At 31.4% G+C, this 288,358-nt stretch overlaps 3 protein-coding genes across 14 annotated transcripts; 2 read left to right on the forward strand and 1 right to left on the reverse strand.

Moving 5' to 3' along the window:
• Positions 1-17,890: 17,890 nt before the first annotated feature.
• LOC129962987 (uncharacterized) lies at positions 17,891-20,796 on the forward strand. Its single transcript, XM_056076989.1, has 5 exons — positions 17,891-18,014; positions 18,065-18,262; positions 18,397-19,030; positions 19,503-19,974; positions 20,578-20,796. The coding sequence occupies exons 1-5, from the start codon at positions 17,891-17,893 to the stop codon at positions 20,794-20,796; spliced, it is 1,647 nt and encodes a 548-aa protein (XP_055932964.1).
• Positions 20,797-75,905: 55,109 nt separating this feature from the next.
• LOC129962624 (LIM and calponin homology domains-containing protein 1-like) lies at positions 75,906-231,976 on the reverse strand. Of its 12 annotated transcripts, XM_056076465.1 has the most exons (24): positions 231,824-231,953; positions 184,041-184,311; positions 180,891-180,980; positions 114,861-115,245; positions 111,177-111,254; positions 108,337-108,485; positions 103,918-104,068; positions 102,790-103,113; positions 100,146-100,209; positions 98,400-98,644; positions 96,012-96,875; positions 95,164-95,460; positions 94,175-94,294; positions 93,992-94,097; positions 93,684-93,887; positions 92,182-92,339; positions 90,926-91,165; positions 89,634-89,763; positions 84,538-84,708; positions 82,317-82,399; positions 78,398-78,821; positions 77,841-78,005; positions 76,841-76,860; positions 75,906-76,172 (listed from the first exon to the last, which is right to left on the reverse strand). In XM_056076465.1, the coding sequence occupies exons 4-24, from the start codon at positions 115,173-115,175 to the stop codon at positions 76,098-76,100; spliced, it is 4,383 nt and encodes a 1,460-aa protein (XP_055932440.1). In that variant the 5' UTR covers positions 115,176-115,245; positions 180,891-180,980; positions 184,041-184,311; positions 231,824-231,953; the 3' UTR covers positions 75,906-76,097. The 12 variants fall into 12 exon arrangements, with proteins under 12 accessions (XP_055932440.1, XP_055932446.1, XP_055932438.1 ...); XM_056076471.1 differs by lacking the exon at positions 184,041-184,311 and having other exon boundaries at positions 78,398-78,599; positions 231,824-231,976; XM_056076463.1 differs by lacking the exon at positions 184,041-184,311 and having other exon boundaries at positions 231,824-231,976.
• Positions 231,977-268,422: 36,446 nt separating this feature from the next.
• On the forward strand, positions 268,423-273,490 carry LOC129962988 (uncharacterized). Its single transcript, XM_056076990.1, has 4 exons — positions 268,423-268,688; positions 269,715-270,012; positions 270,145-271,299; positions 271,679-273,490. The coding sequence occupies exons 1-4, from the start codon at positions 268,423-268,425 to the stop codon at positions 273,488-273,490; spliced, it is 3,531 nt and encodes a 1,176-aa protein (XP_055932965.1).
• The last annotated feature ends 14,868 nt before the right edge of the window (positions 273,491-288,358 follow it).

The raw sequence follows: 288,358 nt of genomic DNA on the forward strand, positions 1-288,358 counted from the left end.
AGAAAGCTCATTAGCCTCACAGGACCTTTTGGCCTCATTGGTCAAAGGCCAAAGCTAATTCACAGTCTTTTAGCCATTTATAAGAATCTTGGCCATTTGTTCTAGAAAAAATAGGGGAATTTCTGAGAATCTAGAAGTAAATATGTGTATCTTTGTCAGCTGATCGATCGTTTATTAAACATTCAGGTAATAAGTATAATTAACAGAATTAATGTCTTTGGCTCGAACTTTGATATCAATCAGTCAATAATGTCAGTAATCTCTACTCTATTATATACGTCACCTGTACTAATTTTTTCATATAAATATTAAAGAAATAAGAAATAGCCCATAAATAGTTTTTATTTTAGTAAAATCAGATAACTACTAAACACAAACACAAATGCTAGAGAAACCCTTAAAAATAATGGTAAATAAACAAATTAAAAACAGTAAGGAATTTTGGGATGACAGACGGCCTACCTGATTTCCAATCAGTTTCTTTCTTTTAAAATGAAATCGACTATTTGCATGCTTGCTTCACGCTCGTGACAACAATGTGCTATAATTGCACGCGTAAATAATAGATTTCTTCAAAGAAGAATTCTGTTTTTTTTCCTGTTTATTTTTACTGCCAAACATTCGAGTATAAGGTAGTTGAATGTATTTTGAAAATTTGAAAAAGAAATAAAAATTATTTAAGGCGAAGAATTCTGGTATTCTTAAATCTTTTTTTTATATATATTTTTTATTTAAATTTTCTCCGGCCATTTTCTTTTTCTATGCACCTCAGCTATCTATAAGCAAGGTGTCTTGAAAGGTCATTTGCAGATTTCAAGACACTGTCAGACATAGAGAAATACATATATTTGCAGCTCAGCACAAAAGACTGCCACAACAAGTTCATTGTTTGTGTGTTAAGTAAGGGAAAAGTATAAGATGCGATTCAAATTTGAAACAAATCCGCTGGGTACACGAATCATGTACCCAGCGGTAACAAAGCTTTAGAGCCCTTTAAGAATATGGGAGAAATGGGACATTTGGGGGAATTAGTGGGAGAAATGGGAGAATATTACACAGTTGAAGAAGAGACGGTTCATTTCCGTTTGGCAATAACTTTGATCAGGAAGTTTTGGTACTTCAAAATCAAACCAAGGCTATTACTAAAGAAGAATATAATTACATGCAGGGTTTCCATTTTGGTAGAATTTATTACTGGACCCAATTTGCTGATGCAACATTGCAAAAGATTTGCGATTAAGTCCGAGCCTTCTTAGACAGTCAAAAAAGATTCTGTTGATTTAGTTACATTAACGTCCTATTTTAAAGAAACACTAGGGCTGTTTTGGGGCTGCCCCTTGTGATTCGGACTGTGATCAAACGACGAGGATGACACCCGAGCTGGTATCTCCCTCCAGAAACTTCCACACCGTGCCAACAGAAGGACGTTCGGCCCCAACGGATTTAGAGTGCACCAGACCCGCTTATACTGCGGTTCCTCGGTGGATTCGGGTTCCGAACCAAAAACTCTCCGGTTCCGAAGACGAGGCCTTACCACCAGGCCAATGCGGCCCTCAAAAGGGTTCAGAAAAAATCTAAGCGGATTGGATAAACATTTGATACAATGGTGGGAAAAGAGATTTCCCTAATGGATATACAAATATTCTATGTCATAGTGCATTCATATTACTAACAACTATAGCTTTATGCTTATTTCTAATCGTAAAAATGAAACTGTTGTTTTTATTTTGGTTTCAATTCTCTGTTTAAATTTTAAAAGAAATCGGAAGCCTCAAATACTTAATACTGAACTAGTGCCACTCATTGTGACAATTTAATCCATGCTCTACCAGAAGACCTACAAATCTACAAATAGGATGAAAATCACTTCAGCCATATGAAAGATTAGTCATGAAGTATAAGCAAAACAGTAAATGTGTATGTGACGGACTTCGTTTAGTTGATTATTAATGAACAAAGAAAAAGTCTGCTATTAACAGCAGTTTCATCAAAAGAGGAAGTACAGTGGAAAAAACCGTTTCTAATTCTCGTATGAAAAGCAAATTTCAAAAATTTAATATATATATATATATATATTTTTGTTTGAATAATCAGTTATTAAAAGGAAACTGAGTCCAGTTTTTTAACTAAGATTCAAGAAAATTGTTTGAAAAATAAAAAAAAAATTAATTGAAAAGTAGCAATTTCGTTCCATTATTTTTGCATTTTTAGTGTTCATTTTGTCCTCAAGAATAATTTATAAGTAAACAATAAATATTCATTTGAAACCAACAGGTGATTGTAACTTGTCGAAATGAGTGTTAAAGAAATAATAAACTTTTAAATTGGTACAGCTTTCAGAAAACTGAAATTTATGACTCGATTTCTGCGTTTTCATAAAATTCTTTAACTTTTAACTTGTGTATGAATATTTAATTAAAAAAGTTGCCATCTTCTGCTTGGATGTGTATTTCATGATACCGTCGTTTGCGTTAAATGTGTTCATTTTTCCATCATCGCTTAGCTTGTGACAAGGTGGTCACGAGCACATCCACATCATAATTTGGAATAGCAAATTATAATTGGTAAGTTTAGGGAAGGATTAAAATGAATTCAAACTAGTTTAGACGAGCGCATCGTTTCATTTAGTATAGTTATTAAATTAACTGTTATGATATAATTTTTAATAGAAAAATAATATTTCGATTATTCATGGGGAACAGAGAACTGTAATGGAATGACGTTGCATGTGCCTTTTACTATGAGGACGGATTTGATTAACTATTTTGACTAGTTATTTTTGAAAAAAATCCAGAAAATTTCACGCGTGTAGCTCATCGTAGTTATCAAGGGCCGAAACAGAAATAATTTTGAAAAACTTCTATCCACCAGATTGGCAATGGAGTTAGAAAATTCTCTGTCTTTTTACGGTCGAAAAATGAACTAAAATATTGTCGATTGCAGCTCTGGGTCTTCTCCTAGAGCTGGACATGCTGGCAGTTAAAGTGATTCGTTGCGACTCTGGGGTAATTTTTCGAGGAACTTAATTGGTGTCATGAAGAAACTGATGCCACGCACAATTATGCAAGCCACCTAGCGAGAGAAGAGAAGTTACCGGATAAGCGCATACTTCCTAATTTTCTGAAACGTATACTATCAGTGGTATAATGAGGTTGGTCCCTTTATCAAATGAGGGTCATTCTGTAACTAATTCCAGTACTTATGTTACTATCGAGAAGACCAGCCATTCAGATACTTCGGAAGACTTTGTTAGAATTTGCATTTGGCTAGTTTGTCACTTCGTAAAACGAATCTAATAATTGATTGCACTGAAATAAATTGAAGTATTTAATTCAAGAAAACTTTCCATTTTCTACCAATAAGTTTTACATTATTCTACGGTTAATATATCTTTTAGAGAACAAACAGAACCTGACAAATGTCTACTTTCATTTCTATTGGTTCCTATTAAATGTCGAACTACTGAACTTCTGCACTGCAGAATGTGTACAACGTAATTGCTTCGATATGGAAAGAAGAAGGAACTAAGTCTTCTGAAAGAAGTTTTGATAACACCTCGAAGAGACAATGTTTTTTTTTTTTGTTTTTTTTATTGTCGACGGAATTCTGGATTTATAAAATTGTGCATATGTCTAGAACCGCATGAAGAATGTTGATGTCTTTGTCGTGGGAACTATGGCGCATTTATTCCTATCAAATAAAAATGATAGTATAGGGATGATAGTATTGGATGGATAGATAACGGATCAAAATTTTCACAATATCTGAAGAATTCTCTCTTTGTTAACTCTACTCTCCATTGACTCTTAATATGCAAGTTTTAGGATATGATCTATGACTTTTAACAAGTTCAAAGACACCATCTGTAATAAAATGTCTCGCTGATGATACTGAACTTTCATTGGTTAAAAATGAAATATACAAATACAATTATTCGTAAAACTTCACCCTCCCTATTAAAAAAAAATTGAGTTAAACCTAAATTAACCTTAATAATTTAAAATGCCGAAAAACCAGAAGGGTAACGGAAGTGAAAAGTTAACTAGCAAAATGTCAATATCAATTGAAATGAAGTAGTGAAACATTAAGTAAAATATATGAATTTTTGGATAAAAAAGCAAGTTTTTTTAAAAAAATTTTTTACCAAAGATTTGTTTTAAATGTATTTGCTTCCATACAAGTATGCGTACCTTCATGATTATTCTTGAAGTATCTCAAATCACTCCAAATTTTAGTTTTTAGCTCCTTGCCCCCAATCTTAAATGACTATTTTCGGCGCTGAAATCGGAAAATGACTAGAATTTTTTGAGTGATGGATAAAAGTTTTGAAATTATTTGTGAACAAAGTGAGACAGCGTGGAAAAAAGATTCCAACAGCCGTTTCCCACACAAATAAAAAAAATATTTAAAAAATCTTTCTTATAAAAATAAAACTTGTAATCCTTAGAGGCATTTTTTTTGTTTGTTTGTTTGTTTATTCATTATGTGTGGAAGACGGTGAATAATTAAAGATCATTCTTTTTGGTTTATCAAAGGGAAAAAATCACTTTAATAATCAAAAAGACTCGCTACAATAATCACATCTCAAGTTTTGCTGAAATGTTGGCGTTTTTGTTTCGAAGGATTTTCAATACTGTCTTCGTCTTATTGGTCTTCAATATGTTGAAGATGCAGTAAAAATGAAAAATAAAAACTTCACACCTGAATTTCGCCTTTTAAGCATTATATTTCGATATCAATTTGTTCTTGCAGATTTTTTTATAAACTTAACGAAACAATGAAAAAAATACAGTTATTTAAAGAAATGTTTGTAGCAGACGAAATTGAATATCATTTCATCATTGTTCATAGAATGATCCGCTATTTAAAATTTTTTTTAAAGAACTGTAGTTAATTTTAATTATTTTTGCGTTTCATTTATTCATCATCTTGCCTTTCCAATCGTATCCTGCTTTTACAAGTTTTATGCATAAAACTCATGATGCATTCTGACACTGTATTTAAGTAGCACTTCCATGTAAATCTATTGACAGTGGGGCAGCGGTGGCCTGGTCCTAAATCTCGGCTTCGGGACCCATTTATATCGAAGAACCGTCATGTAAGTGGGTCTGGTGCACGTTATATCCGTCGGGGCCAAACGTTCTCCTACTGGCGTGGCGTGGAAGCTTGGAGAGGGAGTACCAGTTCAGGTGTCACCCTCGTCATCTGACTGCGGTTCAACACTATGAGATCCGTCCCAAAATAGTCCTAGTGTTGCTTTAAAACGGGATGTTAATATAATAAACTATTGACAGTGAGGTTACGGGAAGTCTTCAGTCCCAATTCGTCCACAAATTTGGATAATGTAATGTTACGGAATATCAGCTTCTGGAGGACCAGCATTACCTTGTTCAGACTTTGGGCACCTTGACCTTTGTCCACCGTCTGGAGCTGATGCTCAGAAATTTTTACAGTTGTTCATAATTAGGAACACTAAATATTACAAAAAATAGTTTGAACAGCTGTTTAAATTCTGGAAAAAAAAAATTTGTTGGCCCCTTTTAAAATAATTTGCAGAAAAGAATTCTTTCCGAATGATAATTCAGAATTTAACAAATTTCAAATTTTGCATTTAAAATATTTCCATTTAAAATATTTTTTATTTAAGATCGTTCTTACAGGAAATTTCATGGAAATGTGAATATTATGAATTACAAATATTGATTCTTTTGTGAAAATTCCGTCACAGATTGATAGAAAATGTTATTAAATATATGAAATTATATGCTCAAAGTTTTTAATGAATGTTTATCAGGGTAGACTGAACATTTTCAAGATAAAAGGAGTATTTATTTATTAGAATTTCAGTTTATAACTCTTAATTTTATTTTAGAATCGAAAGCTATTATTCCATTGTTTTAAATATCAAGTAGAACAATTATTTTAAAACGATTCGATCCTAAAATTTTCTTAATTATGTTCTCAAAACACATCTCACTCTTAGGATATTCGATACGTCTCAACTTCCTTAAAGAGCACACGTTTTTTGCAAAGATTTTTTTTTGTTGTTGTTGTTAATAATAAAATAATTGACCTCATCGTCCTAGAATACTGATTCGACATTCGAAGAAAAGGACGACCAGAGGATATTCCATATTTTCCGCCTTCCGACAGATCTTTCTAGAGGAGAACATTCTCCCAGGAAGTTTTTCTCATGTTGAATAACTTTTTTATGAATCAGAGGTCCGGAACTTCCCGCCCATTGAACCTTTCATTGAGCAATTTGTCAAAATCTTTTCGGCTCTTCACGTCCTTCAGCGAAATAAATCACTTTTAGTCAATTTTAGAAAAGTTGCGATTTTCGTAATATTTAGTAAGCCATGACTACATGTTTTGCGGAAGGAGATAACGGATGTTAAATAATATGTAACTGAGGAAATACGTTATTTGCATTTGGTACTTGATCAATTTTGCTCTAACACATAGCGTACGGGTCACGAGATTTCTCGGTTTTAACAGGTCGAACGTTGTGGCCGGGCCAGGAGAAAATCTCGTTTTCATGATTTTTTCAGCTAAATCGATGCATTCCAACCATAAGCAAACATTTAACACATGAAGGACCGCAAAGAAATCTGTAAGACACACGCCTGGGGCAACACGTTTCTGGGCAAAATTGTACGTTCTAAAACCATCATAACTTTGTTATTCATGAAGCAAACAGACGGGACACACAACACGAGAAAACTCGGGAACGGACCGTAACAAACGGGAAGTGAAGCACGAGAAAACTCTTGAGCGGTTCTTTATGTCTTAAAACAAGATAGTGCTGCAAATCGTGCCGAACACCATTGCCTAAGGGAATATGCTTTACCCAATATCGCACTCTAAAGCATTATTCAAGTCTTTAAAATAAATAGTTAAAATGTAAAAAAATCTTATATGATAAATACATGTATAAAATATAAAGTAATATTTAAGAATACTTTATGCAAATATAATACCAAATGCAAATTAAAAATGTGCTTATATGCATCCTATTGCTTGCCAAGCATGCTTCTAGAACGTTCAAAAATGTGCGGGAAAACGTTGAGTTCGCAGAGCGTCGTACGCAATATGTTAGTATTTTTCAAACATTAAAATGATTAGTAGACTTTCTGTTAATTGGTGATGCAACTTGCAGGATGAAAAAAAAATCGTGCTAAATGCTTCGCAAGTGGACCTTTATACTTCTATATGATATATATTATTTTTTGGACAATACCTAATCATCAAAAAAGGAGTTCTTCGACATTTTAATTGCATTCTTGATTGCAAATGAATCAACATTGTAACATTTTTATTTCTCAATACTTTTGGAGTATATTATCTATTTAAAAATATTTCAGCATCATTTCGAAATTTTAAAAATTAATTTCCCAATAATATAAAAAATTTTTCTCTCATTTTAGTAAGTTTTTTCAAAATTCTTTTAAGTATATTTTGCAAAAGCACTTTTCATTATTTGAATTTCTGAATTTATATTAAGAATATTAACTACATTTTTATTTTGTACATCTTAACATTTTTATACCATCAATGAAAGAATAATTAATAGTTACTCAAAATAGTTTTGGACGGAAATCGCAATCGATGACTATGTTTTATTTACTTTGTTAAGTTACCTATAATTTGAAAACACATGTTCTCAACACCAAACAAAAATTGTAATTGTCTTTTAAGTGGTTCTTCGTTCAATCAAGCAAGAAATTCAAATTGCATTTTTAATTATAGTTTCATAACTGTTTCAGTTATGAAACTGCAAGAACATACTGTTCAGTAAAATTTTAAATCCTGTTTCTTTGCATTTTTAAAAATTTGAATTCATTTTTGTCTAAACTGTTGAAACAATTTTAATTTTGTTTTAAATGACTTAATAACTTGCAATTTTCATAAGTCAGCTTTTATTATTATGATATTGTGTATGCATATGTAATACATTACACTGAGCTTCGACGAGAAATTTTAATGCTGAGTCAATTTTTCATTATCTTAACTTTTGCGTTGCAATATTCAAGACACCGTTAGATCTAGGGCAACCAAATTTTGCTCAAATATGCTTAGGAAAGTAGTAATGTGTACCTCAAAGCGATTTTTTTTCAGAAAATTTAATTAATGAAAAAATTGAACCATGGTTAGGTGTTTTCCGTGATAACTCCCGGAAGTATTACAGCACAAAAATTATTTTTGTCCCTCCTTAAAGCACAAAAAAATTTTCGTTTTAATGAAATCGATACAAATGTCTTGCAGGTTTTTATTGAAATTTAGCAGTTTATTAAAAAATGGGATTTTTTGCTTAATTTTCAAAAATAGATTCCATTGCTGCATTTAAATTTATACCGTTTTCATTACTTCATCCAACATTGAATCGCTTTTCTTCCATTGTTGCTAAGGAACAGCGATTCTGTTTAATATCTATGTAAATTATGTGACGAAAAGTGTGACATTATGACAAAACACGTGACATTAAATTATGTGACAAAGTGAAGTTACAGTTCCTCGAATGGATGAACCAGTCAATTACATTTTTAAAGGCTATGATGTCATGAAATTTTATTCAATTCGGATGGTTCATATACACGATGACTGGAACATGTGTAAGGTTTTCAAAATAACACGGCTTTCAATTTTGTTATAATTTCATGTTCAAAAATATTTCCGAGAACGAATCATGAATGTTAAGTTGTGCATAAAGGGTTTATTTGAAAGTGAAGATAACAAGCATTCCTGGCAAACCACGGGCGGCAAGGTCTCGGCTTCGGAACTGAAAGATTTCAGGTTCGAGACCCGATTCCACCGAAGAACTGTCGTGTAAGCGGGTCTGGTGTACTTTATATCCGAAGGGGCTAAACGTCCTGCTGCTGGTGTGGTATGAAAGTTTATAGAGGAGGTGCCAGCTCAGATGTTATCCTCGTCATCTGATCGTGGTTCAAAATTACGAGTTCCGTTCTCAAATTACCCTAGTGTGGATATAACGAAACTGGGCATAAAACCAAACTAAACTGGTAAATTACTGGTAGCGAAAGGCAACTAGTGTAAAATAAAGCGTTACAAAATACTGCAATAAAAGCTTTAACGGCCAAAAAATATTATATAAGTTAATATTTTTAATTTCTCTTTCCATCCATCCATGCCTTCCAGAAGTAGCATATCCACATCTTTCTACTTAATTCAATTTTATACAAAAAGGGAAGGGGATATTAAGTGCAAAATAAAAAAGCACAAAGAAGGAACCGATGAATAAAAACAAAAACAATTTATTCATTAACACGCGAATATTCTCCGCCTGAAACGTGAGATCATTTTTAAAAACTTTTAAAACAGAGAGGAAACTCCACCATATGACAGGAACCTTCTGATTGGAACATCCTTGAAGACCAGACTGCTTAACACGTACTTTAGCAGTCATAATGACCGATATTTCGGTCAGAGGGTTGACACCCTCCGCAACAATTACGCCTAAATAAAAAGACGAATATTTTCGTAACTTTCCCCACAAATCTTTTGCCTGTCAAAAGAACACAACACACATTTCACTAAAAATGAAAAATTAATCTAAACCAAAACATTTACTGTGAATTCAAATTTCTCTATTGTTCTTGGGTCATGATCTCGTTTTGAAATAGCATGATGGCTATTTAAGGATTTACCTTGCCATTTTGAATCGTAATCAGATGATGAGGACGACGATTGATTGCGTAACGGTAACGCCATTTCTGTTCGCAATTATGACAAGTAACCTATTTTTAGTTCTTTGATTCTATTGAATAAATTGTTATAGATTATTGATTTTCAAAATTTGGTTTGTACCTGAAGGCTATGTATTTCGAATTCGACTCTGCAACCGCTGAAAAACTTTATTAGATATTACCACAAACGAAAGATATCAAACCCGAGAACGGATGGATCCAATAAAAAAATATTTTGATAGCAAAACCAATGATTATTTCACAGAATCATATTACATAAAATAAATTTTCCTGCTATACAATTCATATACCGAATAGCCGCTGATTATTTACATTTCAAGATGGGTGTGCTGTCTGCCTTCACATTTGTTGTCGTTAGTTGTAACTTTAACACACAAGTGCTCTGATTTTTTTTCCTTTGTTCATTCAAGAATAATACCTTATCCCATTTGAATTCTATATAAAAATGTTTTAAAACATCCAAACTGCTAAAACCTAATTTTAGGTAGAAAAACATAAAAAAATTTTATTGATGAAAAAAGAACTTCAACCCTGGTGCACTTCTTTTCGTGTAACTAATCTATAAAATTTTGTTCCTCTTACCGTAAAAAAAGTAAGTTATCATGAAGAGAATAACTTAAGTTGTTGAATCAAGCTGAAAACGTGGAGCTCTTATAAAATTGTATGAAAGAAGTTATCCATTATAGTTCACACACACAAAAAAATGTCCAATAAATGATATTTTAAATATGGAAGCGTATGTAAACATACAGTCTTAAAAAAACCCTCTAAAAAGGAGAAAAAAGAATCAAAAACACATAAAAAATTAAAGCATATTTTTTTAATAATTAGCTCAAATTTAACCGGTGTTGTCATTTCACTTTTGTCCATTGGAGCAGACAGTTAAAAGGTCAATGTTTCTACACGGCCTCGTCAGAATTAACTAGGTTAGTATCCATTTTTGGACCCTGTAATCGTCACAGTGGCAGTTGAGATGCGTATTTACCACATTCTTTCGTCTGGTTTCTCTCTGGGTCAGTTTGAGTTAACCTTGTAGTCATTATATCAGCATGATTTTATTTAAAGCTGTTGGAAGAACTCTGTTAGCTCAATAAAATACGTTAAATGATATAGAGTAACAAGTGCATAGCAAAACAATCAGTACCCATTTGAAAAATCATATGAAATTAATCAGTCGAGCGAAATTTCATTTCTTAATTGCAGTTCATTGTGTCTAAAGATTTTAAAACAAGTATGAAATAATTTAGACCCTGGAAGTGAAACGGTTGATTTTGCTTTCACAACAGCAAGTAAAGAGTTTAGTTCTTTTAACATCCCGTTTTAAAGCAATACTAGGTCTTTTTGGGACGGACCTCATAATTTTGAACCACGGTCAGATGATGAGGACGACACCTGAGCTGGCATCTTCATGCCAAAACTTCCACACCACACCACCGTAAGGGCGTTTGCTCGCGACGAATTTAACGTGTTTCAGACCCACTTACACGTCGGTTCTTCAGTGGAATCGGGCCTGAAACCCTCCTGTTTCGAAGTCGAGATCTCACCACCAAGCTACCGCGGCCCAAAGAGAGAGTGAGAAGAAAAAAGAGTGGCCCTGTCTGGCATTATCATTTTTCTCCTGTTTTGTTTTCGGTTGTAATATGAGAAAATTGAGCAAAATTTATGCTGTGAATGTGAGGCATCGCTCACTTCTTCTGGTCAGGCAATCCATGTGCTGATGAACCGTCAAGCAGAGAGAGAGAGAGAAAGAGCACAGGCTCGAGATGATAAAACAAGCATTTAACAGAAATATCATGTCAGAGAATATACTATACCGTAACCTCATTTCGCATGTGCGCTCGCAAGCTTTGCGTAGTTACATATGTGTGTGGTTAAGTAAGTGACATAATAAAGGACTTTAAAACGTTACGCAGAAAGATAGTTTTTTCAAATCACTTAGGGTTCCATTGCTATTTTTTTTCTTCAAGTGGCTATTTTTTTCTTCACGCGTTTATTTGAAGAAAATAATTCTAAATTATGATAGCGTTTGGGGGGATATGCGTACCATTCAGGAGCTGATCAGTTAGAAATCTTTTTACAGCCGATTGTGTGATTGATAAGAATCAATCACACCTGAAGGGCATTTTAACCACACCTGAAAGACATTTTAAATATTGTCTACCATGATGTGATTTTACGAGCATTATACAAAATGTGGATAATTTCCCGATTCTTTTTTAAGGGAAATAAAGAGTTTTTAAATTAGATAAAACTGTATGAAGAAAATGAAACTGAGATTACATTTCATATACGTAGTTATAAACCTACCGACATCGAAATAATAATTAAAGAAAAATCTGTATTTTGAATAATCAAATTCATTACTTTATTGAAATTCAATGACATTCATTAATCGAAATATACTGGATCGTGTCAGTTTTTACTGTATTTTCTCGAAAAAAAAGTTGCCCCTTGAGATAGAAGTTTAATTATATTAATGTCCCGTTTTAAAGCAACACTAGGGTTATTTGAGTATGGACTTTGTAGTTCTGAGCTGCGATGCAATGACACGGATCTGTAACATACTTAAGCGACAAATATTGTCCGTACCTTAAAAGAATTACAGTTAAAGATATTATCACATATTACTATAAAATCTCGCTTCAAAACATGTACTAAATTTACCAAATATGAATCACTGTGAAATTACAGTTGACATTCTTTCCATTTTACCCTTTACGTTGTAGATTAAGCTGAAAAAGAGGACATCATATTAACAAATGTAATTCCTGAATGGTTATTACACCGGCCCTACTGAATTAATTCGGATTAGAGGACAACTTTTATTGACACTCCTGCAACTTAAAAAAGAACATTGACCAGATTCTCTTTGAAACGTTTGAAATGTAGAGCAAATCTACAGAAAAATCACAAATTAATACCGTCTGTCAAAATTTTTCTCTAAAACAGTTGTTAATACACGCCATCTGTAAATTCTTCTTCGAACACTGTAGATTTTTGATGTACTATATTAATGTTAATTTTTTGGCATTAGACGACATGGTTTTTTGTTGTTAAAGAGCCCAATCAGTAATTTTTTTTTAAAAAAAAAGCTCTTTTTTTTGTTTTGATAAAGAATCCGATCAATAATTTAAAAAAAAACAACATAGCTACAAAAAAAAACATGTTTCTAATAAACAAACTACATTTTTAAAAATAAACATGCATAACTACAAAAATAATAATAATTGCAATATACAAACAATAATAATATCCTTCGTTGTTCCATAAATATGTTTCGTTCAGCAAGCATGTCTCAAGTCTTAGTAAAGGCGATCACCCCAAAATGTTTTGGCGGTCGATCGCCATCGACTTAATATCCATCCCTGATATAAATGTTCCCCAAATTGAAGATGTAATCTCATCAGATAGTAAACTACACTGCTAGTAAAACTTTCCATGGTTATTTCTGATCTCTTTATACTATTTATTAGGCGCTTGCATGTATTTTAATCCGCGACAAATTATTGGCAGACATTTCGAAGTGTCTATAAAAACGACAATGTTTTTGGGTTTTACCAATTTACTATTACTTTATTGTTATCACTTTTTTTTTGTTTAATTTGAAGAAATCTACTGCCGGAGCCCATCAGACGCTTTTAGAAACTTGTGGTGATGCTGCTCCGTCATATTCCAATTGTCGGTTTTGGTTTCAACGATTTAAGAGTGGTGATTTCTATGGCAATGACAAAGAATCGTTTGGAGGACCAAAAAAAATTCGATGACAATCATTTGCAAGACTTAATGGACGAAAATTGGAAAAAGTAGTAGAAAATGAGGGAAAACATTTTGATTGATATGTTTTGCATCAATTTTTCTCAATAAATACCTTTTTAAAATGAAAAAAATGATCAAAATACTTGCAAGCTCCTAATAGAAAACAAAGCTTCACCTCGTGATTGGAAGCTTTCATGCGTCCAAAATCTTTTCTTTTCATTTAATTGATTGTCATTAAAACAGAATCACTACTTCCTTGTGCAAAACATACATTTTAGAAATCTCCCGCAACATTGTTGTTAGTGAAATGGAAAGCCAAATCATTATCGATTCGCTAAACGCTCCAAGGGAATTCGGGCAATTCATGTCCGGTTGTTAGTCGACTCGACGAAAATTGCCTCGTGTGCCCTATTTGAGCTTTATTTTGCATAAATAATTCGCTGTTAAGTTCCTTGATTAAGTTGTTTGCTCTCTTGAAACCTGTGTTTACTTTTTGCCTTTTTAATGCGTTTAATCTGGTGTTTTAATTCTTCTGAATTTTTGGTTTAGTCAAGTGTGCTTTTATATACTTATTTTTTAATTTTTAGCACATAAGCACTGAAAAAAAACTTTTTAAACATTTGCATTAACTACTATAGTTATATCCATCTGGAAGATACAGTTTCTGGAGAAAAATAGTCTGTTTATGCGTTTATAATATTTACTATAACTTAAAGGAATACCACTACATAATAGACTCTCGGTGGTTGTTTATTATGCAGAATAGTAAAGAAGATACTAAAATGAATCTGGATTATTTTAACAAATTCTATGTCCCGCCTTTGATCGCTATAAAATAGTTAAGCTAAATGGCAGGTACATTGTTCCTAATATTTAATGAACTTATTTTCAAATATTCTATTTATTTTTGTTGGGAATTGCCCTCTGCATGAAATGAAAATATTACATATTTTTAGAAACTGATTCACTATGATTAAAAGTATTTGTTTCTTCTTAAATTTTGGAAATCAGCAAGGCAAAATATGGCACTCACATCGAAGGCAGCGAGGAAACTTACATTTAGTCCTGAGACGGCATGAAAGTGTTTATTATTCACAAAATCCTTCGAATTTATTGTCAGAAAAACCGAATTGCTGTAAAACCTAGGAGGAACGAATCTTTTTGGATTGATGGGAATCAGCAGCATTTAGCTGCAGCAGTATAAAAGAAAAAAATTTTTTTTTTACTAAAATGGTTTTTAGTATATATAGAGAGAGAATTTTATTTTATTTCAAACTTACAAAAGCATGAAAATTTGTTTTTATTGTTATTAAAGAGAGAATGTAAAAAGCGAAATGGCGATAACCAGATGCTTAGAACCAAAATAATAATATAGATCGCAAGTTACGATGTGCAAGTTAAATTATGAGAACGTTTTGTTCATTTTTAAAAGGAATGCTTTCTGAGTAATTTAATTACATTTCAAAACATACTAGAAGTTAAGACATAAAAGTATGCACAGAGAAAATTACATTCGTCAAAAAATTCACAATTGCTGCCAGAAAGTGAGTTTTCGAAACTGATCTTTAACACGAACGAAATGAAATTTGGTTTGCGATCATTACGTTGCAGACATACATGAAAATCTTCAACGGAAAGTTTGTTTATTTGACAGTATGTAATCATGTTAACACCAAAGTAAAAGGAGGATGAAATTTAATTGGATCTGTCAATCCATGTGTATGCAATTATTCAAAAATGTAACAATTAAAGAAATTAAATTGGGTATGTAATCCGGACGTTTAAATTGTAGATTTGTATAAAATGCTTCGTCTAATCGGTCCTATACGGAGGTGTAACAACCTAAAATGAGACTGTGTGCAAATATCAAAACAATGCCCCTCCACTATTGCAATCGTTCTATTTCTTACTCCCCGAAACTTTATGCATAGGAAGAAAATAGAAATGAGTCCTATCAGAATAATTAAACTGAGTAATTGCAATAGTGGATTGTAAAGGCAGTTAGAATTGATAAAAATATAGTTAAAATATTAGAATTTGAAATTATACTTTAAAACCCTGTAGTGAGTGACAAGTCGAAATATATATTATACAGTGCACTCCCGAGTAGGGACTATCCGGCTTAGTTTTCTTTTATTATAATTAAATGAGGAAGACAAGGCGTTGCATTGACAACATTGTCGAGGCATTGAAAACGGACATCTGCTGGGATCCTCTTATGTATCTTGTGCAAAATGCAAGTTATGATAGGAAAAGAGCAGCACTCTGCTCGTTATTCATTGTTTCGTCAGTCTGTAACGGACTTCAATTGATGCTGCTGTCGTTGATTATAACAGTACAGGTACGCACAGTATTCGTAAATTGTTCTTGGTGCATGCTTAATGCTTTTTAAATGTTGTTGTTGTTACTTGTGGCACTTTACAAGACCACTGACGAACTATCAGCGATTTAAGTCGAGTGTGCAGTAACTTCTGAGGCCATTTTCCCCTGAACACCAAAGGGCAGAAGTTTGACTTCTAGTTCATATGAAGATGACTCACGCATTCGCTTGCACAACCCCTTTTTACAGGGGGACTCTTTCACACACCTGACAGATACAACACAGGGTAGAGAAAGACCATGCCCGAACCAGGAGTCGAACCCGGGACATCCAGGGACATCCGGAACACGGAGAAGACGCACTATCTCTAGGTGTTGGATGTATTTGTAATTTTAATTATAATTGTCTTTATTTTATTAGTTCTGTTCTCGTGGTTTTTTTTGTTTTGTTCTCTGTATTGTCTCTGTATTTTTTTAATTATCATTTAAATGTATGACATTGTATATGGCAACCAATTTAATGTTCAATTTGTATTATGCTCTTGGCAACGGCTTTTATGTTGTTGTTGTTGTTTTGGCTTGATCCTTTGCTGCAGGACTTCTGTAAAATTTTTATTCTAAATGAAAATTAAACGTACTTGTACCTTTCAAAGCTTTTAATTTGATCTGCAACGATCATTTGGTTCCCCAGGTCCCATCAGTCAACAGCAGCAATAAAGGTCCTATTCTCCATAAAGGGAAAGACACAAAAATCACTGGGTTTTTCAAGCCCCACCAGTAATATATCAACAGATCAAAGGGAGGAGAGGCAGGATCCTCTTCGAGTGGGAAAACCACAGGGTTGAGCACTTTAGTAGTGTGAGGAGATGCTCAAAATGCCAGGCATTTGACCACACGGCTTCCAAATGCGACGCCAAATACTTGTACTGCGCCTTCTGTGCAGGTCCCCATCTAATGCACAATTGCACTAGTAGGCTGCCCAAGTGCATCAACTGTATGGACTCCAACCACAGATTGAATTGGAGAGCACCGGTAAACCATCCATCATACCATCAAGATTGCCCGATTCTAAGCTCAAAACTCGACGCAGCCAAAAGAAACACCATCTATTAGTGCAAGTAAGGATGCAGGATCAGCAGACCAACCATGGCCACAATTTTATCTCATCAAAAGGTCTCAAGATCATACAAATAAACCTAGGCAGGGCAAAAGCGGCAACAGATAACCTCCACCCAATGGCAGCAAAACTCCAACCAGACATAATAGCTATTCAAAAGCCATATCAAAACAATGACCGAATAAAAGGAATACCAAGCTCCTGATCATTGTTTTGTTCAACATCAAGAAAAGCAGCAATAGTCATTCTAAAACCCACCATCAAAATAGCAATAATTGCAATCAAGATAAACGCAATAGCAATTAAAATTCAAACAACCCCACAACCGACAACAATAATCTCAGCCTACTCATGTCCAGCCTCCAACATTCAAGAAACGCTCCAAGAATTACAAGAGATAATTAACACCTTGCCAAGGGAACAAATCATTATCACAGCTGACCTAAACGAGCATAACAACCTCTGGGGTTATGAACACAATGACCTCAGAGGAAACCAAATACTAGACTTCTCCCTCGGATGCAGTCTGTATATCATCAACAAACAAGATGCTCCTCCAACCGTTTCCCACTGCGGAAAAAGAGGATGGCCGGACCTCACCCTCTGCAGCCAAAAGCTGATAGACACCATTTCTAAATGGGAAGTACTAGAAGAGCCGTCCCTCAGTGACCATAAATTCATAGAAACAACAATAGCTATCAACCAGCAAAACTCCATAACAACAAGATTTAGAACAAAACACGGAAACCATAGAAAAATGCTAAATCACCTCACACGTAATCAAAATTCAACAAGCAATTAACAAAATCAACACTCCACAGCAATTAAACGAAACAACTATCATCTTGCAAGACAAAATCACAACAGCTTGCAAGAATAGTTACAAAATCAAAAAACAGCCACAAATACTCCAACCCAACTGGTACACCAGCGAATTGGAAATACAAAAAAATAGACTAAAAGCACTGAGGAGATGAGCTCAAAGATCAGGAGAAAACCGACCAGCCCAGTTCCTGCTCCTCAAAAGGGAGACAGCCATCTACATGAAGAACGTCAGGCAAGCAAGGAACTTGGGATGGAAAGGATTCTGCTCCCAGGCAAAAAAACCCTTATGGCAAGCACTATAAAGCTGCATTCCGAAACTCAGTTACCTCAGCTCAACTAATACTACTGAAAGAAAAGGAAGCGACAGGAGGCCAACTCCAAATAGTAGCAGGAATCCTCGAAGAAATTTTCCCATACCCTGACTCAATCCTGAACCAGGCAACAAGTGTAAATTCTTCACCAAATGACTGCCCTTTCTCTCCACAGGAGGTAGCTAGAACGATTAACAGTCTCCCAAAAGGTAAAGCCCCAGGGTTGGATGGCATTGATTAAACATAGTCATCCAGCAAATCAACCAAAAATTTCCACAGCTCTTCACGGATTTCTTCAATAAATGCCTAACATTAAAGAAATTCTCCGATTCACTAAAAATAGGAAACATCATCTTATTCCGTAAACCAGAAAAACCTATTAATGAAGCAACCTCTTACCGTCCAATATCACTCCTCCCAACAATAGGCAAAGTCTTGGAGAAGCTCCTAACCCAAAGGCTCACCTACCACCTGGAAAAGAACAACCATATATGCAATAGACAATATGGATTCCATGAAGGGAAATCAATGGACCTGGCCATTGACAACTTAATGAGGGAAATCAAACTGGCAAAACAAAACAAGAACCACGTCCTCCTGCTCTTAATTGATATCAAGGGTGCGTTCGACAACATTCAACATGCTGCAATCGTAGATTACCTGAATAATAGCAATAGCCCTGCCAACTTGATAGAAATTTTCAAAGACATACTTAAAAATAGAAAAGTCGTCCTCAACACAGCAGAAGGACCAGCAGAAAGAGAACAGAAACAAGGCTGCCCACAGGGATCCTGCAGTGGCCCTGCTCTCTGGAACCTGGTAGCAAATGAAATCCTTCAGCAGGATTGGCCACGCAACACCACCATCCAGGCTTTTGCGGACGACTTTGCTATAACTCATGCTCCAACCAGGAAAGAAATTGAGAACCAAATACACGCAGCAATAGAAAAATTCTCCAAATGGGCAAATAAAAACAAGTTGGAAATAGCCATTAATAAAACCAATTATATCTTCCTCAGTAAAAGAGTAAGAGGCCCATCAATAAAATGGAACGGCACAGCGATCAAAAGAAAAAAATCAATAAAATACTTAGGAATTCAAATAGACGACGAACTCAATTGGAACGCACACCTTCGATATCAAGCAACAAGAGCAGCTATCCTCCACCAAAATCTCCTAAAAATAGCAGGAAAATCCTGGGGAATTAAGCAGGCACAAAGAAAAACTCTCTACTCAACTGTAATAGAAAGAGTACTTGCACATGACGCAACCATCTAGTGCCAAGATCCCACCGAGAGGATGAAAAGGAAACTTGCAGCCATCCAACAACCGTTTCTACTAGCCATATCGGGAGCCTATAGAACTACCTCAACAGCAGCCCTACAAATAATCTTGGGAATCCCCCCACCTCAGACTACAAAGAGAGGCAAAGGGCATCTCGTTATATAGGCTCAAAAACACGACCAACAACTGCGACCTTCAAATTAGCCAACTAGAAATAGACTATAAGATTTCAGGTTGGACTTCTCATCCCTCGGTACACCTAGAAGATCACCAGATTTCACTTGACGATGGAGGCTTGAGATCGGACCCGAATGGAATTTACACAGATGGATCGAAGACGGACAAGGGAGTAGAAGCAGCGTACTGTGTCTTTAACAATGGAGTAACTACAACAACTTGGGCAACAAAACTGGCCCACCACAACACAGTATTTCAAGCTGAGATCCTGGCCCTATACAAGGCCGCAGAATTCCTGAAGTCCACATCAGCAACATCTGCCATCTACGTCGGCAATAGGTCCAGCATCTTAGCAACAAAAAATCCAAAAACCAATAACAAATGTGCCAGGAGAATCTTTGCAATACTCTCTAAACACGCAAACATAAAGATTTCCTGGATTAAAGCCCTGGATATGCAGGTAATGAGAGGGCGGATAGAGTTGCCAAACAAGCTGCTGATTCAGACAGCCCTATCCAGCCCGAACCATACCCAATTTCATTCATAAAGTCCAGTCTAAGGCGAACCGTGTTGGAGAAGTGGCAAACGGAATGGGACAATGGAAACCGGAAGACTCATCTACCAGCTTCTTCCAAAATCCACTCAACAACTTACGCCATGGAGAAGGGAAGAAATTCTCTTCTTCACAGGCCATGGCCCATTTCCCAACTACTTAAAAACGTTCAATTTAGCAGACGAACTTTACTGCACCTGCGGCGAAGTAGGGTCACCACTCCACTAAGCAACAGAATGCATTTTAACTGCATCTTATCACCTAACGAAACCATAAGCTAACCTCCAACAGGCCTGGTTCTCCAGTGTAGCAGATAACTCTCTCAGCAGGGCCAAGATCAGAAAAATGATTCAATTCCTGCATGAAGAGTCACAGTTGTTCAGATACTGACCCCCACTCCTATAACATCGGAAAACCCATCTCACCACCTGCACGACTAGACTTCCACCCAGGCGCGGAAACTTCAACCACCAACACAGCGCATCCTCAAGCTCAGACAACTCCATTCAGTCCTGCATAGCCCATGACATCCCTGCTCCAACCCAACCTAAAACCAACCATTCCTTTTCTAACCCAGCCAAGCCAGCTCCTCACCAGTCTAATCGAATTCAGCTCGCCTACTCCAATGCAACCCACTGCAGCCTAAAAATCTTCAACCCAGACAACTACAACTCAGCCAATATCAGCTCCACATCATCAGCCCAGTCACCATTACCTCCACATCATTAGCTTAGCCATCTGCAATCATTCCAGCCTCAAGCTTCAATCTAGTCGTTCCCACCTCAGCCTGCTAATTCAGCCCAGTCCCTCAGCATAGCATTCTCCATTTCTCTAGCCATCATGAGATCAACCAACAACAGTCCCACTAGTCAAGCCAGCTTCTTTCCAGACAGACTCACTCCAAATTGCCGACTCCAGATTCACCACTATCAGCTCTGCAACACCGGTCCTACTAACCATGTCAGATGCTATCAGGCCCGGCGCTTTCCAGCCTGCCTCCCACAGCCAACCCATCCAAAACCAACTCAATACCTACCTAGTCAACCGCAACCAAACCATTATCAGCCCAGGCCTCCCCAAAGCAACTCAGTCCTCTCAAAGCCAGAAGCCATTCATCGACCTCTGCACTGCGCCATTTCAAAAGACCTCCTACACAGCGCTCTAAACTACAAGGCCAAATCTAACTACACAAGAAGCAGCTCTCTACTTGATACACTGCAAAACTACCATAAGACCGCACCAAATAAAGTCGGTACCGGTCCAGGACCTACGAATGGGACCGCATCTGTAAATCATTTGTAAATATTTTTATTCTTCCTCTCAATTGTCATACCTGAATATGTAATTCACAACTCTAACCAAAAGTGTTTATACACCAGAACGGTCCCCACATTTGTAGAGGGGACCGCAACTGTAACCAGCAATGTAACCTATCTGTATATCAAAAGGAACATTTTCTGTACATATTGTAAATACTTTTGTTCTTCTGTAACCAAGTATTTGATTTAAATAAAGTGGCACGGGGGTCTGGATCTACTCTCACTCTCCATGTCCACCCAACTGTTTAAATAATCGTAAAGATTATAGTCGCAGGGCCTTGGAGAGTTGTTAAGGTTAAGGTTCCCCAGGTGAGGCCAGTTTAGTGAAAACTGCTTTTAACTGTCATGTTGCGAGTATGGATGCTGTTCTTACAGATAAGTAAAAACTTCTCATATTTCAAGCTGTTATGAAATTTATGTAGTGAAAAATTGCTGATATTGGTAAAAGTGAATTTTAGTGTGCCCTTTGCTTCGCCAACGATGCCAAGTCGCCAATAAAGATGGCGGACAAAATAAACTAATACTTCCGCGGAACAGTTACGGTTACCATTTCCCGTCATATAATTAGGACTTTTTACTGATAAGTATTGTTTTTTTTTTCAGACTGCCCAGTGCCTTCGGCATCTGTAAAAGGAACCGGGCAGAATTTTTTAACTTAAAAAATCTTCCTATGGCTTCGCTAGCAGCGTGAGCGGGAACCTAGTACACATTGCACCTTCGCTAGCACATTGGACATAAGAACTGTGTGGATAACAGGAACAGTGCATAATCAATTGAAAAGAAAGAATGAAGGACGTTATTGGAACGGATATCAGAGGGAATTTTGAAGAATTAATGTACTTACTTGATTTATTTAATCAGTTTTCTCGGCAGGGTACGATCGGGATATTTCTCGGAAGAATCGGCTTACTTTTTCAGTTATCACGACATTGTTCTGTCTACGCCATATGTACTCTGCCATGTAGCCGTCGAATTCTCCGGCTGCATGATTTGTCTCCTCAAAAGATCTTTTGATGGCGCTCAAGGATCCCTCGATAGAATTTGTGTGAGTTCCTGTTTCCGGGTGTTTAAATGTCAGACTGTGGTTCACTGTCAAATGCTGATAACTTTCATTTTCTAGACAATTATACGATGCTCAACAGCCTAAAATGATGGTATTACACGGAAGAATACGTCTTTTCCAGTAAAACATCTGCAGTTCTTTCAGGCACTACTTCAAAAAAAAAAAAAAACACTCATTCGTATATCTAACTATTCCACTCGCTTTCCTCTATTGTACTTTCTCTTTCCAAATTTACTTTCATCAATTTCCACAATCTTTCGAATCCCACCAATTTTCCCGTCAAAAGCCAAACAAGCATCCTCACATACTCCTCTACAAAAATTCATCCAATCAGTCACCGTTCTTGCTGAAACATTCAAATCATTCACATTGTTTTCACGCCTCATTCGGTTTAACCACATATACGTCAAGCACAAAATTTTTCCTAAATCCAAATGACTTTTATCGAACCAAGAACCCTTTCGTACAGACCTTTTAATGTGGTGCGGATTCAATCCTTTCTTTCTACAACACCAGATCTTTCCATCGATTCTGTCTTCAATAAATTTCATAGTTTCACTAATAAAGAACAAAATTAAAATCTTGAATCGATTTTTTTTAATATTTTTAATTTAGCATTTTTCATAATATAGTTATAGTTCATGTACAACTCAACCATTGCAAAAAGTAGTAAACAAAACAAGCATTTGGGTTGCTAGAAGAGAGTTCCGATGGGTTGCCGTATTGGCGACAAACTCAAGGCACACTATTCTTCACTTAAACCCTGATATTTAGTTTTTTTATAACTCAGTTTCGTAATGAGTGTATTGAGCGAAGCAGATATTAAAAAGTTCGGAGGGCGAGCTAAAGCAGGTCTAACCCGTTTACACAATGGCTTTTATGGTCAATTAAGCCTTACTGAATTAAAGGCGCGTTTGGAGAAAGTTGAGCAAACACATAAAGAATTTGATGAATACGATGCAGTTTTACATGAACAAGATTCGGTAATTGCCCAATTCGAAACAAAATATTTCGAAACGAAAGTAATATATCAATCTGCCATTAAGGCATTAAACGGAGTTAATCCCACGTCAGTTGGAACGAACTTTGAGTAGCCACGTTTAAATATTCCTAGTTTCAACGGTAAATATACAGATTGGTTGAATTTTAAAGATTTGTATCTTGCGACGGTTCATAATAATCCATCGTTGGCCAATATTCAGAAATTTCAATATTTGATAGGACTTTTAAATGACGCGCCAGCTTCATTAAGCATATTCCGATTTCAGAAACAACATATGATGAGGCGTGGGGTAAATTATTGTCCCGGTACGATTGCAAAAATCAAATAGTTACATCACTTGTGAGAACATTCCTAGAACAACCCTGTAACACCGATTCTGTTAATTTAAGAAAACTAGCTGATACTTCTGATGAAGTTATTCGCGGATTAAAATCGCTTGGCGAAAAAGTGGCACCTAAAAATGCTTGATTAATTCATTTATTATTAGAAAAAGGTAGATTCTGAACCGCGCCATTTATGATCACAAAAGATGGACGAAGAGGAATTCCTACTTTTGAATCTTTTTTGGAGTTCTTAAATTCAAGATGCGTGTCCCTCGAAATGCATAATGATCATAATTTAGAAAAGTGAGTAGTTCACAAAAATCATTGTGCTGTTAAACATTCAATTCTTAAATGTCATTACTGCAATGGTTCTCATTCTTTGTCAAAGTGTTATAAATTTAAAGGTGCCGGCATTTCAACTAGAAAAAATGTCGTCCGTAAGAATTCCTTGTGTTTCAACCGTATAGCGTTTCATCAGGTAAAATTCTGCCCATCACAATCTTTGTGTCATATTTGTAAAGGAAAACATCATACTTCACTGCAAGGGGAAATCGGAAATAATAATATAATAGTTTCGAGTATAATTCCGTCGGATGAACAAATTCATAACGCTGATGAAGCAGTAAATATTTCCAGCTTAAGTGCAAGGTCAGAGTATTTCATTATTATCAACTGCTGCAGTGAAGGTGTATGATTCATCCGGTCAAGGCCACGAGTGCTGCTTTCTTTTTGACAGCGGAAGCGAAGCTTCTTTTATAAGTGAATCAATTGTTCGTCAATTAAATATCCCTAGAAAAAAATGCTCGCATTTGCGTAAAGGGACTTGGTGATTCAAAAGCAGCTACCACTCGCGGTTTTGTAAATATTAAATTATTTTCTGATTCTGAGTGGGGAAAAAAAATTGCGTTTTAATACAAGCTTATATTCTTGATAAATGAACTTCGCCTTTGCCTTCGGAAAAGATTGACAGTGAAGACTTGGATTATTTGAAATCAATTATTCTTGCTGACCCCAATTTTAGTTCATCTAAAAAAAAAAAAAAAAAAAAAAAAAAAAAAAAAAACACGAGAACAGAACAAATAAAATAAATTAAGACAATAACAGACAATTATAATTAAAATTAAAAATACATCCAACACTAGGCCTGGTCGCCAGTTTTTATTTAGTGTACCGCAAGTGAAGATTTTCATATGGGTGATAAACGAAAAAAAGTTGTAGTGACTATGGGGAAGAAATGATGCTTTTTATAGCAACTAGATCCGGTGTAAGAGAAAAATGAATAAATAATAATAATAACTTGGGAGTTGGGAAACGTACAGTGGGTAAAAAATCGGGCAAAAATTGAAAAGTCGCGTGTTGCACAAGCTAGTGGAATAAAACCATTCCGATTCTGTGTGGATTGAGATCAACGGAGGACTTGGGATCCAATAAGAAGTGAGAAATGACGTATTATAACAGCGTGTTCTATTATCTTGGACCTCCAACACGCATTTTCCTCTTTCTCTTCTTAGAATGCATGTTTGTTTTTTTTGTTGTTGTTGTTTTTACATTTGTCTAATATATCAGAATTTTCACACAAATGATCGTTCGAATTGCTATATTTAGCCCTTTTAAAGTCCTTAAAATATTAATGTATTAAAACATCCCCGAGGAAGTGTCGCAAAATTTTTTTAAACACTTTCAAAAAGATTTAAAAAATATATTGCTTGCATTTATATGATACCTTTCAGAGGGGAAAAAAGCCCTTTGTATTTGTATAAGCGCATAGTTCAATCCTCTCTAATATTATTCAAGGCGAAAAGGGTTCACCTATCCGTTTGCAGAAAAATACTTTGAAAGGTGAATCTAGGGGCAATTTTTTAGAAATTTCAGTTAGTTTTAATGAATCAAAAATGAAACGAAATTTTCATAGTTGTAGTAATAACTTTTAAATGTCATCGAGCAATGATATTTTAAAATTCAAAAACTCACTTTTTCAATGATATTTTCAATTCCGAATTTAACAAATTTTTTTAAAAAAAATTAATGATTTACAAAAGTACTTTTTTTTTTTAAATTTTAGTCAAGACTATTTTATAGTTCCCTCAAGTTTCTAAATTTTTCTTCTTTAAAAAAGATAATTATACTACAAATAACTTTTTAATCCATTTTTTTTAATATTTAAACTATAAAAAGATAGCAATTGATTTTGTTAATATTTTTTTCTTTCTATATGATCTTAAGCACAAGCTATTTTCATTTCAGTATTAAATTTGTATTGTACTACTATTTAATAACTCATGCTTATATACATGGATTATAAAGAAATTTCCATGACTTCTAGGGCTATAATAGCCTTACATAAAGTGTTATTTTACGCGCTAAAGACTATTCATTTATGCAAAATAATTAAATGCGTAATTTTAAACATTTAATAAAATTAGTTGAATAACTATTAAAACCGTATATCACTTCCATGAATAAAAGAAATCCCTCAATATGTCAGATTTATTTATTTTATGACAAATTTAACATTTCTAAATATTAATTTCAACAGGTTTTTTTTTTTCTTATACTAGTTTTTAAGGCATTTTATATTTCAGGATTATATCTGATATGCAATGTATTTTCTAAGTAGAATGATTTAGATGATTATGATGGCTGCTTATTTTTTAAATTCTAGATTATTTAATGATTCATTTCACAAGGGGGGGGGGGTATTTTCCTCCTAGTTCAGAGTAAAAACACCCTTAAAAATTAATTTAATCCTCAATTTTTTAATTATAGTTAACTGAAAATGTATTGCTAATTTCACATTATTTAATTATCTTATTCTTTCATATAAGCGACGTTCAATTTTAAAATTATTTTTTACATTAGTTTTTCCACCTTTGTAATATTAGGCTTTTATGTCGACACAATTTTACAACTTAGTCTAGTGCTTTATTGTCAGCATAATGGCACTTGCGCAAAAAAATCCTTTAATTAACTATTTAATAATTAATTTACAATTCGTGAAATTCAGTTCAATTTATGTTCATTCAAAAAGATGAAAAAGCTTAAAGAGATTTCAGATTTTTAATGAATCATTCTATCTAGCGTAGTTTACTTTAGTTACATTAATGTCCCCTTTTAAAGAAACATTAGGGCTATTTTGGGATGGACCGCTTGATTTTGAATCTGGTCAGATAATGAAGATGACACTTGACCTGGCACCCTGCCTCCACACCACGCCATTGGAAGGACGTTGGGCCCCTACAGATCTATCTAGCTTAGTTAGTGCCCTAATAGCCACTTGTTTCATTATTCATCAATCATTTTGTTTATACTTCAAAATTTAATTCCAACAATAACATTCAATTTCCCTGCATTTTTTTTGAAGGAGTTGTAGCAATGACGGCTCTTAGCATAGCAAAAACGGATTTATTTTAATAACTGAATTGATATTGATTGGTATTGTAATGTCAAAATAATTAAGACTATTGGTTAAACCAGATTTAGTATAAATCTTTATAAATATTTACTCAAGTGCATTTTGTGTTCCTCAGTATTTACATAAGTGCTACAAATTATGCATGTTGGATAACAATATATCAACAGTTTATTTCAACTATCATGGAAACATGATTTTGATGTTTCATTTTCTAATCTGCTCGAATTCTTTATTTTTTATGACGAATGTTAAAGACTTGAAAAGATAAAAAATAAACAATGCTTCGCATATGATTTATAAGTAAAAACTCAGCTCCTCCCCTCCAACAAAAAAAAAAGAAATATTATAACACATGTTTTAAGGAATATTTCAAATGGAAAAGTATGAATATAAAACCTGAAGCTGAAATTTAAATGAAGAGATGTTAGTCATTAACCAGAATTTGGAAAAGAAAATTTAAAGCACAAAAGAAGAGTCTTAAAATTAACAGTTAAATGACAAATCTTTGATTTTAATTTTTGAAATGAAAAAAAATTAATTCAAGAAAGTAGAGAGCATTTTCTTAAAAATAATTAATAATTTTTATCTGTGGTTTATAACATAAAAATTTAAATTGATTGTTAAATTTCAAATTCTTTTTATTTTAATATTGGATTGAAGATTCATCTCTGATAAGCTTTACAGGAAGTTATGTGATGTGTTGTTATAAAGGAAATATTCTTAAAAAAAATTCGGACCTTTCATTCATTGAATTAAATCTATGAATACAATTCAGCAATCAATGTCGCAAACATTAAAAATTAGCTTAGAATATTGATTCAATCCGCTGTTCTTTTTGCTGAATAATAATGAAATTTACTGAAATTAATTTTTTAATAATTCAAAAAATAGCCATTGCAAATGAAAATAACGAAATTAGAATATTGTAATTTTTTAAAAATAAAAATAAGATTTGAGTATTCAGCTTCAGCACAGAAAAATATGCCAGATTTTTATAAAATTTATATTTTTATTTCTACTTGCTTATGCAGCTGTAGAAAAGCTGCTCAATTAAATAGTCATCATCAAATATTGAGAAGTAATGAAACAATATACTAAATAAGTTATATCACTTTGGCTATAAAAGAAACTCTCAAAGCGAGCCATTTTTAAATCCTGGTGAGAAAAAAAAAAAAAAACTGAAATCAGTGCAGCTGTCATGTTTTCTGTAAAAGAAGATCAAATAACTAACTGTCGTAACTTATTGTTTCTTTAATCTGTGATTCGAACTTATATCTTATCGTTATTATATCTCCATAATCTTTATCGTGGTGCGGATCGCGGTGGCCTGGTGGTGAGGTCTCGTCTTTATGTTCAAGGCTCGATTCCACAGAAGAACCGTTGTGTAAGCGGGTATGGTGCACATTAAATCCGTCGGGGCCAATTCTACTCCTCTTTAGTTTGGTATGGGATTTTGGAGAAGGAGGTGCCGGCTCAGGTGTCGCCCCTCTCATCTGGCCACTGTACGAAATGACGAGGTCCGTCCCAAGATAGCCATAGTGCTTTAAAAGGGGACTTTAATATAATTAAACTTCGTCACGGCAAAGTTGATTGTTTCTAACTTCAGTGGTTCGCACTTTTTATCGGAATATATTCGCAGCTCATTCAATTTAGTTTATACAAATTCTAAGCGTTCTGTTAACTTTTTCAAAATACTAATCGCTTTTTTTTATCTGTCTAATGGGAAGATTTGACGCAGAAAAATATGCCCTAATGCCCTTATAAATTAAATATGCTCTTATTTATGGTTCCTAAGCACGCTTCTTATGTATTACACGAAAGCATCTGTCCTTGCTTATTAATCAAAAATATCTTCAATAGCTCATCACGTGATTAAACGAAGTTTGTGCTGAATCGCTATTTGAATTTTGGATATTTCGAAATTAATTGAGTGTATATAATTGTTAAAATGAGAGGGAAAGAATCATTTTAATTTTTAAAAATCTGGTTTATGAAAGTTTCTTCTTCTTTTCTTTGAAGCTAATTTATTCCTCAGTTTTGGGCTCTTTGGCAATGGCAGCCGGAGCTCTTGCCCTTCCTGCCCCTCCATCGCTCTTCGTATGAAACTAAATTAAAAGCATGCCTCATTGTAGAAATACGTGGGAAACTCGAGGCGAACGCTCCCACTTCGTCTAGAATAAAACGTTTTAACAACTCTTCAAGTCTATGCCAAAATGTTTCATTCAAAGAAAATTACTTTTGACGAAGTTATTTTTGAACCGTTAGCGCTATCAAATATGTAAATGGAAACACGTTTAAAATGCTCCTTCATACAAACTTTATTTAAATGCAACAAATCCGGACTTAAATAGCTTCGAGGAGTTTTTAGACTTAAAGTAGTAGACAGAGAAAGGATGTCGAATTACAAAAAAAAAAAAAAAAAAAAAAAAAAAAAAAAAAGAAGAAGAAAGAAGAAAAAGAAAAAAAAAAGGGAATACGCATAATTCGCTTTAAGTAAATTGAATGACAGTTTAATTCCTTCCTAAACAGGAATCATATAAAGACTCGTTTATCACTCTCTTCCCCTTCCCTGAAGTTCAAAGTTCATTAAAATATTCTTCAGAATTTGATTTCTGCCTCGCCATGTTTTCCTTCAGGTGCGATTGCTGAAATGAGCCAAACTGCAAATATTCGAATGTCGGCATCAAAGATCGAATAATTTTTCTTGACTGTCTCGTTTGATGGATTGCCGACTTTGTTCTGAATGATACAAAATAGCAGTTCTGCCAGTTAAATCAACAAGTCATTCACCCTGGTTCAGAAATAGAATAAAAATCATCTTTCCTTTGAACAAATCAAGGCTAGTATCAGTAAAAAAAGAAATCATTTGCTCATCTTAAGTTCTTTTTCATCTCAAAACTTGTAGCTCAGTATAAGTAGACTAAGTCTCTCCACTTGTGAGATGTCAGTTCTCTGTAATATGCTACTAAAATGCAAAGAAAACTGGAATTAAAAGGCAAATATTAATTTCAACAAGAAAAAAAAGCTGCTAAGAAGATTCTTAACAGGATACATTTTGCGGTGAAAGTTCACCGGCAGATAAATGGCATGCATCTTGACAGTGACAGTGTCTTTAAATACACTTTCATGAAGATTCACTTACGGCCTTTTAATAAATATTCCTCGAATTACTGTTACTTGCATCGATACCGCTCTCGAAAAAAGCTGATATTTACATTTCAAGGTGCACACTAAATGTCATTACCATCGGGAATCGAAATGTCACATCAAATCAATTATAAATTAAATCTTTTTCTTTCTAAAATGTCCATTTGGCAGGTGCTCCAATATTGCAAACCGTCATTTATTTGCTAACGTTACAGATGCACACAAAGTAAAAAATGTCAGAAAGGGAAAATATGAAGCTTGCTTATAATATTTCGTTTATGCTATTGTCCCTCCCACCAGGAGGGGAGGCACCTCGTCATTGGCGATGAGAAACTTCTGGTGGATGGTTCTCGCCACCCTGGTGGATATAGAAAAAGGTGGGGGTCTGCTCCTCTCATCGACGACGGGACATACTTCCCAAGGGAAGGGTTGTGTAGTGGTCGGTGATAGCCTTTAGGACTCAAAGGACCCACGGTTCCCGCCAGTGTTGCTTTTGCGGCGATCCAGCCATTCAGATCTTTCCCTGTGAATCAGGATGTGTCCGAGTAACCATTTTAAGGTTATGCTATTGCCAATGATAATTAAATAATGTGGTTAAGTATTTAATTTGTCATTAATATAACTATTCAATCACCATATTTATCAAAAACAATAGAAGTAATACTGATTATTAACTGATTGAAATATCTTCCTTTAACTATCGAACTGAAAGAATAGGGAACTGCGCTTATTATTTAAAAGCTTATAAGGAAAGGAAAGATTTCTTTTGCAGTGCGAAATGAAAATAAATCATTGCGAATAACTCAACGGAAGTTTGCGCAATTGATTCCAGAAAACTGAGCAACAACATTAACAATAAAAAAAATGAAAACTTTGGTAAACAAAGTGCATTTTCTTCTACCCACATTCGAATTGAAATGGACTCGATTAACTAAGCTAAGTAAATATACCGAAAAATCCTAATTTGAATAATGACATAATTCCCATGAGGAAACTCATTAAATGCTTATGAAAAAGGAATTATATAATTGCTGCTTCATCAAAAAAGGGTGTCAAAAATGACAAAAAATGGTAAGAGGACGTGGCTAGCTATAAATCAGCTTTTTTTTCCGAAGATTTAGTTTCAGATGTACATGGTTGAGCTGCAAGATGATCTGTGTTAAAATGGATTTGATTCATTCATATTAGGAAACTTCTTAAAAATCCATTTGTACCTTTTTTATCCAGCATAAATATTTTTTTATTACCTTCAATTATAAATTTACTTGAAATTTTTTGTCAACTTTTCTTCTCTTTTTTTGTATTAAAGAAGTAAATATAACGATAATCAAATTAAAATCGTTCTATGATTTCATGCTGTTGTTCTTGAATTATTAAAGATGACACTCCATTGGTATAAAGGCTAAGAGATGTCCAAGGAGTGATTAAAACCTTAATCATTGTTATTATTTGGAGGAAGTGGCATTTCAGTCCATCTACTCGTTAAGTATGGAAATAGCCTTAATAATCAAAACCATGGAGGAGATAAAAGCATTCACTGTAAACTCAAGAAGAGGCAAAAATGCGTCTCGAAATTGGATCGGCAGTTTCATTTTCACAAAGTTTTGTTGGAGACGAAAGTGCTTATCAAATATTTTTATGCGCTAGTTTTGTAAAAAAAAAAAAAAAAAAAAAAAAAGTTGATAAATAGATTACATATTTAAATATATAATTTTTTTCATGGGGAAAATTTTTGTGTGCTGAAGTGTTCCTTATGGCTTCCATTACAAAATTGCTGAATATTCTCTTAATATTATTTAAAGTCAAAATACAATTTCTTTTCCAACTCTTTTGACCGAATAACCTATAACAGGAGAAGTAAGTAATTTTGCAATAATTATTCATTGCCACCACACATTTTCATCTGACGCTAGTCTCACCTGTATTTGGCTTCTGCTTCAACTGGAAGGTCATTGAATGCAAGTAGCTGCATATAAATCAACCCACGAAGGAGCACCTCGTTATTGAGGATAAGAAGCTTCCGGCATAGTGCTTGGTTCTCGTCACCCTTGCGCGTACTCAAAAAAGGTAGGGGTCTGGCTCCTCACATCCATGACATGACGTATTTCCTTAGGAGAGGGTTGTACCGTGGCCGGTGATGGCCCTTAGGACTCAACCACAGTTCCCGCCAGTGTTGCTGTTGTGGCGGTCCTGTCATTCAAGTTTTTCCGTGTACCTTCCGGTGGGTCGGGATAAACGGTTTGTGGCATAAACAACTAGAAGAATAATTCTTTTTTCGTTTCTGCACAAATTTTTGTTTTCACCAGAGATATTCATTTTTGTTTAACAGGTTGATTATAGCAAATAAAGATTCTGATATCGAAGAATCTTTTAAAACATTTATTTCCTTTGCATCTCCTCTTGGATCCCCCCGAAAATTGTCTTTTCTTGAATAATCTGCCATCTTGGAAGGATTAGCCGATTGAGACGGAAAAAAAAAATTGTCTCTGAGTAAAGGAACCGCTTAGAAGTCGCTTACGGGGGAAGTCAGGCTTTTATGCCGGTCCCTTGCCTTCAGTGTTGCCCTCTTTCACATTCAACAGCCCGTTCCGCTGATCTGTGGCCTTGCAGATTTGGTCATAAATCTGCCAACTGACCCATTGTTGGACGTCAATGGGGAGCTTCCCGCAAATTGATGGTAAAATGAACATACGTCAAAGAACCCCAGAAAACCACAAGAGATGGGAAAGAGGGCAAAATGTACTAGACTCAAGGCTGGCACAGATTGTTGGAACAGGGTTTAACAGAGGCAGGGACTCCTATTTTCCTGTCTCGCTCTCTTGGAACTGCCTACAGACAGTAAAACCGCAAAGAATAAAAGAAAGAAAAAATGCTTGCTGCCCGAAAAGGAGCAATGCCAGTTGCCAGAAGAGAGTGTTCTCCCACGAAAAGGCGCCTTTGACCCTCAGTGAAGAGAATCGAGAGTGGCTTTCCTCTCCCATTGACTGAATATAAGATTCGACATACGGCTACAATTCTTCTTTATCTAATTCGTTGAGTCACAGTGTTAGCATTCGCACGGCTATCCAAGACGTTATGCATTGTAAAACTCAACATCAGACAATGAAACAAATTTCCATACCGTCCACCATTTAGGCATTTGTTTCAAATACACATTTTCCAAACATCTTACCTAAAACCTAGGATCCACAAGTGGCCACATCACTTGAATTGTTCAATTCTTCATTTCAAAAAACAAGAGAACAAAAGTATTATGTTTGTGATGGATATACATGCTTCGATATTCCCCCCTTGTTGGAAACCATGCCACTTTTATCAGCTGCATCAATAATCGCTTTAAATACATGGCATTGCTTTGTAACGTTCAGTACGATTCCAAACTTTGTCAAATCGCCATCCATCTTTCAGTGATTCGAAGAGCTCTCAGGAATGTAACTTCAGTCCTCGAATCTGACTCATAGTTTGATGTAAAGCTACAATTCTTGTAATAAAAACCATGCATCCATAAATTTCATCTTTATAGTTTGCGTGTTCATGTTATTGGGTTTATTTGCTCCCAGAAAGTCAACCGTACAATCCATCTGATAATTCGTCCAAATTTATCTTATTAAAACATCTACAAAGCTGGTTTAAAGACCGTATTCCAAATTCCATTTTTCTAGCTCGAGTCGCTTTTGAATGATCATGTTTATAGGCAGAGAGGTCGATATTGTTTCAAAAACGATCAAATGAACCAAATTTCGGATCATGGCAATATCTCCTTTTTGGGTACATAATTCATTCATTTAATTACTTTCTCTTACATAGTTATCAGAAGTTTCAACGGTTTTAAATGCCAGAGGAGATAAGAATGCGAGTATTTCTATGAACTTTAGCGCAGAGTAAATGTAATATGAAAAAAAAAAAAAAAGAATGAGCAATCCTTCATTGATAATGCAGTTGCTTCGTGTTGGCAAGAAAATGCAATCTGTCAATCTAGCCTCATCATGCTGTCGCCTTATTTAATTGCATTAGTGATTTGAAACAATTCATGCAATTTCTTAGCAGATAACACATTTTTTTTTGTTAATTTTACAGTAGATTGTTCCTATAAATTCGCCATTCAATAAATAAAACATTTGAATTGCAATTAATAGAAATAAAAGAGGCGAGTTGTGAAAAAGAAATCTGATTCGAACAATTGAATGAAAATGGCAGCATTGATCATTGTTCTAAATATTTAATCAAAGCTTGCTCCATTTATAAAGAAAGCTTCCTCTTACAGATTAAAATAAAAAAAAATATATTAGTTTACGGGTTTAACCCTTGACAAAAACGTCGTAAAAAAAATTTCATTCAAAGATGTGTATCAAAAATTATGAACCCATTTGAAAACATGCCATCAGGAAATGGAACGAAGAAACGTTGCAAATTCCCTTCACGCCAAGTGATTCATTACAATCAAATTTAGGAATTACATTCTAAAAAAGTTTTATGAGTAAGAAATCTATAAATTTCTTGTATTGCCATCCGAAACTTTTTCTACGAAAATGATGCATCACTCTAAAACTTAGAGAGAAAACTGCAAAATTTTAAAGGGATCTTGTAGTGTTTTTTCAGCGTTAGATAGCAATAGATAAGTTAGAGCCTGATAATAATAGAAAGCAATATTTTACCATCGTATGACGTTGTGCAAGAGAAGTAATTAAGAAGAACTTGAATCTTCATATCGGTTTTTATAGACTTTTCGCTGACGATAACAATTTATTTTTTGTTAAAAGGGAAAGTTTGATCCTGTAAATAAGCCAAGATAATCCTTTCCAACCGGAATAGCGAAATGGCTGAGTCATAAGTTCCCGCTGTCAGAAGTTTGATCTTTTTATTCATTACTTCGTCGTCCTTTAAAGAAGTAATTAAAAATTGTCTCTATTGATATAAAATATTATGCATTCCTTTATGATGCCAATTTTAAAATTACTTTATCACATCTACATAGGTTATAAATTGGGTTGAAATGCTATAATACTGTAAAGTGAAGCATGTTTGTCCCATTTATCGTTTCCTTCGACCGCATTGTAAATTACCAATATATATATATATATATATATAAAGGTTCATAAACCATTAATCTTGATTTGTGGATTTACATTCTTTGGAAATGGGACAACTCAAGTGAAAAATTTTTACTTTAAAAATATTTTTTTTAAGCGATGGCAAAGTTATCCCAGATGAGGGGCAACTTTGCTCATTGCGTTGAAATCCCATAAAAGTGTAAGAAAAAAAATGTAACAATGAAGACGTTTGATACATTAGTATTAAATTTTTATTTTAGAGAAAGACATACAAAAATATCAAAAACATAAAAATTGCTAGGTTAAAATTCACAAACCTCAAAGTCTTCTTTTTGTTTTGTTTTCAGTTTCGTTAGAAAAGTGACGTTTTTCATGGTTTTCATTATAAGGAGGGTCCGTTAGGTACATTATTCTATACTTTAAGGCGTTTCTTCAGTCATTCATTCGAAGATATGACACATTGAGTGCCCTTTCACCATTCAGTGAGTTCATCAATAAAATGCTGACACTCTTTTGCACCCTAAAACAGCGAATGTTCGAAGCTTTAGTTTTGATGAACCGTATTGGGTCACGTTGACATTCAACACTTTATCGATGTGCCTTGCAGAGAATCAGATTCATTTCTTTCAATAGGGTCATTCCTCAGAATATTTTTCCAACTGCGATTTATTGTAAAACTGCTGAGGAAGAAGCCGATTTTCTTCTCCCATCAACTGTAAAAATTGTGGATTCTGCCTCTTCATAATGAGCTGCAAGTCAAGAGACATTTCCTGCTTCTGTTCATTGTTCGGGGCTACCACCGCTGCTCAAACCAAAATTTGGTATATTGGTTTCTTCGAATGGAGAATCTTCACATTCATTTTTAATAATTCTTCTAGAAATATAATAGTGAAACCTTTTTCCATTGGTCATGTCCTTATTAACAGCAAAAAATACAGCAAATAGCAATGCAGTATCATCATACATTTGAAACCTGCGGCTTCCCAACTTCTTCTTAATGAGTCCTGGCATTTAAAATATAGAAAGATATGGCAAACACACAATTTGCAAAAGTATAAAAGAATTTGACGAAAAAAAAATTCTAAATTGGCAAAGTTGTCTCATTATTACACCTCTGCCAAGCTATATTACTAAACCTTATGTAACATACAGTTTTGATCTAAAATTATATTAAAATTGAATTATATGCTGGTTTAAGCAAAACGAATGTTTATTTAAGTTTAAATGAATGAACTATTCGAATAATTTAAGTTGACTCCCAAAATACTTTCATGCTGGTGTGGTGTGGAAGTTTGGAGAGTGGGTTCCAGGTTCAGGAGTTGTCTTCGTCATCTGACCGTGGTTCAAAATTACGATGTCCTGAGAGGTGTGTCCGTTATATTCTAAAATTGATTAAAATAAAACATTAAACTAAACTAGTCTATTATTTGAAAAGACATTCTCAAGCTGTTTAAGTTGTCTGTCCAAACATAATCTTAGAGTCATTTCAGAAATTGTTAAAAAATTATTACAGAACATAGCTTGTTACGGTTCTTACAAAATCGAATTCAAACTTTAGATATTCCATTATATTTAAAAAATTATATTAATAAATTAAATTTCATCCCAATTTTTAGATTGAATCCAATTTCAAAAAGCTATTAAATGAAACGGAATGCACTCCATCCGTTTTATCTCAAGGGGCTCTACCTCTTACGTAAATGCGTTTTTCCGCTGCCATGTTGTAATTCAAAAGCGGCGTTTCTTACTCTTCCTATTTCAATTCGGTGAAATTGATAACGCAAAGCCTCGGCCCGAGGGCACCAGAGCGGAGATGCATATTAATAAACGAGGAAATTCCCGATTGTATAATTAATAGAACGCCACTTTTCATCTGATTTTTTTTTTTTTTTTTTGTATTATTAAGAAGATATAAATTTCTTCTATAATGTACCGAATTTCATTTTTTAAAATCACTTAGCATTTAGGTGAGGATTTTTAAACTCTTTCTATCTGGCGTCCTGGCATAGGGGTAGCGCCTCTTCCGCTTTATCTGGGCGTCCCGGGTTCGAGTCCCAGTTCGGGAATGGTTCCTCCTCCTATGTGCTCCATCTGTGAGGTGTGTGAAAGTGCCCTCCTGTGAAAAAAGGTTATACAAGCGAATGTGACGCATGAAGTAGCTAAGTTGTTCTCTTTGCCCTAGTTGGCGCTGCTGAAAAAACAAGAGACGCTTACTCGGGTTAACTGTCAGAGGGCTTGTAAACGTATCATGTCACAACAACAAATGTTTTTTGACCCAAACTACTTATTTGCTCTTTTTTTTTTTTTTTTTTTTTTTAGAATTACATAATTTTGATTTCTGAATACGCTTAAAATTTCCCAAATATATTATAACCAAAGAAAATGAGGGGGAAATTAAAAACACAGAGCATTTAAGTAAATAGCCGTTATCTGAGAAATTAAAGCATTTCTTAATAATCATTCCTAGGGAATTATTTTAAAAATGGGATGGATTTCAGAATTTAATTACACATTCAACATCGCAATAAACCTTATTGCTCCTTAGACATAGAGAGCGTTTTGTATAAACTTATAAAGATAAAAAAAAAATAGTATATTAAAATGGAACGACTTTTAGAATAAGTTAGTAATATCTTGCATAATTATTTAATTATAAAACTAAGAAAGTGTTGTGGACATAGTACACATAAAAGAAGTTTTTGTAGAATTCTTTAAAATAGTAGTTTAAGTCGTTTCCTTATTTATATTAACTTGATTTGTTTTATCAATAATCGAATATAAATTTAGTCGTTTAGTAATTCTTTCCAAATAAAAAGCAAATAAAAGTGATAAATAAAACGCTTCTGATCTTGAATTAAAGTTGACAGCTTTCACCAGTTGTTATTACCACCTATAAATCGCGTAGATTGTTCATTTCCTCCTCTTTTGGAAAACAGTATATAGTAAAAACGAAATACCGAGTCTTGCGTTTTTGAATAAAGTTACCAACTCCTAAGCTGGGTTTCACTATTTCAGATTTTTTTAAAGATATACATAGGGGAAACTGATTTACCTTCGGCATTCTTAGCAAAAACTCCTTTTTGTTGTACAGGCCCGATTTTAAAACAAAACATTCTAATAAGTTATAATACTTGGCCATAAACCCTGATTATTTTCTGATTCGATCATATTTGTATAAATCTATGGTTCGTCAACGGATTTCGCAGTTTATACATTTTCACTGCAAAATTGTGTAGTTTGTGCGGAGCTGTCTTCTCCGGTTGAATCTCAAATTGTAACTTCTGAAGTCGAAGCAGTTTCATGGCCAGAATTACTTCGTAGCCAAGAAAACAGATCTACTCATTACTTTTTGAAATTTAGCTTAAGTTCTTTTTTTCCCTGCTAATTTTCTTTTTTAACACCCAGAGGGATATTCCTTTGGCATGGACATGATTAGATCTAACAATATAAAACATTTTATAGTATGAATTTTCAAAATACTACATGCAATCTAACCTAGTAGGTGAAGTAAAAGACCGTAAATCTACTTACCTTAAGTTTATACTATATGGCACACTTGCACTAAACTATCTATAAATTTCATATATTTCCAAACCAGTCGATTTTTCCAGCTAAATTTCTTCTTCCCTTCTTTCTATCCCGCTGTTATTGATCAGAACATTATTTTAATTCTTGATCATGTTGGGACCCGGTGCCTAGCAATCACAGGGCCTAGAGCCTAGCATCCCCCGCAAACCACAGATTTCCGGTTCTGAGTGCAACAATACTTCGGCATTAATCTTTTGTCTAATATTGAGGTCTATTGTTTGCTGTACTCAGTGTCAGTACAGTATACAGTGCCCTTCAGTGACCAGAATGGATACGGATACGGGTGTATGAGACAGTGTGTCATTAGTGCTCACTGGAAAAACCTAAATGATGTTCTTGGAGGAGGCCTTTTCAGAACTATTTCCTGACAAATTCCCACCCGGTCCCGCAATTTTTCGCAACCTCAGAAGCGATCATACATGCACTTGCGACATTATGCTAAGACTGCTTGGTTCCATATTTTTTTGACTAATTTAAATTAATTTAATTTGATTGATAATATTTCGAATTAATATAAAAATACTATTTAGCAATAGCTGTACGGAATCGTTGAGTATATAATTTTCTTTGAGCACTCGACTCTTCTAGAAGTCTGCCGTTGTAAAGCCCCCTGTGTAAATTTTTTTTAAAAAAAATGTGCTCTTTTAAAAGTGCTGTTTCATTTTGAAGGACAGTTCCTGAAAAATCGAATTGCTCATAATTTACTCGGAAATATATATTTTGATTTGTTCTGACACTTGTTTGCCTTACAAAAAATGTTGCACTCTGGTCCAAAATAGCTGTTACACAACCTATGATTGCCTTGTTTGTTACGTTCGACCGCAAACAACGTCATAAAATCTATTTGAGGAAACACTTTTTGATTTTCAGTATTAATCACAACGGTATTGATTTCCTTGAAGGTTCCGTGATAGAAATGGAAAGTCCTCATCTGTATGCTGCCGGAGAAAACTGTTTACCGCACACCGAAATAGTTCACCGCTTGATTTTTATCATTTCAATCAAAACTGGATCACATTTTCAGCTCTCACTTTCTTCGCGCTTTTCGGTATATGACGACGAAGTAATAAAAATGATTCTTTTCCTAGGAATGTATGTAAATGTTACAACATTCATCTGCAAATTGATGACAAGCCAATTTTCCGCAGCGATGTAGAAAATGACTCATTAGCAAACCATTACCTAGTTGACAGCTGCAAGCCAGCATTCACCGAGCCCTTATCAAAGCGTAACATTTCCTGTGTTTTTTCTCTAGCATTTTAGTACACAGGACATTTCAAAATTATACACTTATACACTTAAAAAAAAAAACTCTTTTTTTTTTTTTCTAAAAAAAAAGTGGAAGTGAATTTACGAAAGAATATTACAATACGTTAAAAGTGTTTGATAATTCTTTCGAGGCAAATAGACTACATGGATGAATAATATATATATATATATATATATATATATATATATATATATATATATATATATATATATATATATATATATATATATATATATATATATATATATATATATATATATATATATATATATATATATATATATATATATATATATATATATATATATATATATATATATATATATATATATATATATATATATATATATCATTCATACACATTTATAGAATGTGTTAAGAATCATCGAAACAAAATATGTTCCTGAATATAATAGCATTTTCAGTTATTCTGACAATATTTAAGTTTATAGTAAAAATTGAATTATGAAATTGGAAACTAATATATTAAAAAGCGTTATAAAAACCTAAAGAATAAATGCATATAAATTATTCAATGCGCTGTAAAAAAAATCACAAATACAAATAATAATAAAGAAATTATATGCGTCATTTTTTTTTATTCATAGCAACATTAAATATTGAAAGCTTATGATATCCTTTCCCAAGCAAGCGTGCCTTTCTTTGAACACTTTATTCCTCATTATTTGTCAAGAATTCAATGAGGAGATGATAACCACTTAAGCTTGAGGTAGGAACTGTAAGACGGAGTGAATCGATCTTCCCTCTCATAAAGACTTCCGAGAATGGTCAAATACATATTCTTCATCCCTTCCCTTTCTCCCACAAACGCACACTGAGACACAAAACTTTGAAAGAACCCCAACGAGCTGTTTCTTTCGAAATCTGGACTTCCTATCATCGAGTTTCTGTAACATAAAATTATTTGTTGTTTTGTTTTGAAAAACTTATTGGGTTATTTTATTTATCTGTTATTTTTGAACCTATTAAACCATTCGCTTCAACAGGTTCCCAGATTGTAAAAAGGACTGCATCCGACCTGTTTTCTCGCACTCAGGCGGAGCATTTTAATTTTTAAAAGTGACGAATAAGAATTTTAAAAAGCTGTTCTTCACTTTAAATATAGCTGATTCTTCAATGTTGTGGTATCCGTTAATGGTGTCCAGGACTCCACCTTTGTTCTGACACTTTCTTGATCTGTTAAAAAGCAAATGTTTTCCTTTATTGCGTCTGTAATTGTCTTTCAACCATAAAGGAAATAAAATACGCAAAACTGGACCATTCTGCCCCGAACAAAACGGTCTACTAACAGGTAGTCAAACGAGAAGAAAGATACTCCTGGATAACATTTCAAAAGGCAGCATCCACTTCTAAAAGTGGCCCTCAAACACAATGCCTTTCGCTCCTCATTTCATTTTTTATTTTGGATCGAGCTGCGAATGATGATTGAATGAAACAATAAACATCGCACAGAGGAAGCTTCCTGCAGCATTAGTTTATTTTTTGATAAATCTAACAGGTGGCTTTACAAATCCTGGAGCTGAAAATCTGAATGTTCTGCAATTTCCTTTTTTACTTTCTTCGTTTATTGATGTCAGTCTTTTCCATTTTGGCAACTTTGAAAAAAAATCCGTTTCGAACACAAGGGATGAGGGTTAACGTATTTGGTAATTAAAGTTTCGTGCGAGGAGGAGTGTGACAGTGGGAGTAAGTAAGGGCATCCAACGAAGAAAGGAAGGGCTCTCTCTACTCGTGAGCAATACGAAATGATTTCAATAATCATATATTCTGATATTCATACTACTGTTATTGTTAAACGCAAGAATTTAAATAAATCGCTAAGGTATTTATAAACTCACGCTCAACTGTTGTTAGCCAGTTAGCTGATTCGAAATGTGTTTCTAAATTGTGGCGCATGCTCGTCAAACACAGAGGTTGTGTAGTATGAAATGACTTTTGTTATTTTTTATTTCAATAATCACATTTATTTATTTACTTAAACTTACATGCATTTTTTGCATATGAAAGGAAAGAAATAAAAAATTAATTCATTATTTTAATTTGCTTTTAGAGAATGGTATTGTGCAAAGTATGGTAAAACGCATGATAATCTTTTATTTGTTCCTTTGATTTGATTTGATTTGCTCCTTGACGTCAAAATATTTTAAACATCTTGTAATTTATGAATATGTTTGAGTTTTTCTTTAGATTGTAATTCAAACTGCAAATTGTCATTACTTACTATTCGTCATACCACAAAATGCTATACTTTTTCCATGGTGAGTATTACACGTCAGAAACAGTTAACTGATTAAAATTTTCACTTTCTCATCGTTCTTTAGACGGAACTATCTATATGTTTCTGTTCATTTTGTAAAATTATTGAGAAGTGTTTGTGTCCCCTTGATTCTTTTCAAAGACTCATAATTAACAATATCATTTAAATTTAAATTTCCTTTAAATTCCCTTAATGCCTCTTAAATTCTTTTCAATAATAGACCGTTTCGCTTATGAGGTATATTTTTCATTCGTGCAGTCCAGCCATGATTACACTTTTGCATTTCCCGAAACGTTTTAATTTTGGATTAAAACTCTGTACACTTCATAACACAATTTTCTATCTATATCTATCTAGTGTGTGTACATAATTTTCGTAATACAACTAAGAAAATCAATCCTCAATATATAGCTTTAAATCTTATATCAAGCAAAAGAAACAAAACTTTCAGAACAATTGAAGCAGTTTTATGATTCAAGACTTTGCCAATTCATTCGAAATCAAAATTAATGGAAATAATCGTTGTCCATCAGGACTGTAAAGCTGTAACATCTTCTGAAATAATTTCTAAACCTTAAACTGGCTACTCCGACCCCCTTGTGGCACATGGAAAAATCTGAATGATCCGACCATCACAACAGCACCACCGGTGGAAACTTAATAGTTGAGTCCTAAGGACCATCACCGGTCACGGTACAACCCTCTCCATGGGAAGTACTTCCCGTCATCGATGGAAGGAGCCAGACCACCAACCGTTTTCTGTACCCACCAAGGTGGCGAGAACCAACCATCATTCTGGAAGCTTCTCATCCTCGATTATGAGGTACCTCTCGGTGGGATGAAATAATTTCTAAAAGTTACAGTTTCGATGCTTATCTAATTTGTTTACTTTTCCCTTCTGAGAGTTCGATAATCAGCGAAAATGATAAAAAAGAAAGAAAGAAAAAAAGAGCAGCAACAATATAAAGAAAATAGAAGACTGAAAAAGTATCAACAAGCAAGAGAAGAGCTAATCGCCGAATATCGCATGAAAGCTTTCACGGTAGATTGATTGAAGGCAAAAGCAACCTTCATATATGAACTTGGAAGTGCTTTCTTTTTTCACTCCCTTGCGAAGTTCGTCTTCGTTACTTTTTTTTTTTTTTTCGCTGGCTCTTTTATTGAATGCTATTGAGTTTTGATTTTTGCTACTTCGATGAAGTACATCTAGCTTATTGAATATTAATTTCCTTCGGTTGGAGGTCTATCTTCGAAAAAACGTACGCGGATAATTTTTTTAAATGTTTCTCAAAGAAAATTTATTTTCAGAAGTTTAGTTTTGTTCAAGTCCTTTTAAAGCAACACTAAACTATTTTGGGGCGGACCTAGCGTAATTTTGAGCCGCAATCAGATGATGAGGATGACGCTTGAGGTAGCATTCCCACTCCTACCTTCCACATCATACCACACCAACAGGAGAGCGTTTGGTCCCGATGGATTTAGCGTACACCAGATCCGCTTACACGATCAGGTTCTTCGATGAAGTAAGGTTTCGAATCTGAAACCCTGCGCTTCCAAAGCAGAGACCATACCTTCAGGCAACTTCTGCCCTTTTACTTTAAGAAGGAATCTATTGTTATTGATAATGTGCGTGTCTGAAGGGAGCTCCAATATTTTTATTTGTTGAATGATCAATTCTACATTCACACAATTCTCTATTGTTAAAGCTGTAAGCAATTTATATCATATGCTGGTTATTAATGTGCAAATTCATTCTAGCTTCGAAATTTAAAAAAAAACAACAATTGAAGTAACTTACGAATTAAGTAGCTTTTGGTAAAGAACGGCAATCTCTCGATAAGTATTTTTTTTCGGCATTGCTAATTCCTGAGATGATGGAAGCAATCCAATATTTATATATAAATATACTATGCCTATGTTATTCTGATAACGCAATTAAAGTAATATGGATGGGATTTAACTAAGGGCATATTTTGTGGAAAAGATGGAAAAATCTGTCGACTTCATAGATGAACCATTTAATTAAAAAAACGATAGAAGATGAAAATTTCACTCGCATGCCATTGAAGTTCCTTCATTTGAAGAAAAAAATATAATTCAAAATAGTAGGATTGTGATCTCGCCATTATCTACAATATTGTTCAAATTTTGCCCTTTTTTAAAATTGATTCCTAGTCTCATTAAACTATCTTATCTTTCGGCGATACATTGTATAGGTTTTTTTAATACCTAAATATTCTGCTTTTAAATTTTCCCCTTCAGAATAATAGCAATATATTTACATGTGAAAGCCGATCTTGTAATCCTTCCTGTCCCACCCTCCCTTTATCTGGAACGACATTCGGCAGAATATACAGTTGCCTGTTTTGGATGGCCAACTCTACAACCTAAATCAATAAAATTGCTGTTACTTATTTTCGAGTTGCGTGAAATATTTGTTACTATCATTTCACGCTGCATGAAACATGAGGTCATATCATTGTGAAAATAATGTATTTTAATATCATATTATAAATACGTTATTTCCACAAATTCTGTTTTTATTGAAAATATTGAATATTTTATTGTTCTTCGTATTGCTTATTTCACATCTACCTATTGGATTTCCAGACTTGCATTACCTCCACTTTCCAAACGAATTCGGAAAATTCTGTCATTTTTTGTTCATTTAAATCCATTATTTAAATTCGTTATTGTTTTTCTGTCATTCCCAACCTTACTTTCGTGTGCCGTTAGGTTTATGCGCATCACAGCTTCTGAATCTCTGCGCTACAGCAGTTTATAAATGATAGCAAACGAGGATTAACATTGATATTTCCATGAAAGTAGTAGCATTCTGAAGATTTTTGATTAGAATGCTGTAAGAATAGAAGCTTTTTCATTTCTGTCTCAAGAAATATAAGTTACACCGTTGAAATTTTAATTATATCTCCACTAAATCTAATTTCTATTGCGACTTAACGCTCTTTTTAAAATAAGCAATAATCAACTAGAATGTATTGCATCTAAATCCTGTCATGTCTTCTTTTTGAAAAGCCCTGGATAAACAAATGGAATCGTCGTTTTTGTCCCGTAAAAGCGGCGCATTCTTTTGAAAAAGTTCTTTTTTTTTTTTTTTTTTTTTTTACAGCATTTCCTTGATCTTCTTTTTACTCATCATCCCCTGAAAAGGCCTTCCAAACGTTTTAGAAAAGATCTGTTTTTAAAATGTAACCAATCCTTTGTATATCGCATTGGTGGGGAGAAAAGGAAGAAAAGAAAGGGAAATAAAAAATGCGACCTGTTTCCAAAAACGATTTTAAGGTTATCGCAATGTGAAGTATGAAGGAAAATTCTTCAGGTCAAAATGTCAAATTGAAACCGAATATTTGTGCGATAGAAATCGCCGATCAACACACAATATTACCCGCTGGGGTTCGATTACTATTTGAAACTCCTGGGCAAAAAATGGCAAAATATTTCCGCCGATCTTATATAAGAAACAGACTTGAATTGTTTGCAAATTTTTCGAAATCATTTCTTCCGTTTAGGAAACGACAACTACTTCGCTTCTGCATCTGCAAATTCATATTTAATAATGATTCACTTCAGTTTCATTTCGTTTACATTCTTATGGATCCCAAATGATTTTTTTTCTTTAAATCGTTGGTTTCAAATGATCTAAAATTCCATCTTTTCCTCTCACTTTTCTACCCAAATCTTTTTAGCCCTTTGACTGCAGACTGCTCTAAGCTGAAGACGCCGGCAGTAGCCATAACTGGAGACTTTTCTCGCAGTACGGATCATATCGGCAGTGTATTTACACATTATAATACAGAAGGCAATTCATTTATTATTACCTTGACTTCTCCAAAATGAATCCTTTTTTTTTTTTTTTTTTAATCATGTGAGAGCATGATGTTGTTTTTGGCTTGAGGTTTTTGAAGCGATTTGAAGGCAACAAATTTTTGAAGCCTCAAAATGTGTAGGCAACAAATTGGGGATTTATCACATTTTTTTATTTTGGAATCGGCTTTCATAGTTATCTTTTGAAATATCTATCGTCTTCTAATGTAGTATTATTTTGGAGTCGGCTTTCACAGTGTAGTTTTTCCATTATCTATCGTCTGCTAATGTAGTTTTATTTTGGAGTCGGCTTTCACTGTATAGCTTTTGAATTATCTTTCGTCTGCTGTTGTAGTTTTTCCCTTGGAAATCACAGTATTATTGCCTAACTCGCACACCGTTTTTTTAAAATATACCAAACAAGTTAAAATATTTTTTGTTTAATCGATAAAGATTGTTAGTTCAGGGATCATTTCAACTAATTAAAATAAGGTTATTAGAAAATAAGGCAGAAGGTTGTCACATTTGGCGATTTATCGCCAACTAAAGTTACAACTTGATTTCCAAATTATACATTCTCTGAATTCTTACGAATTGTCTTAATTAATTTAAGTCATTTACCAGTTTAAACCCGTTTGGAACAATCTCGAGACTATCAGATTACGCATGCGCCGATATTTAGAAAAACGATGGGGGTTTTTTTTCATCTCAAAATCGGTCGAGCTCCAAAACTTTTTTTTTTTGCCAGCTAGAAAAATTGAAAATGAAAGTTTTAAAAAATTAGTATTATGTTAGTGTGTGTATATATATAGAGAGGGGGGGGGGTAGACCGATAGAGAAGTCTCGTGATTGTTTCAAACCGGTTTAAACTGGTTAATGACTTGAATTAATTAAGACAAATAATAGCTTAAAAAATACTAATGTTCTCGCATGATAACTTGAAATTTGAGTTAGTAATTTCATTTTTTTTTTTTTTTTACATAATTTGTGAATAATTTTTTTTTATTTTTTTATTTTCAATATATATTATTTATTCCAGAGTGGAAAAGTTTTAAAACGCCATAATTTAACAATGCATAATTTAAGCTAATTGTAATATTGTAATAACATAATTTAAAATGTATGCATTTGTATATTGAAAATTGAACAAATTACAAGTAAATAACATAAATGCTCTATACATAAACAAAAATTTTCTTTTAAGAAAGAAAAAAGTCAATAGTTCAATTGCATATGGACAATTCGAAACCAGTCTCTCTGTGGACCCTTCAAAACAAGTCTTCAACTCGTAATTCGACGTCGTATTTTGTATATTGATATGGAGCATCCCACTTCCTTTCATGTTTCCAGCAGACAACACATTTTCCTCTCAAGATGCCTGTTGCATTTAAAATTTTGGAATATCTATCCATCAAACGAAATGGTAGATGGGACCAAACACAAATAGTCAACCAAATGAATGGCATTTCATTTTTTTTTTTCCCCTCGCTGCTTAGCTATGAGATTTGAGATTTCTATGAATGTCGGACACTCATAGAATAATTTCCGAACATACATATAAGAAAGCCGTAAACAGCCAAAGTTTTGCCAGGCGTACATATGCTCCCATAGACCACACCGAAGGTTTCTGCTGGATGTACGTATATGTACGTCCATAGAAATCAAAAGATTAAGTAAAATTTTAAATACCAATAGAATGAAATATCATTGGAATATATCATTCCCGCGCTAAAATGTTGACATGAATATGACTGAAAAGTATCAGGTTCTTTCCTCCGGAAAAAATCTTTTTAAAATTTTAATAATTTTAGAGGTTTAATCCTCGCTTTGAATTTTAATCTTAAAAAGTGTGTAATTAGATAATTTTTTATAGAGAAATGAAATATCGTTTTACTGCCCTGCACATATAACTGCACACTTTGAAGAGTGATTATCTAATGACAGGGTTGTCTGGTGGTAAGGTCTCTGCTTTGGAACCGGAGGGTTCCAGGTTCGTGGCTCGATTCCACCGAAGAACCGTCGTGTAAGCGGGTCTGGTGCACGCCATATCCATCGGTGTCAAACACTGGTGTGATACGGAATGTTGGGGAGGAGGTAGCAGCTCAAAATAACGAAGTCCCACCCAAAATAGCCCCAGCGTTTTCCTTAAACGGGTCGTTCATATAATTTAACTTAACTACCTTATGATAAAAAATATACAAATAAAAGCCTCGTTTGCTACATTCCAGACAATTTTATCAGCTACGAAGCACTGTAAGAGGAACGCTGGGTTAGACAGGGACGTGGAGAAACGGTCACTTCCGAGAAATATATTACGCATGCTCGGACTCTTAAAAAGGTTGGCATAGTGAGCACTGGAAGCGAAGGTCTGCATAAGATTTGTAAAACTGCCTTTCACCTTTTTTTTTTGTAAGAATTACTGAGGAAAGACAAAAAGCGCAACCAATTACGCACATGGAATCTCATTTAGATTTTAGTTCAAATTAGGAAAACTTTGTTAAGATTTCGTATGAAGTTAATCTTTGTAAAGTTTGCCTATTCGTCTACATAAATATGTTAACTCAAATAATTAGATAGAGAAAAAAAAAAAAAAAATTGAGCGAACAGGTTCATCACTAAAAAGTAGGTTCGCACCGGACTTTGGCCTGTCATCGTACGGAATGACGGTCTATCAGTTTGTGAATGTGATAGCACAGCGGCAAATGAAATGTGGCATTTGATCTTGTTAAATTTTGGGCCCTGTCGGAGAGCAGGATGGTCTGTACTTATCTTTCTTCTGTGAAGTGCGCCATACTGTTTCAGTGCACGTTTAGTTTTAGTTATATTCCGTTTTTTTAAGGCAACACTAAGGCTATTTTGGGACGAACCTCATAATTTTTGAGCCGCGGTCAGATGACGAAGACTGCGCCTGAGCTTGCACTGTTATATTTTTGGCTCTTTGCAAATAGTTAACAGATGAAATTCAAGAGAATATTTATAAATACATTAATGCCTAGTTTTTTTTCGTGAAACGAAGAAATTTGAATTAAATATATCTTGGGCAAACTTGTGACAACAAAAAAATATTTCAAGGAGCCGAAGAACTTAATTTGACTTCATATTTTACAATATCAATTCTTAGTTTTTTAATATTTTAATTTGACAAAATTTTCTTAGGAAATATTTTTTCAATTTCTTTAATACAAAATTCAAATTTTATTACCTTTTAACAATAAGGAACTGTGAAATTCTTCACCTTAACTTAAATGATAAGTTCAACAATGTTTGAATACCATATCGTCAGAAAAATTTTATACTGCATTCATGCTGCTTCTCTGAAGAAATAAACGAAATACGAAATGAAATTAACTACATTTTATTATTAAGATCAATTTATAAAGTTATTGATGAAAATATACTAATGAAAACGATGGTTTGAAATGTAGAACATTTTATATTCCATTTTAAGCTTAGGGAATTTCGTTTTAATCCTTTTACTTCACAAATCAAACAAAAACTAATAAAAAAATCCGATCACCATTTTTTTCATTGAACCTTTAGTAAAGCAACCCTATCAGTTATGTTGCTTGTTATTCTGAGAATCGATAATATCTATGTTAATCCTGATTATCTATCTACAAGATAAAGATTTCATTTCTTCAGAGCTAAGTGCCACTTAGAAATCTTTTCTCAAAATATATTCTTTAATTGTTTGAAAAGATTGTTGTTAACGTTCGAAATCTTTTCACAACATTTTGATCGCAAATAATTTCCATTCTTTTTACAAAGCAGATCAGCCCATGCTTTTTTCTATTTGGATTTGAGATGTTCTGAAAGAGTTGACCGATTGTTCTGAACAAATTCGCCCTTCCGTCTTTCGCGTTAAACAAGAAGGCAACTTCGTTTAGAAACTGACACCTGTGCATCGAACAATGGAGCATTATTGAGTGATTGCGAACAGCTTGTTGAAATCGCTCATCTAATAATTGCTATCTGTGTTTAGAGTACGTTACACTCATCATCTTCCTTCACTTTTATTAGCTGCAAAAAACAAAACGCTGAAAGGAAAGTAATTACTAACTCTTATATTCGCATCTATTTTAATAAACAATTATAAATTTACAAACAACCTTAGTTCTGTTTATAGTGCATGCAATAGGCGTACAATAGTGGAATTTGTTATAAAGTGTGAATTTTTAAGAAAGGTTTTTAAAATGAATTTTTTTTAAATGAGACTACACCGTATCGTCAAGGAAATTTTCTGACTGCTGTTTGCACCATGGTTTAGAATAGAAGGAAAAAAAGAAAATTCCAACGATTTATCATGATGCAACAAGTGGTAAAACCAATTTAAGTCAAATGAGCGAAGTTAATGTATGCATGGCTCATGAAAATAGAATTCGTATTTTTTTAATTGATTATTTTAAATAGGAGTTATATGCCCGAACATTTAAATATCGAGAAATGGAAGCGAAGAAGAAACAATACAATAACTGTCATGAAGCCAGAATTTGTGCAAATAACATGCTTCTATTAAAACCAAATATTACAGTAAGCTTGATACATCTCAAGACATGAAATTACATCAGTATTCCAGAGCCCTACCTAAATAAAATGGTGCCGACAACACAACTCTCATCCCTCTTTTTTCATTTAGCCGGTTTTTTAACCGCCGAGGAATGAAAAAGAAATGATACCTAAATAATTATGTACAAAATATTTTTGAACTAGTTCTAAACGCCAATCAATGCATCTGAATTACTATATCAGATTAATTAAATTAAATACAAAAATAAGCCATAAATTATAAAGGAAATTAGTAAAATTTTTCACATTTTAGCGTTTAAAATTACATTTTAAAGCATAGTGACTGGCAAGTCGAAATGTACGTTATCAAAGAGCACCCCCTTCCCGAAGATACAGATTCTTGCCCGGATGAGACCATTGGAATTTTAATTCTTATATCTTTCTATTGCATAAGATTTCACAAACATCTGCTCAGATTTATTGTTTAAGCCCTTTTTGAATTGATTAAAGTATATTAATGTATCAAAAGCTTCCATCGCAAGTTTGCTAAACGTCTTTAAAAACTTTCGAAAATATTGTATAAAAAATTTTTGATACATCCTCGTGAAACCTTTAGACGAAAAAGCGGGTTATGTTTAATATCTTCTAATATTCGAGACGAGAATGCATGTCCTAACGCATTGCTATTTGATTTAATGCTACTAAGCTTGGTACAAGAGTAATTTGAAAATGTGAACCATTTATTCGAAACATTGAATAGAAATTTAATAAATTAAAAAAGAAACGAAGCTAAATTTCGGTAGCAGTAGTAATAATTTCTGAAAATAACATTGCACGAAAAGAATTTTTATGCCATTTTAAAATCAAAAAGTCTCATCTTTACATTTTATTGAAATGATGCGCAGTCCCCCAACCAATTGATAAATTCTTTAAAATATTTCTAAAATTTTTTCCAACATAGTTTTCACTATTCAAATTTTAATCAAATATGTTCCATTGTTTATCAAGTCCCTAAATCGTTTTTATTTATTGAAAATGAAGGCTCCATCTCGGATATCATTTTATAATCATGAATTTTTATTACTTGTCAATAGTTCCAGCATTTAAGATTTTACATCTGGAAAATATCAGATTTTAAACATTAGATTTTATTGAGGATTTAGAATTGCCATGTGTTATTTATTACGAATACATTTAAGAGATTTTATTACTTCTAAAGATATGAATATTTGTAATCCATAGCTCATATTTCATAAGACAATGATAATTTTCTTTATTTTACGAGGAATAAATTTTTGCACATTTATATTTTACTTTTATCTTGACAAAATATTGCAATTTATTGTCTACAGACAAGATAATAACTCTTGCGTAAAAAAAAAGTTATAATTGTTGGAATCTAAATTGAATTAGTGCTTGATAACCTTAACCTTAGGTTAAATAATCTTAATTAAATCTCATATTTTTAAAAAATCGTTCTGCAAAGTACCTTTTCATCAGTTATGTATAAGAGCCTAAACCATTCGCTGCAAAACATTCAGTACTTTATCATTTTTTCAGCATCAAAATTAGTTCAAACAGTACTACATTAAAATGTATTACTGTTTTTTACTTTTGTATGTGCATAGTATAGAGAAAGTATAATAATCTTCAAAAAATTTGAACTTGTGATTTTGACGAATCTCCACGTTTTAGATCTTCGAAAAATACATTTTTTTTTTTTTTTTTTTTTGGAAAATGTATGTCCGTCTTACTGTTTTTCCATGACAAACAATGCAACTCAGAAGCACTTTGATCTAGACAATTGAAATTTGGTATACGGTCTTTATAAAAAATTTGCAGATTTCTATCAAATTTTGTGTAAAATCTAATCAGGGGAAGTCCGTCTGCCCGGTTGTTCGAATATAAGTTAACAGGATAACTACAAAACGAAGAGAGCTTCATAGTTAAATTCGGGGCACAGATTTAACATCTATACTGTAGACACCTGTCAAATTTTGAGCCAAATCTAACTAAGGGTTGAATGTCTGTCAGTCTGCATTTTCAGGAAACATGTAAACACGATAATTCAAAAATGCAGTATGGGATTTTTGTTTCAAATGGTTATGAAAAGCATATCTAAAACGCAAATTTGATTTTTGTATAATATTAACGATTGCATGGATTAATGGCCAATAACTCGCTAAGGATGACACGATGGATTCAGTAAAAACGCTAAATTCAGATGTTAATATTTCATAATTATTGGAAGCCAATGCCATGCAAGGTATTACCTAATATAAGTTCATTAGAGAGTCTGCGAGAAAGTTTTGGGAGACTACTCCCGCTAGTTTTTATTTGTTTCCTTATTTCCCAGTTTGTTTCTATCTCAATTACGACTTCCTGAAAGCAAAAATTAAATAATTTCAACAATCAAATTGAAGTTGGTTGACCTTATGAAATGAATCAATTAATTTATTATGTGAACCATTTGTAAGTTTAACTCAGCACATATTAGCTAACAATATCAACGTTTTATTTCATTTATAATAAAAACTCATATTTATAATATTTTGTTTTGTAATTTGCCTGGATTTGGTTTTACTCGTTAATGACAAATAAGAAATACCAGAAAATATAATTGCTGAGCATGTATGCTTCATGAGTAAGAGGCCCTTCTGTATATATAGGTGGTTACTAAACACTGTTACATGTAGTATGTTATTTTACTAATATAGAATAAAAATTCATGAATGCATCATAAATAAATAAAATAATATTTTTGAGTCATCATTATCTAAGATTTTTCCACTAGGCAATTATTTGCTTCAAAATAAGGATTTAACGATGCTAAAAGCAGGCACCAATTAATCGTTCAACGGTGGGAAGAAAAGTAGAGCTCTTGCGGACATACGAGGGCTGCATTCAACAATGGTATTGACTTCAGGCTACCAGAAATGAACATCCGTTTTGCTTCTTATCTTTGGAGAAAATAATTTCATCAATCCCGAAACAATTTACATTTTTATAAAATTTAAAAAATATATATGTTTTTCCAACGATACCAATTTCATTTTCCAAAATTTTTTCTTTCATTTATTATTGATTCTTTAGGAAATTCAAAGCAGATGATTTTGAAGTAAGGAAATTTAGAAACACTACTCTGCTGGACAACGTTAAGATTGTAAACTACTCTACCATTGTTCTTTTTAAATCTCTTTTGTTTTAAAGCAATTGTCAAGAAAAAAGTCTTACATATTATAAAATTTTTCACAAGGATAGTTTTTATATTAAAAAGGATTTTAATCCGGACAAACGCCAGGAATAATTTAGTTATGATAATCATTTTAGTTTATGATAATCCACAAAGTTCAGATTCTCTTTACGGTAGCCATTTTATTTACGAAATGTAATAAATTTCCTCGCTCTTAAGGAATATACGGAATGTAATAACTTTTTACTCTTTAAAAGGATATGAAAATGATTTATATCAAATAAATATTTCTAAAGCAAAAAATGGTTTGTAACGTTTTTAACTATAATAATTCACCTAATTTTGAAAGCTGAAATTAGCACAGTTGACCTAGAAATACAATTCAAAATGCTATGTGCAAATTTCAGGTCATTATTGCTGACCGTTTCGGGGAGTTCCAATGACACACACACATGCATTTATGCTTTATATTATTAACATATTCGTTATTTTTACAAAACTACCATGACATATTTCAAGTTTTTTTTTTTTTTTTTTTTTTTTTTTTTTGGAATTTTTATGAAAAGTATTTCTACAAGCGAAAAAAAAAAGTTTTTGAATTGGCAATACTTGAAGAATGATCGTTTAGCATACATATTGAAGACTTCTTTTTGTTGTAGTAATTCTTGGATTTTGTTATAAATATATTTAGAATAGTTGCTTTTGTTTTAAAACTGGCCAGTTCAACTTTATTATGCTTAACTTACTATTGAAATGGAAGCGATTACAAAACAGATTAGAAATCTGATTGATTACGACTATTTTAAAAAGTGAGAAAATGTTAATGACAAACTTGATGAATGACTTAATGACTTATGAGTAACTTGTGAATGACTTAATGAGAAACTTAAATGATTTAAAAATAAGAAACTGTCAAAAGAAATCTGAGAGAGCCTCAAAAAAGTCGAGATGTATATGTGTTAGTTAACAATCGAAGTCTTTGAAAAAATATTAAATATTAGAATATTAGAAACAAAACTGAGTTATTTAATATTTGTTACATGTTTGTGAGTAGATCTATTAAAAAGAAAAAGCAAAACGCTCGTCTTTCTGTTGGGTATGCTAAACCAAGATTAGTATTTACATTTATGGATTCGGATTGCTCCCAATGGAAGTAAGAAAGCTGGCGGATCAGAGTGCTGTAAGTATTGGCATTTAAGCAATGTTCACACGAGGCCAACTATTGTGAGCAACGGGAAGTCACGCCTACCTCAGGAACATCGCATGACCCCAATGGGACGATAGCAAATAGCTGTCTCGTCGGAATAACTATTTGCCATTGTCCCATTGCCATCACGTGATCTTTCTGAAGTATCTGAAGTATTTTTCTTTCTGATCTTTCTGAATTTCTTTCGATTGCCCAAAATGGGTGGCCTCGTGTGAACGCTGCTTAAGATTATGCTTCTTTCCTGGCATGAAAATAAAATGGCTCATCCACTCTCATGACGCAGAATGGGCACAGTACTTAATTTTCAAACCTGTGAGAGGTAAAGATCTGTCATTTGTTTGCTTCAGTCACAGTTCTGTTAAAAATTGACTTTTATGATTATTGTTTAAATAATTTTATCATATTTTTTTGCTATTAACAGCTTGATATCATTCTTTGTCAGAATAATAATTAGCCGCTGTGCCAAATAATAATAACAGTTAGCAGATGACTTTTTTTTTATTTCAATTAATAAATGAATGTTAACGAAAAAAACTTTCTAAATAATGTTGTTTATATTGTAACAACTTTCTCCAGGAGCAAGTTTTGTAACTACCGATTCATTTTGGCAAAAATATGTGTATATATGTATGTATATATATGTATGTATATATATATGTGTGTATATATATGTATGTATATATATGTACATATGTATGTATGCATACACAGGGTGTCTCAAAAACCTTGACCGCAGCTTTTATTCTTTAAATATTGATTATTGGCATACACTGTAAATTACAAACGACTTTTAGGGGGTGAAAATCGCAAAAATATAGGGAGTCGGAAAACTGTTGGAAACTATAAAAAATTTATAAAAAAATAACAAATGGTGTTTCAAATATGAATTTTTTTTAAGTGAAAGCACATTCTTAAAGGCTGTTTTCCATGTAAGTAACATGCTGATTTGATGATCCACGGGGTCGTAAATTATTGAAAATGAAAAAGCAGTTTAGAACCTTTATTTTCAAAAATATTTAAACTTAAAAAAATAAAAGCTTGAAAGTATGAAGAATTTTATACTCTTTAATTTGATATAAATCTGTAGTGTGAAAACTGAAGATGTTTTACGATATTCAAGAAAAACTAAAATAATTGCCGGGAAACATCGCTGCAACATCAGCACCGATCTTTACAGAGAGTGTTGCGAAATTCGAAAGGTAAATTTAAAGAAGTGATAGTAGGCATTAAGAAGATAAAAAATTATCATAAAACCTAGGGCCGCAAGAGACTTTTATTCTGTGAAACTCACAAAAACAAACATAGAAGAGACAATTAGCCTAAAGAAGAGAATGGCCCTATGAATGCGAGGATTTGGAATAAGGTAGTCGGGAAGAAGATTTCTCGTATGTAAATTTTTCATGCGTTTGAGGAATATAAAAACAGCGAGCATGGCAGAATTGATGGTTCGATGAGTATAAAAGCAGCTTGTATTCATTAAACAGCAGAGCAGAGCAGAGCAGTGCAGAATTGATATTCGATAAGTTTCATTCATAAACAACATGTCAGATTTCACGAATGACGAATATGCGGATATGCATTTAATTTACGACCGAGCGGATGGTAATGGACGCCTAGCACAAAGAACATACCAAGAGCAATATCCAAGTAGGCGTTGTCCACACCACAACACCTTTGCAAATATTGATCGACGGTTGCTGGAGACAGGATCCTTCAGAATAAGGAGGCCAAATGCAGGGTAAGACGTCCTTTCAACGTAGGTGTCGGTTGTGTAATGACCTTCGCAACCGAAACATTGAGTAATTTTAATAATAGTTTCCCATCGTCTCCTTTCTTATATTAAAATGTCTGTGCTGTAAATCTATGCTGTATCTGTATTCCACCAAATAAATTTTCACCATCGTTTGCGATTTTATATTTTTTTTTTTTTTTTTGGAAATTCTTATCGCCTTTTTGCCTACTATCACTCCTCAGAATTTTTCAGTAGAATTTTGCAATACTTTCTGTAAACATCAGTGCCGATGTTGCAGTGATGTTTACCGGCAAAAAATTTAGTTTTTCTTATATATTTTAAAATTTTCTCAGTTTTCACATTACAGACTTATATCAAATTAAAGAGTATAAAACTCTTCATACTTTCAATCTTTTATTTTTTTTAAAGTTTAAATATTTTTGAAGATAAAAGTTCTAAACTACTTTTTCGTTTCCAATAATTTACGACCCCTTCGTTCATCAAATCGGCATGTTACTTACATGAAAAGCAGCCTTTAAGAATGTGCTTTCACTTTTAAAAAAATCATATTTGAAACACCATTTGTTATTTTTTTATAAATTTTTTACAGTATCCAACAGTTCTCCGACTTCCTATATTTTTGCGATTTTCTCCCTCTAAACGTCGTTAGAGACCCCATGTTTTAAGGTGATTCTTTATCCTCTTGATGCCTACTATCACCCCTCTGAATTTGTCGATCGAATTCGGCAACACCCTGTATATGTATGTAATGTATGTATTGTGCAATCATTAAAATTGCCGAATGTTTCTTTTTTGCATACGATGAATGATTAGTTGTGCTATAAAAATAAGCAATTATAAGTGCGAAAAAAATCTTTATTATTTTCAAAAATCGAAACATTTTTCCAAATATTGCAACAACTAGATTCCAGCTCTCTTATACTCAATGCTTAGAACAATCAATTGCAAGTACTTAATGCATTTTAGATAGTAATCTATTTTCATTTTCATAGGAAAGTTTTTTTTTTGGGGGGGGGAGCATCTTAATCATCCGTTTTAGAATTTTATCGAAATATTTTATATATATATATATATATATATATATATAATTTCCTTCATTGTTACATTAACACTTTTCTATCTTGTGAAGTGATCATATCTTACGGAAGTAAAAATAAAAAAAAAAAAAGCAAACTGAGATAGCTGCCTAATCTATTGCTGTATTTTCGAATAATCGGATTAAAATAACTACCTTCGCTTCAAAAATTCGCGTCACGTTTTATTCGTAGCAGCTTCTAAAACAGATTAAAAAAATAAAACTCTCCTATAAATAACGTTTGATGATGAATGGTGTATAAAGGCAGGAAGATATCGGATATCTAGCAACAAAGTATAGGAGGAAACAATGTTTCAGACAGACAACGGAACACACCCAACTTGGCACTTTTTTTTTTTTTTTTTTTTTTGCAAGGAACTGACTCGATATAAGCCGAGATTAAATTTTTCTTCCATTGAACTTATATTTTAACTAATAAACAACTTGTATTCCGAGTTGTAAGATAATTTGGAAAGGTAAACAAACTGCAATGTTTTCTATTTCTACGAAGGGTGCATTTAGTATGGAATAAGTTTAACAAAAATAATTGGGATATAACAGCCTCCGAAATTAATAAAACCCCCACACATGACTGTGAAATTCATTTAATTCAAGCTGCCACTAAATACATCATTTTTCCTACAAACTTCATACTACAGATTTGAAACAAACGCCAATATTCTCCTCCCAACTTTCCTGTGCCTTCACGCAATAGAGCGCGTTTTCTGTGTCGTAATACACTGACGAATTAACTGAGTGTATGAATTTGGGGCGTCTTCTTTTTCGTGTTGGCGGGAAGAATACGAACCGAATTTCATATTCGCTTGCGATTTGGAATGATCAAAATCGCTTCATTCAGAAACGCAGTTGCAGTTAGAGTGATTTCAAAACCGGATCCAATGATATCGCTCATTAAGTTCGTTCTATTGTGTTCGTATGAACGGAGAAACATTCCATCGACATATTTCATTTAACCACTTAACTGTTTAATTTTCTTTACTATCTAATAAGATGACACCTATTTTGGGAACATTTTCTTATTTTGATTCAAATGGAAATCTATTGAATACTTGACTTATCTATATATTCGAAGTAATTTTAATACTCATTAGAATCGTTATGAATGGTTTATTTTTTGCTTACAACTATCAAAATTCGATAAATAGATTCACGTATGGCATACGGGCAAAACAGTTAAGCGGTTAATATTTGAATGGGATATTTAACATTTAATATTTAGCGTAAAAACTGCATACATGTCTATAATTCGTTGTTTTTTGAGTTATTCGATTTACAAGCCTTCTAAATCTGCCGAGAAAATACTTTTTAAAGACCTTTCGGTGTTAATATGTTTGCTTGTTATTTTTAAAATGCCCGAATCATCTGAACTTCAGCCTGTTATTAGAAGTAACAAACGCAAATGCTTCACCCTTCTTCGCAGACAGCAGAGGCAACAAAGGACTGTTTTCATAAGTTCCGGCTTCTTTCAACTGCAATAAAAGCCAAAATATTTACTCCAACTCGAAATTGATTGAAGTGATTATCTATATATATAAAACACGAACGTACGTGGCACTGAAATCGAGCTTATTACTAATTATCGAATTGCAGCAGTTAAATATAAACAAAATACCACACGAATTTCAGACTGCTTTATTCATTGAATATTTTTACAATGTACTGAATCAAACGCTTCGCTCAGCTAATTAATGGAACTGCAAAATATTATTAGAAGTGTTCTGAAGATAGTTCGCCATGCAACCAAAGAGGACATTCAGTCAGAGGAAAGAAATTAAGAAATAGGCTTCAAATAAAACGTTGCCCGTTAGGTATTAGTGATAAGACTTGAGATTAATGTACGATTTTTCGCCAAGCTCATCAAAACAGTATCAATCGTCCAAAAACTCTATAAAAAGTCCGCAATCTTGGGTGTATACCAGAAATGTTAACAAACAGCTTTTAAAGTTGCAATCAAAAATTGTCACGATTATATTAGTAAGAAATAGCTCAAATTTTTTTTCAATTTTGAATTTTTATAATAATCTTAAGTCTAGCCGTAATCTCTGTGACTTGCTTTCGGAAATCGATACTCATATCTTTCAAAGCAATTATCTTATAAAAAGTGCTTTTTGTTTTATCTTAAGATTTAAAAAAATTACTTTTTTAATGATATAAATTTCATTTTCGTACAATTTTTCATTTAACTTTAATAATATTTTAATTCAATTTTGTACACTATCGGAAGCAATGTTTTTACGGGATTCAAACTCTTCATCAAAACATAAAAACACGTGTTTTTACCAATCATTCAATCAGTAGCAGGATTTCCACTTTTATTTCGTAATGTATACATTTTGTAAATTCAGTAAACAGTTTTAATTGATATTCATGTGTTTTAATCGTATTAAATAACTAAGTAAAATGTTTTTAAAGAAATAATCCCATATTGATAATTTAACAAACTAATAAGTTAATAATATGGACGAAAATCTGGTCTTCAAAAGCGGCTAGTATCTCTCTCTTTGTATGTATGCATGTACGTATGTGTGTATCAACAATACACATGTCTCAAATTTTCACAAAAATACATCAATTATATGTTCTAGAATGTTCAATTCTCTCTCTTTTTCCCAATTCCCTTTATTTCTGTTTAGAGTGTAATAATACCAAAGTCAACGCATATTTTCCAATTTTAAGTGTTTGAATCTATACTAAATGCTCGTAGTCGTTGTTTTAAAGATTTATCGAGGCTATGTAAAAGCTATATATAAAAAATAAATGTTAAATTATGAAAAGAAAGGTTTATTTTAGTATAATTTGAATGTCTGGAACAATTTACTCAACAATAGAAAATACCATCCAGAAACAAATATTTCTGTAACTAAATTCCAATTCGCTAAAAAGGAGAACAATTTTTCCACGCTTTGTGCAGGGAATTCTCCTTCTCTAAGGTGCCTTTAGCTAAACGGTTGCTGTAACCTTGAACTTCTTACTCGCCAGATAACGCACGCATTTTAAGCGTTTTCATCCGGTGAAGAACACAAACAAAGAACGCATTTCACATAAAATGCTAATTTCCACTGCGAGTCGCCAGGCATAAATAATGTTGACAAATATAAAGAATGATCAATATTGGAGCCATTCCAGTTATGAGAGGGAAGGGGATAAAACTTATTATTTTCGAGCTTCGGCCGCACCGTCCGGTCTGTCTCAAAATGGGTCATCAGATAAATGAATCCTTTGTCAGGAACAATGGAGGAGGCGCGTGCAGAAACCGTTTTCCGCGATGGAACACGAATCTAATTCGGGAAGAATCAGATTTGGGGGATCATTTAATTGTAGCGGCTGAAGGAAAAGCGAAGAGAATCTTCTGCTTTCATCTGACCTTTAACAGCTTCTCGAGCCTTTTGGTTTTGACCTAGAAAGAAATGAGTTTCGTGCTAACAGGTGGCCGGCTGTCCCTTCCCGCTGCACGGGTTGCCATAGAGAGGATTGTCATTCTTTCAGAACCGCAGTTGTTAAGAGATAACCGTTAAAGATTGCTCATTGTATCAGGTACTCTGGTTAGCCCAGAATATCTGATATTATTAATAGTCATGTGAGGACAGTGGTCGGGAGAGGGAAAAGATGGATTGTACGAGTCATATTGACCTAGAGATATGAACAGTTTCACATTGTCTTGACATTAAAACAAGATTTTTTTTTCAATTATTTATTGAAAGATTCTTGAAATTATTCTGACAGCGCAATATAGTTGATAATTAAATGTTTTTTTTTTTACAAAAATCAAGTTTGCCAGCATGATATATCTTACTTAATATCTACGATTTAAATAATCGCGTGCCATTTTTTTTTATCGAAATGTGAAATCCATTCCACAATTTCTTTTCATTCCACGAAGCGGAAGTGTCTTAAAGACTTTATTAAAAACAATGCATTCGTCCTTATCTCTATGAAACTAATATCAATCAATGGTTTTCGTGTTAATGCAGTCAGTTTAAAAACGTAAGAACAATTTTTCAGGTGAGGTTATGAAAGTTTTTTCGCTTGATCCACTAAGATTAAAAAAAAAAAAAAAAAAAAAAAAAAAAACTTCTGCTCTCTTATTCTGCAAAAGTAATTTTACAGTATGAAACTTAAAAATGTATTATAGGAAATAAAGAATTAAGTAAAATTAAGAATGTTTACTTTAACGTTAACGGGCAATTTTGTAAACGAAAAGAGCGATCAGACTATTATCAAAGAAAGACTGGATCATATATACCGATTTACAAAGTTCAATCGAAGCAATTTTGAACTCATCCAGACAAAGCCAACCTTTGGTGCTCAGTACAGTAAAATTATATTTTTAACTGCTAGATTGTAATTTGAACATTCTGTTTTGTTGGATCTCTGGACATGTTGGTATCCCTAGGAATGATCAAGTTGATGTTGCCACAAAAATAGCTAGCCCAAATGAAGAAATGTTTGTTCCGCTTCAATACTTGGATCAAGCTTTAAAGCAATATTCGCTCCGTATAAGGCAGCATACCTGGGACTTGTAACTTGCTAGTAAATTGCATATCATCCAGCCATCTATTTCTGGTTTTAAAGCTGACTCTCTCAGCCGCAGATCGAGTGTCATGTTAACAAGACTTCGCATAGGTCATACATATTTTGCTCACAGGCATTTGCTTCATTCGGATGCAGCTCCAATTTGTGCAAGATGTAGTACCATCATTTCTGTTCGGCATATCATATGTGAATGCCCAAAGTACCGCTTTCTAAGGATAAAATATTTCGGAAGAGATTTTACTTGACACCAATTTCATGCGTAATATTTGATTCTATTTTTACTTTACATCTCCTTACCGTTTTTAATGAGTAATTTTTTTGTATTTTAAGTTAACACGAGTTTGGCACAGCTATCAATCAGTAAACAAAAAGAATATTCAATGATCAGTTTTGAATTCTCACCTAGCATTCGCAACGTGAAACATATCTGAAATCGCTCTCAATTCTCATAAAACAAAAATGAGAAGATTTTTAACTTGTCTGGAAAAACTTTGATACGAAGTCCCAAGATATAAATTTAATTAATTATTAAGGAACTGCATAAATGGAAAGCAGATTTTGTGTTTATTTAAGAGAGCTGTTTACTTATAATGAAGATAAATGAATGTGCGTGTGAGTTGGCGCCCTTTAGGTAGGTCATTTGACATGGAGCTATTAAATTTGGAACATATATATTCTGGAGGGTTGAAATTTGCTTTTCGAAGATTTTTCTAAATTCTATTTGGACTTATTATTAATAAAAGTTATGCGAAATTTAGGCATTTTCCAATGATAACATCCAAAAATATTATAATATCTTAAAATTAAAAAAAAAAATTCTTTTCAATAATATTTTTCCAATGACACCAATTTTTTAACATATAAATTACGTTTCTAATAGTTTTTTAAGTTTTCTAAGCTAAACTGAACTCTTGAATTGTAAAATGAGTTGAACAAAACCTTCGGAGCATGAAATGGAGGTCAAAACTGGCATCTCACCATATGGATACCAGGCAACATTAGCAGAGAATAATATAGACAATGAAACGGAACTGAGTTATCCGATTAGATAGAAAAAAGTTTAATTTAGTCAGACCAAATGCCTGAAAGTACTTTTGGTACGATACCAGACTGGAAAAACGAAAAATAATCAGTCGAAACTGTGTGGGAAGTCCGTGACTGCAGCAGTTCTGATCTTTTTAATGGAAGAAAGATTACCAATTAAAACTGTATCTTGTGCTTTGATTATTCAAGTCAAGCGCCATATATGTAAAAACTGTGGTTTTCAAATTATTCATTTTTGTGCTTTTTAAAATTTTTATTTTGTATCTAATTAAATTAAATGAAAATTCTTGAATGCATAATTCTGTCTATTTGTCACTTGTAAAGGTCGGTTTCTGTCAAAGCAATAAATGGGAAGAAAAGTAGTTAAGATGAGTTGAAGCAGCTGAAATCCTGTTTGGAAAGAAAAAGGTTTGGTTCTCCATTTCTGAATTCCTTGCTTTTATTTTAAAGCATTTGAAATTATTTTGATAATGCAGCAGTCCATTTGAGAAGTTCTTTATCGATAAGATATCCTTATACCATGAATTTGTTTTACGGATTTTAACTGAATATGAAAGCATAGTTAAATTCGGATTTAATGTCACAAATATATGTTTCTAATGAGAGTTTTACAAATTCTAGAAATGAAGATGTTGTTCTGGAAAACAAAATGGAAAGATGGCAATGACAGAAATAAGTAGTTTTCTACATTGGCTTAAAAAACTGTATATTAAAATAGTTTACTGCCTAAAATGGAATCAAAATGACATCGGTCACATTCCAAGAAAACATTTTCAAGTTTCCGCTTAGATATAAGCTTACATCATGCGTTCATTCTGTTTTTTTAGATCTAACACTTTTTTCCAACATATTGGAATTTCATAACTTACTTACAAAAGTAAAATAAATAATCTACAAAATTTATTGATACAAAATGAATATATCTACGAGCGTGGGTAGAAAAGTTTCCTGCCTAACAAGGAAAATGAAAAAAATATGTTTAATGGTTGCTTTATTTTTCAATGTAATGATATGTTTGACGGAGCGCCTAGCTCCTAGGGTTGGGACTTAATCTCCGGTAGATGGAAAACTTTTATGAGACTTGGCTTTCAGTATTTAACGTGATCATCTTCGCAAAAAAGTCCGATGAACTGGGTTACAGGAACAGACAGGAGATGAGGAGTGAGGTGCATGACGAAGCAAAGGTAACAAATGTCTGACAGGATGTGATAAGAAGTGCAACATGGATTGGGTAAACGCTGCCGAGCAATTTATTAAGTTTATGAAAAATAAAGTTATGTAAAATTAAGAAGTAATTAAAATGGAAAAAACAAAAGATTAAGTTCCCTTTCAAAGATATATACTTGCTCCAGCGGTGCGGTAATGTTTGGAACCCATTTCTATAAGAGCTTTCTTTTAAGGCCTCAAAGTAGGCATTTGTCGCTGAGATGACATTGGTATCAGAGCAGAATGTCCTTCCAGGCAGAAATTTTTTCACGTTGGAGAAGAGGCTGTAGTCCGGGGAAACCATATATGGAGAATAGGGTGCACGAGAAAGAATTACAAACTTCAGTTCATGGAGCTTTGCCATCACAATGACAGCCATGTGAACGGGAGCATTGTCCTGGTGAAACAGGACATTCTTCTTATCTATACCTGGACTTTTTTCTTTGATTTTGGATTGCAATTTATTCAAAAGATTAGCATAATATTCAGCATTGGTGGTCCTGCCTTTTTCTAGATAATTTAATTATAAAATTCCCTTAGCGCCCTAAAAAACTGATGCCATAAACTTTCCAGCAGATGGCGCACTTTTTGCTTTTTTTTTTTTTGGTGTTGATTCATCCTTCGCTGTCCATTGTTTTGATTGCTGTTTGGTCTCTGTATAGTGATGGATCCATGCCTCATCCACAGTGACAAGACGTCTCAAGAAATCAGTTTTGGATTTGAAAGGTACAGCCCCGATATCGTCATGCGCTGCAGTTTTTGATTCAAGGTCAACAAACGCGGCACCCATCTTACTAATAACTTTCTCATACCCAAAATATCTATTAAAATATTATGTGCTCGTTCTTCGGATATACCAACAGACTCTGCAACCTCTGTCAATATCAATCGGTGATCATTTCTAACATTTTTGTGAACTTTTCTAACGATTTCATCTGTAGTGGCTGATTTTAGTTTTCCAGATCGCTTCGCATCCAGAGTTCTTGTCGATTACGTTTAAAGTCTGGAACCCATGTTTAAACAGATGTAAATGAAGGAGTAGATTTCCCCAGTATAGTATCTAGCCCAGTTTTAATATCCGTTGGAGATAATTCTTTTATAAAAAAATATTTTATTATAGCTTGCACTTCAGTTTTTCTCCATGCTCGTCTAAAAACTAAAGAACAACATTTTAAAACAGCACAGTATAAAAACAACCAAACACAAATCTTTGAAAATACGCAAGAAATATTAAACAAAGATGGCGCTTTGAAGTGCTTTAGTCAAAGTAATTCCGGGAGCGCCACTTCTAGGTCAGGCCGGAAACCTTTCATCCCACCCTGATATTTTAAGTTAATGCACTCATAATTTAATTTAGATTTGCTCATTTTCGTCAAAATGATTAAAATACCTCAAATGTAAATAAATAATGATAATTCATATTACAAATTTTAAGAAAGAATAAATTTTAAAAAAATGTAAAAATTTTAAAAGCAAGATTTAGAATCAAAGCATGCGTAGGCTGATCACATAATTTTTGAACGATTTGAGTATTACATAAGTCGATCTTTTACATAGAATTTACTACTCTTCTAAATATTTATTTGTTTGTTTTTGTTAATTACATCCCGTATCTGAATTTTCACAATAATAACGATGTTTGCAAGATTAATAGACTCTTTACTCTCCTCCGACATAAGTACTCTATTCTTAAACCTCTGGATTTTCTCACATTCTTCATTTTATAAAGCCCTCCAGTATTTTCAAACTGAAGATTCGATGTATGGATCACTTTTGATCTAATTGATTAAAGAGAGTACACAAAATAATTACGGATTTACAGATATGAAATGTAGAACACAGAAAACCGTCTTTTTGTCATCCACGGAATATAAAGGTAACAGTTGTCCGCATGTGTAATGACATTTATAAATTAATAGCACATCTGAGAGGATTGCAGCTCAGATGTGCTATTGTGAAAAACCGGAATTTGTTTTAAAACATCTAGTATTATACAGAACTGATGATTCAACGTTCCTCTGCGAATGCCACCTAAATTTGTCGATATATCATTTCTTTTAGTTCTAAAAGAAAGAGACTGTAAGTTATTCACTTAATTTTTACCTTTTAAAGCAAAAACACCTAATGTATTTCCGTGACTCTCATAACAGTGTGAGCTCACATTTTATGAAATTAAACGTTACTACTAAATTTGAAAACACGGGCGATGCCGATCGTACCACGTATCGAAATAGAGCACTTCATAAATTTAACCTCGTAATTAGAACGCTTTCGGACGTGAACGACCTGCCGCTTGACACGGGTAACTTTCGGTTTCTATCCAGATAACGGACGTTCAGCAGAAGAGGGGGGGGGGGCAGTCAGCCGAATATCTCAGATCCTTTTCTTCGAAACCGTCGTTTTTGCCAGAGCAGTATATTAGACCCGTTCGATGACCCCTGCCGCAACACTTTTCCTCCTTCCTGAAAAGCCGCAAGATGCTCTCCGGCGAATGTCAGGGGTCAGTAGGCCCGGGGTTTATTGGGCAACACGATCAGCTTGATTGGCAGGTCGGATGGTATTCTACTTTTGTTTCGTCATGTCTGAAGTTAGGCAGATGTTTTTTTTTTTTTTTCGAAGATCACAGCCGGAAGCCTTCTGGCTGCCTCTCCTCTTTGCTCGGGTCCTTGCAACGGAAGTTCTTTTGCATCCCTGCAGGTGGTGTCTAACTGAAGGAAAAGCCTTTCATCAGGAAGGCATCATTTTCCATGTCTTTCCTCCCCTATGTTCATCAGCAATTTTTTCAAACACAAATTCTCTTAGCTTTCTCTATAGTGATGGAAATATCAAGATGATTAATTTAATATTTCGCAATACTTGTGATGAATGTCGAGCTGAACGGGAAAAGGGTCTTTTGAGTGCAACAAAATGCGAAATCTCAAAGCCCGTTCGGACAGCCCGTGTGCATCTTCAGAAGGCACATTTTGCCTTCTTTTCCTTCTCTTGTGGTTTGATGTCTGTTCATTTTACCGACAATTCGCGGGAAGCTCCCTTCCGATATCCACAGGCTGGGGTGGTCTTAAGTTCCGTGCCAACGACCTATGACCGTTACTGATAGGGTTGTAAATCTTCCAACTAACCCAATGTTGGACCAACTCCGCCTATGGATGCGATCCGGAACTTCCCGCAAATTGTCAATATAATGGAAAGAAATCAAAAAACTCCGGAAAACCACTAGAGAGGGGAAAGTGTGCCATGTCTGCAGATGCACAGGTCGCCGGAACAGGGCTTTACATTGAGTCAGTTGGCAGACTTACGACCATATCCGTAAAAGCAACAGGTCGTTGGAACGAGCTTCAGTCGGATGTTATGGCTTTGTAGAGGTGAGCAAGAGCTCCCTACGTCGGTGACTGCTTATGTACCACTCTCGGCATTGACGGGAAAGCAAAAGTTTCATCGCCAAAAGTCTTATCGGAAAGTTAGAGTAGAGAACATGATATCAAAGAATTTGATCATTAAAATCCCACTTTAAGTTATTATATAGTAAAATGTTCAAATAAACGAATTTTGTCCGAAAACTCTGTTAAATCGGCAAAATGTCGGATATCCGATTCTTATTTTCTTATTCTTATTTTCAGTAACCTACTTAGCAACAAGTGAATCAGATGTTCATTTTTATGCAGTAATATTTTCAGAAATTGTCTGGAAAAAATGCTAAAATTAAATTACATTTTTAATTGCTTAGAATTTTAAAAATGTCATATTTTTACTCTTCAAGATATATATGTGCCAAATGTGATATCTGTAAGTCAGCATATGCGCGCGTGCAAATACACATTCAATTATGTTTTTTAGCTGAGATAGAGATGAAGAATAGATTAGGATTATATTGCTGACGCATTGAAATTGTTTCCCCCAATACAATCTTGAATGAATTCATCAGGAAAGAAGCAACATTTTATTTATTCAATCGTTTCCATTTGCAGTAATAATTTTGATATTACATATTATTATATATGATAATTACTAAATAAAATATTATTACTAATAAAATATTATTGGTTGCAGTTTGGAAGCGAAAAATAAGTAGGTTAATATCCTTAATTAAAAACTTTTTTCCCCCCAAAACCCACTGAATTCGTTGAATGAATTCATACCTAAATTACTCAAGTTCAATATCATAAATATAAAATTGGAGTAGAAAATTATTTTTTCTTTTTCCAATTACTTCACGGCAAAAGCTATATAATTCGTAATGCCCTTTTAGTAGTTCATAGATTAAGATGCCTTGATAAAATAGGGTTAATAAAAAAAAAAAAATCGTTTAGACAATATTTACATTTTCTGCAAAAAAAGATACCGGGGAAAAAAATACTGATTTTTGGGTACAATCAAACATTCATTTGCTCCAAGAATTAAAGTCCTCAAAAATTAATCAAGGTATGAAAAAAATGAAGGCAAGTGAGTTCGAATTCAAGTGAAGGCAAGTGATTTTTCCTTTTCCCATTTTAATCATTTTTAAGTCTAAATATATTCAAAAGTACATGGAAATCCTAACTTTTAAGTAATTCTTTTTTGACATGTGTATTTCTATATCATAGTATATCAGTGTCTCAAGTGATACATTTTCCAATCAAAATTTTTTATTAAAATTTTCTTTCAACCAACTTTATAGAGCCAAGTCAATATCAAGGCATACCAAGTCAAAAATCAAAGAATAAAAATCCAATTATAAGAAATACATTGCGATTTTTTTTATTTTTTTTTTTGGATTTGAAAAGTTTCATCGAAGATCTGTTTATAAAATGATTAGTGTATCAAATAGAGAAGAAGTTAATGATTTCCATTGATGTTTAGAGAGTTTTAATTTTCTGAATCTAGGGTGGAGAAAATGATTAAAAAAATAGCATTTTGTTGAGCTTAAAGCAGGCTTGGTACAACTTAGTCACACACAGATATCTCCTCCTCATCTAAGTACCACTTGCCACTGTTTTGTTGGCCTGGACATAACAGTGTGGGTATACGTGTACGCCATTTGAAGGCGAATTGCAAATGACATTATTCAATACTTTTCTTGTTTCTCTGCTTATAATTGTCAAGGTAAAGGAGTTAAATGGCGATACATCCTTACAGGCGTCATCCTCTCCATATCTTACATAATAAAAATAACTCTAGAGGATATTTTTTTTTCTGTTTAAGGAAAAGAAGAATTGTAAGTTATGAGTAAAGATGAACGTAATTCCCCATGCAATCTGACATTTCAACATTCGTATGGCTAGAATACGTTTTCAAAAGAAAAAATAGAAAAGTGTTTCCATTTTTCTTCTTACAGCCTTTCGTTTTTGTTTTTAAAAAACGCGGAGACTTTTTTTCGTCATTTCTCTGATTTTGTAGCTCCGTGGTGGCCTGGTGCTAAAGCATCGGCTTCAGAACCAATTCCGCCAAAGAACCGTCGTGGAAGCGGGTCTGGTGCTCGTTAAATCCATCGGGTCCAAACGTCCTTCCACTGGTGTGGTGTGGAAGTTTGAAGAGGGGGTGGCAGCTCAGGTGTTGTCCTCATCATCTGACCGTGGTTCAAGATCACGAGGTCCGTCCCAAAATAGTCCTAGTGTTGCTTTAAAAAGTGGACGTTACTGTAACTAACCTAACCTCTGATTGTGTATTTGATAATCATGATGCCCCCTGTGGAAAATTCCAGGGCATTTATCGCTTTTCTCAATCCACGGCGAATACGTGAACATTCAGACTGTTGTCAAAGTACATCATAGCCACAATTCCGATGCCGGAGAGAAGCCGCTAATGAGTTGTCCGGTCAAAATCTTATGTTTTGCTAGGTGTTCATCCTAAACATTTTTGAATAGTAAATGTCTCTTACATTACATCTGCCACTCTAAATGTAATTAATAAGAGTTTTTGAGATGAAAGAGTGTGTAAAATACGAGACGCAACCCAAGAAGTCTTCTCAGAAGATTATCTGCATTTGAAAAGTTCTTTTCTATTCGGAGTGTTAGTCTTGAAGGGAAATAAAACATTAAGATTTTCAGATAACAAAGTCCCCCTCTTAATCTGCATGTTTAAGCAGATCAGCTGAATAGAAGTTATCCCACTCAAAAATATCTCAGCAGAAACTATCGTGAGGCATTTCACTGAAATTTATTTTCAAGTTTTGTAGTTCCACGTTGACTCATCACAGACCTAAGACATTCTACCTACCGGCTCCAGGCGGTAAGCAAGTATGAAGCCGAATTCAGAAGGAAAGAGAATTTCCCATTTCTAAAAAGGCACCCAAATACTTCCAACAGCTCCACCATTTTTCAATACTTTTTAGGAAAAACGAAAAGTAAAGAAAATGTAAGGCCGACTAAGTGGTCTATTCACTTTCCGGAAATGAGACAACCAGAACACCCAACGGCAAATTTTCGGTTGCCGATGCAGATGGTGCGTCTTCATTTCCCAGATGTCCTTGCCCGTGGGCTGCTCCTGGAATATGACACATCTTTTTATGCAGTTATTAAATAAAAGAATTCATTAATAGTAGATTTATTCCTTATAAAAATTTAGAAAATTTGTGCTATACAATTTTTAGAACGTTATAATGGATTTGGTGAGGGAAATAAGCAACTTATTTACATTTTAATTATTCGTTTATATACTTAAGCATCAGATCAGACTATTTGAGAGCCGTAAATTTTATTTTTAAAATATCACCCTTAATATTTATAATTTGCAATTCATCAAAAAATAGTTTTTATTATTTTGTTTTATTTATCAATGTTGTGAATACAATTTCTTTATATTTTCATTTAAAATGGTTTAAGAAAATTATTCGGTTATGTCAATAGAAAAATGAATAACGAATTAAGAATATACAAAATGCAAAGTAGAATTACAAATAAAGGTGAAAATTGAAAATACATATATACTACGAAATGAAAATCCTATTTCAGAATTAATGTCCAAAGAAAGCAATTTTTTCGTATTATTTATAATTCAGCTATTTTTCAAAAATGCTACACATGCAATAATTAATTGAAATTCTCAGCATTAACAATATGGTGAAAAACGCTACTATTTATTTACATTAAAAAAAATTTCGAAGTACGTTAAATAAAAAATATATATATAATCAATTTTGTATATTTAAACATTCAATATGCTTTTTATATGTAGAATAGAATGAGTAGTATAATCTATATACTACAAAAGGAAAGAATATTTTGAAATAGAAAATGAAGCAACAGGAATCTTAAAGTGTTATAAAATATGCTGTCATTTAATGTGGGTACAATCTCTACCTAGTTTATTTAAAAATGATTTCCTAGAAATATAAAAGTAAAATGAATTTCATATTGCAATGCCCAAGCTTTAAAAGAGCCAAATTCATAGTTTTACCAATAATTCAGAAATTTATTAAATTTTAATTAATTTTCACATTCCAAAATAATCGCAGAGCACGTTTTTATTTATATTTTATTTGTGTTATGTTTTTATTTGTATAAATACTTATGAAATTGATGAATTTTTGTTAAATATACCATATATACAAGAAAAAAAAATCATATTATTTATTCAATATCATAATATTTAATTTAATAGTCTCCTACAAGATCAGTAAATTACCATTTTAAGGGGAAAAGTGAAATGAAATAGTGGCATATAGCCTTTTTCTAGAGTTCAGATAAGAGAAAAACCACAAAAGAACTACCTGCTTACAACAGACTATAGAGATAACCCATTAAAACAACGGGTGGTGGAAATCGAAGGGATCATTTTCAACAAAAGCGGTTAAAATCAGAGGAAAGCATTTTCGAAAATTTCTCATTTAGGGCCAGCATTTATAGAAATGTTTCGGAGCTTGGTTTCCAAAATTTAAAGGTTAAAAAAACAATTTTATAAATTTTTAAACGGCGTAAAATTTATTTTTATGCAATAATATTTTTGCAAATAGTTACTAGAAACCGCCAACATTCGGTTTCATTTCTAATGAATTAGAATTCTAAATAAAATTTCATCAATAACAACAAAAATCCCTTTGAGATCCTTTCCAGTCCCACCTGTTAAGGTACATTTGCGCCAGATTTGATAGATACAGGTTAAACACCGGCGTCCTGACATAGGGGTAGCGTGTCTTCCCCGTGATCCCGGTTTGGGCATGATTGTTCTTCCGTTGTTCTATCTGTGAATGTGCCCTCCTGTAAAAAGGGGTTGTGCAAGCGAATAAGTGATGCGTGAGTAGCAAAGTCGTACTCTTGGTCCTAGTTGGCGCTACTATAAAAACAAGAGATGCTCCCCCTCCGGCTTAAATCGCTGTCTTCGTAACAGCGGCCTTGTCCGTGGCAAGCGCCATAAGAAACAACAACAGGTTAAACGATATGGCTTGTAAAGCCCCAACACACACATTCACCGTTATTATTAGTAGAGATATTACGTTTTTGTACTGAAAAGCCTTGTATAAAATTGCAGTCGTGGAAAAAAAAAAAAGGGACAGAATTCCGTTAATTGTTAATTCAAGTGATTACAGAGGAAACTTAAATACGGTTGTCGATATTATTGTCAGCGAATTCGAGCCATTGACATTAGTGAGAAATGCAGCGAACTAAGAATACGAGCGAAAAAGTAAGTTCCTGTTAACAGCTCAGAAAGATGAATTCCTGATTTAGGGAGTGACACTGGATAGAAACTATAGGATGGCAGCAGTTTAAGACGGCAAAAATTAATATTATTACATATCAAGAACAAGTGGAAAACCATTGCAACTCAATTTTTTTTTTTTTTTTTTTTTTTTTTTTTTTTTTTTAAAGTTTGAATTTAACTGGGCATGAAATTATTTCACGAATGTCTTTAGAATGGAATTATCACATTTTTAGTCACTTCAAGCAACCAGATGTTTCGCCAAGAATATTGATTATATTTGTTTTCAGATAAATCGTTTAGATATGACTTCATGTCTACTATTACGTCAAACTGTTTAACATTAAAGTCGTGCTATTTTCAATTGCCTTGCTTAAGATCTGCTTATTGTGTGCCGGTACTTTTCTAAAGGAGACAATCCCATAATATCATAGCGCTGTTAGAAACATAAATATTCGGTTTATCTACCTTCTAAATTTTGAGGTATTGTAACCACTTTTTCATGTTTTGTAAACTAAACGTTATTAAACCGAATCCTTCTTTCTTAGCTTTTAACAATGGAGAAGGAAAAAATGAAAACGGTTTGAATTTCAAAGCAACAACATAATCTATTGTTAAAAATTAGGAGAAAATATAACTTTAAAAAAATTGCCAAATTTCACCAAAAATTTGCACGACTATTAAACTAGTACAATCTAAAACACAAATTTCTTATATTTCATAACGGTGAATATTTATTTTTGTGCAGTGATATTTTTAGAAGTTATCGAGGAAAAACAGCAACATTTTAAATTAAAAAAATAATTAAACAAATAATTTTAAAAAATTGCTCCGAGACGCACATTTCTACTCTGCAAAGTGTATGTACATGTCAAATTTGGAGCTACAGGTTAAACGATCTGGCTTGTGGAGAGCCAACACACACAAACACATCTTTGTTATAAGTAGAGGGAGAGTGTCAATTGTTATGCTGGTTTAATAACTAATTTCTAAACCTTCAGAGATAAGCACATAGTTCCAGCTAGGAAAACGCTTTAAATGACGTATATTTTATGCTGTTTCAGTCAAATGCATTTCTGAAAAAGTCAAGAACTCAATTTTTATACAGCCTGCAGGAATCAGTCATAAAATATTGTCGATACGCTAAAAACGTAGGATAAAAAAATTGACCCAGTTATAGCAGTTTATCCTAAATAGGATCGTGTACAAATTTATGCTGAGAAATAATTTGAAAAAGGAACACAGCGGTGCTACAATTTAAATTTGCAAACAATCTCATAAGAGCTCTTGCAAAACAACCGATTTATCTGCTTCACAACTATAAGTTTTAGTCACAGAAGAATATATATATAAATATATTTTGTTAAAAGTGTTACAATGCCAGGAACATTTTACTAAATGCGATTGATAGGGCCGGGATACTATATAAAAAGTCAGCTTTAATAAATTTCTGAGAAATATATTTAACTTGACATAAAATATTATTCTTAACGTCACTTAAATTATTTATCCACCTGAAATTATATGTTTATCTCAAATGGTTTAGAATCCAGCTATTGAGTCATGACAAGAGGGAACACTTCACATATGTACATACAAAATGATATAAAATAACAAATTTAAAACAGACAGGTGCCGGAACACAGAAAAAGTGCTCAAAACATTCGAAAATGGGAGGGAGGAAAAACAGAAAAATTGCGAAATGGCGATTCTCACGAATAAATGTCAAAATCTCATTACTTCATACAGCGGAGCGTTCGCCTGCATGGGAAAAAATTGTATGCAAAATTCGTAATGTAATGGTAGAATAGACAAGTTTAGCATGTAATTTGCATTGCTCGTTTCTCCTTTATGATACAGTTTTCTTCCTTTTTTTAAATTTCCATTATGTTTCATTTTTAATTTGCCTCCATTTATTATGCACTTTTCTTTTAAATTGCATCTCACCATTGCACTGCTTTTACATTTCTGCACATTGATCTACTGTATTATTTGAAGTTCAGAAAGTATATTGATGTTGTTTGCAGAAAATGCCATAATTCTTTTTATCGTCCACATTAACCTCATCCTCTGATGAGCGACCCATTTCACCCTTTGCTTTATATTTTATTTTCATTTTTATTACTGACCTATGATTAGGAGGAAATATTAAATACCTTTAAAACTTAAATGTGCCAATCAACATAGAGAAAATTAAGATATTTTCTGGTTTTCTTTTCATCTTTTTCAAATTATTTAGATAAGTATTGTAATCTTCTATTTAGTGTTGGCAACATTGGTCTACAGGAGCTCATTTATATAAAATTATGGAAGATATTAACCTTGATTTATATTCCACTAGCAAAAGCCGAAAATGTGAACCAAATATGTATTAGTTTCAGTACAGATAATTTTCATAAATAAAATACACATTTTTCAGCTAAAATCCTTTATTTACAAATTATCTCATGCAGGAAGATTAACAATATTACATAAAGAATATAAAATATATTTTTCAGATTATTTATGCAATACACAATGATTAAGTATGTCTATTTTGATGAACAGGAACTTTAAATCACAGACATTTGGATAACTTTGAGAAAGCACTGAGAGTGTGGATTTCAAACTATATTCAGGAAATCAGATAACTGAACTGTGTAGTCAACTGTTCCATTGGATAAGAAACAATTATCCAGCTTTAGAAAGAAAAAAATTCTTCATTGAATACTTACACTATGATTATTTTCAAGGCTATACACATTCAAAATCGAAACTGAGACTTTACAATACTTTTATTAAATACATATTTACAAATCTACAAAATGCTCTGCTTTTCAATTATGTCAAAAAGTTAATACCAGAAAATACTATTAATTATTGTTTCGTACATATCGCTTACAGAATATATCACAGTCCCTGTTGTATATTTATAGTTTTGGCTTCATTACTAACAACAAGAAAATATTACAAGTTAATACCCTACTGATCTGCAATATTACACAAAAAGGAAGACTTCTTGTTTTAACTCTTGAAGAAATAACAAAAACGTTATGAATGATAATAACAGTAACAGATAGAATAACAACAAACATTTTCCGTATTTTTAAAGTAATTAACATCACTAGGACTTAAAAATATCCTTAGCCTAATTGAATTTCAAATAATTCTTGTACAATACAATACTTTATGAACTTTGGATGAATAAGAAAAATAAGAGTATTGTGAGCAGAATTAATAAAGTTGTTTAATAAATACATCATTTGTAAAATAATTCTGAACAAATATACAAGCCTGAGAAGCAAGTTTCTTTTGTAATAATATAACAATTTTCATGCTAATTACTGTATATATGCTGTCTTCATACCTGGCTGAATTTCAAACCGGCTAAAAAAGAAAGAGTAAATTTTAAAACAGTAATTTTTGGAATTGACAAAAGCTTTCAAATATGGTAAATTTGCAACTTCATATACAGTATTTTATTCTGACAGATTTAAGACTAAAAATAACTTATCTATAAGATGTCAAAGTTTCAAACTTCTTTTTCCTTTATAGTTTCTCCCATCATTTCAGTATTCAAACTCGCAAGAAAAATTTAAATAATTAATTTATAAATTTAAAAAAATTAAATTTATATAATTATATTTATAAATTCATATAATTTTTTTTAATTAATTGTCATTAAAACATTTGAAATATATTAAACATAAAACTGACAAGAGTCAAATTGCTCATAAAAGGTACAAGACTTCTAATCATTGGCCTATGACATCTCTAATAATTTGAACAAAACTTTAAATGCTCTAAGGAAATATTGGCATTCATCTATGCATTATTAAAATTAAGAAAAATATAAGTTAATTTAAATATTAAAAAAAAATCTATAATTTAATTTATAAAATCTAATTTTTTCCACTCAATAATATTTTTTAAAAGTTATTTTATTTAAAAAAAAAACTTTTTCCATATCTTCATTCTATGATAAATTTTTATGTGATTATAAAATATTTCATGGGCTTGTTTTTACAATGTTTGTTCACTATTAATTACAAGCTATATTGATATTTGATACACATTTCACAGAGATAGCACTGTCAATTTGTTAACATCTGTTACTTTATGAATTTTTCAAATGATAAAAATAATTTGCAACAACAAACAATGTAACTTGAAATAAACTTAATACAAACAAGAGAAATTATAAAATAAAATTTCATCCTAGTTTATTTCACCTCTGCTTTTGAATTTCAATACAACAATCTTTTGATACTTTAAATGAGATGATTACTATAATCTTATTTAAAGAGATTAACTATTCTATAATCTCATTAATATTTCTGAGCATTATCTTTCAGAAAAAGTCATACCTTCATCATTACTGTAACAGTTGTGGCAGTGAAGCTTATTATTCCTTACTCGAACATCTGTTCCACAGGATCCATTGCCTAACTGAGCTTGACAAACACAGCACTGGAAGCAATGAATATGATAATACAACTGTAGTGATTCAATAATCATAGCAGCTCCACGACCTAAAAGAAATATCATTATCATTTGGTATGACAAACATTACATTGAAAAATACTCCAACAAAAACTCAAAATTAGTTCTGGTATCTACTTTTGCTATAATGTCTCAAATTCTAAAACTTGGTTATATCTGTTCATCTCATAATTTCAAAATAAAGAATTGAATAGAACATATTCCTATAAAAGAAACATATTAATGTATTTCAGCATCTAAATACTTATAATTTAAGTTAATTCATCACTAATTCAATGAAGAGTTTTGCAATTACATTGCATTACAAATATTTCTAAAGATATTTCGGCATTTCAAATCAATTTTAGAAATGCCAGTATCTTTCCTGGTATTCAAGATAAAACAAGCACAATCTGAAATTTAATCAAATCTAAGTACTTACCTAATTCCTCACTGCAATGTGAACACCTTTTGCGTCCACTGACAGACAGCATATGTTCTGGTCTTTCCATTGGCACAACTCTAGATGGTTTAGCAGGAGGCTGTGGTGGCATAGGATATTGTCCAACAGGCTTCTCAGCATTTACAGGAGGCGTATATTTTTTCACTGGCCTATTTGAATGTCCATAGCTCCACATTCTTTCCTGCAAGGGAGGATTCATCAGTATTGCTGGAGGTGCTCTAGGTAATGTACTGCAAACATCATCTTCTGCAAGATGTGTTTGAGGGATAGGGTGTAGCACAGAAAGTTGTCGCTCCTTCAGTTCAGCTATCCTTCGCATCTCAGCTTCCTGAATGAGCCAGTGATTCTGATTGTATTTGCTTTCAGGTGACGATTCAAGGGATTGCTTTTTGATGGGAGACACCTGCTCATATAAGAAAGAATCATAAATATCTTTTTGGTCAATGCAGCAATCTATTAATCAACTCAAAACATTGCTTCCCATTCAATATTTGCTAGATTGATGAAACTGCCAGAAATATTCAGCTGAAAGTCCACCATGTTTTAGAATAATTAAGTAATTAAAATGAATTTAAATAATTATTAAGTAGGATTGCCATTCAAATAGAATTGCAGCAGCAGCAACAATAAAAAATGCATATAAACTTTAAAAGAATTTTTTTTTAAATAAATTTTACGAGAAATTCCACATTTCAGAAATAACTCATCAAAATACTTTCTGAAAAGATATGCAAAATTGAAAAATAATGGACGAACTTTAAAATAATCTGACATATTACAAAAAAGTTAGTGAAGTCTAAAAGAGACAACAAAGAAAAGGCAGAATTATTTTACTTTCTACTCACACTGGAATTTCTTAAACTCATTAGGAAAGCAAAAATAAGGAAAAGTCTTTTTCAATTATTCTTTTTATTAAAGTTATAATTTCCATTCCAATTAATAATATATAAATTTTTATACAAATAAATCAGCACACTCATTAACTTTTTAAATCTCATATCAAGCAATCAGAGAGAGGAAAATCATAAAAATTTGTTTCAAATATTAAAATAATTCATGAAATATGCCCAAATCAATAAATCTTTAATATATCTCCACACACACACAGTGTTCCAAAAAAAGTAGTACAAGCATTAAATTCTCCTTAGACAGATAATTACAGTTGCAAAGTTTTATCAAATAAGATAGACAATTGTATGAAAATAGTACATTTAACTTCTGTAAAAACTGATAATAAAAAATTACATAAATTTAAATTTTATCAGGCTCTTCAATGAAAAATATCAGTACATAAAATGTTTCTCTTGCATTCACTACACATGGAAAGTTTCATACTTTTGTCCATAAAATTTGCAAATATATTGGAAAACAAATTTATTGATTTAGGCCACTTTCTCTTATCTCAGTCTGCTATTTGAATGAGCATTTCATTGCACTTTTTAGGTATAATATACTATCATGATAGGTAATTGGAAAAAAAAAGAATCAGAAAATGATAGTATACACACATGGAATTCTGAAAATGGCATTTGCATTGCACTCACAAAGTATAACATCCCTGATACTTTTGATAAAACTTTTGAAATTTTGTTGTACTGATTGATAATTAGAGCTCAATTTTTTTTAAAAAAGCAACAGACCATTTGACCTAGAATTATAAAATTTAGCTCATATATACTTTCGAGGGTGGAAATGTACATCTTAAAGAGATTTTCTTTTAAATTTTAATTAGGATTTAAATTATTTAAAAACCAAGCAAAATTTTAATATTTGCTTATTATAACTTATGAAAATACTATAGCAGAAAAAAGATTTTATTATAATCATAAGAAAAAATTATCTTTTTAATGATGATAAATTGATAAACATGCAAATTTTTCCTGAATTTTAGAAACGTTTTGCTTGATTTTCAACAAATGATTTCATTGTTGCTCTGAATAATTCAAATCATTCATCGTTTCATCAAATATGGAATTGCGCAATTTTCTTCCATTGTTGAAAGCTAAAGAAGAAGGATTCTATTAACTATCTATACAGTTTATAACACAAATAAAAAAGTGAAGTTACAATCTCATGAAAATTAGAAGACAGTTGAACTGGAAATTTACAGTTATAGAAGAGCTATGATGTCATAGGAATAGGTTTCTTTAGAAAGATTTAAATACTCAATAAAAAGAGCATATGCAGGGCAATTAAAATAAGACGGCTTTAACGTCTGGCAATTTGGCAGAATTATAGACATGAAGATATATCTAAATGATTTTGTTGGAATTAAATAAACCTAATACCTTTGGCAAGTCACATGGTTGCCAAACGCGACTAGTAAATAATAACAATTCTGGTAAATGAGAAGAATCTCGTTAAATAATAATTTTATTCTTCTTCATAACAAAGCAATTCATTTTCAAGCAGTTTTTATATCTTTTTGTGTAAGTCATGTCTAGAAGCTTGAGTAACATGCTCAGCAAAGCAAGACAAAAGTGAGAAAAAATAGGATATGTGACAGACAGTATTCAGATCTTGCATACGTACAAAAGATACATTTACTAAAATCCAGCTGAGCTTGTATTTATTTGAGGAACAAAATTTTCTTGCTATATTACAGCTCAGTATCTTATTGTTGAAATTAGATTTTGAGAAAAGTGCAAAACTGAGTATATAAGAAGTTAAAGCGAATTTTGAATTCATAATTAAACAATAATTTGAGAAAAACAGATAAACTACTTTGATAATATCTATTATATATGTTCTTAATTCAAAAATGACAAATAATATAATTTCTTTTTTAGTTTAAAAATCAATACACTTATTACAAGGAAAAATATTCAACATAAGCATACAGACATTATCTTGATGATAAAAGCACCATTTGGCTATTTAATTTTAAGATTTTTTTTTTTTGCATAAATTGTCAAATTCAGAATTCTTTCTGCAAGTCATCTCTTCCCCTTCCTTTCATTGAATCAATCGTTTTATATTTCAGCTTATGAAACCTAATATTACTTTGCAAGATTTATCAATATTTTAAAAGAATCATTAAAATTCATCTGATTTGAAGGCTATGAATTTGATTTAAATTGCTAGAGATATACTGACATAATGTTCTGTGATGAAATTGCTCCTTAATTTCTAATCAAAAATTTTGATTTAGGTGAGCACTACAATTTGAAAAGTACCTTACTTACGACCAGCAATTTTCACAATTTACCAAAGGTCAAAAGAAACTAATTTCAATCTGCTTATAACTTTATCAAAAAGTTGAATCAACTGTTGTTGAAATCTAACAAGACAGAGAAATAATTAACTACCCTGTACTACTTTAACACCATGTCTCAGTGTTAAAGTAGTAGTTTTTTGTCCTGAACTATGTATATAGCAAGTTTTTTTTTTTTTTTTTTCATTTTACTTTCCAGTTCTAGACAATATATATTATCAATTTGAGAATTTGAAGTTAGATAATCTTCTGAAAAATTCTACATTTGCAAAATTTAATGTTTCATTTCATTTGATTCTTTTTTTCCAAACTCATTTTACTATCTGAAAAATTTTAAATATCTGAACATCATTGAACCCATACTAACTAGTGTTTTAAATACAGAACATTTCAACCTGATAGAATATAAATATCTAAAAGTAATACTATTCTAATTTTAAAGATTGTCATCCACTTTAATTATGTTTAGATCATGCAATTTTTAAGGTAATTTTTTAAAAATTTTATGTAAATATGAATACTTAATACATATTGCTAAGATCGTAAAATTTAATATCTATAGAATTACAACTATTTCTGAGTGGCAAAATTCATGATACATATATCTTTGTAAAAATCATTTGACTGACTGATATAACATGAACCCTAGAAAGCAAAAAGAACAAACTGTAGCATAATACTTGCCTTCTGTTGAGCCCATGCATCATTTTGTACAGCTTTTTTATGAGAAGAGATTGGCTTGCTTTGTTTATTCAAAACAGGTTCAACTAAAACATATAAATAGCATATTTTTTAGTTCCAGAATAAAGATACAATAGGTAAGATGCAGCCATACTTAAATAATTTAAAATATAATTCAATTTAATTTTAACAATGTATTATGAAATCCAAGGCAAATCTGAATGTAAATATTTCCTCTTGATATGGGGGAGACTAGAAAATGTAGAGAAAACAATTTCATTCTTGTTATTCATTATCTAATTGATTTCACTTCTCAGAACTATTTTTAACACTATGTATGCATTTGTGTTTCAATTGAAAGAAATTTCAGCTAATTCATCTGCACACAGCTTATGATATAGCAGAATCTAGACATGTTTAACATTAGAAATAATATTTTATAGTTTTATCAAATATATGTTGTAAACAAACTAGTGATTTTTCCTGAAATATTCTACATGAACCAGAAAAAGGTAATAATCCCCCTTCCCAACCAAGAAAAGTGAGCTACTAAATTTTACAATTGATTGTTCTTCATCCTAATCAATATAATTCACTTAGCTCAAGTATCTAATATTAGCAGTTTCAGTTCTTTTATTCCATATCATATGACACTCTTACTCCTTCAAATATTTAGAAGCACTAAAATGGAAAACTAGACAACTGTTGCTAATATTTTATATAAAGATTTTCTTGGCAAATTTCTTTTTCTAATAGTTTCTTTAATACTCAAACTTTTCAGATAATTATGCTACACTTTTCATGCTATAACCCTACAATTTTAACAGTAATAATATAAATCATGTAAATGAATGCAAAGAAAGCTGAAAATAGTATCTTAGATGATCTTGAATTGAAAGTTTCCCATAAAAGAAGATTAGTGATTGTAGAATTAAAATTTATTTAAAAAAATCTTTCTAATTAAAGTTAAAAAAATATCACTTTAGAAATATACATTAATTCAGGAAAAAGCAAAGATATATATTAATATCTGGTGAGATCCTTTTAATAATCAAAAGAAGACCCAGCTAGTTTTAAAACAACTTGACTTAAATGCAGAATTTATCCAAAGTTCAATGATTAAAGGTCAATCATTTAAAAAACATAAAATAAATTCAGGCGATGTCATGCTTTTGGCCCTAATTATTATTCAGTAAATAAAGTTTATTTAATATTATTATTAGTATTATTCAATATTCAAAGTTTACAATCTATACAAATTAAAAGAATGAGCTCAGATGGTCAAAATAAAGAGGAGGAATAAGAAGTGGATCTGTATCATAATACTGAGAGACACTATGAGAAAAAGATTAATTACATACAGACAACAAAAGCTAAGTTCAAAACAACTGGAAGAAACAAATATCTTCTAAGAACTGAATATTGACAATTAGTGGCTACTGACCAAACAATCATGTGTAGGGCAATCGGAGTGGACTTAAAGACTAAACAATCCAATTATTATTTGCAGAATGAGACTTAATAAATAAAATCTTACTAACAAATGATTAATCATAATATTTTAACTCTAATAAAGCCAATCTTTTCATATTAGACAACTATAATATTCAAGGTTAAGATAGTATCTTTTCACCTGCTTACAGAAAATTTGATTCCTTCTGAAACCCACATAGATTTCATCACCTGATGAGCAATTAATGCATCACTCTTCTTGTTTCACATTTTATTCCCACTTTCACTATTTATAATTATATATTATATATGATACAAAAATGATTTACTCTCCCAGTTTCTGTATGAGCCATAGAAGTAAATAGCTGTCATTGCTAATAGCATAATTAAGAGTAGCTTGCATACTCTATAGCATTTCTTTTTTTCTACTTGTAGTCAATGTACAAGCATACAAACATTTTGTTTTCATGGTTCTTAATTAAAACTGTTTCCCTATGCCATTGGTCTTGGATAATAAAATATTCAAGATTATATTTTATTCAGAATGAATAAAAATTCATTCTAATATTCAAAACATAAAAACATTACAGGATAACATTAGCATACATACAATTTTTAAATTTTTTTTTTGAAATTTTTTAGTGAGAAATTGAATCATCAAATCCCCCCCCCCAATTCTATTCCATGAAATAATCATAACACACAATAATCTAATTAGAATATGCACACACAATATATTTATTAAATATATTAAGAAAAAAAAATTACTTACCACAACCACTGTTTCCAGAAATGCCATTTTGAGCACTTGGATAATTCTGACTAGTATAGACGACATTTTCTCTGGTACTAGGTTGGGGACCAATACGATTGGTTAGTTGGGGGTTGTAAGAAGGTTTAAGAGGGGGAATGGGACCTAACCTGGTTGCAGGTGCATTTGGAGCTGTAAAGGAGGGGAAAGATTCAATACACTCTATATTATTTTAAGACACACATTCAGTACAAGCTACTAAATTATCTCTAGGAAAGCACTATTACTAAAACACTTCAAAAACCTTTGCTTGTTGTATACAATTACAGTTAAAATCCTATTTCATATTTTTGTAATTTATAAATATTCTTACAATTTTTATTTCAAAATAAAAAAATATTTTGATATTGTTGTCAATTTGCTATAGTTCAAATTGGATGCATTTAATGTTATGACAGTGTGCATTCTAACACTTGCAAATTCTTGATTTTTTGCCATTCTTCTGTATATTTATGCGGTTAATTGATTATTTTAACTAAATGGAATAGTTACATTTTACTCTTGGCTCATTTAATTTCAAACTAGGAAAATCCAAGTTTTGAATCTTATACACTAATTCCACTTTTTTTGGAATATACTGGAATATAATTATTTGGAATTTGGGGTTATAATTACTGCAATATATTATTGCCAAAATAGGTTAGAAAAGGTTTTTGACATTATTTCCTGTAAAATTACATGGAATCTATAAATAAATAAAAAAAAAATATGATATAGAAAAAGTCTGGAACAAAAAAAAAAAAAAAAAAAAAAAAAAAAAGAAACATATAACAGCTACCCTAGGTTTTAAATTTAAAATTTTTTCATACTGTAGCAGTTTCCTCTCTCTCTTTCTCATTGTACTTTGTCTAAGACAATTATTGAAGCATGATAACACAAATATCTTGAAAAAAAAAACCATGAAAAGGAAAGGGGGGAAAAAAATTAATTTTTAAGGTTTAAAAATTAGAAAATTCTTCTATCCTTTGTATTTTTTAATCAAAAGTTTTATGATATTAAACATATAGATTAAAAAGTCTTTATCTTAAAAAAATCACAGAAAAAATTTATTAAGATTAATTTTATTAATACTAAATAATAATATATAAATATAGATAAACATTTTCTTTCTTCTGTCAGTACTTTAATCTACTAGAGAATATGAAATAAGATTTTAACTGTAACCATTCATTTTCTTTATTATATTAATATAACTTTAAAATTCAATGATTCAATGAATAATGATAAGATTTTCTATATCAAGACACACAAAACCACACTAAAAACTCAATAATGAATCACTATTATGAGGCACAGAGCATTTCTTCTCGGCTCCTTTCTTCCTTATTTCTAATGAGGCATACTTAAATTTTAAATCAATTAACAGATATAAATAACATAGCTTAAAAATGTAATGTTGAAGAAATTATAAATATTTTTATAATAGTTTTTTATTATCACCTTCTTTGTGAAAAAGGCTACATTAAGAAGAGAACATTTTATTTCAAAATTCAAGAGTCATTGCCATTCAACTTATTATTTTAAGATATTCAAAATCTTTTATATGCATCCAAAAGATGTAAATACATTATAATCACTTAATTTTGTCAAATAAACAGTCAAAGAAGATTACTACATTGAGAAACAAAAGAGAAAGGCTTTGAATAATAATCTGTGCCTGCATAAAACATTAGTGAAGAACTATCAGTTAAAATACATACATAACGTACCATGATTATGAAAAATAAGAATACCTTTTACTCCAGGCCTAAACCATGCATTTATATAAGTGTAAGTATCAGAGGTACATATGTTTAAAAAAAAAACACTCTTCTGATCAGGTTAGCTAGATTGTGGTAGCTGCTATAGGGATTTTTTGTTAGAGAAGATCCCTTCTGAATAGAAGGAATTTAATAGAAGATTGAATTTTTGTTCTTGTTACTAATTTAGATGGAAAGAGAGATGGTGATCATTTCCCTCCTTTGTTTTACAACAGCTGCATGCAGTTTAGATTAATTTAGCTTGTGTTTTTTAAAGACTTTGTACACTTTCCTCTGCTTAAAATTGTTTGCATTTCCCTCTTTGTGTATTTTTTAACACTTTGATACTTTTCTAAATCATTTTTCATGTCAAAATAGGAGGGATTTTAAAAAGAGAAGCAAGATTAAACAATGCATAATTTTGCTCCAAGGGAACTGCTGCATTTTTTTTTTTTTTTAAGATCCTCTTCTGCAAGCTATAAAAAGGAAGAAGAGACTGCTGATTCAGAATAAATGAATTAAAAAGATTAAAGAAATTACAAATGAAGTTTCAGCATTTAAGCATCAGTTTGGAAGGCACCTGGAAAGCATCATTTGAAGCCTATTTGTCAAAATTAAGAAATTGATGACCTTAGCAGGTATGTTTTATAACAAAAAAGTGTAACACTTTTATTTCCAACAAAAAAATGTCTGAACGATAATTAGTTTTCTTTGAGACTTTCTTTCTATGTTGACAGAGAAATTGCTGAAAAAAAACTAATGTGTTCAACGAATTGGTGCCAGATAAAAGCATGAAAAAAAGAAAATTGTTCCTCAAAAGATCCAATATTGTCTCTTGAAAAAATAATTATTTATGGAAAATGGGACAGTATAGACATAGAGGATGGCAGGCTGTATTCATCTATGAACATGCTAACAATTTAATCGTTAGAAAATACTGGTAAAATGGCACAATTTCAGAACCAAAATCAGAAGACGTTTTTGATGATTTATAAACTTGCACTCCTCATTTGCATCAGAAACTGGCGGAGAAACCAGCCCGCTACCATAGAACTTACCTGGCTAGGTTGAGCTGCCTTAGTAGTGAAAATGTTAAGCGAGACATATGCATTTTATTTAAGTATTTACAAACTGATAGTGCAGTTTTCTGTCATTTCCAGACAACCAATGGTACATTTCACATTACAAAAAAAAAAAAAAAAAAAAAGCAAACTTGTTATGTCTTATTGGAAAATATAATAAACCAGCTTACAGTAACTGTAAGTCCTAATGATATTAATGCAACTGAATTATTATTATTCAAATTATTATTATTATTATGAATTCAAAAGATCATGAGACTTTAAAGTCTATTCCGAACCATTGCTTATGTTGATAATGGTATAATGAACACAATTTTTATAAATCTATTCATTTTGCAAAATGCCTCAGCAATTCGAGAAATCCACTGCTGCAGTTGTAGGATTTTTTTTTTTTCTCCAGTTTTGATGTATTTTGCATCTATGCAAAAAACATAAAACAAATTTTCTAGTTCGATTTATGATTTGAGGTAAGGCAACTGAACAAAAGCAACAATATATTTTATCTTCAAAAATTTTGTTGATTGTGATACAAGTTTTTAACAGCATTCAGGATTCACCTATCCATGTGTGCATTTAAATTACATAATGTCTGTGAAATAACGAAAAGTTGCCAATAAGGAGAAAATTACGAATTCTTCTTGAATAAATTTTCCTATTAAGACATTTTTTTCCCCAACGAAAGAACTAGGCCCCTGACCACTCTCCCCCACACTGATACCATCTTGGCATACAAACAATGGAAAAATTTTTTGTCATAACTATATTTTTTTAAATTTTATCTTTTTTGCTCTACTGGATTTTTTTTTCCAATTCAAATATCAATTCTGATATATATTTTAAACATATTTATTTACCAGTTTTTGAAAGAATAACTGTGCAGTTGAATTATTTTAATATCTGAATATTTTTACATATAAATTTTGTAAATCAACTATGTGTTAGAAAATTTATGTATATTGAAACTAATAAATCAAATCTATATATAAACATCTTTTTTTAATATGGTATTTATTAATTTTGTGTTTGGAAAAAATATGCACTTCAGGAAAGGCAAATAATCTAATTTACAAAATGGTTTTTATACAGATTTAAAGTTGAACATTTAAACTGATATTGGAATATAAAAACGTTTATATAAAATAATGATATAATTATATTGAATATTATGCTATATTTAAGTATTTGACTTACTGAGTCTTTGCACAGGAAAATATGGTGCTAATAACCTCAATTGAGAGCAAATGAAATGTAAGCAATTTTCAGTTATAAACTGATCCTAATATTGCTTTAAATTTCTTAACAGATTTTATTTTTTACCACTGTACAATTGTTGAGAACAAAAATAATTATTTAATCTCCCCATATCATTTATGTTCTTTGTATACATAAGACAGAGATATCCGATATTTCCAAGTTTCCAGGCATTAAAATAATTTTGAGTTTGATGAATTATTTTTAAATCTATTTGAAAAAACTAAATGCCATAAAATAATAATAGCTAAATACTATAAATAAAAAAATAAATGACAGTGTAAAATTATTGAAATGGATTCTTCATAGCATAACCAGTTTGTATAACAACTACCACATCCAAACAATTTAATGGGAAGAGAGGATAGGCAGTAACAATTTTTTCTATGTATTTTGAATAGAAGTTGTTATATATCTTTAAGGTAATTCAAAAATTAAGTCGATTATATCACACAAAGTTATTTGACAAACAAGGAAAGTGCATGGTTCAAGAAAAGTTCCTTTTTTAGAGAAAACAACAATTTCCTAATTTATCTTTATGTTATAAAATTAATTTATTTTATGAATTGAATGGTCTGGAACAGAGACGAGAAATTTTAAAATCAATGACAAGATTTTGGAAAATTATTTCTATAAAATCAAAATTCCTCCAAAATTAAATAAGATGATCTAGTATATAATTATATATTAGATTTGTGAGAATTTATCATTGTGTAATTGATAAAAATACAAACATGCTTTTAAATTATAAAACTGTAAAAGACAATTTCTCAATATAAAAATAAAAACAATTGAAAATTTCTGACTGATTCCAGCAGCCATTCATAAAGTATTAAAGGAGAAACCACAGCAAATCTTTATAACTGTGAATGATAATTATCAAACCATGCAAACCCAAACATTTAAGAACAAAGGAAATATAGAGATAATGGAATGGCAGTTAGTACTACAGAAAGTGTAATAAAAATTGTCTTTGTTAGAGTACCATAGGGTTTTGGATGGTTTTTCAAGATTTCATCTTGTTCCTTTAAAAGTTTCAATCGATGCTCTTCTCGCTCCTTCTGTAAGGCTTCCTGCTCTTGCCTTAGTCTATCCCTTTCTTTACGAATAGCCTCCTGAAATACAAACATCATTCACACAAGGAAGAAACGGAAAAAAAAAAAAGCGATTAAAGTTTTTAAAATAAAATTGCAGTCTCTGCTTCAAATAAAAACATATTAAGTCCTATCAATTCATTTTAGTTTTTACTTATATTGGCTAAATAAATAGACATTCCACACTCGTTTTAAAAACTATTTTTAAAAAAATGAAAGGATTATAGACATTTGTCAGTGATTCTATGCACTAATGTGAATAAAGCAAATTTTGTAAACTCATTATTAATTATTTTCACAGAAATACAAGAAATTTTTGATATTAAAAGAAATTAAGAATTGATATAATTTTTGATATTAAATGATGAATTTGATATTAATGATAATTTTTGATATTAAAAAATAAAGAAATTAAGTTCTACAATCTTATTAACTGTTTAAAATAACTTTTTAGGTGCCAAATCACATTAATATCTAATGAATGATGCTTAAGCCCAAAATTTAGAGCTCAAGATATATTTAAGAAGATTTAGACAAAATATGTTAGGAAGACACAGATTAAACATTTTCAGTTATAAAACAATAATTATAATGATAAGCTCAATTTAAATTATCTGTTATAAGATTAATCATACTGTTAAAGAGATAATAAATACGAAAAAGATAATTTAGATGAAACAGACGAAAAGTCATAGAAAACACAGACACTAATTTTTGGAAGTATTCACTTAATTGCTTGAATCACAAAACAGCTTGCAAAACCTTGGAAATGAGAAATGAGTCTAAAAAAAATTACAATATAAGAAATTTTGTGACATACAAAAAATGTATATGATATTTATAATAATGGAAAGTAAGCAGTTGAAAAAATAATAATTTTATAATTTTAATAAAATGTTACACAAAGTTTGATTGACAGTTCAAGTGTTTCAAAGAAGTATGGCTTTAAACATAAAATTCCTGTAGCAGAAAAAAAAATCCATTTCAAGAATATATAGGTAGTACATTCATTAATAGTTACAAATTTCCAAACAATTTAGCTTAAAGTATTAAATTTCAGCCTCAGAACAGCACCATGGAACCTAAAAAATTCCATATATACAATGCTTAAAAGACTGGAATTAATGAAACATAAGCATCCTTTAAAAAAAGAACAGAAAACATGCAAAAGTCAAGACTTCACCTTCTTTTTCAAAGGCTTTGGAGGTACTTCCGGTTTATCAGGTACAAGTTTTTCAGTCTTGAAATCTACTGGCTGAGAAGAAGAATTTGAAATAGTTTTCCCTTCACCACCAAAACTAGAAAATGATACATTATGCTTTGTATCAAGACAGAGAGAAGAAGCATTAGAGGCATTATTAGAGAATTTTTCAGCATCAGAAAGCACAGATGCAGAGATTTCAGCCGAGGATGCATTATTTGCCTGTAGAGTCAAAAAGCATTATTACAAAACAGCACAGAAATCAGTTCGGAATACATACACACACATATAATATTGCAACTATTTAACAATAAAACAATATTTGAAATTTTGTGTTAAATCTGTAATTATTATCATTTTACAATTTAAATATTGAGGAAATATTTAAAATAAATTATTTTTTCATCAATTTTTAAAAATTAAAAACTAATTTACAAATGAAAATACAAATTAATACATTGATTACATTAGCAACCTCAATCAATACATTGATACAAAATAATTAATACATACATATTTTTAAGCTTTTCTTGAAAGTCTTAATTATTATATACATAATAATTGATTCTGAATTATTTAAGAGTAATTTTCATACTACAATATTTTTTTTACATTCAATTATTTTAATAATACTGTCAATATTCATTTATAAAATATCATTAAAAATGAATATCATTTTGAGTATTTACAATAAATCTCCGAATTTGTAACTTAATACATCACAGGTGGGAAACTGCAATCATTGTCCAAAAAAAGAACAAAAGTGAGAACCAGAAACTATTATCGCATCCGAGGGCAGTGAATTCACATATGCGACTTGGAGGGAATTTCTTTTTAACTTTATTATGAATGTTAATTATTTATTTTCATTTTATTTATCTATATTATTTCATTTTTTTTTATCAAATTGATTAGCAAACAAAAAGCAGGAGTTTGTTTGCTACATTTTCAAAATCCACAACATGTTCAAAAATCTGGAAAATCGCTCCTACATGCAAAGTATTAAATATTATTTTATAAATAATATTTAATTTGATTAAAATTACAGACTAACAGAACCTGGGAAACCTTCTGCATATTTATTTTATGTGATGTAATAACAATCGATAAGAAGAATAAATTTGAAATAAAAAAAAGCAAGTTTTCAGCTATTTTCTGTAAACTCCACATTTTGAATTGCTAAATTTTCAGAAATAATTTATTCATATAAATATATAAATGAATAAAAGTAAACAAACCTCCTGTAGTCGGATGAATTTTTCCCGTTCTCGTAATTGTTTCTCTTCTTCTTGTCTTAATTTTTGAGTTTCTGCCAAAAGTTTTTCACTCTCCATCTTCTTTCTTTCTTTCTTTAATTTCTGTATTCTATCTTCATCTTGCATAAAGTCACAGATTTCTTTAAAAAGATAGATCAAAACATTTAGAACAATTATGAAAGAAATCTTTGTACATGAAATACAAAAACCTTTCTGGCACTCTAGTCACACACACAAAACAAAAAAATAAAGAAAGAAAGAACAATAATTTAAAAAATTTCTTAAAAATTCTTTCTTAATTAAAATTCTTTTTTTAAAATCTCCCAATATTACAGGGAAAGTAGTATCTTATTTTCTTTTAGAATTACAAATGGCAGCACAATGGAACACACTTTCTTGATGGTATTAATTTTATATCTAAAACAATTTAATTCTTAATTTGAATATTTTCTCCTTTAAGATTATAATAGCAAGAAAGCAACTGATTATATTTTTAAAGATTCTTGAGATGTTAAAATTTTATATAGTGTTCCAATTCATTTTTAAACATATCTGTCCTCATATGGGAACACAACCCAATTAGCAATATCTCTTGTTTATATGCATGAAAAGTGAAACTTTGTATAGAAAGCATCTTCAGCACATAAAACTTGCTTTTACGTATGAGACACTACCACATAACAGCAAGAAAATCTACTATTACTTCTCCCTGCTTCAAACAATTTCATATGGAAATTAATTGCAAATGTTTCATTATTTAAAATCTTTTTATCCATATTTTTTAAGATTTTAATAATTATTTAAAAAATTTTAAAGTACCAAATATTTAATCTTTGCATATTAGTTCGTTAATTTCAATTTTTGCTTAATATTTGTTAATACTTTAAAATATTTAAATTGTTTTTATGATTATAAATAAAAATACTTAGAATATGTACAATTAATATCACTATCATAAGAAATTTACTTAATCATCACTGAAATTATTTTTTACAAATTGTTTGCTCTTAAGTTAGAAATGTCCTGGCAGAAGAAAGTTAAAATAATAAATAATAAATGATTATTTTTGTGTTTTAAACCTCTCAGCTAGTAAATCTGTAAGTTTATAAATTACTATAAACGCTAATAAAATTTCCATATACAAAAATTTTTAATAGTTCATATTCTAAAAATGCAAACAACTTTTATGTATTTTCAATAATACAAGTAAATAATATTATGAGAAAACTTGAAACAAGTAATTTGAAATGAAAAATAACACATTCTTCCAAGAAAAATGTTTTCAAAATTCAAAACATAGTCCACTCTTTGAATTTTTCATTACCACAAATTATGTTTTGGATATTTCATTCAATTTCAGCATTTCATTTGAAATAATGCAAGGATATCTCTGCATAATTCAAAAATTTTGAAAATTCATTATTTATAAATAATGTAGAAAAATAATTCTGATAACATATAAGTAATTTTGAAACAAGTTTTACCAGCATTATTTAACAGTTCCCTCTGCCTTTCTTCTGTCTCAAGATTAGCAATAATTTCTTGCTCCTTTTCAATAATTTTGGTTTCTTCCAGTCTCAACCTTTCATCTGCAGCAATTTCCACCCTTTTCCTGTTTTCCTTTTCCAGTTCTACTTCCACTTTCAAAATCTGTTCTAAGGCAGGTGGAGGAGGCACAGAATTTTCATCTAATTGAATTTTTAAAAGAATATTAAAGAAAAATGAAAGATTAAAGTTATTTATAAATTTAAACCATTTGCTTTGTTACTAAATTCCATAAGCAAATATTTACCACAAATGCCATTATCAGCTGCTTCTATTCCCAAAAAATTAGACATTCTCTTGTGAATCTCTTTTTTTATACGCTTGGTGGAATTGACACGTTTCAAAGGAATTGCCTAAAACAATCAAGTATACAATTTATCCCAGACAATTAAAAAGTAATCAAATATTTGCGATCAAAATATATCATCACCTTAGGGGCCTCAATTTCAACAACAGGAGGTGGGGGTGGTTTTTCTTTGGGTGGTTCTACCAATTTTGGTGGAGCAATAAGATTATGTTCTGGAGATCCAAACAAATCTGATGTTGGTAACTGAAGGAGAAAAAAGTAATATTTTGAAACAAAATGAAATTTTCATGCAACAAATTTAATATTTTACAATTATATAAAAAAATGCAATATGCAACAAAACAAATGGTAATAAGAATTATCTAAATATATATATCAATCAATATTAAATATTCAGTTTGTTCAAATCTACACTAATTTAATGATTTTTTGTTTCTTTTTTTGCAGTGATGATACACAACGAAAATAACAATGGCACATAATTTAATAGAACTTTAGCAAAAAATAAATATTTAAAGAAATGGACATATGAAACATAATATCTACAAAATATGCAAATACATTATATTAATTGCACATAGTATGCCTATCAAATGATACCAAAATCTCTCTCTCTTAAACGCACACACACATATTCAAAACCTGCTTTCACTAAAGACCCACAGAATATGCAGGCCCAGCATACATTAAATTTAATTTTGTATGCAAAATATCCACCTACTGGTGTGGTGGCCCCAAAAAGTTTGAAAAGAGGGGTGCTAGCTCAGATGTCTTCCTTATCACACGACCAGGGTTCAAAATTATGAGGTCAGTCCTAAAATAGCCTTAATGCTGCTTTCAAACAGGAAATTAATATAACTAAAAGTTTAGCACAAATGTTTGATGATAGCAACCTCTTAAAATGCTTATAGATTAATAATTCCATTAATTCAAATAAGAATTAATAATAAGAAAAATGCTAAAAATGAAAATGATTAAAAAACAAACCCAATTCCATTGCTCAAAATTCAACATATAATCAAATGTTCATAAGCAACATACTGTATTTTCAAAAGAAATATTATATGTATGAAACATACAAAAATAAAAACTGAATATGCAAAAGATTTCACCTTTGATGATAATTCTTTAGCACGTTCTTCCTCTTCTAATTGTTGAAGAATCAATTTCTCCATTTGTTCAGCAATTTTTTCTACAGGAGGTACATCATTCAATACAACTTTTTCAGTGATATTTGAAGTTTTCACATTGTTTGAGAAGTCCTTGCTTTTCAAAGATTGAGATTGAAAGACTATGTTCAATGATTCTTCATTGATTTGAGGAGAAGAAATTGCAGTCTCTTTTTGATTTTCAGGAAAGTTATTTTTGTCATTAGTAATTTCCATACTAACAATTTTTGCAGTCGCTCTCTACATAAAGAGATAAAAAGTTTTAGAACTTCAATAAAGTAAGGCAATATATGCATTAACAAAATGTTAAACATTAGTCATTATTTTACAAAAATAATGACTGCATAACATCTTATAAAACCATATAAGTGTTTATTTATATTTATCTATGAATTATATTAATTTTATAATTATCTGTTAGTTTTAAAGTGAATAAATATAACTTATGTATTTAACCAAATTTTAAGAACATTTATGAGAGTTTAAGACAATATGCATATTAATTTGAAATATGCAATTTTGAAATGAACATACAAAAAGAGAAAATAAAAATGAAATTTAGCAGTTAAAAGGGTTATTTCAGATTTTAAGATTATACAAATTTATATTCTAAATATAAACAAACACTGCAAACTTATTTAAGATAATTTCCTTAAATTTTTACCCATTAAAATTAGCACCTATTAAAAAGTTGTGAAGCAATACATGCAAAGCCAGGTAATTATTGTATGGCATGCACTATGAAACTGATCAGGGGTGCAGCACTTCTAAATGATGTAACAACCAATCACCTTTTTCTTGCGGCGAATAACATTTTTTGGTTTCTTTGTGTCACTCTCCTCTGCATTTACATTAAGTTTCTCTTCATTGACAGCCACAGAAATTCCTTCTTTACTTTCAGATTCAGCTGTAGGTATTTTCTTATTATCAATAAGCATCTCTGCAGTATTACTGCCAGAATTCAGTTTATCTGTTTTGATATGATTGGATTTATCTATACCATTATGGTTTTTTCCATCTTTATCAATACTAGTATTAAGTTTCAAACTACATAGGTCAGTCTTGAATTTCTCTAAATTTTTCAGTTTTTCTATACCTGACTTCTCTGCAACACAAGCACTTTTTAAATTTTGTGTACTAATGACAGATTCCTGTGAATGAGGAGGAATTTTTGATTTTTTAGTTCTTAATTTGTCACAAACTGACTCTTCCATACAACTTGGAACACTCGACTTTGCTGGATCACAACTAATGCTCGACTTATCAACATCATTATTACATTTCAAACTTTCTATTTTATTTGTATTATTTAATTTCTTAGTACTTTCACAAACTGTTATTTTTTCTCTGCAGTTCACAGCTACTGATTTAGTTGGATCACAGCTAACATTTGATTTCTCTGCACCATCAGACTTTAACTTTTTGGTGTCATTATTAATATCCAATTTCTTAGTGCCATTAAAAATAGTTGATTTCTCTATCACAGAATGTAATTTGTCAGCAGCATTACTCAGCTTAACTAAATGAATGCCAGATTTCCTTGAAGCACAGCTTGATTTCTTTGAATTGCCATTAGATTTTTCAACATTGCTACTCGATTTCAAAGATGATGACATGGTATTCAAAGCAGAAACTGCATTTGATGTTTTTTGTGCCTAGGAAGTTAATCAAAAAAACTGAAATGCTTATAAAAATACAAAAGAAGAAAAGAGATGAAAAACAAATCAAATAATCAAAGACAAACTGAGATTGTAAGCATTTAGTGACTCTGCTTTCTTGAAAAATAAAATTACGAACTACTACTATTTTACATAATATAATCATCAATATTTCGAAAAGTAATGCAATTTGACTGAGTTGATTATTAGATTTATATTCTGTCTTGAAAGAAAGTTTTAGCCATTTAGATTTAGCACAATTTTAAATTACTATCAGATTGAAAAAAAAATGAAAACACGGCAATACAATATACAGAAATACATCTAATTCATAAAGAGTGTAATATGTCAATTTTCTTATAGCCTTGAGACTCAAAACGGCATCACTTTTGTCATAATTCAAATGAAATTGATATCAAAATGAACAAAACCCATCAAATAAAAACTTTTCTGCTAATAATAAAAGTAAATATGTGTATATCTGCTTATATTTTATAGAACAGACTTTTTGATCTAGAGCAATCAAATGTTACACACACATATACTTTAGTAGGTAGAAAGTGCACTCTAAGTGTGCACTCCCTTGAAATTTTAATTATTAAATTTTAACTATCAAATTAATTAAACATTAAATGGCATTTTAGCATTTTTTTAAGAAAATTCAGAAAATATTACAGGACAAAAATTATTTTTGCATTACTAAAATTCAAAATATTATTTCATCAATGATACAAATGTGATATAAATAAATGAGGTAGTAATAGAAAATGTTTAATTGAAATTTTTTACAACCATTGATTTTGTCAAACTAACTGGCCACCAAAGATGACTAACATAAAACAACTTTCTATAATTAAATTTTAGAAGACATTTGTTAGAAAACAAGATAGTAAATGCTGAAAAAACATAGTTTCAAGCTATACAGTAAAGTGAGGCATACATAAATCAAGTTTATGTTTTGTTTATTGCACAGAAATCAAAATTATCCATGTTCTAACAATTTGTTATTATCTATAATATCACTTGTTTGTGAATAATAAAATTACCGCTGACACTGTTATATTTTTATTAATATTAAAGTCTACTGTTTTTTTTTTTTTTTTTGTCTTTAGTATTAAAAATGTATGGAGAGTAAGTATCCTTGCCATAATATACTTAAATAGATGATAAAAAAGACAGTGCACATTTTGGAATCAAATCCTCACTATGTCAATTTGAAATACAATCATAATTATGATAGTGTTTCAGTTGTATTGATCTTCTTTGTTAAGATAATGAGAATATGATTATATATTGTGATAATGAGAAGTTGATTAGAAAGAATCCAATTACTTTAAACAGCTAATAAATTTCAAAAACAAAATCTTCAGGTTCTTTTCATACTCACAAAGTTGTTGAAAGCAAAAATTCCTAAACCTATTTAAGACATTTTCTCTTAAAAATGTAAGCACAAATAAATCATAACTTCATACAGTTCCAAAATTTAGTTGCAATAAAAGATTTTAAAAAAGAAATACTTACATTAGAGCAAAAAACCTTCGACTGTGTATCAAGCTCTTCAAAGTCATCAACAAATACTTCATTTTCTGATTCTATGCTTCTTTCAATTTTATTATTTTCTGATTCATCATTAGATAATGACTTGGGTGCAGATGAATCAGCACTACTTTCAGAAGGTTTTGTAGCAGTTGATACATCAACACAGTTGGAATTAAAATCAGACTCTGTCACAGGCTGAATTTCTTTGGCTGAGCATTCAGTTTTTTCTACAAAATAGAAATCAAGGCATTTTATGTCAAATATAATTTTTAATTTTAAGGAAGGATACTCCTAGACCATTGCCATTACATTTACATAAGCATTTTTACACCCTTTGAAGATTTTTTTATATATAAAAAAATATTTAAAGGAATTTTTATAACTATGCAAGTATTGATATAAATAAAATTTAATCAGAAATATTAAGAAAAGCAACTTCAATTTTAATTTTTATCAATTATTTTTAAAAAGTGCTATATTTTCTCCTCATTCAGATAAAAATTTTAGACTTTGCACAAAGCAGTGAATGCCACAAGTTTTCATTTTTATTTATAAAATTATACCCATGAGCGTTTTGTGTTTCTTTGCATGGGGAAGGGAACAAAATATGCATTTTGGATGCCTCTACCAATTGAAATTAAAAAGTGCTATATATAAAAAGTGCTATACCAATTGAAATTAAAAGTGCTAAATTAAAACTTGACAAAGAGCTACAATTTTAGCAATTGAACCACCAATCAAATCCCAATTATCTAAGTCATTCTATCTTTGAAATATCATATTATATATATATATTCATTGACAGATGTGGTGCAAAATTTGATATGCATCAACACTTAAGATAATAAAATTATACCACACTTTATCCATCTAGCTCTTTATATTTATAGTTATAATGTTCGCATGCACTTTTGTATGAATTTATGGCCTCAACAAACTTTTTGTTTGTATTTCGTCCAAGATCTAATAAAAATCAACAAATTTGCTGTGAATACTACATACCAGATTTCATCTGTCACACTTGAAATGTTTTAAATTAACATGTTTACAGACAAAATTAAAAATGTAAAAATAATTTTATAAATTTGTTTTTTAGACACAGATATGTCTAAGTATGAAGACAAAATTTCAAAATTGAACTTCACGATTACAAAATTTTCTCTTTGTATACGAGAAAGTAAACCAGGCCATCTTGAAATAAAAACAAGATAACTGTTCTAGTAGTTTAGAAAAACTTTAAATACTTCCCAGCAGGTGATAGAAATTTTATTACCACCACAAAAAATATTACAGAGAGATAAAATTTCAAAAAGTGAAGAATTTAGTGAACAGGAAATTATAAAGATACTTAACTGGAATGGAGGAGGAAAAAGAAATTGTAATTAACATTACATACATCCAAATTCCTCTTTGTGCATTTGAATGCTTTGACTTTTTAAGCAAAATCGTATATACAATGAATTATCATTTTCATATGCGAGAAAGTAAAATGAGGTATCTTGAAATAAATACAGTATAATTGTTCAAGTAGGTCAGGAAAGAAAAGAAATCATGTAGATCATTATGTACAATATAATACCATGTGAAGTAAATATGAATTTTTAAGTATCATTTTCTAATTATGTTTTTTTTTAATGTTACAATAATAATGCTTATAATATTAATATGTATAAATAATTAAAATATTTATAAGACAAATAATATATATTAAAAGAAACAATAACATACCATTCAGAACAGGTACACTTTCTAAACTCCTTTCCTTTTCAAAAATGGTATCAGGGTCTGTTTTCTACAGAAACAAAAAGTTTGAAGTTTATTATTTAAAGAAAGGCATCATTTCAGTAGTATAAATATTATGACACAAAAGAAAAATAAAATTTGCAAAATACATGAAATATATGTTGCTATATTATTTTAAAGAAGGAAGAAAAAACTTTTCACTGTAACTTTTTCTAAAAAGTTTAGCTATAGAGTTGATGCAAATAATTTTAATAATGTAAACAATGCTCAATGTTAAACTCAAACGAAATAACAGATTTTCATGTTGCAGAGTTTTTATATTTGCATTTCTGTAATCTTTTTAATAAGTATTAGGGTATTCACTGAATCTAAAATAATCTTCCTATAAAATTTCTATTTCTCTAGCATTCATTTGTTTCTTATGTAGAAAATAAACAGTCATGCAATATACATTATTGACATGTAGCAAATCTTCAACATCTAACATATCAGCATTTCAACTGTTAATGGCTTTTCTACATAAAAAAATTATATCAGCATTAGATTTTTATTTAGTCGAGTATCTTATAAAATTAAACTGTTTTGTAGTGAGAAACTGTGGAATATTGTCACTTTTTTTCTGTAAGAAAAATAAGTGATTATTTTCAAGTACTGTACATATGAATAAAACAATAATTGCAAGTTTAGTACATTGAAATAAAATAATATTTGCAGGTATTGTCAATTTTTCCAGGTTTTTTTTCCCTCTTCATCAATTAACATCTATTTTATGTATGGTTTCCTTTTTGCACTTGAGGTTATGAAATGTAATACTTTTTCCCTGTTTTCAGGGAAATATACAATATTTTGGTCCTATTACTGATTTTCAAGACTGGCTTCCTGTGGATTTAATTTTCTGGACACAAATATTTAAAAAGCATTCAAAGATGAAATTGTATAAAAATCGAATAATCAATCTTGATAAACTTGTTAGACTTAAAAAAAAAAATTTAACCATCAAAAAAGTTGAAACAATATTTAGCAGCTAATGGATATCCAAAGTTAATAGTTTAAAAGTTCTAACAAAGTTATTTGTTAAAAAAATGCAAGGTGCAATTACATGTTTTAAAAACTACAGAACTACCAAAAAATTGAAATTAATCTTCATATAACTAAAAACTAAATTTTTATGAAACTTCATTTATGACTGTCTAGCTTAGGTAGCATGTGTACATTAGTCATCTTACAGGTGCCAATACTAAACAGCCCAGATGATTTCTTTTCTCTCCTTCCAATAGCATGAATTTTTTCAGAAAAAAGAATTTCAAGTTCTTTTTAAAAGTTATGCCTGTGAAATTCCCTATTTTATTTAAATCCATTCCTTTTTTTTTAAATCTATTATTTACAACACATTAAAAATAACTCACAATACTCTCACTATATCTGATGATTCAAAATGTTCTAAATTATAGAAAAAATTAATAAGTTTTTAAAATCACTTGTAAGCAGAATCTTTTAACTTAATTAATTTCCACTTTTTAGTATTTAATTTATAATTTGTTCGTATAAATATGAAATCTTGATACCTTTTTTTTAAATTCACTATCAAAAGATAACAATCATACTGAGTCAATTTCAAGATTCATTAGCAAACATAAGTAAAACATTCAAATTTGTTTGCTTAATCTCAGTCGCCCGTCCGGTCCTAACAGAAACATGGATATTAGAAGAAGAGAAGGGTGAAACACAAGAAGGAAAAAAAGATAGGTAAATAACTATAGAAAATATAATGTAGGTGATATGAATTTCACAAGATTTTAATGGTTGGGAAAAGAAGTTCATTTGGTACTGTAAAGACGTTTATTGTGAAGGTGTGAGAGGAACCCTTTAATAGTGAAAATTACATTTTGTAAACAATAGAAGTTGAGAACGAATGAATAGATTTGGAGATTTAAAAAGCCCTAAGGTGACTCTTCTACCTTTTCTATTTCAGTCAAAATGGATAATCAAGTTTTTGATATACCATGGCATGTTTATTATAATATTAAGAACATTATTTTGAATTGCTTGAATCTATAACAAATCTGTAATGGTTAGTATTAGTTACCAACTCCCAGATTACAAGCATTATAAAAATTAATGTTTAATTCACTGTATTTTTGATATTCTTTAGGTCAAATTATTCTCAGACAGGTTTTTGTTCAAGGTGATTGTACCCTATTATTCTAAGTAAAGGCTAACTTCAGGCATGCACAATTAGCAGAATCAGGCTTGTTTTCATGTGGCCACTCTCCCAAGCACTGATCATAGAGATGCTGTTGCAGTGATCAAATGACAATGAGTGAGTGGCCATTGATGTACTATACCTGCAAATAGTGTTTGATCTGAAAATATTAAAATTGCAAGTAACATTTTATTTCTAGGTACATTATACCTGCAAATTAAATACAAAATACAAAAAAAAAAAAAAAAATGGAGAAATTTATGAAAGGCATATGATTTAAAGTTTAAAAATTATATGCAATTTCAGCAGTGCTGTTACATAATTATTTTTATCAATGATAATATCAATTCAAGATGCATTTCATTTTAATGATGATTCATCTTAGCCAAATAATTTAACTCATTAAATTTGTATTATAATGCTTACAGAATTTGAATTGGAATCTTCACAATCGCTTTTTGATATGCACTTAGAGTTGAAGTCCTCAAGAATATTAACACCATTCAGAAGCAATCCCGAAACTCTAGGTGAATCGCAATCTATGCTACTACCACTGTCCTGGCTGAAATCAGAACAACTGTCTGGAGTATCCCCCATTCTGTGGCTGCTGCTAATACTCTCCAACCCTGAATCAGCGTAGCTAGTTTCATTCATCTTAGATTTACAACCATTTGACGAGTCATTTTTCAGTGAACTGCCATTGTTTCCATTTGACCATAAATTTTTCTGAAATGTTCTTTTTTCAGCAACCTAAAAATTTTACAGAGAGAATAAATAGACAAATATATTTCATATCAGATTGTATATTAAAAATCTGTTTTATAAATAGATTATACATAATACACAAAAATGAAGATAAAAGTAAAACATTAAAAAATAAATATCTATAGATTATAAAAAAATTTAAATATTTCAAGGGAGAAATAAAGCATTATCATTGAATTGATATAAGAATTTTTCCATTACAATAATCCAGAATTACAGCCTCTAAAATATTAGGAGAATGTAAATTTAGTAACTAATAACAAATGAAATAAACTCTTCTCTTAAACCATAAATGACAATCACAGGGTGTCCTATTAGAGTTGAAAATTGGATGGGCACTTCAATTATAGCTCAATAGGTGTCCCCCTCCTGTTATAACATTGAAAGAAGTGAATTATTCTTTCCATTCTTTTCCAATGAAGAAAAACTGCCTTTGGCTTTGAGATACTATAATTTTCAGATTAGCCAGGCTCATGGAATTAAAATTAGGTAAATACAAAGTCTATTTCCATTCTTTTTTTATATATTTATACATATACACTGTACATATCAAAATATATTACCTATTTTAAACACTTGATAAAATTTATAATTCAGTACTTAGCTTTATAATTAACATTTAAGGAGCAAGTAATAAACTTCAGATCTGTCAAAGTAATTAAATGTTCAAAATCTGCATAGATCAAAAGAAATCAAAGCTAAATGTATTCTGTACTTTTACATGCAAGGAATTTAAGCATAATTATGTGTATACTCCCTCTCCCTCTTTAGAGATGCATGCAAACTTACTCCTTCATCTTCACTGTTAACAGCACTATTTTCTGCTGATCCTTCTGAAAATGGATGGCTAGAATTACTCTTGTTAGTCTGATTTTCCCATTCCTGCAATTCCAAGGGGCTAGAAATCAAACACAGACTCAAAGTCCTTCCCCTATTTGCTCTAGAATTAAAAAAAAAAAGAAGAAGAAGAAAGATATATATTGCTCATTTTTATACAGAAAAATTACTGGTTATCAACAATCTTTGGAATCCATTTGAATAATAATTATAAAAAATAGGTAGGGATAAAAAAAAAAAATACAATATTTGTAAATGCTCCAAAATTGTATGAAAAAAATCAAATATTTCTTTAAATTAATCCAAAGTCCTCATCAGTAGCTGCTAATTTAAAAAAAAAAACTATTTATAAAATAAAATGCACTTAAAAAAACATCTTTTTTATAGTTTTGACAAAATCATTAATGTAATAATATAATATTATTTATTGTTCTCAATACATTTATTATAACTTCCATCCATCCAGTTTCTGAAGTCGGTCCTTACAATAAATAGCCTATATAAATTAAATATGAAGGTATGGTTAATAATGGCAGACAGATTTCACTAAGAAACAATCTAGAGATGTGAGGCTGCACAACAGAAGGCAGCTCAATTAAAGAAAATGTTATTAGTGTAGTTGCCACATATATAAATTTGTAAAAAATACAGGCTTTATGATTCTTAAAATATTAATACACGGTCAAGTAACAATGTTCAGGTTCCTATTTGTTATATTACATTTACTTAGTTTTTACAGAAATTTATAATTATCAAGTGTATGCTCAAATTTAATAAAATACAAACATAGATATGCAATTAAAAGTCAAACTGACTAAATAACAGCATATATATTTTGATGATGTTACTAAAATAAATCATTAACAAGCTGTTTAAGTTAAAAGTGTATTGAATATAGAACTAGATTGATCAGTTTGTTAAAAAAAAAATCTCATAATATGCACTGCCAGGACTGTTAAGTACCAAAATTCATCACACCTGACAACAAATGCACTCACACTAGAAAAATGAGTACATCATTCTAATGCTTGATAGGTTCAACAAAGGAATAAAGAACTGAAAGAATATATTGCCACATTGAAAAGAGACAGTCGACTCTCCATGGCCGAATGGTCATAGCACTGGTCTCTTAATCACGAGATCGTATGTTCAAATCCCGCTAGAGACAATGCGATTCACAGTCTGTGTAAAACTTTAATTCCTTGATTTTATGTTTTCCTTTATTTCATGTCCCAGAAAATTCTATACCTTTTTTTAGTTTACCAGATAAGTGTTCTGGACTTTTCTTACTGTCTCCGGAAAAGTATTCTGGAACTTTCCCTGCTAGTATAGCAGGAGATCTGTCAGTCACTGTGTTCTGAGTTTAGAGTTGAGTTAATAAATTGGTTTAGCCTCTACTTCTTGTGTGTGCCATTGAGTTCCACACTAGAGTACCTAAGTGACAATATTGAAGCAGGAAATCCAAATGCTTCTGAAAACATGATATTGTGATGGAAGCTTATAAGCCAGTTAACAGCTATGCTATGTGAGCAATTGCTTTTGTATTGTGGTCATGTTACTGGGCTGCGAACCACAAGGTCCCAGGATCTATCCTTGCCCATACCAATCCCCTACATTGGTGACCTCAGACTATAAATCTTCAACCTTCGTACAGCTGTTGTGGCACCATTTACCCACAGCAACCCAAAGTCGTCAGACTCACTTGACGCAGCAACACAAAGTCGTCAGACTTACTTGGCGCAACAGCAACCACTCACCCACACACGCTTGGCACTACTTAAATGGGTACAGGCACATTAGAGTCAACAACTAAAACATCACCACTCAACTGCCATATCGTTCGTCTCACCTCCGACTCATTGGAGGGAGAGTCTGTGGTGAAAGCTTATAAGTCAGTTAACAGCTATGCCATTTGAGCAATTGCTTTTGTATTGTGGTCATGTTACTGGGTTGCAGACCACAAGGTCCCAGGTTCTATCATTGCGAATTCCAATTCGCTACAATATATACATGACATACTTCTTAAAATTAATCTATTCCAAAGGAAGTGTCTTGATTACAGGTATATAATAGTAACTTTTCTAAAAAAAAAAATTAGGATTTTTTTTTTAAATTATAATATATTATTTACGTTTATTCACATTGAATCTCCCAATCTCTCAAGTAAAAAAGAAAGCCAAAATGATTTTCTGGTTCCTATTTAATGTTGTCACACATTTTTAATTTAACCAGAAACTTGATGATTATACAATAAACTGATATGATTGAAACAACAATACATCAAAATAAGATTTCACTGTTCAATAGCTAATTGCATGGCATCCTAAATGTGTTTTATCATTTTCAGGTTAGGGATCTTTAGTAGGAATGGTAAAACTCAAATTAAGATAAATACTCTTGTAACCATTATATGGCTTTCCAACATTTCAAGAGAAATGTAATTGCCGACTAGAACAATTAAATCCAGAACACATATAAAATATAAATGGTTATATCTCATTGGAAAGAATGCACACATTATTGGATAATTGCATATATTTATAGGTATAAAAATTATCACAACGACTTATTGCTTTACAAGCCTTATACCATATTGGATCCTCTATCAACTGCCATTATTTCCAGTTTGAAAAGTAAGATCACTGGCTAGTAGGATCCTTTATTTGCTCTGAGTATACTGCTAGAAACACAACTTGCCAGACTTAGCTGCTGGTTTCTAAAGTCAATGTTTAGTTCAGCCATCAAATGTACTTAAATTAACAGTGACTTCTAAAAGATGAAATCTCAGAGTTTGGGCAACAATTCCAAAATAATTTATGCTGATTTTATCAGCAAGAACAATGCATGTCCATCAAAAATAATTATTTCTGACCTCTGATGTCCCATCCCAAGCCCTTTCACAGCCACATTGATATCTATTGATTCTACTGGAGTTTTAGATCATCCTTATAATGTTCGTTCATACAAAATTCTCATTCTGCTGAAATGTTATAATTCATTTCAAGAAAGGCAACTATGATACTGTATTGAGATTCACTTAAATCATCATTTCCTTTTTCATGCTAAAAATAGATTTCATACCTGTTTCAGCATATAGCAATTTTTATCACTTTAAATACACAGATGGATGCAATGGAGTATGTAACGTTTTAAATTTTGCATGAGTTGCTCAATACTATTTTTTTCTGACACTTAAGAATAAGCATTATAACTATTACAGAAGATAAACTCTAAATGCATTTGGAAGAAATAACATGAAAAGATTTATTTCTACTTGTTGATACTTAAGCAACCAGTTTACTCGATAATTTACCAAGCAATTACCAAGCACTTGTATTCAAAGCTCCATTTCATAAAAGAAGCCCAGATATCAATTTATGGTGGGTAGCTTTAATTTGCAACAGTTTCATTTTTTGTGGGGGCAATTTATTATAGGGATTATAAATATCAATAAGTACCAGTTTACTATAAACAATAGTAGAATGAATGTTCTTGCTAATATAGACGATTTATAAAAGAAACCTTTATCATGACTAGTAGATGAAAGCTTTTCTTCTGGGGTAACAAACAACTTAACCATTAGGGTTAATAACTCAACCCTACTGATTAAAAGTAGTTTGGACTAGAACAAGATATCTAATATTAATCTCAATAATTTCTTCAATAAAACTCTCAAACAATGATGCAAAATTAAAGACATCTATTTATAATGCTATATATCTATAATATATGAACCAGATGCAACATTATCTTGACAGAATATAGTTTGAATTTTTTTGTTCCAAATAAAATCAGTAATATGAATACAATTAATTAAAGGTTTTATTTTGAAAACATACACTAAAGCTTAGCACTTTAGAAAGATAACTTCACATGTTAGAAGTTTAAAGTTGATTAACATTTTCTTTATAATTCTACTTTTTTTAGCAATTTAATATGGAAAATTATATGAATGTATGAAAATTTTTCAATAGATTTGACTAAAATCAAAACTATCCAACAAATTAAAAGTTAAAAATAATTTTGAGATGTCTATATAAAAATAACTATCAAGAAATATTACTTGTCCTCGCTTCTATTAAAGATGGTGAGTAATATTTCTAGGAAGTTGAATAAAACTCAGTAGAAAGTTAAGTAAAATTATTTCATTGTTGGAATTAATTTTTAACCTATATAGCTGTGATTAATAATAGATACATATATTCAGATGCATATATTTTATTTTCATTTTAGATTCAAAGTCAAATGTTAGTTAAAACATTATTAGTTCACAAAATTCTAGTTTTTAAAATCAAGATTGATATGATTTCGAGCATGTTTAAGAATTTAAATGAAATATCTATAAAAACAATAAAATGTAAAAAAGAATACCTTGATTCAACCATTTCAGAAAATGTCTTGATTTTCTTTTGATTAACTTGGCAGTTTTGCTCTTCTTGTTCAAACTGTCTAATTTCCTCCTGTCTCCTAAATACATCCTCGGACATCTTTCTTCGTCTAGATTTCCAGCTGTCTAAATTCTATGTAGAAATAAGCACAGTGTCATGTAAATATAAATTCAATAAAATAAAGATTTTTTAATGAAATTTTAAAGTTAAGTACTTTTAATAAGAGAATATCTATAGGAATTAATGTACAAAAAATAACAATATCTATGAAATATATATAATCATGTAATACCTATTTAAATAAATATATTGAGAAATTATAAGAATCATAAAGTGGACATGATTATTCAGAATCTAAATATAGATAAAAACTATATATAATAGTCAAAAAAATTTAAGAAAAATCAAGCACTATAAAAAATATAAACTTTTATTTTTAAAAAAATGAAACTTAAAAAGCATTTAAACTAAAAAATCGCAGTCATAAAAATATTTTAAAAACAAAAAAAAATCACAGAAGTAATTTATAGAACATAATATCGAACTAAATTCGATTATATATCAGATACAGTACACTCCCGATTATCCGCGGAATTGGGTGGCGCGGCCGCCGCGGATAATCCGAAAAAAGGTAAAAACGGGTATAGCAAAAAAGAAAACAGTCATTCCAACTTTGAAAAATCGTTTTATGTACAATAAAACGTAAAATAAACAATAAGAAATGTTTAACTAACGCTTAATATTTTAGTACATCACTCAAAACGAACCTAAAATGCATTTTGTTAAATGAAAACAGAAAAGTGCTTTGTATTTACGAGAGGCGTCAAGGATACACAGAAAAATTAATACATATGTACTGTTTTAATACTGTAATGTATTATGTAATTACAAAAGCATAACTGTAAAACTGCACCTTTTTAAAAAAAATCTGTCGAAAAAAAAAAAAAAACTTTGTGCGGCAGGCGCGGATAACCAGCCCGCGGATAATAGGGAGTCTACTGTAATTGTACTTTAGAATCTGAGTGTTTCAGAAATTCAAATCATAATATCATTTTATTAAATTGTTAAATACGAACTCCTTTAAAACAAGCGTGTCTCAATTCTTTCATTTTTTTTCCATCTTTTCTTCCTTTATAAATAACTAAGGATGGAATTACATCCCAAATCAAACAAAGTTGCATTTAGTTTTATTATGTTTTCTTATCTTCAATAAACGCCGGTAAAAGACGTCAATCAAATGAAACAAAATTGTTACCATGGTGATCGGCGGCAAGTTCTGCGCATTCCATGACGTCGGTCCGAAGTTCAAACTTTCGGATGAATTAACCGCTCTGCATGAGTGCATTTCAATATTTTTGTGAAATGTTTTTCTTTAAAATATTTATATTTTTAAACAAAAAAAATCAATACAGCAAGAATGTCAAAAAACTTATAATGTGTTCGTTTTACAAGAACTGAATTTTAAAAAGTTTTAATTCTATAAAAAAAATCATGTACTATCAAGTTCTAAATAGCAAAATACAACAAATGTGAGAATGTATTTAATAATTTTAAATTTATCTTAATAAGAAAGTGCAATAAAAAATCACAACAAGAATTAGTAAGAGATAATTAATTTTTAATTTCTTCAAGTAAGAGTCCAAGAAATTATTTTCAAAATAATAAAAACCTGCCATATAACAAACACACATACATAAGATATAAACACTTGGCGCAAACACATTCGTTGTGTTCCTTTGTTTACAAACGAACAGATGCTAAAATTTCGATTGTTTAACAAAAATAACAACCTGTTGAATATAATAAGTATTACCTGCCTCCACTCCATATCTTTTTAAATTCTACTGCATGCAATTCAGCCCACTGCCATGAAACACTTAAAACTACTCATACATAGGGCGTAAAGAAGCGTCGCTTTTTACTACAACAGAATCCTGTAGATCAGGTCATAAGCACATGCAAGAATATATCTTCTTCGTACAACTTATAAATTCATCTTAACAAAATTCTTGAAGTGCAGGTATATATGGAAGAACTTGAAAAAAGTCGTGTAACTACAGAAATTAGGAGGGAATAAATGACTCGCTTCACCAATTTTCTCAACAGGTTTACGCTTCTCACGCATTCGCTTCCTCTGAAGTGTTCATATAATAAGTACTACGCCGAGGACGCTATTTCAGCAGGCAGGTGGAAAACAACAATACAAAAAAGAGGGAAATGCGATACACACTTTTCACAAAGGTAATATCACGTATTGTTTGTGCTGCCATCTATCACTACCGTGAGAAGTAAAGATCATAGAATTCTATACTGCATAGAATTCCAGATTATTCAGAGAAAGTTTTGGTTACATCTTCTCAAGTAATTTTTCTAATTGGGGATAAACATGCTTTAAATGTGAAAATGCATTAAAAAAATAATCAAAGGATGATTTAACTATATCTAAATTGTGATTCGTCTTCTCGAGAATATCAAGAAATCTATAAACCATATACATTTCTTCTTTTAAAACTTTTCTCGGTTATTCTCTCACTACACATTCAACTAGATTTTCAAAAAGGAAAACATTTAACTATATATGACCAAGTTACTTTGAAAAACTAAATGAAACTATTTGAATTAAATAGTCGAAATTATTTTCGATTAATAACAGAACAGAAATTTATAGAAAGCTTTCTAATGAAAAATTTTAGCAACTTTCTTATTTGATTAATTTTAGACATTTTGCACACAGCCATTGATATGGGAGAAAATGTCCGGATAAAAAAATGAAGCCAATTTCGATATTAAAGAAAAAATAATGTAGTTTTTGCTTTCACTTACCGATTGCCACTCTTCTTCCTCTTCTTTAAGAACATCGGGCTTCTTGACTTCTTTCACTTTTTTCAACTGTTCTTCCGCCTGAAAGTGAGAAAAATTATTCATAGCAACTAAATATTTCGTTTATTAGATTACTCTATAAGAAGAAAAGCACACTTAACATACGTTAATACAGTATAAGAGGAATTTTTGAGGCGTACCAAAAGAAGTGTTATAAATTATTTCACGGGTGGAATATTTAAAATTTGTAGTTGTGCAAATAAATATATTGTAAAATTTAGCGACCGTAAGGAAGCCATCAATGGGAATAATACCAATTAAAACATATTGATACTAATTATATTAATAATTTAGAGTTTTGAATTGGGGAATCTAGAAGATAATAGTGGATGAGATGGGATAAAATCCAAATATAAGAGAGAACTGAAAGTAAAAAGTTTGCCAAAGGAAGATGGTATCTAAACAAATAATTACTATTGCAATGATTTTATAAAAATGTATCATCAAAGAAGCAAAACATATTGTACGCAAAAACATCGAAAATGCTGCTCATTATTTCGAATGCTGGCGACATCATGAAGACAGAGACAATGCTGTTCGCCATTTTATGCTAATAAGGTGGTGTATGGGGGAAAAGATAAAAGAGCAACGCGTCAGTAACAATTTCAAAGATGACTGCAATGATTCTGTAAACTGATTTTTCGTACTTACTTATTATATATGACAATATAAGTTGAATGCTATCTGGCTCTTACATGCAAGAAAATATATGCTCCTTCAGCAATGTATACTTATATAATCACATGCATATGGAAACGCAACACAGCAGAAAATAACAAATCTGATTTTAAAATTGCCCAATTATTATTCGTGAAATACTAAAACATTTTAATGAATCAAAAAAGTAAATCAATTTTCATTAACATTCATTAAATTGTTCTTGAGTATTAATAATTCATTAAAATACATATTAATAAATTTGCAGTGAATGTTAAATTCATAAACGGAATATAATTGCTATAATGAAGGATGGAATCAACAAGTGACAATTTCATTTGGCAGGCAAGCGCCTCATCGCTACAGCACCCCCAAGCGATTGCCTAGGGTCACCTGATGTGAAAAATCTGCTCTATGCCAGTTCACCCTTTCATGTTTCAAAATTATTGATATCAATTTTCTTTTAAATAGAATATAATTATTTGGCAGAAACTGAGGTAAAATCATACATATTGATCCACTAACTACTGTAATATAGTTTAGCATTACAAATTTCTATATAAATAACGACTCTAACTGTGCTTCATATTGTTATTGGAACTAATGAGAATTCAAATGGTGGTGATGCAAAGATAATTCTATTATTTATACTTTATCCTTAGTTAATTGATGTGAACTGAATTAATAATTAGTGTTAGCGAGAATTCCACCAGGTGCCAACATGAGGCGTTTTGAGTGAGTGAGAACCAAATACCAAGAGAAGTATAAAGAAATGCACTGGGCACATGCATTATTTGCATTTGGAAAGCCGACGGTTTGATAACGGTTAGGGGGCGACAAAATTTATATTGTGTGTGCGGTGCCACAGTAACTGCACAATGTTTTATGTTACATTGTGACGTCACTCCTGCAAATTGTGACCAGAACTCCAAAATATAACTGGCAAAGTGTATTTTAAAAATGCCGCCTACATTATTAAAATGGCGAAAAAATCTCAATTATTTTCATATTTGATTTTCTACCTGATTGATGATTACAGGTAGAGACACATCAATTTGATAGTTATGGATTTCATTTCATGAGACTCATTTTTAAAATTATCAGATGCATATTTCCATGAGCGCAATATAATAATCTTCCTCATGCCAATAGCAACCAGCAAAATAAATGTTGGCGCGCATAATCATTTGAATTTGGTTTTGCTGATTTTACCTCATTTTGTTTGTCAATAAATGCGATTTCATGAAAAACAACTTGCAAAAGTTGTATGTAATATTCTGTTTCATCATTACGCATTAACAGCCTACTCTTGTTGCTGGCAGATTTCCCGACCGCGTACAAAAATTAGCCATTCGAAAGCACCTGAAATAATATATATAAAACCTTCGCCTAGGATTATTTGTCATTGCATTATTTTTTATTGTATTATTTGTCATAATCTAAGAAAAGATTTTTTAAATAATGAAATTGAGGAACTTTCGTACACATATACAGCATTAATGCATTCGAAGTTAATAATTGTTAAGGTACGTATACGTCATCGTCAGTCACAAAGGTAAAATTAAAAGAGTAATATTTTTAAAAGAGTACAAAGAGCTCTTACCGGTCAAAATTCCAAACCAAAATACTGATCTACAAGAGTCCACTCGAACAAATGACCGAAAAAACCCGAGTGGAATCTAGTTTCGCCAGTGCATCCAAAGGAGCGCCTTTCAGCGTGTCCCGCCTCTTAAACGAGCGCACTCCCAACTATGCACACAAATCAAGGTTCAGTGATTTTATGACCTCGTGAAATTACTCGACTGTATTTTGCATTTTTAGTACAGAAAATCTTCGTGATTAAATGATTAGCACTTTTTTTCCCTTTGACTTCTCGATAGGGAACCTTTTGTGGCAGCAAGGGTACAATTTTTTAAATAAATCTCCCATTAAACTCCATGAGCATTCCAGACTCATTTCCTAACTGCGGTGCGATTTCGATTAAACATGTTCATCATGGGCGGAAAAACCATATAAATCGTCATAATAATAAGCACATAACACTTCACAGACGGACGAGCGTTTTTCACGAACGGGCCAAAATGGAAAAGATATGTCAGACTAATGTAACTCAAAAAGATTTTAAAAATTCTGCATTTCTAGAACGGCGAATGCAGCTGCGGCTAAATATTACACTTTTCTATAACAAGATCAAAAAAAAAAAATTTTTCTTTAATATTATGTGAAATTTTGAAGTTTAATCGAATAGAAGGTCTAAATGGATTTTAATTTGTCCACCACCGCTTTGCGATAATGAGACATACTGCAGAAATTTTGATGGAACACTGTGAACCTGTTCAAGTAAAAATAATGAAATGATAAATGAATCTTAACCTCGGGTGTGGATTCACTGAGAAATATTTAACGAAATCCTTGGATAGAAACAAAAAGCTAGCAATAAACGTGTACTGTAGAACAACGAAAGAAAGTAATTAAATTTTTTAATGTATGCAATATTTCTTTAGATTTTGAACGATATACCGGCAATAAATTAATATGTATGCAATATTATACATTTTTAGTTTCATTTCTTGTCTCTCCTAGGGTTTCGATAATGGAAAAAAAAAAAAAAAACGGTCCATGCCAGATACTTTCGAAGTCGTCATAAAGTAATAAAATCTAATAGATTATTGTTGGTAAGTCAATTCGAAATAAATTATATGAAAAAGAATTCAGAATAACACAAGTTTTTTTTTTTTTTTTTTTTTTTTTTTTTTTTTTTTTTTTTTAAATATGTAGTTACAACACTTACTTTGGCTGCAATCTCTATCTTAAACATTTCTAATTAGACTCAATTCAAATAAATTGCCCTTGCATAAACATAAATAAAATCAACTGCAAAATAAAACTAACCTTAAACATAATAGCAATGATTTACTTAATTCAAGCAATCTGTTATAACATTTCAAAAACATGTAACAGGCCACTCACCTTTTTGTACAGAGGACATGATCCGACTTTCACAAACTGAAAGGGATTATTGTGCGTTTTGACCACAGTCTTGGAAACTGTTCTCGTGGGGATATGCTCTGTCCCGCTGCTGGTTCCGCTGTCTGTAGATGAAGATCTCTGCGGAGGCGTCTTGTTATGACCCAGGGAGGAGTAGGATCTGACACCGCCCCCTATGTTCGCCTGCCAGCTCTGGGATCGGGACCTCCTAGATCCATTGGAAGGATCCGAGGCTGGTCTCTCTTCCTCTTCATAAGGGCGATCAAAGGTGGCTGAGTACCGGGTGGTACCAGGCATTGCAGTTGAGGACCAAAGTTCTGCGATTATTCAGCCGGGTTTTTCATGATCCAGATTCGGATGACTTTTCCTGAATGGAAAAGAAGGGCGAAGTGAATGGAATCGTATCTTTCAATGTAAAGATAAAGTTGTCAATAAATGTACCAGCGCAATAATCGCGTGTCATTTCAGCATGGGTCAGTTCATGAGATGTATTTTCGAAAATTCAATTCGATTTCATTGATTGTATAGATAGTCAACCACTGTACCTGTGGCTTCGCCTACACTAATTTGTTTTTTGAGTATGGAAGGAAAACATTTTTACACTTTTATGTCGAACAATTTTCAAAAACCTATATTTAATTCCTTAAGAGTCCCAATCTAATTAACAATGATTAATTACTACTCTAAAACTTTCAGAAAAGTGCCATCTCACCGCTTGGTGCATATATATGAAGATAGCTTAGAGTTTACACGCAAAGAACCTGATGCCAAGCTGAAAGAGAAACATGCAGTTTGTAGATTGATGCAGGCGATGTTAAGAGACGAAATTTTTATTTAATAGCTTCCGAATAATATCTGAAGGCACCATCGAATTACACTAATAGACAACCTGACCTGTTTACCAGCTTTCCCGTCGGCAAGCGGACCCTTTTACACATAAAACAGTGTGAGCTTCTCTGAGAAAGAAAGGAAAGAATTTGCTCTTGCAGAGAATTGCTAGAGCTTCCCGTGCAAACAAATAAACTAACAATTATAAAGTTTATTTTGCAAGCAAGAAACTCTTCTGCGGCCGATAGGATACTTTAATGGGTGCCGAGAAGCAAAAAAGTACCTGCCCCTTTTACACAACGAACGGCGGTTCTTGCAAGAAGGGGACTAAACGAAGTGCTTTTCTGATCCTCATTTCTTTTTTCTTCTTTTTTTTTTTTTTTCTTCTTATTTACTTTTTTTTTTGCACTTTCGTAAAAATTATGGCTATAAAACATATGGCTTTATAGGTCAATAAACAAATATATAAACATGGCTAAAATTTTTTCAATTTAGTGATTTAAAAATAAACCAATATCCGATTTTGATTTGAACAAGTTCATTTTTTATAGCTCTTTGGAATGGGCTGTCATTGGAAGAAATCGATCCAATCGGCTAAAGACCAGCCTGTCAGGGAGGGGGAGGGGGTTATTCAAAAGCAACATGTTTCAAGACTCAAAGCATTTAGTTTCGCTTGCAGTCCCACTCACCGTGTCTTGGTGACTTCAGATCATTCAGATCATCACTCTATCTGACCTGAAAGATATATTCCTTTATTAAGCAGGAAGCGAAACATTTATTTCCTTTCATATGAAGTCCTGGTGCATACTGACAATATGTGTACCTTTTATTACGCGAATTCCTATAAACTTCACCTCATTTCCATCGTTTTAAATAATATTTACATAGCTTTGCTAATTTTGGCTTTTTCGCATTTTTGTCTCCTGAATCTCGCTTGTACTGAATGTTGCATCAAAATATTAAGAATGAAAATAGTCGATGCCCTTTTAATAACTATGTACACAGCATTTGCACAAGCAAAGCTTTCTTTCCAAGAAAAAAGCTGTTATAAAGCACCATTTACTTGAGGATCAATGTTTCCGACAGCTGGGAAAGTTAAACGAATTAAAATCATCTATTCAAAACTTCATTTTATTTTATTTATTTTTGAGAATTTTTAGTCTCATCCAATTCGCACGGAGGAGATTTCCAAAACTATCGATTCCTTGCTTTAATAATATAACTCATTAATTATCTATTCCATCATCTAATAGGAATGACATCATGGCAAAGAAGGGGGGGGGCGGTTTCATCCCGAATCAAGGCTCTCTTTTCACCTCTTGATTGCTGCTTTTATGAATAGCGGCATCAAACTGTACATTTTAAAAATCTGCAATTCTTCCGATGGTATTTCATTTCCGTATCTCTCTGTGAATCAGTACCGAAAATGTATCAGAGCCCGCACAATCTGGAAAAAAGATGTAGCACAAACGCATGGATGAAGATTTGAAATGCGAATCATTAACAATTAATCTTTTGGTATTCCCTCTTCAAATGTTAGTTGAATAAATGCCACGCTGGTTTGTTTTCAGACCAAGTACATCTCTAAGATACGTATTCGGGTCAGCGAGCACGATTCTTCCCGCAGTGCATCAACACCTCTCAATGAGATGCTCCTCTCATCGAACTCTTGGGTCGGGCAGTTCCTGCACCGCCACAGGCAAGGACGATGGCAACAACTTGTGGCTTCTTATTTTTAAACAAACCTCCGGAATTACTTTTATGGGGTTAGCTACTCAATAATGAAGTGCCATTCAGAAGATCTGCATTCGAGATGGGCGAGTCGTGAAAAAGAAATTCGAGCAGTGTTGGAAAAATTTTATTTAAAAAAGTAGTTTTGCATAAATGTATTGCACATGTTTTTAGTCTTTTTTTTTTTTTTTTTTGTCGCCCATTCAGAATTTTATATTTTTCCTAAAAATTGGCTGCTATTTCAAATTATAAAAATAATAAAAAAATAAAGGTATTAATTACTGATTAATAAAAATGAATTAAGTTCAACATTAATTACGAAAATTTATTGACATATACTTTTTATCTCGACGACTTTTAAAATTATCTTTCCGTGAAGTTTTGGAAGTATATGAAAGATAAAAGCGGTAGGAATGTCTTGGTCATACTGATATAATCGGATGCTCCCCTCCCCACTCCTGGGCACAACTTACTCTTTTAAATCTCCTTTATTAATAATAGTAAAAAATTTACAAAATATGCTAATAAATGAATTTTATTATTAACATTTTTGTAATTGCAGATTCATTCTTTATCTTAGATTTTATCAGTTTTTATGTAAATTGCTCACTTAGTTTATTTATATAAACAAAATTGAAACGCTAACGCCTTTTTTTTCCCACGCTGTAGAAATCTGAGTAGATTTTCATCAAATTTTGCTCATAAATACAAAGGATTGCAATTAATTAAATAGCTATTATTAATTAAATTAATTATCTTTATTAATTTGGTGCCTTGCGTAAACGGAGCTATTGCAGAAATGAACAACACGATTTAGTGAGTCAACTGCATTAAAAATAGCCGAAACATAGAAATAGAAAATAAAATCTCCAATTTAAAAATTATTTTGAGGTTTCCATGCTACTTCTGATTTTAGTTCAGTTCTTATTTCAGTATACCCTCACGAAACTTTAAAAAACTTTTAGAATAAATTTAATGCCTTTCTAATGATTGTACTAGCCGCCTTTGACGACCAGCTATTTCATCAGATATATTGGCTATAGTTAATTTTAATTAAATCGTTTATATAGAACCTCATATCCATGATTCCGTCAAATTGTCAGACACGAAAGCTTTATTTTAAAAGTTGTAAATATGTTCTATTCATTGGATATATGTTCATATGAAACTTTTCTAATGGAACCCCATGTTATCATAGTGCTATTATGACCGGTTCATAGATCTTCAGTGGTACTGTGATTTCATTTTGTTTTATTCGTCCTCTCAATTACAACTGCATATTAAACCAAAACTTTCTTTAGCTTTTAACAATGGAAGAAAATCATGCAATTAAACATTTGATGAAACAAAGATATGGCTTCGATTTCCTTTATAAAATGAAAAAATTGTTGTGAAATATGTTTAATGGTTAATTAAATCTGGACTAAAGAATTTACAGCAACTAAATTAGTATTGTCGGAAAAAATAATTTTTTGAACTTTAAAACCGCGTAAAAAACATTTTTATGCGACAATATTTTCGGAAACCATCTTGAAAAAGTTTCAAAACCTAATTTATTTTTAATTAAATACAATTTCAAAAAATTGTCTCACGGTGCACATTTTTACCCTCGAAAGTACATCTGGATCACATTTAGTAGCTTTAGGCCAAACAGCCTAGCCTGTAGAGCCCCAACACACACACACACAAACATTTTTTATTATAAGTAGGATCAGAGGTGATGAGCAATGCCAGAAAAAAGCTGGGCGACAGCACATTAATGTTTCATGTGTCATTGCTGAAACCCGAAAATTGGGATGAAGGATGTCATGGTACTGATAAACATTCATTTTCCTCGACGAATCCTCTTCATGTTCATTTGAACGCAATGCAGAATTAAGATTAAATTGGAAATATTTTCTATTCAAAACTGATGAGTGAGAAATCTATTTGAAGCGCAGTATTAAATAATCACATAAGGAGATATTAAGAATGAATATAAACCATGACTTTTTGAAGAGCGTTTTATGGAATCATCAGAAAAAAAAAAGAAGACGGCAAACTGTCAAGCAAGCAGAGCATTAAGAAAAAACCATCATGATCTGTGTTTAAAAAGCATTCCGAGGCCTTTATGAATGCAACACTAAAACCATTTTCGTTAATCCAAAGTAGAAATTAATGAAAGAAGGAAAAAGAAAACAATTCCAATCTTGTCTCAGAATGCTACAATTAAATTCGGTAAACATTCATATCAAAGTATTGAACACATGTTGATTGATAAAGAGAGCGTTAAAACTGTAGCATGAAAGAGTTAATGAATGCAATAATCCATTATATTACATCATGCAACCGTGCATCAATATGCGCATCTTCCCCGAATGGCACGCGTGAACCGACATCCTGCCGAGCGGTTAACAGTTCATCAATGAAAGAGCAGAACACCCGTTAGCTATTTTTCTCTATCCAGAATTCCCTAACACAACATCCGTTATTCAGTCACATTTTTGTCTTGCAGTAAGTGCTTTTTTTTTCCTCTGCATGTTTACCTTATCATTTCCTTTACCTTCCTTACTGTTATTTTAGGGTATTTTCGAAATGGCTGCAAGAGCGATGAATATTAGCGATTGCTCCATTATCGAGCCATCTTCTCAGTCGCTTGCATGCTGAGGACGATTCAATCACTGCTTGGATGGATAAATGGTTTAGATTACGGGTTTCTGATGCGGCGATATCGCTGCAGCTCGAACATACTTCAGTGATTTAATGATGCTTTGGGGACTAGTCTCTTGGAACAAAAGGGCATGATCGACACAAAAGAAAAGATTCGCACGCACCAAATCGAGTCGCTTAAATAAACTAATCCATAGTGTTAACTATTTTCTGACATAGAGGTATTTACAGTTTTATGTACACTGTAAAGCAGGCTTATGGATGAATGGATGAGTAATGTTTTTAATGGAACAAGGAATCTGCCAAGCTGTGCCAAACAATGATGTTGTTGGAGTTAGTCACAACAACAAGAGCAGAGAATAAAATCCAGGTATAAGATTAAAAACAAATTCTCTAATAGACAAAAAAAAAAAAAAAAGGTTTGCATCTTGCAGAGTATACAGATACAGCCTACACCAAGTCGATGTCCGTTCTTTTTATTTAAAAGCACAAACTTCCAATCACAATTTATCTGGAAATACAACGTACTTTCAGTTACAAAATGATCTAAACAATAATGTTACTCCTTTGGGACCAACCTCTGCTTGATTTGAATATGCAACAGATGAAACATCTATGCTCTTTCTAGAAAAACTTAAGAACAGAAGAAAATAGAAAAAAGAAACTCCCAAATAATTTAAAAATACTTAAATTTCATTCATCAAGCCAATGACTGCAATACAAGAAAACAAATTAGGATGGGATGGGTCACTCTGCAACTCACTTAAATTTGGGGACGTTCATTAAACAATTTCAATCTCTGATTTTTGTGCGTGGCACATTCGGTAAAAGTTGTCTAACAGAAGTATTTACATTATATGTAGGGCAAATAGGTGATGGTTCTGAATTTAATAAACGTCTATGAGTATAGAAGATATGCCTAACTCTCAATCTAGTTAGCTTAACGCTTCTTTTTCTATTTAAACCACTGGAATTAAAACCTTTAACAGACTTTTCCACCAGGCCACAGCTGGCCCTTCTAAACGGAAGGCGGAAATAACGAACAAAGTAAATAGTGAGAGTAATTAAACTCGTAAAACACAGCTAGAAAAGAGAATATTGAAGAACGGATATTGAAGCTACGATAGTGAAGAGCGGAAGATTCAAATATTAACTAACGGATCAAAAGAGAAGAGCACAGTTCAGATTTTTAAAAAACCCAGTAAAGCGGAAAAGCTCAGTAAGTATTCGTAGAAAAAGTAAGATCTTAGTTTGGGCCATTCGGATCGCCAAAATTTAAGAACTCAAAATATCTACGCACATATTATCCTAATTTCCTTTGTTGGTTTTTCTCACACTCAGCCAACTGCTGAAAGGAAGAAGCGTGTTCTGCTCTAGCTCGTTAAAACGCAATCGAATTCAAAAGGTGGAGCTCTTCTCTCTGGATGAAATGAAAGAATAACTGCTCTTCAGATGAGAAGAGTCTTTGGAGCACGGACAAGAGGAGCGTGTTATCACACAGTTTGATTTCCGATCTGCACGGATGAATTGTGAACAAACACCAAAAGGCAGGGTATTTTTTTAATCACAAATAAATGGCGCAGACTTGGGTATTTATGCCAAAAACAAACTCAGTTTTTGCGCTTTTACCAGTAAAAAAACTTTATTGCAACTAAGCGAGCACCTTTACTATACTCCTATAGAAAGAAGTAATCGAAATAGAATATGCAAACAGCAAGATTAGAAAAATCGGTGGCGATACGCATGTAGGATATAATGCATCATTTTGACAAAATCCGATTGGCTTCTAAACAGCTTTTATTTTATGACCGAATTTCAGAATTTTAGCAAGATTAAAGAATAGAGAATCCGTTAAACAAATGAATTGTTTTATGCTAAACATGAGATTGTGAAGCATTTCTATATTTTATCTGGGAATAATAAGGCTAGATTTTTTGAAATTAGATTCGTGTAATTGTAAGGGCAGGAATTGTAAGGGAAATTGTAATTTAAGGCCTAGATTGAAAAAGAAAACGATCTCGCCCTAACCGATCGAAAATGTTTGACTGGCACTTATGAAGCCACGAGCATAAGCATCGTGGGAATTCATAGCATTCAAAAGAATAGCGATACTTAACGCCTATGATAAAAAGTGAGTAGTCAAGTAAATTCCCGAGTTTGAAATCTAATCGTCAAAAATGTTTTATTATGAACCATTATTTACAACTGAAAGAAAGAAAGGAAAAAGAGCAGGCTAGAAGCATTTAATAGAAAACTGGGACAATTTTTAAGCCGGGAAAAAGGGTTGGTAATTCTGTTTATGGAAAAAAAAAATGTCCTTTTCTCTGAAAATTTGTTTCAAATCGAAGCTGCAACTAAACCTAAACCTAAAAATATTAAAAAAAACTAAAATGCATATAAAAAAACTTTGAAATTTTGTTGCGTTATTAATGAAAATTCTATCTAAAGTTTCGAAAAAATTATTTTCTAGATGAACATTTCAAAACTATATAGTGAGAATCAAAAGAAAGTAAACACCAATGATTGGTTTAAGAAAATGTATTATTTCAAATATATTATTGACTTATAAAGTGGGTATTTGCAATTATTAACTTATTTAAACAGGATCGATTAACTTGTAAACATTTAATTTAAATAAAATATACAAAGAAATAACTCAACTTGAACCTAAGATCATCCAATTTTATGCGTCAAAAAAGAAGTAAACACTCATAAGTTTTTTTTTTTTTTTTTTTTTTTTCAAATGCTTTAATTTTATAAATATCACAAATTTTTTTCTTAGAGAATCTTGATGTAAGTTATAGTCTTATATTCTACCTGAATTTAAATTTCCAGAAAAATCGTGAGAATTTAAACTTCTAGAAAAATCGAATAAGAGATTTTACGTTGGGGAAACAAACAGTACTAAAAATGAGAAAATTGATAATAAACTTGAAAGAAATTGGCAAGTCCTTACATTAAATAGGAAAAATTGTTGAAGAAACTACTCACAGCGAAGGAAATTCTGTACAAATATTCCAAATGCAGACAGATTAAAGATTTTAAGAGAACAGGAAACGAAGACGATTTGCTGATACAGAAGTGAGAGCAGTAGTACAAGAGATCAAAGCTAATCCAACTGCAAGTAATGTTAAAATATCTCAAAGCGTTTCGCAAAGATCAACGAAGACAATAAGTGCAAGCACTATAAGGAGGACTCTTCGCGAACATGGGTTTCATGGCAGGATTCCACGTAAGAAACTATTCATCACAAAATCGAAACAGAAAAAGCATCTGCTGTTTGCCAAAGAGTACATTAATAAAGCTTTAGATTTTTGAAACAATATTTTATTTAATAAAGAGGAAGAAAAAACTAAATTGTTTCGTACAAAGTAACTCGCAAAAATGTGGAGATCAAAGAATGAAGAATTCAATTAAGACAATTAAACAAGGGGGTGGATCTTTTGATATCTGGGGGTGCATGGCGATATCTGGAGTCGGTAATTTAGTATTTGTCGAATCTACAATGAACAAAGTGGAGTACCAAAATATTTTTTTAAATTAATGTTGTCCTTAGTATTGTGAATTTGGGATTGTCACGAAGCAGGGTCTTCCAATATGTTAATGATCCCAAACACACATCAAAGATTGTAAAAGAATGGTTGCTCTATTGTGTTGCGAAGATTTTGGACCATCCTCCATAGTCATAAATTTTCAATAGATCTAAATTCCATTGAAAATTTATGGACATAACTTGAGCCATTTCTTATAAAGAAGAGTAGAAAGAAGTTGTTATCGAAGAATTGCAAAAAATCTCGCCAAAATTAACAATTACAGACAATGATAAAATTTAAAGGACTGCAGATAAAATATTAATATTGCAGATTTAATTATTTTTCTCGGTATCAGTGTTCTCTGTTTGCTTTTTTTTTTGACACGTGAAATTTGATGCTTTTCTATTTTAATTGAATTATTTCTTTTTGCATTTTGATTTAATTAAACGTTTACAAGTTGTTGCATTCTACTTGAATAAGTTAATAATTGTATATATCTGCTTTATATTATAATATATTAGAAATAAAACATTTTCTATATCAATCATTGGTGTTACTTTCTTTTGATTCTCACTGTATTTGTGCCAAATTTAGCAACTGTGTATCCTGTCATACACTGACAGCCAAATAATAGATAGTCTTTTAATATTAGTAAAGATATTTTCATAACAGATATTTAAAATTATTAGTTCTTTTATCTAAAACTCATCATAAAGACTTATCACAAAAAACAAATATATTAAAAACAAATATTAAAAATTTTTTCATAAAAACTTGCTTTTATAATTTTATACATTATAATTGAACAGCTTAATAAAGGACCTAAAAAAGAATCTCGAACAACTGTGTGAAAATTTTTAGAATAGAATAGAAAGGTGTAAAATAAATACGCATTTCTTTGATTTCGTATATAAAAATGCTTAAATAGAATGCATACAGTACACATGATCTAATAAATAAAACCCTGCGTTTAGGAATAATAACAAATAAATATATATATATATATATTCCCAAACAAATTTTGTGTATTAATAATTTTGAACTGACTTTCCCAAATAACTAAAAGCATTTCATACCATGTTCTTTAAACACAAGAACAATACTTTATTTCCAATTTGTCACGAATTTTAGAAGTGTATATTCAATCGGTATGTGCTGGCTATACCATACATCTTTATATAAAGCCCGAGACATACTAAAATATTAATAGATCTTTTCTTTTCTAAAAAGACTTGAGGATGTCAATACAAATGTGTCATACAAATTAATTAAGTACATCAATACAAATTAATGTCATTAAAAAGACTTGAGGATGTCAATACAAATATTTTTGAAAAATACATTTTCAGAGATGGCAATTGTTCCATCAAATGTACTGGTTATTTTGAGAAACCTAGTTTGAACCCAGGAACCCTCCTAACCTGGGTAAACCTAGTTTCTCAGGCTATAGAAGGGATGTGTTTATGAATTGGGATCGTCTCAACTGTTAGGAATGTGTGGAGGGGGGAGCAACTGAATGCAACTAATTGGCGTTGTGATGTAGTCCATGGCTATAATTAAACGCGTATGGCTAATTATGGCTCTAGGGCTAATTACTTTCCAGAAATTTTTGAAAATGAAAGCTATGTAAAAAAATTGAATTTCTATTTTTCTTATGAATACTTTACTTTAACCCTTTCTATCGCCGTGGGAAGTACGCTTCCCACCAAATTTATCAATATTTGTATGAATTTATGTAGGTTGGCATAAGTTCTGATAATTTTTTTTTTTTTTTTTTTTGGAAAGACAGAAACTTAGATGCTTCAGTTCTTTATCTCACACAAAATGATGTGTCTTGATTTGTTACTTAATTATTAATTAACCAAAATAATTAATCAAATTAAATTTATCTAATAAGCTAAATGAATCCCTTTTCTTATTCTAATTTCAAGCCTAAAAATATTTTAACATAATATGACTAGAAAAAAATGGCCCTTTAAAGGGTTAAGAAAGAGGTCTGTTTATAAGTATTTCAGGTGAAAAAAATCTCATAAATGGGTCCAAAAAAGACAAATCATGAACATTTTGGACCGAAAGAAGAAATTTCTGTTAAAGAACACGTATCTTTGCAGAACTATATTTACTAAAAATAAAGCTTGCGATCTAAGCCTTTGATTAATAATCCGACACAATAAAATCGGATTATTCTTTGCATTGGTTCTCAACAATGATAAAGCTTTATTTTTGCTGTTATGTATTATTGACCACAATTATCATACATAACACTCATTTTTTATAATATAATGGTTTAATTTATTGACCTATTTGAATAACTTAAATGTAAGATACTTTTTATATAAAAAAAATCAGCATTGATGATTAAATGGAAATTGTTCTTGAAATGAAATATAAATAAGAATTAAAAAATGCAATACATTAAGTGGAGAAGAATTCAAAAAAATTGAGAAAACTTGTGGTGTAGAAATTAAAGGACATTTACCCTTCAGAATCGACTTTCTGTTGATTCATTTTCGTTTTTCAAAACGTCCATGCCATCTTATTTCGAAGATGTTCTCCGAAATGAAATAAGAAGTATATTCCTTTCCATGGGAGAGCGTTTCCCAGGTACAAAGCTGCTTCGCTGAGCCTTTCAGAAACTCACTCATCTTTAAGAAGTGTCTCCAATAACGGAATGCATTGCAGCTTCTGCGTTTTATGCAATACATGATCGATTTTGTTATACTGAATACAATAATAAATATTTATTTTAAAAAAATAAACATCAGAATTGGAAGCTTTTTATGATTTGAAAAATATAATAATGCCCGTGTGAATAAATGTTCATTTTACCATTTCTCATCTACTGTTCCAAAGATTTGTAAATCTCTACCTGGCAGTAAAATAGAAAAGTCCTTTGACTCAAATAAATAGTTCGGAAAGGAGTATGTCATCATGCAATTGAGGAAATTATTATTGGAGGAGAACCTACAGTTTGGAGGAAAACAGCAAATACTGAAGACAGTAAAAAATGGTTTATAATAACATGTTATTTTTAAGGACAAAATAGCTAGCAATTACTTTTTCCACATATTACGATTTTTCCGTATACACCGCTCGTTCGTTAAAAACACCTTTAACTCGCCAGCTGTTTATTATGAGATTTCCGTAGGTTGGCAATCAGTCCATTTTCTATTGCATCCCGAGTTTTTCGCAGTTTAGAGTGTTTATTTTCACGATTGCATAATTTTATTATATCATATTATTATCGTGCAACATATAGTATCAGTCCACTTTGTTTGAAAAATATTTGGACTTAGTTGCAAACATCGCATCTAAATAGTGATTTAAAAAAAATAAGAAGTCAGAGGGTTAAGAATCCCTAACTTAAAATAAAAAGAAAAAAAGATGGAAAAAAGCATTTACTTACTAGGCGCGTCTCTGATATCAGGGTAAATTAAGCGTGTCGACACGCCCAGGCTTATTAAAGGATTTTGCACGGAAATCTGTCATTCTACTTTTCGTCATCACGATAACATGGATAACTGTATTTTAAAGCGAGTTCCTGCAATGAGTTAACAGTTTTTTGCATTGAATTTCACATCACACTGATGACATAAATCGATAGCAGTGAATGAATATTCGATTTATTTGCCCGGAGGCAAGTTAAACGTGTTGAGGTCTTTCTAGTCTCCCCATTTTAATTAGAGACTTCAAGGTTTTCCCTCGTCGGAGCAGAGCTTGTCAACTTCTATTGTCTCTGGCCTTGACATTGTTTTCCAAAGCGAAATAAGTTGGGTTCCTTTCTTCCTTGTTTCAAAGTAATCGTCGAGCCCGAGTAACATTAAAAATAGCACTCAAAGATCCATGTTTTATTGACGTTGTGCTCAAATCTTAGTAAATACATTCACGAAATATGCTGTTGAAATGGTCACTTGAACTAATGTTTCAAATCTTTATTTGCAAGTATTACGAGATAGATTTTGAAATGTGTAAAGATTAGTATATGTATCTTTAATTAATCAAATTAGATATCGAAACATGTAATGATTATTTATAAGCAAACTAATTTTTAAGCATTCAAAATGTTTAGAAATTTCTCTGGGCACAAGTAAGAAGATTTTTGGGAACTAAAAGGAATATAAAATAGTCAGTTTTCTAATGAGATTACATTTTTTTTTTGTCTGTATAATTGTTGAATTTTAGCTCTTAGTTAACAGGAAACTCGAAATGTTCATTGATTCCCCTTAATTCTGGAAATGAAGAATTTAATTTTTATATTTAAGTCATAAAATACAATAAATTTAAGTTTAGAAATACAAACTAACTTATACTTTTCAACTATTTTGATAAATCAAGGATTTTTATTACGATAATTTGATTAATATTTGTACGAGAATGTTTTAAAAAAGCTTTTATACTTTCACTATTGATTTCAGGTAATTCATTTGATTCTTTATTAAATTCCTTCTCTCAAAACGTTTTTTTTTCTCTCTAAATAAATCATTGATTCATTTTTCAAAATGCCATCTTTTTTCTTTTCCCCGAAAACGACAGATTGTTTTCGTGTCAGTTATACAAAGCAAATGGAATTTCGGTTTTGAGTGCTACAGAATTTCGATTACACACACACGAGAAAAAATATTCAATATTTCCAATATTCACGCACCCGTATTTCTCGTGTTCTTTTAATAACATATTAGAAAATATTCCCCTATCAAGATTGCCGATATCGATACGGACAGAGAAAAGGACGAAGTCATTCATTTCTGGGATAATATTCATAATTCTGAAATACAGTACACTTCAAAGTATCCGGCGTAATGTGGCGGAAGGACTGGTCGGATAACAGAAGAAAAAAAAAAGCCGGATATGCCGGAGTTCTATGAATTCATTTCTTTGCCCACCAATTTCAGAAGACAATTTTTTTAATCCAAAACTCACTGTTATAATACGTATTTTCTTAATAATAGAGTATTAAGCTCTCCATTTATCTCAAAGTGAACGGTGAATCATAGAAGCAGTTGCCGGTAACGTGTGGAGTTAAAATAGAAGACTCTGTACTGGTAGTTTACATATGTTTATATACTGCACTACAAGTTTCAAGAATTTATTTGAGAAAGAGTAAGTTAAAGGAATAAACTATTCGTATTGCAACATAAATTCTGTAATGCCCAACTTAAATGCAGGAAGCATAAACAAAACGTTAAAGTAAATCGTAGTCCTAATTCTTAAGAAAATTAGCTTAAACTGATTTTATTTTTCACTGATAAATGATTACACATATATGAAAAGGTGATCCTAAGATAGGAGTCAAAACGTACAGTATTTAGGTTTTGGAAAAATCTTTAATAGATAACTTAATAGACAGTCTGCATTCTTCATTTAATTACGATAAAAGAAAACTGGGCCGGATAGTACGGAAACCGGATAATCGCGAATCGGATACTCGGGAGTGTACAGTATTCGGAGGTTCTCAAAACCTTGCAACTGCCTTCGTTGATGTAGAAAAAAGTGCATTTCAATTGTTTAAGAAAGGATCAATATTACACTTCCACATCAATAATATCAAAATATTTCATTATTTCATTAAATCAAAATTTTTATAAAATATTTAGTTAACTGAGATAAACACACCGGTGGTTATTAGATTAAAGTATTTGCAACGAAGCATGAATGACTTATAAATTAATTAAATTTATAAATCGGAGATCAATTTATCAAACATAATGAACACAATTTTTTTCTACAAAAGATATTTAATCTTATTTAAAGGTAGAAATGCGCTAATTTTTTAAATGACATTAATGTACTTTTCTCGAGTTGTTTTTCAAAATTCCAAAATAACTTTTAGTCAATTTCTTAGTAAAATTACAAAAAAAAAAAAAAAAAAAAAAAAAAAGCTGCAACAAAAATGAATAGATTTGTTAGTCACATTAAATTCTAGTTATCCACATTTTTTGAATGGTGTAGAGTTTTCATAGCACGGAGCTTCATTACGAAAGAATTTATCTGGGAAAAAAACTCACATTTTATACGTTCCAAATCTTGCATCGTAGGTTTATTAAAAAAATTGGTTTATTAGAATTGATATTTTTATAAATATAAAATTTCAGCACATAATATATCACAAATTGGGAAAAAAAGTACAGAATAATATTGTAAGTTACCTTTAAAAACTTAATGAGTTGAATAAAAATACGCGGAAAACAAATAGTTCATAAATCCTATTCTTGAGGTAAATTGCTTTATCTTATTAATTTTATATATTTTAAGTCAATTTTAAATCAGCATTTTAAAGCTTTTTGGTTTGATTTAACGCAATTTGATGGCACAAAACGAAGTTTGGATAGCGCTACAGCAAGCATTGAGTTTTTCAGCCCATAGAATAATCGAAATGTGACAATTTAATAACACAAGCACCCCCTTTCTTTGAACCACATAAGAAATAAAAGAACCGTTATCGTTATTTAAATTAGCAATTAAAGTACTTTCGCTGACATGAACATTTTTTTAAGGCGAGTCGCTCATTTAATCGAAACATCGCGACTCTAAACAACCTACTTTTTCCTATTTTCAGCTCAGCAAACAAAAGATTTAAATGAGCAAGATCGCCAGCCATTCAGAGTTCTATTTGCTGAGCTCAAGATTTAAATTGTAGCGACAGCGACTCTATAAATATATCGTTTAAAGAATGATAGTCTTCTTTCGGATAAGGAGGTGCGTCGTTATCAGCTTCATGCCAAATTAAACGTAAACTGGATTTATTTCTTCAGTTTAGCATCACACATTCCTGTAAGGTAAAAATTTCCCTTTCTAGGAGTCTTTACTTAACTGCATATGTTTCATGTTAGTAAGGATGGGATTTTGTAATTCGAAATTCTATACGATTATTGATTCCCGACGACGATAGAATAACTTAATTTTAGAGCTTCTAATTATCAATTAATGTATTGATTTAGCAAAGCAACGTCATTTCACAGACCGGCACCCCTTAGAGTTCCGTTTGAGAAATATTTCAATTAAGATTCCATAATATTTATAATCATGTACAATAAAACATTTGAAAAACTAAACACTAGAAAATAAAAGTTTTAAAACTTTTATTAAATAGGAAATTTAAAGAAATATATCTAAAATTCAAAAATATTACAAAGAAACTAAGACAATGAAAACACCAGGAAAAAATTCCGGACATTGATTAAAATTTAAATTGTCATTATAAATGCTCCAATTTACTTGGAGATATTAGAAGTGACTCTTTTTCGAGAATAAAATTTGATATGACTGTTTGGAATTATGGATGCAAACTGAAAGAGACCCGAGTCATTTATCAACGGCGCTCACCAGCTACATCCCAAATAAGGCTCAGGTCTTTTACATATTTCTTTACTGAAATCGAAAAAAATATTTTAAAAATTAAAAAGAGCTTTTATGAGTGTATTAAAAAAGGGATTTAAAAAAAAAAAATCAAAAATCTAGAGTCGAACCAGAATTTACCAAAGCCTGAATTGCAGAAAACAACCGGAGAAGATTATGAAGCGACATTGATTATAAAGCGACATGAGAATGTCTAAAAATCTCAAACATTTATTAGATAAAATGCAAATTTATGATTAAGATTTCAATGCACTTCAAGTTTATCTATCTCCAATTCACGCTCTTGCGATTTTAGTTCATGCTTCCAAATTTTTGATGAATTATTATTCCTTTTTAGCTTGCGAATAAAAAAAAATTTCAAAAATTTTTTTATTCTTATTTATTTTAAAGAAAAATTTTGAAGCTCCTAATGAATTCACGGTTACTTCTTCTACGCTTTTGAACATTTAATCTCTTACAAAATGTTTTCTTCTACATAAAAATTTACCCATTTATTTTACATTTGTCTATTTCCAAGCCCACAGTATGAGATTAAATGGTTTCTTTTAAATAACCAGTGATACTTAATAAATACCGAATCCCTCCCCACGATAGAATAATTAGAATGTATTTTTGAACAAACCGAGATTCTGCCAGCTGCATCTGTTCTCTCAAATCAAAGGTTCTTAAAATAAGAATCTCGAAGGTCTCAAGTTCAGTGTAAAATTTTCCATTTTCCTTCTCTAGTCTTTTGGAAAACACTTAAATTGTGTTTGACAGCCTTAATGCTTTCCTTGAAAAACTATGATAAAACTAAAAATTGTAAGTGGTCGATATTAGTTCTAATCCTCCGAAACTTATTAGTAAAATCGTTCTTCTTATTTGGAAATTGGCAATTTAATTTATATTGCTCCTTTTTTGTTAAATTTATTTTCAGAATAATATTAAATATTTTCTTCAGCAACGAAAGGGATAGCGTTATTTAAAAACATTTCTCCATTATGAGAAGATCTCAAATTCAAAATAGTACAGAGACGGAACCATTACTTGAAACAACTTTTTTTTAAGAAAATAATTTATATTTACTCTCAAAATCGATTTTTCCATTTTATTTTTATTTAATTCCAAAGAAAACTCGTTGATATCAATTCTTGAAAGTCAGCAGATTAAATACTCTTTATAATATATATCAAAAATTTAATTAAAGCAATTTTTCGCAACATGTTTTTATTAATTTATTAAAATTTTTGAAAATTATTTTCGACTTTGGATGCTTTTATTTATAATTCATCGTAATAAATATATGAAATCTCAAAATAATTTTTTTTCATTTTTAAATTCACTACCAAATTGCATCCGTTGTTATTAAATGAATCTATCAAATGATAATACCCAAAAATATTGAAATACTATATTATAATAAATATTATATATGGAATTTTGCTACTCTAACAGATCAGAAAAAGGGAGAAAAATCGAGCATAAATTGCATGAAATGGAGAAAGTATAAAATTCATGTGTATAATAAAACGATGAAAAACATATGGTAGAAGACGGCGACAGTAGAATATTATCATACTCCAGTATCAGTTTCAAGTAGATGACAGATTGCACTTAGAAAATACGCGTGTTAACAAATTACATACGTAATGCCTTGGATGGAGGTGCATTCGAGTGCATGCCAATCAGACTATTAGGCGAAAATGGAACTTGTTTTTATTTATGCTTCGATTTAATTATTTGAACTAAACACTTTAATATGCAAATTACTTAACCCTTTCGCCGCCCCCTCCAGCCCGCGAAAATTTCTATTTTTCCTCTGTTTTTTGCCGCATTAAAGCAAACAAAAATAAAAGCTTAAAGAAGTAAACATTTACAAGGCGTTTTAAACGTTTAAAAGTTTTAAAATGTAGAAGAGCGCTTGAAGCGCGTTACGGCCACCCTGCGGAAGTTTTACTTGAATGCACTGGACGGACGAAGAGGTTAAACGAAGGAGTTACAGTAATAATAGCAGATTTAGTAGAAAGCAGCAGATCAGAAACAAAAGTCTTTTCTTTTGGAAGTCTCTTTCAAACAATAGATTCAGTTTTATTTGAGAATATTCATGATATTTATGCGAATAGGGAATACAAAAATCTACAGACATATAAAAAATAATGAGCCTTTTTTACAAGTGAAACGATAATCCAATCTGAATACGATGACCATTACTCGGGTAAAGAAATAGATAAAAACGCATAACATGGTCATCAGCTACTAAAATTCCTGTAAGCGCATAACTTCGAACTTAATTTCGCCAATTCCTGTTTATTCATTATTTCCATTTAAAAACATTTTGCCGAAATCGTTTCTTCACTATCGGCAACAAATAAGTTTTTATGCATTATTAACTGTTATATTTTTAAAAAGAAACCTATGCAAGAGAATGGCTGAAATGCGAAATTCGGCGCCGTGAGAAATAAAGCAGCTGTTTTCTTTTCAAAATCAATCTGTGTCAAAGTTGAATAACCAACTCGTTATTATTGCGCATCTGCACGCGGCTCGACGCTAATGCGGCAGTTTGAAAACAATGAATTCCGAAATAAAGCGTTCGTGGACGAGGCAACTACACGGGCATAAGCCGCAGAAAATAATAACGGTTTCGAAAGGATAAGTCAGTCCGTCCAGTTCTTTTTCTAAACAATCGTAAGACAATAAGTAGATGTGTAGGTGCGCGGTCTCGGTGACCTTGCGGTGCTTTAAAGCGAGAATCTTACATTACAGCATTTCGTAACAAGTCCGATGGGTTATTTTAAACAAAATATCTTTGGAATGTGACGTAAGGCATCGAATGTCCCATAAATGAGAAATAAGCGAAGAAAAAAATAAATAAAAAAGAAAGAAGGAAAAAAGGAATCAAACATTTTGATAAATAAAAGGGGAGCCAAAACAATATTTTACAAATTTAGCTGTTTTGCAAGAGTAACGAAAAAATTTCAATGCTGCGCTTTTCCGAAATTCATTATTGCATTCTCTGTAATCGGATGAGTAACAATTGCAATTCAATTTGCAGTTAAAATGATTGAAAATAATAATTTCACATTAATATTAAATTTTCAAGCTAACAAATATTCAAAATAGAACGTACCATGAAAATATAGCAAATCTAGATAAAGAAGGTAAAGCTTTGGAATTGGACCGAAATACTATCATAAAAGGAGCACGGAAAGGACGCAAGGTCATCTACTCAGAAACGCGCATCATCCCCTTGTTTCGAAATTGACAGATTAATCATGATAGAATGAAAAGAAATTTTAAAATACGTCAAATTATCACTAATAATAGAAAAGTCACTGAAACATTTTTTCCCGCGTACTGCTGAAATAGCTGCACTCTATTATATACTGACTTTGGAATATTACAAATGCGAAGAGCTGAAACTGTAAAAATGAAAGCTTGTGTCATGGCGAAAATTTGGAGATGGACCTTAATTTGTGACATGATCATTAAACATAATTTATTTTTAATCACATCTTCCATTATATCCAGAGCTGAAGGCCTCTAAAGGATATCGGAGCTCACACACAAAAATACTAAATTTGTCTGTGAACATAAAAAAAAAAAATCTTCAGGTAACATGGAACATTGTAATTTAAAATAAGCAATAATAATACTAGCAGCTTATCTACTCACAAAGTATGAAGAAAACATGAAATTGAAATAAGAAAATTCATTTAATAATATGAGTTCTAAAGATTTATTTAAAAGAACATAAGCTGAAACAGAAACGTTGCCGGATAGGCAAATAGAAATTTCTCTTCGCATTATGAACAAGAAAAATGTAAAGGCGCTACAGTAGATAAATGATAATTTTTTTGATGGGGTGGGGGGTCCAAACAAACAGCAGATAAGCTATTTGTTTGTAGTAAGAGTTAAATTAATAGAACTTTCATCTACATAATGACAACGCGATAATAAACGCTTATTTTTTTTAGTGCATTCGCAACTTGTTCATGTAAGTTAAACTTCATTTTTATTTTGTGCGAAATAAATTTTTGGGAAATATGTGCCAAATATTATTTAAATTGATGAAAAATAGAAATTTAGTTTATGTATTAAAAATTCGTATAATTGAAAAGATAATTTTTTGAACTTTACGATGGTGTAAAAATTCATTTTGTGCTGTAACATTTTTGGAAGCTACGCGGAATAACATCAAAATTTCGCTTAATGTTTAAATAAAATTTCAAAAATAATCGCCTCGAGGTACATATTCCAACCCTCCAAAGTATGTATATGCCAAGTTTGGTAACCTTTAGATCAAACGATCTTTTCTGCTGCAGAGCGGCAACACATACACTTACTCACATACAATTACGCAAGCGCGCATACACACACAAACACGCACGCACGCACGAACAGCACATTTCCATTACGATTTAAAAAGATTTAAATAGAAAACTAAGATAAAAAAAAAAGTGCAATTATTTGGAATTTTTCACGTCAGTTGAATAGAAAAGAAGGCTCAGGAACAAGTATGACAGAGAATAAATCTGACGATATAATGCAATGCATTACAGTAAAAAATAAACTCTAAATAAAGCATCAAGACTTTTTTCAAAATATGATTTATACAACAAAGTTTGTTCATAAATATCTCATCAATCAATTCAAATGTATGCTCATCAACAATTGGGGGGCCGTAAAGCAACATGGGACCATTGCATGTCGGAATGAAATAATACATTTTTAGTTGCGTGCTCGGTGATATTTATTTAAAAAAAGTTTATGAATAGCTGGAATTGCAAAGTTTAGTTTATCTTAGTTATAACGTCTTAAAGCAACACTAGCGCTATTTTGAGATGGACCTCGTCATTTTGAAACGCGGTCAAATGACGAGGATGAAACTTGAACTGGCACCCCCTTCTACATACTTGCACACCACATCAGCAGGGGGACATTTGGTTCCGACTGATTTAATGTGCATCAGACCCGCTTACATGATGGTTTTTCGGTGGAATCGGACTTCCGTTCCGAAGCCGTGACCTTACCACCAAGCCACCGCGGGCCCTGCAATTGCAAAGAAATTAGACTGAAATTTGACTTGAAATCATTGTATTCTGCACTCCAAATTCATGAACTTAAACATTTTTTTTTTTTTTTTTTTTTATCCATAGCAGCGTGATTCCTAAATTTTTGATGCAGCTGCAACTAAAATCAGAATGGGCTAAAATACGTACCTGAGCATTTTCAATTAAATTCAAAATTTACGGTTTAGTTGAATAATGAAGCGCATGAAGATATTGAGCGACTAAAAAGACTAAAAATAAATATTTCTACAGAATTAATACACATTAATGGATTAAATATTTCAAAGGTATCAAAACGGATTCCTCCCGCCAAAAGTCCAAGCCTTTGCCTGCATCAAACATTCGCATAGGTTCTTTGAATGCCGAGACTTTTGATTTGGATGCAGACTATTTTATAAGACTATTAGCGAAATTAAATAGTTTCGGATTTAGATTCATATTCTAGATGAATCAGTTCGGGAGGTTAAGTATTGATCTTCTTTCAAAACAAAAGCAGGTGGGTTTGATTATTGTATGCTGAATCAGTCCGATGTAAAATAAGTAAATGTAACCATGGTTGCAAAATATATTAATGTTTCTAAATTTTTTCTGTTCCTTTTCTAATTTTTTTTCAGTAATTAATTTATTATTTTCGAATTTGCTTTATATTTCCTCTATTCTTTTATTTATTTTGAGCTCAAATTTATTTTTTCTGTTTTGGTATTTAGAACGATCACTACTTCTTTGCGTCTTCTAAATAAGATCAAAATTATTCTTTTTATTAGAAGAATAAACTCTCTCCTTCGCTGTCAGCAGATATAATGTAAGTTCCCAAACATCTGGTCCCGAGTAAATAAAATGTTTCAAGCGTTGCATGATAATTTTCTCCTAAGGTCGGATCGAGTGGGCACAGAAGAATCAATAAAAGAATAAACAGAATATCTTCATTACTTAAAAAGTTTGATTTTCGTTCCTTATACAATATTTAACCTATGCGTTGAAATTTTTAAAATCCTTTTTATTCTGTATAACTTTTTTTTTCATTCGCAGGCCTTATAAACAGAAGTTGTTTTTTCTATTTATTTTACTTTTCCTATCAAACCAAATACGTGGTTAAAAATATCAATTCTAAGCAAAATATGATTCTATGATTTTTTAAAATAAAGCTCGCCACTAAACATGAAATATGCAGGATGGCCATAAAATAACTTTCTTTGTTTGGCGGCATTTGCAGCTAAAACGAATGAACGAAATGGAACCACATTTCATATACAGACTGTGGAAGGCATGGGAAGATGAATTCCGCATAAAAAAAAATAGTACTAAAAGTTGATGATAAGAAAAATATTGGCGCTGCTGGCACGCACAAATGAGGAAATTTGCGTATCGAGAAGGATATGTAAAATTTTCAGGGCGTGCTTGACAGCAGAGTCATGCATTCCTTGTGAAAAGGGAAGAGCAAACGACTTATTAACAGTTCATTCCTGACACCTTACTTCAGCATCCTTTGCTGGCAAAACTGTTCTACACTAGACAGTGTAATGCCACCGCTGCTCTTAGGAAAACCTGCATGTCTTGAAATGGAACACAAGACGGACTGTTATTGACATCGAACTGACAGTTTACATACTGACGACATACACCGTATGTTATATGTTATACACAGAGAAGGTCAGCATATTGAAAATGTTGCACGCCTTCCAAGGGGCCTTAATATTGATGAATAAAAGATTATTTTCTGTGAGTTTCATGAATTCATTCATAGCTGTACTCCCAAGGCGCCAGTATTTCCCCTATCGGTGCTATTTTTTTCCTGCGGAATTCATTTTTCCAAGATTTCCATAGTCTGTATATGAAATATGGTTTCATTCGTTTTAGCAGCAAATAACGCCAAACAGGGAAAATTATTTTAAGGCCACCCTGTATTTGCGCTAGAATGGATTGTGATCCCATGGGGGAAGTGCATGCCCGGTAAATTTAATTGATACACTCAAGGATATTCATTTTTTCAGGTGCGTTTCAAAAAGGATTTTTTTGCAGCACCTAGGTACTTGGACGCATGCGTGATAGTGTCATTAAAAACAATTGGGCGTTTTTTCATGCTCCCCCTTCCGCTTGGTCGGTGGACCGTCCCCTCGCTTTTATGCACAGTCACGACACTTCCCTAGCTAGAGTTTAAAGTGAAGTTCAGGATGGTGCATTTCAAATGATACAGATTGTTATTTTAGATTATTAAGAGTGAATCACAAATATTTATGACAACAAAACTCATTTTAATATATTTTCATCTTTAAAAATAAAGCTGTTAGAATTCTTAGTTTATGAAGAGTGTTAAATGAAAAATCTATCTTCTTTAGCAAAAAATGTATCTTCTTTAGCTTTAGGAAATATTCAATTTTGTTTGTTATTTGCAATTTTTTTGAAATAAAGTTTTACAGTTATCGGCTGATAGGCTCATTAAAAACATATATATCACTATTCAAATCGATATATATAAGGAATAAACAAAGATTTTAAACACCGCAAAGGTACGTTATTTCTTACAACCATAAAACGAAACATTGTAAGATGAAAAGAGCAATACAAACTTTCTAACATTTTTTTTTTATTAGGAAATAAAAAGAGGAATTCCGGACACTTATTTTCTTCACTACCGTTAATGAAAAATAAAAGTAGTATTTGATTAATAATTTAGTTGAATATTGATTTGAATACGAGTAGCAAAGATGAAATTAAAAAAAAATCCCACAACAGGATTCCTATTTTTGCATTTTTATTCCAATTGAAACAGAAACGTGAAAAGATAACCACTGTGGCAGTTATAAAATTTTTGAAACGATGAAATTTAAAAATATTTTGTTAAATAAATAATTTTTGGAAAAAAAAAATGCAATTTTTTCCAGAGGATGGCTTTTCATAGATCTTTTATTCAAACGATGAAGTATGAAAGAATTCTAATGTCTCCCCTCAAATGTTTCTGTACGAAGGAAAACTTAGAACAACATACTTAATAATCTTATCTATACATTGAAACATCTTCATACATCTTCGGTTTAAAAGCGAATTGATAACTCAGGGATAAAGGTAGAGTCATGAATAAAATATGTGCCAATATTTGCTCAGAAACGTACACATCCTCTTCGATGAAATGATTAGAAAAATCACATATTCTAACCTATTTTTCAGGATTTAATCTAGGCATTCTGGGAATTTAATTCGTGGAACCATGCGACTGTACTTCATCTCAGAATAAAATGGTGACAAGGCATATAAGTCGCGTTTTATTTGGAGCGCAGCACAATTATTGAAAACAAAATCTTGACACAAATTCCCAAACAAAAACAAAAACAAAAAAAAAAAAGAGAGAAAATGTATCTACTCTTGTCGTGCTATGGCAATAAGCGGCGAGTCAAGCGGAACATTTGATAATCTTCAGGAAAGCTGTTCAGGCTGCTTATGCCAAATGAAAAGTGTCTGCACCCAAACAGCGCACACACAAATAGAGTATAACCAGAGGCAGAAACTCTTATGGAGAGTTGGGTCAATCAGTCTTCAGCTGCATTTCAAGACGAAATTTATTAAAGTTCTATTGACAGGGAAAGAAAGAGTGCAACGCCCTCAGAGCAGCAGAAAATTAAAAAGAGGAAACCATAAATCAGGAAGCGGTTAGAAAAATCTCTAGGGTTAAGGAAGCGGCGCGTCACCTTTGAAAGTAAAATTTGATCTGCCGCCAACAGTTCTGAACTAACAAATCTGTGTCAAAACTCAGTTTTTTTCTCCGAAAACGTGCTCAAGGTGTATGAAGAAGCACTTCGAAATGAGGTTTTCTACCTGCTCTTGAAACGAATTTTAAAACAAGTAAAAGCATGTAACATCTATGCAAATGCAGCTTAAAATACAAAATAATATTTGTTTTTTTTTATTTCTACCTTTTTTTTTTATTTATTTTTGGCTCAAAGGCTATCTAGACATCAGAATTCATTAAAAAAATAATATGCAGTGAGATAAAATCTAAAAATCTACGAGATTGTTTCCCAATGGATTCCAAAACCTTCAGCTCTTTTGCGCATATCTTCGGATGGTTTAATTCGTCAAAATAGGGGTGAGAAGAAAGATGAAGGAGTTGTTCACATTTAACTATAAAGTAAACTCTGATTATTCACGGACTTATGACTTGCAAACATTGCAGATAATTCGCAATACTGTCGAAAAAAAGATACTAATTCACAATAAAATATTTTAGAGTACTTTTTATTTACTGTAAGGGGCATAAACATTAAATTATGGTGAATAAATGGAAGATTTCATCGTAAGATTAAGTTAAAATTTGGAAGTTTACTCTTTTAGATAATGATTTTTTTATGTTAAAAGGCTTCTTTTTTATATGTTACTGAATTTTTTAACAATATTTTAAGATGATAGAGAATTCACTCTATTTAAAACTTTTTTAAGGAATTGCTGTAAATATGGAACGTCTTAAGAATATTATAAATATTTTAAAGTGATTTTCTTAAAAAGTATTATTAATAATGCTTTTCTTACTTAATATATTATTTTTTAAATATATTACATGAAATAATTAACAGAATTTGAACCAGCACTTGAATTAACCATATGAACAATCAATCCGCAATTTTGAATTAAAATAAAATAATGCGATGAAATACGACACAAACGAGAAAAAAAAATGTATGAAAAAGTATGTAATTGGGGAGGGGGGGGGAAATCAAGGTCAAAGACGACAAAAAATTCCCGAAATGTGCTCATCCTTCCGCGTTTCAACCGTTAATGAGATAGAATCGTCGAAAAGTAGTCGTCTCAGAATACTAAAACGAACAATATGTTGTCAACATTTTAGAAACTGGTCTTATTTTCTTTTCAAGTGAAAATAAACAGCTACAGTTATTTATTACTATAAAAAATATTTGGAAAATCGGAAGCTATTTCTTAAAACTAGCATATTCTAGAATAACTATTACTTCATATTAAACGTTCCGATTAAAAGTTAATCCGATTATTAAAACTTAGGACACGAAGGAACTTTTTTCTGTCTGCATTGAAACACAAACAGAAAAGTTTCACAAGCCGCATCTTAAAGTATGTGAATTGCATATCTCATTAAATGTGAAAGTCTACAAAGTCATTTATTACCCAATGTTATTTGGGTAAAAAATATGGGACTCTAGTAATCCCATTTTTTAAAAACATTTGTAAGGATTAAATTTTACCTATAAAGATATCAAACAGTTACTGAATGTGCAAAACAGTTTATGTCATTCGGAGTTACATGCCATCAAATGAAGTTTAAAACATCGAAAATGTTGATTAAAAAAAATCAATCAAAAAAGTCAATAAACATCCACAAATCTTTTTGTAGGAAACACTCAAATTTTGAAATCAGTCTATACCTATTTTAATCGATGTTAGTCGAATTTTGCTTCCTAGTAACGCAAAGACCTCATTGTCCGATTCCCCATATCTCTGGACATAATGCAGTTTGTTTTTAGTTTAGAGTTTCAATTAATTGATAGTAAACTAACAGAATATTAAAAATTTGAATGATTTTGGATAATGCAAAAATTTAATAATGAATAATGTAATAAGTTATAATGTATTTATAATGGATAATTGGATAATGTAAAAATTTAATATTTAATAATCCACTTAATGCGTTCACTTAATTAAAGTACAAAGTAACTAGAAAAGTTCTTTTCAAAGCAATCAGAATTAATGATTATATGACATAAAATACAACTTAATATCTATATTCAGAAACTTCATATTCTAAAAGATCTTTCATTTTAAAAGATTGATATCATTTTAACAAAGCTTCAAAAAGGAGTATGAAAGTTAAATATTTTAAATATTGCAGACAAGACCATTAGGACGAGTCATTTCGAAACAATTTTCTAAAAAATTAAAACTTAAAGAAGCGGGGGAAAAATCTTAAATGTGAAGGCGCGGCATTTTCTCTTAATCAATCCGTATACTGTACTTCATTTTATCTTTTAAAATGAACTATTAGCTTTCCTGGAGCCTATCATTCTATAACGTAAAAAGTCACTTCTCTCAATTTTGAATGTGACCAGAAGAAAAATTTGTTACTAATTGAGGGAATTTTCTTCGCTCCTTTTATCGCGGACACGAATTTTCTTTAAAAACTTCAAAGGAATAATCTATTTATTTATAATTTAAAGAGTTTCAAATATTTGAATTAATGATATTTTTTTGTTATTACTATTCTAAGCAGATGGAAAGAGCCAATGAATTTGTTCTAGTTAATAATATATCAGAAAAGAAAGAGACCGAGCGTCCCTTCTTTACAAAACGTAGTCAATTCTGTGCGATTAAGGTACTTTGCCTGGAAATCAGTTGCCACACTACAACCTGCTTTAGAAGGCACACGCTTATTTCTGCCGCAACATTTCACAAGATGCAATGATTACGGCGAAAGCGAGTAATTACCATTGTCTGGACAACATTTTATGAAATCATTCCACAATGTGGCAATGCAGCAAGGGGTGGGATTTCCTGGAGAGAGGGCATGCCATGATACGCGATCCGAAGCCGGTGAACAGACGGATCGCGTATCATGGCGCAGAGAAACATTCAAGGAAGCAAAATGAATCTGCGCTCTTGTAATGCGTGAACAGAGGTCATTAGTAAAGAAAATACAAAAACGTAATGAATAGTCATTGCTCTGAAAAGAAATGTAAAAAAAAAGAAGACAAAAATATAAAGAAAATTTATAAAAATATGCAAATATTAAGACCAAAGCAAGAGTAGAAAGATACCATATTTTAAAAATATTAAATGCACCCTAAGGCAAAAAGGACACAGGTTATTTTGATATTGATAAAATTTCGAAAGAAACTTCCACTGTTACAAGAATGTGTTATATTTGAAAAGACTCGCATTCACTCAAATTGATTCACAAATATAAGCTGTAAAAGTCCATCTAAACTCTTCTTTTTACTGCAGAAAGTCTATTTTTTTAGACTAGCCTTAAATTTAAACAGCTGCTCACTATTTAAATGCTATAAATGCTTCTGAGTTATGATATCTGCTAGAAATTACTTCGAAAACAATGGACGGCATAATTAAAATGTTACACAGTCAGTGACTGAATGCCGCTTGATTCGTACTCATAAGATGCCAGTTTCCAATTCTAACAGTTTACAGTTTACCTGCTTTTTATTTGCTCGTATGCATCCAATGGAATTTTTTACCTCTGTGAGGATGAAGGGTTATTGACGAACCTATTCATAAACCCCATCAATGATCCAAAGAGAGATGTTAAAAACAATTTTTTTGATCGTCCAGCAAATGAAGCAACAATTTTACGAAAGTTTATTACATACACAGACTATTTAAAACAAGAAATTACTTTAAATATAATGAACTATTTTAATTTAGAAATATAACGTATATATATAAATGAACGGCAAAATTGTATCTTCTTATTCTGAAAAAAAAATCCCAATCTGACGTCATCGTATTCATTATTATGCATTGATATTGTTACGATACAGAATACCAAGTCTTTTTAAAATAATGGCAAAATTGGAATGATTGTTATATGATATCCATCGATATGCGTCTCTTCTTGAAAAAATGCAAGAGATTGATATTATGGAGTGAATAAATTATCTTCTCAAAAAACATAAATAGATGACGTTTATTTTGATCAAAAATCAACAATGAGAAACGATTGCCCGATTTTTCTCACCTTAGCAACATGTAACGAAGTAAGCTTTTTAGCCAATGTGACGATGTCAACGCACTGCAAACCGATTATATAATTATTGGCAATGTTTAATGTTGATACGAAAATCGCCTCGCAGTGACATGACGATAAAGAAAATTCGTGAAGAAATTGATTTTCAATGAAAAATGCATCAGCTTCATTTCTCATAGTGTTTTCATTCAAACTGATTTGAAAGCTACAAAATCTCATTACGCAGGATTCACTTAGTGTCGATGTCATAATATTTCAAAAAGTTTCCGTTTCTTATAATCAGAATTTTGTTTCTTTCTTGTCAAACTGAAATCCCCATTACGAAGTCAGTCTGTCAGTATGCTCTATGTTTGGGATTCTGATCTATCAGCAGCACAACGAGTAATCCCTTCGATCAAGTGGCTGGCGATGGTGAGTTTAGTTTAATTATATTAACGTCCCGTTTTTAAACCAACACTAGGTCTATTTTGGGACGAACCTCGTCATTTTGAAACCACGTCAGATGACGAGGACGACGGGTGAGCTGACAGCCCCTCTCCAAACAAACTTCCACACCAAACCATCCATCAGGAAGGTGTTTGACCCCGATGGATTTAACGTGCACCAGGTCCCTTTACACGACGGTTATTTGGTGGAATCGGGCCTCGAACCTGAAATCCTCCAGTTCCGAAGCCGAGACCTTACCACCGCGGACCTGCTGGTGATGGTGAAGAATCAGACGTAGTACTTATGTGAGGAGAGGTTTACTCTGCATGAAGTTGAATATCGAATTAACTTTTCTCGCAACCAGTTACAAATGAATAGCACATTAAATTGACAGATCATTCTGATCGCATGTTTTTTATTTACAAATATCACTGACATTGGCTCTTTTACCTAACAATCTTGATATTTTCAAGGAGGTGGAGAGGAATTTTATTAAGATCGAATTCTCCGACGGTACCAAGCGGAATTTTACAAACATTTATTTTCCTTTGTGTTTAACTGAAAAACAATTTGAACATCAAATGTTCATCAAAATCGCGCAAATATTTGCCTAGTAAATAGGAAGGTAGGAGACCGCAGCTTTGTTTTTTACTGCAATTTTGATCACCCTTATTGAAATTGTATCGTTTAAGCATTAAAATAAGTTTTGCGTGCGTCCTCTGTTAAAAATTCAAAAATTTATTTGAAGAACCTGCCTTGTCCTGAACTCGTTACTTTTTCAAAATAGTAGGAAAGTTTCATTCCTGACTTTCTTTGCATGGAAATGGTGTCGCTTGTTGATCTCGAGTGAAATTTAGGTTGAAAAGTTACACACAGCTGCTGCATTCTAATGAACTGCGTGCATTTGATTCTTTTTCCAGAAAGGACTAAATTTAAAGCAGCCCTCCAGAAAAAAAAAATATTCTTTAAACACGACATGTTTATGCATTTGGACCACGCATGCCTGTAGTAATGCCGATCCAACGAATATATCACACACAGTAGGTATATATCTTAGTTCTGGAGCAATTCCTCAACTAGGTTTTAACGTGACAAATTTATGATGTTTCGCTGATGTCTTCGTCAGCAGCTGCCGAAAAGTATATTTTGAGACGTCTTGGAAAAGAAAATCAAATTTCGAATTGAGTTGATTTGAGTTGAGCAAAGGGGTGAGCTTCTGATATATTTTGCTTTTACTATGCTCTATCATCTTCCATTAGTAGAGGACACAAGTTGTGAGTGATGATGCCTTAGTCTGAAACAGAACACTTCATTTTCTGTTTTTGACTTTTGTCCTGTCATAAAACTTCTACACAGCTTAAATAGTTTCTTATTTATTACCATCATTTTAGAAACACATTTCCTCATTAAACGTACTCGTTTTCATCCTCTTTTTTTCTCTCTTGGAAGCTTCAGAAATGATTTTTATTTTTAAATTTTACTGGGAGAAAATGGAAAATTCTTCTCAATCTGTTATTTAAAAATTACTGCTAAACAAATGATATTGTGTTATATAACAAAAATTTCAATACAGTACAGTTTTAAAGCATTTATTTCATTTCATAATCATAAAGAAACTTTAAAAAGTATTAAATACTGAGAAAAGAGCATATGCCATCATTTTTTTTTCTCTGAGAAAATATTCATACAGATTTCTTTTTTTTTTAATGCATTTTTTTGCCTTTTCAAAATAAGTGCAAGTAGGTAACTTATGTATCTTCTAAACATACTAATGACAACAAAGGTTCGAAATTTCAAAAGCATTTTAAAATTTGTAACAAAAAATTTATTTAGACTGTGGTACTGAATATTTACAAAACTTGGTACTATAAAATTCGACTTATGGATTTTTTTCCCCAAAAACATAGCGTCATAAACTTAAGTTATTGTCTATCTACAGAAGCAAAAAAACTGTCGCGCTTTTGCGCATGTGCAAGTCCACTTATTTCTCCAAAATAAGAATCGGATGAAAGACTTACATTTTATTTGTCGATATAGGACATTTTATTTTCATTTATTGATTTGACTTTGGATCGTTTTAAAAATATTTATTTTTCTTTGTATTTGAAAACTGATTTAAGAAGCACCGTTCTTGACCATTGCCTATAATATCTTTTAGGGGAATACAACCCAAATGTGATTCCTGTGACTTGTTTAAAAGCTACAAGAAGGCTTTAATTTAAATAGATCTCGTTATTCTGAAACATGGTCAGATGACCAGGACGACAAACCTCTCACAATTTCTACACAACTCCATCACGGATTCTGCATGCATAAGATCGCATATACAATATGCAGTACATTCCCGAGTATACGGCCTAATGTGGCGGAAAGACTGGCGGGATAACAAAAAAGTTGGATAGGCCTGAATTTTATGAATTCATTTCTTTGCTCGTCAATACCAGAAGACGAAGTTTTAAAACCAAAACTTACTGTTATAATGCTTATTTTCTCACTTCTTATTGAGTACTAAGCCCTCCATTTATTTCAATGTAAACGCAGCCGCGGCTCGGTGAATCATTGAAGCAGTTGCCGGTAACGTGTCGAATTAAAATAGAAGGTTCTGTAACTGGCAGTTTATATACTGCAATGTACATTTCAAAAATTTATTACAGAAAAAGTTAAAGGATATAAATTGTTCACATTTTAACCTAAATTTCGTAATGCCCAACTTAAATGCGGGAAATATAAACAAAACATTAACGTAAATTGTTGACCTAGTTCTTAAAAAAATTGGCACAGGCTGATTTTATTTCATACTGATAAATGATTACACAGGTATGAAAAGGTAACCTTAAGACAAGAGTAAAAACTTACAGTTTTTAAGTTTTGAAACTATTCTTAATAGATGACTTAATAGAGGGCTTGTCTTCCTCATTTAATTACGATAAAAGAAAACCAGGTCTGACAGTACGGAAGCCGGATTGTCGTGAACCGGATACTCGGGAGCGTACTGTATTTTCATTGTATTTAGACCTTCATCCACCGATACTGAAGTCGAGACCAACACAAGATGCTTTAACTCCATGTGAATTGAAACTCTTAATGAAATAGTTTACTATCTGAAACAGTGTCAGAACATAATTTAAATTTAAAAATAAAACTTTAGGTATGAAGAAATATGCATCATTACTGAACCAAGACATTTTATTTTCACACTTATATGTGTAAACAAAGATAACTAAAAAAAATTAAATTTATTAGCTGCATTATTTTATGAATTTTAATGTCCGTCGATACAGCAATACAATACAAGAAGGAGTAATGCAAGCTAGGAAAATCACTCAAGTTCATGCGGAGTGAAAAGAAATTAAGAATTCAGGAACCACTAATTTCTAAGAAATTCCACCTTCGCCCTTTATTTCTTGGACCGATTATACAGACACGTTGTATCTGCCACGATATTAAAAAAAGAAATAAATGTATCTCTTGTAACCGTAGCAGAGCATATCAGACAGGCTGCTCACTCGCAAAAATCAGCCGCACGCATTGCTCCTAACGGACCACCTCCCGATAGGAAGTACACAAATGTAATTGTTCGGGCCACGTCAGAGGAGTTGCTCTGCTCGAGGTGATGCCCTTTTGTGCGCAACTTGTTCTTCTTTCTGGCATTCATTGACCCGTGAGGCTGCGTTGTGACCACTTCCCGTTAAAGATTTGGCGGGCACTCGCAGCTTTCTGCACTCTGGACTTCTTGGCCTGCTGATGCCAATCGACTTAACCTAAATAATCGACTACAATCGATTATCTTTCTGCATTGCAATGATGACAGGATTAGCTATGGTTATTTGAAGATCAAAGAATTTCGGTTGCAGCTCTTGTTGGGTTTTGAAGGAGGTAGTAGAATACATCAAGAAATCGCAATGAAATCTTTTAACGTGCAGTCAATTATTTCAGTCTAAAGAGAATTTTATTATGGTATTATTTGTACATGAATTACAAAATGATGCAATTCTTCTCTTTTTGAAATTCGTCCCACCGCTTATGGCTTTAATTCTTTATAATACAACTTGTTAAAAATTGAATTAATCTTCTTTATAACTCAAATCAAATAATGGGTATTTTGATAGCTTTCTACAAATAATGAAGAGCAGATTTTTAAAATTTTAGCAATAACATAGAAGAAAGAGGATGTCCTTTACGCCACAATGAGTTATAATGCTTCTTCGTGTTTCGTAAGACTAAGTATGAAGCATCTTGAAACAATTATTTTGCTTGTATTAACATTACAAAATAAATACGTGATAGAAAGCACGTAGCATATTTTAGCATATTTTAGATTTTTAGCATATTTTAGCACTTCAAGCATATTTTAGATTTTTAGCATGCTTCCATAAAATGCTTTTTCACGACGAGTAAACACATACTAGCGGCAAAAGCAATCAGTTTTTGAAGAGGAAGAGACTAAGACTGCAGAAAACGACGTGCACTATGAATTTAAAACAAACACTCGTTTCGAATTTTGTGAAATGATTCTATGAAGGTTACGTGAAATCTCTCTCTTCAGAAGTCCCATTCGTCCAATTGGATTCGTCCAATTCGTGTCATTTTAAACTGGATCCGAAAGGCTCGAAAACGGAATTTTCACAAATGAAATAAACAGAAAATTAAATTCTGAATCATTCTTTTTACATCCATCTTTGAATTACAGATGGTCGATTTTCAATATTAAAAACACAGAAAATCGAACGAAACTTTCATGTCAATAATATTTTTGATGAATAAATGCAAGATGGGAACATTAAAAGAACTAAAGACAGAAAAAAAAATTATTTAAAATTACATAAAGATTCCATTATGCATTATTTTAAAGTTGTATACGTTAGGATTTCGCAAAACACCTTCATATTTTTAGACATGGTATTATATAACTAAATTATGTAAAAAGTCAATCATATCTTAAACCATTTTGTAAAGAATCATTGTTAGAAAATTACGAATGGTGATATATCAAGTAACTTTAAATTTATCCCTGGCATATTTCTAATGTAAGAAATCGCTGAAATTGGAGCTGTTTCTTGCTTTTCTATCTTGAATTGCTGATTCAAAGGTATTAAATCCGAATTTTTCGCAATCATTTTTCCCTTTCAATTAGCTAAACTATGAAGATTAAAAAAACTACAATATTTCTGTAAGTTTTCATATGAAAGTTAATGAAGTGAAATACTCACTAAATAAATTATTCCTAAATTCAGCGAAAAAACTGCAAATTTTCAGAAAGCACTGCATGATTAATCAATTACGCATTTTTACTTGAAAGTGCATGAATTTAGAAAAATTTATTTTGTCAACCTAGTTAATATTTGACAACCTAATATTTTTAATATTTAAAATCGAGTTCAAAAATGCTTAAATGTGAATTCGTTTTGATGATGAATCTTAAATGCTTCAAAAATTGGCGAACTAAATAGAACATTCTAAAACTGTGGAATAATTAATTTGCGAAATTTTCTTTCCTGAAATATTTTTCTTAAAGATTAAAAAAAATTAGAACATAACAGAGAACCATTTTTTTTACAGTAAACTTTAAAATTCTAAGAATGGTTCGTTTTCTTTTTTTTTTTTTTTTTTTTTTAAATTCTGTTGATTGCTTTGTCATTCATTTGTTGAAAACAATTTTTTTTATCGATTCTTTTTATTTTCGCAACACAATCAACTCTACTCCATTCACTCGAACTCATAAGAAAAATTTATATTCGATACGATTTCTTTTGTCTAAAAAAGAATGAGATGATGACGAATTGAAAACTACCTTTTTCATATCATTAGACATCGGTTTGAGTGTTTGCCAACAAATGGCAACTTTCCTTTTAGAGTGTCGATGCGATAGCAAAGCACATTCTTCTTTTATCTTGTCTCTACACGTACTTCAATACGCATGCATTCTCTAGTTAAAATGAAAGGCAAAAATTTAATTACAGTTTTTTTTTTTAAAAGATTGTGATTTCATTATTTGCACCTATTTCCTTTCTAGCTATGAAAACACTTAAAATATAATATTAGAAACAATAGAAATATATCATTAAGATACTGAAAATACAACATAAAGTATAATTTAAATCCCTCAAATTTACGATCTAAAAAAAAATTTCAAAATCTCAAGTTTTGAATTCATATTTAAAATTATCGGGTTATTTTTTGATACATATATAAATTTTGTCTTGAAAACACAAAATGAAAATTTTCCCATTAATTTTTAATTAACTTTTCGTGAATGTAGTAACAAAGACCGGTTTCTTCCAATGTCTGTGATATTAGCGCTTTATATGACATTTCTTATGCCCACTTATTTAAATTAATTTTTTATTACTTTTAATTATTTCTTAACGTGACAGCGAACCTGAAAGTTCATTATCACATTGTTTATTGCTGCTATTCATGTAATAGCGTTATTTACTCCGTTGATGCCTCTATAACACCCATTATCAATAAAGAAGAAAAAAATGACGTTTTATAAAGGTAGAGTTAAACGAGATTGGAATTTAGTTAGGGTTACATAATTTAAATAGAAGTTAAACTTTATAAGCATATATATAATTAAAAATTAAAAAATGCCATTAAATCTTTTGGTAATTCATGATAAATTTTTGTTAAAAAATTGAAGAATTTCAGTGACGTTATTTACACACTTGATGAGCTTTAATCATGGACCAGATTGTGTTCACAGCAATCAAATAAGAAAATATTAAAAAGTGAAGCTTGTTAATTTAACGCTTTATTTATTAGGAAAAGATTTTTTATATATTTATTACAATTCAGATTACTACTATCAGGTAATATTTATTACAATTCAGACTACATTAGTTTTTAACATGCGTTTCAAAATAAATTTTTCAACAAGAGCTTGAAAGATAAATTCGTCTATAAACTTTTCGACATCAAAAATGACTAAAAACAAAGCAATAAATAAACTGCACATTAAATAAAGATAATTATTCGCGAAGGAAGAAAGTTCATTAAGGCGATTTCATGCAGTTTTAACACTTATCAATTAGTTTGCCCATTCATTAGTTTGTGCTTTAATATGTTTTTTTCCCCAATCAAATTCGCATACCGCTCTGTATTTATTATCTCTAAACAAGGTTAGTAGTTTCTTTCCGCATGTTTTAATTAAACGGCTGGTACGTATAAACGAATTCTTCCAGTACAAAATAAAGCTGGCGATCTTTTTCCGAGCAGTGACTCAAGGGATGGAAGCCATCCAAAGGCTCTTCCTCGTGGCATGTCGATGTAGGCCAAATTACACCTTGCCAGATTGTCGCTCGAAATGAGTCAATCCTTTCCTTGACTCACTTTGCAGAATCGAAATACAAATTCGAGTCTTTGCATGAGCTATGGAGGAATGATGCATGGTTACTCGGAGTAAATGGGCGACTATTTTATGCATGCGCCAGATTTAATTAACTTGGTCAGAACACCTAAAAAGAGAATTGTAAAAAAAGGAATGCTCGTTTATCTTTTTCTTTGTCATAGCGAAATTTATATTGGATTTGCCTTTGAAGGAAACCTGAAGTCTGAATTTAAGAATTTTTTTTTTCTTTGATCAGATTCGGTTCAGTACTCTTTTACAGAAATATAACTGCGTTATATATTTGTCATAAAGATTGCGATTTTAAGTGAATTTGCTCCCATAAATTCTATCAAGGGTTTTTCGAAAACAGGAAGTTGTAAAACGTCAAAAAATGAAAATCTGGAGGTCGATAACTATAATTCCTTTTAGTTCATCGTAAAAAATGAAATTTAATTTTTTGTTACCAATTAATAATCATTTAAGTTTAATTCTTTTTGCGAAACAATTTCTAAGAAATTAGTAGTTTTAAAATCATGAAAATGACACGTGGATACCTTATCAAACTTAAAGCTTACATAATTCGTTTTCTTAGCTAAAATTTTTAAAGTTCTTCCTGGATCGTGATCTGTAAATACGCTACTTGAGTTCATGCAACCAGGACGGCACCGAAAAATTCAAACAGCTTATTTCAAAGAGGTTCTAAAGAAGAGTATCAAAGATGATCCAACTGACAAAAAAATTATACTCAAATTCGGAATTTGTGTAGCTGACATACGGCTGCTGCTTATTATTATGATAAATATTAGTAAAAGCAGTTCTTTTACTATTAAGGCATTATCCAAATAGCATTAATCGCAACAACAAAGATGTTTGCCATTTCATTACTGTATTTTTTACAGGCATTTCTGATAGAACCAGCTAGAGCATTCTTCTCTCGACTTTCTTGTATACTGAGATGTCCTTTCCGATTTTCCCTTACGTAAGTGGCGAAAACCCTCTCGCAAATGCTAGGACTGCATTCTCTCCATCCCCCACGATCACGCCAAGACTACAAGCGGGGACGCACTTTCCGCGGCTTCGAAATGTAATGACATAATGCACCTCATTTCGTATTCCATTGCACGAATTTGAGCAATGAATCAAAAAGAAACCTAACATGAATTTTGTATGTCTTCCGACCAATAAGATAAATTCGACATTACAATTTTGTTCAAAGTATTTTATCATATTCAAAGAAAAATATATATTATATATAATGATATTTAAATCCTAATGAATTTCTAATTTTTATCTTAATTTAACCCCTATTAACTTCACTCTAAACTGGTCTCTTATTTCCTGATCTAATTCCACCTTTTATACTTAATTAATTCAACGCGAGTTCTGTAAAATTGCTAAAATCGGCAATTCGCACACTCCGAGTGAAGGGATAAAAATCTGTCAACCTAAACAAATTCTTAAAAACATGTAATTCCCTTATCTAAATCGACACGTGATAAGAGATCTCTATCTGAATCTCACAGTATATATTATCACACGATAAATATTTCGTTCGCTCTTTTCGCTCTTGTATCGTGCTGTGGATTGACGTACCTCGTCGCTTCTTGCTTGTACATAAATTATGCCTTCCCGAATGGAATAAAGAGAAGTTTTAAAATTACAAGTGTCTTCTCTCTCTTCAGCCACGAAATTGCTTCAAAAATATGTGTTTACATTATATATAATTTCAAAAAATTTATTTTTCAACCTCACAGAACTGTTAAGGTTCGTCAGAATTTTTTAAAACTGAATATTTTGAAGACTTTATTTTTTGAATGTAAGTGTAATTAGCTCACAAATAAAATCTGTTTCATTAATGTCACTATCGAAATCTGCGAGAAAAAAAAAAGCGTTCGCATCCCGAGAAATATTAATCACAGATAATTATGAAAAGATGCATGAAGGACTTTTCAGAATTTGGGAACAAACTTTAAAATAATATGAATAACTTTAAAAATGGGTTCAGTTTAGTCAATAATAATCGGACAATTTTTTAATTACTGTTCCTCATTTTGCTAGCTGTTCAGAAACTGTATTACTTGTCTTTGTTTCTTTCCTTGAGAACCCTGTTTCTCCATCAATTATTTACTCTTATAAAAAGAAAAGTAACGCAGTCAGATAAATTTTTTTAGGTTTTCATCTTAACCGATTGAATTCTAAGCTTCGCTTCCCCCCTAATATCGTGATCAAAGTTTCAAACAAACTTCTTTCGAATAATTCGTTTCAATCGAAAGGAGGTCATCAATATTAGAGTAACGCAAAATATTTCGAAATGTTGGGAAGAAAGTGGGTCACTCGAGTCAATTTCAAACCGGTCTGAGAAGCTTAAATGTAAATTATTCATTCCAAACTCTCTTCCCACTAAAAAAAATATGCAAAATAAAAAGAATAATTGATTCGAAAACTAAAAGATTGAGTAGAAATTGTATTGTAGAAATACGACACGAAGAATAATTGTTCGTCGTATTTACTTGAAACTGCGATTTTCTTAATTCATCGGAACTTTTAACTAAATACTTTTTTTATATTTAAATTCGAATGAAATATTTCTTGCCAGAATTTCGAAAAGTCAAATATTTTTCATAATTTTAACATTTGGATGATCATTGTACTCAGTGTAAGCCGAAATATTGAAATCTGAAAAATCTGTCCGCAAAAACCAAACTGAGATATGTCTTGAAAATTTTTAACAAGAATATTTACTGTTTTGAAATATTAGATCTATTGGAAAAATTAACTGTATATTAAATATTACAAAGTTGATACACCTGAAATGAAGGTAAATTATCATTCAGAGCCATTCAAATGAGTTACTGTTCCGATATTGTTCATCTTTTTTTAAAAAAATTATATGTAGAAACGCTTTGAATTCTTTTACTTCTAATGAATTTCTCTACTTCTTATACAACAGCATTTAAATTTATTACTAAAATGTCTTTAAAAAAATAATTGAATATTTTCTACAAATCATGTACTTAAAATTAAGAATAAACATGCACATTTCCTTATAAAACTAAGCAAAATAGTGCACATTTCTAAAAGAATATAAATAAACAGTATAATTTTTATCATTTTAGGTTGGTAATAATATGGAAATAACCTTGATATAGAATAAAAAGAGTTATTGCATCCATATTTGATTGTTGTAAAACTTAAAATGCATTCTTCAAATAATTTTTCATTTAAAATGGTCATCGCAGCTATAACTCGAATGATGTTCTATAATTAAGTATGGCAATAAAGTAATTATTTCGCCACAACAAGCGCAGTGGGAAAATAATTGCAAGTGCATTTAAAGACTTGATGCCATTGCCTCCCATCCAGTGATGCCATGAATGATTCCCATCCACTACCATCACCAAGGGGAGGCAATCTTGACTCTTCATTAAAAGCTCTCCATAGGTAGTAAAAAAAAAAAAAAGTAAACATTAAGAAAATAATTCTGGAAATCGTGGGAACAGCCCAATTACTACAGCACATGAACATCCGACAAGTCCAGATCGTAGGTTAGTTATTTATACAAGCGGTTTTGTTTCGGTTTGGCGTAATAAGTTTCCTTTGTTTCTGCACAAGATTCGTTCGCCTCGGTGCAGGTTGCTTTAAGAAAGAAATTCGAATGTCCCAGATAAGACCCCGATTCATTGTGTCTTAACAAAAGTAGTTGATGATCGTGCAATTGGAATCACAGAATATATATATATATATATTTATCTAGCGGGTGGTAACACTGTTTTGTGTCGACTACAAAGCGTGCTGTTTTTTACAGATACAAATTATTCGTTAAGGGAGAAACGAGGAACTAATTATGCATATTAACAGCCTTGTTGGTCTTATGAATAAGCAATATCATTGTTTAGTAAGAAGCTCTATGACTACAGAGAATTATTTCCTTTAAATCTCTCTCACACAAAATGCACTCGACATTTCAGCACAACTGAAATATTTTCAACCATAAGGCAGCCATATATGCCAACGTTTCCTTATTTTCGTGAAAACAATAGAGACAAGTACCAATGAAGACAATCAATGAAGTGGCTGGATTTGCTTTTAAAAGGTGGAAACCTCTCAAAAACAATGCCTATGTGTCATACATTTGACGTATCAGAACGTCATGCATTTGTTTGGGCAAAGACGCGCATGATGTTCTGATACGTCATAAAATCTACTGCTCTTATTTGCCCACAAAATTAAATATGCCCCACGTGCAAAGAAATTTTCAAATAAATGTTTATCCAAACGGTTAAAAGTTATTCTGTATAAATGCTCAGATTTGATGAGGACGAAATTATTTTCATATCTAATTTTAATGTACAAAATAAAAAAAAAATACCAAAGAGTACACAAATAAAATATTTTTTAATGCAAACTTTTTTTTTGTCTTAAATATTAGAGTAATAAAATTCTTTTACTGTCTTCATTCTTAATTTTCATAAAAGGAATATCATTTGCAATAAACGATTTTTTTTAAATGTTTCGTAGCTTCAAGAAAGATTATAATCCATTATCAACGAATTTCAAAAACCATAAAAAACTAATTTTTTTTCTTAAAGATATGAATAATTTTCAAAGAATGAATGATACAACATTTGATTCATTGTTTTGAGTGGCAACTCGCAGGGAAATGATTGAAAATATTTATAATATCTTCTTGAGACAGTAATAAAAGTACTAAAGATAAATTAATCTTTATAATTATTCATAGTTTATAATAAAAAATTAGATATTTAATTAATATGGCCAAACTTTTCGTTAAAATTTATAATATTCGTGAGCAAATATCTAAATGTTTCAAGTTGATTCGCTTTCTAAAGCGTAAGAAATAATAATTTCACTTTTTTTTTTTATCGAGCACATAATTCTCAGAATTCTGCGTTTGTTTAAAAGATAGATCCTATGTTAAAATGCGTTTTTTAAAGTTACGTAAGTTTTTTTCTTCATGTCTACAAAGGGTCATCATTATAATGTTCGATTATTCACATTTCAGATCTCCGAATCAGAAAAAAACATATTTTTGGAATTATGTCTGTCTTTCTTTAAACTAGATTAAAAAAAAAAAAAAACTGCTTTAAGCCAGATGGTTGAAATTTCGTATATGGATTTAAAACTAAATTTTTCAATTTTTCGTTTTGAAAGAAAATTCAGTAAGAAGAGCGCTCTCTGTCCGCTTATTAGCGTATGATAGCTTTATACACGTCAAAGAACATGACATGTATAAAGCTAGATAGATAAAACTCGTTGAACAGATTTAACATCTAAAGGGCGGATTCTTTTCTAATTTTGAATTAAATTTCTCACAAAGTTGAGAGTCTGTTCTTTCTCACTCATGTAAACACGAAAATGAAATGACTCAGATAAATGAAAATTCGGTACGTGATCTTAAGACCAAATGGTAATTCTATCCCAAAGTTTTGGTTTCAATAGGTAGAAAAAAAGGAGTTAAAAATACATATTTGATTTTCTGGTCCTTGTGTATTAACTGCGTGCCAGCGTCAAATGTCGCCAAATGTGGCATATTAGATTCAAATCAAAGATCGATATTTCGTAACTAATGTTTGTCAGCGTCATGCAATTAATACACAAGTGCCAGTTCTTTTTTTCTACTACACTGCGAAGCACAAAACTTTCAGTAACTGGAACTCTGAAAATAAAAACCTGAGCATTCACAGATTTAACCAAGGATCACAATTTCATGCAGGGATAATATTATTAGAGAGCATGCCAGAAAGTTTTGGAGAGACTACTCCTGTGGATCAGAACACTCGAGTCAGCATCTGATCTCTAAATAACATCAACATGCCATTGGAACAAATAAAATTTATTTGAACCGCGTCTTAGAATATCAGACTTCACACTTAATTAAAATAGCAGATTGACTAAAGTTAAATTTATAATGAAATCCTATTAAATTTCTTTTAATAAAAAAATTTTGAAACAGGATAAAAGAATATTATTAAAGGCATTGAAGTATCATCGGACCATCAGACGTTTTAAAACTAAATAAAAATGCTATTTTAGAATTATAAGAACATGAAAATTCTTCCTCTGCATTTCAAAAGCAATTATATATTTCAATCACAAATTTTATAAATAATAAAAAGCATCTATTTCGAACATGAGTGAAATTTTTTAAGAATAATCCAACCTTCGTTATCTCAACTCTGTTTTTAGTTTTTCAAGAGTAATGTGGACTTGTTCCAATTCCACATATTCTTCGAAATCTGATTTATAAAGGATGAGTAATAAAAAAAATCGCATGCATAAAAAGATTGAAGAAATGTAATGTTTTTTTACAAAACAATATTAAAGAAAATAGAAAGTTTCATGCCTATGATATGTAATGGTTTTTAATAAATAAATAAATCATACATTATAGCTTTGGGAAAAAATAGTACTGCCTTCTAAAAGAATAATAAAATTAAAAAGAAACTGGTAGATCGTCTTTGCTAAAATATGTTATCAATTTTATCATTTATCTACTCCTATTTCGTTCTAGATTGTTTCATTGGGAATCCAAAATGGACGACGCAGAATTTCAAAATTAATATCCTATTTCTGTATGTGTAGGAATAGGAAAGATGCACCTCTCCTTGTCTTTTCCAGAAAAACCCTAAATGCTAGCTTAACACAAATAAATTCACACGCGTAGCATCAAACAATCGCATACGCCGGGATCTTTTATTCTCGTAAGGCCAAGGCCATTTCATTCAACAATCATTTATAAATTATCGCCGATTATTCCTGCCCTAAAAAGGATATCCTTCTTTAATCTGGTGCATTTCAGACGAAAGAGCAAAGAAGTGAGTTGATGAATGGCTTAAGTTCCCCTCATCTGTGATAACATAACATCAGAGGAAACAATGTTAAGAAAATATGTGTAAAGTTTTTCTCCAACATTTTGTTAAATATCTAAAATAATTTATGACTAAACTAAATTCATAATTTCAATATATCTAATTCTTCCTTTAAACTTTTTAAAACGTAAAGACAGAAGACTGTTTAACCCTTTGCGTTCGGATGATTACTCTAAAAACGGTGCATCATTTTGGTGTTTTATTTATTTTTCAATTTGGATTGTTAAAAATGTCTACAGAGTTGTAAGAAGATGTAGTTTACTTTTTCGAGGAAATTCAACTTAAAACAAATATATATTTTTATTTTTCAGAGCACTAAGCAAGGTAAATATTAGGGAGAATATGCATCGAATTACTTTTCCGAGTGCAAAGGGTTAACATTCCATTTGAATGAATTGAAAGAAAGACATTTCGAGTTTGGTGCAATAGCGCCCCCATCTCACAACTCACATTTAATCACAACTTTTGGAGAGGATCGAAAGAGACGTTCATATAACTGAACAACAAAATTTAATGGCGAAAGATTGTGAGAAATCATTCATTTAGCATTCACAGCTCAGGCATTGATTTCAAATGATTACTTTAGTGAAATGGGAAACCTTCTCGGTGCTATCAGATCAGAAGTTCTTTCTGGAAAAAACGTGTTATTTTAATCCAGCTTAGAGGCAATGGAAAGATGCCTCGTGCACTAATAACGTCTATAAAGGACTGAATATCATTTTAAACTCCACCCACTCGATGATAAAGGTCTACCCCTAAAACATTTTGACATTTGGAAGAAAAAAAAAACTAAATAAATAAAGGACTTGCACCTGAGAATGTATATTTGGAAGAATATTAATGATTTTAAAACTGAACTGTTTTTGAATATTGTAATGAAACAAAATTTGAGTCTCAAACGAGCGACCTTCAATCGTTTTCTTTTGAAAAAATGATAAGGTATCAAGGTCTTTATTTTGAACAAAATTTGCATTTATGTGAATGAAAATGTTTCAAAATTTTCTTTAGATTTTTTTTTTAATATTTTGAAAAAAATATTTTTAGATATAACTGAAGCCAGTTTCCTTTACTTAACACCAATGAAAATGAACTGTAGTATTTTTAAATGATCTTTGAATAAATTTCTCCTGTTTAGTTTCGATGATGCAATAATCGGCTGCTGGTGCCGTTTCAAAATCGTAAAATAATTCCAGAATATCCGTTCCAAAATAAAGCAGTTTGCACAAAATACTCTAATGTCGCATTTCTCAAAATTTAACTGTTTACAAAAACAATTTGTAGTATCTGCAATCGGAGTTATTTCAGTTTTATATAACACATTTTGTATGATTGTACATTTTGTATACATTTGCGATTTAATTTCCGAAAGTAAATACAAAAAAAAAAAAAAAAACATTATCAGGAAGTGATTTTTAAAAATTTAAGCTGAGACATATTTGTGAAAATGCAGCAGCTTTTAAAATGCATAATTATATAAACATTCATAAATGAGATGAATAAAATATTAGTGCAATATAAAATAATATTTGCATTTATATTGAGAAAGAATGGCCCAAAATTAAACTAGGGTAGATTTTTTTTTCCAAAATTAGATTCTGGATTAAATATACACATACTTTTTTCCTAATTTCATGTATTTATAAATAGTTTACCATCACAATTAAAATTTTATCTAAAAAATATTATAAAAAAAAAGGATCTGCCGCGAAAAATTACATATGTTCGTCGTATTCAAAATGCACTTACCTTTTATTATATTGGCTGTATCACGTATTAATCCCGCGTTATGCAACAAGTGGTTGTCGAATGCTGAGTACAGATGCTGTGAAACACTGCAGGTTTTGACTGAAATTCACTTAATGAATCAGTCAGTGTTTGACACACCTCGATCCAAGACAAATAAAGGCACCGCGCAGTTGGTGACAAAAAAAAACTGATTCACTGTTTTGCGATTCATTTGCACACTTTTTGACTTCTCGATACCGTCGTCATGGAGACACGGATAAGCGGCGGCTCTTGAATCAAACAACAAAAGTATACTCTGCTGTCAAAAGGAAGAAAACTGAAGAGACCTGCCTCACGGAAGCGCACTCGGTGTTGGCGTGCCGTTCTTCTTCCGAATACAGGTGACTTCGCCACGCTCCGCTCTCAGGTGGTCAATGATAGGGTTACAGCAGCACGGCGAGCGTTTCTCATGCAAGGATATGGATGAAAAATCGCCAAACGCTCCGTCGTGAAGCGAGGAAATGAAATTATTCGAGCATTTTCCAGCCGGCTGTATCGCGTTGAAAGGACTTTAATGCGTGAAAACATTTCTGTCTAGCTACAACTGTTTTTCTAAAGGTGTCGAAAGCATAAATATTTTTGAAAATTACGTTTTATTTTGGAAGTATCGCAGGATTTTCCGAAAAATTAACTTATTTTGGGGAAGTAATGTTACAACCTTTCTCGTCTCAGTATTTGGATTGCCACTTTCATCCAACTATGTATTCCAAATTTTTGCTCATAATTATATCTTATTTATCTTTGAGCTTCGATTCCATTTTGTATTTATTTATTAGATTCTCATTTAGGCTACACCGAAATATGGGGACAAAAACAATACATCTTCTAAATTTGATGGCGGCACTCCTTACAAATCTATTGATGCGTGTATTCAGTACTAAGTGTATTATTGCACTTAAAAGAATTCAATTCTTTACATTTACCTGATCAAAATAAGTGTAAACAAACTGATACTTAAAGAGAGATGGAGGCTAAAAAATAGTTTAAAAAATCACGACAATATCAAAGAATATTGCAAGTTTTTATCTGAAAGTCTCAAGAAGCTTCCTGTTTTTAACAACTGGTCATTTTGAAGCTTTTCATGTATTTCTTAATATCCATCATGAATTGAATTAGAGAAGCTGGAAAAAGAGAATAAACTAAATACAGCTTTATGGGAACAAAATCTTCATACTATTTTCCTTAAACTACATTTATATAAAATATTTTATAGTGATTTACTAAATGATTTCTACCATTGTTTACAACTAAAAATGCGTGTTTAATGCAAAAAAAAAAAAAAAAGTATTTTTTATCACTTATTTACGTTAGTCTCTGTATTCCAAACAGTTTGTTCAGTTAAAAGCATTGAGTAATTTTGAAGTAAGAAACAGCGGTTGAAAACCGTCCTAGAAATCATTTACATTTCTTCAAATCGACTTTAAAGCAATGGTCTACTTACACTCGTCATATTTACCTTTGATAGGGCAATTGAGACAGGTTTTTCATTAATCTTCTTTTTAACGACGGAAACAAAAAAATATTTATTCAAATATTAGTTACACAACAAAACTGTGAACTCAGAATTGATTGATATTGATTGGATGTAATTGTAAAAACAAATTGATATTGGCCTCACAAAATTTGTATTAGAATGGTTAATAAAGATTTTCAATGAGAGGATAATCTTGCTCTTCATTTAGAATAATTCAATAAAAGTGTTGGATATTTCTTTAGATTCAAAGATTCCTCAGCTGGCCATCGTGGTAAGTTCTTAGTCTTTAGAAATAGAGAACTTTAGGTTCGAAACTAGATTTCACCTAAGATTCGCCTTATATATGACCCTGGTGAGCATTAAATCTGACGACCCCTGATGGCATCTGAGTGGATGGTGATACTTGAGTGGCTACGCTCTCCAAACTTCTGCAACGAATCAATGTGACAACTCTTGCCCAACGACTCGAATTTCACCAAGGAACTGTCATGGGCACTTCATTGGTACAGTTACATCAATCAAAAACAAATGTCACTCCCGAACATTCTTGCATTGACTTCTCATTTCAGCATTTTATAACGTATGATTCAATAATCATAAGTACTGAAATAACATCATTACTATTTATTTCACTGTTAAAAGCGAGTCTTTCTGGAATTTATTAGACCTCCTTTCTGAAATGTATTCTTTGATAAAGAGCAAATTTAACAGAGTTGAAAACAGAAATTTTCGGACCTGACGTAGCTGTGATCTCATTGTTTACAATCTCACTCTGTTCACGTAAACAACTTTGATGTCAGTGATGATTATTGTTGAATCCTGTTATGGAACGCTGAAATGAAGAGTCTATATGAAACCTGGGAATTAGGCACGCGTGCAACGCCATCTGTCGTTTTTGGCAAGCATTTCCTGCTAGAGTTAGGTGATACTATTTCAACCTGATTCTTTCTATGAAGTACGCGAAAGTATCAGATACACAAAACTTATACAGATTAAGATTACCAGGTATTCTGCATCATTTTGTGAAATCCATTGATAATTTCCTCGATTTCTTTCGTTTCTGATCGGGTAATATTATATCAGGTCGAAAAGTATTAAAGCATCAAAAAGTAAATAAACAGTATCAAAGTATGAGGTCGACAAAGCCAAGTTCGCCATTCTGCTTCGCAACGTTATTAGTATGGGTGATGAATTTTTAATTATGTATATTTTATTCCCAACGATTTGAGTTCCTACCCCATGTTACACACATTAAAAAACAATACCCTTCTTTGTTTTTTCACACCCACTAATTAAACACCTACTGAAACTGGGTTCACCGGTATATCATCATCAATATCTATTCCGAAGAAGCGCAATCTCAATTTGGAATCATATTCGTATTCCTATCAATACTCATTTCAGTGCAAGTGTATGAATTAGTTTCTCCGAGTATCAACCTGGTGCAGTTTAGCCATGGTTGGCCCTTGTGCCATTAAAACTCATATCCAACCAACCAACTGAGTATCAACCAGTACCTGATAAATCAAGAAAGTTTATCCACCCAACCCTATTTTCGATCCAGCATTGTTGTGTAAAGCAGAGTTCGCACGAGGCCATTTATTGCGAGCAATTGAAAGTTCAGGATGATCACGTGTCCGCAATGGGACAATAGCAAATAGTTGTCCCGATGAGATAAACATTTGCCCTTCTCCCATTGGGGTCAAGTGATGTTCTTGAAGTAGGCGCGGCCTTCCATTGCTCGCAGTAGTTGGCCTCGTGTGACCACTGCTTAACTTCAAATCGTCCAGATGCCCCTATTCTTGCTCTTACCATCCTATTGCTGGGACACCTTGTACATATTATGTAAAAGCAATGATGCGTTAAATGAAAGAATAAATGCAAAAATGAATATTTGCAAACATTTTAATTATTGATACATCATTCTGATGAATTCTAATAATTTTTTTTAATAAAATCGGGAATTTTTAATTTTCGAAATAATTTTAGTAAAAAATGTATTATTATTTATTGTTGAAATTTCAAGAAACATATCGGTTTCTTTCCAAAGCTATGTATTCTATCGTATGAATTCAAATTCAAGCAATGTAAAATTCTGAATTATTTTAATTACAAATTTAATATTTTTGAAATATCCATTCTTATATAATTGCATTTATTTTTAGGAAATCAATTAACTAAAATTTGAACCGATTTATCATTATTTTTTACATTTCTTATCACCATTAGCTGAAAACTTTAAAAAAATGTTTTGTATTTGCATTTACTTTATCGAATGATCAAGGTGACTAATTTACTTAATGCAGTCATTTGAAAATTCCTCTCACAGATGCAACAACCGACAGTTTAAAAATGATGCCTTTTCCATAACTGTCAACACCAGTTTGCGCGTCAATTTTTGTACTCCCGAAGAAATCGGCAGTAGAATCGCAAGTAACAAATTTGATTTCTGGCAACAAAGTTCCAGAAATAGTTCCTTGCTAACTATGTTAATATTTATTCTATTTTAAGCATGGAGGTCATTATTATAATCACAAACAACAGTATTTACAGTATTCATTATTAGGAATGTCATAGCAGTGCAAATGCCAGTAATGAATGAAGAACATTTCAGATTATTTTGCAAGTGGACAAATGAAAATGATGGAATATTCGTAACTCTCACCAGGGAGCCACGAGAATGAATGATTACCCCCCTCACCATCCAGGTTCTATCCTCCCCTGGAGGCACAGTAATGATGCTGTTGATTGAAAAATAATTTCGTCCCCAAAACATTTTAGCTCAGGTTATCTGACCACGGTACAACATTATGACGTCTATTAGCTTTATTAATTAAGCTTTATTAATTTTTTGAAACATTAAACATAGAATGGTATGTTTCAGATATGCACCTTTACTATTTCTAACACTAGCAAGTTTCCATTGTTTGGGATCGTATCTGAAGTTTAACTAATTCAAACTTTTATTTTTCCTTTAGGGCATTTTTATGACCGCTATATTCTGAATTGTGAAATCATATTCATTCATTTTGTCAGGAGTGCGAAGAAAATTAATAATATCACTTTTTAAATAGATTTCTGCTAAATATAAAATCCACTTTCAAGAAAGTTATCAATGAAAGTGGGGGGAAAAAAAATGGAGATCTTTGAGCTAGAAAGTGAAAAAAAGACTTGCTCTGAACTGAATTGTATTGCGAATGCTCTCAACAATCAAAAAGAAAGACACGGCTCATTGTTCCAAGAATTCTCAGAGACTTTGTATTTAACATTTGATTGAGCATTCTTCGGCTCGAAAGCGGGTCGCGCCATTTCCTTCTCTTCCCAGACTTGTAACAGGTCTCAATTCAGAAGCTACTATTTGATGAAGTCTATTGTTTCAGGGCTGCATCGAATAAACAAGTTAACCACAGAAGTTGTGATATTTTTGCAATATACATTATTCAAATATTATCAAATATATATATCAGTAAGTATTTATATAATCAACAGTTTTTTGATTAAAAAGCAATTGAAAATTCTGAGTTTGATTACATGTTTTTTTTTTCAGAAAATTATGTCACACTAAATGGAACCTCAACAAACTGGTGAATATTGGCCTTTTTCTGTTTTTCGGACTATTTATCGACTGGCTACTTTTTCTGTTTTCAATTCCATTGCCTGTCATTGCCTGTCAGAATCTACCCACAGAAATCTTCCCTTTATCATCTTTTAGAAAGGAGAGGGGATTCAGTTACGGGGTTAATTATCCTCTTTGGGTCGTTTTGAGATGATATTCGGACACAACATTTTGATCATTTTAAGATAATATTTTGTTTTTCCAACGGAGTTGGAAGAACTACATTCCATTTGAATTCTTTTAATACTTGCCCAATAAGTGAATCTTCGCAATCATTGCGAAGGTACAAATATTTCTTTATATGACTCAGATAGTTGTCAATTTATTATTATGAAAAAATATGAACTGAGGCTGATATTCTTCAAGACGTGCAGAAATTCGTATAATTTTGAAATGAATAATAAAATATGGCAGTAACAAAAAAAAGTTTTAGAAATTCTTAATATTACCTAGTCGCTTTTATATTAATATAAGTCAAAAAATATTCTTAGCAGTGTACACAAGGAATGTTTGAATTCTAAACTTTTTTTAGAAACGCTTCTCTTTACATTTTATCTATATTCAAAGATTAGATATCTTTTGAAGAAAATAGCTTAATCGATAATTTAAAAGCACCTGTATTCAGTATAACAAGGAAACGTACAGATTATGGCGATAATTGTAAAGTTGTAAAACTTTCTAGCTGCTAGGTTGTTGCAGCCATAAACCCATGCTCTTGTAGTCATGCGTGAGGCCGAGTTTATCTATAAAAGAATGAACCATTGCGTAAAATCTTTTTTATAGGTTAATCGACAGAAAACAGCTGTTATTTACTCAGCTCAGGAAGTACGAAGGTGACTGCAGTGACAATCCGTGTTCGGAATTACAACCACTCGGTGTGTACATTGCCGTTTCCTTTACTGGTCCCCATCCGGTCAAATCACGGCCTGCATTGTCTCTGCGTTCTCATTTTTCGAACCCCCTCATGCATTATTCCAACCATCGTTCATTCGCACAATCAGCACTCTCGTGCAAAGCGAGAAACCGAAAAGTGTTATGTAAATTTTGAATAGGGTATCAACAATTCGGAAAATGGAGATGAACGAATGAAAATTATTTATTCCAAAGACAGAGAGAGAAATTCGCTTGAGATAGTTAACAATTGTGTATGAAAATGTTAAATTTTCTTCATCTGCTTTTATTCTTCACAGAACCTGCGTAAAATCAAGCATTTTCGTTGGTCATTATATAGTTAATTCTATTAGATATGATTCGTAGGCAAAACCATTCAGTTCCCTCATCATCAAAATCGTTTTCTTTGACCACTTGAAAATTTGCAAGAGCAAGTGCTTTTTAGCTTAAGAAACACTTAACATATTTAAGTTTTATTTCGTTCTGAAAACTTTAGCAGAAATTTTTAAGAAAATTCTACCTCCGTCTTTTATGCAGTCCATAAGTTCATCTTTGTATTTATTGGAAATTAAAAACCTTTTTTGGAAATGCAACTGAAATGCTGTTAAATCACAAACGTATATGATAAAATCAACTGATTCTCACTTCCAAAATAAATTCTTTTTAATGCTGCTTAGATTTTAACATAAAATCTCTTTTACTTGATTTAGCGAGTAGTACGAATCTCTGCTTTTCGAGAACCCCCCAAACTGCTGACTTCACTTTTTTTGACCCTCACTGAACTCCAGTCTTTGTTTCGAAAGTTCCAAGTCTGTCCTTTTTTTTATTTACTCCAAACCCGCAATGCTTTGTGAAAAAGATGTAAACCATGTCCATTGTTTCGATTATTTTAAACTATCAACAAGGATTTTTTTTAAAAATTCCTCTACCGATTTCATTTATACAACGGCTCCCAAAAGTCTTCATACTTCCAAGTTTTGATGAAATAATTCTAAAGATTACAAAAAAGTATTACTTCAAAATGAAGTTTATATAATAATATTGCTTCTTTATAAAACTTGTTAGATATTTTAAAGTTATAAAAAAGCGTAAGGATATATAAAGATTCTTACTGCATTGAGTTAATTTTGCTAGGAGGCCATTTCTTGCTGGATTTTCAATTTAATTTAATTTTAAACCATTTCATTACGTAATAACGTAATGCATTGTAGAATGGTATAAATTTATCAATTTAACAATAAACGAAATTGATTTGCTAGTACTATTACGAAGAATAATCACTTTTCAAATATTGGTCTTTGCTCCCTTGGGATGACGTGGAATTTTAAAATAATAAATAGAACATAGAAAGTAAGCAAACAAAGATTAAGTTCGGGCAATTTTTAAAATGCCACCAAAATGCAAAAATCTTTAAAATGTAAGAGACTGTAATTTTAATAATGAATTTATTTAAAAAATTTCGCTTTATAATCATTTTAGTGACATATTTCATGTCTGTTTTGCATTTTCAATTTTATTTTTTTTTAAAAATCATTTTTTTTTTCAGAATCACATGGAGTTGCCATGGAAAACATACTGGAGTTCTTATTCGAGTCGAACTCCAGGTTACAGCGATTTTTTTTTTCTATTTTAAAAGTGTAAGAACACTTTTGGGAGCCACTGCACGTCCATATAAGGGGAAAAAAATGGATTTCTAGATTTCAAGAAAAACCTTCTCCCTTACTTCTCCCTTAATCGAATATCACACTTTATTTGTATATAACCTAGTAATATGTTCTATAATCTTTTATATCAAGAGAAATTGTTCATACCATAAATAAAAGTTTAGGAAATTATGTACAATGGCGTAACTTCCACAGGAGCGGAATTCCTGCCTACTGCCCTTTGAGGTCTCAAGAATTCTTCAATTATTGATGCGTAATTAATATTTTTTGCAATTGCACAGCTGCTACTGCATAACACTTGCTTTCATTTAAACTAAGCTCATTTTTCGAATATCAACTTCTATTATTGAAACTGTACCAAACAGCGAATCAAAGAATAATCTGAGCTCTATTATTGTAAACCGAAATTTCTATGCCAACTATTTGTTAAACAAGCAGTAAAAATAGGAAATCTGATGTTAATTTATAAATTTTAAAACTTTCCCGCCTTTTAAACAGCAACTTATTTTCTCTTCTTTATAGATTAAGGCATTTAACGTATTTACAGTGGATGTGCGAGAAAAGATTAATAATGATACTACATGTTGCTAGAAGTCAGCGATAGTAAGGCATTACGTAAAAATTATGATTTTTTTTCTTTTGTGATTGAATAATATGTTTAAAAGGAGTTTTTTTAAGCATTATAGTTAGGCATATCGCATATTCGACATTAAAACATCATTTGGAGTAATTTTATCACAAGGGGAAAGCAAAATTTCCGAATGCTTTTTTTTCCCCATCAAAGTCGGGATTTTTTTTTCTTCTGAACATAATAAATTACATTTTTAATCATCTGAACTTGTTTTAGGACGATATTTCACAGATAAATTTATTATTTGATATCATTTTCCAACCAAAACCTATCAGCTTTCCTCTTTCGTTTTCCAATAAGAGAAAGTAATATTATATGACTGTTTGCACATTTGTTTTGATTCATGATTTTATGTGTGCTTCGCAAACTTTTCTGGCAGCTGCCATATTTGTTGAAACAAAATCCTTCTGGTAATTTCAACATAGGTGGCTTACTTTCGATTCCAAACTATAAGTTCTTAAATACTTTTGGAAAACTATAAACATACTGGTATGGTTCTACATCTCTTTCTATTTAAAGAGCATTTTAAAAGTGGGCGCTTTGTGCAGTTCAGAGGCCATTTCTTTTAATCAAATGCGCTTAAAATGTTTCTTCAAAAAGAACTTCGATCTTAATAAAAAGGATTCCATAATGATCTATTCAGACGAGGTTATTGACCACATCGCGAAAATTAAAAGTTACAATGCTTTTTTTTTTATAATATCTTTTCCTCCCGCTGTAAACAAGTTTCGACCTACTGCCGCTTCTCCTTTTCATAAAGAAAATTTTTTCTTTTTTTCTTGCTCACTTGTTCTCAACGACCCTCTATTGTTCATTTTTCGCTTCCGAAAAGCAGGCTGTTTCTCACTGGAAATTTTAGGTAGTATCAAATAGAATGTTCTATCCAACCATCTCTAGAATTTTAAGTTCTTTCAATAGCATTGCTTTGCTAAATTGAGATTATGAGAAAGATCAATGGTAATAGACAAATGACAATATTTCCTTTTTTTTTTTTTTTTTTTTTTTTTTTGAGGTTTGTGGTTAAGGCTACAGATAATTTGGCCGCAATTTTATATTTTCTAAAAACAAGTCATTTTTACTAGTTCAATTCATTAATCCAGAAAGGCATAAAAGGCAACGAAACGAACTTATTTAATTAATTTTTGTCATTACTATCAATCATTTATTAATGTTATTAGCGCCATAAAATAAATATTTTAATTATGAATTAATATTTTTATAAATTATGAATTTCAGATCTATCATACTTCAAATAAACAACTTGAATAAAAATAAGATACAAAATCACCATTGAATGAAAATCTCAATTCGAACGCAGACAGACAGGCACACACACACACACACACAGAGAGAGAGAGAGAGAGAGGGAGAGAGAGGGAGAGAGAGAGAAAACTCAATCGAAAGTGAGTGCATAGAAAGTAACAATTAATCATGCAGTCAGACTCAGCACAAGTAATAACAATTCTCATTTCCTTTTTAATAATTTATCAATTGCTTTTATGAAGAAAACAACAGAAACAACGTATGTATTTCAGTTATACTATGCTGCAAAGAAAAAAAGGAGGCAAAATAAACGTTAAAACCAATTAATGGTAGTGGGACAGATGCGTACAACCATTTGCGTACGAATCATAAAACTGTCAATCAGTTGTCTCGTTTACAATGCGGTTGTGTTACTGAGATGGTTCAGTTCTAGAAGAGGTTACAACATCTTAAACGTTATCTAAAAGTGTCATATTTGGCGAGAGTTAGCCTGATGTTTGACACAATTTCGAATACTTAACGATACGTTCATTAATATAATTTCATGCGTTTTAATACTATAGGAGTAATTTCTACTTGCTTTTTATGAAAGATGGATTGCTTTTCAATGTATATATTTAAAAATGTAAGATAAAAACATTGGGGAAAGATATTTCTGCTCATATAAATAGTGTACCCACTTCGAAATAATAATCATTTTTTCTAGATTTCAGATATAAATGCATTACTTTACATAAATATAACGTTTTGCATTAAACGAAAGAGTTTGCGTTTCATTAATTTTTGATTTATTTCTTCTTGATTCGTTTATTTAATTCAATAAGTTCGTTATTTAAATATAGGCAATTAAAAATTATTTCTTAAATTTAAAGTACAATTAAATGAGGTTAGTGGAATTGGAAGGATTTGTAAGGAGGGATTTGTATTTGTTTTTAAAAAATCAGTTTCCACAGTAGAACGCCATTCAAATTTAAACTTTTCTGTTTATCATCGTATATTTAATTTAAATGTTGTTACATTTTTTTAAAAAATCTGTACTCTGATAAAGATAAATTATTTGTTCATTATACGACTTTGCACTTTATGTATGAAATATTTTAAGTATAAGGTGCGTAAAATAAGCAGCTTACTAAATCAGAAGTATATTAATATTTTGCTAACTGATCATTTGTACCTGCGAAAATTTGTAGGAAATATTAGCTGAATTCAAATTTAATTTTCTTCTAGTTGCACTATTCATTAAACTATAATCGAAATCTACTGTTAAATATAAAACAAAATTAAGAAAAAGGATTTTTACATTAATATATGTAGTATATGTTCTTCAGAAACTTTAATTTCATTAAAGATCGTTCTTATATGTACAAAAAGCCATTAAAAATAGTGTTGAATGAAGTTCTGGTAAAATACTCTTCAACAATATACATCTACCCCTTTATTGAAATGTTTACTTATTAGATATGCGTTTTTTTCCATATTTTAAACAATGTAATTATTTCTAATTTCAAAAGAATTCAAGGCGGTTTTAAACCTTCCTGGGGCCCTGAGATAATGCAAATCTCAAAGCCCCTTTTTCCCTCCAATTTTTTTATTGATTTTAATTTAATTTTTATTCACCAATTTTAAGTAGTAAATTTTGAAAACTGAAGTCGCAAGTCCCTTTCTAAAAAGTCCATTTCAATATTGTACAAATAAAAAAAGTGCACTGTCAAGACGTAAAATTAATCTTAAGCAAAATATCGAAAACAAAGGAAAACTTTCTATAACACTCTAAACAATATTGTAAAAGGAGGGAATATATTTCTTTAAACTGTAAAGCTTCACATTTTTTAGAATTATAAAATAGCATAACGAATAACTTGTAATTAGGAATATTACTAGAATAAAATTCCAAAATTAATTTAATAAATATTTGATTATGACTTGAATAAATTTGACTGCACGGCCCACTGTCATTAAATGAAAGTATAAAACTATTTACCTTTCTACAACTATTAAAAATTATCAAGAGCTGAGGGGTTCCTTGACAATTGCCAACTTTACCTATTTAAAAATCTTGTCCCCTCCCCCCCCCAGATTAGAATTATTTAAATAATTTTTTTGGATTATTGACATAACAGCTCCTGTATAGTAGATTCAAATCTCTTGGGAATTTAATTATATTTAATAGAAATGGCTTCAAGGGCATCTTTCGATTTTACCATTGATTCGGACGTTCTTAAGCGATTTTTTTCGTGAAAACAAAGCACAATTTGCAGATATTTTCTATGGAAAAAGTCTGGTTATCTCACAATGAGCCCATAGTTTTCAGAAGTCCAGTCGAGATCCATATAAGATTTTAAGAGAAAATGAATTTAGAACATTAGTTTCTTTATTTAAAAAAATAAAGTCAGACTTCTTTTACTGCATTGCAGAAGAAACTCTTGCTGTAACATTAAAGAAGTTTTTAAAGAGATGTTTTATTTCTTCATAACTATATAAGTGAACATTCACTTCTATTTCTGTAATTTACTTTCATTCATAATACATGAAACCTTGATTAAATCTTCAGTATTCCATTATAGTATTTCCATTATAGAAATTTGCAATCTTGTAATTAAAATAAAATGAATAATTTCCTATTAGTATATTGCTAAATAAAAAAAACTGCATTATAATACTTATGTAACAGTTATAATTTTTTTTTCTCAATATAGGCTAAAAGTTTGGTGAGTTTGTATTGGATTTGAAGGAATATTTCACAGAGCATTAATTCTTTAATGCTACTATGTACAAAAAAATAATAATTGAAATGATTTCTTATATCATAGTATTCAATACACTGCAATATTATAAAAATCAAATAAATAGTAAATGCGGGATAAGTTTAAAAATTGTGAAAAATGCTTTCTTACGGATTATTATTCCATTTCCATTTGTAATGTTCCATTAAAATATCCTGAGTTTTATTTTTAATTCATAAAATAAAATAAGGACTGTTTTAGGAACTTAAATAAAAAATTACCTAATAACATACGCACACACACACAAAGGATGGGGGGGGGGTGGAAAAAATTGGCTTTTAACACGGAAGCATATATTTTAAATTTCACAGATATCTCCAAATTTTTCGTTTAAAATTATTCAAAAATTAAAGTGTGGAATATTCAGACTTTAATCTAAAAGTTTTAATTAACAAAATAAGATTTTCTTCCAAGAATGAAAGTGAATGTATATATATGCGTCTATCATTCTATTTAAAATATCGACCATTGGACGTAGAGATACTAAATTTAACACACGTATATTTGGAAGAAAAAAATATGCAATTCAGTGCATTTAAAAATATTAATACAAAAAATATTATGTCTTACGTAAATTATCTTAAAATGTTAAAGAAATTCATTAATTTTATTGGTTTATCAGTCTTTGCTTAACTTTATTCTGTAAAAAGAATACAGATCTTAGATAGCATGTATGTTTTATAGTCAAGATCTTCCGTTTATATTTACGTACGAAAAGATAAAGTTTTCACATAAAAGAGAATACTAGATTTTTAAATATAAGATAAGATGTATTTTTATTATATCAGGCTTCTTAAATTATTTATTTCATGTGTATTTGAATTATTTATTTGAGTTCCAGAAATTCAAAAGATTTGAACAGATTTAATTTCAAATAGTAGTAAATTTATCACTGTTAAATTCTCTTATTGATTTATGTGCTATTAATTAGCTGAAATGCACATTTAAATGATCCACTTATTTTAAAACAATGGGAATCGTTTGTGATGGTAATAGTTAAGTTCAGGTGTATTTTTTTTTTTTAGAATGGAATTTCTATTTCGGATTTTTTTAAAGTTTATTGATTTTCATTTCATGAGAACTATATTTAGCATACTTTGATTTTGAATGAATAATGCAGAGAATTTATATGATTTGGAAGTAAAAACTATTTTTTACTGTAAATTTTTAGAAAGTTATCAAATAATTCTCTTATTTTTTGATAAATTAAAATTCTAATTAAAAATTCAAAAAATCACTTTCCTACCCTCCAAAATATATATTTGCCAAATTTGATAGGCAGACAGCAAGGTGTGTACAGAGCCAGGATATACACATAGAGACAAAAGTTTTTTCCCTGTGTTTAAGCATCAAAATTTAGTTAAAATACCAATACATTTTCTCGCCAAATACTCTTGCCAACAGATAACATATGTTTTAGCAAACCTAGACTAATTACTCCCTACCCCCTTTTTTCAAAGAGCTACGCGTGATTTATTGGCTTTTTTATGAGCTGTACGCAAATGGTTGTACGCATCTGTCATACAACCTAAATTAATATCCATCGCAAAAATAAATAAAATAACAACAGGTGGTTAGAAGGAAGGAAACATGAAATCAAATCGTCACACACATTAGAATAGTTTTACTTTAATTCAATAAATTTATTTGTAAAATTTTTTTTATCATTATAATTTTTCTGTATTATTTCATTCGTTTTGAAATAAGGTTCTTTTGAAAAGTAAATGTAATCCGAGTATCACGCTACCTAGAGCCGAGCTTGAGGACAAACACTGGGCAGATTATAGCTCTTTCAGTTGTCTGGGCACGGCTCGGAAATCTGGTATCTTTTGTAATTTAAATTAATATTATGAGTTTATGTTCAAAGAAGTCAATATAAGAATTTTTTTTTTCATTCTTTCCCTTCTAGCTCTAGAAGATTCTGTCCATTTAGAAGTTCCTCAGCAAAAAAGGCGGCATCGGAATTTGCCAAGTGACTTCTTTGCAACTCGCACGATTTGAGGAGAGTAGCCCAATGTTTACCTGCAATAATATATTTGGATACCTTTCGTTTTAAGGGGAGGTAAGCGACCTTACTTTTATTATTTCTTGATGCCCCAGAATAAAAATATGTGTTTGACGATTAAATAAGCCGGTACAGTTGGCGATCTTTTTATTTGAAAAAACTATTTAATATCATCAAAGGATGTATTTAAAAAAACATTTCGGTTTTATTTTTATATCACTATAAAAATACAATTCAAATTCAAAAATTTGAGATTATTCATGGTCCACTGCATTTTCGTTGAAATATTTTTTTTAAGTACGCAGTAATACTCTATAACGGCAATCAAACGAATTTCTGCTTGATATTGTTGAACTTCATGCTCTCTTTCCTTCTGCCTGTGTTTTACTTTATGAGACTGATATTTTATAAATTGTGAAACTTAAATAAATACCGTTTTTGAAATTATTCAGAATAAGTGCATTTTTAATTTTTAGATTCGGTCTAGTTTAAGGTCTTTTATGTTTTGAATCTATGTCTTCAATTTCTAGAACTTTTACAGTTTGAGCTTCATCTCGTGTCAGCTTCAGGGTCTGCAAAAGAAACACCGCGCATTTCAGCTGAAATCTACTGATATGGCGTGAGAACTAAGAAAAAATGAACTGAATGTTTGAATGTATCTAGGGTATGCTATTTTTTCATCATGTAGCCTTACACAAAGATCCACGGGGCATCTAAACCACTTCCTTCCATAATTTTTCCAACAGTATCTAAAAAGAACGCGAGAATATGAAATGCGCCACGACTAAGTATAACTTTCGATAGTATAATTATTGCTTCCAGGTGGTGCTGTGATTTCAGAAGACATTAGAAGCAATGGCTGATCGAATGTCACAAAATAGGCTCTTACACTGTTCTGAAGCATAGCCAATACGAGCTGGAAAATTGAACTTGGGATGAGACTTATTATGCTGGTACTAGGTTTGAGGGTATTCATTCAACAAAATACTAAGGCAAAATAGACAGCCTATTCTGAGAGAATGGCCCTCAAACTTTCAGCATAGCTTATATAAAAGTAATTGGACCATTACTGACAGTCTAAATAATATACTCGGTAAAGCATTTGAGAGGTTTGATTCTTTTTAAAAATTTTCTTTCATAATTAGTTAAAATTAAATTAACAATTTACAAATAGATTTTTAAATATGTACTCATTTTCTATACAAAGGTTAATTTTCATTAATATGGTGCTTGCATTAGAATTAGATTCTTAAATCTTAAAATAATTATAAATATAATTTTAAGGATTATAAATAATTTAAATTACTATAGTCTTCTTAAAATCATCAAAAGTTTTGAAAAATTTCTACCTGAATTATATAAAATATTCCTACCATTTTCTCAGTGCTGAAACTCTGAAAAAAATGCCCCAATTCTCCTTAGATTTGCTGAGATTGGATCGTTCTTTAATTAATTCAGCATAATACAGACAGTTAAAATCTTTTGAAGTAAAAATATTTGTGATTGCGAATAATGCTAGGCTGGAGATGAAACAAGGCTAGAATCACTATGTAGTGAAGTATCAAAGTTGAAATGAAAGGATGCAGTTACTTGTAGTCAAGGTTTGCTAGCTGAAGAATAATTGGATTGCATCGGAATCCTCCGGTTCAATTTCTTGTGAAACAGTGCTGATGGCTGACGAACTATATGAATGTGGAATAAACGTTTAGTATCAATAAAGAAATTATATTTGATAGAAGTAATAATAGGTGATATTTATCACAATTATAGTTATATTTACAATTATTTTTCTGTTACAAATAAATATAAATATGACTTTAAATCAAAATAATTATTTCTAATAACAAATAATAATTATTGGTTTTGGATAATTAATAAGTAACCAAATCATTTGCCTAATACATGTATTGGTAAATGAACATTTATTTTTATATAAAGTAGTATATTAAATAAAAATATTGTTCATTCCATTCGAAATGAAGAAGTTAAAAAAAACTTGTCCAAGATTGCATCCTAGTCTCTTAAATGTCAAATGAATGCCTTTCCTGACTTCGCAAAAACGGTATCAAATCGGTAGTATAAGGGATTGCAATACCGGTATACCGGGATACCGAATACCGGTATTTTGAGCCGTTTCTACAATTTTGAAATACCGGTATTCACAAGTTCAAATACCGGTTTTTCGATATTTATTAGAAATTTTTAAAATTCTCTACACTATATGTTCAGGGATCGTCAACATGACAAAATAGCATACGTTTTTGTTTTATGTCTCCCTAACGGGCGAAATTAATTAGCTAATAAATGGCTTAATTAATTGCTTAAATCTAAATTAGCGAAACATGGATTATCCCTGAAAGAAAATCTTGTATCCAGAACGACTGATAAAGCAACAGTTATGAAAAAGGTTGGAAAGTTGATTGGTGCAAATCAGCAGTTGTTCTATGCACATGGAATTCAATTAGGACTGATAGATGTATTATACCAAAAACATAAAGAACAGAAGAATTCAAATACTGTGGATATAGAAACTTCGGATTCCAACTTTGAAGAGAGTAAGAGTGAGAGCGATATTGACAATGAAGATAATGACAATGTAATTGTTGAAGAAGATATTGCTAATGAGGATTAAATATTAATCTATCAAGAATTGCTTCCTATAATTTATAAAGTTCGAAAAATTGTTAAGATATTTAAACGTTCCCCTATAAAAAGTATATTTTACTAAAATATATACTAACTGAAAATAAAACAGAATATATGTTAATATTAGATTCTAAAACACGTTGGAACAGTTTATTCCTAATGATGGAACGATTTTTGAAACTGAGAAATCCAATCCAAAAAGCAATAATCGACTTAAACCTGTAAATTAATTTTTCAGATAGTGAATTCGACTTAATATCCAGAACTATATCAGCTCTACTTCCAATAAAACTGACTATTGAGGCATTATGTCGGAGAGATTCTAATTTATTAACAGCTAATGCAACAATAAATTTCATGTTGCAGTCACTGAAAGAACAGCACACATCACTATCTAAAGAATTACATTGAAAAATCGCACAGAAGAAAGGCATACCGAAATAGAAAATGTCTAATGGTATTTAAATAATTATAATGATTTTAAAAATGAAAATGAAAAAGAAGAAAATAACCAATTCAAACCTGATTACGTTTAGAGTAAATTTTCTTAAAACGTTTTACTCACAAACCTATCCACATTCAGAATTCGGTTCAATTATCGAAGATTATGATGTCACTACTGTCGATAGTGAAAAGGAATTGTCTTTTGAACAAAAATTAGAATTAGCGATAAATTAAAAAAATTTCAAAGAACCAAAATACAATACAGAAATCAGCTATATCCAAAACCATCTGACGCGAAATCGATTTATTTGAAGATGAGGGTTTTAGAGGTAAATACTTGAAAAAAATATATCGCGCATTGCTAACAGTACCACCAGCTAGCGTAGATGCCGAAAGAGCATTTTCTACAGCTGGTAATTTTTACACAAAATTACTTTTCAGGCTTAATGACAGTACAATTAATGCATTATGTTTTTTAAGATCACATTTCAAAAATTTGTAATAGTACCACAGACTGAATAGTGATATTTACACTTTTTTTCTGATTTAAATAAATAAGATACTCCTTTACTTTTTTGTGATTATATACTATTATAATTTATAAGTTACAAATTATTTTTGTGATATTTACACTCTCTAACAAAACTATCAAATAAAACAAAGAAACACCTGTGTTTTCTTTCTTTCTCTAAAATTTCTAATACCGGTATTAAAACCGGTATCCCGGTATTAAGATTTAAAAAATACCGAATACCGGTATTGTAATTTTGGTCCGGTATTGCAATCTCTAGGTAGTATATAATAGCTATTCTGAAAGTACGACCATTTCCTCGGAATTGACTTGTTATTGCGCTCACATTTTAATGAAGGAAGAACCTAGAGATGTAACACCAATATTCTAAATAGGATTCTGCACTTCATTTTCTTATCCGTGGATATATTTTCTGGGACATTCAGTTTCATAGACGATTAGGTTACAGCGGATATTCAAAGGCGATCATCTTTAAACACAATGAAATCATCTACGAAACCCTGCCTGTGTTATAAACAAATATTTATCCTCTTATGATGCAGTTGAGCGTGTTTATCTTTTCCGGGGTTTGCTGCATGTGCTGCAGTTTCATGCTCTCTCTCTCAGCCCAAAGGGCCAGCAGCAGCTTCCATTTGACCGTCCGCATGACATTACAGCATTGACTTTAGCATATCAGTAGATCCAAAAAAGAGGAGATCAAAACTATTATAGGAAAGATTTTTACATAGTATAAAAAATAATAAATCGGCAAATTAAAAAAAATCTAAAAACAAAAAACAAAAAAACTATTTTTTTCCCCCACATATAGTTCAAACTTAGGATCTGAATACATAAAAAAAAAATGTTAGTATCAAAGGAAGCACGAAGAGAATTATTCCCATATCACACGAAGATGAACTTGATCCGATGACTAGTTACAGAGATGGCGGTTGTTTCGTGGCATTTGAGTCATATGGCAGTGGTCCATCAACGAGATAAAAATCAACTTTATGCTAATTATTTCTAAATTCCTTTATCAAAATTTGACAAGTCGCAAATTCAAAGGATGCTTCAGAACAATTTTTTCGCCAAAAGCATCAAACAAAATAATTACTATCCGAACTGAGAAGTTGAATAAAGAAAAGATGCGAAAATATAAACGAAACTGTCTTTATAAATGAATGTTCTCGAAGACAAAAGGAAAATAAATAAAGAAAGAAAGAAAAGAAAAAAAAATCTAGCAAATACACTCAAGGATATTTGACAAAACTGAGAACTATTGTTCATTCTAAACCTACGACTGCGATGCATTACACGTAATTAGTGAAATAAGTCGCATTTCTTGAGACAATTTTATAGTTATATAAATGCACGAAAAAAGGGCCTAGCATCATAGATTATTTTAAAAGCGAAGATGAAGGAGAAATCCCATGGCTGTTTCGTATTTTGAAATATAAGCATGAAACTATATAATGCAGAGGACTATAAATACTTAATTTAGAGACTGCAGATTTATTTATGGGAATTCATATTCAACCCATTCACTGCTAGAGAAATTTACAGAGGCTTCATTTTACATCAGTTTCTTACGAAATGTCTCGTACATGGCAGTGAATGGATTAATAATGTTTTAAAAATTATTATCGATTTTCATGTTTGGTGATATTTCTCTATTTGTATCTTTTCTATTTTTATTTCTAATATACTTGAATTTAACGTTTTTAGAAAAGCAATATTTTTTCAGAATATTTTTCTTAGATTTCTAAGTACGAATTCAAATTTTAAAAGCTACGTGAAATAGTTTATTTATCAATTATATTTCTTTTTTTGATTCAAACGGATTATTATTTATTTGCCCTTTTTTCAAATCTTATTATATTAAATACCCAACTGTTATTCAAACATTAAACTGAATGTTTCTCCTTTCTGTCTCAATGTAAAAAATTCAGTGGTTCAATTTTACTTGCGAAATCGCTCAGTTTCATAGCAATAATATAATATTTTAAGAAAGCAAAAGCGAGTTTTGCATATGCGTTTAAGATTATTCAATTTTTTCTTCCAAATATCACGTTTTTATTTCAGTAAGTATTGTGCGTGCATTCTTTACAAGATTATCTGCACAAGAGTGTTTCAAGGCTTCGCAGGTTCTTATTCGACACGTTTTTTATCGAGCGGTGTTCGGAAGCACCACCGGTGCCGTCCCACGATTCGCGGGGCGTGAATAATGAATCTAATAATGGAACTGGTTATTAGATCTTCTTCATTTTGGAAAACACGATCCCGGTTGCCTTGACCGCGTTGGGTCGAGCACTTTTTCCTCAACCATCAAAACAAGGCAATTGCACGCGTAACACAATTGTATGTGCTTATTGTAAAGTTATTCAGATGAGGTGATCTGAACTCAAATGATATTGTTCAACAATTTGGATAGTTTGCTTTTTAACTGTATTAGAAAAAAAAAAAAAATTAGATCTTAATTATTTTGAATTACATATATAAATCGTGCTGCTTGATTTACATATAATATATATAAATACGAAGTTTATCAAATAATGAAACCAAGCCAAGAAAAATAAAGTCTGCTTTTGTTAGAAATATCAGTTGTGTATAAAGGAACTTATTAAAGCCAAGATAAATCCTCTAATCAATTTCTTTTATTGTAGCATTTATTTTTTCCTATACAAAAAAAAAAAAAACATTCAAAAGCGATTTAGAAATGGAGATGGTAATTATTACCAATCATTAAAATTTCTTCTCAACCCAACTATTCAAAATGTATGAAATGGTTTACCTCTCATTATCTTGTGGTAAGATATAGTACAGAAATTGCGTTCACTGGTCGATGGTGGCTTGTTTTATTGGTTACTCGTCCAAAAGTGTTCTGAAAAAGATAAAATATTTTCTAATTAGGCACTAGAAAAATTATGAATGGAAATGCTTCCTTTAATAATGAATGTGGAGATAATTCCAAAATATTATTAGAATCAGATATTTTTATACTGTTGCACGAATACTTTTGAATTTATCTCTGAATTACCGACCCTTTTTTAAACTTTCACGCTTTTTAAAATACTTTGGTGAAAATATTAACCACACGAAATTACTTTCATGCTCTAAAATTCGTGGAACATATACATATTCTTCAACAATGAGAGTATTAATCTAATTGAATATTATTTAAAGTGCAATATGCTTTTAATGTGTCGTTGAAATATATGTACAAAAATCGAAATCCGATTATTTTATCTTTTTTAAGACTGATTTGAAATAACTGATCCATTCAGCCCGTAACTCTGTCAAATGAAAACGCCTTAGAACCTAGAGTAGCCGAAGTTAAGTATAGGAAAACCTTTATGCAGTTTTAGATATATTTTCTGTACCTTTGCTGTTCAAATATATGATTTATACTCATTTTTCACTAATGCCTGCTTAATTAGGGAGGTATTTCTCTAAATTTAGTGCTTCTTGATAAAAAAAATCCTTAAATAATTAAAATTTTTCTAGGAATTTTCAGTAGAGTGAAGAATCTAGAAAACGCAATGGTGATTGTTCCTTTATTTGACATGTTACTTCTTTTTAAAAACAAACATTTAAAATATTATTTCACCTGCATCACAGGTTGTTTTTCATCTAAAAGAAGCATTTTCAGAGGGTTTTGCCAATAATGATCAAAATCAGTATGTAGAGGTGCAACTTTTATAAGATGAATCTAAAATAAAATTTTTAATTCATTTTAATGAGTTTATTTATAGGAACATCCAATTTAAAGTCATACTAGGGCTATTTTGGGATGGACCTTATCATTTTGAAATGCTGTCGGATGACGACACCTGAGCTGGCACCCTCCTCTCCAAGCTTCCATGCTGCATCAACGGGAGGGCATTGGCTGGTGTACTAGGCCCTTTTACAAGACGGTTCTTCGGTGAAATCGGGCCTAGAACTTGAAGCCCTTCGGTTCCGAAACTGAGACCTTATCATCAGGCCAACGTGGCCCTTCTTTTACCTCTCTCCTGTCCACAAAATTTTTTGTTTTCCCTCTGTTTTTCGCAGCATTAGAGCAAACAAAAATAAAAACTCAAACATTGACAAAGCATTTTAAACTTTTAAAAGTTTTAAAATGTAGCAGGAAGCTTGAAGCGCGTTACGGCCGCCCTGCAGAAGTTTCGCTTGAACGCGATAGACGCGTTACGAGGACGAAGATCTTAAATGAAAGTATAGAAATGAAGAATCTTTATCCTTTCTGTAAAGTTTTGCATATAACAGGTTATAATTTCCCTAGCATTCCCTATTAATTTCTATATTTATGTGCAATATATATCCGTTTTCATTCAAAATGTTTCTCAAGAATTTCATTTATTGCTCCTTTCCACTTTCTTGCAATCGACAAAAAAATTGAAGCTCACTTTTACGAATATCCATATTTCTGGCCTTCATGAGGCCCAAAAATGCATTTTTGGCCTTATGTCTACCTGTAAACACGACAATTCAGAAAGACTTTGAGCTGGACAGCTGAAATTCATTATATGGAATTAGGACCAAATTTGTAGATTTCCGTACAAGTTTTGAATGAAATTCGTTCAAAGTAACCCTGTTCGGTGCAAATGAAATCGATAACTACAAAATACAAAGAGTCAGGCAGAGTTTGTTCACGGGTTTAGCATCCGAAATACAGATATCAAATTTTGAACTAAGTCTGTTCAACGGTTTATCGTCTGCTGCTCTGCACTTTCGCATAAATGTAAAAACAATGACTTTAAAACCATAAAATTGTGTTTTATTATCTTATTACAACTGTAGCTGTGCGTAAAATTTTGTGAAAAATTTGTCAATCGATCAGTAAAAAGGGGTCCGAAATACAAATTCTCTCGATTAATTCAGTAAAAATGCTATATTCACATCCAGGACCCATACCTATAAATAGCATTCGCCACTGTCATGCAAATTATTCGTGACTGCATTCAGATATTTATTGAAGAATATGCGAGAAAGTTTCGGGAGAACTCTCCTGTTGGTTTCAAATTCAATTCCAACTTTCTTCCATAATTTTAAAGTTATTTTAAACGATATACATTGCTTTACATTAACCCTTAAATGTACATTGTGTGCTAATTGTCCACATCCACTTAATTTTATTCAAAAACCTGAGGGCGTCCGTTTCCGAACGCACGCTGATAACTATAGACAATAAAGCATGTGTAAAAGAAAAGTTGACATTGTTTTTGGCGGTTAAGTAATACCGTTTTTATACATTTGAATGTGGTGGGTGAGGTTCAGTGTATCATCTGAACAGATTACTTCTGTTGTCGAGTTCCTTATAAATTAGTGATCTTATTGTTAAAATTACTTATTATCTGTTTTCAGGTAAGCTATCAGTGCTTGATGTTGTATTGTAAAATTATATTGGATACAAGCTAGATTTTTCGGAAATACTGTATGTTGCCAAAAGCCTACATACAACTTTTTTTTCAAAATAAATATACCATATTATTACCTGAATTTATTTATTTATTTTTTTGCCTAACCTATGACTATTTTCCTATAATAAATGATTTTTTTTTTAATTGAAAGCAAAAAATCATGCATTTAAGAGTTAAATTTAGACAGTAAAAAAAATCACAATTCACACACAAATCACAAATTAATAATTGTATAATGCCTATTTTATTCACGAAATTCTTTCTGGGTGTTTTTCAGTACTTTCGAGCTGAATTTTTTTTTTCAATTTTTGCATACAAAGGTTGATCGATAATTATAATAAATTAGGCAAACAATAGATTGATTGATAAATAAACAATAGATTGACAGTGTAAGAAATAAATGAAATTATTTTTTAGAAAAAACAGTAATGAAAGAAAAAGCTTAAATTATAATAATTTTGCTCTAAATTGCGCACACTACGAAGAACATAATAATAGAACTAATTCATTCAGCAATTAATTACCGCGGGACTTCTGTATAATCAAGCCACACGTGTAGTCTGTGTTTGAAATTAAATACGAGCGAGAGAGACCTTCAACATGTGTTCGAGTCTGTCAAGTTCAGGGAGCATATCCTTTGGATTGCCAAAAAGGATTCGTTGCGGGTCTCCTCACATCTTTCTAAAGGTGTCAGCAAATTCCCACTAAGCGATTCCTCAATGACAAGTCCTTTGTTGCAAGCTCTGTTGGTGAGCACAGGATGTTGTCTTTAAATGAAGCAGCCGAGGACTGAAACTGCAAAAGGAAACTAAATTTTTTCTTTTTTTTATTTTTATCATTTATGATATTAACAATAAGAAATGATGATAACATTCTTAGTAATTAAAAGCCAGAATAAATTAATAATAGCAACTCAATAAAATCGATTATTCTTATATTTCTTCGTAATCATTTTTGCATGCCATTTTTACATAAACTAAATTCACTGAAGTGACAGTTTATCCAAAATCAGAGGCAACAGAAAAACACCTTTTGAGAAAATAAATTCCTAACAGATTGCTTTTGACCTCATAATGTGTCTATATTTGAAGTAATAGCATAATTTCATGAATTTAAAAACATGGATTTAAAGGGCAAAAGAGATAATTAAATATAAAAATTTTGTAGAATTTCTATTTAAAGTGATTGTCAAAGTGGTTCCTATTTAAAGTAATTGATGGGTGACTGTAAAAGCGCTTTCTATTTAAAGTGAATGTTGAAGGGATTCCTATTTAAAGTGGTAGTTGGGTGATTGTTAAAGGGATTAAAATTTAAAGTTATTGTTGGGTAATTGTTAAAGAGATTCCTATTTAAAGTGATGAATGTGTAATAAATTTGACTTTTGAAATTACACAGACAATTTTAAAAATACGTCAAACGGTGCATCTTTCAACATTTTGCTTTAAAATTTATGATTCTTCTATCGTTTCACATTTCCTAACTTACTTCATTTTATAATAACTTGTCATCTTTACATCAGAATGCTTTCTAAAACATTTAGAAATTTTCGTAACTCTTAAAAAAAAACACAATTAGCATTAAAACGAAGAAAATATATAAATTAAATTTCAAAAATTTTTACCTTTACTTTTTAATGTCAATTTATGTTCATACCAAATTTGCTTCTTGAATCTCATTTCGAAAAATATAAAACTTCTCGCAAGAGGACCCTGTCATGTCATTATGACTCCCTCCCCCGCCCGTTATCTAAACCATGCAGTATCTTCAAACACACAATTATTTAACAATGTAAAGTAACTGTTGCAGGGATTCTCAATCTGCTGATACATTATATAAATTTTGATAATTAACAATTTTTATGTAGACATTTTTAATGAATATTCAAAATGAATGTTAAGTGGTACTTTTTTAACCTTTTGATTTAATATTTCCTTCCATATCCGATCTCCCTTTTTAAATTGGTGGTTTTATTGATCATGAGCTACATAAAATAGTTTTTCAGTTAAAGAAAGAGTTTTTAGATATTTTGTTTTGCAGAAATTTCGTGAAGGGTTTCAAAGAGGATAAATCGTGAAATTTTAAATTCAAATGAAAACAGAAAATTTTTAAGTTTTTTTTTAATCACATCATGTCTTCATTCTTTTAATTAGCAATAAATATAGGATACAGCTGCACATTTGAAGAAAATGATTCTATAATATATTTGATGAAACAATGAAAACGGTTTGAATTTCAGGCCAGCAACTCAGGCCTATTATTGGAAACCAGACAAAAAATATTTTTGAAATAGTACCAAAATTCAGAAGAAATTACAACTCTATTAAATTGATGTTATTAAAAAGACAATTTTTAAAAAAAAGTTAGAGATGATACAAAATTTATTTTTGAGCAATAATATCTTTTAAAAGTTGTTAGGAGAAAACGCAGAAATTGAGTTTAAATTTTAATGAATTAAAATTCTAATTAAAATTTCATGAAATCGCCCCGAAGTGCACATTTCCACCCTCCGATATATATCTAAAGTGGCCCAAAATATTAAAAAATTTTATATTCTCTATTTTCATATTTCGCTGCCTTTAAGACATTTTAGCAATTCTGAAAAAAAAAAGGGGGGGGGAGGTAGAATTTTTATGATTATACTAGCCGCCTTTGGCGACCAGTCGGTTCGCCAATGTTAATGCTCGTTAGAATTTTAATAATTAAATATTTTATGTAATTCCTACTTTAATAGCGTCTTCATCAAAATATTTTAAAACTTCAAATTTTGATAGTCATATAATTCACTCATAATATTATAAAGGCCTTCAGTCATAACGTAATATATCTCTCTAATTTTCTGTTAGCTCCCGTAGAATTTCTACTTTAAATTAAAGTGAAAATGATTAATCTGCAATTAATATAATAATATTTTTTACTGCAACAAAGCATTTTTTTTATAATATGATTACTGAAAACAGCATCACTGAGCATTTAAATCTTATGGGCACTAAAGAATATCTTTCTTAATTTATGTAATATCTCAAGAATTTGTGAACAAAATTTTCTCATATTCATCATGAGCAGACCGATTAATTAACAATGTTTAATTTTAAATGCATCAAACACTAAGAAAATAACATAATTGTTTAAAATAATCGGTCGAAAACAGGTTTAAAGAAACTACTTAAAAACGATGTACTTAAAACTATAAGCATATACAAAAAATATACAACTAACATAATTACAATTTAATTACAAAAGCACACAACTAATCAAAAAATAATTTAAATCAAGTCCGCCTCCATTGAAAATAGTTGTCAACGTTCAGAACACTATGCGCATGCATGAATTTTCAACGCCAGTTATGGAAACGCAAATGCGTGAATACTTCTACGCCAGTTGGGGTAACGCTATGCAGATTAGAAATTTTTATTTTCCTTTATTCTGTTTTCTTTTAATTCAAAGGTATTTCAGAATGAATCTGAAAGATCGATTAATTAACAATGTTTAATTTTAAATGCATTAAATATAAAGAAAATAAACAGAAGCATTTTAAATAATCGGTCGAAAAATCTTCAGCCTAGCCTCATTAGCGTGGGAAAAAAACTGAAGTCTTATTCATTTGGCGTTGGGGAAATGAGGATATTTTTTTGGCGGTAAAGTTAGTTTTTAATTAATAATCAAAATTCTAATTAAAATTTTTAAAAAGGAACTCCAGGTGCATATTCCCGACCTCCAAGGTGTACCAAATTTGGTAGCTGTAGGTCAAACGGTCTAGCCTGTAGAGCGCCAGGGCGCACACACACACACACACATTGAGCTTTATTATAAGTATAGATTAGCTAAAAAGCGCAACAAGAAATGCGCATTTTGGTTAAATTCTGTAACAGTAAGAGCACATACAGACACGATAAATTAAAAATAGAACAAAGCTGCATGAATAAAATTCGATTGGTAATGACAAAATGGCAACGAAATGTGATCCTGAAACTTGAATGAAATTCGATTAGTAGTGAGAAAATGGCAGAAAAAAGTGATTTTGGGAGAAAATTTGAATGAAATTCGATTAGTAATGATAAAATGGCAGTGAAATGTGATCTTGAAAATTTGAATGAAATTGGATTAGTAATGACAAAATGGTAGCGAAATGTGATCTTGAAAACCTGAATGAAATTCGATTCGTAATTACAAAATATCAATGACATGTGATTTTGAAAACCCGAATGAAATTGGATGGTAGTAGTAAAATGGTAACGAAAAGTGGCGTTGAAAACTAAATCCATTAAATTAAAATGTTATTATTTAAAATACATGCACGATTGTTTGAACTATGCGATAAAGTTCAGCACAAGACGCCACATAGTACGGAAGCTAATGAAATATTCTTTTGAAATACATGTAGGAGGACAAATTTTTGTTTACAATGGCAGCTTGTTAATGGCAGTGATTCTTTGGTTACAAAGAATCATGTATTTAAACTGCTTTCAAAATTAACCGATGAAGAAAACGCAGATCAGTTACTCATCCGTTCGTGCTTGATTACGGAAGTCAGGTATTTGTTTCAGCCAGTTGCAGTTTTTTTCCCCATCCCAACTTAAGGATATTTGTCTTCATGAAAATTGTCATGCGTCTCCCTGCTTTCTTTGTTTATTCCTAGGTACTCCAAAGAGGTTTGGTGAGGGGATGGAAACAAGCGTTTCCCTTTTTGAGTTTGAAACGAATATTCAACAAATGCAAGTTGTTTACAACCTGGCAGCCTTGACTCATTTCCCACAGAAACGTCTGGATTTGTGCGCACTTCCAAGAACGAAAAGGAGAAACGATGGCACATTCCTAATTTCTTTCTAATTTAACTGTATCTACGTCTGAATGCTATTCTATCTGCCAGGACTCGATTTTCGCTGATCTCACCAATCATCGGTAGAACCCTTTTTCTCGAGAAGAACAAACCAGAAAACTACAAAGAAAAAAAAAGAAAAAAAGGAGAGATAAATCTTTTAACCGTGAAGTTTTCCTGCAAGTGCCTGGCGCCACTGCCAACTGGAAAGAGAGGAAAAATGTTCCGGCAGAAATGTTCCGTTTTTTCTTGATGCTTGTGCATTGGAAAAGAGAAGTTTTTCCAACGAAAGCCGATTAATATTTAATCAGAAATGCAGAGATTTGGCAGCAATAAACTAAAAACTGATTAAATGTAAATAAAATTTATTGCTCGATGATTATTTTTTTAAAAATATGATTGAAAGGAATTATTTGAAGTAAAAGGACAAAAATCTCCTATTTGATAATAAAATAAGATTTTACAACTTAAAAAGTATTTGGCAAAATTGAAAAAATTAATCCAAAATTTTCCAAAATATTTCTGTTATTATTGAAACACTTTTCTCAATAACTATAAAAGACATTCAAGATGTCCTTTTTACAGATGGCTCTATTTTATTTTTATTGAATCTGTTGCTCCCACAAATGGTTTAAAAATTTAATTATTACTCAAGATAGTAAGAATGCACATTATAATTTCAATATGAATCAAAATACAATAAAAACTCAAACACTTAAACTGAACAATGGAATGCAACTTGAATTGAATTTTGTGGAACTAAGAATTATTTTTAAGAACAGCTTAACAAAGAAGGACTATCGAGGTTACACAAGATTTATTTTTTAGGAACTTCAGATTAAAATTACTGTTCTTTAAACAAATATGACATCATAAAATATTATAATTTCCTGGCAGAAAACGACATTAATTTACAAAAATTATTTTATTTATAAAAATGGATCGCTTTGAAAACGTCAATAATTAGGTGCGAGATATTAAAAAAAACTAATTGGTAAGAATATTGTTACAAGATAAGATTGATACTTTAAAAAACAACAATAATTCTAAGTGATATTCAGACGGGGAATCTGAAAATTTTATTACCCAAAAGATTTAGTAGCTGATTGAAAATAGAGACGACTTTTAGATTGACCGAACTTGGATTCTATGAAATATTTGGATCACAAAACAGGCAAATTATTTTACAATGATAGATTGATAGTGATTTAAAAAGTCAATTTTTGAGAAAATGTTATGAAGTCGCAGTTAGAAAATAAGTGTTTACTTTTAGATATCATCCATTAAATATTTGAAAAAAAAAACTAGTAGCCCTCACTCTGTTTTGAAATAAGTAACACAATCTAATTATATTCTCAGAGAGAAGCTTGCTTGGCTACAATTTATTAGAATAAACTCACTAAAAAAATTTAAAGACAAATTTAAGTGAATTTCTTTTATTGTTGTTGCCAAAAATGTTCACAGATTGAACCACAAACAGCTTCAATGGGTGAGATTTTTATCTTGGAAACAAAGGAGTAGCCCTGGAAGCATCACAACTTGTCCTCATAGATTGGAAACATCACAAGCCTAATAAACAAAATGATTTTAAAGATATGAAATCTTGTCTCAAAACAAATCTTAACTAAATCTATGAGATTTTATATCATATCTAAGGACGGTGGAATGACAGTGCGTAAAATGTTGCATTTGGACTCATATGATAATGCTCTGTGCGAATTTGAGAATCAAAAATTATTTTGCTTTTATTCTTCTTTTTAAAGAAAATCTTAAAGAATGGTTTAGTTATTGAGAAAGATCTTAAAGAAATCAATGATCCATTTCAGCAGCTTCGTTGACTAAACTGCTTATTATACATTTTTTCTGCAATTTTTTATACATTTTTTCCCGACTTAAACTGTGCATTCCTTAAAAATTAATTACATAATTCTATAAATTTCTGTTTACAAATTAAAAAGTGAGAATAAAAAAATCATGATTATCAAGTATGATTCGTGATTTAAATGTTAAGGACATATATCAATCAAAAGATTTGCTGTCCTTGACAAGAGATTGGCCAATAGAGACAAGAGATAAAATTTACGATGAAGAAATGAAATAATTTTACCGCGACTATCGTAAAGAATTATTCATTGTTCCACTAGATTTTAATGCATTATTGTCCATTTATTAACTGGTACATTAGGTTGCAATGCTAATTAAAATGCTGTCATGATATGCTTCCATCTATCCAATGTACAAGATCCTCTTAATTTGAAAAATCACCTCAATGTTTATAAAAGAGCAAAGACTGTTGTCCGTGAGCTCTCAGTAGTAAGAAACATAAAAATACCGGGTTTTTTTTTGGGGGGGGGGGTAATGATTTTTATAAGAGTCTCAATGAAACACTTGGATCTTCATTTGATTTATAACATGGGTAAGATACGTTTCCATTTTCAAAACGAACAACAATAACAACAAACAAACAATATGTGTTATGCAATTGTATTACCAATATTAAAAGGATATCAAACAATCGAAGAAGAATTTTAAAGAATATGCCAAACACAAAACTATTGTAAAACCCCTTTAATTCTGTTTCTCATTTTTCTTAAATACACAAAATTTCATGGAGATGTGATAGCATCACTTAAGGACAACTTTTATCTTCAATTGAAAAAGTAAATGATGAACTGTGGATTACTTTCATTTATCTTTCAAATTAAGAATTAAAAGGAAAAAAAATCTTTGGAAAAATTCTATGTATTTGATGGTAAAAGAAATCTTATCAAAGATTTGGCTGTAAATTTCTAAACATTTGAATTTCTGCCTTGTAACTCTTTAAATTATGATTCAAAAGTCCCAAACTGAAAGAACTCATCTCGCTTCAGTACAAATTAATCAGAACATTCTTGCCGTTGAATGAAGATCTTGGTTCCTGTGATGAGGCACTTATTATCGAGCATACCTTGATGATATGTGCCTCACCATGTGTTCCATTGTATTCTACCGTGATGATGCACGCTTCTTCCTGTTACGAGTGGATTAGATTTAAAAATAGACGAGGTGCGCTTGACTTGATACAGATTGACCATTTGAAAATCATTTCATAATTTTATTCGTAAATCTGGTCATACTTTATTCAATATAGATTTTTGGACTAAATAGTATGAATTATTATGCATAATCAGCAGGAGTGTCCTCCCTTCGGCCTCCGAGTATATTAGCAAAATATGATTTTTTTTTTTTCATATTTTGCTTTATAGTGTATTGGAGAAAACTGAATATGAATTGTAGGCTTCTATCTTTCCACCTAATGAGTTAAAAAATTCATTAAGTTTTTCACTGTTTGAGACAAAATATGAAATTTTATTTGTCTATCATATATTTTGGTTGAGGCATATGCAAATATAGATATCAAACAAATGGCTTTCACCGATTTAGTCTAAAATTTTTGATAAATGTACAATTAAAATGATAAATTTGCATGGAATAAAAACGAAATTCGTCCAAAATTTTCATAGAAATTTGGTGAAAAGGCTATTCATGTTTTTAGCTCTCTATGTTTTCGAACATCGTTTTCACTGACCTTTCAACAGAAAGATAGAATGGAAACAAAGAGACTCATTAAAATTTACAGGTTGGATATTTTTCCGATTAAATTATTAAAAATCAATAATAAAAAATAATTTGAAAATACATCGCAATGTTACTTTAGAAAAAACCCAATTTTATGTGTAAAAAAACACGAAAGATGGGTTGAAAAATACTGACCTCTAAAGGAAAAAAAAAATGCCATAGATGTTATTGATAAACAATCCCTTTTCACGTTGTTTTACCATTGTTCTCATGCATAACATCATTGAGGTGAAAGCGAGATTCCTCTACAAGAGATCCATTGAATCAGCGAGACCGAACAGAGGGCCATTGATTCAATCTGAGGGAGAGGAAAAAATTCTGCTACCAGCGGCGCGTAAATGGGCCTCAGTGTCTCCAAGATGAATCACGCTTTCAAGACATCAAGTCGGGAGAACACAAGGACTGTGTGTTTGCCTTTTTTATCTATTTACAATCTACGATGGGATATTCTTAGGGACGATAGTATGCAGGTGACTCTATTTAAAGTTACTAGTTCACTGGGATAAGAATGCGAAACATGAAAATGATTCGTTCCAAGGACTCGGCTCAAGGAAGGCCGGCCACTGACCTCCTTGGAGCTGGTTAAAATTTATGAGCTTACCTTGAAGAATTAAAAGTTTCCTTTCTTGTGTGTGAGGGTGGAGAAAATATTGAAAATATGAACGCTCAAGCTTTAAGCCCTCATTTCCGCTTTCTGCAAAAGTGATTGCTTAATTTTTTTAACATGATACATTTGGATAAAAGAAGTCTCCAGAATACCAAGTACCATACACCTTTAAAAGCGGTAAACGTTTAAATCAGTAAACTTGGAAGTGTTCATTCCAAAAGACAACTTTTAATTAATTGTTTTTTATATAAAATTTATAAATAAAATATTTATATATAGGATTTTTTAGATTTGATTTTTATTTCTATAATTTAATTTGAAATCGAACGAAAGCCATTAATATCATTCTGATATTTCCACTTGACAGAAAGAGTAATAAATAATTTCTAGTCGTTTCTGAATATAAAATCTTGACAGTTATGAGATGATGACTGTCACAGATAAATTTTTTAAATTCTAAAAGTAAGAACCAAAATTAAATTTTAATTACATATAATGTGATATTCCAAAAGTGACTATGGAAATAATAATTAGAAGAAAACCCCTTTTGCAGTGAAATAATAAGAGCACGAAGGTTTTAATTTAATCTTGTCCCTTTTTAAGTATATATGAATTTAGATAACAAATACTGTTGAATTAAACTGATAATATGAAGGATGTATCTTTTTCATTGATTACACTTCCAGATAGTTTAAATTTTTTGCATACTGAACAAAGATGTCTTTTTCATATGATTAAGACGTATGAGAATAAAGGTGAAGAAAACACTGTGAGAAGAAAATGTTTTAAATTTTAAATGAACACTGAAACATTATAAGCAGGAACATTGTGAACATTTCATTTTCGAACGGGAGAGGAGAGGGTGAAATAGTGAAATTGCTTTTATGATGCCAGTTCATGTATTGCCTTCGTCCTCTGATCTTAGTTCAGAATTACGAGAACTATCCCAAAATATCTCTTGTATTGCTTTAAAACGGGCTGTAAATATATCTAAACCATATCAAATGACTTCAATTTCTCGTACTGCTCGAATACGTTTTTGACATTTGCTTTCATCTTACTGGTATTGAAAAGAAATAAAAGTTATGTCATTTATAAGAACTGAATAAAAATCTATTCACTTCTCTCTTTCTCTCTTTTTCTTAAATTATGCCTAATAGTACATTTTATAAAATACTACAAAAAGTTATAGTTATTCCCAAAAATAACATAAATAATAGAGTAAATTTTTTTTCTTTAAATATCCGAATATTTTTTTTTTACTTGACTGCAAGTCCATTATTGTATTATGCAGTCAAGGAATTTAGATAATAAGGAAACAGTAGTGACGCGAAAAGAATTGAAAGTAGTATTCAGTAACACAAAAATAAAGAAAAATAGTGAATTACAATAACATACAAACAATGTTATCAGCTTATTTTCATATATAACAATAGATTTTATGAGGCTTTTCTTCAAAGTAAATTTTGATTTCTCGTATTTTTAAGGAATTTTAATTGAACTCATTTGTTTACAACATCGAGAATGCCAAACCTCAGTGCATTAAATTTATTTCACGAAATTTTGAAATGACCGATTGCATTAGTATGATACGAACTATTTTGAGAGTTGAAGGTGGAACATTTCGCAATTTGTATGTTACTTTTAAAATGTCCACAAAATACAAACATTTTTAATGAATTCATGATTATTTTTAATTCATTTTAGTGAGTTCATAAGTTCTTTTAATTCAATATATAAATTAAAAAATCATTTATAAAAAATTTAGAAATTCTACAACAATTTCACTGAATCAGTTGAATCATCATTCTTCTTTTCTGTGTATTATTAAAACTATTTTTAAGGATTAAAATAAGATCCAGAGTAAATTTGTTTGAATTATAGTAAATATTTTATCACTTTTTTGAAAATACATTTATGTATATCTTTTGTCTAAGAGCATTCAATGTATGCAGGTAAGAAAGTTTTTATGAGAGTATCGTTACAGATAACCTTTCCACAGAGTACTCAAAAATTTGCAACACTTACTTTCTCTAATACTGTACAGGCAAAAATAAATATTACAGATAGGAAAATTTAAAGTGAAGGAGAAAAAAGGTTTCTCAGAAATTGCAATTCCAATCAATTTGTGTCTTCGCCAATAGCTAATAATTTTTCCTGAAGTGAGAAAAATTTTAAAAATTATTCTCAATCCAGAAATGAATATACGTTTATATATTGAGGTACCTAAAATAAAATCGAATTATGAGTAATATTTTTCCATTATTTGAACAGAAAATTCGAGGACCAGAGGAGAAATCGAGCTACCAATATTTTGACTATAATTCCTGTTTTACCTTAGCCTGAACTCACATTCTAATATTTAAGTTTGATTTCAGTTATTTGTAGAATAATTCGAAAAGTCTTTTTCCTTCCAAAATAGCTTTGTTGATAAAATGATACACAAAAAGTAAATGTTTTTGTCAGTGTTTGTTTCAGTGTTAAAATAATTGTATACAGATGCAAGCTATTGGTGAACAACCAATTCATAGAGGCGGCTCTCAGTGAAAGTAAACAAAGGAGTATAGAAATTTAAAGAGCGCAATTATAGTTTTTCTTTTAAATCAACGGATATACACGTGAAAAAGCAAGTACAATTTAAGGCAGAGAACGATTTAACAGGTATCTTAACATCGCATTGTAGACCTAAATTTATGTTTTTTTTCGTATGTCATATTTATCGGAGTACTCGAAATAACCAAAATAAATTGAAACCAATTCCAGAATGAACAGAAACAATCAAATGTTGGATAAACATTTGATAAATTAAAATTTTTAAGAATCCATTCACCGTTTCAAAAATGCAAATTGTGAATAACAGCGTTAAATATTTTAATTTATCAAAAGTATACATTAGCAACACTTCTTCTTTCATGAAAGCGAAAGAAAGAAAAAAGCTAAGCCTAGCTTCAACTGCATCCTCAATTAATAAATATTAATCAAAATGTTTCTCGCATGTAGAATTACAATCAATAGGAACAAATCAACAATGAATCTACTTACCTTTATCCTTTAAAGTATATCCTTTTAAATACGGCGATATTTCTCTCTTTTTTGCTGTGTTAGATTATTTCCTCGTTTCCAGAAATTTTTGCATTCATTTCTACAGACGCTAGAATTTACATTAAAACCAAAGAGACTTTTGGGAGGGTGTTGAACAGTTTAGCCGTGTACTGAACTGAGTTCTGCTCGCTCTGCTTTCAGCATTCTGATTCACCGGTTGACAACAAAAGGCATCCCTTCCTTCCCACGCTTCCGATGATTCACATATTTTTAAATACACAACTCACTGAATTCTTTCATCTGGCGTATTTTTAGAGGTTTCTTCCATCTTGGTCTCTGAAAACCTCCCATAGCGTCAAAATGGGAGAATCTTAATTTCTCATTTCGGTGGAGTAGAATACGTTTCGAGAACAAAGTTCTGAGCTGCTGACATGCAATGACTGGAATTTTTTTCTTTTGATTTTGAAACAAAGATAGTCGTTTGTGATAGAAGACATTTTGGGCGCAATTATCTTGTAGTCAACAAAAGGATCCAGTGGCAGTCATGGCTGACAGATGATGTGAGTTTCGGAAAGATGGCCATTTCTTTTTGCATTGCTTTATCAATTCGCAATGCGTATGAAAGAACCAATCCATTCGCAATGTGTATTAAAGAAAGAGAGGGGAAATCTTAATTCTATTATAAGTTACAAACTCAGTAATCACCAAGTGATAAATGGAAAGTAAAATTGTTTTGCTTTCAGTACTTTGAATTTATATTGCTTTAATTGCAATGAAAGATCTATTTTTTGCGAAAGAATTGCTTTATTCGAATTCATACTTTTTGAGGTGTGAGGGGTTATATATAAATTCAGAAATAAATATATTTTAAATACCTTAATATTATAACTTTTTATATTAACTTAACCCAACCATTAGGTCGTTTGTTAAAACAAATTTTGGCGTAGTTCTGATTTCTTACTCTCTTTAGGGTACTGGTTATGAATCGGTTTGCTACGCCACCAATTACTTTTGTGTAATCTTCTTAGCGATAGTTTGTATCTTACTATAGGCAAGTAGCTTAAAAATTGTTTTGTTATTGATTTACTTTCTGTTATTTCTCGTTTGTTCTAGAATGTTCTTATAATTTTTGTATCTTTCTAAATCTGAAAGATTTGAGTCATTTCGTCCTGTGGATAATCCCTTGAAAAATCTCAACTGAGATTAGGGGGTGTTATCTTTGACTTGAGTTAACAAACTGCTTATCTACGCTCACTCATTTACGCGGCAATGTATATATATACAAAATTTTCTATAATTTCGATCCCTGCAACAGTTTTAACTGCGAATACCATTTAGATACAATAATTAGGGAAGATTTAATAAATTATTGATTTAATTGTTAGCGAAATAACAACAACAAGAAACCATAATATATATCTATACAAATATTATCTAATTAATAAATTTTTGTATTACTTAGTAAATTCTTTCTACCATCTAGCAGTTTTCGCAAATACAAATTTCATCTAATATATTAACTCTAACCTTCCGGCATTTCAGCATTACATCGAAACTGCCATTGGAAAACGATCATTTGATCGCTTGCGGTAGATTTAGTGTTAAAATAAATTCTTTGCCTATTAAAAAGAGTCAATATTAATTGACATGTAGAGTCACTTTCATAAAAACAATTTATTGACAAAAGAACACAAATTAAGCAGTACCTAATTTCTTTATCAATTTCCATTAACTAATTTAAATAATTATGTATTTATAATGAATGATGGCTAAGAATGGCGTGATATCCTCGAAACATTCTCGCATACTCTCCAATAAGTATTCATTATCCCCGCCCTTCGCATAAAATTGCGCACCCTGGGTAAAGTTGTGAACACCTTGTATGGCATTGTTTTACGAAATATAAATCTTTGGAGTGCATCTACAAAGAGGAATTGTTAACCATTTAACAACTATGAAAAACTGATTTTTTTATTAGTAAGTAAAAAACTTGGATATACATATCCAGTTGTGATGAAAGTTCCATGTTTTCCTTCGTTCTTTCCCGGCAATTGCGCGCAAAACGCAAGCGAATACGTTCTCCCGTTCTCTTTTCGAGGCAGACTCGTTCAAATGATCTCACTGAAACGGTTTGGTTTTAGAGATGAGGAAGTATACTTCTCTCCCTGCCATATTTTGAACTTGATCGTGAAAGGGATTTTCTTTGTTTTTGAGAAAAGGCAACAAGAGCCGTTGTCCTCTATTCATTATTCGCTTTATTACCTAAGAATATTCTGCAAATTCTGTTTCGGAAGGTACCAGCATCTACCTACCTTATGTCGAGTTTACACTCGGCCAGTAGACAGCGCATGCGTAGAAAGGATGAAAAATGCTGTTCGGTCCATTATAGCAATTTATAGCCAAGCATGGAATGACTGGATCTATCTTATGAAATTGAGGGAAATATAAAGACAGTCTTTTTCTATGCATGCGTTGTCTACTGGCCGAGTGTAAACCCGGCATTATTTCATTTGCACATTCATAGTATTATGAATATTACAACGTTACTTACCTTCTGAATTGTAAATTACTTATTGCCAAACAGCATTTACAATTTTATTTAATTTGCACATCGCTTCATTTATACAGAAGAAAGCTTATAATTTTAAGTCAAAGACCCTTGAATGCATTCAATTTGAATTTGATATTTCTTTTCGAGCGAATTAATTTACCACTGCCAAGTCTATTCAGCACGGCTGCCAAAGTATTTATTTCATTTGCGTTTTTAAAGAGAATATAGAATCGATGGGATAGTTTTAAAAGGCATATTCTAAAAAAAGCAAAAATTCAGATTTTTTTTTTTTTTTTTTTTTTTTTTTTTTTTGGCATATTGCACATCTACAGGGTCCGCTGTGATTCGAGGTAATACGCCAAATAATGCGATGCATTCCAAAATGAAAGCATGGAAGTGAATCATGTGGCATTCACGAAAAAGTTCTGCCATTTTTTCTAAATTATACGCAACATGTATTTTATGCTTGCTCTTTTATTTACAGTTTCTGAAATCATTTTAAAGTTTACTTTTAAAGGATTGTTCAAAGAGTCAGCATTGTTGGGTTAATATTTATGAACTATTAAATCTTCTCAAGAATTCAAGTAAGATACTTTTTCTAATTATTGTAATAAATGTCAATGTCAAATGTCAACAAATGTCTATATGAAGGTGATCCGATATTTTCATTATGGTGCCAGTTGCCTCGCAATAATTGCCAGAAGGCAATAAGAAATTATAACTCTCTGAATACAACAGAAATAAAAGAGTTAAATGAATGAAAAACGAATTCTCTGAGTACAACGTTTCAAAACAAAAGAATGACCTAAAGAAGAAGAATGTCGGTTTTGTTGTTATATTTTTCCTTTGGGGTATTCGAAGGTTCATTTTATTGCATCATTCGGATGACATTAAAAATCTCTTACTCAGCAACGCAAAATTCCCGACATCCGTTGGCGCGACGCCCGGGCATCCCGACGACTCTGCCATCACCATCTATAATTGTTAACTCCACGTCATTTCGCAATGGCTTCTTTCTCAACTATTGTTTAATGTCGCATTTATAGAAGACATTAATGCGTTTTATTAAATATCTTTAAGAATTCTGATTCACAACCTTGTATATTCTTATCTGAATTGAATTATCATCTTGTATATCAATGTTTTGTAAAGTTGAATGGATTCAACTTTACATTGTTTGACATTTTACATTCAACAACATTGTTTTAAAGAACGATCGTCCGCTGGTAATATGAAATAAAATAAGTTACTTAAATCAAAATTAAAATCCTTTGCAGTTCATCTGAAATTTGCATGAATATTTTTACTGCTTTTTGAAAATTCTATAATAAAATCTCAAAACCCTTGTTTTATATGTGAGGTTTTTTCTCTATTTTATCACATGTGATTCCAAAAGAAATCGGTATATATGGCAGTTGCCTTTAAAATTGTAAAAAAAAATAAATAAACTTAAGGGTTTTTACTTAATTAAAAAAAATTATGAGATATATAAAGTTTGCTAAACATTCTGTAATGCATAGTATAAAAATGTAATAAAGTTTCCTGTAATATTAACCCTTTATTTACTCCTGGTATTTAAAAGTACAATTTAAATTCGGCATATATCGTCGTAACATGACTATTTTTTTCTGAGATCATTCAAAAGAACACGGAGAATGTAACCCAGATAGCAAGTAGTTAATATAAGCTAAAAGTAGAAATTAAAAATATTTAATTATAAATTTAATTAATTAAGATATTTCGATTAATTAAATTTTTTTTCTTGGAATCCCTGGAATTATTCTGGAAGGAAACTTAATACTGGTAATAAAATAAAAAATAAAAATGAAGTCAAAATACTAATGGTAAAATAATTCGGTAAATAAAGGGCTAAACAAATAAGTCATCTCGGAGAATTTATGGAATCTGTTTTGAGTCGGTAATGGAATGGAGTTGCAGGAGATGCGATGTCATAGCCCAGTGGACAGGCTCCTCTAATCCAGTTTCAGCTTGCTACTTTCTCAAAACCCTTCGGAATTCTGCTAAAATATTGACAAACATATTTGAAATTAACTCTTACGTATTGGAATTTTAGTATTGTTCAAATTTCTGTTCTTCGGATACGAAGATACTTTAAGGATTATTTTGATCCCATGCTTGCAACATAATAAAGAAAAAAAACTCTTAAAGCTTATATTCTGCCTATTACTCTTAATATAATTATGAAAATATTTTGCAAAAAAATTCTCTTAATCTTTTTTATCTGAATAACTTAAGGGATAATCATTCATTTACTGCAGTTATCGAAGAATTTAAAACCAGTCTGCCCAAGACTTTCTCGCTTACTTTCGAATAAAGGTGAATTTGTTTCAAGCGATTAAAACCAAAATTTGACACAAAAAATATAACTGTAGTCACAAAATCACTTTGCCAAATTTAATATATTTGCCATTTCGTCTATGTGTCACCGTATTTTCGCTTCTGAAAGAATAGGCTTATAGACTCCAAGTTGGATTTGATTCAAAATTTGATAAGTGTCAACAATACGTGGAGATTCATCAAAATCCCGATTTCGAATTTTTTAACGATTACAATACTTACGTATACAAAAAAAAGCAAAAATGCGTTTGGAGCGATAATATCAGTGCTGGTGCAACACTGCATGTGCCTCAACTGAGGAAGCAGGAGAGGCCTAAGCAAACTGATAAGTATTTCCCAAGGCAGCTGGGCTAAGGCAGAGATAGTAATTCTACATACGTAGGAAAAAGACGCATGCTGGCTTATAGTTTCCAGTGTCAGTGAAGATTAATTTTAACATGATGACATGGCATATTATCTGTCCATTTCAATAAAGGTGACGTCAAAACGCACTACAGTGCAGACCAAAACCTACCAACCTCACAATCCAGCAGTTATTTATCATAAGCAAAATCTACTTAATAAGAGAGAGATTTTTAATATGATTTTCATTTAAAAATGAGTCACTGTGTTTCCTCAATTACTTCTGAGTGTATTCATGCACAAAAACTATTTTAACACCATTTTAAAATGTAAAAAATATAGTTTTACAATGATATAATTTTTTTACTAATTTTAATGAATTTTTAAAATACCTTATTCTTATTTTAGTAACTTGATTTATAATCAGGAGTGTTTAGTCGATAAAAGTTATGGTTGCTATATAATTGAGAGCACATTTTAAAAATGAAAGGAAGGCGAACCTAATATAAAACAAAATGCTACGAAGCTACAAGCCAGAGGTCCGAATCTCCGTTACCTTTTAAAGCTAGATTTATAAAAAAAAAATTAAATATTAACAGAAAAATCTTAATAAATTAAGTAATAACAACAAAAATAATAACTTTTAAAATAAGAATCTTATTAACAATCGCCTGCGTATTAAATTCTGAAAACATGTATATCTAGTTATAGTTCTGGCATAATTCTAAATCCGCGAGCGAAGTCCTGCTGCTTAATGCCAGGTGTTTGAAATATTGTACTTCTGGAAGACAGAGGTTCGTTCACGCTGAAACCTTTGATTTGTCTGCACACGTCGCATTTTTGGCACTGCAGGTGAGTGACAGAATTAAAAAGACATCTTATGCAGAATGTTGATTTGATTTATGCTTTTTGATGTGGTTGATAGCACGTCCGCAGAAACGGTTCTTTGTAAATAACACTTCACGGATTCTCATCACGAACACATTAACACATTCGTAAGAGAGACAGAAAGAATATTTACAGATGTTAGTTATGTTTGATAAATGCTCTTCAGAATATGATGACTAATAAAACGACCACACTGCAAATTACGATACGTATATTTCATGTTTTAATCCAATAAATGCCAAGAAGAAAATCGACTGGTTTGAGCTTTGCTGGTTGATATTTCAGGATTCACGATTATTGCATTTAGAATGCAGCAGTATTATAACATTCAACAAATTGTCTCTGTAGTTACTATAGCGAAAAAAAACAAAAAAAAAAAAACAGTACAACATAAAAAGAGTTACTTAATTTTATGCAAAATAATTTCCTCGGCCCTTTTATTTATAATACATTAACCCTCTCACTGCGCCATTTTTTAAAATCAGTATTTAGATGCGACGTTTGTAAATAAGCTCAAATATTTTTAAAATAAAACGAAATGATGGCAAAAATATGATATAATAAAAATCTGAAATCTTGAAAATAAACAAACTAAGTTGCAATCTTTTAGATGATTTGTTACCTGTAACAGTAAATGCTGTAAACTGCATCTCAACATTATTCCACATTATCTATGTTTTGCCTTTCATGGTTGAAAGTTTACTAATAATTTATTCTTAAACTGCAGTTCGAAAGCATCTTATTTAAATATAGAGTAAATTTTCAAAAAAGTATTCGATTTTTAACATTTTTTTAATTAAGTAAATAAAATTCAATCGAACGCACTTGTAACTTTCTGATGGTTTGCTGCTAAATATATTGAGTCATTAATGATTCAAAATATTTATAACACGAGCATTAAAAATAAGACAAAATTATTTTCCCAAATGAGATGATGCGATATATTACGATATTGTAATATATATAGAGATTGAAATCTGCATTTTTTACACTCTCTAGGTATTTTATTCCATGTTCTGCTTTCCCTGTATATTTGTTTTTCCTCATTATTTTGCTGATTGGCATATTAGAGTGAATCATTCGGTTTAGTTTAGTTTAGTTATATTAACGTCCCGTTTTTTTAAAGCAACACTAGGTCTATTTTGGGATGGACCTCGTCATTTTGAATAGTGGTCAGATGATGAGGATGACACCTGAGTTGGCACTCCCCCTTTCCAAACTCCCATATCCAAACTAGCGGGAGGACGGTGAATTATTCAGAGGTGGTGACATTAGGGGTAAAAACCGCTTTGACGAACAATTAAAAGATTTGTTTGGGAAAGGGATGTAAAAGTTACTTATCAAAGAATCTTTGATAAGTAACTTTTACTTATCAAAGAATGATAATTTAATTCCATCTTCAAATTATTATATAGTAAGCATTTGAAATAAATTATTGTTGTTTATGCTATTATTTTATTTATTAAACTTTTTTCACAATGCAGTTAAGTCAGCAGAATTTGAAACATCTGATTCAATTGTCATTTAATCAGTAAGTAATTTGTACTATTTTTGGTAGAATAACTGATAAGGTAACCAATGAATCAGGTGTCGCCTTTTTGTTAGAATAATTTGGTAGTGCTACGGTTTTTAATCGGTCGGCTAAAAAATCAATATGGAGAATATCGATGATGTTAAATCTACAGAATATTAGGCATAGGATTTAATTGTTTTAATTTAATTTTTTTAAATAACCGACACGATGACAAATAAATACTGGTTGATTGGCCAGGGAATCAACACAATGGATAAAAAAATTGTCTAGATTATTACTAACGTCGTTTGTTTTGATAGTAACTATCGATTGTTTTGATTATGTCAGCGAGACTATCAATTAAAGAGTATAATTATCATACAAAACTGGGGTATTAGAATAACACAGCGAAAACGTGGGTTCTTTCTATTAGTTTTCCCTAAATATATTTTTGCTGAACCTATAAAAAACGGAAGGAAAAAATATTATTTTTTCATACGAAGCAAACTTATGAAAAAAAAAGCGTTTTTCTAAGCATTTCGAGTATAAAAGAGATTTCATGAATTTTGCAGCATATGATTATTTCTTTTGTTGACTAGAACTCTTATTTTTAAATGAACTTATAGTTGTTTTAAGTTAAGGAATTAAAAAATATATATCGTCAGTTAAAAAAAATATTTACCTTCATCAGGTTACCAGACGAAATATGCGCATAAATATTTTAAATTAAGAGAATTTGGTATTAATACGCAAATTTTTATTAAGTAGCAATTGTGCTTTAGATAAATACTTATTTATTTTACCAAAAATGTTCGAGTAATAACCATAATTATGTTGTTATACTTTGGTAAATAGTCGAAATTCGAAATTTTCTTTAACAATTAATTTGTCTTCATTTCATATAGCGCCCATTTAATTAACGTAAATTTTATTTATTTTGCTTAAAATATCGTTCAACAGACAAGTTAATAATTGTTTGCCTATCATTTTGTTTCGTCATAAGGTTTGAATAATAATGTACAATTTGTGTACATTATCAATTTATTACATTTGAGATTATGCTATCTATAATATATTTAAAATAATAAAGAATGCCAATGTCCTAGCAATTTAGCCCCAACTACTGATTCAATCGCTTCCATTTTTGTTTTATGCGAAATCTTATGTCCACTAGATGTATCATCACAGCGGTCACTTGACCTTATCTATTCGCTATTTTCGAGAGAAAATGAAGAAAGTATTATGTTATGGTACATTGTATTTAGAGAAAATCCTCGACAGAGCTCCCAGTCCCAACCATTGTACTGATGTAAAGGAGTTTTGTTTCAAATGAATGTTTGTGACCTCTCGATACATTATCAATGATCGCCTACCTTCTTCCTCTACATTTCGAGAGATATCGCAAAATAAAAGTTTGACACAGCTTTCAGTTTCAACAACTCTGCTGATTTTCAGTGTCAAGACGCCATTTTGAAGTATTTCTAACCATCCGAATGTTTTATCATTATCGTGAGGCTTTTCCTCCTATTATTGTAACCGTAGTTTTATTGTACCTTTGTTGTAATAAAATGTAGTTCGTCGAAGTTGTTTGACATGACTAAATTAATCTCATCAATCCCGCCCGAATTCATTAATGGTTATGATATTGATATCTCGGGCCAACCAGTCCCGATGATACGAAAGAAGCAAAAGGTCGCGTAATAATGACAGATCAGTTTGATAACTTAGTAGCGCTTTTAAAATTAATTGAGGACGAAAATGGATGAAATCTCTTCAGTTATTGAGGTTGGGACTTCTGCCTTTCATATCTGTCGGAAATGGAGGCTGAGTAGGGCGAATCATGCATCTAGGAACCATATGAAATAAAAATGTTAAAATCGGTGCATTCGATATTTTATTGAATGGTTGTGAGTGAGAGATTCTGTCAAGGTCTCCACAGAAAATGTATGGAGAAGAAGACTTTCTGAAATTTCTCTCGAAAATGGGCGGTGACCAATGAGGATGTATCTAGGTGTCGCTAAATTTCAAAAAAAAAAAAAAAAAAAAAAAAAAACAATTGCCAAAATTGATTCCAATGATTTATGGCTGGTGTATAGTGACTTATTAAAATTTTGTTAATTATGTTTAAAATATAGATTGTGGGAAAATAATTTGCCTTCAGAGGTGCCTAGAGTTTTTTTTTCAATTCCTACTATTAGTTTACACTCTCCCTATATATATATTTATATATCTTGTTCAAATTTTGAACCGTTAATAAAATACTTTTTATTCATCCACTCAAGTTCAAATACATTTTTAAACTTGTAGTGGATGACACTGGATGTTAATACAGTTTTTCAAATATTAATTCCTTAATTATTAAATTTAATTAATGTTTAATACTTTAAATCGAGTTTTAGCAGTTTGTAATGAAAATTGAAATCAACAGGCAGTACCTCAATCGGTAAAAGGCAAGGATTTCAGTATTTTTCACGTGAAGGTGAGGAATGCGAGTTCAATTCTTGCGAAAGTAGGAATTGACTTTAATTTTTTTATATTACTTGTTTATTTTTTATTTTCTATTATTAATCGTCGTTTTATAATGCGATTCTTATTACCCGGACTCCGAACAAATACTTATTGTACGATGCAAATACAATTGCAAATAATTATTTTTATAATTAGGTTAGATAAGAAATTCTTAGTTAATTTTATTTAAATATGAAATTTATTTTTATTTTGTTATTTTGAAGTTAGGTTAAAGGAATGTTGTTTGCTTCCTTTCGTAGGAAATGCCTTGTTTCCTCCCGTCGTCTGCTGCCGACTCTGATCTTATTCAGAAACGTTTCTGCTCTTCCAAAATTTAAATATAATTGCAATTTATTTCCCGTGTACAAAACTGTCTGATCTGGCTATAGCTAATTTTATTAACAAATATACTCTCATAAAAAAAACTACTTTTATTGGGCCAACAGTAACATAGTATGCTATTCCGCTTTAAGAGTAAATTAGGATGCCTACTCAGAAGTTAAAATTGAAAGAATTCGTCCGATTCTTCATCACTTGTTCGGATGCGGTTTCCCTATAAAAGCGAACCGTCGTTTGTACTTCAGCTGAATGAACGTTTAAAAATGATACTTTCCACGTGGTTTCTATATTTAGTACGAAATATTTTGGGAATCCAATGTGTATTTAGGCAGGAGCGCTAACGTTTTGGAAGTAGCAGGTGTAGTGAAAAGAAGGAGACACCTAACCTTGCTTTTGTAGTGAAAGAATTCCGATCTCGTTTTCAGATAAACAGACCTATTTGGCAGCGCTCCCTCAACAATATCATTGCGAAGAAAATAATACTAAACATGCCTTTTCCACTTAAGAAATTTTTTCATTACACGGCATAAATATGAGCTAAAAATTGAACTGATAAAAAAAAATTTTTTCTTTTGTTGCGTGAAGTCATTTGCAATTATTTAACTACTTTTCTAAAACTTGATAGACATATTAGGTTAGGAAAAAAGAAATCCATTATTTTTTCGGTAGATGGCTGTAGTGATCGATATCTCGTGAAGTATTGATCAAACAATTTCAGATTTATTCTTGTTGGAAAGTGACATTACACACTGAAAAAAATCTTTAGCTATTTTTTGTTTGGCTTGTTCAGTTCGGAATTACAGGGTATTAAAAATGGAAGTAAACAAAGAGAAAATTCGGTACATTTTACAGTTTTTCTTTGATAAAGGCAAAAATTCAATCCAGGTGGCTGAAACTGTGGATGGGATTTATGGTCCTGATACTGTAACAGCCAATTGCGTGCAAGTTTGGTTTCGTCCATTCTGTTGAGGTATTTTTGATGTTAAAGATATCGATAAAATAACAGAAATAATCGAAGTTGACTTGCATGTTACTGGGGTCGTAGCATCGCCCAGGATCGACCTAAAACAGTTTTAAACCATTTGCACAATGCTGGATTCAAAAAGAAGCTTGATGTTTGGGTTCCACACCAATTAACACACACATACACACACACAAAAAAAACCACGATGTATGATCAAATTTACATCTGCTAAGCCATGGCAAAGGGAAGGAAATCGGCCTATTTCTTAAACGGAGGTGACTGGGGATGAGAAATGGGACACATACGACAACATTGTGCGGAAACGATCGTGGTCAAAGCTCGGTAAATCAGCTCAAACAGTGGAAGGAAGGTTCTTCTGGGCATTTGGTAAGACTGCAAAGGAATAATTTATTATGAGTTGATTCCATATAGCCAAAAACTAAATTTCGATCTCTACTAAATTCAATCTCTACTACATTTAAAACTAGCGATTGACCAGAAACGTCAAGAATAGACCAACAGGAGATATATGTTTCATCGAGACAACATCAGGCCACACACGTGACTCTCTAGAAACTCCGTGATCTTGGTTGGGAAGTTTTGATACATCTACCATATAATCCGGATCTGGCACCAAGCGATTACCATGTTTTTATTGCCTTGCAAAACTTCCTTAGTGATAAGAAATTGGCATCAAGAGAAGATTGTGAAAATCGACTACTAGAGTTTTTCGCCAATAGGGACCGAGATTTCTATGAGAGAGGCATTATGAAGCTATCTTTAAAATGGCAACAAATTATGGAACAAAACGGTACATATTTGTCCAAAATTTGTAATACGATACATGTTAAATAATGTCTTGAAGTTCACGTTAAAATAATGGATTTCTTTTTCCCCAACCTGATATTTTAAATTGGTCGCAGACAAAGCCAAATCAGAGGGTTCCTCTTTTCCCCGTTTATTAAATTGGACGATGTTTAGTAGATAGTGGCAGAGTAGGAAAAAAAATACTGAATAAAAATTAATAATTAATTTTTTAAATAATCCATTTTCGAAATAAATGAATGTTTTTCCTTCCTAATTAGACACCTATAAGCATTCTGCATAATATTTCCAAAGAAGTGTTTCAAGATATTTCATCTAGGAGATAAAGAAAAAACCGACTAACGAAAAGAAATTTTCACGTCGTTAAGATCAAAAGGAAACAGATCTGATCCGTTTTCCCTTTTCGACGACAACTCAGTGTGGGTGGCTCATTGGAACAATAAACACTCAACCGGTTTCGGACTCCCACTGGGTTCAGAGAGTGAATGCTCTTTTCCTCGCCTGCCTGTTTTTAGGAGGTTTACAAGTAAAAGTCTGTGAGCAGACTTCAGACAAGGAAATGATACCGGAATCAGAACGAAAAACGCTTTTGTTTCTAGGGAAAGATAGCGGAGGTTTTATGAATAATTAATGACACATGAAACAATGTAAACTCTTCCTAAGTAAAAAGCAGACACCTTTTTTTCCTTTTATTATGTACCATTCTGCGAATAACCCGGGTTTTGCAAATTGTTACTCTGTTATGGATATCAATAAATTAATTATAGAAGTTTATGCGAATGAATTAGAATTGGAAAACAGTGGTTTTAATCTTTTACACTCATCATTAACAGCTTTCCTAAAACCTTGATTTTGAGAATACTCCAGATTTGAATTATAAATGACAGATGATTGATCATTTCCAAAGTGAAATGACCCCGATTAAAGATAGGGCTTCCATATCTGTTGCTTATTGAAAATACTTAAAGATATGTGAGTATAATCAGTTAGACTTGAAAAATCTATCAAATTTTCAAACGATGCCAGAGTATTGGAATAAACGGGTTCATACTCGAAATTTTCTAAGTGGTCTTTCTTAATCACAACAACTTAAGAGAAACGAACAATTATGAACATTCAGCTGAATAGGTGGCATTTGCATATAAGGCAAGGGAACCTAAACATCGCTTTCTTAAATCATTATTTTAATCAGAGAATTAATATAGTTACCATTTGATTAAAAACAACTGTAGTATATCATTTAGTTCTGCATCCAAAGACAAACTAAATTAAAATTCTAATACATAATTTTAAGATACACGCACATCATAATGAACATTACATAGCAGCTGCATTTTTCTTTTTAAAAAGTGTGCGTGGTATCTCCCACTGCATGTTCCTACTTTCTCGAAAATAAGTAGGAATGAAGCTCATTTTATGTTATAATTAAACTTTCTTAATTAAAAGTGAAAATAAAGATTGAACAAAATTAATTGTAATATAAAACAACACTCATTTTTTTGTTTAAGGAATATGGTAAACATATCTTTAAATACTTTTTAAAATTAGATTAAAATAAAAAAAAATGTGGAGAATTCTACACAAATATAAAAGTTTTCTTACTTTCTTGTTAAGAAGAATTTCAATACATTCCTTGATAAATTGAGCTTTGAGAATCATTATTTTCTTCACTATAATTGCTGTTGTTGTCATTCAGTTGCATATACGACTTCCTCTTCTACTAGATTAGATAGACTTTTTCTTTAATAGATTTTTTCGCATGGTGTTTTTCCAAACGTTGACATCTGTACTGATGATAAAGGTTTTCAATTTCTTCTCATGGAGTCTTATGAGAGCGGTTTCGAAAGGATAACTACCGACAAAACTGAAGATGGAGTTCGAACATTTGCTAAGGAAGGAAACGTGCGGGAAGATATTGGAAGAATGGTCTTTTGGCAATATAAAAAGTGCTGGGTCATGATATTGAGAACAGTATTTGGCTCTTCAGAGTTGTTTGCTTTCCGCCGCTTCTTTTGAATTACAGATTCCTGATATTGGAAAGAGACGTGCGTCTATAAAAATGTTAGGGTTTAAACAGTTGCCTTCAAATCTTGCATAGCAAATTTTATTGTCCCGCTTTCTACAAGTAGATCTTCCCTGCAGTTTCACAAATTGTTACAGCCAGGGAAGGATGCATGACCATCCAATCTTCAGTTTATAGAGCATAGCACATTTTTTAAAAATCAATATGTATGTAGTGCAATAATCTAGGACAAGAGTTATAACCCCTTCTTTTGGAAAAATTATGAATGAAACAAAACTTATTCATCCGATCAGAATAGAAACTTTCAATGATGGAAATAACTTTAGTCTCAAACATAACGGCACCTGTCTCAGAATCATATCACAAATCAAGAAACAAAATGTTGCCTATCATACTCACTGTCACTACCTCAAATGATAAACAGTATTACTTGAACCCTATAAATTATGCTAAATGAGATGAAATGGGGTTATTCCTCGTGGAAGAAAATGAAAAATGAGGTTTATTTTCTCTTTAGATTTCTAATGGTGGATCTAAAAAGAATATCAAACAGAGACGCGTTGACATGAAAAAAATAAATAAATAAGGTCATTTTAAATTATGTAATTGGTGAAAAAGTATTACGCCACATGGGCAAAACTATTCTGAGATATAATTCGATATAGCAATTCTTTTAATTTCAGCATTTATAAGAAAAAGGTTCTAATTATGAGCTCTCGATGAACGTGACATTCGAAAGAAACAAATATAGTAAAAAAAAAAAAAAATGATAAATTTGTATGAATTTAATTTAGCATGAATCTCATTAATTATCTCATAATTATTCAATAATTTATGAGAAATTGGCCTATTGGGCAAATTTCTGAAGGAAAAAAAAAGTGAAACATCATGATAGAGTCATTTTTTTTAATGTTTATACTCGTATAATCATAGACTGATTACTCTGACAGGCCCGAAGGCACACGGAAAAACTGGAATGACCGAACCGCCGTGACAGCAACACTGGTGGGAGCTATAGTTGAGAGTCACGGTAAAACTCTTCCCTAAGGAAGTACGTCCCGTCATCGATGGGAGGTAGCCACCCCCACCCTTTCGGATACCCTCAAGGGTGGTCATTCTTATATAAAACATATCTTAAGAAATTTGGCAGTTAAAAGTTTTAAAGAATAATTCCAAAAACAATATTTAAATGAAAATTATGAGAAAAAATTATGCTCCAGAAAAAATATAACTACTTCCGCGTCGAATCTTGCTTAATTTCCACAAATTGACTTTTAAAACTGTCAGTGAAAAAAACAACAGAAGACAACGAAACTCAAACGAAAAATTTTGTCCGTCAAAAATGTAACTCAAAGAGGAAATATTGTTTGAATGATGCGTTTATTGAATAGAACAATTGCGAATTAAGCAAGCTGACTTCAGTTCTGAGAATTCCATGGTCGTGTAAACGTAGTTGCAAGAAAATTAATTGCTTAGTATATGATCTATTCTGTTTATACACCAGCACTGTGATGTATTATAAATAATTCGGTTAATCCTTTAATGCTATTAATTAAATAATAAAAAAATGACATTGTACTTACTAGGACAGAAATTTTGATGATGTCTGGAATTTTCACACAAAATCATCTATTTTGTCGTGGTTTCCTTTTTTACTTACATTTAAAAGAATGCGAGTTGAATTATTTTGCTAAGTGCCTAGAATATTCTTCATAACTTTGAAATGATGACGAAGCTGAGTAATATAAATTATTTGTTTATTGGTAAAATAAAATTCTCCCAAAATAAGGTGTATAATATTTAATTGTTAAGATATTTTAACTGTTAATCTTCCCATAATTTAACATAATGTTTTTGGAACTTTCTTCACCCTCCTGCGTTAACTATTTCTGAAGTGAGAGATGGCCAAATTTTCTTTGCATTTCGGTCATTTTTAGCAAGGTAATCTCTTATAATACAAATACTGTAATAGATATTTGATTTCAGATTGCAAAGAATTTAAAACAATGTTTAGAAATATTGAAATCTTGCATTGGGTAGCTAAAAATAAAACAAAATAAATTATTGGCTTTTGATTCGCTTTTTTTATATACTGTATTCTCCTACAATAATTTCTATAAATGAAAAATACCATCGTTATTAAAAATTGATTTTTTTTTTTTTCCTTTTTTAAAAAAATCTTCGCCCTCCCTCCTTCTCAGCCGTCTCTCTCCAGAGCTCCCGACGAGTGGTTTATTAGATAGCAGATATTATTGTTTGATAACGGATTCTAAAACCCACCGCGCTTTTGCACGTGCGTTAGGATGGGGTTCAATTCAGTAAAATAGGGGTGGAGAAGGAAAGAGGAAAGGAGGAGATGTTTACATTTAACAATAAAGCAACTTCCGGAAATGGCGCACATCCTTTCGTGTGTTACCCCTTCGTGAGATAGAACCACCGAAAAGTGATTGTTTCGGAATACAGAAACAGACATGCACAAGTAAGTTCTTCATTAAGAGTTTAATTTCAACTACGCGAGGAAACATACGAATATATATGAACATATGCGTTCCATTATCAAATTTTTTGAATTCTGGAATCTCAAGAAGAACAATATTTGTTCAGGGACAAGCGTCTGGAACAAGAATTTTAAATAAATGCTTACCATTCGAGAGCTGTATAAAGAGATGCTCCAGCCAGCGGGATCATAAACAAGGAGAACAATTTCTGCATCGTAAATCGTTTTGCTTATTCACAATATGCATCCACAAGAATGAAACAAGTTGCCAACGAAAACAGCGATGTCAAATGTGAAGCACAAAAATTATACCATTTGAATTTTGTTAACAATAAAAATATTTCTCAAGAGCTCTAACGTTCCATGCGATGCTTCAAATGGAACTCTACCATCAGAGAATTACTGCAGTTGCATATTTGGTGGTGGAAGGGATGCTGTTAATATTTAAACAAATATATAATTATTTCTCATCTTGTTTCCTGAGAACTGACATTCGCGTGCAATTTATATTTCATTCTGCAAATATCATGCAAAGAGAGGATTAATTGTGCATAGATGAAATGCTATTAATTTCGACAAATATTTGTTCTTTATTTGCAAATATGCATTAAAAGATTCGCAACTTCTTTTTGGTATTCCATTTTTGCATTCATATTAAATGCCTGCATTTTTTTTTATAAATCAATATCCCCGATTATTTTACACTTTCGAAATTGGGAAACCTTTTCAAGAAATTTTCAATTCCTAAATCTTTTTTCCCACAAAAATAACAAACATTTACAGCCAGAGCTCCTTTTCGCACGAATTATAGAATGGGTAGGGATTCTATGTACATTAGAATTTGAATACGGTTGATATATTTTATATGCTTCCATTGATACTGGCTGTAAAGTGGCCAGCTTCCTGCTTGATCCGCAACATAATTATCTAATATGTTCTAAGTGAAGTTCGGAAAATTTAGTTAACCAAGAATTCCAAATGTTATCTTTAAAGACAACTTAATTACTAGTTTTACCAACTAACTCAATTATGCGTTTTTCATTATAAAATATTTTTTCCTTATCTTTTCAGTGTATAGAGTCTTTTGTCAGTAGCTTAAAGCAAGTAAAGCATAGCTGTCAATTTCCAGGTGGCAAGACCATTCTAATGGCGTCCCTTGGGCTACATAAACAGTGGAGACCTTCGTGAAACAATAACGCTTTTGTGTCCATCTGGGTGGAATGACCCTTCATTAAATCAAGACAAAGGTGCAACGAACAATAATGTACACGATGTAAAATGGAAAGATAAGAACCCGAGTGTGAAAAAAAAAAACAACTGATACTTGTTCTTAAATAAAAAGAAGTTTTTTAATTGATAGAGAAAAGTTTTGCTCACTATAAGTAGAAAGCTCTGTTTGATCGCAGCCTTCATTTGTGTTATTTGAACAAGAAATGGCATAGCTGCTGGAAGTTGGTTTAAGTATGTCTTTTCTTCGCCTAAGGGTTAAGATATTGTTATCCTTTTCGCAGTTGGATCTCAATGTTAGATTTTAAAAAATGCCAAAACACATCGAAGTGTCTTAAAATTTTATTTCAAATAATTTCTTCCCGCATTTAAATTCATGAATATTAATTTGAAGCTGAATAAAATTTTGAAAATAAAGTTTTTAAGCTCTCTTTCTTAATTATGAAAAATGTTAAATGCATTTATTTCGTAAGTTTTGAGAATTCATATTCTCGTTTTAAACTTAAATCACAGCGATTTCAGCTAAATTTGGGTTTTATCTTTCTTTTTGCAATTTTGCTTAAATCCGATACCACAAAGTGTGATCACAAAGGGCTATTCTTGAAGTATTTCTTTCTCCTCCTGACAATAACTTAATTCTGACTGCTTATCCCACATCTCGAATTTTGCTTGCAAGCAAATAGTTCGTATTATAACAGCCAGCATCGGGACTCCCAAAACTTTCTCACTAATAAAAAGTGTTACGCCACACATCCTACAAAAAATTGAGGACCTTCAGTCTTAAAACGACTTGCATGGCATTGGCGTACGATAGTTAGGAAATATTAACCTTTGGAGCAAATATAGCATTTTAGCTTTCTTACATACATTGTATAGAGAAAGTATAGGAATCGTCAAAAAATTTGAACTCGAGATTTTGACGAATCTCCACGTTTTACACTTCCCTGAGTTCGAAGAATTCGTTTTTAGAAAATACTCGTCCGTCTGTCTGTGACAAAGATAACTCAATAACACTTTGATCTAGATGGACGAAATTCGCAGTCTTCATATTAAATTTGTAGATTTTTGTTAAATTTTGAGCGAAATCCGTGGTGTGTCCGGCTGTTCGAATATAGTAATTTAATACTGTAATTACAAAACAAAAAGAGCTAAATGAATAAAATTCGATGAATATAATTAATATCTATAGTCTAGACACCTTTCACATTTTGAGTCAAATCCAACTAGTACTGACTTTCTGTCGGTCTGTACTTTCAGAAACGTGCAAATATGATAACTCAAAGAGGCAATTACTTAAATGTATCAAATTTGTATGAGGTTTTATGACTATAAATTTAGTTCAACTTTTGACACAATTTTTTTTTTTTATTTGGGAAAAATGCTTCTAAAACACAAATTAGATTTTCGATACTATTAACCACATACCAAGGATTAATCACCAAATAACTCGCCAAATAGGACGCGATAAACTCAATAAATTGACAATTTTCACGCCAAAAAATATATCTTATCTATTGTACGCCACTGCCGTGCGAGGCGTTTTCTGGGATAATAGCATAAGAGAGTATGCGAGAAAGTTTTGAGGAGACCATTGCTGCTGGTTATCGTGCTATCCTTGGCGAATTTTTTCGTTGTCAATCCTTTGAAAATCGAATTTGTGTTTTAGATGCATTTTCTCCAATCTATTAAAACCAAAATTTGGCATAAAATGACAGTCGTGGCTATAAAATCCCATGCCAAATTCGACATACTTTAGTCATTGCATTTTTGAATTATAGCGTTTACATGCTTCTGAAAGTATAGACGGCGGGTAATCTCTTTGTTGGATTTGGCTCAAAATTTGATAGGTCTCTATACTATGGATGTTAAATCGGAGGACCTAGTTTTATTTATCTAAGCCCCTTCGTTTTATAGTTATCGTGTTAACTTATATTCGCATAACCGGACAGACAGACCTCCTCCAAACTGATTTTTCTCAAAATTTGATAGAATTCTACAAATTTGGTGCAAAGGCCATATACGAAATTTCATCCGTCTAGCTCAAAGCGTTTTTGAATGATCTTTGCCAGACATTTTTTAAAAGCATAGTTTTCGAATTCAAGGATGCTTAAAACGTGGAGAAAATATCGTGTTCGAATCTTTCGATGATTACAGTATTTTCTCCATACACGTGAAAGTAACGTGCGATTAATTAAATTTCATTTAAAAAAACATTTTAAATAAAAGTGCATTTTTCTTCTAATTTGTGATTTGCTTATAGAGTCCCAGATTATAATTAGATCGAATCTAATTTCGATTCTTCATGCCATCCTTTACTTTTTATCAATAAATCATTCACACTAAGGATAAAGATTAGTAAGATTCTTCAATAAATTGAAATGTTTGCTTCGAAGAATTTTTTATTTTATTATATTATAATAGATGATTCACTCTAAATAAAACTGATCGAATTTATTACTAAATATATTTATAAATATATTTTTCATTTTTAAACATGTCTTCTTATCTTTTTTGAATTTTTTTTATAATTTATTATTTTATTATAACTAAATACTTTCATTCTCTTATTTTTCAATTTTGTCCAATGCCCAATTCCTACGTTGACTTACAGGATTGTGCATATGAGTTATATAATGACTGTGTTTAAAACTGCTTAACAGAGTTTCATGAGTTATGTCCAAAGAGTGCCTGCATTTTAAAATTAATACATGAAACTATAAATTAAACAAGTCACTGGCGTGGAATCCGCCGAATTTTCGAACAGCATACTTTGTTCATTGAATCACTTTGAAATGACATGTTTTCTAAAATACGTGTTTCGGCCAACAGATGTGGCCATTAGCATAATTGGATTTTCTTAATGCGAGCAAACATGAAGGACAATAAAATAAAAATGTTTAAAGTTTTATTCATTCATTGCCATTTCAAAGGCCTTCAAGCAGCGAAAAAATTAGTTTCGGTTAATCGACTCATAGTCCGGATACTCAAATGCAAATGAAAAATTTAACAAAGACAGCTAGATGAATAAAATTTGGAACACATATTTACTATCTAAAGTGTCGAATTTGAAACCAAATCCTTCAAAGGGATGACCGTTTGTCAGTCTGAATTGTTTCATGCACGTAAATGCGATAACTCAAAACTGCAATAAATTTAAGTAAAATTTATTATGTGATAACAATTGTTATTTTGTGTCAAATTTTTTACATTCGGAATCGGAAAAAAAGCGCCGATTTTCTTATGTCAGCGATTAGTTGTCAATAATCTCTTGTTAGATTCGAAAAAAAAATCTCTTGATTTGCGTCAAAGATCTATCTTTTATAATTATTGTTCAACAATTTCCTAAATAAATACAGAAGTGCTGGTTTTCTTTATTATACTATGAAAAACACAACTCTCATGTGTGAAAATCAGACGAAGTTTTCACAGCCTCACCAAAGATCCACAATTTTATATGGGAGAAGGATAACATCTTTATTGGTGAATATGCGAGAGACTTTCGGAGATACTATTCATGCTGGTTTGAAACACAGTGAAAACTATTTTTTTTAAGAAGAGGAAAACAAACAATAAGAAATGAACCGTACAAAAATAACGCTGAACAAAATTCCGAAGGGCTAAGGCCAATATTTGTTCCCCGAAAGTTATGCTCTAATGGTATTATAAGGAGATTGGATATTACAGACTGCTCAATTAAACAATTGATTCGCCAAATAAATATTATATCTAGATTGACGATTTGAAGCGAGTCAGTGACCAGACGCACCCCAAATTAGCCAATCATGATGAGGCGGCATTACACAAGATAAAGTTACACAATATTTTCTTTGCCACTCGGCGAAAATTGTTGAAGCTTGGATGGGATGTCTTGCCAAGTCCTTATTTGGCATCTTCGGACTACCGAATGCAAGATTCACCAAATTCAAATTCAAGGGCTGCAAACTTCATTTTAAACAAGAAGCTGGGACATTCTAATATAGTGGATTGTTGAACCCTCCCCCTCCCCCAAAGGAGAAATGAAATAAAATGGTGCATATGTTATTGAAGGAAGATAAATATTTTCAATTTAGCCTAAGATCGACGAAAACTTTTCGAATAAATTAGAGCTGAATATTCCATGAATTCTTAGCTGAATGAAAACAACAGCAGTACAAAGATAAGAAGGCATAAAATATGTCAACTCAATAGAAAGCAGGGACAGTGACATTTCAAGGATGTGTAACACCCCCGACAGGGAACCTTTTCACGCTTCCTCCTTATCAAATTGAGATTTAAAATTGCAAAAGAGTGCATACTTTGTCTTCGCAGAGGCTATTAACACCAATCATGAATGTCCCTGCTGTCACTATGCCAGTGCGTTGAGAAAACTGAGCTGCCGGTGAAATCCATTCTGCAAGAGACTGAATTTGTGTGAAATAAACGGCATAAAATGCACTCATTTTTTTTTTTTTTTTCAGTTTTGCTCTTTAAACTTAATTTATAATAATTTGGTCATTAACTTTTAATTTCGATGACGGGAACATACAACCTATGAAATAATGCCAAATTATTATCAACAGGTCAAAAAGGTAAAACAAAAGATCCAACGATATATTTGAGTGTGATGATATATTTCAGTACTGGGAGCAGGAATGTGAAAGTTTATAAAAAGGGGAAAAAATGTGATTCATGAAAAAAAAAAAAACAGAACAAAAAACCATTATCTTTCAACAGAAATGTACCGAAAGAGAATAGCGACTGCATTAATGCATTTAAATTAGAAATAATTTGCTTAGTACCCGATTCAGTTTAGCACTAAATTTGGATCAGGAATAAAGAACTGAATGATTACCTTCAAACTAAAAATAATTTACTGCATTCAAGCATATTTCAAAGAATCATATCTCATAATAGCAGCAGTAACGATCTCCCCGAATCTTTCTCCTGCGCGCTCCAATAAATGCATTGTCCCTTCGCATAAAATCTGTGGACCTCAGCCAAGGCTCGAACACTTTGCATGGCATTTGCGCTACAGCAAACATGAATATAGGGTAAACGCGATTTTTGACGTGAATACAGCAATTTTACTCAATCTGTCACATTATCTTTGGCATTTAATACTTGACTTTGGCATACGATTAATACACAAATACTCCAAAATCCAATTTCATTTTGCATGCCATTTTTTTTCCACAGAAAGAAACCAAAAATGAACATAGAATTATTATTGTAATCACAAGATTACATACCAGATTTCATTGCTTTTCTTCGATTTATTAAGTTCCATGTATCCAAAAAATCAAACAATGAACTCTTTGGCAGATTTGGTTCAAAATGTAATCTTAATATATATAAATTACGTGTCACGTTGTTTGTCCGCGATGGACTCCTAAACTACTTAACCGATTTTAATCAAATTTGCACACCGTGTGCAGTTTCATCTAACTTAAAAGATAGGATAGCCTTTTTTTTGAATTTTTAATTAGAATTTTATTTATTAATTAAAAACTAACTTTCCCGCCAAAAAAATCTTTTCATTTTCCCCACCGCCAAATGAGTACGGCTTCAGTTTTTTTCCCCAACAATCATGAGGCTAGGCTTAAGATTTTTCAGCTGATTATTTCATACGATTCTATTTATTTTCTTAATGTTTGATGCATTTAAAATTAAACATTGTTAATTAATCGATCTTTCAGATTCATTCTTAAGTACTTTTGAATTAAAATAAAACAGAATAAAGGAAATTACAAATTTCTAATCTGCATAGCGTTACACCAACTGGCGTAGAAAAACTCACGCATTTGCGTTACGTTTCGAATCCGAATGTTCGAATTATTTATGATCCTATCCGAAAACGTTTCTCAGGAATAAGATATCATTTTCCACAATTATTTTTTAATGCATACAATAAATTTGATACGTTGCAACGGATAAAGTATCACGATCTTATGTTTGAATTTTGTATTACTGTGCACGGTGGCAATTCTCAGAAATAAGATATTTTATTTGAAAATGATTAATTACAAACGTTTTAACGGATCACTAATTAATATAACATACTAAAATCCTGCTTTTTTTAATTATAAAGAAGTTTGGAAAAATACTTGGAGGTGCACACGGATAATTATTACTTTTCGTTTTGAATGAATTCCGATTCTTTATCTGACTGTTTACTAAGAAAAATGTTGTACGGCAATAACATTTGTTACCTTCATTGAATTTTCAATTAAATGATTTTATTTCTTTTATTAAGGATATCGTAAAAAAGGTAAGTGAACGAGCCAATAATAAGTTACTCTAATCGGATAATAAAAAAATATTTGTATGCTAAATGAAATTTAATCTTTTTTTATATAAATTATTGAAGATATGATAATAGTAAATGATTACAATAATCGTTTAAGTTTTTCATTTCTTTACTAATAAACTGCAAGTACGTATCAAGTTATGTCAGCTATCATCAACTCAGCTATCATTCACTTCAGCTACAATGCTTATCATTATTTAATAAATGTTTCTGAAACTGATTTCATTTTGTAAATGAATTTTGAATTATTGCAACAGACAAATGTATCAATGACGGAATGAATCTCATGGCAACTTCATGTGTGGAATATAGAACTTTTTTAAAAAAAAATCTTTCCTTTAAGCTGAGGAAGCCAGAATCTGTATCACTGAAGTTAGAGGATTTATTATACATCATAAAGGGTTTATACTAAGAAGGAAGGTATTAAGAAGGAACAAATTATTTGTTCATTATTTGACAGTCACAATTATCTGTTAGCTCCAAGCGATTCTAACAGATGGCGCTGTGTTAAAAGTACCAACGTTTCACATAAGCTACAATTTAATGGCATAACCAACACATGTTGCTGAGGCTAAAGTATAAGTTAAATTTATTTCGTAGTAAACGCAATACAATGAAATTCAATTGTTCTTACTTTTTCAATTTCTGGTATTAGCATAGCCGACCACGTGTTATTTAGACTGAAGTATAAATTGAATTCATATTATAGTAAAAGTAATACAGTGGAATTCTTCTTGCTTTTTAATTATTAGTGCTTCATTGTTCAACAATCTTTAATTAAAATATATACATATAAGTATTATCACATAGTTATCTTAATATATATAAATTACGTGTCACGTTATTTGTCCGCGATGGACTCCTAAACTACTAAACCGATTTCAAGCAAATTTGCACACCGTGTGCAGTTTGATCTAACTTAAAAGATAGGATAGCTTACATCTCAATTTATAGCCGCAATATTATTTTATTGCAAATTTATTAATTAAAAATTAACTTTTCTGCCAAAAAAATCTTCATTTTCCCCACCGCCAAATGAGTAAAGCTTCAGTTTTTTCCCCCCAACAGTAATGAGGCTAGGCTTAAGATTTTTCGGCTGATTATTTCAAACGATTCTGTTTATTTTCTTAATGTTTGATGCATTTAAAACTAAACATTGTTAATTAATCGGTGTTTCAGATTAATTCTGAAGTACTTTTGAATTAAAATAAAAAAGAATAAAGGAAATTAAAAATTTCTAATCTGCAGAGCGTTACCTTAACTGGCGTAGAAAAACTCACGCATTTGCGTTACCGTAACTGGCGTTGAAAATTCACGCATGCTCATTGTGTTCTGATTGTTGACAATATTATCATCGGATGATTCTTGATTTAAATTATTTTTAGGTTAGTTTTATACTTTTGTAATTAAATTTTATTTATGTTAGTTATATATTTTTTGTACATGCTTATAGTTTTAAGTACATCATTTTTTAATGAGTTTTTTTAAACCTTTCGACCGATTATTTAAATATTTAAAATATTTTGATGATGAAGTTATTAAAGTACGAATTGCATAAAATATTTAATTATTAAAATTTTAACGAACATTAAGATTGGCGAACCGGCTGGTCGCCAAAGGCGACTAGTAGGAATATATATTTTAGATACTAAACGCATGTACCACATTCCATTTATCTAGCTATTTACCTTCTATCGGATTATCGAATTCTCTTATACTCAGATTCGGATTTTACTTGTTATCAGAAATCCATTCAGACTTTTTGCAGACGTAATTGGATGGCAATCTTGAAATGTAGTGTAGAGCCCATGTAACAAATTCCATCTGTTTAACTCAAAGCGGTTTTGATTTATCGCGTTCACAAATAAACAACACAGTCTTTTTTTAGGTCTGAAATGCGGAGATTTGACAAAACCTCAATTTCGATTTTTTTTTTTTTTAATTACAATACTTTATCTTTGTGCAATTCGAATACGAGAAAATAATAAATGCTTATTTCTTTTTCGTACAAATAATAGTCCTATTTTTTAAACTGACGAAGCTTACGATGCCAATACCTGCTCTTCTACAAAGAAAATCGAAAATTTATATAAAATTGGAGCAAAAAAAGAAATAAGTTTTTGCAGAAGTTTACTATTTTTAGCAACAATAATTTGATTATTTTATATTTTCCATCATTATCATTAAAAATAATTCAGATAAAGACTTGATTTGTAATAAGAACAGAATTTTTATCAGTATCAAAGACAATTAAAATGCAAAGAAATTTTTCAATATCAAAGATAATTAAAATGCTTTCAGTTTAATTGATATTAATTAATGCTGTAATTATTTTATCAAATTTATAAAAAAAAACTATAAAGATATTAAGAGAGAAAAGTATAAAGATATTAGATACTTTTAATAAAATAATTATCTTTGATACTGGAAATGATTTTGATTGCATATTTTGTTATCTACAGAAATGTGCTTACATCTGCAATCTGCTTACATAAGCAAATATTTGGTTAAATTTCGCCAACAAAAAATTGATACGGGCACAAATAAAGAAGGGACAGGAAACGAATTTTCGAAGCAGTTGCATCTCTGGCCATCTATTTACTGGTTACGACTCAATTTGTTGAGATATTTTGAATAATTGTTTTCTTGAATTGTTTGGGTAATTGCTGAGTTACATAGAGAAAACTTGTGATTAAAAACATTTTAAAAATACCTTTATTTGTAGTTGTCCTCAGTAGAAACTTAGAAGGCAATGCAGAATCTCAATGAGAAAGTTGCTTCAAATTAAAAATTCGTTTATTCTTTTTTTTAATTTTTATTATCTCTTTTTTTTTGGTAACAAATTGTGTGGCAAATTTTTTTATTATTATTATCTCGAACTAGCATTTGACCAGAGGTATTATTCTGTTTAAGTGTGGTAGTCCTCGTTTGCGCTGGCATTCCAGAAAGTGCACATTGTTTATAATCGTAAACACGTAAGATGCCAAGTGGACAGGACTGCATAAATTAGAACCGTGCTTGGAAAAAGGCATTCTGGAAATGTTATCATACGAACTCTACGAATGTGGGTCAGAGAAAGTTATTTATTTGAAAGTGAGAGGAAACTTGCTTCATTTTTTTCCCATAGAATTTCTACAAACACCACGTGCCAGAAAAGATTATTGCGGAAGCATGGAAAAGTGTTTTTTCACCCTAATCTAACAATGCGTTGCTTGCACTTCTTCGTTTTTAAAATTGGATAAAATTGTACAAACACGAACATAAAAACACTTACTTAGAGAGAGTGGAAATTGGTGAAAATGAGGAAAACACCCATTTTTCGCATATTTTGCCTAGTTAAAAGAATAATTTCAATAAAAGCTTCTCCGAAGACATGCCATTTGTCTTCCACTTTACCAACAGTTATGCGGTAATTTTATTGCCTTCCCACAATAGTTTGTATTAATACAATATCTTTTATGATTCTTCTTTGGTTCTTATAATAACTTCTTTTCAATCCATTAAGCCCAATTGACGCTAGCATGATTCTGTCGAGTGCTCTCATTTCTTCTTCTTTCGGGGGGGGGCAAGAAAATACCGACATTTTTCTTTGGAATTTCTGGAACTTTTAAATAAAGTTATTTGCAATCATCCCTGCAGGAAGACAATTTCATTTTAGGCAATGAAAACAATATTTTACTCTACTCAAGCGAGTTCAGATTATACGCATCCCTCTTAGATGCTGCGTTTGACTGAAAATAAACTCTAATGAGACAAACAATATGATAAGTTTTTTCTGGATAGTAAGCCCCGTTGAAGGCTGCCCGCCAGACTCGCGCGATGAAGTGAATTCGCAAGACATATAGTCGGAAATCTAACCGTTATGTTAGGTCGCCCTTTCCCTTCTGCAGTAACTTGAAAAAGCACTCCAGTTGTGCTTCTATTACCAGGCTTACGAAGGTATAAGAACAACATTGATAGAATCACAAAAGATAAATGAATATTATTATTCAATTTATACTTAAAACAAATGTTAAAAGAAATAGCAATTAGCTTAATAATTGTAGAGTACTGAAATTAATAATTGTACTTATAGAAAAGAATAGATATTATTCCTATGCAAGAAGTAATAGTATTTATTTTAGAGAAAAAAAAGTTAGTGTGACAATAAAACTCCAGAAAGATCCTTAAACCTGTGGGGCGCTAATCTAATTATTGAAAGCAAAGTTCTGAAAAAGATTTATTAAATATGAAAGAAAGTTTATCTATAGGGTGATCAAGAAATAACAGGAGGTGTTCGGAGCTCTGTAGCGTGTTATGTACCGGGCGAAATATAACAAAATTTAGTCACCATACACATTAAAGTATGCGGTTTCAATTAAAAAAAATTAGTAACAAAAAGCACCGATAGGGGAACTCCTGGCGCTGTGATCGAAAACTTTATTATGCAATGTGTTTATACGGTACTTTGTGACATGACATCGAAGATAAAAGGAAGAAAGGGAATTTATGTCATTCTGCAAGAATTCGCCCGGCGATTGCGTTGTCACTACGTCAACGCGCCTTTTTAGTCAAGCCGTTTTATCGGCGAGATGAAAATGCCAGAGCTGCTCTTCGTGAATAACGTCGGTTAAAAAAGCTACATAGAGGACTGATGACCGTAACTAACTTACGAAGAATGGTTGAAAGATTTGAAACAACAGAAATTCTTGGTGTGCAACCAGGCCGAGGGCGTAAAGATATCATGCAGGAACAAGTGGAAGAAATGCAACTGCCGTTATGGATCAGGCTATAGCCAATAAGCAGGTTATCAGCAGTGCACGTTCAATATCACGACAAATAGATACCCCGTTCTCGTCGATGCAGAAGATATTGCGTAAGATTCTGAAATTTTATTCGTATAAGATAACACTTATTCACCTATTAACTGATGACACTGATCTGAATCTTGAAAATTTCTGGTTGTGAAGTGGTTCTGGTTCACTTCAAAGGCGTTGTGTATCAAGGATATGTTCCTGGCATTCCTGCTTTAAAAGATCAAATAACGTTACATGTCAGACGAATAAATGCCGATATGCTGCGAGGCATCGTCGAAAACCTGGTGTACCACATGAAATTATTGGAACATCAAGTTGGTGGTGACCTTGAGCCAAATTTGTAAGTTGCTATAATAAACATTTTTCATTGGTATTTGGTGTGTTGCTATTTACTATTTCCATTGGCAGTTATGCATTCTTTTGTCACATATTATGCGGTTGCAGCGCCAGGATTTCTCCTATTAATGTTTTTTGGTACTAATTTTTTTTCTTGATAAATCGAAACCACGTGCTTTAATGTGTATGGTTGCCAAATGTTGTTATATTTCGTCCAGTACTTAATGCGTTACAGGGCTCCGAACACCTCCTGATATTTCTTGATTACCCTGTATATAAGTAAATCTTTGTTTTGATATCTTCCAGAGATGTTCACTGACTTACATATTAATCTAGACATGTTAATTGACATCATGTCTTCTTTCATTTCCTGCATCTTTTATTTGTATTTAAATCATCTAGAGCGAGCAGAGTTATTGCATTTATTTCGCATCTAATGCATCCGTAGCAATGAATGCGTTAAAGATGAATGAATACATGAAAGCAACATTATATTACAATGTCTGTTACTCTGTCATCTGAAATTGCATTTTAACCGATAATGGTGCTGAATAATGGATAAATTATTCATCCGAAAATGGTGTCAGAATTTCTTCGATGAGTTTCGCCAAGTCATGCACCCATCATAGATTCAATCCTAACCATAGTCGTGCTTTCGTAGGACGGACACCAAAAGCCTCGATGTCTCAATTTTTAAGAAATCTTCCTAGCGTTTATCACTCAAACTATCACTTTTATAATAAATCTTTTCATGCTTTTATCTTAATTTCATTTTTATTTTTAATTTTTTTTCCTTTTAATTTCTTAATTTGATTTCAGTCATTCTACTTTAAATTAGTTTCTGCTTTCGACATTGCACATGTTTTTCTGCATTCCGCGGAATTTCACACACCTCAAGCCAAAATTTTTCCCATGAATGCAGCTGAAGGCCTCGGGTGATGGCTAATAAATTGCAATAAACCTCTATAACGCTGGAATTCATGTACCCAGATTGCCATCCAATGAGCTGGCACTGCTGCGTCTTCAATATTTCATACATTTTTGTTTGTGTACGAATGAGTGCAGGTGATTGTGAAAGGATCCAGTTTGTGAACAATGACAGGAACAGGCTCAGGTAAAAGAACATTAGAATTGACCTTTAAGTATAGACTGAAACGGGACATGATTTGAATAACAAGAAGGAACCTGGAGGACGAACATTTCGCTCCTCATAGGATATTGAATATGAAAGCAAGAGATTATCAATCTCCAGGGAATTAGCTTACCCTCATTAACTTAAACACACAAAAATGTTTTGTCTTTACAAAATACTGAAATATTTTCAGACATTTTTAATAAGATCGGAGCAAACTACAACCCAATCAAAAAGTACTGTTTCTCAGAATTTAAAATAACAAAGGAATTAGAAACGCATTCACAAAATTAGCATTACAAATTTTCCTTCGACTATATAAACAAATTATGCGAAGATTACGTTTCATTCACTTTGTGATTGGTAGATAGCGAGTCGCTTGACCCATTTGAGGTTTGTTTTGCCAGTATAGTTTGAAATAATTAATAAAAATTATTATTATTATGTCTTAGTAAGCATTCATATTGCATTTGACGGCGAAATGATGACAAAAAAAGGGAAAGTAAACCTTTAATAACACAAAACTGAGTTTGAAACAATTTTATTTGTTAATTTTACTTTTAGACACAACGTTTCTAGCAAAACTAATGTATACCTTTCCGTTTTGTTTGCGTTTTTCGAGTAGCGAAGATTTTTCTTTTCACGATTAGCAATCGTCTAAATGCCTAAGAAATACACCAAAATTAATCTCGCATTGTTTTTTTAATAGTCCAGCGATATCAGATGAAAAAAAATTGCGAAGCAAGACCGAGACTGCCAATTTGAAAAGAAAAACTGAATCTCCTGCTTTGGCGGCAAAACGTCAAAAAATGAATTAATATTTAGATCTTTTTTATTGTGGGGATTTGAATTTTAAATCGGAAATATGTCAATCGGCAAATGTATGTTGTCATCATTTCCTTCTACTTCTTCCGGCTGCAAGGCTATGTTCAAAGCTAGGCTGCATTGTAATGTGGCTAAGAAATTTGTGCAAGAGTTATAGGCTTTGCAATAGTTCTCGGTTTATTGTCAGAAAGAGAGCACTACATTTTGCATGTTGACAGGTTACAACAAAGACACAATTGTTCATACACCATTTCTAATGATTCAAAAAATGATGCAGGTATGCCATTTATATTGAAAAGGTTCCAATATTCAGTGAGACTAGCTTTCGCTATGATTATCAATAAATCACATGGTCAGACTTTTCATAAAGTCTTTTGATGATGAGGGGGAATATTTTAACATGTTCAGTTGTATGTACCATTGTCCCGAGCGAAATCTAGAGCTGGAATTAGAATTCAAACTAAAGTAGGCAACATTAAAAATTTTATTATTAAAAATGCTCTTAGTTAGTAAAAATTAAGAAGACTGAAATATCATATTAGTAAACATCTTTTAACTGTTTTAAGAATGTTTTTATTTAATTTTTTTGATTTTATGTTTCAATTCTTCATTCCTACCGAGAAAGTTAAAATTATGATGAGATTTCTTTTGATTTTTAATTAATGATAAAATATTTTTTTAAAATTTGGAATTAAGCTTTTTTGTTCGTGACATCTTTAAAATCAATCCGTTTCCATTAACTTTTGTTGCCTGCAGGGAGGGTTGGTGAGCAGGGAGCGAGGCCCGCCAGTTGATCAAACTTTTTTTTCTTTTTACAATAAATTATTTTGCCACTTTCTGAAAAAGTTTCCACAATCTGGACTAGATTAATAATTTGTTTGTTGCATATTTTCTCTTTTTATGTAAAATCATTGTACATCTTGTACTATACTGCTTATTAAGTAATATTTTACATACAAAAAATTGTTCCTAATATTATTATTATTATTATTTTTTTTTACTATCCGAAATCAGCATTCTCCATTAAAGTTATGTAAATGAAACTAAAATTACATTGATTTGAAATTTCTATATTCATGGAAACCCCCTCCCTACACCCAAAAAAGAAGAAGAGAAATGAAAAAGAAAGAAAGGATAATTGGTATAAAAAAATTGGGTTCTGAATAATAATAGCTAGTTTCAAGCTAAATCAACTCTTAATTATGTTTCATAAATTTAAAACATTTTTATCAGTTTTACTCATTTCTACAAATAGATAATTTTACGCAATTAAATGAGTGCATCAAGATTCTTCAGAATTAATTCTTCGTAGCTCATCTGTTTTTTTGAATTGCTGCCGAAACAGAATATTATCCTCTAGTTTCGTTTTAAAAAAAAATTCAGTGCTAAATTCACAATGACATTTTGCCCAATTGCGAAGAAATTTACTTCAAGAATCATCTTCATTTAATTAGGCGGTTGCTTTACTCTTCGGATACCACGACGGAATTTCAAATCTTTCACCCATGCAGTAAAACCCATTCCTCGCAAATTAAGCATCGAAATTTAGAAAGAAAAGGTGAATTAACGAAGAAAAATGACCAATTTTTATAGAGCAGAATTTTTCAATCCATGTCCTCTACATTTCGAAGTTAAAAACATTTCGCAGCCCATCTACGAAAGAAAATTTTACCAGGCTTCAAGATATAGAAAAGTAATAGGAAAAGAAACCCGAGAAATCAAAAAGAAATTCGATGATGCATTATTTTTTTCAAAATTTTATTTCTAATAAAGAAATAACTTTTTTAATGATATTTTTGATTGATTATCTTCCTCCATCTTATTATAGAAATATTATTTTACTAAGCTAAATGAAGCTCTTCGCTTTTCTTTTCCAGCTTTAAGACTTGGCGCTTCTCGTCAATTTATAAAACTTATAGTTCATTTAAAAATCATTTGTAAAAGTAGATAACTGAAAAAAAACGCAAAATTGAATTGATATAATAGGTGGTCGATGACAAATTTAAGTATTTGATTCCTTTGTGGTTAGTATACGATTGCTTTAGACAGAAATATGCCGTCTGTGAGAATTATCAAATAAACAATGTCCTAAGAACCGCAGTCAACCTCATTTGAATACAAGATTGATCACAGCGTCATTTGGTAGATTAAAAAGCCAAAGTAAAAGCACGTGTCTCTTATCCACCAATTAGTTTTAAGAACAGACCTTTACTCTTCAATCGTCCGAGAAACTATAACTGCATATAATATGCTCAGATGAAAAAGAGTGAAGGAATCACAGTTTTCATAATACTTTTATTTTTCTTTGTAACACTTTGGAAAAGCTTACCAACTATGAATTTTTAAACAATAACCTTCAAGATAATGGTGTTAACTTTTAAGAAATACACTTTAAAATAATAGAAAAAAAAAGATATATTCATTTTGCGTCATCCTTTCGATGAAAGAAACCGGTCATCAAACTTAGACCAGGAATTTATTTAAACATAATTAAAATAAAAATATATTTCGATCCTTCAAATCAGTGTAGAATGTATGAATAAAATGGGATATTTCTTCTTCTGATAGCAGATATTACGAAATCAAGTCGTCTTACTTTTTTATCTATTTAAATTGACATTAGATATCTACAATGCCCTTCTATAACGCATGATTTGTTTTGGCTAATCCTATTCCACATTCAATCAAATTATAATTCAATCTGAGCAGCTTTTGAACAACAAGAGAAAAAAAACCCTACCCTAATCTTTTCATTCCAGTAAAATAGATCATTCTGGTATTTAAAATATCAAGTAATTTTCCTTTTTGCATATATTTTTAGTATTGTATCTGTACACACTATGTCAAATAAATGTAAATTTTTTTAAACCATTTTATATTTTTCAAAACATTCCTTTGGAAATTTCTTTTACCAAACTAGAGTAAATTTACTACAAAAATCATTAAGATACTGGCTTTAAATAAATGAATTTTTCAAAAAATTCCAAAAGTTCTAACGCTTTTTTAGTTGTTGTTGTTTTTGTTAAATATTCCCTAAACTGAAATGTTTAGAGCAAGCCATACACAGAACAATTTTAAAAGCAAATAAATTTATAATTAAAAAAAATGTACGATATTTTAAGATATTTAGCTAATTTTCTCACTCGATGGATCCTAATATCTGAAACGAGAACGAAATATATGGTATACAATAATGTTGTTGAAAAGCCAAGGCTGAAAACATGCAGTACATTCCCGATATTAGCAACATATAAAAAAATAGATCTTTGACCTTTAAAAACTTTTTCTGCTGGACAATTTAACTATTTTAGTAAATTTATTAAATAAATCATTGCCCTTTCACTAAAATTTTATTCCAAACCATATTTAAAACATAAGAAGAGGTCCAAATCTCTACTAATAATAAAGATAAATGTATGCATGTTTATATTGGAGTTCTACAGGCCATATGGCTTGATCTAGAACTACTAAGCAACTATTAGCTAATAAAAAATCCGCTTACAAACACATAGTAAATATTAAAGAATAAAAATGCAATGTATGCTTTCCTGATGATGTTAAAATAATATGATTTTCTTGCTTCAGCATAAATCGGAATAAAAGATAATAGCAAATAAAAAAAATCAATTTTTGAAAGCTGCCTTAAAAAGAAAATTATTTTAATTTGATATATCGACGAAAACGCTCTGCTCAGGGTTTAAAAAGGCAATACACTTGAACTCCCGAAGCTCATCTTACTGTTTCATTTTTAACATTGAAATATGCGTTCCCTTTTTTCTTTACTGTTTGAATACCGCCCAAGAAATAAAAGCCAGCTGAACATTGACTTTCAAAGGCGTCTGCATTTTTATGAAGTGCTGCGTCGGGGGAAGTGTTTTCCTTATCATTTCACGATGGATGCGTTCGCTGACATCTATCATAAGCTCAATGTCAAAAATAAAGAATATTATTTTCGTCACATTATTGTATTACTAATGATACATTTAAAAATATCATTGTATTTTATTAAACAGTGTATTAATTCTCTTTAAAACATTCACTGTGGTTGAAATCTAATGCTCAAATAAAATACTGATTTTTCTTTCTTTCTTTCTTTCTTTTTTTTTTTTTTTTTAATTTCAGTATTAACCATCAATTGTTTCAACAATCAAAACTTCTGGAGATTACTCAGTAAGAGATGACTAAAGTAACTATATATAATTTACAATTTATAATGCATTAATTTAGATTAATTATTATGAAGAAAAAGATATTTCTTTTAATATCATTAAATGCTTGTCTTGTTGGCTTACGTAATGCTTACCTCATTATGAAGTTGTTACTATTATAAACTGTGATATTGGTACATAAAAATAATAATATCATGATTTTAATTGAATGTTATAAATTCACTCATTGAAACTTACTAAATAAATAATTGAGTTGCAGCTTAGAAATATTTTCTCTCATATTACCATTCCTCTGGAATAAAATCTAGCATATGATCATTGTTGTTTGCTTGTAGATGTTTCAAAATTAATTTCCTCTTTTAGTCAAATGTTTTTCAAATGATTCGACCAAAAAAAAAAAAAAAAAAACTTTTCAATGGTAGGCACATTTTAAAAGAAAATGTTAATTCTGAGCCAGTAGGTTCAACAACATCGTTCGAAATAAATACCAATAGAATAAATAATATAGTGAAATGAAAAATCCATTTATGCAAAAATGTTGCTTTCAAATGTAGAAAAAGAATTTTGAAATGAAAGTAAAATTAAAGCGAAACAGACATTTAATAAAGACCTAAAAAGATCTTTATAAAAAAAAGTAGCACTTACTTCGTTTATATTTTCGTATCGATATTTTTGTGTGTTCAAGTGGATGGGGCTCGGTATCGTTTGCGGCGAAATAGAACTTTTCCCGCCGGGGAAGACTCGTCGCCTGGATTACTCGACAGTCGCCGGGCAATTCGCGGTTTAAAACATCGCTGTCACGTGACCCCTCGGGACTGGATGTTATTTTTAGGGAGGCTGTTGCCGAGGGCACTAAAAATGGCTCGCCCCGTAAACAGGGGCTTCGGGGGCGTGTTTTTCCTGAGGCTACTCTCGTTTTCAAGGATTCGAACAACAGCTGAAAGGGTGATTTTTTCTTCCTGTTTTCAACGGGATTATTGCTTTTCTGGCTGCTTGTTATCGGACTCGAGGAAATGTTTTTCTCTCTGAAATCAACTAAATGCTTCGCGCATTTTCGGTATTAACGCCTATTCCTCAACTGACTTTGAATAAAAAGTATTACAATATATACAAACGTTAAACAGAAAACTGCAGAAAAATTAAAAGGTGTGAAAGAAAATTGGACGAAATTTGGTAATAATACTTATTACATCACGTATAATAAATATTTATTATATAACATATAATAAATTATTTTAGTTAAAAAATACAATCATTTCCCATAAAAACACAAGAAAACGTTATACATAATAGTTTGTGATAGCACTTTGTAATATCAACATGAACATCAAGGACCTAAATACTGATTAGCAAATTAAATCTATAAGCATAAAACGCTAATGCTAAGTGGTACAGAAATCGTTCGTATTACAAATTGTTGAACGGCAGCTGTATAAACAAACTGCCGGGCGAATATTTCAGACTTCTTCATTGAATGCTTTAATAACTGCGCCTGATTCGGCGTTTCTCTGAGCTTTTTAACGGAGCTGCACAATATCATTAGAAAAGCTCCGAAAAGAGCTCTCCTTGTCACCGAAATTTTTATTCAATCAGTGAAAAAAAAAGCCAAGAAAATCAAGAAGATCGAAATAGGCGTTAAACAAAAAGTGTAATCGAGCATGTAAATAGCCGTAGCTATACTTAGATAGATATAGTTAGCTTATGGAATTTGATTTAACCCTCCTGTAGGCAGCGTTCAAATTGCTATATGGGCATGTCGGAATAACAGGTTTACCCTTAAACAGAGGCGGCGTTAGCAGGGGGGCAATTGCCCCCCTGTCGGCAACCGCTTGCCTCACCGTCTGCGAAAGATTGAGAGTTTCGTCAGCAAAATTTTTCACCACTTCAAAATGGTTGTGGGAAAGCACACATTCTCGAATATGAAAATTTAAAAACCATCTTAAAGTTAATATGTTGTAAACAATCAAAATATCTAAGTAGATGTTAAAGCGGTTTGACTATGTTTGGTAAAATAATCAATAGGCTGGCAGGTCAATAAGATGCCGCATTTTGAGGACGATTTTTGATTATAAACGCAATTTGATAGATGTAGAAGTTAAATTCACAGATTTTCAGGCTTTTGATTGAAATGTCGTTCATCAAGCTTCTAATTAGCATTACTTCTGGCAATATATCCGACAGGGTGAATAAATTATCTCATTCTGTCGACAATTTCTGGATGGCCGATTATGAACTGATTACGATGGAAGTTCGCTAATTTTCAAACATCTTATATAAATGTCGTTCATTTGGCTAATAATTCGCATTACTTTTGGCAGAATAATCGACAATGTGTCAAGTGAGTAAATAAGTCACATTTTTGATGATTTATCTTTGTCTTTCGGCTAAAATGTTATCATAAGTTATGAGAAAAAATTATTTTTATCGAGTATTTCGATTATTTGCACGTGGAATTATTAGGGAAAAATACTTTTATATTTTACAAAAACAGGGCGATAGAGTTGTTTTCCCTAATTCGGAATTCAATGAATCATTTTATGAGATTTTAGATTATAAAATGAATCATTTTATTCATCTAATTGTTACTTCTTCGGTAATGAATTGGTAAATTTATTTTATTTACTTCACTGTGAGAATTCTCTGACTAAAATCCAGTTTATGGTTAAACTAAATTTAATAAAACACTCTTTTCTCTCGTTACTCTTGTGTTTTGCGCATGCTAAAAAGAGTTAAGTTGCTGTAGCCAGGTTATGTGAATTCATTATAAATCACTGGAATAAGTAAATTGTATTACAGTAAATTATTTAACAGTAAAATGTTTCTTTTTTTTTTATACAATCTAATTTACTGGCTGCAATTATTATACTAAATAAATATTACCGTCTAAAAATGAATATATATATTTTGGTAGCTAATAGCTTATCCAAGAATGTACTAAATTTGTTAAATAAATTACTACCTAAATTCTTCAGATTCTGCATTCAGTATTATAAATATGTAATCGGGAAAAGTATTATTAAAAATCTTCTTTTTCATTTTTTTTTTCCTTTTAAATACTCTTTACAGTAAAATCTATATAATTTCTGGTGCTTCTAAATTTTTAATAGACTTTAGATAAAGATGTCTTGATAAAAGGATAATGTCTTGATTAAAATATTTATTCATAGAATATTCATATATGATATATTAATACCTTGACATACGAATTTACTTAACTGCCTAATTAGGTGATACATCTTATTAAGGACAATTATTATTATTTTAATTACTAAAATAATATAAAATCATTTCAGGCACTGATGAGTTTTCAAGTGATTTTTGCATTTTAAATTACTCAATACTTTCACCTAATTGTAGATTAAAAATTTAGTAATTCGATGCCCGATCCAGACTCGTCATTGTATACGAAGGGGTTAAGAAAAACCAATGCATGCAACTGAGGGGATAAAAATAATTTTTTTGGAGGAATATTAGCTTGCAATAGCTTCGAGGGAAACAAGTACTTAACCACAAGAACACGTGCTTAAAAATGAAGATAGAGGAGTTCACTTTCTAAATCTAAATGTTTTTTAATAAAACGCTGTGTTTTTTAAAGTCTAATAGCTTTTTAGCATATACATAATACATGAGAATCCTAATGCTTAAGCCGCTCATTTTTCACACGTTCATTTTCAATCTTACATAAAATAGTTAAGTTTGTACATATCTTTACAAACTATCTTCCCCGACTTTCTTAAAAAACATCATTGTATCTTTTCAGCATTCTATATCGTTCATGTACTAACTATAGTAAATTTTTGTTGTACGCGCTCGCTTATTCGCCTCGGTTTCGAAATATATCTGAATTCCCTCTCGTTGTGACAATTATAAAAATTATATTAGGCAGGAAACTATACAAAGGAGGAAAGAAAAAAAAAATCGGTTTTCGGCGAAAACACTGAATATTCCTTTCTATTTATCATGCTGGATTTCTAAAAAAATTTCTTTTATAAAACTTTTTGAATATAATTTTTGCATTCATTTTAAATAGCTTCCAAGATGATAACATGCATTTGTTCCATTAACAATGATACCGCATTCTGCCGCAGCCTGTGTTTCTATCTATACGCTACAATCTAGAATAAAATATAATTGTATTTTAGTGTAAGTAAATCTCAAGAATCTCATTAAAAATAGATTCAAATATTGACAATTTTTTAATGGTCAATAAAAAAAAAACAACTGAGAGCATTTTTTGCAAATATCTTTGTAAATTTTTAACAATGAAAGAAATGGTCAGTATCTCAATAAAAAAAGAAGCTAAAAATACTTAATTTCCTTTAATTAAATGTAAAAATTAATTATTATGAGTTATTTTGTAACCAAATTAGAGAAATTGTGATTGCCCCCTGTCGGATTTGTCTTGCCCCCCGGCAGCAAGACTCTACCGCCACCTCTGCCCTTAAAAGTATGGTTGCTTATCAAATTGCAAGGATAAATACATTTTTGCCAATCAAATTTGGCACCAAAAGTATCAGGGTGTGGACAAAAGGATTGCTTTCCCCTTTTACGATTAGTTCAGTGCAGCAAGACGAGAGACCGCATGATGTGACTGACAGATGTTGCTTATCACAGTGTTTCGATTTCTAAGATCATTTTTCTTTTAGTCTTTAGGAAGAGATTGACCATAACATCGATTTGAAAGTGCAGAAAATTTGAGTATTTTTTTTAGAGGTTTTTCGATTATTCTATAAAATACTTCATAAAATTTACGTTAGGAATAAATTATTATCATGTTTACTTTGATAAGAATCTAATTTTTATAAATTGAAGGTTTCGTCTCGTATTTCTTTTCATTGTAATAGGCTCGTCAAAATATTTTTATTTCGTTGTACTATGAAATTATTTCTCGAAATTGCGTAAAAGCGATTTAATTCTTGGAAAAAAAATATTTTCCTTTCAGCACATTGCAATGTATTTTAATATTTTTAAATGGGTGTTTAAATATTAATTGTAATAAGTAACACTATCCTATAATTTTGTTTCTTCAATATTTAGAAAAATAATTGTGTGATTTCAACACACAAATAATTGTGGAATTTCAACGATATTTCACTTTCCTGGTTGTCAATAGATATTTCGTCGTTACTTATATATATGATTAAAATTTTGTAATTAAATATCTTTTACAATAATTCAGTAAATGCTGAAATAACTATGCTATGCAATTGATGCACCTTATGACTGCAACAAATATAAATACTAGTCAAAATATTTCTTTGTAATATTCAAGATACAAATAAATTTGGCGTGGAGAAATGGCTTAAATAATACAATTTATTAAGACTTCTTATTAACCATATGAACTGGAATTTCTTGAATCCCTCGAAAGAACGTTCCTACAGAGTATAAAAGATCATTTAAAAATAAATTACAATTTTCAAAAAATCTCAACATTAAGTTATTCGGGTTAGAATCGAAGTTCTCACTATTTTGCAATCAGATAGCGACATACCGTGATATAAGCGAATCATTTAAAAAAATGAAATTAAAAGCTTTGCAAATGCAGTTGCATTGATCTTTTTTACTTTTCTGTCTAGCTGCTTTTGTCGACCAACATATTTGTCGATGTTATTGATCAATATAAAAATTTTAATTAAAATGTTTCTTCAGAAACACACTGTTTCAGACGCCTTGTACCATTTCGTATTACATCTTTTTGAATTTTTTATCAGCTCCTCGATAGTAAATACTTAATTTAAAACAGGAGTGAATAAATTTCGATTAATTCAAAAACTTCTTTGTTGAAACCAATCAGGCTTATAAAAATTCTAAACACAGAGAATAGAATCATTCAGCAATAAAGTCTCCTGTATACTGCTGAATATTTCTTTTTAATTTTTGAAATGTCTCAGATGATCTCTTATATCTCTTATTTAATGAAAATTTCTCTGATTCAACTACAATTCAGCTTATTAAAATAAGAAAGCAATTTTTAGGTGATACGAACGATCATATATTGTTATACTCCTAATTATATTATAGGATAGGGAAGCAATTTTTAAAAATGAAGGCAACATTGAAAAATTTTCTTCACTGCTTAGCTGTAAAATTAAACTGCAGTTCAATTACAATAAATTTCTAAAAGTATATTAAAACTTAAAACTTTAACAGAAATTTATTAATTATGGAAAAATATGCCATGTTTTCATACCTTCAGCTTCAGCAATAGTAGAAAAATCCATTATGAAATATGCGTAGCAATAATGTAAACGACTTGAGTTATTTTATAACAGTGCAATATGTTGCGGTTAAAACAGCTTAATATATGCTCTTGAACTTATTAAAACATATGTAAAAGAATTTGAGGCAGAAACAAATGAATTATTGAAACACAATCTTTTGAATTTTAAAATGATTCAAAAAGTCCTTGTTATACTTTAATAATTTTGAACGTTATAGTGAAAAACACGTCAAAATCTCATTTAATTTTTTAAATTTTCAAACGTAAAAAAATTATTCTTTACAATGCGCATTTTTATCTTCTAAGATATATATTCCACTAAGATATATATGGAAGCTCTAATTCTATCATTAGCTTTGTAGAGCGCCAAAACGCACAGGCATACATCTCTGTTAATAATCAAGATGGAGGAGTGTCTGTGTCATTATTTGCCAGTTTGTATTGGTGCTCTTTAGACAAAAGAGTTTAAAACAGAGTTGTCGAAATCGGCACCTATATACTTTTGGCATGGAATTTCATTTCTTAAAATTTTAACTAACCTGTTCTAGGGCCATGGGATGTATGCTCATCACCAAATTCATCCATCTTTGAATAAAGTTATGTAGGTTGTTGGCATAAGTTTGTTTATTTTACATAAAATGATGTGTATTGATTTTTTACGTAATTATTAATTGACAAAATTAATTAATAAATTATATTAAATTTATATAATAAGCTAAATGAATTACTTTTCCTAGGCCAATCTCAATTTTAAAAACATTTTGATTCACTATGACTTGAAAAAAAAGGCCTTTTTTAAAAAGTCAATCAAAAATGATTAAAATTTTTAAGTTCACCAGAAAATATCATAGTGGAAAAATAATTTGTACATTAATTGTAAATTCAAAATATTTTTTTATCAATGATACGAAATTTTGTGCTGTATAACTGTCCTACTTTAAATTATATTAAAAATGTTTTAGCATATTTTAAATAATATATTTTATTTTTGAATTAAACTAAACGTTTCCATTGCTCTCCTAATATTTCCTTCCAGGTTTTTTCCATTTGATGATGATTTAATTAAAACGTTAAAAAAGTCTAAGCTAAAAGCAAAGGTTAAAAATTTCTCTACAGAAATAAAAATAAGCCATGTAGCCGAAACGAAAATTCCACAATTAGCATGTCAATAAATAAGGCACTAAAATTTCAAGATCTTAATTTACCCTTAAAGAAGGAATTTTCTTGGTGATACGTTCAAATGTATAAGTAAAATAGTACATTATATAAATTGTGCTGTAATAATTTCTTATTTTATCATGGAAAAATATTAACATATTACGGAATTTTTAATTAACTGAAATTTTAATTAAAATTTCGGAAATTTCATCCCGAAGTTTACATTCCAAATAATATATGGCTGAAGTGTGTTCAAATAGTTTATTCGCCACTGTGCCCATTCATCGTTATTATAAGCAGAGATATTCGCTACTTCAGTAGAAATATTTGCAAGCGTGTTTGACAAACTTGTTTAAGCAAGTGTTCTTTTTAAAACATGAAAAGTTTATTAAGAATAAGGAATTTTAAATTACTTGAGATACGAGCGTTTCCTTCTTAATCCAGTGATCGAAAATACCTTGTTTTAGTGTTACACTTTTTAAGCATATTAGAAAAATTTTTGTCATTATTTTTGTGCAATTTTGAGTAATTTTATTGCTTTTGAACTGTTTATATTTTGACTATTCCCAAGAGAGATACTGCACAAATATCGATTTGTTTTTAACATTTCTGTTAACTTTTCACAATAAAAGGATGCTTTGGATTTTCTTACTGAGTGTGAGGTTTCGCAAAAACTTATTAGTGATTTTTAAATTAAATCCTTTCTTGTTATGAGTCATCTTTTGAATTTACAATCCAGTATACTGAGTACGATAAGGTTCCATTTCCAGAAAATCGTGAATTGCTGTTTTCTTTCTCCTCTTCAGGAGGTGTTGATGATCATACGAAACTACTCCTTGAAATTCCATCTGTGGTTTTTACCATTATCGACGTACTTTGTAGTGAAACATTAGGGAACAATCAATCAGGTGCTCTTCTGACAACATCTTTTCGAGCATTTTTCTTGACAAGCCGCTTTAAATCGGATTTGTTCTCACACCCTTCGGAATCTAAACGACCTTTTTTTCTTTTCTCTCTTTTTTTTTGCTTTAAGTAAAACAATAATTGTTTTTAAAGGTTTCTAATCGTAGGAACCAAGATGAAGAAACCATGAGAAAATTTTAACAGCCTGAGGTTTGACACCCGATTTCAAATCAAATGATTGTTTGAAGAATTATTTTTCCATCTGCAAGCAAGATTATAGATGTATATAGACACAGAAAACATATCAGATGACAACAAAAACGGTGTGAAAGAATTGATTGTCAATATAGGGGCTGTACATAAGTAAAGACCAGAGAACTGGCCATTCTCTCTCTCACACACACTCTCTCTCTCTCTCTCTATATATATATATACCGGGTGCGGCATAAATTCGAGCAAACTTCAAAAAATCATAATAAAAAAAAGTAATGCTCCAAAAAAATTTCGGTTTGTGGGAATATGTTCAGAGAGCCTTTGGATTTGTTATTTCCATTAAAAAAACGTATTTAAAAATGACCGATAGATGGCGCCCACACGTCATGTCGAGACTGTTTATGCCAATCAGTATAGCTATAAAACACAAGGCTGGAAATGGATCTGTCATTCGACGCCAATAGCATGCTATCGCTACCGGAGCGAGCATTAGTGGTAAAACTGTTCTATAAGAACGGTGAATCCGCGACTAAAGCATTGCGACAGTTACGGACGGTGAAAGGAATTAAGGCGAAGAAAAACCGAATTTCATTGAATAGGATAATATTGAATTTAGTCCACCGTTTTGAGGAAACGGGAAGATTAGAGGATCGTCCACGAAGTAGCAAACCATCCGTCAGCTCTGACCGCGTCCCTGTTGTCCAAAGGGTCATGTGAAATGTGGCAGCCAAGACTTCAACGAGGAGTTCCAGTGCACGTGAAGCAGGTAAAATAACAGGAATTCTGAAAAGGTCGATCCGACGCATTCTACACGAAATCTTGAAGCTGCATCCGTACAAGATAGAGGCATTTCACCAGTTGTTGCCAGCAGATTGCGAGAATAGACAAGCCTTTGCAACATGGGTGACCGCACAAATGGAACGTGACCCACAATGGTTACTGAACATCATGTGGACAGATGAAGCCCGCTTTTCATTGCATGGTGACGCCAATACGCAAAATAGTCGTATCTGGGCAGCATCAAACCCTCGTGCGTACACGACCAAACCATTGCATTCTCCACATGTGACTGTTTGGTGTGGTTTCACTGCGTCCTTCATTCTAGACCCTTTCTTTTTTGAAGAGCGGTGTCCTGTATCCGGTTGGAAAATCTGTTCCGTCACTGTAGAACGTTATCTTAGGCTTTTGCGAGACCACGTTATGCCTGCTTTGCAGCAAAGACGTGCTTTATCTTTCGTCGCCTTCATGCAGGATGGTGCCCCGCCCCACGTTGCTAGTTCCGTTAAGACGTTCCTCCTAGACACATTCACTGAGGACAGAGTGATAAGCAAAGGATGTAAGAATGAGTGGCTCTCACGATCACCAGATCTTTCTCCAGTGGAATTTTGGTTGTGGGGATACCTGAAGTCCCGTGTCTACTGGGGCTCTCCTGCCACTTTGATGGAACTGAAAGATGCCATTCAATTGGCCGTTAGTGGCATCGATGCCGACATGTTACACGCAGCTGTAATAGGCGTAGTTACGCGCCTCACTTGCTTAATACCTTGGGGTGGCGGTCATGTTCAGTCTCTTTTGCTTTAAAATAAAATGTACTATAATGTTATTGTGCTCTGTTTTCCTGATTTGTATAAACCGTCTCCGTACGACCATGTGAGCGCCATCTATCGGTCATTTTTTAATGGAAATAACAAAATCCAAAGGTTTTCTGAACATATTCCCGCAAACCGCAATTTTTTTCGAACATTACTTTTTTCATTATGATTTTTTGAATTTTTCACGAATGTATGCCGCACCCGGTATATATATATATTACAAACCATGTCGACCAACCTGCGTAGAGTACCTAGTTAGCTAGGTCGATAGAGTAAGTTAGAAAAATTATTTACATTATATTTAATGACACAAATTTTAAAGAGTGCCCTCTTGGGTTAATTTTAATATTTTTAAAATATTTCATCCCTTTTGTTAAGTTTACTAATTTGTAAATGAATTCTGAAGAATATTCCAGTTTTAATTCATCGTATTCAGATATTTCTTCCGAAAGAGATGAACACGTTTCATTAGATGATGCAGGAGACTGGTGTTGTCTGGATGAAGATAATCTTGGACCTTCGCCCCCATGATTTCCATTTATTGGGAATTCCGGCATAAAGGTTTCGGTCCACAGTTCTTCACCTTTGGAACTCTTCGGAACTGCAAGGGAAACGAACTATTTTGCAGATGATTTTGTTGAAAAGAATGAATTAACAGCCAGTTCAAGGTTGCACGACTGGAAGGATACGGATTCCGCCAGTTTCTTGCAATTTTAATACTCCAAGGAATCATTCACAAGCCAATTCAAGAGTAGTATTGCTCTCAAAATCCATTGATTTGCACTCCGTTTTTCGGTCAAATAATGTCTGAAAGAAGATTTGCTTTGTTGGACTTCGTGAATAACACAATAGATGTATTTATTATTTGTATTTTAAAGTTTATGGATAAAAAGCCGATTTATATGCGATATATATAATTTTTTTCAATATTAATTCCTTATTAATATTCAATTCCTTTTTCGATGGATTAAAAGATTTGTATACAGTTTATATTTTTTGTAGTATGATAGAAATAGAAATTATTTTTGATTTATATTTCTGTAATATAGTAAAAGCTCCCCACTAGCAACTATTTGATTTTTTATTTGTCTCTTTTTTGAATTATTTAGATAAGAATAGAGAAAATTCATTACGTAAGCTTATCATAAAACATTCAAATTGAGTTTGTAGAATTGTTTGCCAAACGTTTTTTCACGTTTTTTCAAATATTTTTATGATGCATTTTATATTCTAGGGCTATCCCTATATTGAGATCATTGTGAAGTCATTTACAATCTTTTAAAAATTATAATAACTCCTATAATCATCCAAAATATTTTATTTAATTTTATATACGTTTAATTGAACTTTCAATCTTTGCACTTCTCGATGTAAAGGTTAAAAAAAAATAATACTAGTCACGTTTCAAAAAAAAAGGGGAGCGCAGTCGTATACAACCCGTATACAATAATACGGATTCAAAAGTCAGTTATTAAAAAAAATCAATAAAGCGTATTTCGAAATTTTACATGTCGCAGAAAAACTTCAAAATTCTTTCGTATTTGAAAAATTGGTTTACAACGAACTTACGCGCTTCTGCTGTTTTAGCAGCTGAAATAATATTCTTTTAACAACGATATCTTTCATTGATACAACCTGAAACATTGGATTTGAATGGAAAATTCAAAATTTGTAGTGTGAATTCTTTCTACTATTTATTCATCTTGATAACACTTATTTGAATATTTTCATTTCTCCGAATTTACTGGCATATACATAGCTTTTTTTCCTGCTATTCAAAGTAAAGGAAATTATTTTAAATTCTTTCCAGTCTCTTTAAATTTGTTAAAGAAAAATAAAATCGTTTTCTTTTTCTCCCTTTTCCTGTGTACATTTGAGCGAACCTATTTAACAAAACAAGTATTTTGTAAAAATTTTAGGCTTGTATATAAAGTTGTGTTCTCGTTAAATTTTAAAGAACAATTATTTCCAATTTAAAAGCTTTTTCTAAAAACAATTTAATAAGCATGGACATTAATACAATCGACAATTTTCATTACCCGAATTTTGATTAATGAATTTTAATTATGAGCTAAGGGATGAAACATTTGTCTTTCAGAAGCATGTAAATGTGATCACTCCAAAGTAAGGCGTATGGGATCTGGTACATGATTTTGGGACTGCGATTGTCAAATTCTTGTTCCGGTTGGCTGGAACAAAACCTGTCTAAAATACAAATTCGTCTTTTATTGCAGAGCACGAGAGGAGATTTTGATGAGACCACTGCCACTGGTTTTCCGATTTAAATTTCCCAGTTACTGGTCTGTGTTTAGATTGCTAAGTTACAGTTTTCACTATTCTGAGTTCCTTGCATATGGGTAACGGACGGTAGAACGGTAGTAGCTAAAAATTATTCCGGGAAAACTTATTTTTTTTTTTTTTTTTTTTACTAAAGTTACTGGGCTATTAGACTTATAAAAAAATATCTCTCTCTTACTTCGGAATAGATGCATTGATGCATTCGATAATATCATTTAAACCTATCTCTGTGATGCTTCTATGACCAATTTTTTACCGTCATCTGCATTTTAATGTATAACAAGTGTAAGTACTTATTGTATTCAGGAACAAAAATTTAAGTCTAAACTTTTCTAATAAATTAGATTTGTCAGAAAATTTGCATTGAAAGAAACTGTCAAATTTTTGTTATCGAAACTTCCACAATAATAACATTTCGAAGTTACCAATTCATTCAAAATGCTCCAAGCATGTTTTAAAATCAAAGTCTTAGCAACTTAAACATTTCAATGAGTGAATAAAGATATGAAATCCTTATTTAAAAAAAAGGTAGATTACAACAAGTAGTAAATGATCTCTCTCTTTGAAACTTAGATGAAGAATTTTTTCTATATTTTTTTAACATTATATTTAGATGTCAACCGTAAAATGAGGCGATGTTACAGAATCAATGCAGATTTTTGCTTTCTATCATGGTCTCTCTGAGCCCCAGTGTTGAAACTAAAGAAAATCTGGCCGCTTTATCAATAATATGCCGAATTTGATGCACTCATTCTAAAAAGATACAAATATTTTAGATTTCAATAAGGAGATTAGCTGAATTATCACATGATTCGATCAGCAGGCACTGATTAATTAATAGATGCATTTAAATTTTTCTAGATTGCTCTGACATAGTCACTTAAAAAGGTGTTGAGATACAATATACGTTCACAGGATTTTATCATAATATGTAATTTACACATACAAATGAAACGAGGAAATGAAGCATATCACATTTTGATAAAAGGAAAGCATAAAAACTCAAACATAATTCATAAATTAATACGATTATGATACAATCGAAAATACAATGAATCAAATAAAAAAATCTGCTCAAGAAAGTATTGGGACACTATCTAATAAATTAAGAACAAAAAAAATTATAGTTAATATATTGTTATGCCACTCATGCACTTTATAACTTCTCGCAGACGATTTGACAAGAATTTGATCAATTTTTGGCAAAATGATCCATTGATTTTGGATCATTCTTCGAACAGCGTTTTCTTAACCACTGCTTGTTGGAACTAATGTGTTCATGGATTTTTTTTGCTGAAAGCATTCCCAAACATGTTCAATAGGGTTAGGGTCTTTCTGGACTCTAGGAAAGGGATCTTAATTACAGTAAGGCAGTGGTAGAGGGTCCATATCTTGGAAAAATCATCAGCATGTTTAGGGTCATTGCCCTGATACAATTTAAAATGTCTCGAGATTATGCTCACATATTGCTGCGAATTTTGATTGAGAATGTCAAGGTAGACATATTTATTCATTGTACCATCTATAAAGTCTTAAGTTCCCCACACCAGAGCTTGCCATGCAACCTCAGGCTAACTGGTTGCCATCTCCATATTTTGCAAGAGTGCCACATATTTCTAATATGCAATACTGTATTTGATGTGCGCCAAATTCTTTTGCTTGCTATCAGATCCAAAAATGCTGCATTTACTTTCATTCATAAAAATGACATTTTTCCAAAATTCTGTCGGCTATGTGTATTTTAGCAAATCCCAGTGTAACTTTTCGATTTGCTTTGCTGATACAAAGCTTTCTACAAGATACTCTGCCATAATTCTTACGTTTTCTTAAAAATATTTCTGGCAGTTTCAGGATTTACAGATTTTTGGAGCCTATATGAATATTTTTATAAATGAAATATTTTTACGTTTAATAGTCAATTGTACTGCTTCACGTCTTGGAATAATGTGAACGTGTCTCACAATCCACCTCTTTTTACTTTCACTAAATACCCTTGGATGCCCCTATCTTTATTAGCTTAAATCTGCAAATAATATTAAAAACAATAGACTTACTGAGTTTCAAGATTTTTCTGATACAATGAACTGATTTTTCATTTTTTTTCAGTGACTTAGTACTAGATTTCGCACATCAACCAAAATGTCTTTGTTTCTCGCCATTGTTTCATACGCAGTCTTTTGTGCTGACACTTTATTTCTAAAATTATAGTCTAAAAAATGACAACGTTGATCGTAATGAATAGGAAGTAATATTTCTAATTTAAATTGTTCGCCTCTCTTTAATAGTAAGGAAGTAAGCGGGAAATAAATGTTCCACACCTGCACTTCGTCCCTTTGAACTCGGCCGAAGTTTTCACAACGTATTACTCATCGGTTCAGACTGAGTTTCTGTTATAAGTGTTGAATCAAAGTCGGCATAATGTCGATGCTAAAGTGTGAGTAATTTTATCCCCGTGGATTATAGTTTATCCGCCTCGCCACTATCGTATGCCCCAGCTGCTTCTCCACAGCTATAAGAATCAAGATAGCTGAGGAGTCAAAAGGAGACAAAAAGACATATTGGCTGTAAAAGGACTTTCCCACTACCCTCTATTATTACTTTCTGCAATCCGTCTTCTAATACTCTAATAAGTGGAAATCAGAAGTTTCCAAATCCAGATTTGTTCGACTATTCCTACTCAGTAATTAATCAATATTTAAAAAAGAACTAACCAAATTCAAATACTGAAAAAACTAGCTTCTGAAAAACCCTCCGTTATATCTTTTCCTACTGTTCAGGTGAATGAACCAACCAAAAAGAAAATAGTAAAATAGCAGTAAATTGATTTCTTTTTATTTTATTCCTTAGTTTTATATTATTTGTTTTACTGATGGACACTGATTAGAAGAAAAAGTTGTAATGACGAACTGAACGAATTTTTCATTTGAATATTTATTTATTTGTTCATCTTTTCTCTGGATTTTGTTCTCCCCCCTCTTGCTATTCCTTTAGCCCTGATCTTGACGTCAAGAAAATGTCGGCAAATTTCAAGAAATCTGTTTATATATACGCATTTTTTTTTTATCTTGAACACGGAATTCAAAAGTAATCAGAAATACTAATTTTGAATAAAGCTTTTTTTTTTCGTGGAACAATCCCTTTTCAAAGCTCGGCTGTATTTAGTTGTTAACAGTACATTATTTTACAGAAGACATAATATTTATGTTCCAGACTAATGAAAATTGCATTTTAAGTTTATTCAATCAGAATATTTGTATATTGTGTAGCGGCTTATGTCCGCTTAGAGCAACAATGCAAAGATGAAAAAGAAAATGATAATTCTGACAATAAAAATATTTAACACATTTATAACTGTAAAATAAGACTTTTCAGAGTTTTAAAAAAATATTAGAACAGACATTTAAAGAAAAATAGGATTTCCGTTTAAATCGAATTTTATAACAAATTTAGTTTTGTGCTTTACGATGAATATACGCAAATAAATTATTGAAATGCATTAAGAAATTTAGATTTATAAAAACTGTATAGAAAGAATTAAACAAAAAATGCTTGGAAAATAATGGCAACGTTCGAACATTTCGTTAAGAATATTTTCTCTAAATTTCAAATTTAAATAAGTGTATTTTTAATCACGATAATAAATAATATCTTATTGAATATCTTAATTGGACCATAATATCAGAATTAATAAATTGGATAAATGCTTTAAAATGTATTTAAAATCAAATAATGTTTAGCATCTGTTGTCGAACAAGTATAGTTGGAGCTGAGTTATTTGTGTGATTTTTAAACTTAATTCATAGAGCTATTAAAATTATTAAAAAATTGCTTTACCATTATTTCTGTAAGATATTTAAATAGTTAAAATAAATAAATAGGAAAAATAAACATGAGTGACCCGACAAGTATTTAATATTATTTATTAAAATCAGTTATAATTTTTTTAGAATCCGGCAGCATCAAAAGTGAAAATTTGTTGCACAGACGATTTTTTTTTAGTTCTAATTTTCTATTGAGTATTGATTGTTACTGAATGATAAATTCTATAAAAGTCATCTTGCATCCTTGTCATTTCGAAGCTAAAAAGTTAATGATGAATATGCATTTAAATCGAGAAGATTTTCGAACTGTGCTATATTACGTTCACCAAACTTTGAAATAAGAATGCATCAGATTGAATGAATTGAAGTTCTGCCTAATGCAACAACTTAAGACTGGTTAAAAGAATCATATTGTGGATGAATTCCGGAATGTGGAATGAGAACCGTGCAAATTTCAAAAAAATATCAATGCCTGTTCAGTACCTCAAAAAAGTAACCGGTTACTTTTCATTGTTTGTATTATATAAAATCTAAATTCAAGGAAAATATGGAAATCATTTAAATTGGAAATATATTTTTTTACAAGTATGTAAATTGCATTTACAGAAGGGGTCATTTATTTATCCGTATTTGATTATTCTTCTATTCTTTATAAGTGCAATATACACGGAGTTCTTCAACGGGCACTTTAAACCAAAGATGTGGCACAGTTTAGCCAAATATGGCTCTTGCCCCCCACCCCACCCCCCAAAAAAAATCCCGAAAAAAGCAAAAAACCTAAATCAAAGATGTGCAATTCGTTTTAGTTGATGATTATGTTCATTTGCTAAAAATAGACATGGCTAAATTGTTAGCTTAGGAAAATTCCTGATTAAATGAATGTGAAGCCAGATAGTTATTTTTCTTACTTGGAAGAGAACTAAAAAATGAATGATGATTAGGTATTTAAGTCTTTCCGAACGATTTCGTTGCTAAACAGGTCAAACCTCCGGAGAGGAATGCACCACGATGTTTTCTGATTAAATTACACAGAAAACAAACAACACCAGAGATGTGAACAATGAGATGAAATCTAGGCAGCAGAGCAAGGAAATAGAGCTGAAATTGAAGACTCGGAAGGTTGAACTAAGTGGATTAAGTGGTCGGAAAATGCTCAACAGAGATTGAGCACACACAGTCTGGGGAGGGAAAAAAAGAGGAAGGAAGACTAAGACAACAAAATTGGTCGCAGTTTACTCCATGCACTAAAAAAAAAAAAGGGCGACGATGACAGTTCAGGAGATCGAGTACTCGACGCACACCTTCCTGGAGTTAAAAAAGATTTCGCAACAACAAATTAGCCACAGTGGCATTGTCGCTTGTTGAAGTATAATCTAGAAATTCTTCGAATTCTGCCATTAAGGAAGAATTTTCCCTAACGGAAATGGCAAATTAGATAAACAAACAATTGTTGCTTGAAAAACAACCGGAAGCTGAATAAAGGATATTTCGGAAATGGAAGAGATGCGCGGTGGATTTATTCCCCCTTGGAAACAGCTAAACAGGAAAAAGTATAAGTTTAGCTTAGTTATATTAATGCCCCGTTTTAAGGTCAGTTGACAAGGACGACACTTGAACTGGTGGAACTGGTTCTATGGTGGAATCGGGTCTCGAGTCTGAAGTCCTCCGGTTCCGAAGCCAAGACCTTACCACTAAGCCACCGCGGCCACAAGAAAAAAGTGCAAGAGAAAGTATATCAATAAAGCTTGAAAGAAAATAGACGAGTTTAGTTTTCGGGTACGTTATGTCATTATTTGAGTTCCTCATACAATCTGAAGAATTGAATGCATCATTCAAAGGCAAAAACACGTCAAAGCTTTTTTTTAAAAAAAAATGGGGGGGGGGATGTTTTAATTCTTGAAATTATAAAATATTTGAAGATCTTTCCCAGACATTTTTATAATATATCGCACTGACTAAACAGTGCTAAGGAGAAGGGATATTTTTTAGAAATACTGATGTTCATTTAATAATTAGATAGATTATGTATATAGTATTTTAGAGTGGAAAATTAGGCCGCTCTTATCGAAAGGTCATATAAAGCCGACAACAGTTTGTTGTTTATGTTTTAGTAGGGAAAAGGATAGTTTTAAGGATAGTTAAGTTTACTGTTTGCAACGCTTAGATTTCAGAGAACACTGACTGAATGAATGCCACTGACTGAATGAATCCAAATTTTTATAGAGTTTTGATGAACTCATTGCATATCGAATTTCTTCAGTCGTTCTAATCATCGAGTGCACGCACAGTATTTCTTTCGAATAATCTAAAATATTATTTTAGATTATTCGAAAGCTATATCATTTTTATTAATAAATAATCTAGTTTTATTAATCTACAATTTATATTTAAGCTATTTCAGACTATTATCTTCATTCATCTATTATGTTAGAGCAAATACTTTACATTCCCCTTCATTCCCATAACATGTTACTTTTAATTAAATTTCTTTCAGGAAGTGAATTTGACCCTATCTCAAATGGTGGTCTCAAAAAGGGAAGATTTTCAAAATGGTGGGGCTCCTCAGAGCTCCTAAACAATTGAAGATATTCGAATTAAACAACAAATTCCCCCTCATGAGGTACAAATTTCATATCGGAATACTTCTGATACTTGTTGCGGGCCATGGTGGCCTAGTGTTAAGGTCTTGGCTTCGGAACTGGAGGATTTCAGGTTTGAGACCCTATTCCACCGAAGAATCTTCGTGTAAGCGGGTATGGTGCACGTTAAATCCGTCGGGTCAATCTTTCTTCTGATGTGAAAGTTTGGAGAGGAGTGTCAATTCAGGTGTCGTTCTCGTCACCTGACCGCGTCCAATTACGAAATTTGTCCCAAAATAGCCCTAGTGTTGCTTTAAAATGGGACGTTAATATAACAAAATCAAACCCAATACTTGTTATTCTTCACATTTGGAAAATTCTACTCAGGGATGAAAGGAACAAAATCCCAATGCACATGCGACGAAGCCTCGAGTTCGAAACTCTATTGCACGGAAAATCCATAATTTACATGAACAGCAGCAGAGTCTTCCTTCCAGTTTGACAGAAGAGCTGATCTTTTATTAATCTTGTTTGTAGTCATAGAGACAGATAAAGCGAAGTTCCAAAAGTGTCCCCCCCCCGGAATTAAGGAAATCTAAAAAGTGAAAATTCACTAAAATTATCGATTCTATATTTCTGTAATATAGAGCATCATCTTCGTATATTAGAAAGTAAAAAGAGTGATGACCTAAAAAAAATAAATTTCGTTTTCGAACTGCGTGCACCCTTCACACAGAAATAATGCACATTGATTAACATTCTGGAATTAAACTAAGACTATGCGACAATATTGATAAAAAAAATTTTTTTAATTATTACAAACGTTAAAATTACTACGAAAAGGGGCTATTCAATTCAGGAGTGTGTATATATATATATATATTCTATTTCTGCTTCCTGGGTCTCAAGATCCAATTCCATAGATGATCGGCAGTATATAAAGCATTGTGCACTCAAAATTTGTTAACAGTCAACCTGCTTCCATTAGCAGCGTTGGGAATGTGGATATGAAGCGCCGGTTTGTGCGTCATCCTCATCATCTGATTATGTTTAAAATAGTGATATCTGTCTTCATATTGCTTCCGCGTAGCTACAAAACGCTACTGCTAAATAAAATCAAAACTACAAAAGCATAAAAGAAACTTTACACTGATCAACTACACGCCTAAACAAAGTATGAACGGAAAGATTCATTTTGTTTATAAATAAGATTTTAACCAAAATTAATTTTTCTCAAGTTTTATTCCAGCTATGAATAAAACTTACAAATATTTATATTTTTTGATATGCATTCTTCAAAGCTGATAAAAGGTTACTTTGCTGCCTCGGTTTAATTCTTTAAAAACTTTATCTTTTAATAGACGAGCAAAGATATTATTTTTGTAAAATTATTGTTATAAAATCATATTGGTGTCAATGAACAATGATCCTATATTCATTGGGGAAAGGGTTGGATGAGGGAGGCTCTAAATTTTAAAATTTATTGCTGATGCAATATTTGAGATTAAAAACTGAGAGAAGTTAAATATTGGCTCCTAGCAGCGTTGATATGTGAAATCGGAAGTTCCCTCTTTATGAAGTGAGACAGCTGCGAGGGCCAGGTGACTGCCCTGAAACGAAGTTCACGTAGTTGCTGTATATGCCGCATTTGCTCCTTTCTTGATAATGAGTATTTACTTATTTGAGTTTAATTATAAACTTCTTACTAGTTGAATTATTAATTGATGGTTCGGGGAAGAATATCACTTTCTTGTCATGTTCACCAAGAAAATGAAGAATTCAACGAAGATTTGGCAAAATTACAAACACTTTTTGAAATGGTAATTCATCACATTTCAATGAAATACCTCATATCGAGATAATTTCCTTAATTTGTTTCAATTTAATAATTTTCTTAATACAATAACATTAATTTATTGTCGTGACATGATAGACGAATTTTTTAAAACGCTCTACTAGGTGGATTGTTAGATTAGAAATACCAAATTGGGCATTCCTTGGATAGCAAGTGTTCACTAAGAAAGAATTTTTAAAAACTTTTTATTCAATTTTTCAATGAAAAATAACCATGATTTTAACGTGTTTCCTCAATAACTTCAGATGTATACTACAACTAAGAACCATTTTTTCATTATTTTAAAGTTCCAAATAGAAATTTTTTCTTGGTATCAATTTTATTTTCTTGCAATTTTTCTTTTGGTTTTAATTATTTTTAAGTATATACATATTTTCCAATAATATTTTTCAATGTTTTAGTTCGTAAAATTTATATTCCCTCGCGTTGTGACGACATTAAGAAGTATTTTACAAATATTGTTCTAAACAATGCACCTACGATCTGTTTCTCAGCCAGATTAATATCTTATATAAGAAAATCAGACACCCATAAGCACATGTAACGACAAGAATTAAGAAAATCTAGAAAATTCTTCTATTCTCTTTGCTAGAAAAATATGAAAAAATTTGCTGAAGTCAGGGTTATCCTATTGGAAAGCAGCCGAAACTAGTAAAAATTTGGAGCACAGACACATCCGATTGAATGTCTCCTTCCATGTTGACAATAGCAATTCTCACACTCCATCAAGGTAATTATTTTTTGAAGACATAAAATTACCTGAAGATTTTCTATGGAAGTATTAACTTTTCCTTACACTAGTAAATTGAAGAATGAATGACGTATGAATTGACAAAATATATCCACCTTTGTTTATTGTTACAATGATATCTTCTGAATGGAAATCTTATAAATGGAAAAGGAAGAAAAGATATCCTCCTATCCTATAAATGGAAAAATATCCAATAATTGGTATTACTAAGCGCAATGCCAATTCCAATGCATGTATATCGTAAATACGACGATGATATTTATTCAATATGAAATACAAGATTTTTGAAAATATAAAAATTAAAAATTCCTATTCGAAACCTACTTGTTGTTCAACGGAGAACACGAATGATTTATTACTTCGCAAATCTTGAGTTTCCGCTCTCTCCATTCTAACCCATTAAAAAAAGACGCTGAAATTGCCATCGCAGGCACCTTCCAAGTAGAGGCGTAATTGCATAAAATAGCGCTAAGGGCAAATATCAAAAACAGAGCTCTACTCTTGCTCTTTAAGGTACAATTCATATGTTGGAAATTGTATTAATTAATAATTGAAACTAAATCAAATCTAAATAATAAATTAAATATTTTAAAGGAAAGTGATCCAGCCGCCTTTGGTCACTGGCAGTTTCATCTAAGAGTGCTGATTAATTATATTAATTTCCTAAAATAATATAAACTTATTTTAGTTACTGAAATTATTTAATTTTTGGTAGACAAACTAAGAAATAAATTGGAAAATAGGTTAAAGGAAACGTATACTTTATTACTTCAAATATACATTATTACTTCAATTATTTTCTTTAAAAAAATGAATATAAACTTAATTTTTGTGACTAATGCAGTTAATGATTTATAACAATTAAAAGTGTTACTAAAAGTGAATTTCTAAAAAAAAAAAAAAGAGAGAGAGAGAGAGAGAGAGATTTTATAGAAATTGTGCATCATTTCAATCAAGAAACTTAGTCGTAGTCATTAGAATTAACAACTGTTTCATTCTTAATTATTTTAATTTTTAATTACTATAATTGCACTTCATTTCAGCTTACAATGGTATAAAGTAATTGCTAAAGATACTTTTAAGCTAAAACTAAGCAAAATTATGAAACGTAGCTAAAAATAAATTTAATTAGTCTTTTTTCTTATCTACATAAAAAAAAATTATCGGCGTATTAATTGTAAAGGATATTCCAAGCGGCTTAAGTTTTCTGAAGAATATTGTTTTAAATAAAATAAGAATTTTAGCTACTAGCTATTAGGTACACAACTTTGCTTCCGACATTTTTTTCTTTCAAAAATAAGGTTTTATTCTGAAATTTCTTTAAAAAGCGATTACATGTTCATGATTCAAATGAGTTCTTTGCTAGCTAATAATTTTCTCCGCCCTTTTTGGTAATTGTCGGATATTATCCCGGAAAATCTATGCATTTTTTGATCCATGAGTCGATCCATTTTTGGATTTATTCATAAAATTGGAAATGCTGATCAGATAGACCGTGTGCCATCGATCGAATTAAACGGTAGTCAAAAGGAGCAACATCTGGAGATTGGGGTAATTGGTAGTCAAACTCCCATTAAAAGTTTCCAAGTATATTTTGACCAGTCTTGTGACATGCGGCCGAGCATTTTTATGCTGCAGAATAGCTTTGTCATGTCTTTCTTGATACTGCAACCTTTTCTCCTTTAATTCTCAGCTCAAACGCACCAATTGCCTTCGATACCGATCATCTGTAATGGTTTCACTCAGTTTCAGCACACAAAATGCATCACACTGAACTGGCCCCGCCAAATGCAGAGCATAACTTTGGCATTTGGTTTGAAACATAGCAACCACTCAGGATATGTTCTTTCCCTAATAGCAGACTCACTAGGCACTTGAGAACACTATGCACCTCAGCAGCAGTTTTCTTCAAATAGATGAAGGGGAAAAAAAAAAAAAAAACTCTCCGCAAATTACGAGAATTTAGTTCGGAAACTTACATATTCAATTGAGAATAAATTTATTACACAACACAGATTAACTAATATGGTGCCTTCATTATGTAGGCAGATCTCCAATCTTTTGTTCAAACTCGTGTGACATTTTTGATCTGCCTAATTCGGCCAGCACTTACCGCTGCAATCACTCTGGCAAAAAATGTGGATGCAAAGCTGAACTCTTATTACATTTAGAACATTTAAACTATACTTTTAATAATAATTTTGTACAATTATTCTCCTATTTATTTTTATTATTAATTTCGATAATTGAAATGCATTAAATTGAGCAATTTTTGAATGTATATATGCACTGCGTGATCATAAATATTTAGCTTGCATAATAACATATATTAGTTTACAATGCCAAAGGTGTATTTTATTTACTATGAAGGACCTACTTTTATAATTTGCCAAGATTGTTTCATTTTTAATGACGCAATTAAATTATTTAAATGAATAATAAAGTCTAAAAAGTGAAAAAGAATTCAACATAATGACAAAAATCTAAAGAGCCTTAAAAATAGAAATGCCTTCATTTAATTGAATAGAAGTTGAATTTTAAATAAATATATATTTAAGGTACAACAGATTTTAACGGATTCTTTTCTGTAAATTTCAGAAGAAAACATAGTTTTGAAAAAAAAATATATGTTATTAAAAAAAAAAAAAAAAAAATTGAAAAAAAAATCGGATTTAAGAAAATATTTAAAAAATAATTAACATTATATCTTTTTATAAAATTAGTCAGCTATGAGAGGTTGAAACATAAAATCTAAATTGAATATTGATTATCCATTCTTTTCAATTTAAAACTGAAGCGAAGATATTAGCTGGAGGGGGAAGAGGTAAGTTTTTACAAAAACGTTCTAGGTACTTCGTTATAAAAGAAAATGTACTGAAAATTCCATTACCTATTTTTCGATTAAATAAAATCTAAGAAAATATTTAATAATAGACATTGTAAGACAAAAACTGAAAATAGAAATATTAATTAAAATATTAATTATTTATTATGGAAAACAAAACAAAAAAAATACTGTTTTTTTCCCCATTAGAAAATTAATAATATAAAATTAGGCTAAATGATTACATTTTCAGAAATAAGATTTAGAACAATAGGAATTCTTATGAAATTTATGCAGGTGGGTGACTTCTTTCTGCCGTTATTCTGCCCTGAAACCAAGTTCATTCCAGCCTCGGGAATGAACTCATTAGTGATTGGCTAATATATACATATCATCTTTCCTCACAGCACATTTCTTATAAACTCTGCATTAAGCATTTTAAAAGTTTTTCTCGCTTTTTCTCATTCAGTTGACGTCAGAGCGATCTCTAGCTGGTTCAAAATAGAAATTTTGCAAATAGATCGAAGTAATGAACGAATAAAAAATATGACCTCATGAGCTTATTTGTATCAGATTCGATGTCACTCTAAATACACGTGTTAGAAAAAGTAGCTTTATCAAAAACTATTGGCATGATTCATTTCTATTACTCTGATTAGTCTATTATGTTGAGCTATTGTCAGACATTCATTTTTCAATTGTTTCTTGCATGGAACTTATATAGGAATTTAAATTCGGGATAATTTCTAGTTTAACTGATTACCTTGCTCATGAAATAGAAACATGATTCTTCAGTTCGGGAATTTCTTTAAGCCAAGAGCTTTTGACGTCTTCACTCCTCATCAGGCAACATTCATATGCGATCAAACATCTTGAAAGTTGCAGTTCTTGATTGAATAAAATATATCTGAAATGTTATTTTAAGCACTAAAGTCATTAATAGTTATTACCATAACCGAATTTATTAGATGAAAAAAAAACCATATATTTACCATATAACCATATATCAAGAAAAAACGGACAACAAAAAATTCCTAAGAGGTCCACGCTTCCACCTTCCTAAATAGACAGATGTTGAACTACAGTCAAGTTATTCCACTGTGATATTTTTCAGCCCTTGAATAAATTTAATTTTTTTGTTCTAACGTAAATATTACAAATTTTGATATCAATATTTGTGCGATTTTGGTTAGATCCGGGGCACTTCGTATCTTTTTCAATCCTGGTGCATTGCATAAAGAATTATTAATATCATCATGAGGAACAACTGTTTTGTTACCATCATGGAATGAAATGTTAATTGTGATCTGCTACTGAATGAAACAGCGAGTTTAAGGAGAAGAAATTGAAACCTGGTCATCCTGTACTTTCAAAAATTCGCATAGAACTGCTCCTTTATACGAAGAATAAACTTCCATTAATATTAAAAGTCTATCAGATATTTGTACCTAAAGTGCCTATGCAAATTAATGCATACTCAGAGGAGTAAGGGTGATGCAAAGGATTGAGGATGAGCTGCAATCATGATGGCAAGCCAAATCGCAGTTGACTTGCTCTTTAACTACTCTATACCGAGCCTTACGTGTTTTTCAAGATGATTTTTTCTATTAGAAAAACAAACGAATAAGGATAGATAGGAAAGTTCATCAGGGAGGATCAAGATCAGGATCAGGAACGAATCTGTGTTTAGATAGAGAACAATTAAGTACTGAGAAGATAATTATCTACGTCGCATAATATATATCTATATCTCGATGAAGCTGCTCTTTGTGCCCCTCTTAATCTTCCTTATTTTCAGGATCAGATCTTATTTTTCTTACCATGACTTGGCTAAAAAATTATGTCATATATCTCGGTAGCATAGAAGGACTGGATCTTTCATTTTGTTGGCCATCACCAGCTTATCATTGTACTGCTCAGCAAGCTTATTCTCAAGATTTTTATCATCAGTCTGTGAGTCGAAATCCTCAGTAACATTTTGCAGCTCAGAAAAGGACAGTCATCATTATTTTCAAAGTAAGGAAAAAGAAATGTCCATGGCCTTCATTGTTCTCAGATAACTTTGCTGAAAATGCAATAAAACGATGATACATGCCATCAATTGCGATAGCATCAGTGATGTATAACGGTTTCTGAAATCCAATTTGATTTCTTGTTTCTCTAGGATTTATTGGTACACCAGTCTCCTCGGGTTTTCTGATAGATGCAGCTCTACCTGTATCACGAAAACGGTCATTCCGCAACTCCAGTTTCATTTTGTAATAATGAAATTTTTTCGTCTTCATAACCCACGTTTTTGCACTTTTCTCTAAAACGTTTTCACAATTCAGACATTCGGAGAAACGCATCTCCCATCTATCCACACACACACAGCGAAAGGATTCAAATTAAAATAATCCTCTAAGTTGCTGACTGTAATAATGGACTGAAGAAAGGCTTGGAAATTTTAAATTAAAATAATTTGTTTATTGTAGCAGTAATGGACTGGGGATTTTCTAAAACTTATTTATTATTCATCATGAATGTTTTGCAAATGACGCCAAAAATATATATCAGCATTTTACATATTTGTGAAAACTATTTTAGTTATATTTTTTCAAATATTCTTAAAAAAGGAAATGTTAATTAATTTTAAAATATTCTTTAGTATTTATACAGTTTAAATTTGTTAATTTCACATCAAATAAAAGTTAAACATAATACCAGAAACTATTAATTGTGAAGCCCATGAATATTGCTCCTTAAATTATTATAATATAAAACGAAAATTTTAAAAGAATGAATCGATTCAACTTACAGAAGAATATTTTAAATAATTAAAACAGAGCATGCTACTAAAATTTGAAGTATAGTAGGGCTTCATTTAAATATTCCGGTGAGGAATTGCGTTAAACGACGTATTATCGAAAGTTTAGTAAAAAGTTTTGTTTACTAGAATTTAATGCTGCTAATTTCAATCCATTTAAAAGTAATAATTTTAAGCTAGTACTGGCATAGTACTACGCATTATTAAACCACAAACTGGCTACTCCGAGCTGTTGGAAAAACTTAAATGACCAACAGCATCACTGGCGGGAACTGTGGTTGAGCCCCACCTGCAAGGGTGGCAAGAACCGTGCGAAAGCTTCTCATCCTCACTTACGAGGTGCAACTTTCGCATTATTAAAAACAATCATTGACAGTTATCATATAAGACAGAGAGAGAAATCATACTTTATTGGCGCTCTTGAGAATCAATTATACAATTCTTATTTTATGCGCAGCGTTATGAATCGAATTAAATGCACCGAATATTTTTACTGGCGTTTTAAAAAACAATCATTCAATGCAGAAGATGCTCAATGCGGTCTCTAAAAGACGATGGAATAAACTTTTCACGTCATCGCTCAAATTAGCATCAGACTATTTGCCTCCTGTTTATTCATCAATTATGAATACCTCAGGCATGTTATTGGCACCACAGTTACGCTTGAAAGGAGCAATGATTGGGGCCGAAAATCTGCGAATCGAATGTAGAGAAAAAATAAAGTGTTTTGAATCCTTTGCATTGCATGAATGAAGCTCTTCATCATCAAATTGATAACAAATTAATTGAGAGTGCTATGATACCATGTATAAATGTTCACAAATCTAAGAAATGTCAACAGTATACTTAGATGAAAGCATCAAGGAAATAAAAATTAATTTTTTTTCTCTGAATTCATATTGAAAACTTACCCCAAGCTATTCTTTCAATATTCCTACGCTTTTGAGACGAATTTGAACGTATTTATGTAGTATAATTTCAAAAGGCAAAATTTTTTATCAACAAACAGCAAATAAATAACAGATAAACTACAGGAGTTTTTTTAAAGTTCTCACTAATTCTATAAAATAACGTTACTAAAACTGAAAGACGATTAAAATGCACTGAAACATCAATTTCTGAGTCGTTCCATAATTTTTCTCATAATAGTTTTCTAAACAAAAAAACAAACAAAAAAAATTACTTCCAGTTGAATGATGTGAGTGACCCCTGAAGATGAACTTACAAATTGAAAAAAAAGGCATCGAATAATGGGAGAAGCTAAAAATTTCCCAGTCGGATGCGACCGACCACTTCACTTCAGCAACGCTGAAAGCTTTTCGTCTGCTTAAAATGAAGTCAGTCGATGACAGATTATGATGTTTTGGGAGACATATTTATTCATTCATGCTGTTTTTACCAGTTCCACCACCTGAAAGGCTTCTGAATTTATTTTGTTGGGTTTCTTTTTTAACGTGCCTTAAGAATGTTCTATCTATATCTCTCTTCTTCCTGTTCCAGTTAATGATAATCCTATTAGGAGTCGGAATCTTGGCTTTTTTTTTAGTAGGAGATCGGTGATAGAAACAATCTGGCGGAAGTAACTTTTCAAATTACTTCAGCAAACAAAACTTTAATCGAGGTTATTTTGTCTAAAAGGATTTCAGGTGCGATTTTAAGTCACTGAGCTTATTTAATTTTTAAACAAAATTTAAAAAAAATAGTTTAAATTTCAACGCTATTATAAATAACATTGAATACATTTCTTCGAAATTAAAAACATAATGGAAGCTGGTAAAAAGAGAAAATCAAAGAAAATATTAGAACTTTAAATTTAAGTCTTTGTTATATTGATTTTTGCTTATATCCAATGTTTTGTAGTGCTTTTAGAATTTAGTCATGCCGATTCGTTTCCATTTAGAGCTACTGTGACAAAGAAAACCATAGAAATAAATAAACTTTATGACTGCAGTTTGATTATAAAACGTTGTATAAGTATTAAACTTTTAAATATAAAATTAAAATGCTTTAGAACTTTGAATATTAAATGCAAATGTTTTCCGATTTTTTTTGTCGGAATATTTGCTTTTCATCTTGCAAATTTTTAAAATAACACTTTAATATTATAATTTTGAATAAAGGAGCCACGATGTATATTTTATTAAGGATAAGAGCATTTACTTGTTACCTATTCCGGATTTTTATTTTAATTTACTTATTTAATTGCTTAAATTCATCTAAATCGTGAAACAGAAATCGTAGCTTCATTATTAATAAATATTCAAAATTGAATGCAGAATTACAATATGCAATAAATAATCAAAATTATGATATTGTGTGTCATATATTAATAGGTATTCAGCAAGGACATTTTCATACGATTTGAATCAATTTTATACTTTACTTATCAATACATTTAAAAATCATATGCATATGGTTCAATGTTTTTACAGACTGAAAATTATTCAAAAATAATAAAGGGAATTTCTAATGAAGAATTAAAAAATTGGTTTGAAAAAACCTTTGATTAGGTTAAATTATTTTAAAAGTATGATCTCCTCTTAAATTGCTCAAATATAAAATGTATAAAAAGAGAGATTTTCATATCATACTCTGTATTTTTTTAAAAATATATAAATATTACCGTTTATTGTAGCGCCTACATTTTATCTTAAGTTCAAATAAACCATACTAATAATAACTACAAAATATAAAAGCTTGAATTTTAAAAAAAGACAAGTAATGTAAATTCCTTCAAATAATTTTAAAGTATCTTTCTAATTTGAGAATTTAAAAACAAGATTCACGAGGTTTTAAAAACGTCCTTCGCTGGAAAATAATTTGAATAATTAATTCTATTCACACTATTTAAATTACATGCATAACATTAGAAGCAGACATTCATAACTGTTCTGAATGTGCCAAAGTTTCTTCAAATTGAAAATCTTTGTGAGAGGAACCGTTTTTGTTTGAACATTTTTGCTTCGTCTCCAAAATTAGAAAATGTAAGGTGAAAAAAGTTAAGAATAAATCTTATTTAAGTAAAAGATACTTTATTAAAGCAGTTATTATGAAAATTTTAATAGAATGCTTCGACTTTATGAGACATTTACTCTTTGAAAAAACAAAATAGTTTATGAAATTTTTATGAGGCGAGATGCAATATATATAAGTAGTGGGTTTAAAATTCCTAACAATGATTAAAAAAAAAGATACTAGTTCTGTTGCAAGAAAAAAGCATACAGACTATTTTAGATTTAATATTTTCTAAAACGGACACATTTTGTCTTATGTTGTATTAATGTGGCGTTCTACAGGAAAGATAATCTTTGTCTTTGCGATTTATAATGTAAGAATCTTTCGCCAATAGAAATGGAAAAAAATTATAAAAACTTGGAAATTTGGAAAAGTATCAGTAAATTCATAATATTTGCTATTGTCACTGAAACAAATGAAATATAAACATGCTTTGTCCATGCCATTATACATTAGCCGTTTCTAGAAATTAGAAGTTACTACTAAGATACACGAAATTATTTCTTAATCTATCTGAATAAAGTCTTCTGAAAGATTTAAAAATAAATCAGCACTTCAAGCGACAGAAAAACAACTAACTTCCACCCTGCCGTAGGGTCTAGGAAAATGATGGATCACTCTGAGAGAATTATGGTTGAGTCTTAATGACACTTCCTATAGAGGGCATGTTCGGTCATCCAGGGTTACTTTAAATAGAAATGCAAGAGAGAAGCTTCTCATTCCCATTTTTAGTGTGCCCATTAGTGAAGTAACTTTCAGGTAAGTGTTTTTTGGAAAATGCCCGCACAACCATCTGAGTTCACTGTATCAAATATTGGAAATACGAAGCGGTAAATTAATTATTTCAGTTCTCAAAGTGCCAGTTCTCTTCTATGTTACCTTAGGTGGCAGCTCAATTTGAGAATTATAATTTTTGATGTCATGCAATATTATACTGGTAATTGTCAAAAGACCATAATGTCTTTACTTTGGAGATTCTTAATTTCCTGGAGAGTTGGTGGTTAGAAAAGTATTTTATGGAAGGAAAGAAACTTCTGAGATCTGAATTAAAAGATGGAACAAAATAATTTTCGTTACAAATTTCATAACTGCCATTCTCATTATCATTTAGATAAACATAAACAAGGTTACCTTTTATTCCCTCAGTATTTTTAGAGTGCATAATTGTGCTGTTCATTTGGATACAATTTCTTTTATTACAATATTCTTACTTTTTTATTTCGAGCAAAGCATCAGAAACATGGAGTCCTTTTTCTTCAAAATAAGTTGTTTGTTGTTGTTTGTTTGTTTCTTATGGCACTTGCCACTGACAAGCCCGCTGTTACGAAGACAGCGATTTAAGCCTGAGGGGGAACGTCTCTTATTTTTTATAGCAGCGCCAACTAGGGCCAAGAGTACGACTTTGCCACTAACGCATCATTCATTCGCTTGCACAACCCCTTTTTACAGGAGGGCACATTCACACATCTCACAGATAGAACAACAGAAGAACAACCATGCCCAAACCGGGACTCGAACCCGGGACGCCCAGATCACGGGGAAGACGCGCTACCCCTATGCCAGGACGCCGGCTCAAAATAAGTAAATTACCTTTCTAACTGCATCAGAAAAAGAGATTTATAAGAAAAACGCTTATTTATTTTTTCTTTCAGACTCGAAGCAGAAAAGTATGTTGATGTAGTAGCGTATTTGCGGATTGAATGGCATTTGTTTAAAAGAACGCAGTTTCATTCGTAACAAGCAGTAGGTAATTTCGTCATTTTTTCTAAGTTAAAAGAGAGCGTTTTCTCCGGAGAACAGCTATCTTTGGTAGGTGTAAAATTATTTGACTCACCTCAGAACCATGAACACTGGCACAAAAGTAAATATAAGTAGTATTTTCCTCCCGTCCTTTATTAATATAACATAAAATAAATTATGAGTCTTTTCCTTTTAAATACATCATCAAAATCAGTCCATTGCTGTCAATGGGAAAATACATTAAAAGAGAAAGGTCATTGTGAGAGGTGCGCCCAATCGGAATCTCCCATCATTCAGTGCTCAATTGTTCTTTTCTAATTTTATTCGACCAACCTAATGAGGCATTGTTTCTGCAAATCGATGGTTCTACTTCCGCATGGAGGATCACTAAAACAAATGGAAAATAAGCTTGAAATGATTGCTAAGTGTCGTGCATCTTTATCTACGCACCTGTAAGGAGAAGACATTAACGCGTCCAAAAATTATGACAAGCATCATTTATACACTGCTACGACAGGGAACCAACCATCTCCGAAATACGCATCTTGAGATGAAGTTGTTTCTGAGAAACGGATTCTAATATTGCATTTTCTGGAGGTCATCACCAGGATGATGATGAAAAATTGAGGCGAAAGTAAACAGGTTTGAGATGCCTATGAGAATACATTTATGGATATAAAACTAGTTAATAATTCTATTACTGGTGACGAAACGTACCTTCTTGTGAAAGTTCGACCCATGAGAGACGTCATAAGATCTATATTAAGTGTTATATCTAGTTAGATAAATTTTATATTACAAGCGCATAATTTTTCTATTTCAGGCCTGGCCACAATGTCCATTTAGATTTTTATAGCTTTTGGAGCGCTGTTGAAATAGTAATAGTAGTTGAATAGTAACAGAGTGCAATCCTCTCAAGAGATGATAAATTATCTTTTGCTCCGTAACTCTATTTTACAGTTGCGTAATTGATGATTATAAAAAATGAACCCTATTGGTCAGGAACAATTCAAAAACAGGAATATTGATTTAAGAATTTAGAATATTAATTTTAGAATTTTAGGAGAAAGGAATTTTAAAATTAATGATTTAAAACAATACTTGCTTTTATTTTGAATAAATCCAGTATATTTTTGTAGCACTCTGGAAGAGGGCTCCTTATACGCAAGACCCTAATGGAACAATCGTTCCACTCGGCTAAATGTCAGTCGGTTCTGTCTGTAAATAATTAATTGAACTAGAAATACAATTCATTATCACTTTTATAAGAACATTTGAAGAGCTAATTACTAGCATATATATATATATATTGCATGGTCCTGCTGATAGAAAATGCTTGGTCTTTTCTTCGTATTTGGAAATTTCGAAAGAAAAACTTCGTATTTCGTATTCAGTATTTGGAAAAGGGAAAGAATAGAGTGATAAAGATTTGATGATGCAACTTACCAAAGTAACTAATAATTCGGAAAATGTTTCCTTCCCAGGACACTCTCTATGTCCTCCCCAGGACATTCTTAATGTCTAGAAACATTTTTATATTTTTAAATCCCGTTTCACACTTTTATTTATCCTTTTAAAGTGATTATGTTCAAAGTTAAGGTTAGAAGTATTAAGAGAAATCTGGCAATCCGCATGAGAAAAAAATATCACTTTTGAACTTTTAAAATTGATGTGCAAAATCTTTTCTTACAATCATATTTCGAGATTAAAATTTTAAAATATAATTAATCAACTATATTTTAAAAAATTCTTTAAATAGTTCTCGAATTCATAGGACATAAGAAAATTCGATTCCTCCTCAATGGGATCTGTAGATTCATTGACGAAATGGCCTCCCTTGACGTGAAGGCTTAAAGGCATAAATCTCCAGTCCAAGTGAAGCTGAAAACTATTGACAGTTTTTCGTTCTGTCAAATCATTCAAAAGTTACCATCATTTCAAATACTTCGTTAAATTTTCTTTTAAATTTTTTTTTTAATTTTTACATTTAATTGGTATTATGTTGATTCGTTTCATTTGTGATCTATTTGCTTCATGGAAAAAAAAATATACACACATTTATTTTCCCGATAAAGACTATTTATCGATGGGGTCCAAAAAATGCAAGAGTGAAAAAATTGAATACCTGCATTGAAGCGGCAATTATTGATTGGAAAGTAAGATTTTAAAGGACCAAAGACCACACACAACGTTAAAGAAGTAGCAATTCCAAGTCAGTAATTCAGAGTTTTGAAACTCAATACATTGCTTCAACAACCTTCAGCTTTCAAGTCATCATTCAAGTATTTGGAGGTAAGAAAGGAGTATGTTTGGTGATACGAAAAACAGACTTTTTTCTGGTACTATTTTCTACCTTTTTTTCTCCATCCATCCTCCAAGAATCAACTATCCAACACACATTCAAAAGTGAAATGGATTCTAAATTCAGATGAGCATGTCTGTCATAATATACACTATGTAGAGTTGTTTGGCGCCTATTTGGCAAAGAAATAGAGCCCCGGAAAATGAATTGGAACTGTTATGTTTTTTTCGAGACCGCCGCCAAGTAAAATAATCCTCGGTGAGTCAGTTTCATTCATTTCATTTATTGTCTGTTTAAAAACTGCTCATTTGCTGTTTGTTAATAGCATTTGGCGCCACGATTCCAGCGATGCGACGAAAACTCCATGACTTTCTTTTTTCTTCTTTTGAAGGACAAGGAAGATCTTTTAATTAAGTGCAAATACTTTTATTTATTTATTTTTTTACTTATAGTAAAAAAAAAATCTTCAGAAGAAAAACGTCTATTAAAAATGTTCCTTACCCTTTGACGGATTCAAACGAAATTTAGTACACAAATTATTTAGCCACAAAAGAATTAATTAGGCTGATTAAAAGTTTCTAACACTTCCTCCTTTATAAAAAGTATAAAATGAAAGAGATTTCTTCCTGCATAACTTCGGAACATACAACTGCTCAAAATTTCTTTCTACACAGTTTTAAAATTCAAAGAATATATTTTTTTTCTTTTTAGAGAACTGAACTTTTAAAGTTCAGTGGCTAGAAATTTCATCATTGTACAGTTATTCTCTGATTTTTCAAAGTTAATTTAAGTGCTGTTCGTTTTAATGTGTTTTTTGTTTGTTTTTTCAGTCTTAAAAGTGTTTTCATCGTTGGATTACATCTCTCATTCGCGCATCTTTGCCAGTCCATTTCCGGGTATTATCATTTCTTTCTTTCATTACATAAAATAAGCAATTTTTAATAATCCTACCCAGTAATTTATCTTTCGACTCAGATATTTTAAATTGTCACAATTTTCTTTACCATTTTATCTAATTTTGTTTCATGTTTTAGCAATTTTATACTATCAATCGTTATATTGTGTGTCTTACAAGATAACGCTTAATAAAAATGAGGAGGAGTCAATGATCGACAAAGAACTAGTCTGAAAACATAATTTAAGGCACCTACAACCGAAAGATAGAATGGCACGATGTAAGTTTAATTTTCATTCCTCTGTAATTGCTTTATAGGGCGAAAGAAAAAGTGGGCAAACATCCTTCCCATGGCCTAGACCAGCGATTCTCAACCTGTGGGGCGCGCCCCCTGAACACACTAGAGGGGGGCGCGAGAATATCCAAGAGAAAATATTATTTTTTTAAAAAAATTGATTAACTGACTGAAAGGAAAGCACACATACACATAGAAAACAAAACACATTTCGACATATTTAATAACTTATTAAAGTAAAACAACTTACTGAATAAAAATTTACTTAACCAAACATACTAAATTAAAACAAATTTAATAATTATTAGTGACTTCCTGGGGTCTGTCTTGCAGAGCAAAGTTTTAGCCTTAATATTAGAAATAGCCACTCTTAGTTCTGCCGAGATCTATATTTGGTCTTCAAAGTAGCTACAGCAGAAAATCCAGTTTCACAAAGGTAGGATGTTGAAAATGGTAATAGAATGCGAATTGCCCTTGTTTTTAGTGCAATTAAAATCATCCTCTACTCCTACCCAAAATTCAAATAGTGATTTATTATTAAATTGTCTTCTAGTTTCACCACTTGTCGTGAAGTCCATGAATTTTTCTGTCTCATTAATTGAGAGTCCTTCAGGAATTTTATAAAATGGATCCCTAACTCACTCGTAATCAGTTTGTCGTCAGGAAGAAAATACTTTTTAAAATTCTTTGCCAGCATGGCTAAGTGATTTTCAGTGGTTACAAAAACAACTTTTACATATTTTTCTTCAGCCTTGTAAGTTTTAGTACAATCATCCATATTTGCAAACATTGTTAGATTTCTTTGCTTTAAATTTCTGCTCCACAATTCCCATTTTCCACAAAATGCATTAACTTTATCACTAATATCCAAAATATGTCCATTTGCTCCTTGGAGTTGAAGATACAAGCTATTTAATTTCTCGAGTATGTAGACCAAGTAGCTCAATTTAATCACAAATAAACCCTCGCGAAAATTCTCGGCTTCCGGTTTGTTTTCTTCTTCTAGGAAAATGGCGATTTCTTCTCTTAATACATAAAAACGTTGCAAAAATTTCCCACGCGATAACCATCTAGCCTCGCAATAAAATAGTAAAGCTGAATGTACTGAACCCATGACTTTACAAAGTGAGGAAAAGATTCTCGATTTCAGGGGGTCTCATTTTTATATAATTTACTACCGTTACAACCGTAGTTAACACAATATTCAGACCAGGACTCATTTCTTTCGAAGCTAAAACTTCTATGTGGATCATGCAATGTGTCCAGGCGCACTGAGGCGATTTTTGTTTTACAAGTGTTTGTATACCTTGGAATCTTCCGGACATTGAACGAGCACCATTGGAGCATATTCTGAAGCAATTTTTCCATTCTATGTTTGCCTAGATCATAAAATCATTTAAAATAGCAAATAATACGAGGGCTGTTGTTTTGAAATCTATTGGATTGCTGAAAAGTAGTTCTTCTACTACTGACGTATTATCACACAATCGAACAAAGGCAATTAAATGAGCATCTTTATTAGTATCTGTTGCTTCATCAAGCTGTATTGAAAATAATTTGTCACTCAACTTCGAGAAAAGCTGACACTGTACATCTTCAGCTATATCACAAATTCGGCGAGCAACAGTATCATGTGAAAAAGGTACGTGTCGCGTTGATTCTCTATATCTATTAATATTGTCTATGTTTCAGCTTTTGTTTTGTTCCGAATGGCAACGGTGTTAAAAAAGATGTATATATAGTTTGGAATTCATTAAAAGAGGTTGTGTTTACTTTTGAGAATGGCTTTGAGTTTTATATTTACGCCATAAACAAATGCCCTTTCATCCAAGAAATCGAAAGCAGAGTCTTTAATGAAAGTATCTGAATAAGAATATTATCTGATTCGATGTCAAACCGTGACATCTGGCGTCCGCGACAGGATTCGGTTGCTTTTTAAGAGTAAGTACGAAACATTTCAGCATTTATTTCATTATGGAAACTGTTTTGAAAGATAGGAAGCAACTGAGAAGACTGTTTACTATAGCATGCAATTCCTTTGACAAGGCAGAAAATCAACTGAGTTGTGCCGATAAAATCAATAAATTAAAGCTAATTGAGGAGAAAGCTTTATTAATGATGGCATGTGAAGAAAAATTTAAACAGTTGTTGTATTCCGAGGAGACTTCCGATACTGAAATCGAGAGAGAAGTAGATGAGTCGGAAACTTACATTGATCGCTGGAGATCTTTAAAACAAAAGTTAGAATCATTTGTGATTGAACAGTTATCCTCTAAAAATGAAAGTTTTAATATTGGTACGAATACCTTATTAAATTATCCAAAAATAAAATTACCTACTTTTGACGGTAATGTACGCAATTGGTTATATTTTTGGGGACAGTTTCAAAAAATTGATGAGGACATTAATATCGATTCTCACGATAAATTTTCATATCTATCTCAAGCAATGGAACGAGGTAGTCCTGCCGAAGAATTAATTAAGAGTTTTCCTCCAGGTGGTAATAGCTATGAAAAAGCTTTAAAACAATTAAAATTGCGTTTTGGCAGAGAAGAATTATTAATTCAAGTATATGTTAGAGATTTACTAGCATTAGTTCTTCAAAAACAGAACTGTTCAAAAAACTCATTAAGAAAGTTGTTTGATCAACTCGAGAGTAAACTACGTTCACTTGAACTATTAGGAGTTACTAGGGAGAAATATGCTGCTATGTTATTTCCTCTAGTTGAGTCATGGCTACCCGAAGAAACTTTGATTACTTGGGAGCGTTATAGATCGGCTCATCGTAGAGTTCGTGAAACGAACACGAAGGATTCCGATCAAAATTCAACTAAAATAGAAAAAAGTGATTTAGAATTTATTTTAGAATTCTTACAAGATGAGGTTGAATCAGAAGAACGCATTCTTCTTGCTTCTAGAAGTTTCAACGCTTCTAAACCGAAAGCGGAATTGAAATATAATAAATTTTCTGGTGATAAAAAAATGAGTGAAAATAAAACTAGGAATGTAAAGTTTTATGAGGCACCTAGTGCAACTGATCTTTTGACTTCGTCGCAAGTGTCAAAACAGTGCATATTTTGTTCTAATGCACACTATTCTGGAGATTGTTTTAAAGTAAGGAAAATGCCCTTGAAGCAAAGAGAGGCAATTGTTCAACAATCTCATAATTGTTTTTTATGCTTAAAAACTGGACATTCTGTCAGAGATTGTAATGTCAGAGCTAGTTGTTTGTGTTGTGGCAAAAAACACCACATTCTTCTGTGTAGAAAAATGAATCCGACATCTGAGTCTAAAGACAAAGAATCGCTCGAAGTTGATAAGAGAACTGATAGTAGTTCTGAAATGGATCAAGCTCTTTCCAACTTGTCTACCAATCCAAACGTAGTCCTGCAGACATTCAAAGTTGTAATTAGAGGCAACGGGAAAAAACGTGTAGCAAGAGCTATTATCGATACTGGTTCACAGCGGTCATATTTACTACGAGCTACAGCTGAAGAAATGAGCTATGAGCCTACCAGCTGTGAATATTTGCAGCACTCCCTATTTGGTGGCAAGCATACTGGGGTATGTAAACATGATGTATATACTTTGTATTTATCGAGTGTACATGAGAATTATAATTGTAATTTTAAAGTTCTTAGTCAACAAATTATTTGTAAAACTGTGCCACCTACTGTGAATGAGTTTTGCGTGAAGGAGTTAGCTGCTTATAATGTAAATATTGTGGATAATTGTGAAGATCCTATTGAAATCCTTATCGGAGCTGATGTAGCTGGGAAGCTCATGACAGGAGGTTATCGTGAAATGTCTTGTGGACTCGTAGCGATTGAAACAAAACTTGGGTGGTCTGTAATGGGACGAATAACTGATACTGCGAGAAGTGAATGTTCATCTTTATTAGTTCAGTCCATGTTATCTACAGCAGAGACAATAACAGACTTATGGTCCTTGGATACTCTTGGCATAACTGACCCATCTGTGAAGAAAAGCCAGATCGAGTTACAAGAAGCTGCTCGAATGCATTTTCTAAATACAGTTCATTTGGTAGATGATCGTTTTGAAGTAGATTTGCCTTGGTTGGAAGATCATCCACCACTCCCAGATTATTTTGATTTAGCAAAGGGAAGACTGAACAAGACTGTTAAACGTCTTAAAACCGAGTCTAATTATGAAGCTTATGAGAATGTTTTTAGGGAATGGCTTGAGGAGGGAGTAATTGAGGAAGTTGCCAAAAATGATCAGGCTTCAGTACATTATCTGCCCCATCGAGCAGTTATCAAGGAGAATAGCACCACAAAAATCCGGCCTGTCTTTGACGCTTCGGCCAAGGCAAAGGGATTTCCTAGTCTTAATGATTGTCTTGAGAAGGGGCCGAATCTAATAGAGCAGATTCCGAGTATTTTAACCCGATTTCGAAAAGAGAAGATCGGTGTTATTGCTGACATCCGAAAAGCCTTTCTACAAATAGGTGTTTCACCCACGGATAGAGATTACTTGAGATTTTTGTGGATTGGTAATGATGGTCAGCTGAAAGAGTACAGACATTGCCGTGTAGTTTTTGGTGTATCGAGTAGCCCTTTTCTTCTAAATTCTACTATTCAGCTTCATTTACAAACTGTTTTGGAAAAAACAGGAACTGGAGAATCTTCGTATCCAAAAGATGTCATTCAAAAACTTGCGCATAGTTTTTATGTCGACAATTGTGTTAGTTGCGTTAAAAATGAAAAAGAACTACATCGTTTTATTAACGTTTCGACTGAGGTAGTGGCCGAGAAAAAATTCGAGCTTAGAGGGTGGGAGTTCAGTGATGTCCATGCTGATACTTCTGCCGATACAAATGTGCTCGGCCTGGTATGGAATAAAAAATCTGACACTCTACGTATTAATACTGCAAGTGTAAAAGAATTATGCTTTGAAAAGGTAACTAAGCGATTAATCTTATCTACAGCTCATAGATTGTTCGATCCTCTTGGTATATGTTGTCCTGTCATCCTAATTCCTAAATTATTGCTTCAAGAAACGTGGAAGCAGAAAATAACATGGGATGAAGAAGTTGATAAAATTACAAAAAAATACATTTTTAAAATGGCTAAAAGATATTGACTGTTTAGAGAAAATCCGTTTTCCAAGATATTTTGGTTCAGAGATTGCAAGTGGAGATATTTCAGTACATATTTTCTGTGATGCTAGTAAGCATGCTTATGCTGTCGCTGCTTTCATCCGAATACAGACTTGTGATTCAGTTAAAGTACAACTTATACAAGCCAGGAGTAGAGTTTCACCAACAGGAAAGGAAGGGATTACTATCTCTAGACTTGAGTTACTTGCAGCTACTGTCTCAGCAAGACTTTCAACTTCTATTTTGTCAGAGATACAGAGTGAAGAAGTTTACTTCTGGACTGATTCTTCGACTGTCTTGACATGGATTATGAGAGAAGAAGCCTGGAATGTCTTTGTCCAGAATAGAGTGAAGGAAATTAGAGCGTTAACAAATAAAAGTTCTTGGAGACATATCCCTGGTACCATGAATCCTGCTGATCTCCCGAGTAGAGGTTGTTTAGCTCAAAATTTATTGAAATCTAACTGGTGGTTAGGACCAAGTTGGCTTTACTTGCCTAAAGAGGATTGGCCAAAAGGAAATCTAAGCTTAAATGAAAACGAGATTGTTCGGGAAAAGAAAAAGACCATAGCTTCATCTGTGACAAGAAGTTTGATTTCTACAAGTTTTGTTCCTAAGGAAGACTGGTATTACAAATATTTTTCGAAATACCAGAAAATAGTTCATCTAATTGCCTGGATTCTAAGGTTTACCTTTAATTGTCGAGCTGAAAAAATTAAGAAAAGACATGGAGACCTTGATTTTGATGAAATTTTTGAAGCCGAGAAGTTATTAATCAAAATGGTTCAAGAGGATTGCTTTGTAGACGAGAGAGATAATAAATTAAAAACTTTAGGAGTATTTAAGGATCAGAGTGGAATCCTCAGACTAAAAACGAAACTTACCTTTCAACAGGATTCAGAAGAGTTTAAAACTCCAGCTATTCTTCCGTCCGATCATGAGGTGGTCAAGAGATTAATACGATATTATCACGAGAAAAATGCACATGCTGGTACCCAAATTTTAATAAATATTCTTCGAGAGAGATTTTGGCTTCTTAATGCTCGAAAAATGGTGAGGTCTCTGATTAATAAGTGCACCGTATGTAGAAGATTTTCTGCAAAAAGCGTGCAAGTTTGCACAGCAACCCCTCCAAACGACAGACTCCGAGAAGCGGCTGTGTTTGAAATTTGTGGCATTGATTTTGCTGGTCCAGTGATCTTAAAAGGTAACACCAAATCCTGGATTTGCTTATTCACCTGCGCCGTATACAGGGCAGTGCATCTAGAATTGGTTGAGTCCATGTCTACTGAGAGTTTTTTACTAGCCCTTAGAAGATTTATATCCCGCAGAGGAAGAAGTAAAATAATTTACTGTGACAACGGAACTAACTATGTAGGAGCTTCAAATGCGCTACGAGATCTAAACTGGAAGCAGATTATTGATGATACATCTATATCACCAATTCAATGGAAGTTTAATCCACCAACTGCCTCATGGTGGGGAGGTTGGTGGGAGAGATTAATAGGTATTCTCAAGAGTTTACTGAGGCGAGTACTAGGAAGAGCTTCTTTAACTTCTGAAGAAATGATCACCATTCTCTGCGACTGTGAAGCAGTGATCAACTCCTGTCCATTGACCTATGTTACTGAAAATGATGTTACTTTGATGCCTTTAAGTCCATCTCTATTTCTTCAAAACATTCAAACAAGTGGTGTTCCTGATCTTGATGATATTGGACACAGAAGTGTGAATAAACGAGTCAAATACAGAGAAAACTTACAAAAGGATCTGCGAAAAAGATTTAGATCCGAATATCTAGGTGCACTTATTCAAAAATCGGATAAGACAAGATCAGTGAAAGTGAATATCGGTGATGTTGTATTGATAGGAAGTGACAACACCAAGCGACTGAATTGGCCAATTGGCCACTGGGAAAAATAATAGAGATTATTCCAGGTCAAGATGGAGTAACAAGACTTGTGAGACTTAAAACGGCAAATGGAGAATTACTAAGACCAACTCAGAGACTGTATCCACTAGAAGTCTCTAATGATGATCTTATTGTTGAGAACTTTTCAACTAAGAAGTTGGAAACTTGTAAAGAGTCTGGCTCTAACATTGTGTGTGATGTAAGCTTTGAGCCACAGTTTCAAAAGACTAGAACAGGTCGTACGGTCAAAATACCTAAAAGACTGGACTTGTGAACAATTTTAACTTTGTTAATTTTATATATCTTTCTTGCAACTATGTGTAAGTTAAAGTTTTAATGTAAAATGTTAACTTAGGTGGGAGGATGTCGCGTTGATTCTCTATATCTATTAATATTGTCTATGTTTCAGCTTTTGTTTTGTTCCGAATGGCAACGGTGTTAAAAAAGATGTATATATAGTTTGGAATTCATTAAAAGAGGTTGTGTTTACTTTTGAGAATGGCTTTGAGTTTTATATTTACGCCATAAACAAATGCCCTTTCATCCAAGAAATCGAAAGCAGAGTCTTTAATGAAAGTATCTGAATAAGAATATTATCTGATTCGATGTCAAACCGTGGCAGTACGGATTGCTATTGTTTTGAAAAATTATCTCCAAACATAGTTTCTACAATCTCAATTGCTGCTGGCAAAATAAGTTCTTCACCAATGGTGTGAGGTTTTTTTACATCTGGCTATTTTATATGAAACTTTGTAAGATGCAATTAAAGCTTTTTTATTAACAGACAAAGTTTCTGTATAGTTCTATATGATTTTAATTTTAATTCGAAGAATTCTCTGGGTTGGTTGACGTACTCACTATGAAGCGTTTCCAAATGTCGTTTAAGTTTATTAGGTTTCATGCTGCCTGCGACCAACATTTTTGAGCAAATGATACACATGGGCCTTTCTTCTTCATTTACTTCAGTACTGGTAAACCCAAAATTTAAGCATTCTTAAGAATATTTTCTTGATTTTATTTTCGGAACCACGCTCGTCTGTGTACTTGTTGATGCTGAACTGTCGTCTAATGCTCGCTTACTTCTGCTTAAAAATTTATCCTGAGTCTGCATAAATCTGCTGCCGTAAATATTTAATATGGTGAATTGCAATTAACACGAAAACATATATAACATACACATTCACGATAGATTCGATAGCGATAGAAGGATCGACTCGAATAAGACTGGCTGGAATTGAAACTTGCGTTATCAAACATTTTCCTTCTTCCTGTAAGAAAACATCTGCGCATGCTCGAGACGCATCAGTCGTGTGAATTGTCTTCCACAAACATTACTTATTTTTTTCTCGTTTGTTTAATCATGCTTCTGTTTTATTTCTTTTATTATTTGAAAAAACGTATTCCCAGTTTCTAAATTTAGCTCACCCCGTCTAGGTTAATTTTCATTAACGAATTTTCTACTTTAATATTCTTTTAACGTTATCTCCCGGTTTTGCTTTCATTTCAAATATAATATTTAAATTTTCCCCACTTTCATTCGCTTCATCTGTTCACTGCCAGTTTTGCAAAATGCCAAATGTGGTTTCTCGCCAATGTTGGCTCGCTTTTACTCTTTTTTTGGCAGTTAGTTAAAAATAATTTAAAAACAGAATACAAAATACTTAATATACATTATTGTTGTATACTTTTTATTGTGAGCGGAGGGGGGGGGAGGCGAGATGAAAATTATGATTGAAAACTGGGCCACGAATACTGAAAGGTTGAGAAACGCTGGCTTAGACTAAAAAGATAATAGTCCAACAGATTTTTCAAACACCAGTGAGCACTTTCTTTTACCAAGTAACTATAAGTAATCTGCCTAATATTTATCCAAAGTTTCTCACAGCGTCTTCTCATTGCGTCTAAGAAATAAAATATTAATATCGATCAAGTGCAATTAAAGCGAGAAGTAAAACATTCTGATCGTTATCTAATATCCCAATATTGCAAAAGAATTGGACTATATTAGAGCTTTTCTTGAAACTCCTACCTCCGGCCAATAAAGAGTCGAACGCGTTTCATCTCGCTTTTTATTCCTAAATATACCAATATATACCTCTTTAGAAGGATTAGCATAACAAATTGAACAAAAAGTGAGGTTAAAATTCTCGAAATTCGAGCATACGAAACAAAGTGCGTTTTATGTGTGAGAATTCGAGAATGTGTTTTATGAGCAACAAAGAACTTTTAAACAATTGTTAATTACAATCTTGGACACAACACATCCCTATTTTATTAAAATCTCGTTAATTCGAAAAAAAATATTCCATCGACAACTCAAGATAACATCAAACTTGTTTTTTTTTCTCTCATCTAACCAAACAATGTAAATATAACACCTTTATTTACGCCAAAGGTAGTGAAAACCATTCAATCTTAATCTGCTATTATCTTTAACATCTCTACTTATAAAAAGGATGTGTGTCGGAACTTCTGCCTTATTTCAAGTCAAAATAATTTTTATATCATCTTAAAATTTGAAAAAAAATTATATATCTAATATAATAAAATGCATCACCAAAAAAGGGCAATCTTAAAGCAATTCACTTCGAATGCCCAAAATGGAAAGAAGAGAAAAATTTTCTTATATTCAAATATATTAATAATTTAATCTTTTATTATATATCTAATATAATAAAATGCATCACCAAAAAAGGGCAATCTTAAAGCAATTCACTTCGAATGCCCAAAATGGAAAGAAGAGAAAAATTTTCTTATATTCAAATATATTAATAATTTAATCGTTTTCGAAGTTAGGAGACGGCAAGCTGAATCATGTAGTACTACATGTACATTTCATTGAAAATGTACTATATGTACATTTTCATATGCGACATCAACAAGCCAATCATCGAATTATTCTGACAAATGCATCATCAAAGATGAATTCTTAGGTATGTTGGTACAACATATGAAAGGTATTCAAAACTCTATTACGTCAGCTCTCAATGAAAGAAATCAAGTTTTTAAAACTTCAGTATACCAGGTTTACAGTATATATTATAGTCTAGTGAAAGTGTGCAAAATATTATAAGGTAAGTAGATTTACAGTCACTTACCTCGCATAATAGGTAATAGAGTATAGTATAGCATATAGTAATTGGATAATTCATTCTATAAACTGCTTAATACTGTTAGATATAACCATGTCCATGCCAAGGAAATATCCCTCTGGATGTTAAAAAAGAAAATTATCACAAAAGAAAAAAGAAAAGCTACACTTCAAGAAGTCACAAGTAGATCTGCTTTCTTGGCTACGAAGTAATTCTGGCAAAGAAATTGCTTCGACTTCAGAAGTTACAATTCAAACTTCGACTGGAGAAGTAACGCGAAGTATAGACAACGCGAAGCAATAAAAATATTGAAACAGTGAAATTTGTTGAAGAATCGTGTGTTTATACAAATATGATCGAATCATAAAATAATGACGAAAATGAAAATGACAAATATGATCAAGAGAGTATAAATGATCCTGGTTTATGGTCAAGTATTATAATGGATAAATTTAGAATGTTTTATGTTAAAGAAGGACCTGTACGACACAAAGGAATTTTTGCTAAAAATACTGAAGGTAGATCTTTTTCCACTACGTACTACTTTAAAAAAAATACCAAAGGGTGAAACCCAACTTCGCAGCTGGTTAATTTATTCAAAAACGTATAACTCCGTATTGTGTTTTTGTTGCATACTATTTTCCAAAAGAAGAAGAAATTTCTAAACTACACGATTTATAGGTGGCTATAATAATTGGAGTACGCTGTCAACTATAATCCAAGATAATGAGCGTTCTAGTTGTCATTTTAGTTCATTTATTGCTTGGATAGAATTACTAAAAAACTAAATTCTTCCACTTCGAGGAACCCATAAAATAATAGGTACGCCTAACAATGGAAATTTTTAAGTTTAATCGAATTATTAAGTGAAAACGACTCTGTGCTAATGGATCATATAAACAAAATAATCAATTCTAAAAACAAAATTGTGCATCATTTAGCACATAGGTCACAAGAACAAATTATTTCTGTGTTAGGAAATGAAATTCTTAACAAAATTAAACATGATATAGAAGCAGTCATGTACTATACTATCCAAATGGATTGTACTTCTGAGATTTCCCATAAGGAACAAACTTCAATCATTATTAGGTAAGTAAATTTTGAAGAGAAAAGGTTAGCTATAAATGAGTCATTTATAGGGTTTATTGAAGTAACTGATGTGACTGCAGAAGGACAGCAAAATTCTATTGGAAAGATTAAGTTATCTTGATTTAGATATTATGAATTGTAGAGGGCAAGCATATGACAACGGTAGCAACTAGAATATTTTCACTAAACCGCATGTAATTTAAGTGCCTTGCCTATCACATTCCTTTAATTTATTAATTTGTGATGCCACTTCCAGTATATATTGTAAAAATTTTTGGGATATTGCAACGCTTATATTGCTTATTTTCAGCATCTACAAAAAAATAGGAAATTCTATAAAAATATTTAAACGTTACTCTTAAACCATTATGTTACACTCGTTGGGAAGCCAAAATTGATTTGGTTAGGCAGTGTATACACAGTTTGAACAAACTTGTAATGCCCTAAAAGAATTTATTGATGTAAGTAAAGAAAATATAGCGGTATCCGAAGCTAAAAGTTTATTGGATGCAGTACAAGAAATGCCATTTATTTTATGTTTAATAGTATGGTTTGTAACATTGTCAAAGATTGACACTATCAATAAACTATTTCAAGCAAAAAAATTTTTCTTGACTCGGCTTTCAATTTAGTCAATAAAATTAAAATTGAAATCCAAAATTTAAAAACAAAAAGCGAGAAGCAAAAGTCCTAGCACATAATTTGAACATTTCAGAACATTTTCCTGCAAAACGAATTCGAAAAAGGAAAAGATTATATTTCGAATTAGCAAAAGACGAAGTTATAAAAACCCGATAGAGGAATTTAGGTGTTATTTTTTTAACATTGTAATTGATACTGTTATTGTACAAATAGAAGATATATTTAAAAGTATACCAAATATTATTTCTGATTTTAAATTAATCACTGTTATAAAAACTTTAGAAAAACAGAAATTAGAGAAATGTTCCAAAAACTTTTTAAAGTTTTATAATAAAAATGTAGATGAAAATCTAATCCAGGAAATTTGTTTTGCTACGGGATTTGATTTTGAATGAGATATGTAAATAACGCACAAGACATATTGCAATGCATACTAATAATAATTATAATGTATTAACTGTTTCAAAACTTTTATTTACGTTACCAGTTACTAGAGCACTCTTTCAGTAAATTAAAATTAATAAACAATTCTCTTCGATCAAGCATGTATTCAAAATGTTTAAATTCACTGGCTATATTAAGCATCAAAAAAGAAATTGCAAAAAATTGTAATTTTTTTTATGTATTATCTAAAACAAAATCACGCATTAAATAAACATGCAATAGTAATATGTTTTCGTATTTTTTTTACTTTGCCAAAAGTTTAGGGCCCCAAATGATTTCTTGAACTCAGGCCCCTTCATAGAGAAGGGGCCTGAGAAATCAAATTATAAATCAAATCCTTTATAAATCAAACTTTTTAACCCTACATTATTATAAGTGGTTTCATTATCAAATATCAAGCAATTGGTGCTACTTACTTTAGCCTCGGTGTTGATGATTTTCTTTCTGAGTTTTCGTAACTGATATCACTATAAATACATACATACATCCCTACTCATTTTACAGCCATCTAATCATCCATACAGACATGAGTATCAGATATTTATCCGTTTATCATTTTCGTGGTCTACTACGGTTCTTTTGGCAGCGATCATCTCCTGATTCAGATTTTTCTGGATTCACGAAATAATGCACAATCTTTCATGAAAAAAAATTCAAGACGAAAATTCAAAGTTATTTACGACAGCACCAACTTTCAGCAAATAATCTTTCCTTACTATTTTTTTTTTTTTTAAATTTCGCAAATCAACTCTTAGTTTTTATACTTCTAATTGCAAAACTTCCTTTCATTCAATTTCCCATTGGTGAAACGGCCGAATTATTTTATTTGTAGTTAAAAGAGAATTTTGTTGGTTGGTTGGTAGGTTAAGTTTTTTGGCACAAAAGTGAAATCTGGCCATGTTGCGCCAATCAAATGGTAAAAATTCAGTTCCATGATATTAAAAGGTTCTTTAAATTAGGTAAAAGTAAAGTTACAAAACTAATCTAAATGTATTGAAACAGCACTTTAAAAACTTTCAAATAAAGAAAGTAAAATTGCATTAATTACCGACATATAATTTTTTTTAAATGTATATGAAACCTAAAAAAAATTCAACAAACCATTGGTGTGTAAAAATTAAAAATATTACGGTGAGGACAGCCACTAGTTCACGCATGTCTATGGAAACTGAATTAAAATAAACCGTAACCGTTGATTATAAAAAACAGGACAGTTAATTAAAACATGACGTACACTTAAAACTGTATGGCATATCGTACATGTTTGACATGGTTCACAAAATAAAGATGTTTGTGGCTGAAGCGAGTATGACAAATGCGGAGCCGAATTAATTTTACATCGAGCTCACGCACTGGGATGGTAAGCCAAAAACGAATCATTGGCTCGAGCGAATGCATCTTGTTGGAAGTCTGCTGATCCCAAGATCGTGGCCACAACATGCAGACATGACGAGTAAAAAAATGTCTTTGCATCTCCATGTGAAAGTTCTTGCTGAAGAAGAGAGTTTGCTGTTTTTGCTGCAGCATCCGCCCTCTCAATTCCCAGTACTCCGACATAACTCGAAACCCAACAAAACAAAATTTTAAAACCTCTGTTTTCGAGGGTGTGAAGAAAAACCAGGATTTCCAAAGCAACAGAATGTATTCGATAACTAAAATTGGAAAGAGACTCCAAAGCACTCATACTGCCGGTATAAACACAGAAATTGCGGAAAAAGAAAGTCGAAATCCCTTGAAGGGCATATATTTCTGCGACTAGTTCAGCAGTCAGAACTGAGAATAATGGGGGCAGAGAGCAGTTATGCATCTCAGTTGGTAACACAACTCCCCTGCCGACACGCCTATTAGATTTTGATCTGTCAGTGAAGACCTCTGGGTAGGAATAATAATGACAGCGATGATAGTTAAACAGTTGCTGAAAAATAATTGCTGCGGTTGTGGATTTATCAAATCCTGAAAATGGATTCAGAAATGAAAACTTTGGAATATCCCAAGGCGGGAAAGAAAAGCAATTAAAAGGCTAAATTGCAACATCATGAAGTCCCGCATCATGAAATAGAATTTTAACTCTCTCACTAAAGGGAAGAATGTGAGAGGGGCGTGCATCATAAAGTCTCCTAATACCTACTGGAAGAAACAATTGACTAACAGGGTGTTTCGGTATCGACTGCATTCGGAAATAATATTGTGCTGTTAATTTCCGATAACTCTCTCACTAAAGGGAAGAATGTGAGAGGGACGTGCATCATAAAGTCTCCTAATACTTAGTGGAAGAGACAACTGGCTAACAGGGTGTTTCGGTATCGACTGCAGATGGAAATAATATTGTGCTGTTAATTTCCGATAACTCTCTCACTAAAGGGAAGAATGTGAGAGGGGCGTGCATCATAAAGTCTCCTAATACCTACTGGAAGAGACAACTGGCTAACAGGGTGTTTCGGTATCGACTGCAGATGGAAGTAATATTGTGCTGTTAATTTCCCATAACTCTCTCACTAAAGGGAAGAATGTGAGAGGAGCGTGCATCATAAAGTCTCCTAATACCTACTGGAAGAGACAATTGCCTAACAGGGTGATTCGATATCGACTGCAGATGGAAGTAATATTGTGCTGTTAATTTCCGATAACTCTCTCACTAAAGGGAAGAATGTGAGAGGGGCGTGCATCATAAAGTCTCCTAATACCTAGTGGAAGAGACAATTGACTAACAGGGTGATTCGATATCGACTGCAGATGGAAGTAATATTGTGCTGTTAATTTCCGATAACTCTCTCACTAAAGGGAAGAATGTGAGAGGGGCGTGCATCATAAAGTCTCCTAATACCTAGTGGAAGAGACAACTGGCTAACAGGGTGTTTCGGTATCGACTGCAGATGGAAATAATATTGTGCTGTTAATTTCCGACAACTCTCTCAGTAAAGGGAAGAATGTGAGAGGCGAGTGCATCATAAAGTCTCCTAATACCTCCTGGAAGAGACACCTGGCTAACAGGGTGTTTTGGTTTCGACTGCTGTCGGAAATTATATTGTGCAATTTATTTCTGACTTCTGAAATCTAAAGACATTTGATTGCAGAATTTTGCAATTTTGTTTTTTGTAATTTTTGTTTTTTTATTTAATTATTTTATTTGTATTTTTTATTCTTTGGATACTTATTCATATAGTAAAAATTAATACTGAACATAGATGGCGCAATATGCTCTAAACCATATGTATGTTTGGAATGTGAGAGAAGTGCACTTAAGCTTTTTTATTGTAAACACTTCAACCTGAGAGTTGGTGGGAAACTGGTGCAAGCATGCACCTTTAGTTAGCGGCAAAAGGAATTATGCATTCGCTATTTGTTAGCGGCAATTTCTACTTTTAAATATATATATTATGTGTTTCCTTATATATGTGTGATCACCGTCCATGTGTGTTGTTATATGTGTGTGTGCGCGAAAATAAATAAGAAAAAAGCAAGAAAGCATCTTTCCTTGGATTAAATACACACACCCAGCTACAAATATGAAAAAAAAAATAACATTATCTGCTCAATTGCAAAATGTCATTTCAAAATGACAGTTACATCACTGGAATGGAATTTGTGAAAATAACAGTTTCTTCAGAAAGAACGTATAAAATTTTAAGCCTAATTATTCTAGAAACTATCTTGCTGTTGATAAAACCAACATCATACGATCTTCAGCTTCCACCATCTCCAAGCCACGTCATCAAACTCACCTTTTTTCGGATCATTACAACTCACAAAATATCAATGAGGTCATTCCCTATTATCTGTCCATTAATCAACCTTTAACTTTTAATGATCTTCAGAATTATCTTCATGAGATTCTCTATATTTCCTCCGGATCAGACGGGATAATCAGTCCATTCTTTGCGGAAATCAGTTCTATTACAAGATCTGAAGGCCACTGAAGACGCTTTTTCTCATCGTCCCCAATTACGTCCCCAATCCCCAATATCTCCCTCGCGAATATTTGATGACTGAGATCTTTTTCTATCATTGAATCAGCTGCTCCAGATACTCGATCCTGTCTCAACTCTTCGATTATTTTGGCTCAAAATCTTAATCTTTTGCAGTAATGATAAGCATCCCGCATTTCTAAATCTTTAACCTCAGTTTGTTATATCAAACAAAAACATAGTTCGTGTAATTAGAGTAAGATCTTGCATGTCTTCAGAGAGATATGTCAACGGAAATGAATTAAGGACCTTTTCGCATTCACATAAGATTGTCACCAATTCCTCACAGTAAATATGGCTTTGCCTAAAATTCAGCTGAGGAGCTCTTTCACAGTTCTTACAAGCCTCTCCCACCAGGATGATGTGAAAGGTATAAATTTCCATGCTATTCGTTGTATCTGCATAGCAAGAAACTTCATTCCAGTCGATAGTAGACAGTTCATTATAGGCCCCTCTGAAATTAGTCAAAATAAATTACTAGAGGCTCTCTTCTCTTATCCACGTAATATCCAATACTTCTCACATATTAATGCTGGGAAGCAATTGTGTCCCAACATGATAATTCTCAGTATGGAAATGCTATACAAGACTCTGTGTAAAGATGCAATTGTTAGGCAGTAGGATTGGAAAAAGAAAATAAGGAGTATCTATATGTTCAGTAATACTAGTTTTCACACGAATGACATCATTTTCATCCCTAAATATGCGGAGATTAGGTATAGATTTCTCATCTGGAAGACTTTGAGCTTGTACACATTGAATTAACCGGATCTCAGCATTTTCTATCTTTCCTTTCTTTATCTCCTTAATAATAGTTCTAGTATTATTAACAAATCTGAGAACCCAGACTCCTAATATTAAGATCAGGTGAAATTTGGAAAATTTCCTAGAGTACCACGGTACCTTTTCTTCTGACAAATTTAAATTACATAGTTTGACTCTTTTCCTTTCTGAAGAAATTTCAGGAGTTTTGCAATCAATTAGTTCACTTGTGTGCCACATATCGGGCAACTCTAATAATCATAAAGGACCTTTCCATCAATGTGACTCAATCAAAGGAGTAAGTGAGCATCCTCGAGAGATTAGGTCAGCGTGATTAACTTTTCCTGGTACATGTCACCACTCGCTATTAGGAAAAAGGGATTTCTTTTTTTGTTTGTTTGTTTCTTTAATTCTATTCGATACGAAAACTGACTATCCCCTCTTTTTCCTCAACCAATATAATGCAATCATAGAATAGCTCCAAAAAAGATTTCCATTTCAGTAATGTTAAGTGCTTGTTGAACCGAATGGGCCAACCTGTCCCCAATACAGCATACCATAAGCTCTAATATAGAAATAGTCACCTTCTTCAAAGGAGACCCTCTTGCTTTTGTAGTGACAAGCGCAATATTTTTACCTTGGTAGGTATCTGATCTCAGGAATGTGCAAGTTGCACATGCCTCTTTACAGGCATCAGCAAAAACGTGCATTTGAGTGGTATCATTAATTTCAAAATAACGAGGAATTTCTACATCTTCAAGTTTATCTATTTAACTTCACCATTTTAGAAAGGGTTTCACAATATCATTAGGCAAAGAGGAATTCTAGGATAATTTTAATTTCCATGTATTCTGCAACAGTATTTTAGGTGGTAGAGTAACTGAACGTAAAATTCCAAGTGGATCAAAAATTTTCTGTACAACTGCCAAAATAAGCCGTTTTATTATATAAATTCCATAGTTCACAGAATTTTAGCTATCTCTGTATTCTTTGATATATATTTGTATTCACTATTACTTTCTCAATTTCGTAGATTAAAAGAGCCAAGTGACAAAATTTTCTTAGATTCTAAAATAAAGTCTTCTTATTGACTACCGTTTCCCACTCCCGCAACACAGTTGTCAACATAAAATAAAAGTTTTAATTTATCGGCTATTTCAGAATCATCCGCGGGCGCATTTTCGAGCAAGTGCGAAAGTGCTGCTGCTAATAAAGGACTAGATGACACACCAAAAACTACTCGACAATGCCGATACACAATTTGCTCTCTTTCTATATGGTATAAGAATCTCAAAAAATTTCTGTGCTCAGACGCAATCCCCAACTAAAGAGACCTTTTCAATATCGGCAGAAAGCTTCGAAACCTATCAGTGATATCCAGTAATTAAATTTGGACCTTTATACAATAAGTCATTTAATAATTTTTTCCCAATTTCATGAGCCGACGCATGAAAAACTAGCCTTATTCTAGTAGTAATACTATCGGTTTCCACATCCGGTCGAGGGGCAGAAAATGAGAAGTTTCGTTTTCACAGCCTACCTTTTCAATTATTCTTAATTCTTCCCATTCCTCAAACGCAGCCTTATAATCCTCTAGAAGGTCATTCCGTTATTCGCACATTTCTTTATGCCGCTTCCAGGCGTGACCTCCGAGAGACAAGGCCTGCTGGCTCCACCATTCGCTCCTGCATGAGTCATCACTGCTAGTCGATCGAGAGGCCGGTTAACAATCGTCACTCTGCACGTTTTCTGCGTGAAGTGAACGACGGCTAGCGTTTATAAGCCTTCATTTTTTTTCTCTTTTTATATTTATTTCCTGATCCAAGATGGTGTTATATTGAAATGGATGAAATGCAAAAGCAAGTTTAGGATACAAATTATTTAAGGTAAGTGTATTTCTTTTATAATCTTCAATATGAACTTAAAGTGTTATTGAATCTGTTACTGTTAAGCCTATTTGTTCATCACGTTCTGTTTTAACAACAGATTATAATTACGATTTAGTTTTTCAATATTATTTGTTCTCTCAATGATGTAGCTTTGATTAAGAATGAACTTAATGAAATAAGAATAAATAGCTGTAATGTATTTATACAAATTCTCTATTTCTTTATGTCAAAAATCGAATCGACTTTTAGACTATCATTTGTTTATCTATGATAGTCCTGTCAGGGTTCCTACTTATTCGATTCTTATTCATAATTTTGGTATAAAAATTCTGTTTAAATAAGCTCTTTATTAAATTTTACATCAATTAATCTCAAGCTTATCTGTTATTTACTATTTAGTTACATACAATTTATAAAGTTGCATCCATTATCTCTAAAGTATTTTAATCATGACAGTGAGTTTTATTTTTAAAGTTACAATGTAGATTAATATCACTATGAATCTATAAACAAAGAAATTTATATTACTTTATTTGAACTTTTATTTTAATTAAGTCATTTATTTTTTAGTAAATAAACTTTAACTTTTCTTTTTTTAAAAAAAAAAAGATGCCATATAAATACTTAATTCTAGTTTGTCGTGGAAATTATGATGAAGAAAATAAAGTCGCTGTTTTTGGATATCCCACTGATGACGCTTTAAAAGAGAAATGGCTGCATGCAATTCCAAGAAAAAAATTTACCATTACAAAGAATTCTAAGGGTAGCAAAAATTAGCATTGATAATTAATACGTTTTGATATTTTGAAATAGTTTCAATTATTTTTACGTGTAAAATATTATAATTTGTGTTAGTTACAGTCTTAATTTTGTAAAAAAAATTAATGTCATTCTGATTTAATTAAAATTTATTTAAGATGCATTAATTTCGTTCAATCCTAGCTTCACTATTTTGTTAAAGTAAAATATAGGCCACTCAGATTTATTTTTAAAAAAATAAAGCATGAAAATAACTGATTTTTAAGCAATAGTTTAAAACATTTTTAGAACTTAAAAAAAGATTTCCTCTTGATTTGTAGGTTTATAAATATAAAAAGTTATTCTACATGATAATGATTTTTTTCTCTCTCTTTTTCTTTCAGCTATGTGAAAGACATTTTAAAGATGGGGAAGTGCTTTACAGAACTATTTTCTTCAATGAAAGTACTGGGGAAACATTATCTGCTCCTTTGAAGAAGCCCAGGCTGAAAGAAAATACTGTGCCAAGTATTTTTCCTGGCTGCCCAACATATTTGTTATCATCAACATCCTCAATTCGAGAGAGTCCTTCAAAAAAGAGGCAACGATTAGAACAAGTCCAAAATTGAACGTTCCATAATTGAAAGCTTAAATTCCAAACAGAACTATGACAGCAAAACTGCATTTACTAATTTTAATGAATTAAAAAATGTATTAAAGACCATACCTTTTCTACCTTTTCGACTCTTATTGAAAAGAATGAAAATATGTTATTCATCCACCTATCTGTTAATGATGGCATTCCTACCACAACATATGCTGCAAGTATTAACAATGATCTATTTTCAAATACATCATTTATGGGAGAAAGGATTTTGAAACACGAGCCAACGAGCCACATTACCAATTAAAGTTAATAATATAAATCAAATATTTGATATTCTTGATTATTATGAAAAGGATCCCTGTGATAGATTATCAAGTTCATTGAATGTCAAAATTAATATTATTGAATCTGTCATCAAAAATTCAGAAGATGTATTTACTGACAAATGTAAATTTTTCTTTGAATTTTTTCTTGAGCAATTCATCTGCTGAAGTGTAAACCTGAAAGCCTTTTTTATATAGTATCTATTTTATATAGTAATGAACCTTTTTGACATAGTACATAAAAATAATTGTTTATTAATCACATATTAATATTATTTCTATTTTGTATATGTATGAGTTCTGAATAATTGTATTTTTTTTTTCTTGCTATTGTGGTGAAATAAATAAATGTTTACTGATATATTTCTATTTTGTATATATTTATTCTAAATAATTGTATTTTTTTTATATAGTACATAAAAATAATTATTTATTTATCACATTTTAATAGTATTTCTAATTTGTATATGTACGAGTTTTGAATAATTGTTTTTTTTCCTTCCTATTATGTGGAAATAAATAAATGTTTACTAATATGTGTCTTCATCTGGTTCATATTTTATAATTTCTTAATTCATTCATATTTATTAACTAAAATATGTTATTTCCTTATACAAGTACAGCTCATAGATTTGCTATATTTTTTTAGCAAACATTTCTAGTAAAAAATTTTAAATCCAATATTTATATAAAGCATAAAAAAAAATGAATGAATAATCTCATTATGTTACTAATCAAATTTTTTGTTTGCAGCAATTTTTATTTTCTACATGTAAATCTTTTATTATTAATTAGCTTCCTTTTTTTAAAAAATAAAATTCCTGAGAACTAAAAAGTTTCCATTTCAAAGAAAATTTAATGTAAACATCTATTTTACACAAACAGATAATAAATAATTCATAAATAAGCAATTATTATACACCTATTTAATAATTCGGTGAATGTGTTTTTAATAACGAAAGTTGTCAAGAAATTGTGATATCCAATATCGGAAATTCTCGAACCACGATTGTATTATTTAAATGTCAATTTTTTTAAATACAAAGTAATATTTTTTTAATTAGTATCTACGCAATTATTTGATAATTTAGAGAATTGACGAAAATTGTCGAGGAAGCATATCACTATATGTGAGGGCGCTGCGGATGATTAGAATCAGAAAACGAATTGAAGGGAAGAGGGTGGAGGAGAAGTACGGCGGGAGAGACGGTGCTGAGAGAAAAAAAGATGGATTTTCGGAGCTCTATGAGGTTCACGTACTAAATTTTGTAATAGTGTTCTTGTGTGTTATATTTCGTCCTACGTCAATTAAATGTTGTCAAAAA

The sequence above is a fragment of the Argiope bruennichi genome, chromosome 3 (assembly GCF_947563725.1).
Source record: "Argiope bruennichi chromosome 3, qqArgBrue1.1, whole genome shotgun sequence".
Lineage (NCBI taxonomy): Eukaryota > Metazoa > Arthropoda > Arachnida > Araneae > Araneidae > Argiope > Argiope bruennichi.

Bases quoted from the DNA above. Each gene is read 5' to 3' on its own strand.
- LOC129962987 (XM_056076989.1), top strand. From the start codon at position 17,891: ATGAGCTCAAAGATCAGGAGAAAACCGACCAGCCCAGTTCCTGCTCCT. The intron at 18,263-18,396 runs GTAAAGCCCCAG...CACTAAAAATAG, and splicing joins GATTAACAGTCTCCCAAAAG to GAAACATCATCTTATTCCGT. The intron at 19,975-20,577 runs GTAATGAGAGGG...AACTCCATTCAG, and splicing joins TTAAAGCCCTGGATATGCAG to TCCTGCATAGCCCATGACAT.
- LOC129962624 (XM_056076463.1), bottom strand. From the start codon at position 115,175: ATGCCTGGTACCACCCGGTACTCAGCCACCTTTGATCGCCCTTATGAA. The intron at 94,098-94,174 runs GTGATGATATAT...TGATTGTTTTAG, and splicing joins TTGAAATTGAGGCCCCTAAG to GCAATTCCTTTGAAACGTGT. The intron at 89,764-90,925 runs GTGAAGTCTTGA...TTTGTATTTCAG, and splicing joins CAAAGCCTTTGAAAAAGAAG to GAGGCTATTCGTAAAGAAAG.
- LOC129962988 (XM_056076990.1), top strand. From the start codon at position 268,423: ATGGAAACTGTTTTGAAAGATAGGAAGCAACTGAGAAGACTGTTTACT. The intron at 268,689-269,714 runs GTTAGAATCATT...TCTTCTGTGTAG, and splicing joins TGGAGATCTTTAAAACAAAA to AAAAATGAATCCGACATCTG. The intron at 271,300-271,678 runs GTATGGAATAAA...ATCCGAATACAG, and splicing joins ATACAAATGTGCTCGGCCTG to ACTTGTGATTCAGTTAAAGT.